The sequence below is a fragment of the Microtus oregoni genome, unplaced genomic scaffold, assembly GCF_018167655.1.
Source record: "Microtus oregoni isolate MIOR12 unplaced genomic scaffold, Mior012 000021F_ref0000039, whole genome shotgun sequence".
Classification (NCBI taxonomy): Eukaryota; Metazoa; Chordata; class Mammalia; order Rodentia; family Cricetidae; genus Microtus; species Microtus oregoni.
In genome coordinates, this window is record NW_024543080.1 from 39073988 (window position 1) to 39360071 (window position 286084).

General features: G+C 47.6%; 3 protein-coding genes across 3 annotated transcripts; 1 reads left to right on the top strand and 2 right to left on the bottom strand.

The window, feature by feature from the left end:
- Positions 1–67473: 67473 nt before the first annotated feature.
- Positions 67474–79456, bottom strand: Smim20 (small integral membrane protein 20). Its single transcript, XM_041671440.1, has 3 exons — positions 79229–79456; positions 68831–68887; positions 67474–68097 (listed from the first exon to the last, which is right to left on the bottom strand). The coding sequence occupies exons 1-3, from the start codon at positions 79341–79343 to the stop codon at positions 68060–68062; spliced, it is 210 nt and encodes a 69-aa protein (XP_041527374.1). The 5' UTR covers positions 79344–79456; the 3' UTR covers positions 67474–68059.
- A 53558-nt stretch (positions 79457–133014) lies between these two features.
- Positions 133015–243540, top strand: Sel1l3 (SEL1L family member 3). Its single transcript, XM_041671294.1, has 24 exons — positions 133015–133375; positions 148001–148571; positions 160442–160568; positions 162514–162635; positions 163660–163775; positions 166715–166773; positions 172504–172636; positions 174742–174874; positions 176790–176930; positions 191438–191649; positions 192866–193045; positions 200765–200884; positions 203359–203499; positions 208070–208132; positions 211364–211540; positions 213239–213366; positions 218037–218120; positions 225983–226073; positions 226208–226292; positions 228358–228467; positions 233132–233259; positions 233793–233895; positions 233971–234043; positions 242450–243540. Exons 1-24 carry the CDS (start codon positions 133205–133207, stop codon positions 242587–242589), a joined length of 3408 nt encoding a protein of 1135 aa, XP_041527228.1. The 5' UTR covers positions 133015–133204; the 3' UTR covers positions 242590–243540.
- A 28424-nt stretch (positions 243541–271964) lies between these two features.
- Positions 271965–282977, bottom strand: Slc34a2 (solute carrier family 34 member 2). The gene is made up of 12 exons (XM_041671564.1): positions 282866–282977; positions 282635–282772; positions 281723–281851; positions 280022–280165; positions 279453–279564; positions 276941–277136; positions 276269–276364; positions 275508–275628; positions 274201–274368; positions 273412–273528; positions 273195–273319; positions 271965–272594 (listed from the first exon to the last, which is right to left on the bottom strand). The coding sequence occupies exons 1-12, from the start codon at positions 282975–282977 to the stop codon at positions 271965–271967; spliced, it is 2088 nt and encodes a 695-aa protein (XP_041527498.1).
- Between the last annotated feature and the right edge of the window lie 3107 nt (positions 282978–286084).

Consider the following 286084-nt stretch of genomic DNA (forward strand, 5'->3'; position numbering starts at 1 on the left):
CTCACTGTGCTGGGTATGTGGTCCAAGCGTGTCCGGTGGTCTTGGGCTCCACTGTGATCCAGCTTTATGTGCCTCCACTCTCATCCAACACCACACCTACTTCCCAGTCCTAGAGAACAGCCCATGCACATGTGCTAAGAGAATGGATCAGAAAAGACTGAGAGTTTAAACGAAACATTCTTCTTATAGCACTTGTTACATCAAAGTTGAGATCTGAATAGGAAATGCCCTCCCCCACCCCCACTCACACCTAGGCTCGTGTGTTTGACACTTAGTCCCCAGCTGGGAGCGCTGTGTTAGAAGGTTGTAAGAACTTTAGGAGATGGAGCCCCGCTGGAGGATGTGTCCCTAGGGATGAGCCTTCAGATATAGCCAAGCCCCACTTCTTGTCCATTCTCTGTGTCCTGACGGCAAGCAGGTGACCAGCTGCCTCGTAATGTCATTCCTGTGCCATGGCAGACTTTAGTTCTCCTTAACCACCAAACTCAAACAATTTCTTTCCTCCCTTAGGCTGCTGTCTTGAGGTGCAGTTGTCTGGATGAGAATGTCCTCCATACACTTGGGTATTTGAACTCATCTCGGTCCCCGGGTGGTACCACTGCTTGAGGAGGTGGGGAGAAAGCACATCCCTGGGAGACAGGTCTCTGATGGTTCAAAGCTTTGCTCCCGTTAAGTTTGCTCTCTCTGATTCCTGACTGAGTTCTCCAAATCGCTTCCTCTCTGGGAGTCTGCTAGAGTCCTGAAACTCCTAACTGGCTCTATTTTGTGGTTCTAGAACTAGGGGACACTTTATTCCCTAAAATAAAGATGTGCTCCAACACGCTGAACAGAAGATTGTCTTTATAGACAGAGAGGAGGGGAAGAGAGCAGGAATAAAGAGCGAAGAGCAGATTGGTGGAAATGACTGCCCACCAGCAGGCCACCTCCAGTTACATTCTATGGAAAAGGGATCCTCATTGTCCTGCTTGGGAATGGTGGCCATGGTTGCTCTCTCCTGATTTCTTGGAAGATGGGTTTATAACTTTGTTTCGGTTTGGCTTTTGGCCTGAGTGACTCCATTTTGACTGTTAGTTTGGTCTCCTGGGGCCCATTGCGGGACCATACTTCAAGACAATGAAATCTCACCGTTTTCACCTCACACTGGGCTCACATCCCCAGGATCCTGCATGCGTCTCCTCACGCTCAGGTCTGCTGGGATGTGGGCCATTACTGCCTCACTGTCTGTCACCTAACATGAAAACATGGCTGCAGCAGGAGCAGCCAACAAGACAGGTGGTATTGGAGCCTATGATAAAGTGAAGGGCAGTTTTTATTTTATAAAAAAAAAAAATCCTTAACTATGTGAATTTGGGTAAAATTAAGTCTTCCTTCTAGAAGATTCTAGAAGATACTTTTAGCAGCATCCTATAGTACCATAAGCGGAGAGTCTTCAATGTTGACGAGTTTGTGGACAGATTCTGGAAAGGTAAGCAACAGGTTGATGACCAGAACTGTCCCTGGTGGGACTAAAGAGGATGCTTCTCTGGCCATCACCTCAGCCTGTTGTTCTTCATTTCTTGGCAACAGTGGAGCAGGGGAGATTGCCCCAGCTAGGGTTAGGCCCCGGCTTCCAGGGAGTGCTGTGGACAGAAATTCTTAGAATCTGAAAAGAACCAGGCTCACAGGGCTGTCCGGACTCATCCTGTCAGGGGAGATGCTGGAATGGGTACTTACCCCAGTTCTGAAAAAGACTGCTGTGTTCTCCCTGACGCCTGCCTCGCATTTTGTTCTTCCAGGAGAACAAAGGCTACTGTCTAGCTCTTCTAAGGTGGCAAATGCCAGATCTACTGGACAGCTGCAAGTCATCCCCCAGGGGTCACGACCCCTGTGTGGATGAGCTCGGTGAGCTGCTCGCTACTTCTCCCGCTCTACATAGCTCTATATGCTCCTGGAAGCTGCAGGCTCTGAACCTCGGCAATGGAGTGGAGGACCTTGAAAGTAGTTTAGAGACGCATCCAGAGCATGAGGAAGGGAGTGAGCTGTCTGGGAAGAGGGAGGCAGGCACATGAAAACCTTTCCAGAGAGGCTGAAGGATGCAGACGGTAAAGCCATCAAGATGAGGCTGGCCTAGATCTGCACAATAGGTGCCCTGTGTGCTGTTAGAGGAGGTTTTGTGTATGCATGAGGTTTGCAACCCCTGGCCCAGCTACGACCCTGGACTGGGGTCTGCTAAGAAAAATAATCTGGCTTGGAACGGCAATCTTTCAGCCCCACTTGAAAGTCTGAGAAAGCCCTGGATGGGAAAAGGCCCCAGGAGCCAAGTCTCTCTGCCCTTGGCAAAGCCCTGGCCCCTGAATCCACTTATGAGCTCCTCGCTTTGAAAGGCCTGAGCTATTCCTATCTGAGTCATCTGAAAACAAATAAAAAGAGACCTAAACAAACAAACCTAATTGTGCACAGAAACACAGCCAGGTTTCCAGCCTGGCTCCCCCTCTGTTTTCATTAGTCAGGAGCCAACGCATACAGCTCGCGTGGCGTCCAGAACAAGCTGAAATATGAAAAACAAATTGCCAAGCTCACTCTCTCTCCCCTCTCCGTTTCACAGGGCATTAAGGGAGCCAAGCCCTGGACTCCTCGACCCTGATGGACAACGACCCGTGTAGCAGACTGCTCACAGCCAACCCGGGGATGGTGGCATCAGCAGTTGGTGTGGTCACACAAGAAGAACATCTACAAATGGATTTTGAGAGGTTGGGGGAACTATACAACCAGCGAGCGTGATTTTTCTCCTTCCATTTTCCTTTCTGATAAGATCACCCAACTTTTCTTTGTGGAGACAACCCTCTCTCCGTGCATGCAGTTTGCTGTGTTTATCTTTCTCATCTACCCTGTCTCTAGAGTAGGTGAACGGACCTAGTCAACCAGACTTGTCAATTTATGCTGAATCGAACTGAGACTGTAGAGAGGCAAGCCTGGGTCTACATTCATGCTGTCCTGAACCCACCAGCTCTTATGGGATCTCCCAAGCTGAGCAGGGTTGGGCCCTGGTTAGTAGTCCCATGGGAGAGACAGGCTCGAGGCTTTTGCAGACTATCGAGAAAGCAGTACACATTCCTAGAGGGTCATGGAGCCAGTGGAACGCAAGCCTGAAGCTGCTGGAGGTCGTATTGACACCACACGCAGAGAGCCTGTGAGACATGAGGACACCCAGAGCTGGGGGAGAGGGAAAGACAGCTCAGACAGTGTCCTCTGAGCACCCGATCCAGCAACGACCGCAGATGGATCCATCCTGGACTTTGCTCTAACACAAAGCTCTCGTTCTTCTTAAACTACTTTCTTTGAGCTTCTGAATCCTAGAGTTTGGTCTTACGCGCGCACACACACACACACACACACACACACACACACACACCTGACTTCAAAATGCCATGAATTTTTGTGGCTTATTTGGGGGAAGAATTATTATTATTATTTTAATTTTTAGGAATGATCTCAAAAGTTCAGGGTTTTTTTGCCTCCCCCAAGTGAATTGAAATTTCAGTTCTGTTTTAATTTAAGTTGCATGGAATTCTGGGAAACAAGCAGTGCTAGTCCTGAATCCTGTGTGTGTGTGGGATGTTGTCTCCACTATGTGGTAAAAAAATGAATGAAGTCTCTCGTAGAACTCATTGCTGATACAAAGAACTAAATCCCACAGTAATCACAGAAAAATGTCTTTGCACCCCCACCCCCGGCCTGTCCTGATAAGTGAGTCCAGGCGTCCTGTTCTCTGAGGCTGGGGGAACAGTGATCTGAGGACCAAGCCTGGGCTAGATCCTAAAGAAAGCAAAACCAGTAACCCATCCCAGCCAAACAAAGCCAAGGTCACAAGCAAGATAGGTTGAGAGGAATAATCAAAACTGCAGAACCATTTTTTTTTCTTTCTTCCATGTCACCAGTAGGCAGAGGTTTGTCCTGTCTCCCCTCCTGATGGCACACTACAAAAGAGCCTTGTTCTAACTCCTTCACTTCAGTTCTCTGAGTCGGAATGAGCATCAGGACAGGGTGGGGGATGGCAGGCATGGTTGGTACAGGGGCCAAGTACTAGAGGCTGAGAGAGTTTGTACATCGTCAGCCTTTTAAAAATTCAAGCTCGTATTCTCAAAAGGAGTTCCATCAAAGAGTGGTTCAAGTGCCCCTCCCTGTTCCCACTTGAGAGACTCATTCCTTCCCGTATCTCTTGCACACACTTGACTTTAGAGGTGATTGTACAGTTTTTGGATTCAATGTATTTGGTCGAAAGCACCTACAGCTTCCTTTACTTCAGTGGGAGAAAAATACTGTTATCTCTTCATTTTACAGATAAGAAAATAAAAGTCTCTACAGGCGAAGTTTGCCAGTCAGTGTAGCAGTTTGAAGGGACAGACATAACACTTTAGCATAAACATGTGATTTAAACAAGAGAAAAAAAATTGCCATTCTGGAGTCTAAAAGCCCCAGATTCCAGTGTCAGTGTGGCTGGTTCCTTCTGAAGGTCATGAAGGAAGAACAGAGGCCTCTTCTGCCCGGGGCTGGACTTCCTCTCTGTGCCTTCTCACCTTCCCACCATCTTCCCACTGCACGAGTCTCTAATGTGCGTCTTCTTAGGTAAACCTGGGGGATCGATCTCTGCTCATCTTTTTCAGAGACCAGACTGTGACTGCAGTGGAGTGATTCTTCCTGCCTCCAGAAGAGCTGATTGGCCAAGCCTTCTGACAGTGGATTTACATAGGAAAACAGTAACACACATCCTATCTGGAGCCACCACACACAGCTCCAGGACTCTGACCAGCCCTCTCCGACCTCCACCGCCCCTGCCCCACAGACCCTGGGAAACCTAAGAGTGGTTGTATGTTTAAGACAATGAAGATTTTACTCATCTTCTTAGGCAATGCATCAGATTAGACAGCTCAATGAGTTTCTTTGGATAAGGTTGGGGGTGGGCCGGGTGCAGGGGACCCACCCTCACCTAGGTCTAATGATGCAAACAGGAGATGAAGCATTTTGTTAAAAAGAGAGTTGTGATGTTTTGCATGATGGAGGAGAAAGGAAAGCATTTGGGAAGGAGAGGAAAGGAAGTGAGTACCAAGGAGAAAACTGGAAGACGAGAAAAGCTGGACAGGAGCTCCCGCCGGGGACCTGCTGCTGCAGTGTGGATGCGTCCCCAGCCCCCACGTTCCTATGCTGGGGACTTAATCCCCTACAGGAAAGGGACAGGTGGTGGATTCTGACAAAAGAGGTTTAGGTCACAAGGGCTTTGCCTTCACACACAGGCTGATGTCATTACAAGGACATGGATTCATTGCCACAAGAGTAGGTTGCTAAACTACTTCTTGGCCTTCTTGTCTCATACTCTCTAGCCCTTCCGCCTTTTGGCATGGGGCGATGCTCCAGGAAGGCTCTTGCCAGCACCATGGTCTTGGTCTTCCCAGCCTCTAACTATGAACCAAATAAACCCCTGTTCATCATAATTTACCCAATTTTGGGTATTGTGTTAGATGCTGTGACCATATTCAATGTAACAATCCACAGAGAGATTTTTCTGCAATGGCAGTTTGATCAGGAACGGATAGTGCAAGCCTGAAGCTCTGAGTCAGTAAATAAGGGTGTTTGGAGAGGAAGGAGGGGAAAGACTTAAAAAAAAAATCTAATGACTATGCACATGCTTGCATGCATGCATGCATGCAGGTATTTGTATGTGTGTGCAGGTGCATATATGTGTTAGGTGCAAATGTATGGAGAGCAAACACAATCTCAGGTGTCAGGCCTTGGGAGCCATCTGCCTTATTAAGTCAGGATCTCCCACTGGCCTGGGTCTTGCTGATTAAGCCAGGCTGGTCAATGAGCCTGTCTCCACCTCCCTATACTGTGATTACTATAGTGTGCGACCATGTCCTTCTTTCTCATGTGGGTTCTTGGAACCAAGCTGGGTGCCGCACCGTGGGGCCGGTCTGCGCTCTATGCGCTAGACCCTAGTTCGCAAGTTTTGGGCAAGGGTCTGGAGGTTGAGAATACAGACGCAGAGAAAGACCGACACGCAGACCTTTTAACACTGATACCAAAGCCCCAAGAATGCTCCTTTATTGTGTTCAGGGGCAGATTATATAGAGATAGCCACGCCCCAGCCAAACCCACCAGAAACCACTCTCCTGCCATCAGGAACTCCTGAAGGTCTCGTGCTCAGAGCAGCTGTAGGCACTCAGATCAGGGGGAAACAAGTTGTTTACAAGAAATTCAGGATCTGGGGTCTCACTGCTCCCAACAGCCGGGGTCATCACGTTGTGCGTCAAGCATTTGCCCCAGACATTTTGAAGGTAAGTTGAGCAAGGTCACCTGAGCTGCTCTGAAACACGATTGTTGGTTGTAAGGATCAGGTAGGAAAGGAAGCATTGGTCCAAGGCTCAATGGGACATGGCTGGAGAGATGAGTATTCGTTGACATAAGGTTGCTTCAGCCTTCATGTAGGCTTGTAGTTCTGTCATAGTCCTTGTGAAATTTCTTGTGACTGGGCAAACAAGCATGAGATTGCCTCCTTTATAGTTTCCTGTCTCTATTGCTGTTCAAATTTGATACAAGTGACTCCATTTTATTTTGACAACTTGCACTGCGTTCATCATTACCAACAGCCACATAAGTGCCAGGAGAAGATCAGGAAGGTCCTGAATGTCAGAAGGCAAATGGAGCCTTGTTTTATTTTTCATGGATGCATACACAGTGACAGGAAGCCAATCACACCCTTTGGTAGCTTCTCACCTTGGCTGAGACCTGGCCACAATGAGCATTGACCAATGGGAATTTAGCAAACAGGTTAATTGAGACCCACTCACCGACCACTCCTCAGACCGCCCCTCGGGTGATCGAGCCTGGGCCCCCGTTGGATGATAGAAAGCAGACAACCCCCAATCAGGCTTTCTCTGTCACTCCAGCTTGGTGATGAGCCACCTACCAGACATCCTAGAGACCACCCAAGACCCTCTTATCCAAGCCAAGCCAGTCTGAGCCATGTGGTCCAGCCACCCTAAAGAACTGTGAGGAAAAGCCACTAGGTTTGGGGGGAGTCTGTTCTATTTTGTTGCTTGGGAAATGAAGCCTAAGAGAGATTGAGCCGCTCAAGCCAATCACCTACTTCGATGGCACAACTGGGACTTAAGCCCAGGATTCTGTCCTGCTTGCCTCCCACCAACGCCTGACCAGAGCCATCTCTCAGCCTCCATTTTATCTGAAGAAATTTGAAGGCCAAGGCAGGAGTTTATGCACTGGCACTGGAAGCCGCAGACAGAAGGACCAGATGGTAGTACTGACCAAGGCCATAGTCATGGCACTACCTTCACTGCCTGACGCCCAGGGGGCTTTATCTCAGCTGTGTGTGAATATCCTCAGTGTTTTGTTTTGTTTTGGTTTCTTTTTTAATTTTAATGTTTCATTCACACTCCAAACCAAGCACATCAGAATCTCTAAGGGCTAGACTCGGTCTTTCCAAACCTCCCTGATAATCCCAAGGAGCTACAAAGCTTGCTAGTCAGTGCCTTAATCTTCCCTAACAGGAGGACTGGGGACTGAACAAATGAGGCTGTTGGACTAGGAAGTCCCCCATGGACTGTGTTTTCAAGGGCAGGAGAATAAGAGTGAGACCTCCTGAGGAAGGGAGACTAGGAAGTATAGCACGGTTGATCCAATCACCATGCATGTGTGCACCACTGTGGGGCTGTTTCCTGCCCCCGGGAACATGGGTACATGGCTATAGACCTGCATCTCACCCTGACTAATGCCATAGTTACAGTCTAGGTGCCAGGGGTAGCAGAGAAGAAGAGAGGAAGAAGTGACAGCCACCTGGGCCTTGAAAGCAAACATAGAAAATCTCTGTTTACCAGAGCAGCCTGGGAAGGGGTCAGATAGTAGCCCAGATTGGACCAGCAATGTCTGGGCAGAGGCTGGATATTGCCAGAATCCAGTTGGCTTTAGCTGCTGTAACAGGAAACCACCAGCCGCATGGCTTAAACAACGCTTTTGTTTCTTGTAGTTCTGAGGGATGCAAAATCAAGGTCAAGATACTGGCTGATTTCCATTCCTACTAAGGATTCTCTTTTGGCTTGCAGATGGTGTCATCTTACTACATCCTCGGAAGTTGGAGAACAGAAGGCCCTGGTCTTTTCTTCCTTTTAGGAGGACACTGATCTTATCATCATGACATCTCTACCTTTATGACCTCAAGGTCAAGGACAGGCAAACTGTACCTATAACTTCCTGGAGATCAAGGGATGTGAGGTCAAAAGTGCAGTGTTAGATCTTCCTTTAGTCCCCAGGCTCTCTCACAGAGCCTCTAACTAAATTCACAGACGCTGGCACAGACGGCAAGGCTGGGGCCTAATGGCTCAACTTCGGCCACCGTGTCTTCCCCTCATTTGCGGCATATGAGCATTTATGGGTTCAATGTGGCCGCCAGACCCTTTGGGCTCTGCCAGATCTCAGCTGTGCTTCCTCATGCGTGCTGAACATCCTGGCCCCTAATACCCCTTCTCTCCCACTGGCCTCTTTGCCTTTGAATCCCCAGAAAGCTGCATTCCTAATAGAGTTGTCAAGGGCTGCTGTGATTCGCCAGCTTTAGATGGCTGCTGCGGTTGAAAGAACAAGTTGCAAAGATGCATTTTCCATTCTCCCAGCAGCTGGCCCAGGTGCAGGCCCATTGCTGCCTCACACAAGCCACCTGCTCAAATGGGAGCAGCCTCAGACAGACCTTGGGGCCACAAGAACCTTGGGGTTTCTGCCCATGTCAAATGTGTGAGGAGAAGACACAGTATGGCCACAGGGAAGCCAAGGAGACCGTCTTGCAGGATGAGGGGAAGAGGGTTAAAACTCAGAAGTTCTGTATCCAGGTATCTTCCTTGCTAGGCAATGTTCACTCTCGGGATCATGAGAGAAATTCCTGAAGCTGCTGCCGTCCTCTGAAACCAGACATAGCTCCCCTCCAGCCACATGCGCCAACTGGCAATCTTGCCCGGCACCATCTGCCCCAGGAAGGTGTCTCCAGGTCCTCTGCCAGCTTCTGTCCTGGTAACTACTACTGAGTCCCCTCCCTTATAGGGAGGTCTCTCCTACAGGAATCTCACCCCTGCTCTTCATCACTGAGAAGTAGGCCAGTTGGGTATCTACTGTGGTAAAATATTCGGACAAAAAAAGAGGGGAAAGGTTTGTTCACTTTGGGTTATAGATATTGTGGACATGATCTGCCATAATGGTGGGAGCAGGACCTGGCTAGTCACATTGCGACCACACTGAAAAAGCAGAAAGGCGACTGGATGCGGAGCTGGTCTGTAAAGTCCCCCTGTAAACCACTTCCTCCAGCAAAGCTCTCACTCACAACCCTTACAAACTACGTCACTATCTGCGGACCGTGTCTTCTGACTCATGAGCCCACTAGGGACATTTCCCCTTCAAAGCCCTGTTTTTTCCATTAATATGACAATGGTCAACCAGAGGACCTTAACCAGACTGGTTTCCTTGTGTGTGCCTCCTGCGCTCAGCTCAAATTCTTCCGCTGAACCTAGAGCTCCTATCAGTTGCCTAAAGATGGACGCGGGATGATTGTAACTCTGTCCGTTCTCCCCGGCGTGGCCATGTGGATCAAATCTCCCCTTCTGCTTTTACCATTACTCACTTCCGAGGCAGGTATACTGAGATGGGAATGAGTGGCCCAACTTGTCTTCTGGGACTCCCAGATAGGGTACCCCCGCCCCAAGAACTCAGTAACAAACCCAGGCAACCTGGAATTTCCAAATCCCGCTCCTTTACAATATCCTTTGCTTTTGTTCATGAACATATGGGCTTGTTAGGTGAGGGTCTTGATCTGGGGGTGGACAACATGCCAGTCTATGTGTGTTGCCACAGTAACATCCACAAAGCTCACTGGGCATCTGCATGTTTGAAGGCATGCTTTAAGACTGCATGGTGAGGTGGTTCAGTGAGTTAGGGTGTTGCCACCAAGCCAGACAACCTAACCTTGACCCATGGGAGCCAAATAGTAAAAGGAGAGGACTGGCTTCTGCAAGTTGTTCTCTGACTTCCACATTTACACAGTGACACACACACACAGAGAGAGAGAGAGAGAGAGAGAGAGAGAGAGAGAGAGAGAGAGAGAGAGAGAGACAGAGAGAGAGAGAGAGAAAGAGAGAGAGAGAGAGACCAGAATTTTCTCTCTTCCTTTCTCTCCATTTCTGTTTCTGCGTCTCTGTGTTTGTCTGTCTACCTTTCTCCCTCTCTCTCTCTCGTACACACACACCACTTTGATCCAAAGTATTCTTCTAATTATTTAAATAGTGAATAATTGCTATAATAAATATAATTCTTACAATAAACGCACAGATATCGGGGCCATATCTGCTGGCTTTGGGAACAGTGACATCATTCGTGGCCTTGGTCTACATTGTTTCCTTGTCTGGTAGAGCCCGAATCAAGTCGCTGTTTGTTGAGGAGGAAGAAGAAGCTGGGGTCATCAGAGGCATGCAACTCTGTTTCAAAGGCATTTCACTGGAGAGGAAGGAAGGAGGCAATGGGAAGCTCATTTTGTTGAATTAAAACAACCAGGACAGGGCTGGAGAGATGGCTCAGTGGTTTAAGAGCACTGCCTGCTCTTCCAAAGGTCCTGAGTTCAATTCCCAGCAACCACATGGTGGTTCACAACCATCTGTAATGAGATCTGGTGCCCTCTCCTGGCCTGCAGACATACACACAGACAAAATATTGTATCCATAATGAATAAATAAATAAATATTTTTTAAAAAAAAAACAACAACCAGGACATATTTATGATCAGAGAATAAAAAGCTAGAATATGGAGAACATCAGGGAGGTAGTGCTGTGTGGGTCAGAGCCTAATCTGAGCAGTAGACAGGGGCTTGAATCCAACCCTGCTCAGCACCATGGAACTCAACATTGCATCTCTGCAATGGGGATAACAGGAGCATCTCCCTCTTCACGGTATCCAGAAGAGTAAAGAAGATATTGGATTGGATGTAGTGGCTTTTGAACAAAGGTGGCCCATCGAGTGCACAGAACAACAGATGCTCACTGTTGTCATAGCTGGTATGATACCTAACTTCAGGTGTCAACTTGGATTGGTTACCATATTCAGATATTTGATCAAACACCAGGCATGATGTCACTGTGAAGGGATTTCTAAGATGGGATTATTATTTGAAGTAGCAGACCTTAAGAAAAATTGACAGTCTGTAATGTGAGTAGATCTCCACTTAACCGGTGAGGGCCCTAAGAGAAACAGACTGACATCCTCTGGGTTCCCAGTCGTGACCTGCCCTGCGGAATTCAGTTCCCTAAAAGGAGTTCACCCTTCCCCTCCCTCTCTTTTCTTCTCCCTCCTCGCCCTCCCCTCCCTTCTCTTTTTCCTTCTATCTTATTGGTTATGTCTCTCTGGAGAACAAAGCGTAAGAGTTCCCATACCTAGGTTTGAATTTATAGGATCATGGGAGAAGACTACTCCAAAACAAATGTCCCCTGAAAAGGCGTAGGTGTCAACACTATGGTCTCTGAGCAGCAAGCTGCACAAGGTACTTATAAGACACCATCTTGCTAACGCCTGGCTCTTTGGACTTTTCTGAGAAGTGAGAGATGGAACTGTGGAGGTGTGCTGGAGAGGACTTGGGGCAGCAGAAAGAAAAAAATGTCTCCTCTGAAGACTGTTTTATTCCAGAAGTGGGAAGTGAGGTCATAGCCTGCAGTTTGTAAAGGACTGTGGGAAATCAGAAGTAACTGAGCACATGAAGGTCTTGCTGAGGTTGGAACTGTAACCCATGATGCTCCAATCTGCAGAACTGGGAGGTCCAACATGGCAGGAGAGGGCTATTATCTGGGTGCCATATTGATACCCACAGCAGTAGGAATCCAAAGACTGTTGGCAGGGTGATGAGCAAGTCAAGAGTAGATCCTATCTCAAGTGCTGCCTACTCTTTGATCCAGAAGTTGACAGGCATGACGATTTCCATGGAGGACCCAAGGCTGTAATTCCCGCAGCATGAATACAGCAAGGCACTTCTCAGCTCTTTCTTTCACACACGCCTGGGGGTTTGTCAACAGGCGAGCCCGAACTTGAACTGGAGTCCCAACAAGATTATAAAACAAAAGAGATCAGAGTCGTACTAGCCCCCAGTGCTTGTTAGACCAGTGCTTCTGAACTTTCCTGATGCTATGACCCTGTAATACAGTTCCTTGTGTTGTGGTGACCCCCGCAACATTAAAATTGCTTCTGTTGCTATTCATAACTGCATAATATCTGATATACAGGATATGTGATATGTAACCCCTCCCAAAAGGTCGTTCAACTCACAAACGGGTCATGGCCCATAGATTGAGAACCATTGTTCTAGATAAACACTAGGAAACAAAGATCAAAGGTCATAGAGTTCTTCCCTGGAAGATCTAAGCCTCAGGAACCTCAGGTCTATAGAACAAAGTGTAAGAGTTCCCATACCTGGGTTTGAATTTATAGGATCATGGGAGAAGACTACTCCAAAACAAGTGTCCCCTGGAAAGGTGTAGGCGGCAACACTATGGTCTCTGAGCAGCAAGCAGCACACGGTACTTATAAGACACCATCTTGCTAACGCCTGGCTCTTTGGACCACTGAGGCGGCCCTAGCTGCTGCATCCCTGGTCTCCAGTAGAGTCTGTGTGGTGCAGTCCTGGCTTTGCCACTCCCCTTTGCCCTCCACACCGTAGGCAGGCTTACATCCTATGTGTCCTCATTTCAAAGTTATCTTCATTTATGCTTGTCCTGGAGAAGCCTTCGAGCTCAGGCCATCTGTGAAAGGCACAAGACAAGTCCCCTTCTCCCTGGCCGTACGGAGGACACCAAGGGCCAGCTAAACAAGGGGTTATCTAAGGAAAGGGCCCACCTAAGTCCCTTTTCCTCAGGAAAGTATTTGAAGATGGTTTCCTTCACCTATAGAGCTGAGCATTAGGTAAATAGAGTCACGTCACCATCGGAATCCTGGCATTTCCACATCTTCAGCTTGGTAACCCTGACTAAGTTAATTGTTTGCAGTTACTTATAGTTAGACTTCAGGTAGGAGTTGCAGGTTCTAGGCTGCTGTAGAAATTGTTGTTTCTCTGCTTTGATCAATGTCCAGTGCTGGCTTGGAGCTGGTGTCTCAGGCTTTGGCTGCATCTGTGGGTTTGCTAAGGGGCGGTTGCTTTATGTGCCTAAGGAGAGGTGAATGACTCCGTAGGGGCCCTTCACTTGTACTTTAATAAATAAAACTTGCCTGAAGACCAGAAGAGTAAAACAGCCACACTGGCCAGCCTTACGGTCAAGGCAGCAATGACACACACCTTCAATCCCAGTAGCCACACTAGTTTGCCATAGAAACCAGGGGGTAGCGCTGCACACCCTTAATCCCGGAACTAGAGAGGGTTGTAAAATGTGAAGAGACAACTCTCAGGCTCAGGCTCATTCTGAGATTCCTGGAAGCAGGATCACCATTTTGGACTGAGGTAGAGGTAAGAGCCAATGACTGGCTGTTTTGCTTTTCTGACCTTCAGGTTGAACCCCAATTTCTGTCTCTTCGTTTTGAATTAATGGTGTACCAGATGTCTGATGAAGAAAGGCAAGAAGCTCAGGAAGCAGAAAGGATCCTTTGGGTTACAAAAGGCAAAGATCAACTAGGGTGAAAGTTCTGGAAGATTGAGAGGGACTGTATAGACTTCGAGGTACCCCCTGATGTGCAAAAGCAACCAGGGCCAAGAAGAAGGGAGACTGAGAAGACTCTATATCCTCCTTGATCACCCCATATCTGTCCCCTTCTCCTTCCCTGGAAATAGCTTCCCCAGCAGCTGTGTTCACGTGGTAGAACTCAGGTCATCCGGCGGCTCCCTGACCTTCCTCGTACAGGTTTATTCCATGAGCTCCAGCTTGGAAACTACACTGCAAAACACAGCATCTTTCCCCGTGGGTCGCAGACATCAATCTCCTTGAAAGCCCCTAATTCATCATCATGAGAGAAAGGGAAAATGTCTTCATCCTCTGAAGGTTTGCTGGAATGAGCTGACAACAGGCAGATTAATAGGCGAAAACAGCATCCCGATGTATTTAATGTGTATAGGGGGAAGTCATGGGAGTGTGATTACCCACTTAGCCAGAGAGGTTTCGATATTCGTAGATCTGTCTTCCGAGCAGAGGAAGGGGATGGGGAGGATGTAGGCCATGCTTTTTGAAGGCTAGTAAATGATTATCAGGGAGAATGATGGGCCAAGAGGACCAAATAGTTCATAAATGATTTTCTTGGGAAGCATGAATGGACCCTGGAGATGAGCAACAACCTGTGATAAAGTCTGTCCAGCACAGCACCACACCTCACTCTTCCTCCCTGTCATATGAGCTGAGCTCACGAAACCCCAGCGAGAGGATGGAAGCCAGTTACTTTCTTCATTGGCAGGTCTAGTCTTCAGAGAGATCAGAGACAACAGCGCGCCTCCTCCAGCATCTGCTGGACTACAGGCGCTCTAATGTAAGATCGTCAGCGTACTGGGGTGCCATATTTGAGCAGTGAAATCACCAAACTCCTTTTTGGTCAGTCTTTTATGTCAGAGGGAGCAAGTTTTGGCTGTCTGGATCATGCAGTCAATTAGCAGAAGACCTGACACGGAGGAGTCTGTTGAACAGAGAGGGAAACGTGATGTAACAGCCCACTGGGTGGGGGACGGGGCGACTCCCCATCTCTGCTTCTTTTAAAGAGGAGACACAGCTCAGTTCTGACCCTTAAAATTCTAGCAGCCCACTCAAAGAACAGCTTCAGACTGAGGAACAGTGCCGCCGACTCGACCCCAGAGCCGAAAACTCCAAGCAAGCCTGTCCTTGAGTTGATGTGTGCTACTGTTAAGGGACTGACTCCTTGACATGGCGTGAGAACTCCACGGATAGCCCAAACCCTCTATGAGTATTACGCTCAGGACTTCAGGTCCCTAGACATCAGGCTATGTTACAATGCTGTGTGCTTTTCCATATTTAATATTATTTATTAGTAACTCTGTCACCAGCATCTTCATGGATAAATTTTTAATGCACCATTAATTTACTACCAATTATTAAAATTACAAGGGAGAAAAGCAAACACTAATGGCAATGACCAGGCAAGCAACAGCTAATGAAGTGTCTGGGTGAAGCTGGTCCTAGGCAGAATTCTTCCGGTTGCAGGTAACAGAAACACAGGTCAAGCCAATGTAAGCAAAAGCATATTTACTGAGTCTAGAAGTTGGGAGTTCTGGCGCACAGGTTGGTCTCTGGCATGAATAGGTACTGAGGCTCAGAAAGCCTCTCTCCAAGTCTCCCTGGATCAGCCCTCTGCTATGTTTGCTAGGGATGTTGCAAAGTATGATGGAGAGAAAGGGTGAAGAGGATCACAGACAAGTTCAAGTTCACGCCATCCACTGTTGGTTAGTCACATCTTGTGGAGGAGGACCAGTTTCTAAACAAGAGGTGCATGTTAGCAGAATAAGGTAGGCCATGGCCGTCGGCTATTGCAACAAAAAGCTTCACAAAAGCCAAGGCCTGTAGGTTGGTCAACAGTATTTCTTCCTGCACTGAGTCTGATGTCAAGGCTCAAGAAGTCCTCATTCTAGAAACAGAAATGAAGCCCACCCATATACATCATAGCACACAGCATCAGCGACACCCAAGTGTGGCCTCTAGAGCTGATTATGGGTACACATGGGCCTGTGGTCAGTGTCGGTATAGCCATTTCCTCCCTTCAAAGAGAAAATGATACTGACAAGAGCACCATTTTCCTCCAAAACCGGTAAAGTCCATATCTGTCATGTGACACTTTATACGACAATGAGGGAATAGCTTCCGCACCACACAGCTGAAAGATCAGAAAGATCTGTCCTCTTTTCTTTTTTTTTTTTAATTTTTTTTTTAAGTTTTTTGAGACAGGGTTTCTCTGTAACTTTGAAGCCTGTTCTGGAACACATTCTGTAAATCAGGCTGGTCTCGAACTCACAGAGAGCGGCCTGTCTCTGGCTCCCGAGTGCTGGGGGTAAAAGTGTGCACCCCCCCCCACCCAGCAGTTGAAAGATCTTAATTGACTTTATTTTCAGTTTACCCCGTAAAGTAAGGGTTCCAATAAGTGAAGCAGAGGCAGCTTTGGGGACAGGAAAGCAGCACAGTGGATAGAGATCTGCCCCCCAGAAGGCCAGGCAGTCTCAGGCTGAGGTGGCTGTGGTCTCTGCCCCCCAGAAGACCAGGCAGTCTCAGGCAGAGGTGGCTGTGGGCTCTGAGGAAAGCACCTGCAAGGACAGACTCACCACAAGGGAGGCTGACTGGAGGATGAGAGCTGCAGTGATCTCTGCCTGCCTCCATGTCCTCGTGAGTCCACAGATTCTCCTGACCATGCCACCTGGACCCTCCCCTCTGCCTATTCTTGCCTCTTCTCTTCCGTCCATGTTGGTGACCATTTCTGGTAGTTTATCCTATTGAACTACATACAACACACGCTTAACTCCATCTAGCACGGATGTCTTCCTATACGATACACGTTTAACTCCATCTAGCACGGATGTCTTCCTGGACTTTTACCTCCATTCATTGCGAGTGGAGGCAAAGAGGAGGCTGTTGGGGAGCCACAGAGGAGGATCTAAGGCTGAGGTCCAGGGAGCCAAGTGCGTCTGTGAACCTCCAAAATTGTTCCCGTTAGGCAAAAGTGACCAGGTATGTAAGGATTGGATAGCAGATATGCAAGTGTGTCCTTGGGCAAGATGACTCTGCAGCTGAGCCAGAGATGCCAGAGTCCTGGTTACTGAAGGGAGAACATGGCTGGTGACCCCAGCAACTGGAACAAGAGTCCCACATTGCAGGGGACAATGCATATGATGTTCACCATCTCTAAATCTGTTTCTCGCAGCCCCAAACAAATCTAAGGACAAGGTCATCCTAAGGATTGAGACAATAATTCTCAGCTCTCTGTGGACAGGGACTCCATGTTAGTCACCACGTATCTCCCACCCTTTGTAAACACTGGCAACTGCCGCCTCACCCTCCTTCTCCCAGAGGCAGAGAAAACCAGGCCTTTCTTCCTGAGGAGATAAGTGCCCTGTGGGAGGTAAGAAAGCTGTGCCTTGGTGACAACAGGGGTAAATGTGACTGATGCTGCCACATAGGGACCCCTCACTGCAGAGAAACTGAGCTGAGTCAATCATGTGTCGAGATGAGTGTCATGGAGAGGCTAGGGAATCAACTAAGGCTGGTCGCTACCAACCTCCAGACCTCTCCTTAAGGGAGAGTAAATCCCTTCTTACTTAAAACACGGTGAGCGGTGCCCGTCCTGATATACACCACTCTCCCCCTGGAGCCTGTGCATAACATGACCTTTGGTAAAGGGTCTTTGCAGATGCAATTAAGCCACAATCTTGAGATGAGATTATGCGGATGCAGCAAGGACCCTAAATCTAAAAACGAGTATCCTTTTTATTTATTTATTTAAGAGATTTCTGTCTCTTCCCCACCACTGCCTCCAACATCCCTCCCCCTCCCCCAATCAACTCTCCCTTTCTTATCAGCCTGAAGAGCAGACCGGGTTCCCTGCCCTGTGGGGAGTCCAAGAACCTCCCACCTCCTTCCAGGTCTAGTAAGGTGAACATCCAAACAGCCTAGGCTCCCACAAAGCCAGTACAAGCAGTAGGATCAAAACCCAGTGCCATTGATCTTGACTTCTCAGCAGTTCTCATTGTCCGCTATGTTCAGCAAGTTCAGTTTTATCCCATGCTTTTTCAGACCCAGTCCAGCTGGCCTTGGTGAGTTCCCAAAAGAACATCCCCATTGTCTCAGTGTGTGGGTGCACCCCTCGCGGTCCTGAGTTCCTTGCTCGTGCTCTCTCTCCTTCTGCTCCTGATTTGGACTTTGGGGTTGTAGTGCGGTGCTCCAATGTGGGACTCTGTCTCTGTCTCCTTTCATCGCCTGATGAAGGTTAATATCCAGGAGGATGACGATATGTTTTACTTTGGGTCCACGTTCTTATTTAGCTTCTCTAGGATCACGAATTATAGGCTCAATTAATGGCTAGAGACCAAATATGAGTGAGTACATCCCATGTTCCTCTTTTTGGGTCTGGCTTACCTCACTCAGGATAGTGTTTTCTATTTCCATCCATTTGCATGCAAAATTCAAGAAGTCCTTGTTTTTTACTGCTGAGTAGTACTCTAATATGTATATATTCCATACTTTCTTCATCCATTCTTCCATTGAAGGGCATCTAGGTTGTTTCCAGGTTCTGGCTATTACAATGCTGCTATGAACATAGTAGAGCATATACTTTTGTTGTATGATAAGGCCTCTCTTGGGTATATTCCCAAGAGTGGTATTGCTGGGTCCAGGGGTAGGTTGATCCCGAATTTCCTGAGAAACCGCCACACTGCTTTCCAAAGTGGTTGCACAAGTTTGCATTCCCACCAGCAATGGATGAGTGTACCCCTTTCTCCACAACCTCTCCAGCAAAGGCTATCATTGGTGTTTTTTATTTTAGCCATTCTGACAGTTGTAAGATGGTATCTTAAAGTTGTCTTGATTTGCATTTCCCTGATTGCTAAGGAAGTTGAGCATGGCCTTAAGTGTCTTTTGGCCATTTGAACTTCTTCTGTTGAGAATTCTCTGTTCAGCTCAGTGCTCCCATTTTATAATTGGGTTGATTAGCCTTTTACAGTCTAGTTTCTTGAGTTCTTTATATAAAAACGAGTATCCTTAAGAGAGAAAATAGAGTGCGAAAGGGAGTGGAAACTGGAAGGGTGTGTCCAGGAACCAGAGAGTGCCAACCGATGGTTGGTCACCGGATGCCAAGGGGAGCACAAAAGAGAGCCTTTCTCAGAGCTTCCAGAAGGAACTGACTCTGCCAATGTCTTGATTTCACATTTGTGGCCTCTGGAAGTACCACAGAATAAATGTATGTTGTTTTAGACCATTGTGGTGCCTCAGGAAGCTGATACACATTATACAGATTTCTTTCTTTTCTTTCCACTTCCCTTCCCTTTCCTTCCCTTTTTCTTTCTTTCTTTCTTTCTTTCTTTCTCTTTCCTTCCTTCCTTCCTTTTTTCTTCTTTCTTTCTTTCTTTCTTTCTTTCTTTCCTTCTAAGACAGGGTTTCTCAGAAGCTTTGGAGCCTATCCTTGAACTAGCTCTTGAAGACAAGGCTGGCTTTAAACATACAGAGATCTGCCAGTCTCTGTCTTCCGAGTGCTGGGATTAAAGGCCTGAGCCACCACTGCCTGGCTCAGATTTACTTCTTATTTGAAACACACTGCCTAATTGCCATGCCTGCTGGCACCCAATATGTAGTAGGCAATCAAATAAATATTAAACGAGTAAACGAATTTACATGTAAGCGCTCAACAGAAGGCTTAGTTCTGCTTGTCTCCCTAGTAGGATACTAGAAAAAGCGACAGAGTGTTCCCTGAACTCAGGACAACATTGTCCTCATCTGGGTCCAGGGAAGGATGAGGTAACATCACAGGCGGCCAAAGTACCGAGTTGGGAGAGTTAGGGTCAGGTCGAGGGTGGGGAACTGGGACCTGCACACAGAAAATGGAGGTCAGCATGTGTGGGAACCAGAGGGAGGCCACACTGGAAAGGCAGGCTGGATCCAGCTCTGGAGATGTGGTACTGTTCCAGCATGGCACTTGGCCTTGTCCCTGCAGGTAGCAGGCTGTCACAGAGGTTTGTGATGTTTTTTTTTTTTTAAACCCAGGTGTAACACGCTAGAAATGGCGCTGCAGGAAAATGGATGTGTTCTCATTAGCATTGGCTCCAGACCTGCTGAGATGACAAGGCATAGACAAATGGCCCACATTCATCCCTGCAAATACGTAGCAATTGTCCAAATGAGCCCACTCTCTACTGGCTGAGATTTTGATTACAAAGTGCAATCATTTACAGCGACACAACACGGCTGGGATAATCAGTAACATCGAGGAGCTGTGTTCTCCCACCGAGACCACAGCCCTCTGGGACTGCCTCTCCCACTGGCAAGCTGTGCCCTTTGACAAGGATACCTGGCATCACCTGGAAACTCCAGACCTGAAAACGCTTGATGCACACTTTTGGTGCTGACCCTCTGGGGTCATGCTGTGGCTGTTTGGCCGTCTGTAACAGATCTTAGCCACATTTCAGGCCCACAGTCCACCCACAGTCCTGGCCACAGTGAAAAACAAATTCCACTCCATAGTTTTGGTGAGGGGTGGCAGAAGGCTCAGCTCAGGCCTGGACTCAATCTTGGCTCAGCCATTAGGATGTTTTCAAGTCTTTTGAACCTTGTGTTTCTAAGTTGATGAAAATATGTAGCTCCCAGAATTGTGTAGCGACCAGGAGCCGATCAGCAGCCCTGTTGTTATAGGATGTGGACTCTGCTTTGGAAGGTCTGCATAGAGCTAGGCAGCTTTCATTTACAAAGAGCTAAAGTCAAGTTCAGGGGATGGAGATAGAGCTGAGTGATTAAACGTGCTTGTCAAACAAGCACAAGGATCAGAGTTTGAATCCCAGCACCAGGATAACAAACTGGACATGGTCCTGTGCACACTGCTAAGCCTAAGAAGGGAAGGATTTCTCTGGCATGCTGGCTGTCAGCTTCGCTCCAGGGTCAGTGAGAGACCTTGTCTCAAAAGAACTAAGGCAGAGAGAAATAAGGCATGCACATGTGCATGCTTCCCTGGCCTTGGAGTGTTCATGGGCACACACACACACACACACACACACACACAGCACAGTAAAGTGAAGATACTGATACCATCCTGGATGCCAGTCAACCCTCACACACTGCTTTTAAACATACTATTGCCCAACTCAACACACGCCTGCCAGTCATCCCACATGACCGTGGACATCCTGGCTAGTGTCACCATTGCTGTGATGAAACACCATGAACGGAAACAAGTTGGGGAGGAAAGGATTTATTTGGCTTATACTTCAGCATCTAGTCTGTCACCAAAGGGAGTCAAGGGCAGGAACTCAAACACGACAGGAATCTGGAGGCAGTTAGAAAGCAGGCTAGACCCCCGTACACCACATACACAGATTTACAGAACTAAACTGATTTATAGAGCTCTGCCTACTTTGTACATAGTTTACCTCATCCAGCTCTCATAAGTTGCTAAAGTACCATTATTAACCCCAGTGTGCAGAGATAGAGACGCAAAGGAGTCCGGTTGCCTGTGCATGTTACACAGTTGGCTCACATTCTTCACCTCAACACGATACTAAGTGCACATGTGTGTACACCCAAGGCTACACAAGCACACATCAAATACCTAGATAGCAGCAAGGTCTGTAGCACTCCACCATTCTTCCCGCCTGCTGTTGGGTCACTCCATTCATCCCTGCCCTTCTCCTGTTGGCAAAGTCACCCTCGGAACTCCACTCAGTGTCCTCTTGCCTCTGGCTGCCTGGATGCTTTAGGCAGTGGACAAATATGGTAGAAGACTGAAGGGCGGGAAGTAATGATTGACAGGATGCTGCCTTGGCTTGTAGCGGCATCTCATGCAGTCTCTGCGCCTCTCCCATGCCATTGAATCCTGCCGTGACTTCAGTCCTCACCTTACAGCTCCAGCCATAAAGCTCACCTCAGCGTTTCCCAACCTGTGGGTCTTGACCCCCTTGGGTCTGCTTATCAGATATTTAAGATTCATCACAGTAGCAAAATGACAGTCATGAAGTAGGAACAAAAGTAATTTTGTGGTTGAGGGTCACCACAGCATGAGGAACTCTATTAGAGGGTCGCAGCATTGGGAAGGTTGAGGACCACTGTAATAATGCCAGCCTCCCTATCACAGTCGTGGTTTTCTATGTTTGATATTTCTGGGTGCTTTCCTCTCCCTTCATTGAGCATCTCAGCTCACCCCCTTGTATAATCATTTCTCTCTATTACATCCCATGCATTTGAAAGACATACAGTGGTCGTGCATGGTGGTACACACTTTTAATCTCAGGAGGCAGAAGCAGGTGGATCTCTGTGAGTTTGAGGTCAGCCTGATCATACTCCAGGACAGCCAAGGCTATATATAGAGTCTCTGTCTAGAGAGAGAGAGAGAGAGAGAGAGAGAGAGAGAGAGAGAGAGAAAGGGGCCGGGGAAGGAAGGAAAAAAGAAAAACCTGCAATGGTTCTCGCTTTCTTAATAGACCCTGACTAAATAAACAATATATGTATGCATTATAAATACACACCTTATTCATACTGACTGTAGGAAAACTACCACAAACCAGAGCCTAGGATAGAGGCCCTGTCCCCAAATATGCAAATGAACTTGTTTGTCTAACTTTGCCTAATTAATAGTGTAGATATTATACATTCTTACTCAAATGCTCACATAACTTACTTTTACCATTTTCCTCCTCTAGATAATGTGAATTCGAGGTTGCCTGTCCTATTGAGAACAGGAATTTTAAGAGCGTGCGTGAGCAGACAAAGTCCTGAGATGGACCGGGAATGACACATAATCTCACACAACAGTATTGGATTTCACAGGGGTAATTTTTTCTGTCCCTTTGTTTATAGAGACATTGGTCCGGTGTGGGCATGATGCCTGACAGAGTTCACAGCCCACAGGGGCGAGGTGGGGGGCCGGATCTTGCTCAGCATACAGACTCTCTGGGCCTCTGCCATCCTGTGCTGATAGACCCCATGTTTAGAACCCCTTGGTTGCTCAAACCTCTCACCTATTAGGAAGGAAAAGAAGGGAAATATTTGCTCAAGCTGAAGCATCACTTCTCTGCGGCAGGGTGGGGCGGGTGCCCCTGGCTCCTGAGATAGTTCCACGTTAGAAACAGTCCTTCCTCATAAGAAGCAACTGGGAAACAACACAGGACAGCGCACTATTGGACCTTAACCTTTGACCAGCCTATGTGCTACCATTAAGACGTGAACACACCACAGATGCCCGTGCACACTCTGCCAACCGTGCTTCCTAGGCAAAGGAAGCAATTCTGGCTTTTCTTAGGTCAAATCTCTAGGGCCAGCCAGCCCTGAAGATGGGAAGGAGGCTGCAGCGCTGCCCGGGAAGGCAGCTAGCGCCATCTACTGCTCGGATGGAGAATTGACTCGCAAGCATCCGCCGTGCAGGGATTTCTGGCCACCGCTCTGGGCTCTCCCTAAACTCCATCTGCTTTTTCAAAAACGTCACAGCTTGCCAATTTGCAAATATTGGGAAATCACTTCGTTTTGCATTCTTCAAGGCGTAAATCTCCTGAGCCCATTGCCAGCAGAACTCGGAGAAGCTGCCAGGCTATTACCTAACCCCCTAGGGGCCCTACAAATTGGATGCTCCAGCTATTTAAAACCCACCACCCGCACGCACCGACTCTTAGGAAACTCAGCGTGCAAATTTCATCCTCAGAATTTCTCAGGGCTACCTGAGTCTGTCCTAAGGGGTGAAAAATCTTTCTCATGAAGTGCGAGACATCTGCTTCCCAGCGTCTCCTCCACCTACATCTAAATAACAATTTCAAAATCAGTTGTTGGTTGGCATTTTAAATTTATAGCCCTGATTCCTTTCCTCCCTATGATGGAGAAGAGGCTGGCCAGTTTCGTCTTCAGTCAAACCTAATTTCATTAGGATTTCATTAGGATTCTGGCCATAGGTAAACTTACGCTGCTCCAGCCTGTGTTTGCTAAGACAACCCACAATCAGACGCCATTCTGACAAAAACAAAGCTTAGCTGCACTCAGTAAAAAGGTCTTGACTTCTTCATAATCAGCTATGACCCAGAAGGACTAACACCATGAGGAATGAGCCTAAGTCCTGAATAACACTGCAGAATGCAGGCCTTTCTATAGGGGATGTTGTTGTTGTTGTTGCTGCTGCTGCTGCTGTTGCTGGTGGTGGTAGTTGTGGAGGTAAAGGTGGTAGAGGTGGAGGTGGAGGAGGTGGTGGAGGAGGAGGTAGAAGTGTTGGAGGTGGTGGCAGAGGTGATAATGGTGGTATTGGTGGAGGTGGAGGAAGTGGAGGTGGAGGTAATGATAGAGGTGGTGGTGGAGGAGGAGGAGAAGGTAGAGGTGGAGGAGGTGGTGGAGGAGGTGGTGGTGGAGGTGGTGGAGGAGGTGGAGGAGGTGGTGGAGGAGGTGGAGGAGGTGGTGGAGGAGGTGGTGGAGAAGGAGGTGGTAGAGGTGGAGGAGGTGGTGGAGGAGGTGGTGGAGGAGGTGGAGGAGGTGGTGGAGGAGGTGGAGGAGGTGGTGGAGGAGGTGGTGGAGAAGGAGGTGGTAGAGGTGGAGGAGGTGGTGGAGGAGGTGGAGGAGGTGGTGGAGGAGGAGGTGGTGGAGGAGGTGGAGGAGGTGGTGGAGGAGGAGGTGGTGGAGGAGGTGGTGGTGGAGGTGGTGGAGGAGGTGGAGGAGGTGGTAGAGGTGGTGGAGGAGGTGGAGGAGGTGGTGGAGGTGGAGGAGGTGGAGGAGGTGGTGGTGGAGGTGGTGGAGGAGGTGGTAGAGGTGGAGGAGGTGGTGGAGGAGGTGGTAGAGGTGGAGGAGGTGGTGGAGGAGGTGGAGGAGGTGGTGGAGGAGGAGGTGGTGGAGGAGGTGGAGGAGGTGGTGGAGGAGGAGGTGGTGGAGGAGGTGGTGGTGGAGGTGGTGGAGGAGGTGGAGGAGGTGGAGGAGGTGGTGGTGGAGGTGGTGGAGGAGGTGGAGGAGGTGGAGGAGGTGGTGGAGGAGGTGGAGGAGGTGGTGGAGGAGGTGGAGGAGGTGGTGGAGGAGGTGGTGGAGAAGGAGGTGGTGGAGGAGGTGGAGGAGGTGGAGGAGGTGGTGGAGGAGGTGGTGGAGAAGGAGGTGGTAGAGGTGGAGAGGTGGAGGAGGTGGAGGAGGAGGTGGAGGAGGTGGAGGTGGAGGAGGTGGTGGAGAAGGAGGTGGTAGAGATGGAGGAGGTGGTGGAGGAGGTGGAGGAGGTGGTGGAGGAGGTGGTGGAGAAGGAGGTGGTAGAGGTGGAGGAGGTGGAGGAGGAGGTGGAGGAGGTGGTAGAGGAGGTGGAGGAGGTGGTGGAGGTGGTGGAGGTGATGGAGGTGGTGGTAGAGGTGGTGGTGTTGGAGGTGGTGTTAGAGGAGGTGGTGGAGGTGGTGGTGGTTTTGAATTAACCAAGGAACAAAGATAAGAGGCCAGTACCTGCTGGGGACATGTGAATGAATTCATAAATACCAAAACAGCTGATCTGGACTCTCCACTTCTGAAGAGAGTAATAGGATGTTTGGGCTTCTTGGAAACATTATTGCTGTTTTGACCACCCCTAATTCGTCAGGAATCTCTTTCCCTAGAAACAGCTTTTTCACTCGCCCCTATATTATGGATGCAGGAAGGCAGTAAAAGTCAAAGAAGGCTTAAGGGGAAGGGAAGTGGGGGAATCCATCCTTCTCCCCCTTCCCAGCCTCAGGAACATGCTGCTGTTGCTAGACAGAATTGCCTTTTTGTCTTTTAGCTAAGTTGAGTTTTGACAGGCCCCTTTGCTCTCCTGTCAGCTTCTCAATTCAGGCAATTTCACGGCTTCTTTTCTGCCGCGAAGCACGTTTGTGGTAGCGGGGTTGTTAGATGGAGCTGCAGGCACGGGAGCCAAATTGCTAAGCAGCCCCAGCTTGGCTACAGCCCAGACCCTTACTAGAGGTTCTGTTGGTGACCTGGAGGCAGTTCAGGCGTAAGACTGATCAGGGGAGCAAGGGGACAGTATGTCCTGGTTAATTATTCAGTGCAATTGGATGGCTAACAGCTCTCTGTACTCTCGCTTTCAACGAACTGGATTTTTTTTTTAAATGGGCCTCATTCATTCATTTAACAAACCTTAATCGAGAGCTGTGCTAAACATAATTAGTTGATAAAACAGAACTGTGCTAAAGGGGAAAGAGAGCCAGGCAAGCGGAGTGACAAGTCCAACGTCTAAGTCACAGGCTTGGCGTTTTTCTCATAACAGGAGGGGCAGCTGGAGGGCCGACCATGAAGGCCAGAGGCTGGCAGATGAGACTAGAAGCCTGGGCTGGGAGACTGCAGCTTGTGAGGTTCCAGTCTACCGTAGGGACTTTAGGATGTAGCGTCACTAAAGCCTCTGCAGACTTTGAAGACCAGGTCATTTCAAGATTTGCTGGGACCTTAAAATGTTACAGCCACAAAAATAAAGCCTCTGCCTTAGCACAGGACCCCACCAGCTTTGAGTCTGGGCTGACCCACTCTCTATATGGTGCCCAGTTCCATACGTATCAGCCGTGGTAACCCTTTGTGCCAACACCCTTCCATTTGCCTGGCAAGTCCCTTGTCACCCCTAAAGAGCCAGCATAGCTGTCACGTCTCGACTTTTCTGGACTGAGTTCTCTCCTCAGCCCCAGAGTATCTTGGGCACAGCAGGTACAGAGGATCAATGGGGGGGATCTCTGGGAGCGGCCCTGGAGCCGAGCAGCTATGCTGGTGCTCTCTCGAAAATGGCCGAGTGACACATGAAGAATCTGGGAACTACAGCCTAAGTGAACCTGGGGGACGCGCTGGCCTTCGATTTCCTGCTACATAAACAGAGATCACCACTGGATTCCTGGAGCTGTTGGGAGGGTTCAAGAAGGTTCTACACAAACATACTTGGAATACGGCTAGCTAGACCCTAGTGAGTGCTAGTATTAATAGGGGTTGTGTTGTTTGGGGCAGAAGCTGGGAGGAGAAAAATCCGCAAAAGAGTGGGAATCTCAAAGAGAGGTGAACTCCAAGGCGTCTCGACCGGCGTTGTTAGATATGGTCTAGCTTCAGCGTGGTTTCTGAAAGACTTGTGTCAGAGGTGTGAGGAAGCCATTTTCTCACGAATTCCCTTGAAATGTCGTGGGGTGGGGGATCAGTTATGTTTTCCACAGTCTCTCCTCTTCCTCCCTGGGACTACTGGCTGACCCCATCTGCTATGGAAGGAGCCTAGTAGGGTTGGGCTTGGAAACACGATGTCTGGGCTGGAACTCCTGCTCTGCCATCTGTCGTGTTAAGTGACCTTGTGTCAGAAGTGTCACCTAGGTCCTGATTTCTGTGCTATCGAAAGGTGAATGGCTGCTGCCCTATCTTTGTGGGTAAGGCGGGTGCAGGCAGGGGCTCCATGATCAGGTTATGGCATCAGGTTAATTCTGCTCAACCCTGGTTCTGTTGTTAGCCAGGTGTCTGGATAAGTTACCTATCTTTCTGTGTCTCGGTGTCCTCTTCTGAAAGTCAGGTGACGGTAGCCCTACCCTGCTGAAGTGTATCAGCCTCGAGTTCATATGACCTTCAGCCACCTGAGACGTCACTACCCAGCATGGGGAGAGGTCAGGCAAAATGAGGTCATGCTGGGTGGGCCCCACTCCAGCGTGTCTGCTGTGCTTGTGAGAAGAAATTAGGACACCGTACACAGATGGAAGACCCTGCAAAGACTTGAGGAAAGATATCCACAGGCCAGAGAGTGACCTCAGAAGAAACACATCCTGCCAAAACCTTGCATTTGCACTTCTAGCACCGTGAGAAAAAACAATTTCCTTTGTTCTAGCATCTGTCAGTGACCTTTTGTTATGGACTGACGTGCTACTGACTAACCAGGTGCTAAGTGGCGTAGCCGTACACAGCGGTCTGCTGGCTCATCCCCGGAAGGGGCCTGGTGCACACAGGTGTCTGTACAGGGCACTGCACCGGAATGAACTTGATTCTCAGTTCTGTTCAGATGCAGGGCCGCCCACAAACCTTTTCCTTCTCTTCTTTCTTTTCAAAAGAGCCCTTCAGAAGCCAGGTGTGGTGGTGCACACCTGTAATTCCAGCACCCGGGAGATGGGGGCAGAAAGATCATTCAAAGCCATCCTTGCTACTGGGTAAGTTCAACGTCAACCTGAGCTATAGGAGACCCTCTCTCAAAAAGCAAAAAACAAAAAAACGCCTCTTATCCATTCTGTCCCCAACAGTCTCCTTTGTTCCACATCCACAACACACAGCAAAAATCACTTCCTATACTCAATTCACTTCTGGTTCATGCACTGCTGGTGCCTGATGCTTTAGAGACCAGGAACCGCGTTCTTAGGCAGTAGTCTCCATATCTTACCAATCAAGAAGGGAGTGTATCCATGGAGCTATATAAGAGTCTGCCCACTTCCTCACCACTTGGTTTCCCAACAGCATTGTCTATACTGTGGCAGGCACCGCAGACTCCTAAGTCACTTGGTTGAAGAAATAGGAGTACGTAAAAGTCGGGTACCTAATCCTGACTGAGCTGTTCACAAAGTAACTAAGCCTCGATTTTCTAATAAAGCGGGATCGTGATTCCTGCGCCATGGGCCTGTCTGGAAGATCAGAGGGTAACATTCAGGTGCACAATGTATGTTCCTAGCCGGGCCTCACTGCTTGGCTTCTCCTGAGCCTTCACGCTCTTGCCAATGAAATAAAGATCTGTTTTATAAGTCACAAAGGGGATTAGAGAGTTGACATAGAAAATGCCAGCATGGTATCCAGGTCTTAAGAAAACACAAGTGGGGGTGGCTTTTATTTAGTCACTTCACAATTCCTGCGAGATATCAAAACATGACTTTCAAGGAGCTAAAGACACGGTTTTTTACAAAGCATAAAATGAATCCATGTCAATGTGTTATTGATCTCTGAAAATAACAAGGGAACAAGTTCAAGGGAAATTCTTGTTAAATAATATTTGAAGTGTTTATACAAAAAAAAGAAAGAAACGGAATATTAAAATTAGGTTGCCAGATTAGGCACAAAACTGGTTCACATTGTGCCATATGTGACGGCAACACAACAGAGGTTTTTCTTCCAAGCAGGAAGTCATCTCCGTTTCTGCAGGATGAAAGTCTACGCCCTAAGGTGGGATGCTCGGTTCTGGGCCTCCACTCGGCACTAAGTGGGACGACCGTAAGTTCTCTTACAGATACTGAAAGGATACTCAGTAAACGTGTCAGACTTCTCCTGAAAACCCTTGTCAGGATGTACAGCCGTCGCTCATCCCCAAGGAAGAACAGTAAGGCACACAGTCCTATTCTCGCTTATTTCCAAGTGCCGGCAACATTTCCCACACAGAAGTAATTTAAGAGAAATTTGCTGATTCCCTCATGGCAACCCTCAGGAAGGTAGGACCGGTCCTTGCCCTCTAAGTTCTCACCCTCTTTACGGGTAGGGGAAAGAAGGGAAGCGACTTTACGAGTAAAGGGTTGGTTTTACTCTGTGTCCTAGCCCACTTTCTATCGCTGTAATAGAATGCCTGAGGCTGGTAACTTAGAAAGAGGTTTCTGATCCTACTGCACGTACTGGCTTTGTGGGAGCCTAGGCAGATTGGATGCTCACCTTACTAGACCTGGATGGAGGTGGGTGGTCCTTGGACTTCCCACAGGGCAGGGAACCCTGATCGCTCTTTGGGCTGATGAGGGAGGGGGACTTGATTGGGGGAGGGGGAGGGAAATGGGAGGGGGGTGGCGGGGAAGAGACAGAAATCTTTAATAAATAAATAAATTTTAAAAAAAAGGAAGAGGTTTATTTGCCCCTTCATCTCCATAGCTTACCAATGATTCCTTGGTGTCTTCAAAACCTGGCCAAGATGCATCCCCCACCATCTAATTGCCTTCTTCTGCTAGATCCTGCTAGGAATATTTCTTAATATTAGCTCCCCGCCCCGACGCAAAAATTCCCAATCAAGCCAAATCAAAACAAGCCAAATTAAGAAATATCCAGGTTTAATGGGAGATCTGCACTTCCCAGTTCCCAAGGGGGAACTGGGAAGCAGGAACGCCACCCCCAAGAGGAAGAAAGGGAGACCACGTGTTCCTCTTTTGGGAGATCACTTAAGTACCCTGGGGAGTGGTCCTGACCTCATCCCCAGGGAGGGGACAGGATCTGGCCTGCTGGGATTTGGAGTCCAGACCAGGCCTAGGGGCTGGGATAGATGCGAGGGGCTGGGGCCTATGCTCCCAACTGGACAGATGCCACCTCTTAAAGCATTCACACGTCAACGCTCTGGGGACCAAGCTTCTAGGATAGGGGGAGCCTTTTGGAGATACATAATATACATACCATAGTACTATGTGAATGGGGAGTTAGCTATTCACCCCTCACCCCTACACATCACCCCTACTCCTCACCCCTACCTCTCCCACCACCGGCCAGGGAAGATGGGAGAGAAAGTGAAAGCTGAAGAGTCAGGTACAAAAGGGACCAAGATGAGAGTAAGAAACAGAACATTAATTAGGGGTAGGACAAGGCCACCTAGGAATCTGTGACCAGCCACGTCTGGCCACTGAGCTGTGCTGTCACCGTTTTACAGATGAGAGAGTAATGAACTTGTTCCAAGCCCCACAGGTAGCAAGGAAAGAGCTGGGACAGAGCTGAGTGTGTTCTATTTCTCCACACCAACAGCCCCCCCTCTGCGTGTCCCCCACCCCCCACCTCCCTGCCTTTTCAAATCTGCTTTGCAGGGACAAAGGATCTGCACTCGCTCATCGGCACTTATGTATTAATTTAACCCAGCCGTCTTGCATCTCCTGCGGTATTTCAATTTCCAGACTTAGACGTTTGAAATGGAATGAAAGGTGCTGACCTGGATAAAGGGAACTGCTGGCTCCTGCAGCAGAGATGGGGAATGCTGCCTGGGGCATGGAGCTTCCACGCCTCCAAAGAGACGGGCTGAAGCTACTTAACAACCAACAAGCACAGAGAGGCCAGCGCAGGTAGAGAACGCATCTGTTTTATCACCCAGATGGCGGCCCCTCTTACAAGACAGTTAGCTTTTATGAGACGATGTTGGCCTCCAGGCCCAGAGATGGTGGTAACAGGATCTCCTGAAATACTTCAACCTACAAAATTGGATGTGGTTTAATTGCCTGAGAAGTTATGTCAAGGCTCCCGTTGGTCTTTGTAGAGCCTGAGGTCTTTGGTGGTGCTGCAGGGTTCAGGGGAAAACAAGCTAAACTCACTTGCTCTCCCCGGCACACGTGAAGAGCATTAACCAGTGAAATCTCTGACACAAGCAGCCTGGAAGAGAAACATGCCCCTTTCACGTGGCATCTGAGTAATTCGTAGTCAGAAACGACACGGCTGCCCTCCTCCATTTGATGCTCACTTTGTTCATCTTCTGGGTCCCTGACTTTCCAAAGTGAGTCTGGCTTATTGCCTCTGCTCCTGTCTCTTCCCTCCATGAGCTCACACAGCCACCTGGGCCACAAGACTCGTCTTCCTTCCCTGGTTTTATAACATTCCTGAGCTTCGGGTTAGCTGCACCCTCTTGGCCTCCCTGGGTCCACAGAAGGGGGCAGCCTGGAGATTGTCTCTTCCAATCACTGAAGAGATAGTCATCAGTGTTTCCTTTGCTTTGCGTCAGGCACTGGGAAGACAGCCATGAACCAAAGGACCCCAGTTTCCTATCGGCAGGAGCCTCTTTTGTAGCGCACAGCCTGCTCTTCCCCTGAAGTCTTGTTGCTGAGAAGCCACCATCCTGGGGAGCCTGCTACATGCCAGGTGCCGGTGTGGTACTGGAGAAGCAGAAGTGGGCCTCTAAGAGACACAGAGAGGAAATGGGGCCAAACCCGTGCTTTTGTCCGGAGCCCATTCCCACAATAGGTAGTCGAAAAAGAAGTGAATCTAGTCACACCGGCAGAGCCCCCCGTAGCCGGGGCACCACTTTAAGGATCTGCTCAGTGCTGTGACAGTGGCTAGTACATTTCAGCTTGAGTTCTGTAAAGGCGCTCAAACTAGAGCAGTCACAAAAGGGACAATAAGGTGGGTGGGTGGCACTGGCTTAGTACTCAGGACATTTCTCATATGGTGGCCTCTGGGCAAAGACTTGAAGGAGGCAGGATCGGGGACGCATGCGTGCTCAGCTTCCGAGGGGTCAGCACCAGCCTTGGTGTCCGTCTTCACAGATGGCTTTTGGAATGGGTAAGGACATTTCCGTGGTCTTGTCTTACATATGAAGATATTAGGTCTCAGAGCAACCCCCATCGAAGCAAAGGGATCCAGCTGAGATAGCTAGCTAGCATGGAATTCAGAGTCTCCCATGGTGGAATCCCTGAGCTGTTTCACAATGCTCTCATCTCAGGAGGCCAAAGCTCTTGATGACTCAGGACTCCGACCTCCTTTTCCACCCGCCTTCCATGCACACGTGGTATCCTGGGGGAAGTACCTAGCCCCCAGAGCTCTGACGTTCACTTCTGTGTGACCCTCAGGTCTGTGGTCGGTAGCTATGTGAGACTTTAAGTAAACAACTGAAGCTCTTTGTCCTTCCTCCCTGTCATCTGCACAATGGGGAGAATTCCAGACCCCACTCATGGGTTCAACACTAGTTGGAAGGGAGCATTGCCCACACAGGAAAAGCCGTGTTCTTAGCAACACACTGCATTCTCTGTCACTGTGCATTCAGTAACTGAACCAATGAGGATACGGCACATTGATCTGTGTCCCCTAAAAAATGGCAGACTAAAATACGAGCTTGAGGTTCCCATCAACATGACCTTGTTTGGAAATCAGGTCTTTGCAAGTGCAGTCATGTGAAGATGAAGGACTGTTCAGTTCAGGTAGCATCTACTGCTGCCCCTAACCAGAAAAGAAACATGGGAAAAGTCCAGAATGGTGTGGTCCTGAGCCAAGATCAGTGAAGATTCTTGCAAATCCTCCAGAGGTGGAAGGAGAAGGAGGCATGGGGCAGGTCCCTCATGGAGCCTCAGAACGAATGCCACCCTCTCAACATCATGGCTTCACCCAAACATTGGGAGACATGTTTCTGATGTCCTAGACCACCAGCTATGAAACCGAGTTACAGTGTCCAGGACAAAGGTGAGTGACACAGATTAGCCTTCTGAAGAGCTGGGTGTCCTCTGGGCAGAGATCAGCATGCCGGCGTGAGCTCGTTACAATCTTCGTATCTTTCAAGATCTGCCGGTGCCTGTGGTTTGGAGTCTAGGGTCAGAGAACAGCCCCCAGGGCTGGTTTCAGACAGAGGGAGGAAGCTGAAGGAGTCCCTGACTGAACCCTAAATTGAAGCTGCTTCAATATGTGGCTTCAGCCCTACAGCTTCCAAGGGGGTCATTTTGGAGCTCAGCCCAGAGCCCACGGGGTCCCATAGGGTTCCTGATTTAGGCAGAGTGAGATTTCACCAGCCTGTCTGGACATTGCGCCTGCATTTTTGAAGCCACCTGGCTAAGTGCAGATGGAGGCAGAAACGCTGTCACTGAAGCCCAGATTGTAACACATGAGGGACAAAAAAAAACCCTAACTGTCTGGGCAGAATTCAATCCAGCATGCCCGAGGGCTGACTCAAGATGGAGCACATTCCATAAAGCCCTGCAATCTCCAAGCTCACAGTATAAAATTTAGGACAGGCAAAAATGAGAGCGCACAGGCCGATGCAGCGTGGTTTCCCTGCGGATATTTCTAATGACAGCGTCCCGCAGTGAGAGGAGTGAACGGAAGCTTGACTCTGTGGGCTGTCGAAAGCAGTGGCCTTGGAGGCTTACAGATGTGGGGTCAAGTCTGGCTCATTGACGCTCCGTGACTCCGGCTGCTTTCCTTCATAAAACAGGACAAGATCCCAACGTCCTGTGCTCCGAATGTGTCTGTAAAGCACCGAGCCCAGTGCGTGACTCATTCCGACTGAATCACGCAGAGTGAAGCCTCCCTAGCAATACAGCTTCCTCACCATCAGGCTCCTCATACTGCTCAGTCATGAACCCTGGCTGCTCTAAATACTTCTCTTTATAACATCTTTGGCCATAGGAAGATGGAGATATATATATATGCTGAGATGTCCCCTAAATTTATGGAAATGCAGCCCTGCAAAATGGCCTGGGACAAGGGCCTGCCTTCTGCTTCTACCCTTGCCACCAGCTTTAAGTCCTAGAGCTGGTTAGGTACCCTTCCCATTAATAAATGGTTACCACAATCACACCGTTCCACCCCGTGGTGCCACACTCTCCTGACTGGAGACATGATGATACTGAAGATGATGATGCTACCCTCCTCATATAGTCTTCGTTAGACGGTACATGTAAGGCGCATGGAAGAGAGTCTGGTACGCAGTCTGTGCTCAGTAACAAACTGTTAATGGGTAACCTTCGTCCTTTGGTTTAATTCTACCACATCTCTTCCTGTATCTGTGTTTAGCCTCAGTAAACTACATCTTATCCAGCCCAAGGATCCAGCTAGTCATGAACCACCACCCTGGAGCAGGGACAGGCTCCCCTGGGTATGCAACCCAGGCTCTGTTGCTCGGGGACCTCACTCTTGGCGAATGCTCTCTGGTGTCCATCCTAAAAGTCTCATGACTTTTGTGAGCAAAAGTCCCATAACTTCGTGATACACTGGGCTCTGGCGGTTTATAGGGCCAGCCTTGCTAAGCACTGCTGGCTTCATGTGTGAGCAGGGCCAGGCAGGGCCACACTCTCCAGACCCAGACTCCTTCATCCCTGTCTTCCATGCTACCCAGCAGGAGGTAAACTTGAGGCTCCTGAGTTAAGGCTGCATCCTTCCATCCTTTCCTGTCCCATACCTTTTCCAGTTCCCCTTCCTCTCCAACTCTCTAGGCTTCTGCTTGGTACCTGAGTCCACGACCCGTGTGGCCCACTCTGTAGCCAGTGGCCTGGCTGTGGCTAGGGACTCACCACTTCCTTAAGGGCATCTCTCTATTTTCCCATGGGCGGTGGTAGAACAGCAGCCTGGTTGACTTGCAAAGATGAAAATGTGTACCATTTTTATGGAATGAAAGTCCATAAAGACTGTAGAGTATGAATTCCAGTTTTATGAGCCTAGGGTTGGGGTGTGCTGCTGCGGGTGGGAGTGGGGATTGGCACTGTGTTCCTGAGAGAGGATACCTAACTGAGACTACCAAGAGCATCTATGACCATGCACCCAACTAGGGGATTTGCCCCCTGCCACTTTCCTGAGGAAAGTCATTGTCACCCTTCTTTTTTCTCTTAGAAAGTAATAGTGTGGTTTGGTTGTTAGCAATCACGGTGGTTGCCAGGGATGTTTTTGGTCCTTTGTATGATAATCTGTAGGTGAAACGCAATAGCTTCACAATGAAATGAGGCAGCACATACCTTAGGATGCCCAGAAAGCAATAATGCATCTGCACTGGAGACCTTCCTCCCCAAGAACAGAAGCCAGAACCAGGCAGGCGGTGCTGCAACAGCGGCTGATGTTCCTCAGGCCATGCTCCAAAGCAGCACCTGGGACAGTCCACCTATGCAATTCCTGAAACTCGGGGATTTCTGAGGCCAGAGCTAAGCCAAGATCACGTCAATGTAGAGAGGAGTATGGCCTGGAGCGTGTCTTCATGCTGCCTTCTTACAGGGGAGCCAGCTTCTTGCAGTAATGTTGAGAGTTCAAGACGCCTAAGGAGAGTCTGGTATAAACCTTCTCCATCTGGCACCAAGCAGTCTAGCACTTGCCTGGGAGGCCTGCCCTTCAAGCACACTCTTGGCTAGATCCTTTGATCTGAACAGGGTCAAAGTTCCCTCCAAGTTACCCCTTAAAGCAGGAGAATGGAAGTTCACCATGAGGGTAACAACTCACAAAAAGGACAGAGGGATCCAGGTTCGGCTCCAGGCACCTCTTATCTGTTCTATGGACTCAGAGGGTTGGGAGTAGGACTGGTTTATTTGTGGTTAGAGACAGTCTGTGAAGGCCAGCACATTGGCCACTATGAGCCTTGGCGACAGGAAGGCCTGTGTTGGGAAGTCTACTCAACCACGGCAGAGCCAGAAAGACAGCTGTTCTAAGTGTACCACACCCTGGGATGTGAAACTGGTACTTGGTCCAGAAAGAGGCTGAGGTCGGATGGGCAGGGCATCCCCGAGGCTTAGCAGCTCATCCCGAGTCTCAGAAACATGCTTAGACTTTACCCTATAGAACCAAAGGGGAGAAGGGGGAGAAACCCAACTCCACTTAGCTACTGAAGTGGTGGCAAGAAGAGGCCATAAGGACCCTTCCTGAGTCTTCCCTTTGCCACCCACTCCCTGGCTGAGCATGTGCCAGCCCACTTCTCCCTCCTACTCTGGTTCCTCATTCCTAACTGTTCTGCAGCAGCATCCTAAGGGAGCATCCAGTGCTAGTTTTTTGATGATTTGACTTTACGGTGTCCTGAGCTGTAGATAGCATGCGGGGAATAAGGAAGCTGTGGAGCGCTGACTGGTGATTTCCCCTGAGAGTCCGGGGCCTTGGGGAAGCACAGGCGATAGGCAGCTTGGGCCTACATGTCAGCTGTCAGCAGAGAGCTTGCCAGAATTCCGGAGAGGAGGCACGATGCGCTCATTAGACTGGCCCGTGTAAATCTGTGCCTTTCACAGCTGAGTGTCCCGGGGAATGGAGGGCTGAGTGGGAAACCCTGTGTGCGAAGGCCAGCCTGATATCGAGATGAGGCTATTGGAGGATATTTAATGACACAGAAAAATGTTCCATGAAAAGGTGAAAAAAGCAGTTACATAAGGCAGCATATGTGAAATGATCCTCTTATGGTGGAGAAAAAAATATCCCCTCTAAAAGCGGGCATGTACAAGCGAGCACGTGAGCACACACGCTCACAACCCTTTTCCTTAACAAAGCCATTACCCACAGACCTCATGCAACCGTGGTTCAATTTACACACATCTATGGAGGCTTCGATGTCGGTGTTGAGGACTTCAGGGCTACTTAATTGTAAAGCAGAAAATAAAGTTATGTTTGAAATACACTTGGAACCACATCAATCACCCATATGAAAAGTGAGGAGGATCTTGAGAAGGCACCGATCTCTGGCATTCTTGTGCCGCTTTCTTACCCCTCACAGATGATTGAGCGGATGTGATAAAGCTGACCCAAGCACTACCAACCCGTGGCTTGGCCTGTTGCCTGTGCAGGAAAGGTCTGAGCTATCGAATTTCTCCCTGGTGGATCTGAACTGAGAAATTAGCCAAGAGTGAGGAGCTGTCGATGGGCGAATGGAGGGACGATTAAAGACAGCCAGCTCTAGCCAAGCAAAGGCCACGAGGACTCACAGATGGTACACACTGTGAGGAGGGGGAGGTATTAAAATGAATGAGCAGAGGACCTGGGAGAGCAGAGTTCAAAGGTGTAGAAAAGGCTCTCCCCACCTGAGGAAAGGAGGAACTAAAGGAGCTCTGGGGGAAAATACGAGCGTGGCGACACTGGATCATGTTAGCAAGCTGTGACCATGATGGAGTGCAGGCCGCTTATTTAGGAAGTGATCCCAGGAAACTCCAGATATGGAAGTGGCTGGGAGGTGGCAGCAGTCAACAAATAGCACATTACTGAGCCAACTACAGAAGTGAGCAAGTGAAACCCCACCCAGTGGAAATTTCCACGTCTCCGTCTCAGAGTGATTCCCCAGCCTAAGGGTCATGCGTACAGACACTCCTGAGAGTCACTGGTTGAAGATTGCTCCTGTAGCAATGGATTCCCTGACATGAGAACCCTGTGCTTATGGGAAGAACTGCCTGCCAGGGCTCTAGGGAAAAGTTCTCCAGGCACAGAGATACAGACCCTGTGAGCTGGGGTGATGACCCTAGGCATGGGATGAAGCCCACTGAACAGTCTCTGGGGTAGAAATGAGGCGTCCAGATAAGCCCAGGCCACAGAAAGAGGCTTCCCTGCAGCCTGAGAGATGGTGAGAGGGGCTGTCTCTGAGCTCTCTCAGCGTTATTTGGCTGTTTTTGAATTCCCAGAGCTTTCCTTCTTCTTTGGCTTCATTAGAGAAAGCCTCAGGGGCCTGAGCTAACTGGAAAGAACCTGACTGAACACCAATGGGTAATGGAAAGGAAGGGAAGAGGAAGGAGTCTCACCCTTTTCCAAAACTGTGGGTCGCCTCAGCCTCCCACAGACTGTCCTACATTACAGAAGCTTTAGAAGCCGGAGAAGATTAAGAATTCTTGGGTTGATTCTTAAATTATGCCGAGTGTGGATTACTTATGTTCCTTCATCCCTTCCTTAATCCCGACTGACGTGCTGAGAAATTCTGGAGCTGTCTCCCAGTTGGGGATTGAGAAGCCCTAAAAAGCTCCCGTGCCCGTTCACTATCAACTGCCCACTACAACACTGGGGGTTGGACATCACCATGTCAAGTCAGGCACTACTTAATAGACACCACAGGACCTTAGAGTCTAGGGCAGGCTTGTGTTTAGAAGAACTCAAAAAAAAAAAAAAAAAACAAAAACTCCACAGGGGCTCTCGGCTTGGGTTTTGTGATATGAGGGCATATTCACCAGAAGTGGGGAAATGGGCTATAGAGGAATGAGAAGCGATTAAAGCAGGAAGCATGGTGAAGCAAAGGCCCTGATCTATGCCAGATGGAGTGGTACACACCTGTGCCCCAGCACTCGGGAAGTAGAGGCAAAAGGATCAGGAATTCAAGACCAGCTTTGACTACATAGCAAGTCTGATACCATCTGGGTCTATACTAGACCCTACCTCAAAAAAAAAATGAACAAATAAACAACAACAACAAAACCACCGTGTCAGGAAAGAGTCAGGTAGTTTCAAGAATGGACACAGACATCAAAGACCAAATAAGGAATTCGAGCAGTGGAGACCCTACTCCCACACCATCAAAGGCTTCGCATGTTGGGTGGGTTTGAATTTCACAGAAAATTGGGCATCCCAGAAGGTTGCTCATGTAGCTCTTAGAGATCAGCAGTTCCTAGAGAGAAAGCATCCATCAGAGAGCTTTCCCACCGCGGGACCAAGGGATGCAGGGCACTGAGCCAAGACCATAACAAGTCTCTTTTCTGTCTTCACTCAGCACTCTGTGTCGTGCCGTAGGGATACAAAAAGTAATCACATGTTACTAGCTGCAGCCTTAGCTCACTGAGGAGGCCATGCCAAAGGAACAATCCCGAAATGTCCAAGATCCAAGAATTTCACTCTTGACAGTACAGAGCTGTAGGCTGAGCAGGTGTGAGAAGGGAAGGCCTTGGCCCGGGATCATGATAGCCTGGGGAACAGAAGGAAGAGTTTGAGGCAGTGGCTCAAAATGCCTCAGATAAACACTATCAAGGGACGAAAACAATTATTTAGACTCCTTGTCTTAGAGGTGTCAGTCTGCCCTCACTTTGGAGCCACTGTTTCTGGACTATGGTTGGTACGGGACATCCTTCCGTCTATGTGTTTTTTGATTGGTTAATGAACAAAAAACTGCTTTGAGCCTATGACAGGGAAGAACAGAACTAGGTGGGGAAAGCTAGGCTATATGCTGGGAGAAGGAGGGCAGAGTCAGAGAGAAGTCATGGAGCTGTCAGAATCAGACATGCTGAAATTTTGCTGGTAAGCCACTGCCACGTGGCAATACACAGATTAATAGAAATGGGTTAAATTAATATGTAAGAGTTAGCCAATAAGAAGCTAGAGCTAGTGGGCCAAGCAGTGATTTAATTAATACAATTTCTGTGTGGCTATTTTGGGTGTAAGCTGGGCAGCCGGAAACCAACAAGCAGCCTCCCACTACATATGGTGAGACATAGGATCATGCATTGATGTGGCAGAGTAGACTACACCTTATGGTGGTGGAAAGGAGAAGGGATGAGGGGAGAAGGAAGGAAGAAGCTACAGTCTCCAAAGGTACCCCCATTACCCACATACTTCAACTAAGTCTCACCTCATAAATCTCTATCACTTCCCAATAATCCATCACAAACCCATTAATCCACAGATAAATCTAGAGATTTTATGATCCAATCATTTCCCCAAAGCCCCACATGTGAACCACACTGGGAACCAAACCTTCCATTCATGAGCTTTTGGTGGACATTTTTGATTGACCCCATGATAGTAGCCAAGGTTGGGTTAACTGAACAAAGATCCTGGGCATTGTGGTGTAAGGTCAGGCAGGACACTGGCGGAGTTGTAGGGGGATCTACACCAAGGATGTGCAAGTTGCTTTTTGCTGTAGGAAATCTTACAGACAATAGCCTTTAAGTTAACCACCCACTGGGGCGTGGCCTCTCATGCTAGTTATGCGTATGTAGAGCATGTGTCCAGCCTCTTTTCTGGCTGCGGGATTCAGTTGCTATTCTCTGGTCCAGCAGAAGATATTGATTTGTAAGTCTACCCCTAGATAAATAACCATCTATTATTCTCAATTCTGAGCTAGTGTGGGATTTTTTTTTAAAGCATTCTTCTTCAGCTTTTCTTGACACTGTAACTAAATACTCAACAAAAGAATCTTAAAGAATAAAGGGTTTCTTTTGGCTCATCTTCCAGAGGAGTGGCACCCATCACAGCAGGGAGAGCCCAGCAGTGAGGCCACTTGACCGGTACTGCCAACCAGAAAATCAGAGAAATTGGATGCTGGTGCTCAGCTGGCTTTCTCCTCCTCTTTCTGTTCAATCTGGGTTCCCAGCCTGTGGGACAGTGACCCAGATGTTGTGGGCGGGTCTTTCCACTTCAGGTGTACCTCTCTCTAAATCCCTGCAAGAAGACACACCTGAAGGAGTACCTCACCAGGGTCTAAATGCTTCTTAATGGAGATTTTGCCATCATAAGAAGCAAGCCTATCTTCCACCAAGGACTCTGGACAGCCCTGACAAAGCCTTCAGCATTGTGTTCTGTACCAAAGTTGACCAACAACCAAACAGTTATTGATGGTACCTTGGCCACTTGGCCTCAGCACCCTAGAAAGAACTGCTATGCGTTTCTTAGTACTAACCACCAATAGGAATTTTACAATCCCAGCTGGAGGCCTGGCCCTCGGGGTGGTAAGAGCTGAGTCTAGGAGCTCATACCTCCTCTTTACATGGCTCTCAGATCCTAACACACCCTTAGTGCCCTGCACTATCTCTGCCCCCCATGAAAATTTCAACAATGGCTTCCAGGGCAGGAAATGAGCCTTCTCCTGTCTTTCCCACAGTAGAGTCTAACGAGATGCTATGGTGGCTAAGAATAGTGCTAATGTCACTTAAAGACACATATGCAGATTCACTCATTTCTCCTAACAGTGTGTTTCCCGGATTCTATAGCTGAAGAGATTCGTGCCAAGAGAAGCAACTCGCCTGAGGTGTACAATGAAAAAGTGAGACTTGAAGTTAGACCCAGGAGTTCTGGCTATAGCATCCATTCTCCCAAGAGGCTTTGCACCATGAAAACAACAGAATGTCACATGAGAGTTTTCAAATCTGTGGCGGGAGGGACTTGGAGAGAGAAACAGACAGACAGAGACAGACCGTGCCCTTGTCTGCCGTTCTCAGCATCAATCCTCTGGCATCTCAGTGCTAATGGCTCTCAGCATCTTAGTGCACTTAATTTCAGTCTAGATTAAAGGCAAGCATCTTTTCATGTAGGACAAACTCCTCAGTGCAAGCCAAGTGCCTCATTCATCCTGTACTCAATCAGGGAAACAGCTGTCTGCTCCAATGCCGGAAGCAAAACTGGCGTGTAGGATTTCCTGAGACAAGCACATGACTCCGCCATGGTGACGTCCTAAAAGACGTATGTGTGACCCCCACCACACTGCCATTCCTACATTGTTCTTTGTAACGCACAGTATTTCAAGGCCACATTAGACTGTGTGGGCTAGCCCAGATACCTGGTCATTGTGTAGCAGATTTTTACGACATTCCATTGCCTCCTCAGTCAGCGCTGTCTCCTGCCTGGCCTCTCAGCATGTGCTGAATTCTTATTTTTGCCTACTACCTTCTCATCCTTCAGGATCCAGTTCAGGCGGTCATTGACTATCCCAGAAGCATGTTTTTTGCCTACTTTGCCTAAATTTTGAGTACCTAGCACTTCACACCCATAACATCTATTGCTCTGATGGCCAGAGTCTGCTGGCTTGTTGGGTCCTTCACTGTTAGGTCAATGACCTGAGCAGGGTGCTGAACTGCTTCTCTGCCATCCCAGAGACTAATAATATATGGTTCCTGGTAGGCTTTAAGATATGTTTATTAGGTAGAATATAGAGAGCATGTGTGCATTGTAATGTCCTCTACTTGGGATTGCCTGCCTGTCGTTATGTACATGTATGCATATGCACCCTCTGTTTATCCCCCACTGCACCCTCATTTCTCTGGGCTTACATCTTTCTGCAATACAAATCACATTCCTGCTGTCATTAACTCAAGTACCCACTTCCAGACTCTCTCACTCTGTATGCCTATGGACCATGTCCAAGGACGATGCCTATGGACCATGTCCAAGGACGATGCCTATGGACCATGTCTGAGGACGATGCCTATGGACCATGTCTGAGAACGATGCCTGTGGACCATGTCTGAGGACGATGCCTGTGGACCATGTCTGAGGACGATGCCTGTGGACCATGTCTGAGGACGATGCCTGTGGACCATGTCTGAGGATGATGCCTGTGGACCATGTCTGAGGATGATGCCTGTGGACCATGTCTGAGGATGATGCCTGTGGACCATGTCTGAGGACGATGCCTGTGGACCATGCCTGTGGACAATGTCTATGGACCATGCCTGTGGACCATGCCTATGGACCATATCTATAGACCACAATATGGGCCACACCTATGGACTACAACTATGGATCTACCTGTGGACCATGCTTATATGCCATGCCTATGGACCGTGACATTTTGCTTCTCTAGGATGCTCAAGCTACTCTTTTCCAACATTTCTCTTCTCAACTAGGTTGTCAGCCTTATGGAGACAGAAACCTTATGGCTCCCAGTAGGTGCCCAATCACTGTTTGCTTAACAAAGGAGCAAACAAAATGAATCTAAACAGGTGAAGTTTAGAGTTCCCTAAGGAACTCAGAAAGACAAGACTTCTGTTTGCAGCCAAACTCTCTGATGGTCACCCAGAAAGAGTGACCATGGAAGGGTCAAGGAAAGACATGTTAAGAGGATATTCACTTCAGATGCTGCTCCTGCATAAGCCTGAGAGCAGAAGCCTCATTAGCTTTGAAACCCTGGTTCTTCCCTTGCCCCACTCCATCCCTGCCTTGTTCCTATTATCTAGTTATGTAGCGCAGACCTCTTTATGAGGCAACAGAAACCCGACATACCCAGAAACAAACTTTATCTTTACCTCATGAAAAATTCTACTCTCAAAACTCAACACAGAATATTTCTTTTGTGACAAGAGAAGGATGCAGAATTCCCAACAACATGCAAGCGAGCACTACCACAGAAGGTTCTCCACTGGACTCCAGGTCCGCTGTCTTTATAAAAGATTTATTTATCTGTAGGTGTGTCTGTGTGAATGCATGCTATTACAGCAACATGTGTGTGTGCTGAAGAGGCCAGAATAGGGTATCAGATTCTCTGGAGCTGGAGTTACAGGCAGTTGTGAGCCTCCTGATGAACTGATGTACTGGGAACTGATGTACTGGGAACTGAACATGGGTCCTTTGCAAGAGCACCAGCCCTTTCCCTAGCCCCAGGTTTGCTTTTACCCCCTCAGTGATGGCACTATAGGGAGAGGTTGGGTTTTGAGTTCTCAGTCCCCAGCACCCATTTCTAATGATGTTATGCCTAGGCAACACATGTGGGAAGAGATGGAGTGGGAGGCACATACCCTCTAGGAATCCTCATGAGTTCAACTGCCCGACATCTATCTGAACTCATCTGTTTGGGTTTACATGAAAGCATTATTACATGATCAATTAAATCACTGGTCATTGGTGAACAACATAAGTGTTCATCCTTCCCCCTTCCCTGGGGGAGAGAGTAGGGGCGTGGATGTGACTGAAAAGTCCCAATATTCCCATCTAATCCCGCTTCAGTCTGTCCTGAAGCTACTTAGAGGCTGCGAGCCACCAGCCTTCTCATTAGCACACAGGACACTCGCCCCTCAGTTCAGACATCCTTAGGAATTATGTGCCAGGAGACTCGGACCGTGTTTAAATATATAAACACCTTGTTATAAATCACAGGATGACAACTCACTAAGCCAAAAGCTGGAAGTGCCTCGAATAGTAAAACCACAGGCTAGGCAGGAGGAGCAAAGCAAGGCGAGCGGCCGAATCTCTTGGTTTCTCTCTTCTCCAAATCCTTCTCCATGTCATTTTCTCAGAACAGCTTACTTCATGCCAAAGCTGCCTAGAATCCTTGCGCTCAGATTCATGCACCTCTTCAACCAGAGCCTTTGCTTGCTCTGGTAGACGTCCTGGAGAAAGACTGGACTTCACTTGGTTCAGGTCGTCTGACCATGACCAGGACCAATCCCTGGAACCAATGACTGAAGAGTCTTTTGTACTTGGGCCTGGGGTCCACTATTAGAAAGGGATGGCTACAGGAGAGATCATGGCCTCTGGGGAGTTCTTAGGGCTGACTCAGTTAAGAGGCCACCAGAATTTGCTGTTATTCCATCCCTCAGAACCCAGAACTCTGAGAAGTGGTGTGAGCTCCCAGAGCATCCTTGGCTGGTGTCTTCAGGTAACAGCCTTCAAGTACAAAACCCCTCTAGTCCTCTAAAAGACCCTCCTGCTTGAGCATAAGTTCTCAACCTGTGGGTCCTGACCCCTAGGGTTGCAAAGCACCTATTTGCGTTACACTTTATAACAGTAACAAAATTACAAGTATGAAGGTGCAATGAAAATAATTTCGTGTTTGGGGGTCATCATAACATGAGGAACTGTATTAAAGGGTCCCAGCATTAGGAAGGTTGAGAACCACTACTCTAGTGACCCTGCAAACGGCCTGGAACCAGAAGTGCCTTCCCAACCCGGATCCCCCTGGTGATTTTCAATCAGGGGAAACGTTGTCCAGGAAACATGCCGGTGTTTCAGGACACCTTTGTGCTCTCCCCTGGGAGGCGAGGCAGGGTGTGCTGCTGGCATCTGGTGGGTAGAGACCAGAAACACTGCTAAACATTCTACCATACACAGGGCAGCCCCCGCCTCCCCACCCACAAAACTTGCCCAGTTCAAATAATCCATTATGCCTAAGTCAAGGAGGCCAGCTTTCTAGGAAATGCTGATGATGCTCCTCTTGGTTAATTTCATGCATCACTTAACCGGATCACAGAGCCAGAATCTGGCCACTTGTTTGCTGATGTGTCTGTACCTGCAACTCTGGACGAGATGAAGATTTGATTGATAGATGAGGCAGAGCACTTTGCCCTCCCAGTATGGGTGGGCCTCATCTCTGATGTGAACAAAAGACTGAGTAAGAGGGAACACTTCCAGCTGCCTGCCAAGCTGGGATACGGAGGTCTTTTTCTGGGTTTGCAGCCTGCCTGCGCTCGCTAGCCTGCACACCATTGGCTCTCAGCAGTTCCACTAGTTCCCCCGGGGCTCTAGCTTGCCAACTGCAGATTCATAATTGTATCAGCCAATTTCCTATAAACTCCTCTCCTCTCCCTTCATATATGTATATGGCTATATACATATGTATATGCATATGCATATATGTATTTTTTCAGTTCCTCTGGAGAACTCCAAGCAATACAGTACAGAGAGATGTTTCTTGAGAAGGTGGGTTCCTAGCGCCCATTCCTCTACCTCATGGTGTCTTCAATGTGCAAAGACTTCCCTAGGCGCCCCATGTTTTGAGCACCATCTTCCACCATTTTTACCTTTCAAGACAGGGTGTTGATTCCCCCAGAGGGCAAAAGGGGTCCTGGATCCTGTGACGTTCTGTGGATCCCTCTACTCCTAGAATAGCTGTTCTGAAGAACTCAGGGAGCAAAGGAGTCTGGGAAGGAAGCTGGGAATGGAAGCTGAGATGAAGAGAAACTCTGACGGGCTGTCAGAGTGGTCCAGAAAGACGTGGTCTGCTGTAGACATTCTTAACAACACTCCAGTGCTCCATGCACCGGGATTGTTTTGTTTTGTTTGTTGGTTTGTTTGTTTTATGATTCAACAGTGTCTTTTTTATTTTTTATTGTTTTTATTGAGCTATATATTTTTCTCTGCTCCCCTCTCCTTTTACCCTCTCCCATGGTCCCCATGCTCCCAATTTACTCAGAAGATCTTTTTTTACTTCCCATGTAGATTAGATCCATGTATGTCTCTCTTAGAGTCCTCATTGTTGTCTAGGTTCTCTGGGATTGTGATCTGTGGGCTGGTTTTTCTTTGCTTTATGTCTAAAAGCCACTTATGAGTGAATACATAGGATAATTGTTTTTCTGGTTCTGGGTTACCTCACTCAATATGATGTTTTCTAGATCCATCCATTTGCCCACAAATTTCAAGATGTCATTATTTTTTTCTGTTCTGTAGTACTCCAATGCATAAATGTACCATGTTTTCCTTATCTGTTCTTCGGTTGAAGGGCATTTAGATTGTTTCCAGGTTCTGGCTATGACAAATAATGTTGCTATCACATAGGTGAGCATTTTTTGGGTATATACCCAAAAGTGGTATTGCTAGGTCTTGAGGTAAATTGTTTTCTAATTTTCTCAGAAATTGCCATCCTGATATCCAAAGTGACTTTACCATTTTGCACTCCCACCAGCAATGGAGGAGTGCCCCCTTTACCCCACATCCTCTCCAGCATAAGCTGTCATCAGTGTTTTTGATCTTGGCTATTCCTACAGGTGTAAGATGGAATCTCAGAGTTGTTTTGATTTGCAATTCTCTGATGACTAAGGATGTTGAACATTTCCTTAAGTGTCTTTCAGTCATTTTAGATTCCTCTGTTGAGAGTTCTCTGTTTAGGTCTGTGATCCATTTTTTAATTGAATTATTTGTTCTTTTGATGACAAATTTCTTGAGTTCTTTGTATATTTTGGAGACCAGCCCTCTGTCCGATGTGGGGTTGGTGAAGCTCTTCTCCCATTCTGTAGGCTGTTGTTTTGTCTTGAATTCAACAGTATCTTTTTTCCTTTTTTTTTCTTCTTCTTTTAATTGTGGTACTTGGGATTAAACCTAGGACCTTTGGTGTACTAGGCAAGCATTCTACCATTAAGCTCTATTCCAACACTTTTAAATATACATACAGGGTCTCAATCAAGTTGCCCAACTGTGGCCCAGGTTGACCTTGAACCTGCAATTTCCTACCCCAGCTTCCTAGGTAGCTGTGACCAGGCTCAATGGCAACAGGGTCTTGAAGAGAGATTTAGATCACACAGCTGTGACTCCTCTTCTTTCTTTGTACCATCATGTGATCAGGGTATTTGTGGACTGATTGGCTAAGAACAATAAAGCCCCTGCCCCACAGAGGACCTAGGACCACCTGAACTCTGGATTTGCAAGATGTCGAAGCCCCAGTACTGGTTCAGCCCACAGACTAGGGGCTCACTAGACATTTCCTTCTCATGGACGCAAAGGCTGAGACATCCAGGATGAGGCGCTGACAGACTTGCCGTCTTCTCAGTATACCCTCACAGAACATAAAAACAGCGCCCCGGGTCCTCTTCAGAAGGGCACACCAATCCCATTCTGAAGGGCCCTTATGACTCGTTTGACTCCTAACACCACATTTGGTGATAGATTTCAACATATCCGTCTAGGGAGGCTATAGACCATTCAGTCCACAGGAACAGTTAGGTGACACTACCGCCACTGGCTAGGGACCACACTCTGGAAAGCACTGTTCATACAGCAGTGCTCAGCCCTGGCTACATGTTAGCACCCTACATTGTATTTGATGTGGCTTGAGGTGATTTGACTCTTTAAAAAAAGCCTATACTTTCCTATAGCATCTGTCCCAGTCAGAAGATCATGCAGGCATGGCTGTGTGCCTCCCTGGGAGCTTCTGCATTCTCTCAGCCTTGCTTTACCTTACCTCAGCCATTTGACACATTCCCGGCATCCCTCATCCCAATCTTTCATGGCCAGTGTCCAGTCTAAGGCTGACAGAGACGGGAGATCGTCTGTTCACTGTCTCAGTGCCCAATCCCTGTGTGTCTGCTTCAGCCATGACCTCTGGCCTGACCTGGGGTCTACTACCTTCCTATCTCCCCCTGTCCCGGGTGGTGTCACCCGCTTGGGACTCACCTCAGAATGTGTTTCCTGGGCCCAGCCCACAAGGCTGGCCTTCTGCAGTAATGCCCTAAACTTTCATGTAAAACACCAGCAAGTCATTGCAAGGTGAAACCTCACATTTAAATTTCAGAGCGGGAACCTCCTTAGCCTTTGATGTACATAACCCGAACAGATCATCAAAGGCTGAAGTGCTTACCTCAGCACACAACTCCTGCAAAGAGGAAACTCTTCCACCTCCATCCTGTCTAATTAGAGCCTGCTCTGGGCTGAGAGCTCCTTAGAACTGCCCCACCCCCATCTCTGCTAGCCTCAGACCCTGGCTGCCCAGCTGCACCCCACCTGACCTGGTTTCCCAGCTTCCCGCCCCCATTTACAGGGCTTCTTCACTGAGATGACTCAGCCATGACTCTTGGGAGGCACAAGGCCCACCCCCAGGTGCCTCCAGCAAGAGGGCAGGAGGGTGAGTTTGTTTGTTTCTTTCTTTCTGTGTTTATGTTCCTAACAACATCCAGTGTTCAATGGGGACTTTTTTTTTCCCTCCTGGCCCAGGTTGTCATCAGCATCAGTCAGAGCAAGCCAGGCTGTGATGCTGGAGGAATGACAGGTCCAAGTCCCGGAGAGCCCGACAAAGGCTTTCATCTTACTTAGACTGCATATTAGAGGTATAATACCTTCAAATTATGGCTTCCTGAGTCCTGTGTCATGTGTCATTCCCGGAAACAGAGGGGTGGAGAAGGCCTGCTATCTCTCTCTCTCTCTCTCTCTCTCTCTCTCTCTCTCTCTCTCTCTCTCTGTGTGTGTGTGTGTGTGTGTGTGTGTGTGTGTGTGTGTGTATGGGGGTGGACATTTACATGGGTTTGGGGGTACATGCTGTGTGTACTCAGAAGCCACAGGAGAACATACAATCCTGAACCTGAATCCTGCCTTATCCTCTCCACCATATTCTTTGAGACAGGATCTCTCCCCGAACCTGGAGCTAGGTGGCAAGGCCCGGAGATCTCTTTTCTCCATCCCCAGCAGAGAAGGGGTTCCAGATACACATGTGGCCACACCCATCTTTTATCCTGAGTGCTGGGGGTTCCAGAGTAAACCGTCACGCTTGTGCAGTGTCAGGGAGAGTCCCTGGGGAGAACACCTTCCATTGGGCCCTCTGCAAGGCTGGTGATGCCAGTGATGCGGGCACGTTGGAATGTTGCATGTTCAGAGCGTAATTTCACTATACCTTGGGACATCATTAGTCCACTTAACAGCCATTCTTTGCCCACCTCCGTGTCTGACCTAACATCTTTTTGACTGAAAGGTAAAACATTTTGGACTGTCTTAACATAATAGCCCACTAGCAGCAGCTGAGAATTGCCTGTTACTGTAAAACTTCATGAAGGGAGTGGGGTGGGGTGGAGTTAGGGAAGAGTTATGACTCAGTAGGTTAAGAGTAGCTGTTGCTCTTCCAAAGGACCTACGTTCTGTTCCCAGTAGCAATGCTTGGAGCTTACAACCACCTGTGACTTTAGCTTCAAGGGACCTGACACCTGATTCTCACCTCCACAGGCATCTGCAGATACACACACACACACACAGAGAGAGAGAGAGAGAGAGAGAGAGAGACAGAGACAGAGACAGAGAGACAGAGAGAGAGAGAGAGAGAGACAGAGAGAGAGAGAGAGAGAGAGAGAGGGAGAGAGAGAGAGATTAAAAAGAAATCTTAAAAAAAAACTTTAACAAGCTGTTAACACTTCAGAGCATGGAATTTAGGGTAACGTAACTCTGTATTTCAGGCCATGGTCACTCATATTTGGCTCCAGAACAAACTATCTCTTATCCCTTCTGGGGCCAGAGCTGTGTTTCTGCACCGACAGCAGCAAGTGCTCTTCTCCACAGAATCACACGCCTGGCCCCTTCTGGCTCTGAACTGCGCCAGCTGCAGACACCCGTCATTTGTGACCTTGACCTTAATGCGGGGCACAGCCCTCATCTAACTCTCAAAAGAAAGGATGTAAAACCTGTTCTTCCATCCAGAAAACTGAGAATTGATGAGGTTAGCAGCCTGGTGATCTGTGTTATCTCTTGCTCTAGGACACAGCAAACTCATACAGCCAAGACCAGAGGCGGCTAATAGCCCAAATGACCTGTATGCTCTCTAGAGACTGACACCAGGCCCTTAAGCTGGTACAGGTAGCCTAGCTCTAGAACCCATCTTCTTGGAAGAAATCACTTGTCCTTTGAGTTTCATTGTTGCCTACTTGTGCACTGGGGATTGTATTACACAGGGAAACGTTTTCCCCAAATGTGCTGGCAATAAACCACCTGGCATCAGACTCCCGAAGTTTGACCCCATTTGACTAAGTCAGACTATTGGGGTTCTCGTTCTCATCTCTTCACCGTTCATTTCCCTGTCTGCTGTGACACTTGTTGGGACCCCCACACCCAGGTTCTTTTCCAATGGAGAGCCTCCGCTATCTTATGATCAAACCACATTTTCAGTTCTCCAGTTTCGCGACATACTGCCTTCCATTAGAGTCGAAATGTGTTTTCCCTCAAATATGTGTAAACCCTAATGTGGAGGACCTTAGACTGCACCTTCAGAAGGAGGGAAGCAAGTCATATCAGGAATTCAGGCGAGGGCAGGCTGGAATAGGGCGGGCCACCCGCCCAGTGTGAATGGTCCCTCATAAGGGGAAAGAAAATGTGGGCACCAAGACTAAAACACACAAGAAGATTCGAGCAGCAATTGGAGAGGAGTCTACAAGTCAAGGAAAGCCAAGGATTGACAAAGCTGGGAGGGGCGTGGAGCAGCCTTGCAACCTTCAGGAGGCACCGACCCCGCTCACACATGGCTTCTCATTGTCTCGTCTTTACAGTCACGGAATAGTAGAACGTGTGTTGTTTCCAGCAACCAAGCCTGTGATATGTCACACGGCAATCCCAAGGAGTGAATGCATCCTTCATCACCATGGCAACTGCCTCTGTCCGTATCTCTCATCTATTTTGCCTCTGAAAGCAGTGCTCCAGTTTCACTGTACTCTTTGTCTGGTCTAGGGACTTCTGAACAAGTTCTTGCTTCAAGAGCTACGCTGCTCCCTTGACTGGAGTGACTCTCTTGCACGTGTTCATGGCTCTTTACTGAATGACATGCTCCTATGGGGTAGGAAGCTTCGAAGAAAACACTCTTTAGTGACCCTGTCTCTGGGAAATGATGGACTTTGGCCCTATAAAAAGCCGCCCCTTAAATCTCAGCACATAGTCACTAAAGAAAAGCCTGCTGTGACTACCTCCCAGAGGAGGAGCCCAGGTGGAGCTCCATGGATCCATTCAGCTCAGACATCCCACCACACTGCTTCCCTCCAGAAATGAACTACACGGAACTGGAAACTTCACAACCTGTCTGTCAGGGGAGTTCCTGGTCTCTGCACTCTGCAAAGAGAAGCCAGTAACAAACATCTCTGCTCACTTAGAAAACACAGAAGCCTCCAGATGCTGCCAAGTTCCTTAAGTGCTGTAGAAGGAGGCTGGGACTGAATACGATGGAGCAGGCTAAGAAAAAGAGATGGGGCATCAGAGGAAGGCAGACCAAAGCTACCTTATGCTCAGTGGAAGGCTACCATCAATAAAGAAAAAAAGGGGGAAAGAAAGGAAGAAAGGAAGAGAGGGAGGGAGGAAGGAAGAAAGGAAAGGAAAGGAAGGAAGGAAGGAAGGAAGGAAGACAGACCAGGTAGTAAGAATGAAAGAAGGGTTTCTTTTCTCCCCTCCCACCTTTGTTCAGGGTCTCATGTACCCTGGTTGGCCTTGAACTTGTTATGTAGTTGAGGATGGATTTCTGATCCTCCTACCTTCACCTTTGAAATGCTGAGATTACAAGTAGTACCCCCACGCCCAGTTTATGGGGTACTGGAATCAAATCAAGGGCTTCACACATGCCTGGCAAGCACTCTACCAACTGAGTTACAGCCCCAGCCTGAAGAAAGGCGCTGGTGAGATACTTGCATCCCTCTGTCCACAGTAGGATCATTCTTCACAGCCAAAAGGAGCCTCAGGGTTTTCTGATAGATTAGTGAGACTAGCAAAATGTAGCATCTGCTGGACACAAAAGAGAATATTATTCAGCCTTAAAAGGGAAGGAAATTCTAGCATATGAAACAACATAGATGGACCCAGAGAACATGTACTATGTAAAATAAGCAAGTCACAGAGAAATCCCCCTCTTGTAGTGAGGCGGTTGCACTCACACGATAGTCTTGCAAGTCAGATTCTGGTAGATAAGAGCAGAATCGGGTCTATCAGGGGTTACGGCGTGGAGGAATGCGGACTGCAGAGCAGGCAGAGTTTTAGTTTTGTAAGATGGAGAGAGAGCTCAGGAGGAGGCTGCACAACCAAGTAAGTGTGTTCAAGGACTGAACTCCGCCATCAGGAATGGCTAAGTTGTCACCTGATATTTTTTTCTGTGCACTTTGCTACATTTACTTTTCCATGTGCTCAAGAAAATAGAAAAAGAGGCAACTTAAGGCCCTGCAGAGGTGTGGAAGTCATCTAGCTCCTGGCTCAGCCTCAGCACCACTCGGGCCATCTTGGCCATGCACTCTGTGGGAAGGGGTGCTCAAGCAGACTACCTTCAATAAGGTGGACATCCCTAAACCTACAACCCTGGCAAGCTAAGTCCTGTCTACCCTCCAGTGCCCTGCCTAGAGCGTGTGTGTGTGTGTGTGTGTGTGTGTGTGTGTGTGTGTGTGTGAGAGAGAGAGAGAGAGAGAGAGAGAGAGAGAGAGAGAGAGCGAGAGAGAGAGAGAGAGAGAGAGAGAGACTGTGTGTGTTCACATGTGCCCTTGGAATCCAGAAGAGGGTGCTGGATCCCCGGAACTGGTAATACAGGTAACTTTAAGTTGCTGGACATGGCTGTTAGGAATAGAACTCAGGTCCTCTGCAAGAGCAGTAAAGACTCTCATCCCCCGAGCCATCTCTCTAGCCCCTAAGGTTATTTACTAACCCACAGGAAGGAGAGAGACATCAAGAGCCTGCAGTCTAACACTCGCTTTCCCAACAGCCAGCTTTTAGGTCACTACCGCTAGTCTTCTGCTGCGGTATGGTGTGGTGTGGTGCGGTGTGGTGCGGTGTGGTGCGGTGTGGTGCGGCGTGGTGCGGCGTGGTGCGGTGTGGTGCGGTGTGGTGCGGTGTGGTGCGGGGTGGTGCGGTGCGGTGTGGTGCGGTGCGGTGTGGTGCGGGGTGGTGCGGGGTGGTGCGGTGTGGTGCGGTGTGGTGCGGTGAGGTGCGGTGTGGTGCGGCGTGGTGCGGTGTGGTGCGGTGCGGTGCGGCGTGGTGCGGTGTGGTGCGGTGCGGTGCGGCGCGGTGCGGTGCGGTGCGGTATGGTGCAGTGTGGTGCGGTGTGTGTTTGTCCCCAGGAACTCATGCACTCCATTTTAATGTACGTGTGAGGTGAGGGGACTTTTTGAGAGAGGTGGTTAAGGTTAGATAGGCTTATGAGGGTGACGTCTCCATGTTGACATTCTTGGCTTTGCAAGGGCAGAGACACCAAGGCCTGCTCCAACCTCATCTCTCTCCATACAATGTGCTCTGACATGTTATCACACAGCACGCAGATCCTCACAGAAATCACCGCCATCCCCCACCTTGGAGTTCGTGGTCTCAGAACTGTGACTAAATTAAGACCTTGGTTTTTCTTTTTTTTCCCTAGGGATGGGGGTGGCAAGTCAGAGTCCCTCTGTGTAGCCCAGGCTGGCCTGAACTCAGCACAATCGTCCTATCTCAGCTTCCCAAGTACTAGGATTTTAGGCACGAGCTATCATGCCTAGCTAGACATCAAATCTTCACAAATAACCTGACTTGAGTATTTAGTTATACCAACAGAAAACAGACTACAATACTAACACCCTCTAACTGGTTATTTTAAAACATGCTTTAAAAAAAATAAGCAGACAAGAAAACAGAGCTAGGTACACATGGCCCAAACTCCTGGTGAAGATTCTGCAAAAAGATGCTTATCCATTTAAAACCTCTTGGCTTTGTTCTTGGCTGATCTGTCTTAAGACAAACCCTCGCATGCAGCTCTAAAACACTATTTTCACCAAACTATAAAGTCTTGATTTTGTATAACAAAATTAAAGAGAATCCTTGATACTATCTTACATTTGGTCTACAAGCCAATTTCCCCCAGTCTCAAAAGTTCTGTTTACAGTTGCTTGGCTCACAAAGACCGGGCACACATTTGGTTGTGATATCTCTTCATATTGTAGTCTTTGTCCATGGTGTGTGTATGTGCGCGTGAGCGTATGTATGTGTGTGTTATATGTGTGTGTGCATGCAAGAGCATGTCTGTGGGAGTGTGAAGAGGCCAGAGGAGGATGTTGCGCATTCTGCTCTCTCACGCTCCACCATGTCATCTTGAGATGGAGTTTTCTCACTGAACCTAGAACTTCCTTTTTTTCTGGCTGGGCCAGTTGGCCACCAGGCCACAGTGATCTTCCTCTCTCCACCCTACTCCCAGTGCTAGCTTCATGCAGCTATCACTGACTTAAATGTGGTCTAAATTCAGATCTTACACTTGCATGAAAAGGTCCCCTTACCCAGTGACGCTCTCCCGAGCCATCTCAATCCTGAATGCACCGCTGCCATCTTTAGTGTATACAATTGACGCCTGTTCTTTAAATCCACCAGGCTGCGTGTTTCTTTGTCTTTCTGTGAAATCACGTGAGTCAGTTTCCTGGTTCCCACACCCTACATTATACCCTGAAGATGGACATGAACTCTGTGCTGTGGATGGCATTTCTGGCAGGAACCCTTCATGGTTAGCCTGCACGCTGCTTATTGCATTTACATTAGAAAAAACACAATGTCCTACTTTCAATGACATTAAGATTGATTACCATTGCAGGTAGTGACAGCCCGATCCCTCCATGGTCAAGTTGCTCTAATGTGTTCGTCCATTGATGATGACTGTCTACATCAATTATTTCTCTAGGAGCTCTGAGATGACATTGTCTGGCTCGTCCATTCCTTTCATGTCTATCAGGCAGAATTCCTGTGTCTTTTTGGCAGCCAGAGTGTGCACGGTACTCCTGTGTGGTTGCTCTAAATGACTGTTCCCACAACTCAAATTCAACCCTAAAAGACTTCCTTCCAAAAAAGAATTTGCCACTGAGGAAATTCCCCGAAACTACCTATGACTCCAAAATCAGGTCTGCGAGGGGACCTCTAAAAGTCACAGTTATGCTTTCGATATGAAATGTGCCCCCTCATCATCTCTTGAAGGTTTGGTGCCCAGTGCAATGGTCAGAGGATATCAGAGATACAGCTGGAGCATAAGGGCTCCAGATTAATCAGTAAAATAATTCATTAACAGGCTCATAATTTGGCGGCATTCTCAGGAGGTGGAGATATAGTTGAGGAAAGTAGATCAACGGGGGTGTGTCTTTGAAGATCAGACCTTGTCTTCTGTTCTTTCCTGTCTCCTATTCTCTGGAACTCTGTGATGTGAGCTGCTGGGTCTGCCCTGTCCTTCCTACCGTGATGGAGTGAAACCTTGGAAACCATGAGCCAATAAGTCCTTTCTCCTTTAGGTTATTTTGTTACATTGGTGCAAAAATCTATCACAATGAGATGATTTACACACACATACACACACCAGATCAATAATTAATTCCTGATTGAACCCAATATTCTTTCCATATCTCCCATTCCTGGTTTCTTTCCTTGGAATGATTCTTTCCTTCTCCAGTGTGGTAACAAATATCATGCTAATGGTACTGAGAAGATAAAGGTCAGAACGTCCTGCAGACGTCTCTCCCACTTTAAAAAATGAAGCTACAACAGGGCTTTAAGAGAGTCCAGGTTCTAGCTCCCTCTTGCCCAAACCCTCCCACGCCCTCCTCCTAGACTGTCAGAGCAAGACCTGCCCCTTCCCTTCCCTCCTGCTGCGGCTCAGATGAGGGTGGCTGCCCAGGGATCCCCTTTGGCTAAAAGGAAAGAGGCCTCAGACTGCCCCTGCTGCAGCTGCCCTCATCTCTATAGTCTGTCAGACATCTCTGCTCATTCCTGGCTGCTTGCTTGGAGTTGGCCCAGCAGAGAGGAAGGTGTCATTTTGTTTGCACCTGGGTTAAGGAAAAAGAATCAATCCCAGAGACACATCAGTTCTGACCTGGGTAGAATCTGAGATTGGGAGAGTTGTAAGGGCTATGTGGGAACATCTAGGCCACAGACTTGGAAGGATAAAGGCCGAATGAACTTCAGAAAGACAATAAGCAATTCTCATCTACAGATGTAGAAACTGAAGCTGGGGTAAAGGAGCGCCTGGATTCTCCTGGTAGATCGTAAGCTATCGCTTGTCAGTTTAGAAGGAGATGTAAGCAGGGAAGCATGGCTTGTCCCCCATGGAAGACTTGGGTGCCAAGAGCCTTCTACGTGCCAAGGCCCATGCTAGGCGTCTACTTAGAGCCCACTGTTTTTCGAGGGAGCCAATGCATCCTGGACATGACTCTTAACACGCTGCTCGTGGCTGTTTCCCAAAGAGAGGCTCATTCAGTCCCGAAAATATCCAGCACTTTTTTTTTTCACTGCAGCCAATTTATTTCCTAATAGACAAAATTCACTCACTGTACTTTTTTGTTTTAAATGAAGCTTTATCAAAATATTCTTGAGGTGAAACAACCCCTAAGCGCCCAAATGTGCCGCTCCCTTCTAGTTTGGAGTGAGCAGTGTGTGGAAATGGGAGTCTAGGGGCCCACGTTCTAGCCCTGGCCTTTCTCGTAGCAGAGTGACCACCCACAAAGCCTATTGGTCTAGCCCCAGTTTAAATGCCTCCTGTCCAGATTGAGGACATCAGATGAAGCCACTGGTTCCCAATTGTGCCTGCAGCGAAAGCCCTTCAAAGAGCAATACACCTGATGAATTCGTAAGTTGTTTCTCCTCTTTGTAAACATTAATCACACATCCGAAGCCATATAATAGCTTTTGATCAGAGTAATACACTGTGAGAAGCAGATATGCCTCCAGCCCCAGGGAGTGTCAACATTTAGCTCAGATGGTTTTGTCAGAGGGAGAGAGGGATGATTTGGCTCAGAGGTTCCGAATACTGAAGGCATCCTTAGACATCCATCGCTATCTCTAAGGAACACTGTACCTGCCGTGGTATGAATATGAGATGTGCCTCCACCCCAGCCCCGTTCGTGTGCTGTCTGAGCAGAAGCCTTCGGGAAGAGGAGAGCTGATGGAGGGGTGGGTAAGGAGGAGGAGGGCTTTGGGGACAAGTTTATAGACCAACCCTGTTTCCTGAATGGTCTTCATTTCTCGCTCTGCCTAAATGTGAGCAAGCAGCTGCAGGCTCCTGCCATCACAGACGAGCTGGCCCTGCCTTAAAAGACATGTAGTCCCTCAAACTGGGAGCTAGGTTAACCCTTCCTCCCTGAAGATGCTCAGTGGGTATACAGTTCTCACAGTGGGAGTCTAAACACCCCTAGACTTACCTTTGAGTTCTGTCCTCTTTCTGGTTCTAAAATTCCTTCTAAAATAATTGTTTAAATTACATTTAGCATGTGTATGTATACACAACATCCCTGCATCTTCTCCTCCTAAACCAAGGTACAGTAGTTTACCATGTCAGGGAGTCTCCAGGTTCAAGTCTCAGCTGTCCATGGGGCGCATGGAGATCAGACGACGACTTTGTGGAGTCTGTTCTTCCCTGGTGGGTCTAGAAACTGAACTCAGGTCACTAGGCTTGGAGGCAAGAGTCTTTACCCTTGAAGCTATCTTGCAGGTGGGTTCTAGAATTCCTAAGGAAGTGACCCCTTCGAGGCTTTATCTACAAATCGCTCCCAAAGCTCATATTTAAGAGTGTGGCTTCCAACCTTCATCTTCAAGCCAGGAATCTGGTACCTTTAGATGGAAGCAAGACCCTGAGACAAAGACCCTGAGACAAGGATGCTGATGCGCAATATCTGGGAGGGAACAAAAGAAGAAGGAAGTGAGAGAGGGACAAAAGGACAGCCAGTTCCAGGGTTTCAGGGAGTGGATTGCTGCTGTGTCCAACCCAAGCTAGGGTGTTTCTCCACCAACTTTCATCCCACTTGGGAGCCTGCTACTCCTGGACTAGCTCCCCAACTCTGCTCCCTGAAAGTACATTCAGGAGCCGGGAATGCATCTACTTCTCGGGAACCGTCCATAGACAGATGGTAGAACAATGGGCATGCGGGTGAGTCATCAACCACATCTCCTAGAGAAACTGCCCAGAAAGCACTGCCCAGACAGTGAAAACCATCTCAGGTGTTTCAGTGAACAGTGGTCCTCTAACTTGTAGGGAAGACACAAGAAGCACGCACAGACACAAGCGTCATGGATATCAATGATACGTGTTAGGACTATGAGCTGCTAGAAGGAAATAAAGGTGTCAAGAATGGCAGTCACAGGGTCAAGAGTGTTCCATTTTAATGTGGCGATTTCAGGCCTTTAAGAGAGGGGAGCTTCAGGGAAATCTAGCAGGGCACCATTCTACAGGAGAGAACGGACTCCTTGATGTGGAAATACGTGAACACGCAGTGCATTCCTAGAACAGCAAGGACACACTGTGCCAGAGGCCTGGGGCGGTTCTGAGAGCCGCTCAAGGCTAGAGCCGGGAGCAGGTCTGGGCCTTTGGCGGTTAACACAAGCACCTCAGGAAATGCTGGTGTCTGCGGCCCAGAGGTACATGGTTTATCTTGTACCAGAAAGTGATAACTCTGTAATATGGAGAAGAGGTTGAGCAAAGAGCATGCACTACATGCCCCAAGATGGATGTCTGCAAGTTCAGTAGCCGAACATGACCCCAGTCTTCTGTGTCGGCTCCCAGGGCCGGTAGTCTGGGGATGGCTCCATTGGGTCCCCTGCTCAAAGTCTCTGCTCACTGATTTCAAGGCGGGATGGAACTGTGATCTCACCAAAGGCTTGCGGTCCTCTCCCAAGATTTTGTCCTACAGAGCGTGGCCTCTGCTTGAGGCCGAATGTCCTCCACAGGTTTAACTCATCCTGCCTTTGCCCACTGCTCACCTACATGGCTCAGCACCTCACCCCAGCTCTACTGAGGCCCATCAGAGAGACCATCCATGCCCTCCAGTGTCTGTCTCTCCAGTGCTCCATCCACCCGTGATTATCCCAAGATCCCCCACTCTCACTGCTTCTCTACATTCTAATTATGGGTACTTCTCTTTTAAGCCTGTCCTCCATAAAAATGTACAAGGGCTCCTGTGACCCGCCCATCTTGGGAAGATCATAGTCCCTCCCCGACTTCAGACATTTGCATATTCATGTATGTAGGTGCACAAGCGTGTAGAGGGACACGTACATGCTTGTGCAGATGTGTGTAGAGGCCAGAAGACAACCTTGCTCACTGTCATTCCTAAAGAATACTGTGCACCCTAGTTTTTGAGATAAGATAAGCCGGGGCGGTGGTGGCGCACACCTTTAATCCCAGCACTAGGGAGGCAGAGGCAGGCGGATCTCTGTGAGTTCGAGGCCAGTCTGGTCTACAAGAGCTAGTTCCAGGACAGACTCCAAAGCCACAGAGAAACCCTGTCTCGAAAAACCAAAAAAAAAAAAAAAAAAAACCGAGATAAGATAACTCACTGGCCTGGAACTCACCAACAGGCTAAGCAGGCTGGACAGTGTCTAGGAGATCTTCCTGTGTCTGCATCACCAGCGCCAGCGCGAGCACCAGCGCCAGCACCGGGATCATGACAGCATGTCACCACACCCAGCTTTTTGCCAGGTGCTGGAAAGCTAGTGAGTGGGCCACATCCCCAGTGTTCCTCTTTGCCTTCTTGTAGGTATATCTGGGTCATTTCACAGAAGGAGGCATGGGGCCCTGGGTTGTGACTTCATTTTCTGCACACATTCACTGTGCAGTTGCTGTGGTTGTGTGCCAGTGCCCTATGTTGACATGTGCCGGGGTCCTGTGTGGTCATGTGCCGGGGTCTTGTGTGGTCGTGTGCCGGGGTCCTGTGTGGTCATGTGCTGGGGTCTCGTGTGGTCGTGTGCTGGGGTCCCTAATAAGATCAGAACAACTGGGATTGATTTAAGCAACATGAATATTTTCGCTCAGAGCTGAGGCCAGGAATCCAGGCTAAGGTGCTGGCCGACTGGTCTATTCTGAAACCTCTCTCTCCCCGTGGCTTATCCTCCTTCCCAGTGTCCTCATACAGTCTTCCCTTGTGTGTGCCTCATTGCCTCTTCTTAGAGCACAATCCTGCTGAATTAGGACCCACCTGACGAACCTGTCTTATCTTAACCATCTCCAGACAACAGTCACATTCTGGAGGGTTTGGAGTGAGGACTTTGATATCTGTACCTGAGGGGACAAGACTCAACTCTGTCTGCGATGGTGTTAAATCATCTGGACACTCCAGATGCAGCTGCTCTCATTCGTTCTCGGTTGTCCCTTGGGATGACAGCACAGCCAGGAGGCCAGGGCCCCGGGGACAGTCTGTACCCAGCCTCTGACACTCACTACAATTTCTCACACAGCTTCTGGAGCCATCGTGTTAGGCAAGGGTTTGGGTAGAGTTTATTGAGAGCCAGAAGGGACCCAGAGGGCCCATGGCTCATCTCCAGACACTATGAGGGACCGTCAGGGGTTCTCTCTTCCCCTGGCTGACTTACTCCCCAGCAGCCTGGTCCTAACGTTCAAAAGACAGGGTCTGTCGACGGCTGGGTGCTGCTGTCTTGGTTCCAGACCCTGAAGAATGGTTTGTGATGAGGTATCCTCTCTGTTGAATAACTCCACACCAAGGAAAAGGGGAAAAATAAAATAAAAATAAATTGCCACTTTGGAAATCAGCTTGTGCTTATTTCACAAGCTAACTCTCCTGAGCTGCCATTTTCCTAGTAATGTCTAAACCAGATGCAGGGGCATTCTCTCCCCTAAACACCATTGTCTTCATGTGAGCTCAGCCCCATTGGGTGTTCACACGAGCCAGCAAGGCTGCATGCTGTGTGCGCTCAGGTCTGTTTGTCCAGTACCCCAGCCTGTGCTTCCGAGGCTAATGGCCCCAGTGTTTGTCACGGTGTGCAGATTTAGCAGGAGCTGAGCAACAAGAGGCCCAGGTTTGTCGGGATCACCTCTGCATCTGCCTTAAATGAATGGCTCCTTCTAATACAAACACGCCCCACACCTCTGCAAAACACTGTGGGCTGGGAGAGCCTGCAAAATAAGGCAGAGGTTTTGGAAAAGAAGGGTGAGGTAGGGGTCAGCTGGAGGCTCAGAATACTAGGATGGGTTCCTGTCTCTTCTTTGAAAATCAGGGAATAATTTTCTAAATTATAAAACATTTCGGCACTAGCCCAACCCCCCATAGTCCTTCAGTGTGAACATCTTGTTATAGTAAAAAGATTTCAGACAATAGAAACACCAGGACCCCTATCTACCCAGAGAAATGAAGAAACAGAAGAAGCAAATACAAACCAGAAAACCTTGGGGTGGCCAAAATAAAGAAAGCCGATGTGGTTTATGCACCCAGAGCCTCTCGGCTCACACGAGGGCATTTGATTTCATTTAATGGACCAAATGCTCTCCCCAGTCTCACTGTGAACCAGAGGCTTCAAGTGAGGGAGGGAGCAAGAGCCTGCTCCTTAGGGTAGGAGGCAGGGTGGAGAGTAAAACACACACACACAGAAAGATGAATGCACACACACACACACATACATGCACATGTTCACACAGGCATACACACAAAACAAAACCAGAAAAGCCAAAGATGTCACTAGCAACAATGCTCCTCCACCCCTCAAGAGAAAGACCAGCAGAGGACCTGCCCAGTGTTCCCCCAAGTCATCAGGAGAATGGTGGGTGGCATCTAACGCCCTTTAGAAAGAGAGTGACAGAAATGCATTACAGGACGAGGATTAAAGTTGAAACATAAAACGGAGCTGCCACGTCTAGACCGCTGTGCTAATACAGTGGCCAAAACTACCCGGTCTCTTCATAGGAGCATGTGATCTAGACCACCGGGGAGGTTGAGAGAGGAGGATTCTGTGTTCAAGACCTGTCTGGGCTATAGAGCATGTTCAAATCCAGACCAGGCAATTTAGCAAGCTTCTGTCTCAGTATTCAAAAAATAACAGGAGTAGGGTGCAGGGGGTATAGCTCAGAGGTAGAGCACTTGCCAACCATGCTCAGGGCCTATGGTACAATCCCAAGGGGGTATGGGAAAGTGATAAAAATGCTGGTTTAAATCTTACAAAAAAAGGGGGTTTTAAAGATTAATTTTATTTATCATCTATAACCCAATTTGCTTCAGACGCAAGAGAATCCAGAAGGCTTGAGCCATATCCTCAGGACCTGGCTTCTGCTGAGTTAACTTGGATGCTAGCCTCTCTTTGTCTTTCCTTCATTATGTCTGCCAATAGCTCCAAGCTCAGTGAACAGGAGACCCTCCTGTTTGTTTGACTACACAAAGAAGTAGGCTGACAAGAGCAGCACATACTCATCCTGAATCCAACCCTGGAAGTTTGCCCAATGCGCTGAGTGGCCAACCTGGACCACATGTCTACTCTTGTAGCCTGGGATAAAGTCAGCTCCATCCACAGCAAAAACCAAAGGGGAACGGGGAAGAGGGTAGAGTAGATGCTACCAGGAAAGAGGGATAGACGGTAGGGAAGACAGCTGCAAACATCTGTAAGGGCCTAGCTTTCGCCAACACTACTCTTCTTTGAAGCCTCTGAGTATAATTGTTTTTATTGCTTTGTTGCTTTTTAGGCAAACGATAAATATTTAATAAGTAGATACGCCAGTGAGCAATTAATTGGGGACTGGTCATATTTTGAGATCCTTAATGCTGTGCAGCACGGGCACACATATATCAACATAAATAAGAGGGCATGTGTGTAAACTATAAATAATACATACTAAAATATTAGGAAGCTATTAGTAAAACTTAAACGTAATTTAAAATAATTGCCTCATAGGGCCATCACACTTACATGGTTCTGCTCTTTCCAGATTTTTTTTTTTTAGTATCCAGTGAACATCTTGTACTTATCAATTTATGAAAAGCCCAGAAGCAACAGCAAAACCTCAATGTAAAGAATTTCAGACAATCAGCGTTCAGTCTCAGCTCTTACTGAAGTCACATGTGGCCCCAGAGGTCTCTGGATCAAATGCCAAACGGGTGTTTCCTTATAGCTCTCGGGAAAACGCAGTTAGAAAAGTCCTGCTGCCACCTGTCCTCAGGGAGCTGGGGAAGGGTGGTGACCCAGCTGTCACCTCCTGGTCAAGGTCCCTGATTCAGAGACTGCAGTCTCAGGGAAGCCAGGGTCTGTTCCACTGCTCCAGCATGCACTGCACCCCAGTACCCCACAGGCTTACCTCAACCCAACTGCTCTCAGCGGTAGTGGGCTATGCCTGGGAGCCAGCGAGGGCTTGGGTGGAGCACAGGGATTTTCATTAGTTCTGGGAATGCTTCCAACCACAGCAGCCCCTGGGAGAGGCTCTCCTATGCACACCGCGGTGCTGGGACTCCTGGGACTGGAACCATAGTGCTAGCTAGCATTTTCTTCTTCTTCTTCTTCTTCTTCTTCTTCTTCTTCTTCTTCTTCTTCTTCTTCTTCTTTTTTACCTCTCTCCCTTTCTTTCCTTTTTCCTCCCCTCCCTCCCTCCCTTCCTCTTCATCTCTTTCTTGCCCTTTCTCTGTCCCTCGGACAACCCCAGGTCTCATGACTCAGAGGTTAGCCTCAAACCTGCTACATCACAGAAAATGAACTTCTGATCCTCCTGCCTCTCGGTGCTTGAATTGAGATGTGGGGTATCACATCTGGTCTTATGTGGTGCTGAACCCAGAACTTCGAGCACGCTGAGCAAACACCATAGTAATTGACCCACAGCCCTATCTCTGTCCCTATTTCTAACTCCCAGTTTCCTGGGAACCTTTGTAAAATATGATGAAATTAACTGCTGTAGAAAAGACACACTTGATGCACGACGCTAACCAGTGTCTTCCTCATCGCATCCTAGTGATTCTAAGTGCCCCCTCCCCCCTACCGTGTCTGCTACTCATTCTGGGCAGGAAACAAACAGCCTAACTGCACTGCTAACCAGTGTGATTAGGGTTGCTCTAGAGAGAACAGCCTGGCTTTGTTTTGAAGCCTTCAGGGAAAAACTACCTGCTTAAACTTCTTCACACCTCCTCCTAAATTAAAAAAAAAAAAATCTGACATTTAAGAGTGGGCACCCCACGTCCTTAACTGTCACTCCACCTTTGAACTGAACACCCCACCCATCAATATTGCTAGAGCGCCTACTGTGTGTGCTATGCCAGCCAGTGGGAGGAGCCAGTGGTGCATCAGTCAGGTGTATGCCATACCAACAGGTGGGAGGAGTCAGCGGTGCATCAGCCTGGTGAAGCCTGGAATGTAGTGATCCCCATACACTACACATCAGTATCAACCCCAGCCGCCTTTGCTGTGCAGAGCTCTGCCCACACCACAGCTGTCCTTTGCCACACGCTGGAATTGCAAGTGCTTCTCAAGGCTGCTTTCTATCACCGTAACAAAGTACAGACTTTTAGAGAGGGACTTTGTGTTCTGAATTGTTTTAATCGTTATGTCTTTACTTCATGTCCTCTATTAAGTATAAATGGGTTTTCAGTCGACTACATCTTATGTATGCCGCACCTCGGCTTAAAGGAAACCTCTAGCACGTAGTCTGAGACAGAAAGCTGAATGAGAAAGCAAGAAAGAAAATAGGTAGAGTGAGGAAAACAGGGTGAGGTGAACATAGTGGCCGAATACATCCTATAAGGCCACAGCCACTTCTTTTACAGTTTTGTTTATGTGAATGATGGGTTTGTCTGCGTGCATGTTTACCGCATTTGTGCCTGGTGTTCTCAGAGACCAGAAGAGGGCATCGGATCCCCGGGACTGCATTTACAGATGGTGTGAGTCACCACACGGGTGCTGGGACTCCTGCTTGTGTAAGAAGTGATCCTACCCACTAAGCTGTTTCCCCAGTCTCAGAAATGACTTGGTCTCAAGTAATAAAAAATTTTCAGAAAACATTCTATTAACCAATATGATACTGTAATTGATGCTTTTTAAATAATGTAATTCTTAATTATTGTTATTATTATTAAGATTGTAATACAGTGTGTTTCCATGGGTATAATAACTCACATGAACACTATTTGGAGTTTTGGAGACTGTGGTATGATAGCGTGTGTGCCTGTCTGTTCCCACGTGTGCATGCAGAGGCCAAAGGAGGATCCTGGGTACCACCTCCTCTGCGCTCCACTTTCATTGCCTTCAGACAGTCTTTCACCAAACCACTTCAGCTAGGCTGGCTGGTTGGCAAGCTCTTGGGATCTGCTGGGGTTACAGAGGCATGCCCAGCCATGCTCAGCTTCCTCCATGGGTGCTGGGAATTCAAACTCTGTCTCAGGACTGCAGTTCAGTGTTCTTTTCCCTAGCCCTGAAAAAGTGCATTTTAAAGAGTGTCAAGGTATCCAGAGATCAAAAGGTTTAAGAAGCAATTATCTGATTTTCCCCTAAAGGGGAAGTCACCAGTCCCAGAAAGATGACAGTAGGAAGTGCTACAGTTCAAAGCCCTTGGGAAATGATTACCCTCCCCAGGAAACCGCAGAATTAGAATCCAATGTACCTAGTCAATAGCATATCTGTTTCCTAATGCACCCGACTGAGCTGCCTCTCATAAGCAAAGAGCTTCTATCACTGTCCTTGGGGAAGGGGTGACCTGAGGACTCCTGGCTAGTGAGGCCCTTGGACTATCCTTGAGGACCTCTCACCACTCACGGGGCAGGCGTAGGCAGCACTCTGCAGTCCTGTGTCTGCGTCACAGAATGCTCCTGTTGCAAACACCAAGGTGACTGAAGGCAGAGAGCTCTGGTACTGCACAAATGGAGACCCAGGGCAAGGAGACACAAACTCAGGACAAATATCCGATTCAGGAGACACACTGGGTCTGCTCCCACAGTCCCTTTCCAAAACTCAGCTCCTTAGCCCGGATGTCCTCCCAAACACACGCACTTGCCTTGGTCATAAGAAGGTTCAATTAAGCATCTGCACAACTTGACTTTAAATTACATAACTTTCTGGTTCCCCCACCCAAGGAAAACAGTAGGCAAATGCACCCCTAATTAGTGTGCTTCCTCTCTGGGGTTGCTAACTGCAAGTCAATTAGATGTTGGGCAATGTCTCCCAAAAAAATGATGACTCTGATTTTAGAACTATTCATCTTATTTCTGTTTGCCAGTCATTACATTCTGGGCCAGTGTGTTAGGAAAAGGCCAAGTTCATAATTATGAAATTATGTCACCAAGCACCTCATATAGACAGAGGCTACAGAAACACACACGGCTTTCTGTTAAGAAACAGACTGGCTTTTCAATACCAAGGCATCTACCAGGAGGTGAGGTAGGCAGAGCATGGGAAATGGAAGGGAATGGAAAGAAAAGCAGACAAAGAGGGGGAGGGGAAGGGAAAAGAAAGACACAGAAGGAAAGAAAGACGTGAAAACAAGGGATGGAGAAATTTTTTTAAAAAATCAAACTGGTTCTTACTGCTGTAGCTCCTGGTGATGAACCTGGTGGAAAACTGACACTTCATTAACAGCTACAATGGTTATGCGACTTAACTAAACCCAAAAGGCCGAGTTCACCTGTGAGGGTCTTTCTTAATGAAGGCATTTGAAATGCAAGACCCACCTTTAATGCGGCCCACACCTTCTGGTGATAGCTATATAACGGACACAGAGGAAGTTTACGGACACAGAGGAAGTAAGTGTGTGCTCTTTGCCTGCTTGCCCTTGCTCTCACGGGCAAGTCCATTCCCTTCTGGCATTAGAGCCCACTTCTTTGAGATTCTGGTGGCTTCTGAAGACCAGCTGAGACATCCAGTCTGGAGGACTGAAGAACTCCTGGATTCTTGGACTTTCTGTTGGTTGGACCACAGCCTGTAAACCACACTAATAAATCCCCCCCTGTAGATATATACGTATATTCATTCTAACAGTTCGATCGTCTGGAGAACCTTGACTAACACAACAGATGTCTCAAAAGGTGCGCTGTTTACCTTGTATACCAAGAGACGACCCTACGTGGACAATGGCGGTGTGAACAGGAATGGCCTCTATGGACTCACAAGTTTGAATGCTTGGCCCAGAGGGAGTGGCACTATTAGGAGGTGTGGCCTTGTTGGAGAAAGTGTGTCATTTTGGGGACAGGCTTTGAGGTCTTATATGCTCACACTATGCCCAGTGTGGCTCAGAGTCTCCCTCTGCAGCCTGGAGATCCAGATATACAACTCTCGGGTCCTTCTCCAGCACCATGTCTTCCTGCATGCCACCACGCTTCTCAACATGACGACAATGGACTAAACCTCTGAAACTGAAAGCTAGCCCCAATGAAGTGTTTTCATCTTTAAGAGTTGTGGTGGTCAGGGTGTCACCTCACCGCCATCTACGCAAATAGAATCTAGACAATAGTACTACTTCTTGATATCAGAATTCAATTTATAAAAAAATTCTACCAGGCAATGGCAGGTAGATCTCTGGGAGTTTAAGGCCTGCCTGTCAGACCCTGTCTCAAAAAACTAAAACAAATAAACCTGTCCCCCAAACAAACCACACACACACAATCACAACACACACATACATGCGCGCGCACACACACAGTACAAAAACAGTACACAGCAGCAAACTAAGAGAAACCATTTTAATACCCACAGCCCTGCTGTTGCCAGGCTCACCTATGATTCTAAGGTAACCCAGTGTGACTTGCTTCCTATCTCTTTACTTCCGAATACAAAGACTTTCAACAAGATAGTTAATCTGAGCAGAGTAATCTTAAACAGCTTTATCAACTGGAACCTTCTCGAAGAGCCCTGTGAGGCGGCTTGGTATGGCCTTTCACACTGAAATCAGTTATTGAGAAAGTGGCAAAGCAGCCATGGCCCTTGAGCCCACAGGTTGCTTGGGTTCACATCACAGCTGGGAAGTGACAAAGACTGCATGAGAAACAGATCGTCCACCAACAGCCCTGCAGGCTGGCTCTTCTCCTGCGAAGTCAACGGAGCCACAAGGCGCTTCCTAATGGTGTCATCTGTTCAGGTTCTTCAGGGACTTAGGGAAACACTGTCTTTGCACACAGTCTCTATCACAGGGGCTCTGGCTGGCAGCACCAGTGTTCCCTCGCCAGTGATGCTGCCACAGTGAGCATCTATTGTCCCCACGGCAGAGTGTACAGGATGAAGATGTCCACCTTCCTCATTAGAATTGCTGACAGCCTCATTTCCTGCCAAAAGGATCGGACCACACTTTCAACCCTACAGAAAGAAACACAGAAACCCCATCAGGAATCACTGTTCAGTGTCTGGGCGCGCGCACACACACACACACACACACACACACACACACACACACACACACCCTGATCCTAAAGAAACAAGATGCTGCAGGGATTGAGCCATGCATCTTCCACATGGTTGACAGAGATGGGAGAGAGCAGCCACTGGAACCTGTGACGAGGAGCCTGGCAGCCAGCAGCTGCGAGGAGCTTTGAAATGGCGTAGGAACTATCCCCTACTAGGAAAAATGGATTTGGCATAGGACCCAAGGATTGCAGGAGTTGGGTTAAAAAGCTAGAAAAACTCTCGTTCTCAGCCAACTTGGATCACTTTAAAGGAACATCCCGTTCAGCCTTGAAGGGAGCTTTGGGGACTTCTGTAGGAAGTGAATCCCACATCAGTGAACACAGCTCACCCGTAAACACTACTTCCCCATGGGGGTGCTGTTTGCAGAGGGGAGGCCGCAAAGCAGGTGATCTGTTCCATATTGAATTACACCTTATGCCCGCTTACCAAGTGCAAAATCGGGCCCAGCAATCTTGTGAAAAGTGCCAGGCACTGAAATATTGGCATCAAGTCTTGGATAGCTCTGACAAGACAAGAACTATCATAAAATCAGCAGCAAGATTAGGTTCCCTGAGAAAAGCCACCTCCTCTCCTCACAAGGCAAGCACTCATGCCACGCGCCCCCATGGGAATTTTTTAAGTTTACCTGGCGGCTGCACATCTTCCTGGACAATACCAGCTCGATTTACGGCCTGCTCCTTCTCTGAGAAACACAATAGGACAATTAATTACATTTCAGAAAGGAGGTGTGGGCATTTTTTTTAACATGGGTCAATTACAAAGCATATTTATGAGTGTGATTCAATTCAGGAATGCCGTTACTTAACATTAGGTCGTGAAAGCTAGGTCCTATGATGTAAAAAGAGCCACACTTCAATCAAAAACCACCTAGCCCACATCTTCCTGTGGCCCCAGCATTGTGAAGGGACACAACACAACAGGAACTGCTCTGGAGATGGTGGGGGTGACATTACAAGCAGAGGGCTGCTGCGAAGAAGGGACAGGCACAATTATCAAGAAAATGGTGCCTAAAAACACTCCGCTGAAGGACCGACTGGACTCCAAGCTAAATATGCTATGTTTTTGATAGGAAATAGAGCAGAAAATTAATCTTTGGGTGGGTGGCTTTGGTTTGGATAATTGAAGCTTCCCTAATTGATTGCAGGTGCTGTGCCAATTAGTAAGCTCGCTGTAGCTGCAGCAGCTAAGCCTGGCACTTTGAAGATATCCAATAGGCAAAGGCCAAGAGAAACCGAGCATTTTATGAGTGTGGGCTTCAAGTTGCCTGACACATCTTTCCAAGTGGTTTGGAAGAAACCTGAGGCCTGTGATGACCAAGGATTAGTATTTTAAGTATCTTGACAAATGATAGCTTTCTAGAGGAAAGACTTGGAGCCAGAGGATGTTGACTCCTAAGCTGCAGTGATTAAACACTATAATCAGACCTTTGTTTTAAGAGACCCACTGTTCCTTTATAGCCACACTCAGCTCTTATTTGCTATTAGGTCCACCCTGTCTATCCTCATAGGCCTTCTGCAGATACAAGAAACAGGGTTCCGCCAACACTGCTACTCACCAAACAGAAAGTCAATCCTAAATGATTTACCTAATAGTCTTCTCAATACTAACTTTGCAGGGCAGTGGGGGCTATGGGAATCTTGGTATCTAATTCTAAAATGAGAGAGAAGACAAGGAACATTGGCGACTTCTCCCCACTGGCCTCTCTCAGACTAGCAGGTAAATGGCATACAGATGCTATGGGCCTGCAGATGTCAATAGACCTTCTCCAACTCAAGGGAACAGTGGCACCTCTAACAACGAAAGTGTTCTCATTGTGAAAGACATCTAATCCTGCAGACCTGAGCCCTAGAAGGATGTCAACAGGGAAGTCTCAAAGATGGAGGTCTCAAACATGTGCTTAGTGCCAGCCAGCAAAACACCACACCACACCACCATGAGTCTCACCAGGAACAAGATGTCTTTGATATTGTGAAAGCAGGAAAAGGTAAAGTTTGTACAATAATTGTCATGAGCATTTTAGATGCACAGACAAAAGAAACTCAGTCACGCTGAGCTACCAAACCCACTCTCTACGAAGCAGGTACCACTGCAGGGCCCAAGATTCTGGCAGGCTGCCAGGCACCACTGGGAGGAAGCTGCTAGTTGGTGGCAGGGACAGAATGCCTAATTGTGTTCCAACTTTTTGTCATGCAGTGGAGAACCAAGTGAGACAGGAATCCCCGTCTCGCTGCTATCATGCTAATCACTAATGAGGTTGGGGAGGCTGAAGATTTGTTTAAACAGACTGTAATCTCATCATAATCTGGGTCCTGATGCAACCATCTTGGTAGCTTGGCCTGGACCAGCAAGCTAAACCAGTTCCTACAAAGTGATAACTGAGTATTAGCCTTTATCTAATCCGCCTGCTTCTCTGATCCATTCATGTTTTAGATGCGCTCTGGGGTCAAAGCAGACTTGTGGAAACTCAGGAGACCACACAAAGACACTTTATTTAAGAATGTAGAATCTACTAATGGAAAAAACAGAAGCCAGTCTCTTGGGATTTAGCACGTTCATCTTGATGAAGGTGACAGGTTTCTATTTCATTGTCACTGGAGGAATAGCAAGTCTGTGAAGCTCAGGAAAGCAGCAGAGGTAGAGAGGCTTCAGCGGCGTGAACAAATAAGCTAATTACCGGCCTCAGTTGTGAGAAAGTGTCCATGTAAAATGCCTAAAAGCCAACTGTGGGCCCCAAGTTAGAAAATTCCCCACTCCAGTGTCGCAGCAAGGCCAACTCTGCCCCCTGGTGCTAAGGCTGAGGTCTGATTTGTAGTTTTAATTGAGGCTGGTTCTCCAGTCAAAGGGCGATGGTGTATTATTAAATCTTTTATACATGCAGGTGGGCTGACTTTGTGTGGTAGTAGAAGAATCTGCCTAACTACGTCTGAGAATGAGCCAAGGTTTGCAGTGGGCAGTAAGTCTGCTTATTCTGGTGCTGCATTTAATAATGACCATCACACAAACTCGGGGCACCTGAGAGCAGCTCTCCCAGCAGACCCCCAAGTGCTTTTCTGAGGGTGCTCTGGGAAAGGGGCAGCAGGTAGCTGGGCAGAGAAAAGCCGCCAAAAGAACAGGCCCTCATCCACCTTCCCATCTCCTCCAACAGCCTCCAGTGGAGGAAAAGGCAGATCACAACCTGGAATAATTGGGACAAATGGCAACATTTGGATACAGTCTCTGTACTAGACAGCTGTGTTGTATCCACATTAAATTTCCTGGATTCTTGACTATACTGTGATTAGGTAAAAGAATGTCCTTATTTTTAGCAAAAACTAGCTCAAGTACTTAGAAATAAAAGCTCATTATGTCTTCAACCTGCTCTCAAATGGCTCAACAAAATAACGGTAATGACAGCAATCTAGGTGTGTGCGTGTTCTCGTAAGGAGGGAAAGCAAACGTGGTGACTGTTAACCACCAGCAAATCCAGGTGAAGGACACAGGAATCCATGGCTCTATCCTGGGATCTTTCCTGTCACCTGAGCTTCTTCTTAATTCAAAACAGCCAGGTAAGAAAGGCCAATAATACGTTTCCATTCCAGGATGTCTGTTTCAAGCATCTACTTGTTTAAAAATAGCTGGACAGACTTAAGCACTTCCTTGGCAGTTCCATTTGCTGCTGCTGACTAGGTTCTGCCATCCACCTAGAATACAGAGCCCAAAGTGCCCTGGAGCAGTTGGGGCCCTGAGGCCATGGGACACAACCATCAAGTGGGAAGCAGTGATAATGCTTGGGTGCCAAATGGCCATAAATCCAAGAGGATCCAGGTGCAGAATGGTGACTAAAACTCAGACTGAGGGGAGCACACAGCTGTAACAGCAGGTGTGAAGCAGCTGGCTGAGGGGACAGAACACTGGTGTGAAACAGCTGGCTGGGGGGGGACAGAACACTGGTGTGAAGCAGCTGGCTGGGGGGGACAGAACACTGGTGTGAAGCAGCTGACTGAGAGGACAGAACACGGGTGTGAAGCAGCTGACTGAGAACACAGAACACTGGTGTGAAGCAGCTGACTGAGAGGACAGAACACTGGTGTGAAGCAGCTGGCTGAGAACACAACACTGGTGTGAAGCAGCTGGCTGGGAAGACAGAACACTGGTGTGAAGCAGCTGGCTGAGGGAACAGAACACTGGTGTGAAGCAGCTGGCTGAGGACAGAACACGGGTGTGAAGCAGCTGGCTGAGGACAGAACACGGGTGTGAAGCAGCTGGCTGAGAACACAGAACACTGGTGTGAAACAGCTGGCTGGGGGGACAGAACACTGGTGTGAAACAGCTGGCTGAGGACAGAACACTGGTGTGAAGCAGATGACTGAGAACACAAAACACTGGTGTGAAACAGCTGGCTGAGGGGACAGAACACTGGTGTGAAACAGCTGGCTGAGGGGACAGAACACTGGTGTGAAGCAGCTGGCTGAGGGGACAGAACACAGGTGTGAAGCAGCTGGCTGAGGGATAGAACACTGGGTGAAGCAGCTGGCTGAGACCAAATGTACCAATTGAGAATGGGCAGCTGAGAGGAACTGTTGGTGTCACAGAAGCCCCATCATGGCTGCAGCTCACCGAGCCAGCTAGCTGAAGGAACTAGAGGCCGCTTCAATCACTGCTCTCTGGCACTGCCAACATGTCTGACACTCGTCAACACCAGGCTGAATACAGACAGTTTTGCAATGCTAGTTAGGAACCAGGACTTCATCCTGTCTCTGTATTAGGCTCAGTTATATGGTGAATGGGGTGAAAGGCATATTCTGAGACCTGGCGTGTAATAGGGAAAGAGCCCTCACAAGGAAGGGTTCTGCACATCAAGTGAGTTCTTGTAATCTAGTTCTACCAGATACACAGCACAGCTTCAACTGGGACAGCAAGGGACAGCAGAAAGAACACAGGTGAGAAGCTGGAGAATCACCTCCTCCCAGCTCACCCATGTAAACTGCCCTGCAACTTCATTCTTTTGTAGACATCCTGACAAGGCATCAGGTGGGCCAGATCAGAGAGTCAGGGTCAAGTGTCCATCCAGCAATTAACACACAGAGTGACACAGGACCACACACCCAAATGTTAGGAATAAATGAGCTCCAGGCCTTCAGTAAAACCCTGTGAGTCTGTATTCTGCACATGTAATTAAAACTGGGAAAGATCAAGATAAAAAAAAAAACTGCTCTTACTTTATCCCATGTCACCATTTGACTTCAATGTCTGAAATACATGCTGGTTTTAAAGGGCCAGACTCAGAATTGGACTAGTTGTAGGATGTAAAGACATCAGGATCAAGTTATGGTCTCCTAAGTCCTCAGACAATCCCCACTGGCAACAGGATAAAGGGAAAAGCAATGCTTGGGCTCCCTCCAGAAGTGCAACAGAGCTGTGCCCACACCTCTGGTTTCAGATCACCGAGCCCCAAGACTAACTGCTATCTCCCGAGACAAGCAGGACTTGAGCTATGGATTGACTCTGCACTCAGCCCATTGAACAGATACCTGAGTCTTGGTGAGTCAGTGAGAGAGCTACAGATCACACTGAACGTCCCAGTCACAGGGTTTGCTACTTGGTGACCACAGGTCTCTCCTTTGCTGTTTGACAAAGCAGCCTTCCATCTCATTCCTGCTGCCTGTGGGGTTATTATCCTACTGGAGCAGAAATCATGGAACCTGCCCAACCCCATACTCCCCACATCCAGGCTGGTCCTGAGGGACCTGATACCTTGACTTGACATGGCTTGGGCCCCTGTCTAAGAACTGTGGCCCACTCCTTGGAACAAGCAAAGCATGCGGAATAATAAATGTGCACAGGGCAGTCAGAGGTGAGGAGGAACTTAGCAGCTGCTGAGAGGCAGGAGCAAAGCAGCAAGTGAACCCAGCACTCAGGTGGAGGGACCCTCACAGAGGCTCAGGGAAGAGCATTCAAGGAGGGACTGTCTGCCTACAGAGGAGAACCACCTCTCCCTCTCCGTGGGCAACTGAAATCACTGTTAATACGAAGTTGTTGTGGAATATTACTTTAACTATGTGAAGGCGTGTTACATTTGTTTGACTAGGCAAAGATGTGTTTCATTTGCTTATGACACATTTGTTTAACTCTGCAAAGATGTGCTGCTATTTTAACCTGCCTGCCTAAGGCATCTGATTGGCCTAACAGAAATCTGATAGGCCAAGAGCTAGACTAAATACAGTTTCTGTGTGATTATTTCGGGCTAAGCAGCCAGGAATGACCGAGCGGCCCTTGCTACAAAGACAAGCGCACAATTGGTGGAAGCAGCACTCCATCAGTGTAAAGGCTGCTATGATTGGTGCTTACTTTATGACCTGGCTGGAAGACATCTCCTATGTTCCCTCTTCTCGTTCATCTGTGTGCTGCGCTATTAGGCTCCATAAAGACACACAGGGCCCTGGCACACAGGTGGAGGTGAAGACCAACTGTAGAGTTGGTTCTTTTCTTCTACCTCATAGCATCCAGGATCAAACTCAGCTCTTCAGGCTTGGCAGCAAGTGATTAATGAACCATCTAGCCAGCCTCTATCAGACGCAGCTGTGAGGCAGGCAAAGCCAAAGTACCCCAGACAGTCAGTAGTTAACACTTGGAGAACGCCATTCACTTCCAGAGGGTTTGTCACCCTGTGTCAGACAGCAGAAGCTGTCCCCTACAGTGCTCACAACTCGCCACTCCAAGGCCGTATGTTCCCGCACCTACACCTGCCCTTTCTCTAGAGCTGTGGGAAGAGGTGTCTTGACTCTGCCTAAGGCTGTGCCACCTGATCTCAGGAGCCCATGTCACCTCCCTCTACAGACTGTCCTTTTCTCTAGCACCTTAGCCTGCCAGGACTCTCCTGGTGTTCCCATGCCTCCCAGCCCAAACTGAAAGCCAAGCCTCATTCTCCCTCCTCCCTTCGCCTGTTTCAAGGGTTGCCATGTTCCTACCAACTGACAAACATGTGTAAATGTCCATTTAACAGACTGATTACTTACTCTTGGGTCTGCTGCAATCTTCTCACTTTCAAACCACCGAAAGCATAACCGACAGTTTATTTCTGACACCCTTCTGTAAGTCTAACGGATACTTTCACTCACCCCTGTTTCCAAGCAACCTGACCCTGCGGTCACACCCCTTTCAGAGAGAGCTGTCTTGTTGACGCTATGGCTCTCTTTAAGCCTCTCTATGCCCGCTCCTCCTGAGGCTCCTTGTAGGCCTTTGCTCTGCTGACCACTTCTCAGCCATTTGCATGCTGGTGTTCTGGACGCTAAATCTTCCAGCTGGGAGCACTTGCTAGAGCCCCAACCTAGTGCGCTGACGGGTCCCTCACGCCACTCCAGACTGGGTACTGTTCTGCCTCTGGGCAACTCCAGAAGCTGGTGCCTAGCACTTCAACTGTCCAAAATGGCACCTATTCAACCTCTGCCCTCAAACCGATGCCTTCAATTGGTTGTCACCATCACCACAACCACCTTCCTGGTTGCTGGAGTCAGGGAGATAGGAGCCGTTATCCCTCACCCTTGGGGTCTGTGGTTTGATTAAGAATGTCCTCCCTGGTCCTGTGTATCTGAAAAGTTGGTCACCAGGGAGTGGCACTATTTAAAGGATTCGTGGATGTGGCCTTTGTGGAAGAAATGTGCTACCAGGGAAGGCCTCTTTGGCTTTCAAAAGCCCAAGCAGGACCCAGTGGCACAGTCTTTTCCTGTTGCCTGGGATCCAGACATAGCTCTCTCAGCTCCTTCTCCAGCACATCTGCCTGTGTGCCACCATGCTCCCACCATGATTAAAATGAGTACACCTCCTAAACTGTAAGCCAGCCCCCATTAAATACTTTCTTTTACAAGAGTTGCTGTGATCATGGTGTCTCCTCACAACAACAGAATACTAAGGCAGGGCTCGGCAGTCACAAGGCCCTGTGCACTAGTCCCTCAGCCCCAGAAGTGGTCTGGTACAGGCTGGGTACCACTTCCTAAGGAGGGACAAAAGGATACTGCTTTTTAGTACCCATCTTTCTGCCTCTAGACCCTTCAGGGCTCTCTTCCCTATACTGGCACCGAAGCTGGCATACAGTGGATCTGGTCACCTTGTTAAAACACTTCCATAACCTCCACTGGCTGAACTTTGAAGATAGCGGTGGGGTAACCACGGGGTTTTAATTAAATAAGCCAGATGACTGCACTTGAAGGACAAATGGCAGGACCAGTGCCAAAGACCTGGAGAGCTCCACACTGCCTCACAAACCAAAATAGTTTCCCGTTACAAATTCTCACCAAAGCAGGAGTACCAGGTGTAGTTCAGAAAGAACTCAACTGGGGCCAGCAGGATGGCTCAGCCAGCAAAACACTTGCCAAGCAAGCCCAGTGACCTCAGTTCAATCCCACAACCCATGAAAAGGCAGGTGAGAAACGGCTCTACAAAGCTGTTCTCTGACCCACACATGCGCACCCCTCAACAGCACACAACAGTACATTTTCCTCATAGGCTTTTCAAAAGAAAAACAATATGCACACAAGAAAGACATAAGGGACGGACAGAAAGACGAAGAGCTGGTGACCAAAGGAGCAGAGAACACACTGGGCTAAGACAGTATGCAGGAAACACACGGACAGGATACAGTGAGAAGAGTGGCTGGGAATGACGTGCTGGGGCCACCACACACATGCCCCACATCTAAGCCTCACCTCGCATGAGTGACAACTAAAATCTGGGGTTTGAGCATAAGAAAGGAAAGGGTCTAAATACTAAAATCTGAACGCACTGAAGTGAACAGAGACTCACCCGTACAGCAGGCTCCCAGTTCTGATCCCAAGCACGAGAGCCAGCTGGACAAGCTTACTCCAGGGCCAGCCAGCCCCAGGCACACACCTGCCCATCCAGCTCATTCTCATCACCTCCATCTCAATCCTAGCCAAAGCCCTCCTTCTAAAAGTGATTTCTGTACAGTTCCTAATATGAGAATGTACTAGGAATTTCCACAGGTAATACTTAATTCACCCCAAACCTGTAAATTCAGTCCAATAAACACCACCATCAAAACCGGGGAAGCCGGCAAGATTCAGAGTGAAGGAAATACCTTGCCTACAGGTTATTCAACTAACAGCTCCCACCAAGGGTTATTATGAGCACTAAATAGCTTAACAGTTGAAGTGCTTGGAAGAGAGCCCAAAAAACAAAAAAACCCACAAGCTTCCAATAAAAATTAGCTGTTCAGTATTAGTTACTTTTTGAAAGATTTAGTTACGACTTTCAGTTAAAGTTGGCCAAATCCATCAAAATAAGATACAAGGTGAGCTGTGGCTAGCCTTAAATCTAAAAACACACTATCATAGTTATTCTTGCAAGAAGTTCACCCCAGAGCTTGACTTGCCTGCCAGCAGCAACTTGGGCAGTCAAAGACTGAGAAGGAGTCCTACGAAGATGTGTAGGAACACAGGGCATGCTTCCTCCTCACTGGCTGACTGAGAGCAAGGCTTCTTGACCAGGCCAGCCCACGCATTTTGATGCTTCCTCCTGGGTGACCTCTGTGCATTGTGGAAAATTTATCCTGAATCCTATCCACTAGGTACGAACAGCCCACTCACCGCCTCCTCTCTCCCTCCGCGGTGACAAGCAAACCTATCTTCACAGGACAAAGCACACTAGCTAAGAACCGCAGTCCTGTCTTCACAAAGAGGAGTTTCCAAAGGGAGATCACAGCAGACCTTCTGTCTCGAGTCCAGCTCTAGAAGCTGCGGTAAAGTAGCCTGGGGCAGGGGTCCAGCGAGGGAGAGGGATGGAGACAGTCTGCAGGACCTTACACAAGCCTCCGCTCCCACCACACACGGCACACGCAGGAGGACTTGAAGGCCGGAAGCACAGAGACCATCTCAGTCTGGGCTGATGAAAAGCAGCTGCCAGGGGATACATGCGTGTACTTTAAAACACTCTTTGCCTCCAGAAACCAAACACTATAGCACCAGAGACAGGCAGTGAGAGCATTTGCATGGCACTTCAAATAGCCAAGCTTCAGCCTCGGCTAATAGTCCCTGGGGGCTGGGCTGGCCCTCGTCCATCTTCAAGACGATTCAGGTTTCCTGGAGAACAAAATGAGCCTCTAATGCCTCATCTCTCCTCTCTGACAGATGGTTTCAGATGTATCAAAGTGCTAATCCGTGCTGAGGTATAGGTCTCCAGGAAGGAGAGTTTGGCTTTTAGAATGATAGGACCTGAATGATTAAGGAGGAAAATGACTCCCCGGACATTCACCATTGTCATGTGAGCAACCAGCTTAAAATGAAGGAAACCAGCAGAATCTGAAAAACGATTTGACGACAAACTCAAAAACCCAGGTTAACAGTTTAGCTTTGAAATATTTCCGCTCCAAGGCATCTTAGGGGATGGAAATGAAGCACGGTAAAAACACCTTTCAGCTCAGGATGATCAAGGCTCCTGCCTGCATCACCATCTAAGTCTGCGTGGATGCAGGGGGTTCTCGAGACAGAAGCCTGGGCTGGTACGTTTCCCTCACCACTTATAGGCTGCGTGGTTCCATCTGTAAAATGGGTAACATCTACCTCAAGGGAAGGCTATGAAAATTCAAAGATCCAGTATATGCCTAATCTGACACATATCAAACATTCCATATATATATATATATGTATACACACACACACACACACGTATATGTATACGTGTGTGTGTGTGTGTGTGTGTATGCTGTGTGTGAAATAGTGTTTAAGTGTCGACCTGCTATGTGCAGGCTGCTTTCATACACATCAACACTTCTGTGACTTAGAGATATTCCACAGTTTACTGGTCCGCGTGGATGGGTATTTAGAGCCCGAACATTAAAGGTCTGACATGGGGCCATTTGTCCGAGGTCACCGGGCTGCACAGAGAGAGCTGGAACCCGGCTGGCCTCACTAAGCCCACATCCTTCCTCCGCACTCCTTGAACAGATAGGGAGATAGGGTAGCACTAAGGTGGGGGGGGGGGGGCGCATAAGGCTGGGGCTAGCCACCGCTCGGGGTCAGAGGTCACTCACGGTATTCCTCCAGCCTCATAAGAGGCCGGAAGTAGATAGGGTAGAAGGCGGCGCCGACCATGGAGATGAAGCCGCCAAATATGAGCGCGGTGCGCAGGTTCCGTGCCGCAGCCATGGAGAGAGAAGGGGCTTGGGGCCCCGGGAGGCCCGACAGGCAACCCTATCCCGGTCTCAAGGTCGCGACCTGGCTCGGAAGAGGCGGAGCAGCTTTCGCTTCCGGGACTAGAGAGCGGGGCGGAGTCTCCGGGCTCGGAGGCGGGGCCTGGGCGGGAGGCACCTCGCGCGGGGCGGGGCATCTGAGGGCGGGGTCTCTAGAAAGGGCGAGGCTACGGGCCCCGCGGGACGTCGAACTAAGCCCCGCGGGCGGGCGGGCGGGGCACTGGTGGCAAACGCAGTCACACTTTTGTCCACCCTCCTTTCCCGGGGTTTCTTTTTGTCCCCTTACTCTCCCTGGAACTGTGTTCTCCCTCATCTTCCCGAACCACCACCGTCCTGTTTAACTCTCCGTTACCAACCACACTTTCCCATCCTTCCCACTTAGTATTTGATATTTGGTGACTGCTCATAGCCTCTGGGAGACTTTGGGCAAGTCACTGAATCTTCCCCTTTGAAAGCTGTTTCTGGGCATGAGCCACAAAGGAACAAATCGCGTGGTCCGGAATGTTTTTCAAGGTATTTGCAAAATCTAAGCCACTGAGTCTTCTGAACCAAGATAGCCTTCCTTCGTGGGGTGTGTTTGAACATCCAAATGAACCTTTGGTGGCTCATCCCTTCCTCCCTCCCTATTTTATGTGCTGGGTTGTGAGGAAATTACACATGGGTTCCCAAAACTAAACAGAGGGCTGCAAAACTATTAAAACCTCAGAATGGTACAGAGTCAGTGGCAGGTTCCCCTAGGGCTCTGGCTCTTTGCCTGGGGCACAGCCTCTGAAGAGTGACACCTGCTTCCTCACCTCCTGAACATCTTCCTCCATCTCTGCACCTGTCCCTCCTCCCTTACAGAGCCAGCCAGAAGATAGGATATCCTCAGGGGGTGGGGCAGCTGAGACCAACATTCCTTGGGTCTTCACTCAACACCTTAGAAATAGAAATGACACCAGTCGCTGAAGCCGGGGTGCACAGAGGATATTTATCTTGACCTCGGCAACATTATTTAGTCCTGAGAAGATCTGCAATCTCTTGGAAATGATGTGGTGAGCACAGGTCTTTTTCTCTGTAGTTTTGTAGTCGAATCAAGATTCCATCTACCTCTGGCTCTAGCAGCATATAAATCAGTCGTTCAATCTGTCGGCAGATTTATGGACTCTCTTGCGATGCCCCCAAACACCAGGCGGAGTGCTAAGGGGGACACAAGATGAATAAGACATGACCTCTGCTCTTCAGGATCCTGCTGTGGAACAAATACATGGAAAGATAACTAATCCTGCATACAGCCTGTTGCCGATGAGGGATGCGGTCCCCCAGGCAGCATAAGTACAGGAGGAAGATGGATGGCTGTGCACTCAGGTGGCTGCTCCTCAGGCCCCCTCAGGACTTGTTGGGTAAGGAGACAAGACTGCACAGCCGAGAGGGAACTTGTGATACATGAACTAAACACGGGATGGAAGATCGCCAGGTGTAGCATACACTTGTTATTCTAGCAGGCGAGGATCCGTCTCTAAATGACTTTGGGAACAGCTACTCTGCCACTCTTGATAGATCGGTGAATCCTCCTGTCCTCACTCTGCTTCTTCCAATCTCCGACAGTTAAGCACAATCCCAAGCTGACCAAGGTTCTTCCATCATGGATTGGTTGGCCTAGGGCTTGAGCCAATGAAGTCGCATCCACCTGGCCATGTGACCCAGTTAGGACTGGGTACTCTGTCTCAGCTCTGCTGGGAAACTGGGCTTGAACTTGAGGGAACAAGGTGCTGGAGCTATGGGGGAAGGGGCTGAAAATGAGGCCAGTATTACAGGAGAGAAACTAGATGTTGATGTTGTATTCGAACCAAGTATCCCCGAAACAACATCTGCCCCCTATTGCTGGTATGACCCAATGACTCTCCTGTTCTCAGAAGTCTGCTTGTATGTGAGTGTGTGTGTATGTGTGTCTGTATACACACCCTTGAGTGTGCACATGTATATAGCTACACATGCATATGGAGACCAGAGAACATCCCCAGGTGTCATTGTCAGGAATGCCGTTCACCTCCTCTGAGACAGGGTCTCTCATTGTCCTGGAGCTCACGAATTAGGCTAGACTGGCTGATCAGTGATCCCCAGACATCATTTTGTCTCTACCTTCCCGGTGCTGGGTTCATAAGTGAATGCCACCACACCCAACTTTCTTACACGAATACTGGGGATCCAGTTCAGGTATTCATGCTTGCAAGGCAAACACTTTACTCACTGAGCCACCTCCCCACCCCCTTGGGGGTTTATCTTTTACATCAGGAGTCCCAGCTTAAATGCCCGTGCATGAGATTCTCCTTGTTTCACATTTCCTAAGCTGCAAGGCAAGGGCACCTTTTGTATAGACCCACAAAGGCCTATGTTCTCTCCGTGTCACACACTGGCTGAGGGCTGAGCTCTTGTAACTCCTTATTGGGCTAGAAGCCACCACGATAGGATAGCCAGCCAGGCCCCAGCCGCAGGCCTCTGCAAATGAGATGTAAGATGTTGAAAGCATGAGCCAGCCTGTGGAGGTACCCGTAGCCTCCAGAGCAAGAACAGGAAGCTGTGGCAGATGAACCAAGGCGATGTAACAAATGAATCCTGGCATCTCTATCCCTTCATGCTAATCTAGAGACACGAGGTGTTCAGCAGCAATGATTTCCCGGTGCTGGTTCATCTTAAATGTCAACTTGTCACAACCTAAGATCCTCTGAGAAGAGAGCCTGAGTGGGGGACTTCCTAGATCAGGTCGGCCTGTGGGCATATCTACGAGGGGTGCGGGATTGTCTTGATCTTCAATCGAAGTAGAAAGTCCCAATCCCTTTTGGACAACGCATCCTCTGAGTGGGGGATCCTGATTTATATGGGACAGGAGAAAGCTAGAAGCAGCTGGCAGCATGCATGAATCTGTTTCTCTGCTCTTTGACTGTGGATGTGGTGAGACCAGATGCTTGAGCTCCTGCCTCGATTTCCCTAAAACAACGGACTGGAACCTGGAACTGTAAGCAGGAAGCAAGCGTTTCTTCCCGAAGCAGCTTCCTGTCAGAATCGCTGTCGCCACAACAGAAACAAAACTAGAATGTTCTCCATGCTTTTGTGGATAATTAGGATTTTCCGCAGACCATAGTTTTATTTTCCAGTTCTACTGGATGCAAGTTCCTCTCTTTGCTCCCAGCATTCTCACATTTCTGAGAAGATCCTACTTCCTAGTGTCCCATCCATTCAACCTGTAGGGTTTTGTTTCGTTGGTTGGTTTTTATGATGCTCTATGCAAAGCACTGGAGTTGCTAATTGGGATGCAAAGACAAACTGTTAATTTAAAAAAAAAACAAAAAACCTCAGTTGTGATTCTCTGAACCAGGACAGGATGTGGACACCACAGGTGCACGTGGTCGCACACCACATATGATAAGCCTGTTGTCCTGTGGTGTCTGCAGCAGAGCAGGGACGAAGTATGGCAGCGCACATTTGCTCCCTGGCGGCTTAGCGTCCCCTCATAAGAGCTCCTGGTGTTCTTTGCAGAATGACCTCCCAGTTAACGCTCTTGGTGGATCCAGGAACCTGTGCCTCTCCAGAAAGTGCAGGGCTGATACCAAGTCCTATACACCAGTTGTCCTGTGCAGGCCCTGTCTCGATTAGTATTCCCCAAGCCTTTCAGAGGTGAGAGGTCAGGCTTGTGACAATGACCTTTTTCGTTGCTATGACAAGATACCCGGCCAAAGGAGCTAGGGAAGGCGAGGCTTCTTTTAGTGTGGGAGCCCATGTGTGGCTCAGTTTCATTTCTTTTCATGGAGTCATTTCTGACTTAAAGTCATTTGAGTTCAAGCTTGCCTGCTCTACTTTTTCTTATAACCGTCAGAGGCTATGAGAGACTTCTGTTTTAGCCCGTGAGAGAAGAACATTCTATCTAGTAGACAGTATTCTGCTGACGACAAACCTCAGGGACATCAGGATAGAAAGTAAGGCTGCTTCCAAGCAGCAAGCACATGCTGAAGAGAAGACTGCTTACTCAAGGATAGAAATGTCTTGTGGTTAGATACTGACTGTCTGTGCTGTGCTTTGTTCTGTTTTTGTATATAAGCAAGTTCTGAAATAAACTCTGAGCTGTTTAACTGCTTCGGCATGACCAGACAGACCTCCCGATTCTATCCTATCTTCTGTTTCATCTGACTTTTCTTTGGCCTCGAGGATCCCCTATCCAGGAACCCTAGATGACCTTGTAGGAGCTGGCTCCTACATTTTAGCTCGTGGCTTGAGGACACACTCCATCCCAGTGGTTAGGCATGCAGTCGGGGATATGAGGAAGCTGGGTCACAGCATCTCCACAGTCAGGAAGATACAGAGAGATAAATGCTCGTGCTCAGCTCAGTTTCTCATATACAATTTTTAATTCATTCTGGGACCCCAGCCCACATTCAAAGTAGGTCTTTCTTCCTTAGCTAAACTTCCTAAACCATCCAGCTCTAAACCTCCTAGAGGCGTGTTTCTAGGTTATTCTAAACCCAGTCAGAGGAACATTGACTAATACTTTTGCCCAAGGTCACATGACCTGAAAATGACAGCAAAGATTCTGCTTCTAGAGTCTGGCTCTTAACCACCAGCCTAATTCAGCTGGCAGAGTCAGTGAGGTTATGCTTCCTGGGTGTGGTTATGCAGTTCACGGGTTTCTTTAGGCTCATCCAGCAAGGTTCCAGACACATGCTGGATCCTCATCCAAGCCACTGCCGCATACCCACTACTCTGCCAATGGTTTCAATAGGAACTGGTTATTCATATCGGCCTTCACTATTACCAGGCGCAGATAGAGACCAAAGCCATCCCTGGTGGAGCCAGAATTATCCAATGGGAGGAAAACCGATTGTAGTCCCAGGCACAAAGGAGTCGCAGCATAGCCAATGGACACCAGCAAGGATACACTTAGCCACTAGAATAACAACATCCTCTGACCACTAGAGAGGCCCTGCTGTAGCAACCAGGGCAGGATAAGTGGGTAGTGTCCTATGTGGAAAAGTATTGTTGGGAAGAGCGCATAAGTAAAACTAGATGCTATGTCTCCCTCTTAACCACGGAAATCTGGGAGAATCACCTAAGAGAATCATGCAAATGCCCGGAACATGGCAGTCTGCCCTCAGAACCCTAGTGCTAAGCCCATTCTTGTTCTCCTGGCCTACAGGGGTGCCTGGTTTCTGCTACGCCTAATGTGCCCCACTGTTGCTTCTGGGGCTTGCCCTGAAAGTAGTTCCTTTATTGACAATACTTGGCAGAGACTGGGGAGTACTTAGGAAATAAAGGCCTACAGTAGCCGCTCAGGCTTCACCCAGCAAGAAACCAGTCCCTCTAGGTCTCCAGCCACCCCAGGGCCTGTTCACAGCAGCGGGGGACTTTCTGTCCTGTTGGTTTTCACATACTCTGCTGCTTCCCATTAAAGGCTCCCCTTTTATGCTAGGCATGTAGAGAAAATATAAAACATTTCTTTCCTGGAGCCCTTGGATAGAGAGATTCCCATAGATATTGGCACAGTCTAGGGGAGCCTTTGTTGATGACAACCCTTTTATAGACAAAGGAAGCATATTTAAACATCTTCCAATCTCCTTTGGCCCCTTCTGGAGACTTTACTGGCTTACTTGGATACCTGCATCCTCTCCTTCCTCCTCAGTGACCACTGAAAGAAAGGAGACTGCTCAGATTATTTCCTCTCAGAGACATGACTTGTAAATGCCCTAGAAGCTTAATGAATTCCTAAGCTTATTTTGCCTGTGGAAAATCTGCCATTCAGAACAACCACTGGAGGAAAGCGTTCCTTCTGGTCTCCTTTTCTCAAGTTTATAAGCTGTAAGCAAGCACAATAACTATAATCTAGACAGCGTGGAATGTTCTTTTTCCTCAGCCTGAAAAATGAAAACAAAAAGCGGGGTGCCCAGGACTTGAGGGGCAGAAACAGGAATAGACAGAAAAGAGGGATGTGTAGACAAGCAGGCAACGTGACTCAGTGGAACCCTCATCCCTAACCTCACATCCAAGCAGGCTGATTCTTCTTTGCCTCTAGCTGTTACTGGCAGCTTGTCTAGCACCTGTCTCTGGGTTGCCGCAAATTCACGGGCACTTTCCAGGCCTAGCCATCTTAATGCTAGAGGCACAAGGCTGGAAAAACTCCTAAGTCTCCTTTAGTTCCATGGTCTGGCTGGGGCGGGTTCTGGGGATGGAACCCAGGGACAATGAGCCTTCCACATTGAGCCCAGCCCCAGCCACCAGACAGCACTCCTGCAATTTCATTTTCTTTCCTACTCCTCCATGAGCATGGGGACCACCAGAACCCAGTGTATGGAGGATCCTGGGCCAAAGAAAAGATGTGTGTGTGTGTGTGTGTGTGTGTGTGTGTGTATGTGTGTCTCTCTCCGTGTGTGTGTGTGTATGTGTGTGTGTGTGAGTGTGTGTGTGTGAAGGGTCCATTTGTCCTGCTACCCCAGCAGTAGCCATGTGGGTTCTGAACAAACAGCTAAAGCACACAACCAGCTTTTCTATACAGGGACAGTAAAACACACACACACACACACACACACACACACACACACACACACACTAGTCCAGCTCACTTGTAGCTGCCTCCATTTGAATTTCAGGTACTTCCTACCTCAAACTCAAAGCAGACTTGGTACTATCTTTTCCCCTACACGGGAACATTTCAAGCCCACTTTGGGTTTTGCCTACATTCTAGAGCAGAGAGACCTTCCCCATGGACCTTTCCCAGGTGGGCAAGCCTACCTTCTCTCACCCAGGGAGATGATTACTTCCTTGGGGTCCGGTTTATCCTGTGTCTTGGCTTAGACATGGTGGCATAAGCTTTTATCCTGGTTCTCTGCAAAGTCAAAAGACCAAAGTGTTCTCCTTACTCCCAGGCTCAACTCCCATAAGAAAGACCCTAAGAAATATAACAAAGATTCTGGTCATTGTCTAGGGGATTGCAGAGTGCATTCTCTGGGACAAACAAGGAATTGAACATCAGAGAAAGACAGAAGACCAAGCATAGGAAAGAAAGTAAACCCTTTTTCCCTTTGGGGCATGAGAGTGCCCGTAGGCGGGGAGTCTGCTAAAGGGACTGCAGGTTATTTTATAGGGCCCCTGGGTCCCCTGCTTTCTCCCATTCCTTCTGTTTGGATACACACCACCTTTCACCCGGCTTTGTCATCCAGCTCATGGCTGTCCAACTCACATTCAGATTTCTTTCATGGTGATGTTCTGGTGACATTTTCCTTGTGCTGGCCTCCTGGCAGGCTGACCCTGGAGTGTTCCAGGCTGCAGGTCAGTCCACATGCACTGAGTAAACTCTGTTTGAACCCCAGGTTTTCAGTTTCAGCTCATGCCAACAGGAGCCGTCACAGATCCAGAAATCAACACAATTGTCTCCAGCACGTGGCATAAATGAGGGCCTTGGGGCTCCATCGCTAATATTTGGAAAGCCAAAGGAAGTTTGGGTCTGGGAGAAGGTATTTGTGCAAAGAGAGACAGCCTAAGACAGGCTGCAAGTCAAATACGTCAGGATCCCTAGGGTGCATATTTTCATCTCAATCACTAGGGAAAAAATTGGCTTGGGCTCCTGGCAGGCTCTTTTGCCTTCTTCCCCTACATGTGAAGATTGAATGCTCGCGGGGAGCAGACCGCCAGTGGTGCCTTATGCAGGGTGCAGACAGACATCAAAGTTAATCTCCTCTCTGATCTAAGCAAAATGGTGAGGAGAGCTTCCTGGGACAGCAGCTCCACTAATTGTGGCACTGCAGCCCGGCAGAAGTATTTTTAGAACACTGTGAATCCCCGAAGAAGTGTGGTTACTGGCTGTGGGAGAATATGCTGGATGCTCACGGTCTGTGGCGCCCCCACTCCTCCCCCCAGTGCTGGTGCCGCTGAGCACCAGAGAAGATGGAGAGGCTCCCGATGTGGTGGGATACTGAGACTCTCGGAGGCTACCTACCGTGAAAATATTTCAGTTTAGACCATTGCTCATGTTTCTGTTCTTTCGTCTGCCCTTTCCCACGGAGGTATTTCCAGATGTCTCCCTTGGCTCATTTCTCAACTTGTGGGTCGCCACCCCTTTGGGTGTTGAGTGTCCTTTCACAAGGGTTGGCTAAAGCCACCAGAAAACACAGATATTTACATTATGATTCATAACAGTAGCACGATTACAGTTATGAAATAGCAATGAGGAGGGCTGGAGAGATGGCTCAGCGGTTAAGAGCATTGCCTGCTCTTTCAAAGGTCCTGAGTTCAATTCCCAGCAACCACATGGTGGCTCACAACCATCTGTAATGAGATCTGGTGCCCTCTTCTGACCTGCAGACATACACACAGACAGTATATAACATAATAAAATAAATAAATATTTAAAAAAAAAGAAAGAAATAGCAATGAGGATAATCTTGTGGGGTTACCACAACATGAGGAACTGTATTAAAGGGCCACAACAAAGGAAGGTAGAGAACCACTGCTCTGTACTGTATGGCCTCCCAGTTCTAGCCCATGTCTGTGACTTCAAGTTTGTGCAGTCCCAGGCTTTCATGCTTTCTACAGGATTCTCATATGCCTGGGAGAAAGCTTCAGGCGTAAGGCCACTTCCGCTCTCTCGCCACCACTACCCACAATGGGGTGTGTGACCTTATCGATGCTCCCTAGCTGGCTTCCTTGCTGATCTTCTAGATGCCGTCTTCATCCGTCTCTAAGCCGTTTCGTTCCTAGGACAGCTGTATTCATCTGCTTTCTTTTAGTATATCAAAACACGTGAACTGTCAACTTTATAAAAGAATGTATTTATCTAGCTCATCTTCAAGGGGGCAGAAAGTCTGAGATTAGAAAAACCTACTAATTTGGCTCCTGATGAGGGCAGCAATGGCAAGAAAGCACACAAAAGGGTCACGTGATGGACAAGAAGCCAGGACATGGGGAGAGGCCAGTTCTCGTTCTTCAAACCTAACCTCACAATTACAGAACTCTCCCCCAAATGAATCCTTCTTTCCTGATTTCCTATTTGGACCATCTGTGTCTGTGTGACGACTCACTGTTTACTACTTAAAAATTAAAAACAGTTGGGACTCCCTTTGAAGGTGAGGCCCCTGTGTTCTGACTGATCTAATCCCCCCCCCCCCCCGCTCTAGACTCTACTCTAAAAGGTCTCATCACCTCCCCACGTTGCTCTACCGAGGAGCCACCCTGCTCAGAAGCCTATAGTCCCTCTTTGCCATATGCATGCACCTCTGAGGAGCAACATAATCGTTCTCTGCTGGGTTATACGTTCTGAACCTGTAGCCATAGCTAACTGAGTCATCATGAAGTCTGACCCAGAGCACGGCCAAAAGCCAAAGCTCAAAACCCCTCCTTCCCCAACGATGGGCTGATCTAATTGGACTCTGCCTCTGGAAAGCCAGAGAGAGAGAGTCACGAGAGAAGGGAAGTTGAGTGGATTCATGGAGAAAGTCACTGGCAGCGAGCAGCGGGCAGTGAGAGAGCCCGGGCTGTCAGTCAGCACCAGCTGGGAGACAAAAGCTGTCATGGAGTTGAGGGGAGGGAAAGGCCTGGGAATAGCAGAAGCAGAGAAGGACTGGGCAGAATTAGACCGGAGATCCACAAATCCCTCCTGCTGAGGAGTAACAAGATACCTTAAGCCCTGGACCGCTGCCTGGGATTCCTGTTATCTGTTCATTCATTATTTTCTGTCATTTGTGTTGTGACAAATGTTGAGTTCTTCCCAGCACTGGACAGGTGCAGTGTTATCATAGAGCATGCCTCCCACCTAGGGAAGCCACCAAAGATAGATACTTTTACCTTTATAAAAAAATTGTACTTATTTTTAGTTGGGCGTATGTAAGTGAGCCTGCGGGAGTTTATGTGCAACCCATGCATGCAAATGCCATGGAAGCCAGAAGAGAGCATCAGATCCCCTGGAGCTGCAGTTGCCTGAGGTGGGGGCTAAGAACTAAGGCCAGATCCCATTAGACCCTGCAGGATCTTTTCAATTTAGTGTGTGAGTGTATGTATATGTGTGCGTGGGCACACACGTGCAGTAGCATGCTTGTGAAGGTCAGAACAATTGGAGTCTGTTCTCTTCTACCATGTGGATTCTGGGAATCAAACTCTAATTGTAGCTCTTGGTAATAGCAAATGCCATTACCCACTGAGCCATCTAACCATCCATATATATATACACACACACACACACATACACACACACACACACACTCTCTCTCTCTCTCTCTCTCTCTCTCTCTCTCTATATATATATATATATATATATATATATATATATTTGTTTTTCAGACAGGGTCTCTCTAAATAACTGTGGTTGCCCTGAAACTCTATATGTACACTAGGCTAGCCTCAAACTCAAGGAGATCCATCTGCATCTGTCTTCCGAGTACTGGGATTATAGGCTTGCACCACCATACCTGGCAAAAATGGATATTTTTAAGGGTAATAATAGGAGCCATAAAATCTAGGAAGACAATTGAACAGGTAATGAGAACTGGGTGTGGGTTAGGAGTTGACAGAGCCCTGAGCCCCGTGGATGTCTAGAGTGGGGAGACCATGAATGCAGAATAATTGGGCTGTGGCATTGATCTTTATGGATCCCCTCTCCCCAAAAGAGGTGGATGAAGGCAGAGAGGAAGTTAGGATATCTGGCAGCCAGGGCCACACACCACACGGTGACCTTCAAAGAGCAGGTGGAGGGCTGCCCTGAACGGAGCAGGCAGCCTTCAATCCTGTCCTCCCAGGAGGTCCAGTCTCTGTGGTCTCTGGTCTCCCCAGAGTCCTTCCTACCCATCCGTAAGTCCTACTGTTATTTCCCACAAAACCCTTCATTCAAAAGGGCAGGAATGGGTTTTGCTTCCTGACAACAAGAAGAGCTTATCCCAAAGTCACAGTGATTTGGTTTGACAGCCTTCTGGCCTTTGCTTTCTTGGGCTCCCTCCACCCTCCCTTCCAGCAGCCCTCTGCAGGTGCCTCTGGGGGCTCAGTCACTCATCCCCACCCCAGCTGGGTAATGGCTTTCTCCTAAGAGCCTCTGTCACCAGCCTGCCAGGCCATTCTTAAATCCCCACTTCTGCAGAGAGTCCTCCTGTGAGAGTTTGAAATCGCCTCTCCCCTAAAATCCGATTTCCATCATCTGTGACTGCATGTCTGCACCAAACTAATTGCTAAAAAACATTAAAACCATTCCCTAGCTCTTGCTAGTCTATAGCTAATTAGAAATTCTTTTTTTATGGTTTATTTAACTTTATTTTATGTGCATTGGTGTGAAGTGTCAGATCCCCTGGAACTGATCTTCAGACAGTTGTGAGCTGCCATGTGGGTGCTGGGAATTGAACCCGGGTCCTCTGGAAGAGCAGTCTGTGCTCTTAACCACTGAGCCATCTCTCCAGCCCCAGAAATTCTTTTTTTCAAAGAATTAATTTTACGTTTATTTATTTATTGTGTGTGTGGGGGTGGCGGGGGTGGCACGTTCGTGCCGTGGTATGTACCACAATGTGTGTGGAAGTCAGATGACAACTTTTGGAGTCACTTCTCTCCACTATATGGGTCCCGGGATTCAAACTCGGGTCATCGTTTTTTTGGCAGCAAGCGTCTTTACCTATTGAGCCATCTCTCCACCCCCTGACGGGAGTCTTTTCAGCGTGTGATATGAACGAATGTTGGGCTAGCTGAAGACATCTGAGGGCTGGGCCTCCCCCACCCAGCTGACTCTCCAGCTGACTGTAGATGCTCACCTGTGGTGTCAGTGTGTCCCCTAGGGTGACGTCAACCACGTCATTTCAGCTGGCCACCAGCAGAAGACCAGCAGCAAGGATGCAGGTGCTGACCAGCTCTGGACAGAAGCAGAGACCCAGAATGTCCAGCTCTCTTCAATCTACTGCGGCTTTCTCCGTGATTTTCCACACGCCAGCTACAGGTCACCTGTTACGCATCTCCACATCTTACATACTAGAGTTTCAGCCTCTGTTGCACTACTTGGGTGCAGCCCCATGTCCCCCACTCACAGATCACAGTAACTGTGCTATTTAGTTGATTTGTCTGTCTGTTTTGTTTTCTGTCAATTTGACATAAGCCAGGGACATCTGGGAACCTCAATGAACAAAATGCCTCCATAATGTTGGCCCTTAGGCATGTCTGTGGGGACATTTTCTTGATTAATATTGATATGGGAGGACCCAGCCTCCTGGGGGTGGTGCTACCCTGGGACAGGTGCTCCTGGGTTGTCACAGAAAGGGAACTGAGCAGACTACAGGGAGGAAGCCGGTGGGCAGCACTCCTCCATAGTCTCTGCTTTGGATCCTACCTTGAGTTGCTGTCCTGACTTCCCTTCATGATGCTTTTGCTCATGGTGTTTATCACAGCACTAGGAAGCACAGTAAGATGGCTAATAATAAGCTTATTACTTATTATTATCAGCAATAAGCAGCAGAGAGTTTGCTCCACAATGCACATCATAATGTCTCTTATACCGAATCTCTAACCTGACAGGGTTGACATCCCCGTTTTACAGAAAAGAAAACTGAGGCACAGGGCGATTCAGTCTTGCCCATTATTCATAAGTGCCTGTGTTCTTTTTCAGTCTCCTCTGCTGCAGTACCACGATCATGGCACAGACCATAGATTGAGAAGTTTAAACAGCACATGTTCATTTTCAGACTTCTGGAGGCTGAAAAGTCCAAGATCAGGATGGGGCAGAGCCCATGTCTGGTGAGGGCTATACTCATGGCTTATCATTGTACCTTCATATGAGAGAAGTGGGGTGAGGAAGTCTAGTGTATATCTCTCTCTCCCTCCCCCCATTCTTCCCTCCCTCCATCCCTCCCCCCGTCGTGTGTGTGCGTGCGTGTGTGTGTGTGTGTGAGTGTGTGTGTGTGTGTGTGGTGAGTTTTAAAGGTACTACCATTCATAAGGGCTCCCCCCTCATGACCTAATTAATGACCTCTGGCAGAGGTCACTTGCTAAGGCCAACATGATAGAGATTAGGTGTCTTAATTTGCTTCCTCTTGCTGTGATAATCACCATGAGCCGAAGCAGTCTGGGGAGGAAAGGGTTCTTTTGACCCACCATCATGAAGACAGCCAGAGGCCAAAAGGAGTCTGGAGGAGAAAATGAAGCAGAGACTATAGCGTAGCAATACTTACTGACTTGTTGACCTCTGGAGCCCGCTCAGTTTACCACTTTTATCCAACCCAGGACCACCGGCTCAAAGTTGGCACTGCCCATGGTTCGTTGGCCCATTCCACATCTTTCATTGACTGAGAAAATGCTCTCCCAGACTTGCCTACCAGCCAGTCTGATGGAAGATTTTTCTCAAGGTGAGGCTCCCTCTTCCCACATGACCCTAGCTTGTGTTAGTTGACAAAAACCCAAACCAGCACATTAGGGCTTCAGTATAACGGGAGACGAGGGTGACACACAGACCCTCGGTCCATAGCAAACAAGGAGTCAACGTGTCTGGGTCACTCTGTCCTGCTTTACTGAAGTATCACTGACTGGGAAGGGCAGGGAGAGAGTAAGCAGTTCAGACAGTGAATGGTGATAACGGAGGAGCCATCAACAACAGCTCCAGGTGGGTACAGTCGATAGCACCCCTAGTGCCAGCCCTGAGCCCCTTAGCTGCCTGCTAGACAGTGCGGATTGTGTAGGGTCTTCGGAAGGAGCGGGAGCATTATTGGATCCAAGGGACTGATGTAAAAGTTCCCTCCCAAATTCCAATTTCCTCTCTGCCAAGATAAGTGATAGAGGCTCACGCTTCAGCGGCACCCCCACCACTCAAGAGGTTCTGGGCTGCTTCCTCCTAGCTAGAATATGGATCTCCTCGTCGTTAGGAGCCAGTGCTGTCTTCCTGCTCTGTGAACGCCTAGATGGGGAAGATTCCATTTTTATCCCAAGCTGTGTGCAGCAGGCCACTCTCGACAGAGAAGGAGACCTGAAGTGGACACTTCATATCCAAGGAGATGGCAAATCAAATCCCAGCGTGTTCTGTATTGAACCTCTTACACCTCTGTCTTTTATGCACATAAAGACATTGTTGGCCCAAACGCTTAAAAGAAGTGGCCTCCGCTCTGCTACACAAATGGCTACATAGTCGGCAAAAAGTATACACAGAGAATGTTCCCCCAGTCCCCAGCAGCCTCTGCTGTCACGGGACTGTCTCCCGCCCCACCATACCCACGGCTTCCTTGAAGGACGTCTGCCGATGGCAGCCCCGTGCTTGAATGTTAGCGGGCAAGCGAGCAAGCGTGTCTTTGACATTTCAAGGACAGAGTTATGCAGCCCCTGTGCACCCTGGGCATTAGCAAAGTGTTTTTCTGCTCGGCCAATTCTCTTAACCCTTTATGGTCAGTTCTTGCTTGTGCCAAGTCCACTCCTCAGCCCTAGGGAGGCTAAAATAATAATACATCAACTTTTTCAAAACACTGCCCCAACTCCTTGGAAATTGTGAAACTAGAGGACTCCGCTGAGCGCTATAAAAGAACGTCCAGAAAATGTCATCTACATGTGCACGTGAAGTTTATTAGGACTGCAGTGGGGGCCATTGCAAACACAGTGTCATTGTATGTGGACTGTTGGTCACACTGAATATTTTTTTTGTCCCTGCCCTGTCCCCACTCCCATAGCCATTTGCTACACTGCTACCAGGCTATACTTTAAGAAACCGAACTCAGAGAGCTGGGGAAGATGGCTCAGACATCTTGTCATTCAGGCATCAGAACCGAAAATTGATCCTCAGAACTCTTTTTTTTTTTCGAGACAGGGTTTCTCTGTAGCTTCGGAGCCTGTCCTGGAACTAGCTCTTGTAGTCCAGGCTGGCCTTGAACTCAGAGAGATCCATCTGCCTCTGCCTCCCCAGTGTTGGGATTAAAGGCATGTGCCACCAATGCCTGGCTTCAGAACCCATATTTTAAAGAGATAAAAAGACCAGGCATGGTGGCACCCACTTTGTAATCCCAGCACTGCAGAGGTAGAGACAAGTGGATTTCCGGGCACCATGCCTGCCAGCCTAGCCTCTAGCTCAGTGAGAGACCCAGTTTCTCTCTCACTGAAAAAAAACATGAGGTGGATGATCCCCGAGGAATGACACCCAACATTGTTATTCTCTGGTCTCCATGTGCATCTGCACAAAACACACATATACATACGCACTCACGCACACATGCACACACACATACACACTCACACATGTATACCCCCACCGCCCGCTCACAGAGAGAAAGAGATTGAGATCAGACTGTACAATCCTTTGTTCAAATATCCCGGAGAGTTCCCAGTCGCTCTGAGTCATACCCTGACATCTTCTTATTTCCTAGAAGCTCCTAGATGACCTGCCCCTGTCTCCTTCTCCACTGCATCTCCTCCTACCCTCCTGTGCAAGGCAGGTTTCCTGCTTATCCCTGAGCACATGGATAAAGACCCATGCTCAGGGCCTTTGCAGCGCATCCCCTCCGCCTGAAATGTTTATTCGCTTGGCTTTACTTGCGATCCGAGTGTCTGTTCTAGTAGTACTTCTCCTGTGGCTTGAATGGCCCCCCCAGAACTCATATGGAATTTAATTTCTGTTGCAAAACATTAGGTAAGTGGAAAATTAATTTGACTGTGGTATTTGGAGGTGGGACTTTTGGGAAATAAGAAAGGTTCATTAAGCATAGATGGGTGGGGCCACAGTGTAGTGGGGTCTGCGGCTTTTTAAGAAATGAGGCAGGATCTAAGCCTGGACTTCTGCCTTGCCATGGGGTATGCTGAACCACCTTGGAGTCCAGCAGAGATTCCACATCTGCAACCGGGGTGTCTCTTGCCAGCTGTGGTCACATTTCTCCACCTCTGGAATGGGGATGTAAATATGCCTTTATTCTTTATAAATCACCCAGCCTGTGGTATGGTAATAACAACAGAAAGTGGACTAAAGCCCCTACATCAGGAACTGTCCCCACCACAGGACTGGCTTCTCCCTCCCCTCACCTCCCAGCTACCCACAGTGTGTCTGCTGCTTCCCCTGTTCTAGAAGCTAAGTCAATGAGTCTGTCCTCCTGCTGTGTGCACAGCTCCTTCCAGAGCACGTGGCACATAGTAGGTGTTCCATGGTGACTCAGTGACTGACTGTACAGTGCCATTTCCTGTGCTAGCCACACACTCGAGAAATGTAACTGCAGAGCTGAATACCTGGAAGCGCAGACTCCCTTGGGGAGAGAGGAAGACCCTGTTTCTTGTTAATTGTTTCGTCCCCTTGGAGTCTGGGGAAGGTTCACAATCTTTCTTATTCTGACTGTTGCAATGACGTGCTCAGGCCTAATCACAGAACCTGGGATTCCTGGTGTCTGTGCTTCCCAGAGGATTAGCATTGGAACGAGGCATCTGCAGGCTCTTTCCCTTGGCATCTTTTGAGATTTTAATTAACAGGTTTCCCCCACCTCCTTTTCATTCACCAGCAGGGTTTTGATTAACTTGTAAGTGAGACTTTTGTCACTTTGAGGAACTTGGAGAAGTGTTCTTGAAGGGTGGTTGCAGGGCTGAGGGAGAATGGGCTGGGTACCAGCTGCCTCCCCTGGATCCACATCCATCCACACCATTGCGAGAGGGCTGGGCATGGCCCCCGGTCATGATTACTGACTACACTGGATAATTGGACTTGCTGGGACCTGGATGCTCACCAGATGTTCCCTTCTGCTTGCATCAACTTTGGGGACAGGGAGATTCCTCCCCCCCCCCCCCCCCGCCACTGCTTAGCGCAGGAGGCTGGCACTGTGTGACTTGGACACCTCCTTGGCATCTGGGCTTCTGTCCAGGCTCCCTTGGTGTTTCTGATGATGGCCGAGAAAGGCATCAATAGAGTTCATCCACCCACTGGCTTGGCAGGGAGGGCTTCTCGGCAGGAGAGCCCGGGCTCCGGGCTGACTATACTCTATGCCAGGACCATGATCCAGCCCTCACTTGTCCTGCCACCTCTGAGATGCTGCTGACATGCCTTTTGTGCTTTCATTCTGTTTGTGGTTTTCAAATAGGATTTTATCATAAAAATCTTGAGTATGTGGTGTGTGCATACTTGTGTGAGTGCAGAGGCGTGTGTACCGTGTCGTGAGTGTGGAGTCAAGGGTACAGCTCCAGCTGCCAGTCCTTGCCTTCCACCTTATTCGAGACAGGGTGTGTTCTTGTTCTCCACGGCGGTGGTTTCCAGGTTAGCAGACCCAGCGGACTTTCAGAAATTCTCCTGTCTCGGCTCCCTCCTATCTCACCCTAGTAGTTCTGGGATTGCAGATACACTACCACAGCCATCTTGCTTGAGTTCTGGGGATCCGAACTCAGGTCCTCATGCTTGCACAGCGAACAGCTTACCCAAATGAGCCACCTCCCATCCCCATGCTCTCTGCTTGTATGCCACTTTTTAGTAACGCAGACTGGATTTGAATCCCACCCGTTCGTCCCAAGTCTACCCCTCAGCTCTTGTAAAATGAGGTAGCAGCCATCACCCAGCTCAGACACTGCGGCACAGGACAGTCGATGCCAAGGATTTCGTGTGCATCAGGGGATTTGAGTTTAAGTCTATTTGTGGTGCTGAGCGGGAGTTCTTCCAGGCTGACTTTTCTATCTATACAATGGGCACACCACCCCTCACGGCTCGCTGAGAATGAAATGGGAGTGTGGATAACTTGTCAGTCATTGTACAAATGGCAGCCAATTTAATCAATGAGCCATTCACATCCGTCCCTGGAGACTAAGTTGAGTTTCTAGAAAGAAAACAAAAGCAACACCAGATCCCCTGCCCGAAAACTCATGAAAAAAATAATAGAAATATAGAATGAGAAGCTCTCTATGTAAGCAGTCTTGGAATTTTTTTTTAAAGAAAGGAAGCAAATAGCATTAAAATGATTATTGCATGAATGACCGGACTATTGTCCCTCAGGGGAAAATATTTCCCAGTTTGCTTAGAATAGCAAAAAGAAGGGAAAGGAGATTTGATCGTTATTTCAAAGCCATCTCCCCAAGGGAAATTAAACTTGAGTTATGGGACCTTTTTCATAGTATAAAGCTCTCAAGTAGAAAACCACCATGAGGCACATCTGAGTAGGTGCGGGCAAGGTTCTCCACAGGCAGGACCATCGAGGCAGCTGGGCATCCTGTACTGAAGCAGCAAATCATTGCTTGCAAGCCTCGGCTTCTGCCTCCACTCCGTCTTTCTGAGTGCTGGCCTGGAAACAGGACTGGCTTTTGTCTCATTTATTTTCTGGCCTACAGATAGTTTCAAGGATGCTTTTCATTGTTTGAAACAGGGTCTCAAGTAGCCCAGGCTGACCTTGAACTCACTACAGAGCCAAGTATGACCTTGAACTTCTGATTCCTCCACCTCCATCTCTGAAGTGCTGGAGTTCTAGCCTGACTTCATCACTCATTCACCCAGAGCTGCAATTAGCTACAGCTCGGCCCTACGGCCTCACATTTTAAGCAACAACCCAACTTCCTTTAATTTCCCACTTGCTTTTAGTGACTGTGGAACTCCCCACATGAAGTGCAGTCATCTACTGACCTGTTTGGAGGGCAAGATACCAACCCAGCAAAAATGGTGAAGCCCCCGGTAGCTAACATTGGGGGCAAACTCAAGCTTTCCATACTCTCAGAGGAGGGGGCAATGTCAGTCATAATTACCTCCAGGTGGGCGACCAGCTGTCAGACACACTGCCCACCTGGAGAGCAAGGCCTCCACCTGCTGGTTTGGGCACTTACACTAACTTCCTCCAGAGTGGTTGCCTCTGGCCTGCTGCTTGGCTTGGATAAAAAACAGGCTTTTAATCTGTGTTCCTGTGGCCGGGCAGGCTTTTAGTAGACTTGGTGATTAAGAAGTTAGGGGTTAGGGCTTGGGTGATCAGCTTGTCTGTGTTAGAATCACGGCTGGAGATTTGATCCTGTGGAGATCAGGTAACCTTTCTGAGTAGCAGGCTCAGAAAGAGGCAAGGGGATTATATACCTCAATTGCTTAGTATTTGTGATAGTTAATACTGATTGTTGGCCGGACAAATATCTGTGGTCACGTGTATGAAAGAGTGTTTAGGTTATCTCATCACTAAGGTCAGGACAGTGACATTCCTCAAACTGGGGGCCTGGACTTAGGAGTGAAAGGGAGAAAGCTGGCTGTGCGCCAGCATTCTTCTCTCTCTGCCTGCTGACTCTAGATACAACGTGACCCACCACTTCCAGCCCTGCCCTACACTGATGGCTGTACCCTCAAACAGTGAGTGAGCCACAGCAAACTGTCCCTCCTTTCTGTCCTCCCTTCCTCCCTCCTTCCCTTTTTTCCTGTTCTCCCTTCCTCCCTCCATCCCTCCTTTCCTCCCTTCCCTCCTTCCCTTTCTTCCTGTCCTCCCTCCCTCCCTTCCTTTCCTCCCTCCCCGTTCCTTCCTTCCTGTTCTCCCCCTCCTTCCTGTCCTCCCTCCCTCCTTCCCTCCCTTCCTCCCTTCCTCCCTCCCTCCCTCCCTCCCTCTCTCCCATGGCCTTTGCCAGATATTTTGTCACCACAATCAGATAAGCAGCTAATACAGCATTGGAAGAGAATCCATGGCCCGTGAGCTGGCTTAGCCTGTAAAGGCATTTGGTTACAAAGCCTGACCATCAGAGCTCAATCCCCAGAACCTCTAGAGAGAATTGATTTCCACCGATTTTTCTCCCTGAGTGCTGTGGATTTGGGAAAGACAGACAGACACTGACACATAATACACACAATGTAAAACAAAGTCATTATTATGAACCGTTGGCTGGCAGAGCCAGGACAGTCCCAGGTCTGTTCTGCGCTGGAGCCTGTGCCACTCTCCTCTTGGATACTCAGTGCAGCATATATGATATTGCCTTCCCATCTGCCCACCATGGGGAAAGCGACATAACCAGTCACCACAAGCTGGACATGGCATGGCTCAGTCCTTTCTGCAGATTTCCTGGCTAAAATCTCTAACTTCAACTCACAGTCGAGAACCCCTATACTCTCACCAAGAATTTAGGGATCACCCTTGTCTGCTGAGGCAACAGAAGCTTACCAAATTCTTTCAGTCCTGGGGCTTGTCAAAGGGCAGAGCCCTGGATTCAAGGAAGAAGACCCATCTAGGACTTTTCACAGCTCCCTGCCCTGCAGAAGGGCAGGTAAAGATGATCTTCTTTAAAGATCTTCTCGGGCCTGGAAGCAAGGATCTCAATCATATCTGCTTCCTGTTAGGGCTACCATGACAAAGTGTGTCCAACTGGACAGCATAGTCTAAAGCTAGCATCCCACGGTTCTAGAGGTGGAAAGCCCCAAGTGAAGGTGTTGGTCAGTCTACACTACAGTACAACTCGTGTTTCCTGGGAGTCCTTGGCTAATCTTGATATATAGATGCATTGCTCTAAGTGCATGGCTGTCTTCTCCACGTCTTCACATATGTGCTTTCTGCACAAGTCTATCTCTCGGTTCTGATTTCTCCCTTGTTATAAGGACACCAGTTATGATGAATTGGAATCCCCTCTGATGACTTCATCATCGGTTGACTCCCTCTGTAGAGAGCTTATCCTTGAATGAGTGCTTTCTGTAACTCCATGGAGCTGGGTCTGTCCTATAAGGGACATCAATCAACTCAGCACTTCCTGTGGCTAATTTTACAGGTCAACTTCGCTAAGCCACAGTGCCTAGAAATTAGATCACATGCTGTTCTAGGCGTTTTTGTGAAACCATTTCTTCTCCTTTCTTTGTTGCTTGTTTGGTTTTTTTGAGACAGGGTCTCATGTAGCCTAGGGTCATGAACTTGCCATATCACCGAGAATGTCCGTAAGTTTCTGATCCTTTTTTCTCCTACCTCCTGGGTGCTGAGATTACAGGTCTATACCACCGGGCTTAATTGTCATGGCCCTGGTGATTGAACTCAGAGCTTTGTGCCTGCTAGGCAAGGATCCTGCCACCTGAATTACATCACAACCCCACATCATCCGAGATGAGATTGACGTGTAAATGAGTACACACTGGGGAAAGTAGATGACCCTCAGTAACAGAGGTGGGCCTCATCCAACCAGGTGAAGGTCTTGACGGAAAAAGGCAGACCTCCCGAGAAGAGAAAATTCTTCAAACAGACTACCTTTGAGCTAAAAATGAAACCCTTGCCTGGGTCTCCATCCTTCCAGTCTGCCTTGCAGAGTGTCTGCGCTGCCGGTTCCCTACCCAGATCCAACCAAGCACAGATCTAGGTGATCTAGGATGTACATAGGTTCTATGTAGATGTATATCACCTTATCTATAAGGGACTTCAGCATTTGCATATCTTGACATTCTCAGTGGGTTCTGAGCCAGCCCCCCTTTGTGTATCGGCTTCTGCTGGTTTCATTTCTCTGTCGATCCCTAACACACCGTGCCCAGTGGTATCTGTCACAGTGGCCTTCCAGAGGGTCTCAGGGGCCTTGGCAGTGGCGCTGCAGCTGGGCAGAGTGGGCACCAGCTCATCTGGAGAGAGGAGGACGCCCTGGGCTGCTTCCCATCTCCCCACACTGTCAGCCTGCTGCCAGCCAATTACTGAACAAACGTTTCCGAGCCCACAGTTTTTAGTACTATTCCCTCGGGAAAGGAAAGCTAAACAGTCCAGCTTCCGGGTGAATTGCTTTGAGGGGTGATGGGGAGGAAACAAGAAGAAACACCTTAGCTGCACAGTTCGCACCGCCCTGGAGGCTACTTGCTGTTAGAGGGATTAGAATGGAGTCAAAACTACAGTATCTGTCACTGTTCTTCATCCGCCCGCACCTGCTGCTGCGTCACAAACGCCTCCAACTTGAGCTGTTCACAGTCAGAGCCCTTTCATTTGTTCATGGGTCTTAGGTCAGCGTCTTTCGCTGGGCCCAGCTGGGTGCTTGGTTGCTTCTGGGGTCACCTGAGCAGCCACTGTCACCTGGCAGTGGGATGGGGACTAGATGGGCTAATGTCAACAGATATCAAGGAATGGCTGTGTACCTTCTGTTGATTCTGTGATTCTCCTATGATTGGCAGTTACTATTGGCTCTTAATTGTTCTCTGTCCATGAGAGCTTTGAATGGCAAGATCGCTCTCCTGGGCTTTCTTACCCGATGTGTTCTAGGAGAGTCAGACTGGAAGCTGCGAGGTCTCTCAAGGCCTGTGCTCAGAAGTTGCCAAAACATCACATCCATGGTATTCTTTTGATAAGTGCTTCCTTAACTCTTGCAGGGAGGAATCGATAAATCACACCACTTAGTGGTAGACAACACAGTCACATTGCAGAGGCAGCCAGACACTGACAGCGAGGCTTTATCACAGCCAACTTTGCAAACAACACGGCCTTCTACTATGCAGATGAAGCCGGTGCCGGGAGTAGGTGAGTTATGTCTGGCTATGCCAGTGGAGAGAACTGCAGCACCAATCATATCCAGAGATCTGAGGGGTCGTGGGTGTGTGAGGCCACTGCTGTTAGTTACGCACGGGACTGAGAACTGGGCAGAGAAGACTTCTGGACCCCGCCTGATTCGCAGGCTAGTCTATATTTTTTTTTTCCTGCGAAATTAGAATGTACCTCATTTCTGCTCAGCATAGTTGGAGGCATCTGGTAGGGCCCGCTAACTTATGTTCCTAGATTTTCCTTGGCAGGAATTAATTTTTTCTCTGAAGATTTCTTTTCCTCTCTAAGGCTGTTGTTGGGTTAACACTGAAGATCTACAATTCATAAATTTCTTCTTCTTGGTTTATTGTTTCAAAATGAGACTTTTAATAGATTCCAAAGTCTTAATAAGAGAGCTGCCTAGACACATAACACAGTTACTGTACACACGGTTGACAGGTAGTAATTTATTATTATCCCGGGCTCTGATAAGAGTCATACCAGACACAGTGGGTGTCTAATAAATATTAGCAATAACAACATGGCAAGGGAGAGAAATTCTGTCCTCTGTGTCTCAATCAACTATTCATAATGCACTCTATTAACTCTCTGTCTATTTTCTGTCAATGTTATCAATTATCTGTAGAAAGGAGCTAGGCTCATATGTCGTTATTATTGTTAGTCTAAATGTCCTAATTCATTCTGCCACCCGTTTTGCTTAGCAGAGCACGTCACAATATTTTTCCGTCCCTGCAGTGAAAGACTGCCGTTAGTTGATCCAGCTAACAAGGGATAATTATTAGCTTCCTTGAGAATGTTACCCCGTATGCATTCCTAAGCCTTCAGAAAGATTCATATTTCTATGAGTTTTCAACAAGGCAAGGTAGCAGCGATGCCAGGTAGAGCTGATTCCACATTTGTCCCCTCTCATCTGCAAACGTGTTAATGCCACTTGTGTCTCCGTCTGTGGTCACACCAGGAATGAATAATACCCATCTAGTAGCTGAGGTACCCCAGAAGTGAGACCTAGGCAAGACAGAACATTGGGTGATGCAGGCGGTCGCCAAGTTGGAGTTCTCTGGAGCAACTTTCCACAGGGTGATGCTGTTCTGACCAGTGCACGGGGAAGCTGCAGGCTGGCAGCACTGATGCTCAGGACCGTTTTTCCTTGGACGAGCAGAGCTGTCTTGGTGCTTGGAAGTGTGCAGTATTTTTTGTGTTCATTTTGTTTTTGTTGTTGTTGGGAGCATGCAGTGGGGAGGTAGGAAGGTTTAAAATCCGGTGGAAGATTGCTTTGCCGGGAAGGCTTGGATTTCAAGGCTCAGGGTCTCAAAGAAATAAAAACCTGAACCCCGGGGTCCATTTGTGTATCGATCATGCTTGACACTTAACCACATGAACATTTGTCTGTGGAAGACGGTTCATTATTTTAATACCTTCTCGATGAATCTTTCTATTTAAGGTAAGATATAAGCAGGCAGATATTGATATAAGATTAATCTGGGGCTGCAATTTGGCTGTTACCATTAAACATTTATGAAGTATCTAGTTCCATCATTCTTTGATTCAGTTTCATCAATCAACAGGTAATTATCAGTCTCTCATTGACACAGCAGGTCTCCTATGTGCCAGGTAAAAGGCAGATTGAGGCTGTGCCGAGAAGTATGCAGGCCAGCAGTCCGAGCAGCGTGGAATTTGTAATGGGGTCTGATGGGGGGGGGTCAGCATAGAGGGTCTTAAGGGTCAGGTCTCTGGAGGAAGTGACCTCTCGGGTGAGACAGCAGATGTTCTGAGAAGTGAGGTGGGTGGTAACAGTTCCAGGGGGATTAGGAATCCAGGCCTTTCAGTTTGGACAATGGGTGGCATTGTAAGCTCTAAGAAAGGCATTGATATGATCGGGCTATGGTTTCAAAAGCCTGTTCTGCACGCAGGGGCAGTGAAACACCTCCAGGTGGGCTGCCAAAACACTGGGCCGGGAATGGGACTCTTAGCACTTTCTGTGAGGATGTGCTTACAGGTGAAACCCACCTGGTATGGTGTTGTCCAGCCTCCTCCGGGGCCAGTGGGAACTCAGGAGTGTGGGATTCCACCCCCATGAACCTTTCTCTCTGGAGGACATAGGCTGTCCCCAAAGAGGGAGACAAGCCTGCATATTGCCAACCAAGTGGTACCTTTTATTCAGGGCTAGTATCTGGAGAAGGGAGCATTTATGATCTGACAAAGGGTGACAGCCACAGCGGTGTGTGAGTGTGTGTGTGTGTGTGTGTGTGTGTGTGTGTGTGTGTGTGTATCAGAGGCAGGAGCCTAGACAGAGGCATGACCAGCACCAATTCTCAGAGGGACAGAAGAGCCTGCTCTTGGGAGACTGCTTTCAAGGCTGGAAAGGAAAAGCCCAATCCGCCCTCTAATGGAAAGTGCATTATGCTTTCTAGAGATTGCTGTGGACTCAGAGGCAGGAGCACCAGGACATCACCAGTGGCTAGGCTGAGGGCAAGACCTCCGAGGCGCCTCCATCGACCATAAAAGAAAGAGGTTCTTGATGCAGAATTAATCTGAGACAGAGGGAGCTAGATTTGAGTCACACAGAGGTATGCATGCGACAGGCAAGGCAGGTCCGGGGCTACACCGGCATTCTAAAAATAAACATTTCCCTCCTGTTTCCTTCAGAGGCACTCAGGGTAATTCGCAAACATTTGCAGGCGGGTTTTCATGGCGCTCAACCGCAGGCAAGGCTCTCCCTGACTTCTGTGGAACTCCCCAGGGACACGCAGCGAGGTGAGGCTCTGGTTCCAGGTAATTAAGACTTACGGCCCCCTTGTTAGTGCAGAAATCCCACAGCACATCATTGAAATGCAAGTGGCTTGGGAGCCCCGGGCCCCTGAGCAGCCCTGGGCCATTAGAAGCCCACTCGAGCTGTCCTTAATTTCACCATCCCTCACTTCCTGAAATCAGAGAATGGCATCACTTTGATTAAGAGGGACAATCATGTTTCAATCAGTCAAGTCAGCTCGCCTTGGCGGTGCCTCCTGGGTGGTGGGGTTGCTGCTTCACAGGCAGCGGCTAGCAGCGAGAGGTCGGCTCTAATGCTGCTGTTGCCTTCTAAGCAGGAAAAATTCTCTCCGTGCCCTCTCCTGCATGCTGATAGTACCTTTCTCCCCTCGCCTGCTTCCTTCCCATCCAGTACTCTAGGAAGTAGGTGATCCTGGGAGGCTGGGTCTAGCCAGGAGGAAACTGCTCTAGGACAGGGGTTCTCAACCTGTGGGTCATGACCTCTTGGGAGTCACATATCAGCTGTCCCGCGTGCCAGATATTTACATTATGATTCATAACAGCAGCAGAATTAGTTATGAAGTAGCAACGAAAGAGTTTTATGGTTTGGTGCTATCACAACATGAGGAGCTGTATGAAAGGGTCCCAGCATTCTGTGGACTACTCTTCTGATTGAGAAGCGGGGAGGGCTCAGTGAATAATTGTGCAGGCATGGGGCATCAGCTCAGAATCCAGGCAGCTCAGGAGGGTAGAATTCTCTAATGACTTCCTGTATGTATGAAGCTTCCACAAGCTTCATACAAGGAAAGACGCCTGCCAACAGGAGTTGGCTGCATACCTTCGGGTCCAGGTGGCCTAGTTAGCCACACTGACTGTGTGATCTAAGCCAATTTTACCCTCTCTGTAAAATGAGATTAACAGTAGCGGCTGTCTCTTTGTATAGCTAGGAGAATAAGTAAATTAGGGAAAGAGCTTACTCTAAAACATGGCCACTGCTTGGTCGACTTGAGCAAAGCAACAGTCATGTAGATGGTACAACCTGAGCCAAGTGTTCAGTGTGCCTTGTCACGTCTAATCTGTGAACAAGGAATATGGATACTTCCACTTTATCCTTCTGTGGTCTAAGCATCCCTTCCCAAGCAGGTTGAAATTTACTTGCCATTTTAATAGTATTAAAATGCCAAACCCTTAAGAGGCGATAGGCCTAGAGGCTCATGCCATTATGAATAGATTTAATGCTGTTATTATAGGAATGGATGAGTTATAAAGGGGGGGGTCCTTTGTTACCCTCTTTTTGCCATGTTGTAGTACAATAAGGCCCCCGCCAGTTATTATCCCTTGACTTGGATTCCCCAGTCTCCAGAACTGGGAGCCTAAACCACTCATATTATCTGCAGCTTTCCGGTCTGTGCTATTGTGTTATAGCAAGAAACAGACCAAGGCATTTTCCCAACCAAGAGATGATGGTTCAGAAAAGTCAAGTACCTAATATAAACTCCAAAGCCAGGAAGTGGCCAGCTGTGGGATTGGTGCCCAGAGGCAAGGCACTTACTCATCATTCTATATGGTGTCTCCGCTAAGAAAATCAATGAGGGCCTAGTGTTGCAGTTTTCAAAGAACAAAGAGTTCCCTGGGAAAGGAGCCACCAGGGATGGTTTGCTTAGAGTCTCCACTTGCAGGTTAGCAGTTGACATCAATTACTTTTGTCACCTCCGTGTCACCTGATAGGAAGCTTAAGAGAGGCCGGGTTTGCTTTGGCTTAGCTGTTAACCCTTTCTTTTGTAATCATCACTTTTTAAATGTTTTTATATTATATGTGTGTGTCTCTATATGGGTATGTGTACATGACTGGCACCTGTGGAAGGCTAAAGAAGGTATCAAATCCCCAGATGCTGGAGTTATGGGTGGTTGTGAGCCACCTGGTGTGGATGCTGGGAACCAAACTCGAGTCCTCCCCAAGAGCGCTATGCTGTGCTCCTAAAAGCCCCACTTCTGAGTACAGCGTTGAGAAGTCAGGTTCTAATACATGAATTTAGGGGCACATTCTACCACACGAGAAGCTTGAAGGAGAGGTAGGGTCATGAAAGGTTCCCTGAGGAGGTTGTGTGGGGGGGGGGGGGGGTTCCAGGAAAGAGTGTGAATAAAATCTCAGGGAGATAAGAATGGCTGGATCCAGGGTAAGGCAGGACTGCAGGGTTTGAATGACTGAATCCAGGGTGAGCTAGGACTGCAGGGTTTGATTATGATTTGTGTTGCAAGGAGGCTGCTTGTTTCCTTCCTGGCCACTTATCCACAAAATAATCACACAGAAACTGTATTAATTAAATCACTACCTGGCCCATTAGCTCTAGCTTCTTATTGGCTAACTCTTACATATTAATTTAACCCATTTCTATTAATATGTGTATTGCCACGTGGCTGTGGCTTATCGGCTAAAATTCCAGCGTCTTTGACTTTCCTGGTATCAAGCACTTTGTCCTCTGTACTTGGTGCTTCTCCCTATTTCTGAGGAATAGACAGATCATAACCTGGGGCCCAAACCCAGTCCAGCACCTAGGTCTAGGTTCTAATTGCAGTCCACCTGGCTCTCGGGGCACACTAACTATAAACCCTAGCAGCTCAAAATGCTAACCCCCACATAAGAAAAAACAAACAAACAAACAAACAAACCAAAAGAACAAAAGCAAAAAAGCCCACCTAATTCTATTCTCACCAATAGACCCTTATTGAAAAAAAATTATCCTCAGTTATTATCACTTTTTCCAGATTTATTGAAGTACAATTGACAAATAAAGCTTGTATATTCAAGATGTACAATGTGATGATTTGATTTACATATACATTGTGAAATGACTGCATCATCAAATTAATTTACATATCTGTCCTACCACTTAGTTGCTATCGTGTGTGTATTACATGCGTGTACTTAAGATCTGCCGTCAAATTCAAATTCAAATATAGAATATAGTTCTATAAACTGTGATCAACGTGCTGTACATCAGGGGCCCAGAACTTACTTAATTTACAATGAAAACTTTGGATCTTTGTAATTTCTTCTATTAACAAAAGTTGATAATCTCACATGCTCTGCATGGGGTTGAGGGAGTCCCATCTATGAGGCTTAAGGGTGGAGAGGGGCAGGGGGCATGTTCAGTGTATCGCAGAACACACACACGACAGAGAGAGAGAGAGAGAGAGAGAGATTCAGGTGTGTGTTGTTTGACTTTCAGTGCTGGAAATCAACTCAAGTACATCTACGCCCGACTAATGAGCTGCTAATCTCCTAGCCTAGATTATTAGATGAATTGTGTATGCAGTTATACGTTTCTCTTGGTTCTCTCTCTCTCACACACACACATACACACACTGTAAAAAATCATAAAGGTTATATTTTTAAAGATCTCAGTGTGTTCAGTAATATACACACAATTTTCTGATTAGCTTCTTGGGCTGTTGACCTAAAAGGTTTGAACATTTCCAAGTAAAATCAGAGGAATTCTCAGTGTAATCTAGAAAGTTTAAAGAAACAAAAACCAAAGAAGACTCAGCCTCTGATTATATAATTCCTACCTGAGTGAGTAAAGAAAGAAATCTTTATCTATTTATGCCCTGCTGAGCCCAGGCCTGGGGGCAATGAGACAAGCGAGAAAAGACTGAATTTCAGGCACCTTGTGCTTCTGCTCTGCCAACCGGCTTGTCTGGCCTTGAGGAGCTCGCAAACGAGCAGAACCGATGGAGATCTGCCTCTGAAAGTTCCTGAGGAGCAAGGGGAGCTGGCCGGAGGGACCAAGATGAGGGGGGACATGACAGTCTCACCATTGAACTGAGCAAGGACGGAGTCAAACCTGCAGCTGACAGGATTCTTTTAGAATTTCCCAGAATCCCTGGAACAAACTGGGAGAAAGAAGACATCTGAGTTTCCTGAGGACTGGAGGGTGGGTGGGGGGTTGGGTGTGCCCCGCCCTGAGGATGCTCACCCAGGGTCTCCTCGGGGTGTGCCTGCCATAAGGTACTGTGTGCAAGGAATAGGTAAGCCACTGGCCCCAGCCCCACCCCACATGGACAAAGCCAGATAACGGCTGTTGAAAGCTTGAAGTAGCCCCACTTATGTTGTGGGGCTAGGCTGTGTGCTGTTCAGAGCTGCACAATGCTCCCCGTCCCTGGCCTGCTTGTCCCATGCACTCCTTTCTAGACTGACAGAATTCTAGAAACAAATACTACAGAAACCCCAGCGATGTGGCAGTGGTCAGCAGACAGCTTCCCACACCGATTTTCCCTTTACCCCAGATAAACAATAAGGAAGTGGGGTTGGGGACATCTGCCATGTGCTGGCCTCTATTCTTGCCTGGATTTAACTAGAGGGAGCATCCATCTGGCACCTTGGGAAACTGTAGCCACGCGACTTTTCCAGATCAATGATCCTGTTGGTGTTCTGAATGGAACTGGAGATAACTCCACAAAGCTGCAGAAAGCTATATAAAGAGAAAGTATGGTGGTTCCATATCCAATACGAGAATGAGATTTTCCTGAGATGCCTATCAAAGAGAAACGTATTTGCCAAGTAGCTCACAATGGCAGAATCAACTGAAACAATAATTGTGTGTGTGTGTGTGTGTGTGTTTTAAGGATGCGCAGGACATAGGTGGAAGAAAAATTTGTGTATTTACCCCTGAACTTGATTTGATTTTAATATTCTACTATTTATAAACAGTTCCCAAATGCTCTGTCAGGAAGACTCGCTTATTAACAGGCTGGAAGCGTCTCGTGAAAACAGCAGACAATCTAGGCTGTGTGTGACTCACACCTCGGAGCCCCAGTGGCCCCAGCTCAACCAGACTCTGCCGTGAGTTAAACAAGTGTTCAAACATGTATTCAGCTGCCTCTCCATGCCAGAGCCACAGCTAACCCATGAGTAAACAAAGATTAATAAGGCATAGCCAGTGTTTGAAAGGAGTTCACAACCCATCGAGGAAGCAGCAGATTAAAAAGAACTACTACACGCGATAAGGTTAAGCCCATCAGAGATAAATTGGAAAAAGGTTGTTGAAGCTGTATTGATGGAGTGTGCGTCTGTTCAAAGTGCTGTGGGCTATCCACCCAGCCTAGGGGTGCCTGGGAAAATTCAAGGCAGAGACAGCTTGAAGGATCTCTTGAAAGATGAAAGCAAGCAGGAAAGAGGGATTCCGGGGGGAGGGGCAAGAGCACAGGGAAAGGGTCTGAGTCCATGTCTCTGCACAGAGGGGAACCGGGCTGGACAACACGGGTGTATGTGACAGAGACAAGGGGAGGGGTTGGGAAAGATGCAGGGGCTCAGTGTGAGTGCAAACCCAGAAGGGTCTCAGGCTAGGGGTGCTTCTGATGACCTCTGAACTGCAGAGAGGAGCCACGCAGGGTGCTGCACACCAAGTGTGCTATGTGGTGTTGTCACTGTCATCTGTTTCAAGGTCTCAGAAAATTAATTCATTTCCCGGAGGGATTTGCACCTCAGAAGAAGGGTCTGCAAACTTGGGCTTATGGGTCAAATTGGAACCACTGCCTGATTTTTGGAAATAAAGTTTTATTAAGACACGTCTCTACCTAGTAGCTACTATAGCTGACCCGCTGCCAATGGAGACTAATAGACAAGATCCACGATATCTGTTATTTAATGAGACACTTTGCTGACTATTGAATTTTCATTTCCTAAGGTCATTTTTGCCTTTTTAACTGAACCAGAAAATTTGAAATTTGGAGCAGCAGCAGCCTTATCACTTCTGTCTGCTTCCTCCTTTAGTTGGTGGGTTGTTGTTGTTTGTTTGTTTGTTTGTTTGTTTTGGACAAGGGCTCACTGCCCTGGAGCAGCTTTGTAGACCAGGCTGACAGAAACCCACCTGCCTCTGCTTCCTGAGCACAAAGATTAAAGGTGTGCACTGAGCCCCTCATAGTGCTGCTTTTACGACGTAGTCAATTCCAACTGGCCTTATTAAGTCGGTGTTGGGAGGACAGATAGGGGGCCATGCCCAGAAAAGACAGAGAGTGAGCATCAGAACCAGGCCTCTCTGTGGGATCCCTGAAGAGGATGCAGAAGCCTGCTGTGGATACTAAGGGTTGTGACTGGAGAAGAGTTCAAAGCTTCTCACCATTTTCACTAACGAAGAGGAACTCTGGCTAGGTGCTTATGTTGTTAGTCATGAAACCATCTCTAAAACATGTGGGCTAGCGAATGCAGGTTATGGGCTGCCTCTAACACAGCTCTGCCCTCTGGCTTCTCCCCACCCCAGGTCCCCATCTCTTCAGGCAAACACGGGTCTAGTGCTTACATCTGGCACAATCCCTAGGAATAGTGTCCCTGATAAACCCCACGTCCCCTACCTCCAGGTTGGGAAAGAGGCTTTATGTATTTGTACTTGCCTTTCAGCAGTCAGATCTTATATTACATACACCCACACACATGCATACACACACCACAGCACGCACACACACACACACACACACTCACACACTACCGACCACTATGCCAGTGGCATCTGAAGTCACATAGGATGAACACATCTGTTAGTCTAAGACAGTTGGTGAGTAAGGTAGTTCCAGCCTCAAGTAATATATTTCCTTGAATACTAGTGTTTTTGTTTTTAAAGGTTCCATGCTTTAAACAAAAGGTTTTTTGATTATTGAAATATGATTTATGGATATACATTCTAAAAGATACGTGCGCATAAGAGTAAGCACACAGCTAAGCAGATTACCACAAAGCATAGATACGAGGCAAACAAATGTCCCAGAAGCACCCCCACCTGCCCTATGCCTCCCTGTCATTTTGCAGATGAAGTTCTGCCTAGGAATAACTATTTTTTGGCTGGCTTAATTAAAAAAAATATCTAAATGGCTGGGTATGGTGACATTTATTTGCCTTTAATACTAGCACTCCGGAGGCAGGGGCAGGTACATGTTTAGGTTTCAGCCCACCTTGGTTTACAGTGCAAATTCCAGGACAGCCAGGGCTACATAGAGAAACCCTGTCTCAAAATAAATAAATAGAATAATACACCATGAATTTCTTTGCATACAGTTCTTTCATTCAATGTTTGAGATTCATCTATGATGCTGTCTATATTCAGGACACTGATTTTCAATGCTGTACCATATTTCATTGTATGAGTACATCTGTGCTTATTTATTCAAGTCACTGTGGGTGGATGTTTAGGCTGCATACAGTAGGTGGTATGCTTCTGCTGTGAACAGTCTTGTGATTCTCCCTCTATGGACGTGGACGTGAACGTGAATTTGGACCATAGGCATCTATAAGGGAATTGCAGAGTGGAGTATATTTTGGACATTTTAGCTGAGTTAATGTATTCATCACTTCGTGTAACTGTTGCCAAAATGCTTGACAGAATGTTTTAAAGAGGGAAAGGATTGACTCTTGCTCAGCTTTTAGCGAGTTCAGTCTCTTGCCCCTGGACCCTGTGCACTTTGGAAGAATATCATGGCGGTGGTGATGTGTGGCCAAGGAGGACTTAGCCTCTTGGTAGTCAGGAAGTAGAGAAGGGAGAGGAAGGGCCAAGGATAACATACCCCAACACCCACCCCCAGTGACCTACATCCTCCAGCTAGACTCCACCCCCAAAAGTTCCTAGAACCTCCAAAAAAATAGCATCCAAAAAAAAAAAAAATTCAATGTGGGAGTTTGTGGAGAACATTCCCTATTGCGCCTGTCACGGTCAAGGATAGCAGTATTCCAGGGTGGCTGAAGTGTGTGTCCTGACCTGGAGGGTTCCCGCACCAGTCTTCAGGAGTTTATTCTATTCTTTTCCGTGAGACACTCACATTTATGCCCTTGTTGAAAATTTATAGTTTTGCCCAGAAAGGAGAATAATCTTTGTAGAAGTTCCAAGTTTACCTTGTGGCTTCAACTGTCCTCAGTTAAAGAAACATAACCACTTGCTAAGTGAACCTCTTAAGGTGCTCACTCAGCTTCCTCCTTTCCTCCCTGGCATTTGCTCCCCCCTCTCCCTCCCTTCTTCCCCTCCCTCCATTCCTCCCTCCCTCCATCTCTCCTTCCCATCTTCCCTTCCTCTCCCTCTCTTCTCTCTCTCCCTCCCTTCTTCCCCTCACTCCCTTCTCTCCATCCTCCCTCTGTTCTTCTTCCTCCCCTCCCTCCCTCCTTCCCTTCCAGGAAGTCTATACCATGTAGCCCAAGGTGACTCTGGAAGGCACAGCAATCCTCCTGCCTCACTCCCCGAGTGCTGGGACTCGCAGGCACGTGCCCTCACGTCCGGTACTCTTGTCACCGTCGTCTAACCTTCCAAACTGTTTCACACTGGTGACCTGACTCTCCCTCTGCCTGATACCGCACCTGCCACCATCTTGCTTGCCTCTGAAACCTGGTTGTGCTGACCTTCGCTCCACTTTCCAAAGACGGTGTTCCTTCTGAGCGGTTTTATTCTTGTGAAGGTTTCTCTGTTTGTTGCTTGGATTTGTCCCTGAGGCAACGGATCATGTGCTTCTTCCTATGAGTCTCTGTCACCTGGAAGAACTCTCCAGACCCCGCCGGGAGCAGTCAGTATTTGCTAACCAACTGCCTGGCTCAGTGCAGCTTAAAATCCTTCTTTATTTTTATATGATAGTTCAGATGATTTAATGAGTGGCTGTCATTGACAAGGCACTTGGGGACTGTGCATAAAACGACACAATAATATAAAAATAAAGCTTTGCCCAGAGACTAATAGGCAGGACTGCCTTCTGCAGGCACGTAGCTCTTCAAGCCAGGGGAAGCTATTCTTCTGCTGGTCAAGTCGAGTTGTTTTCATTGATAAAAATAAGTAAATCTGCATTCTCGCCTTCTGCTTTATCCGAATGCTCACAAAACCAGGCATCGTACATAATATTCATTTCAGCCATGAATATGCAGAGAACGCAGCATCTCTTTATTTAGGGATTTTCAACATTGCAGTCATGTTTGTCGTGGTAACGGTAGGCTTTTATATCGAAGACAGACTCATTTCTCAAAGTCATATTTAAATACCTCAGAAGGTAGTACTAGCCTTGTGGGTATTGCACAACACACAGCCCAGGAAGGAAGGTTACCCTCACTGGGGGGAAGCGCAGAGCACGGCTGTGGATTTTCCTGATCAGGAAGCAGCAGGGATGGATGGAGGCACAGGGAATTCAGCTGAGCCTGCTGCCTGAGGGTCTGAGGCTGGCCCAATCCTAGAGCTGCTCATGGGAGCTGTTTCCTGACTTAATGATGCTCTCATGAAGGCAGACGTGGCAACTTCTGCATTCCAGGGTTGGCAGGCAAGATTTCCCTTCTGTGCCTTAAAATATACTAACAAATCCTGGTGACCCATCTGGACCTATGTGCCCTTGGCCTCCCAACTAGTACTCTGCTCCTGAGTGTAGACCTCAGGATGGGTGCATTTATATGTTTGTTTCATTTTCATTCATTTAAAAATGGAACGGTTAAGGATCCACAAAAATAGCCCAGTGAGTAAGGCACTCTGCCACCGAGCTTTGGGTTCCATAAGTGGAAGGAAAGAATCAACACTCCCAAGTTGTCTTCTGACCATCACATGGGAACTGTGTGTGTGCGTGTGCGTGTGTGTGAACACACACACACCGAACCACAAAACAAATCTATAAATGAAACACGATTTTCAAAGTCAAATGGCTGGAGAACGGCTCCCTGGCGCCCACTTTATGCAGATGCTGTTGTATGTCTCCTAGGGTACTGTGATGTGTCCTAGCCAGATTCCGTGTCAACAAAACACACATGGCTATAAAGCTGCCCCAGTATCGGGGAGCTGCCGGGAGAACTTGCTTGGCAGTGCCAAGGCGGTCTGGGAAGCGTCTGTGAGAGAGGGACAGTGGGGCTGACCTTGGAGAAGAGAGCAGATACATCAGCCAAGTAGAGGAGCGGGAGGAGAAGCTTGAAGAAATGAAAGAAGCTTGAGCAAAGGCCCTGTGGTGACGGAGTGTGACTTGTGGGAAGGCAAAATGGCCAGTGTGGCCAGAGCGGGTGGGACCAGAGGGTGCAGGCTAGGCCTTTGGAAGAGATCCGGTTTCCCAGTGTGCCCCGTGGTACTCAGAAACACACAGGCTGTAGAACTGCTTCCTGTCTGACTCCATTACAGGTGTCCCCCAGCAGCTGTTAGCTGGTCTCCTAGGTCTGAGCGGCTAATAGGGAGGATGCTCAGGGTTGGTGAGATTCATGCTCCAGTGGTCTGGATCCTGCTTCTCCTCAACACACAAAGAGCCTTTTGGGCTGGAAGCCGGTGCTCCCTGCTTGCAGATCTGAGTGTCTTTACCCGGAACGACCTGACAGGGAAGCCTGGTTTCAATGTTAATAGAACATGGGGCACCCAACCAGCTGGCATAATTTCTCTCCTGAAAGGTAATGCATGCCCTGTGTGTGCCAAGGCTTCAAAATATAAACACTCTTGACTCGATGCATAAAACTAATGATAAAATACATCACAATAGCTTTTCATAGTCTAGGTATTCAACATTTGTTGGTTTAAAAGATCTGGAAAGGAATTCCTTTTGGTTCAAGCTTTTGCAACACCTAGCACAATGGCATGGAGGTCATCCTTGACAGGGCAGAACATATCATTGTATGCGAAGCAACATGCTTAGCATCCACAAAAGAGTGGGTGCTGGGGCAATGAGGACAGACACAGGTCAGGAGGTGTCGTGAGGATGGCTCCGTGGGTGATGTGCTTGCTGTGAAAATATATGAACCTGAGTTCAGATAGCAGCATCCACGTAAAAACGGGGTACGGTGGTGCAAATATCCCCCATGCTGGCAGGGCCGAGGCAGGTTGGTCCCGGGCCCTCACCAGCCAGTCAGCCTGACTGACATGATGAGTCCCAGGTTGAGCGAGAGACTATCTTTTGCAAACATAAGATGGAGGCTCATAGAGGAAGATAATTGATATTGACCTCTGGCCCCCACAAATGCAGCCTCGGGTGAGCACACATGGCGTGCAGTGCATACGCACACGTACACACTAATAGCGAAGGACTCCAAATGCTCACGGCCATTTGGTAACTGCCGCCAAGGAAGGCCCTCTGCTTCTGTGTCACTCATGTCGTGGGTCAGGTCACGCTGTGCTTCAGGAGACATTGGAAACACCCCCGACCTCTACCCTCAGGTGCCATCGCTATCACAAGGTGCGACAAATCCCAAATCTTTCCATAGCTTCTCACGTGTTTACTGGGGGGGGGGGGGGGCGGGGGCAGAATTCCCCCACTGTTAGGGATTTTTCCTAACATGAGCTCTCTCCCAACGCAAAATCCCAATCAAGCCAAATCAAAACAAGCCAAATTAAAAAAATACCCAGGTTTAATGGGAGTCCTGCGCTCTAGGGTGGCCCCAAGGGGAAACCGGGAGGCCTCAAAGGACCACCAGGAGGAAGGAAAAGGGACCACGCGTTCCTCTTTTGGAGTAAAGGGACCACGTGTTCCTCTTTTGGGAGTTCATTTAAATACCCTGTGGGAGTGGCATCCTGGGATTTGGAGTCCAGACCAATACAACTCTCAGGCCTGGGTGCTGGGATAAATGAGAGGGGCTGGGGTCTACGCTCCCAACTTAACACCCACTTCTGAGTCACTGTTAACAGAGACTGTGTAATTAATACAAACCTGTCATGGAAAATTTTACAAAAGGAAAAATAGTTATTATGGGTAACCTGTGTACATGTGTTCACACATATGTGCAGATGCATGTGTGTATACAAAGTGCACAGCATGGACAGGTGTATGAGCTTGCTTTTGCCTGTGGAGGCTGGAGGTTGCTCTTCTGCCTAGTTTTGGAGACACGGTCCCTTATGTTTTCACGACGCTTGCAGATTTGGTGAGGATGGCTGGCTCTGAGCCCCAGGGACCTGCCTGTCTCCGTTCTCCCTCAGACTACCATCATGTACCACCACACCCTACTTTCTTTTTCTTTATTTTACATAGATTCTGGGCACCAAACTTAGGTCCGCATGCTTATGAGGCAAATGTTTACCCACCAAGCATCTTGTCAGAGCTGTTTTAAGTTAGATCCCCCACCCCGCCCCATGGAACATGGTCAGAAATGTCCACCTTCCTTCTCAAACTCTTCAGACACAGAGCATGTGGATGTAGGTGGCTCCCTCCCCCTTAGCCTGCTTCTCACAGATCCCTCTCTGTTTATTGAGGAAATCGGAGCTCAGGACTCCATGGGTCAGCATTTTAATTTAAACTTTGAGAAAAAAAAAACCAGAAATTGCTTCATTCACAGAGAAATAAGAAAGGAAATGGTTGGCTGTTTTCTCTAGAGACTTTACATATTTCTCCCACCATGATTTGGTGGGAGACGGAAGGGTATTAAAAGCTGTAATGGAATCATTTGGATGCTTAACTGTGGTGTGGAGGAATTGGAAAGGCCCTGTAAAATTTCCCAAGAGAGAGAGGCTCTCTGACAGGGGTCAGCTGCCCAGCATCTTCCGCTCGGACAGGAATCACTGCCCAGGCGGTGCTGTGTGTGCCGACTGGAGGTGGTTGGCTTTCTACCTCTTTACCATGCTGTCTGTGTGTGACCTTGAAAAATGGCAAATCTCTCTGGATCTCCACTGTCCTTTTTCTGAAAATAAAGCTAAAAGCAGTGGCTGAGTGCCTCCCCAGCATGTGTGGAGTTTAACAAGACTGTGCTTGTGAGATGCAGGCTGAGGGGCATTGCTTTCCCCCCTTGAGCCCACGGGGCCTTTCCTAGGATACTGACGACTTCTTTTGTGACTGAAATAGGCAGGTGATTCCTTTGTATATGGTAAGGTGAAGGACTGAGAAGTGTCCCACAAGCAAGGCTAGCCACCATACATTTACAGTTGGGATGAGGTATAGATGGTGGACAGATAGTTGGATACATGATAGATAGATAGATAGATAGATAGATAGATAGATAGATAGATGGATGATCTAGATGTGGCAGGTAGAGATAGGCAATAGATACATACATAGATACAGATAGATGACAATTGCGGTGGTTTAAATGAAAATGACCCCCACAGGTATACAGGGAGTGGTACTATTTGGAGATGTGCCCTTCTTGGAACAGGTGTAGCCTTGTTGGAGGGAATGTGCCACTGGGGGTGGACTTTGAGGTCCCAAATGCGCAAGCTAGGCCTATTATGATTTTTTCTTCCTTCTGTGGAGGTGGAGTTTTCTTGTCCTGGGCATACTCCCAAATAACCACTTGGAAACTTAATTGTAAATGCTCCACCAATAGCTTAGGCTTATTACTAGCTAATTCTCACATTTAAAGTAACCCATATTTCTTATCTACGCTTTGCCATGTAGCTTATGGCTTATGACCTCATTTTCTACACGTCCTGCTTTCTCTGCATTGTAATTTAAAAAAAGCGGTGTGTGAGAGAGAAAAAACACCATGAGACAGAGCGCACATGGAGGGGTTTTTATTAGAGGAAAGGGGGTGTAAAAAGAGGGAAGGGAGTGGGGACAGGAGCAGCAGAAGAGAAGAGAGAGGCAGAAAGAGAGAGAAGGGGGAGAGACAGACAGAGAAAGAGAGAGAGAGATGGGAGGTGGGCAGGGCCCTTTTAAAAGGGAGCATAGTGAATGTGCACAGGAGGGGCTCTTAGTGGCCACAGCTGAGGATGCATAGCCAAGCTCAGGCTGGTGCAGATGCCTGAATACTCTCACTGACTCTGCCCCCCTTTCTTCCCAGCCCTTAGTTTGGTTGTCCTGCCGTTACCGACCAATCAGCTTTATATTAACAATGAGAGCAAAACATTTTCCCGGTCTATAGGGTTATTCCACAGCACTGCTGCCTGCGATCCAGGTGTAGAATTCTCAGCTAACCTCTCTAGCACCATGTCTGCCCACCTGCATGACTCCCGTGCTTCCCGCCATGACGATAATACTAAACCTCTGCAGCTGTAAGCTATCCCCAATTGAATGTTTTTTTCCTTTATAAAAATTGCCACGGGCATGGTGCCTCTTCACCTCTATAGAAACTCAAAGACAATAACAATATATAAATATTATATATATAGCCTATGTACAATCGACAAATCTTTCAACAGATCCACTACATGAAAAATAAAGTATCACCTAAAATTATCAATCATGCCATGACTTTGGTCACTTGCAAAAGCTTTTCCATTGGACTAGAAGGTATAAGTAATATCTACTTTGATCAGCTCGGCAACTACAACTTTATACCCCAGATAGGGTGGTATAAACAGAATATCAGGAGTGCCAGGTTCAAGTGTCTGCAGTTGGTGTCTACTGAACCCACTTTCTGGTTCCTAGAGGGCACCTTTGCAGTACATCCTCATAGGGAAGAAGGGTGGGGAGAGCTCTTTGAGTCTCTTCCTAAGGCCACAGAATCAGATCACCTCCCAACACTCTCACCTGGGGAGACTCAGCCTCGAGGCAGCACACACAAACAGCAACATCTATGAAAACACGAACGGAGTTAGGAAGCCTGGATGACCCTGAATATAAGCTATAACACCAACAGCCAGTCAGCCAGCATGCATTTCAGTCTATCCTTAGGAGAAGAATTTATCTACATCCCCTGAAGGGGAATCTGAGAGACAATCCTTTTTTGTTGTGCTCAGTGGCTCTCTGCTATTCACATCACAGTAAGCTTAGGCAGGAAAGTGTGGGTTTACATTAGGGCTAAAAACTGATCCCTGACTAATGCTGAAATTAGCCGTCTAAAACCGGGTTTAGTACAAGAGGCAAATTTAAGAAAAAAAAAAAGAAAGAAAGAAATCTTTTAAACTTGAGTGTGGTTCTAGAATGTTCCAGTAGCAGGAGTATGAGATACATGTCTCATGGAAGACAGTAGAAGAGTTGTGTGCCTGAATAATAAGACTTTCATCTCGGTCCAGGAATGACACTACAAACCCCGTGAATTTGTGTCTCTCACAAAGCACCTCCTTGAAGTGATCCGCAAAGCAATCCTGAAAGTGGCTGCTGTCATTTGCAATGGATAAAGCCAGCTTAGAAGGTCAAGACGTCTGAGAGCCTTTGATTAATAATTGGTGGAGTCTAGGCTCAAATCAATCTATTCTATGCACCAAGGCATTTATTGGAGGTGGGGACACAGAGAGACGGAGGAGACAAGAGAGTCTTTTAAAAGATACCCCATACAATAAAACTTGACCGAAGTGATGATTCCGAGATGGAGATGGCTAGGGAGCAATAGTGTTTCTAGCCCGGCATGTTTGCTTCGTGTAATCCCAGCACTCGGGAAAGGAGGCTGGGAGATGGAGAGTTCGAGATGGGGTCAGGGAGTAAAAGAGAGACCCTGAGTTTGATCATAGGAACACACATGAAAGGGCCACCTGTGGGGATGTGTGTCTGTAGTCCCAGCATGCCTGTGAGAAAGAGGGAGCCAGAAAGAAGCTCATGGGCTAGTCTGGACTACACAGTGAAGCAGAAATGCAAGAGAGACCCTGTCTCAAAAGCAAGCTGGAAAGCCAGGAGCGGTGCACACCCCTTTAATCCTGTTGAGAAGCCTCACTGGTCAGAAGTTGCAGTCTGTCATGGCCTGCGGAAGTGGTGCACACCCCTCTAATCCTGTTTGGAGGCCCTGAGGGTCAGAGGTTGCAGTCTATTGTGGCCTGGCAACTCTCCAAGCTCAACAACAGAAGGGATTCTCTCCCCTGTGAGACTTCCTGCTTTCTACCTGCCCTTATCTGGAGAATGTCTCTAGGCCCAGAGAACTGACCTTATTTGAAAGCTGTCTCTAAGCCTGGACGCCTGATTTATCTCTAGCGTGACCCTTGGAATCGTTCCCTGCTAAAAGCTTTCCCCCTGTTGCCCTCATGGTAACTAAGACCTGTACTAGGAGCTGAGCTATAGGACATATAAAACCTTGAGATAGGGGCTTGCATATGATGCCTTCATATTCCCTTTTCTTTCGGGAATAAAGTTGAGTCGTCTCCCTGACATCATATCCTGGAGGGCTATCTCTGCTGTGTCCACAGCCATCTGAACCCTGTCGTGCGCTTCTGCTCCCTTCACCTGCATGGACCAGAGGCTGACAATCCTGAGGAAGAAGGAGAACAACATAATCCCAGCACGCCGGAGGCAGAGACAAGCAAGTCCCTGGGTTTGAGGCCAGCCTGGTCTACACAGTGAGTTCTAGTTCAGCCAGGACTACTCTAAGAAATTCCATCTGGAAAAACCACACAGACACAGCACAGCATTGTGGAATAGGAGAACCGAGTCTGGGAAGTTGCCCTCCGACTTCCATGTGTACCCAGGGGCATGTGTGCATCTCTGCTCACACGTGCACAAATACACACATGAATAATGTAATAGTCAAACATTTTGAAAGAGTTCAGGGTCGCCCTTTGCTATGTGGACTGTTCAAGGCCAGACCTTGTCTCGACAACAACAACAAAATGTCTTGTTTGTTTAAAACGTTTCACCCCCCTACCGCTCCTCTTTTGTTCTAGATTTTCACTCTCTGGTGGTGGTTGTAGTAGAAGGTCATCTTCCATTCTGGAAAGAAAGGAAGCCCTCTCTCCCTTTTGACTGCTGCTTGCTCCCACCCTGTACTTCTGATAGTTACTCAACCAAACCATAGCCGTGGGTTGTGTGGATTGTGTCTCCCAGTGACATATACCTGGCTAAAAGCAAATCACGGCTTTGCTTACCTGGTCTCCCCACGGCTGGTGTGTGCATTTCAGTTTCCTAGTTTTAAGATGCGGTGAGCAAAAGTCGGCTGCTGTACCTGACCAAAAGGATGGAGCCCACGCCGGCCGCAGCCTCCTGCTGAGCAGCCGTCCCAAGACAGACCCCTCGCTCTGATCCAGTAGCTGCCTCTGTTGCTTGTCTTTATAATTTACTACGTTTTGTTCTCCATTGGTTTAGAGGACACATTTATACTTTCCAAAGAAATGTTTGAGTTTTTAGTTTTTGGGACAGGGTAGCACTATATATGCATATATGTAGCCAGGGCTGATCTTAAGCACGAGGAAACCCTCCCACCTCAAGTTCCCACGTGCCAGGATTGTAGACCTGTACCATGTCCTGGGTCACACCGTCAACAGTTCATGGAGAGTACAGTTTTAGGAACTCAGAACGTGATAAAACACAAGTGAGTGCATGCTGATTGCTCACGGTTTGCCATTCGGCCTAGGCGGTTCTGCTTTATATAATACTGCCATTGATATTCTTGATTTAACATACTTCCTAGCTCTGATCTTGAAGGCAGCGTATTTGCAGAATGTGTTCCGCTCTGTCTCCTTCTCACAGTGCTCACCCCCGTGATTTCTGATAGTAGCTCATTTATGCATCTGCTTCCTTACTTAGCTAATGCATCTACTGTCGTCCAGCTCTCCAAACACGACCTGCTCAAGCTGGAAGGTGCCCAAATGTATCCCCGAAGTATTCATTAGCCCCCAGAGAGTTTCCTCTGCCGTCCAATCTCAGTTTGGGCACAGGGGATTTTCTGCTCCAAGAGAGACTCTGACTGCCCTTCCCAAGCCTCTTGGCCACTTACAGAATCTTCCTGCTTCCTCTCCACTTCACTCAGATTTGAGAGAGTTAATTATTTAATATGTTGGCGAAGCACATTGGGTTCCCTGGGGAAAGTGTGCCACATAAATATATATAAATGAATAATTAATTAAAGTTTAAGCAGATTACTTGGTTCTTCCTTAACTGCCCCATTTTCCTAATGAGGTGTTTGAAGTTATATTCTTGTTTTGGTTCTCCTTCCTCTCCCTTCCGGCATCATCATCATCTTCCTGTCCTTTCCTTCCCATCTGTTTAACCCTTCATCCCCGTGTCAGTTCCATGGGTACCCACCCTACTTTGGGCACTGTCAATCACAGCGACTCAGCCCCAGATATATAGGCAAAAGCCTTCATTAACTTCTATGGGCACCATCAGCTCGGAAGAGCTCTAGGGTGAGATTAATAGGTAGGTAATGATTCTAACACACTGTGCAAATGAGAAGCCAGGCTCAGGAAATCTGAACACATTGTGGTTATGGGTATCCAAAGAAACTCGATTTTCCCACCTCATCTCCCTGACACAAGAGACCCCATCTTGTCTAAAAGTGATTACCAACCCAGTCAAGCCTTCCCATAGCCTCAATCGTCTCTTCTCAGGCAGAAAGCTATGGGGGTGGAGGTGGAGGGGTGATTGCTATCTCAGTGAGTGTTTGAGGTCTGGTGGATTCTCCCGGAGTGCCCTGCCCTGACTTAGCTGGAGTCTGAAGGGGCAGAGACATAACTGCTCATTGAATGTTGATGTCCAGACCCCGGTTATTCCTTTAAGATGGAGAGGAATGAAGAGAACAGTTCACGTGTGCCTCGCTAAACCTGACCTAGTTTATTTACACTCTAATCTTACTTCAGAGCATGAGAGGTAAAAGGAGATGCTCTTATCAATTAATAGCTGAAGAGAATTTAGATTTCAAGTTTAACTAAAGAGCTGTTTATTCCAAAGCAACAGGAAAACCAAAGAGGGGCTCCCGGTAGGCTGGGGTGGGGCAGGGGCGGAAGGATTGTTTTTTCTTTCCCTCTTAAGATTTGGACTGACTGTGAAATCTTGGATTTTCTGGTGACCTGTGTTAAAGCCCCGGGGCAAAAGCAGACCCATAATGGATCTATTTCTGAACTGTTCAGCAACATTGGAGTTTCAAACATCAGTAGCAATACACACATATAATGAGGCCAGTGACTCCTGCATCCAGGAGGGCATCGGTCGCAGCTTTCATGGCCTCTCAAAGCACATAGGGGAGAGAGATCTTCCTTGGCCCACTTCCAGAATGCTCCAAGGAGCCAGTCCTATATTGAACCATCATGGAAGTTTCTTTAGGCCTCTGAGATAAAGGGCAAGTGAGGGACCCCATCCTGTATCGCTCTTCCAAAGACCCCAGACTGGGAGGACATTGCTTTTGCCAGTCACACAAGCTTAGTATTTATTTGTGTTGTGTTTACTTATTAGTAAACACACGAATAAGCAGAGAGGGATGTTCAAGCCCACTGACACCCTTCCGCTGGGAGCAGGACCCCTTCAACCTCACTTTACAGGGCTGTAAAACCAGGGCCTTGCTTTGCTGTCCAAGGTAAATTCAAACCAGAAACTAACAAAAATCAGACATTGGTGATGGGCTGGGGTGTGTGGGTGACACCAGGGAGCCCAAGGCATATAATGGAACAAGAAGTCACACGCTAACTCAGGAACTTTGGTTTGCTTTGTATTACTTAGCCTTGGGTTTGGGTTCTGGAGTTTAGCACCAAGCCTGGGGTGTTGGAAGTACTCAATAATACTGGATTAAAAACTGGTACATTATCAACAAACTTAGCTGTGTATTACTTTTCTAGATTATCTAAAGCAAAAGGCCATATGCCGGAACAATAGGAATTTGGGGTTTTGGGGGCTGGGTTGTGGCTCATTTGGTAGAGCACCTGCATAGCATTATGAGTCTATTATGAGTCTTATTGTTTTGTTTTTGTTTTTGAGGCCAGATTCCTCTATGTAACAGCCCTGGCTGTCCTAAAACTCACTTTGTAGACCAGGCTGGCCTCAAACTCACAGAGATCCACCTGCCTTGAGCCTTGGATTCAATCCCTAGCACTGCGTAAACTAAAAGGTATGATGCAATATGCACATAATCTCAGCACTGGAGAGTTAAAAGCAGGAAGGTCAAGAGTTCAAGGTCATTCCCTGGTATATATAGCATTGGAGGCCAACCTTGAATACAGGAGACCTTGTCTCAAAAATAAAACCACAGAAAAATATATCCTTATAGTTCAGGGAAATAAGACTCCTACCCCAAGTCCCTAGTAAATCTGTGTGCGGGTGCACTCCCTCCCAGACCTCCACAGGGGACCCTTCGTTACCTCTGCAAGGTCTGGCATTCCCTGTTCTTATACCTCAGAACTCTGACCTTGCTCCCACCTTCCCATGGTTGTCCCTTCTGTATCTTTTTGTCACTCTCCTGTCCACACATGGCTAACTGTCCCTCCTCTTGGGAAGCCACCGGTCACTGAATTAGGGCCCACCCTGTGACCTCATTTACCTTCACAATCTGCAGAGCCCCATTTCCAAACTCAGTCACACCACAAGTGTGATGGGGAACTGGCACACCGTGTGTCTTTTTAAGCCCTATGATTCATCCACAGAACCCACCTCACAGATTTGTTGAAGAATGAAACAAAAACACAGAGGCAACTCTCTTGAGATGGGGGAAGTGTTTATGCGAACTCAGGGCCAGGAACTCACTGGGGATTGAGTCTGGCGCCTCACAGTTTCCCCAGAAGGAAGCCCCTGGAGTCCACCTGAGGGAGCTGAAAACCAGTGAGGTGAGTGGGTTGGGAAAACAAGACTGAGGCAAAGACAATCTTGTTACCTTCTCAGAGTCACGTGGGTCTGGCTGGGTTCCGAGGGGGAAGAGTGACGTCTGGGCATCTAGGAACAACACAGAGGCAAGGGTGCTCATCACCAGAGCCTCGGTGAGGAGAATCCAAACCGCATGGGTGTCAGGTGTCGTTTTCTTGAACTCCATGCTGTTAACCTCTCTGACCTCAAAGGTCACTCCATGAAGAACAGCTTTAAGAAGTGCCAGCAACTTCCCCAAGGATCATCACACAAGGAGGAGCCAAGGACACCAGACAAGAGTTTATGTTTTTCTCCTTTCTCCTTTTTTGGGTTAATACCAGAAAAAGGTACATTCTAATTGATTACAAAGCTCAGGTATAAATTCCAGTGTTGGGCTGAACAGCCGTTTCTCCTCGGGCTCTGAATAAATCACCCAATCTGCTTCAGTTTCCTCTATTTTCAGCATTTCCATTTCTGTCATTAATTCTGCCTGCTTAGGACCCTGAAGTCACTGAGCCTGCTTGTGACTTAATTTGGGATGAGTCTGAAGCGGGAAGCATAAGCAATGCTGAAACCCAAGGAAGAGGGAGGAAGGCTTGAGCTGATCTGCCAGAGTCACCCAAACACGGGGACAGTTCCTTCTTTGTGAGAACGGGGATTATTTTATTTTGGTCTGCCCTAGCAGGGCAGGTTACAGAATCTGCAGGAGTGGGCTGTAAGTAATTCTGGTAAACATAGCAGAGGCCATGTAATGGAAGTGGTTTTAATTTTTCATTTTGCTTTGACTACAAGGAAATGGATTGGCTCTATAGTCACATAGATTATAGTACTACAAGATAATAGATACAGGGTATCCATTCTGCTATTTTTGCTTTGCCTGATAGGAAGCTCTGAACTAAATACATTTTAGTTAAAAAATACTGAATATTAGCCCAGGATCCTGTTTCATTTATATTTTGCTTAGAACAAACTGCCTCCAAAATGAGTGGCTCAGAGCAAAAATATATTTCTTTATGTTTAGTGCTTCAACAGATTGACAAGTAGTTTGCCTGGGGACTTGGGTATTAGAGATGGTGTGTTCATTAACCCACTGGCACCTGAGCTGGGATAGCTGGGCTGATGGGACACTGGCTGTGTGTCTCTCCCTCCATGTGGCTAGCTCGGGCTTTCTCACCGAGGGTGACAGTCACAGCAGCTCTCAATCCATAGCTGGCATCTCCCAGAGGACAGGCTTCCCACTGCATTACAAAGGTGCTGTAGTTCATGCATGACATCACCTTTGGAGATCAGTGGCATTTATACATCTTTGTCTATTTTCCAGGGTCTTGGGAATCGTGCATCTTCTTCTCTGAGCCTTTAGGAGAAGTTGGTGAGCGCACCCAAGCCATGTTTTCCTCTTGTCTAGGGCCTGTCAGTGTGCCATGTGCTTTGTATCCATGGTGCTACCTCACCTGCCTTCCCAGTACCATGTAAGTGAGCATGCCAGCCACTTTGTTCCTGGTCTTACAGACTGGGGGGTGGGGTTTGATGATGATTAGAGCCTAAACAAGGTAACCCAGCCAGGCAGTGGTCAGCGGGGTCTTGGAAAGGTGTGACTACCATGGCAACCCATGTTCCCCAGCAGCTGGTGAAGCAGTGACAGAGATCTGAGTCTGAAATCCAGGTGGGACCCCTCATCCCAAGCAGAGCCTGGCGGCCTCTTCACTCGTCCCTCCCAGCACGAGTCTGACACGCTGATGGGAAAGCCTTGAATAAAACTGCGTTGGGTGAAACTGGGGTGCTGCTTGGTGGTGGTACGCTTGCTGAGCACACGCAGCACCCAGAGCTCAACCCCCAGGACCACAGTGATGTCACTAGCTAATAAATAAGCAAGTGTCAGGATTCAAACTAGCTCTGCCACCTTTCATCTGTGGGCCTGGGACTTTGATGTACCTTAATTTCCTCGTCTGTGAAATAAGATTGATGGTTCCGTCGGTGCCTGCTTCAGGGGCTTCTCGTGGGGATGCGGCGACTGAGCCTAGCAAAGGGACGTTTAATAAGAACACGGAAGACTCGCCTTTGTGGGAAGATGTAGAGAAAGCAGCCACCAAGAGGACCCGGGTCTTGTTAGCACCTTCTTCGATTTTCATGATTGGATGTGGAACTTATTAACGAGTGTCTGTCTAGCGGTTATTGTCACTGCTTCTGTTGTTGTTGTTGCTGCTGCTGTTTTTTTGTTTTGTTTTGTTTTTCTGGCTTGATACAGAACATTCTCAACAAATCGGAAGCCCCAAATCCATGCTAATGGCTGATGGAGGACTGTAGGGTCAGTTATGAAACACAGCTGTGACTTACAGGCACATCCTGCGTTCCCAGGGCCTCTTGGGTACACTCAATCTCTTCTTGATGATTTAACTGATACTTTGTCTCCTGGGTGCAGACCACTTTCCCCTTTTACTCTGTCTCAACAGCACCTGTGTGTTCCTGCTCACTCTCTCTTCACTAAAATCCTCTTTTTTTCAACTTACTCCCCCAAAGATGCCCCTATGCCTACACACAGACCCTTGGCTTCCTGTATCCTGGGTACCTTCCCCAGATGCTGGTGTGACTGTGCTCTCTCTGAGCCTGCAGTGCCCCCATCTTATCCCAAGTTCCCATGAGGGTGGCTGAAGAATCGGAAAACATGCTTGCCGGGGGCGGGAGGCATGATGAGGATATGGGCACCTGCATCTGCCTGCCTAGGGATCCTGCCTGGGCACGTTCAGTCCACAAAACTCTTTGATGCTCCAAGAAGGCCAGAGAAGGTGTCTCCCCTTAGCCCATCTGTACTCTGCCCAGACACCTCTTGCGCAGTCCAGAAAACTGCTGTTGTGAGCTGTTGATGGCGCAGGTGCTCCTGACCCAGGAAAGGCTTGGCTAAAGGAAGCTGCCTGTTTCTCCCAGCTCCGGGCGAGGGAAGAATTGAGCTGAACGCACACCTATGCAGAAGGGCAAAGAGCCAAAAATAACTAGGAGCAACGACATTTCATTTGACAGGCCCAGAAATAGAGCTCATTCCGGAGCACACCAGAGATCCAGCCAGAACGATTCCGAGACATTCGGCAACCCCTAGAAACAACCAGGACAGCAGCCCTTCAGTCCCTCCTCGTTGCTCTTCTCACAGAGGTAGGGAGGAAAGGGAAATGGGGGAAAAGCAAACAAAGGAGAGAAGGAGTCAGTGAATGGCTAGGCTCTGCGGCCTCGGGAAGCACCGGCTGATCATAGCACAGGGTTCAGAAGATGGTGCTGAGGATGAAGCGATAACAAGGTGATCTGATGCGGTGATCTAAGGACAGAACACGCGAGGAGTGGTAAGAAGTGTGGCATCTGAAACAAGGAATGTGGGGGAGACACTCCAGGAATCAGCAGAGAGTGGAAACATCAAATAGGAAAAGAGACCTGCAGGGTATAGCTGGAGCCCACAGGTCCATGGCAGAGAGGAAAAGCCATGGTTTCCCTCCTGGGATGGGACCCTGGCTGATGACAAACTTCTCTTCTCTGTTGATGGGAAAGACAAATGGTGCCGTTCATCCAACACCCTTTGAATAACCAAAACTGCAGGAAAGAGAAGGGGTCCGCGTGTGGAAGCAGACTGGGAGATTACATGATTGCAAGAGGGGAAGAGGCAGGGAGGGAAGGAGAAGGGGGAGGAAAAGCAAGCAAACGAGAAGGACGCAGTGAACGGCCAGCACATAAGGCGTGTGGCAGGCAGACAGCAGTGCTCAGGAAACATGCCCTGTTTCCAACACCTTCTGTTTTATTTAGGAGAATAAGCAACCAGCCAAGCGCAGTCTTAGAGCGAAGTGGCCAGTGGATACAAGAGAACTGACCAACTGTCATTTGAACTGAGGGGGGAGAATGTGTGCTAGCTGGTTTTATACCAACCCAACACGAGCTGGAGTCCCTGGGAAGGAGGGAGCCCCAGTGGAGAAAATGATTCCACTTTCTGGACGTGCAAGATCTGGACACAGCTGTAGAGCATTTTCTTAGTGATTGATGGGGGAGGGGACAGCCCACTTGGGGTGGGGCCACCCCTGGGCTGGTGGCCATGGGTTCTATAAGAAAGTAAGCCAAACAAGCCATGTGGAGCGAGCCAATAAGCAGCATCCCTCCATGGCCTCTACATCATCTCCTGCCTCCAGGTTCCTGGTCTCTTTGTGTTTCTGCCCTGACTTCCTTTGATAATGAAGTGCAAGCCAAATAAGCCTTTCCTCCTCAAGTTACATTGGTCATGGTGTTTCATCACAACAATAGTAACACGGATTAGGACAGAAGGCTTCCTAGAGTCAGTATGCCAAGTATACCCTTTGCCTGGGGCATGGTTTCCAAGTGCCTATATGGACCATGCCAGGCCAGAGGTGAGTTCCTACAATTCCTACATAGTCAAGTAGTGAGTTCTTCACAAATTACATTTCGTCTAAAGATCGATCTATCTATCTATCTATCTATCTATCTATCTATCCATCTATCTATTTAACTATCTGTCGTCTACCTATGTGGTGTGTATGTGTGTGTGTGCGATATGCATGTGTGCTCACCTATGTGTGCAGGTGTGGAGGCCAGGAGTCAACACGGGGCATCTTTGATTACTTCTCCATCTTACTTCTTTTGAGACATGGGCGGTCATTCAGTGAACCTGGAGCTCCCTGTCTTAGCTAGACTGGCTGGCCAGCACAGTCCAAAGACCCTCCTGTCTCTGTTCCCCACTGGTCGGATACAGCCTGGCTTTCCTGTGGGAGCTGTGATTCTAAGCTCAGGTCCTCATGTTCACCCGTGGAGCTGGAGCCGTCTCCCCACTCCAGGACTCTCTGTTGTGAACTGAGATGATCTGTTACTACAGTGTTGGATGCTTCCCAATTAAAACAGATTTTTACTACATTTATCTATTTATTGGGGGGGGGCATGAGTCATCATATGTGTGCAGAGGTCAGAGGACGGTTAGGAATTGGTTCTCTTCTTCCTCCATGTAGGTCCTGGGGAGTGCACTCGGGTTGGCAGGCTTGGTCTTACGTTTTCTATCCTGGGCTTTAGTTCTTGCTCCTCTTGCCTCAGTTTCCCAAGTGCTAACTTGACAGGCGTGCACTGACTTCCCTCTCCACCTCCCCAGTTCTTTGATTCATATAAAAAGCCTTGTCCTTTTGATAAAATGATGTTGACAGAATACAACGTATTTTAGATCTTTTTCTTTCTTCATCATGCTTCCAGCTGGCCAATCACATTCCCTAAGATTTTACTGATCTGAAAGTGCCTCAGAGTTTGAGAACAACTGGATAAGGGGTAGTCCCTGCAGATCCCAGAGATGAGCAGGGTTTTCTCAAAGTGGGGCTATCTTCTTACTCCTCAGGGTTCTAGATCTTGGCTTCCTCTCCCACGAGGTCACTTAAACTCCCTTGACTGCCTTAGTCTCTGTCAGGGTTGGGTATGGATTTGCTCTTCTCTCCTTGTCTCCTTAATGGGGAGATGATAAACTATCTCACACTGAGGAAGGCACAAGGGAGGCCAGATTCAAACAGTCTCCTCCTGGGGGCCTTTGGATTTTAGTGGAGTATAAAAATTTAATCCAAACCAATGAATTCTGATGATGGAATTTCAAGTCCTTCCACAAGGCAATGGGGAAAATACATTTGTTTCCAAACAAAGGGCTTTCTTCTGAACGTCACACCCTTCAAATAATCTACTAGAACAGAGGCAAGGGTAATAAGAGATTGTGTCTTCTGGACCAAAAGGTCACTGTGAGACTTCCTGACCTTTCTCCGCCCCTTTCCAATACAGTAGTCATCAGGCAAACCATTCTCATTCCCTGGGCAACAAAGTCACTAAGTGATATTTTAGGTGAGCAAACTGACCAAACTGTGTTTAGGTCAGTTCTCTGAAGCATGTCCATTGCCCCTGATGAAAAGGGAAGGTTCTGCCCACCTCTGAATTCCTAAAAAGTAGGCTCATACTCAGAAGACAAAGGAACGCACAGCTGGATACTGAGGGCTACACTAAGAGCCGCCCAGCTCCAGTGGGGCACCTCTGCGTGGACTGCACTTGGAGAAATGCAGCTGCTTGAAGTTCACAAAGCTTTGGAAAATGTGCCCCTAACAGCGAGCCACATGGGAGACTATTCAGTTCCCTAAGGATAGGAGTCTGGGCCCACGAGGAAGGACAGAAACTCTGGAGGAATGCCCGGGAAGACAGGTGGACACCCACAGACTCTGTCTTGCCTCTGACACCCCCTTCTCTTACACAAGCCAACATTTCCCCATGCACATATATTAGCAGTGCCATGTGGTGGTCCCTGCCTGCAGTCCCTGCCTTCAGGAGGCTGAGGCTGGAGGATCTCAAGCTCCAGGCCAGTGTGGGTACATAGAATCATGACCTTGTCTCAAAAAAGAAGAGAGAGAGAGAGGCAGAAAAAAAATTCTGTGGAGTATTTTTTTTCTTTTGATGGAAAAAATACAAATGGGATCTGGGACAAAGCCACCCCATCTTTTGTTCCCTTGGACACTAAATGGAATAAATAGTTTCCTGCATCACAGAGAATTTTAAGTGCTTTGTTTCTGTGGAAGTGGGACAGGGATCCTGGCAACATCTGTCAAAGCTCCCAAGTGCTTCATTGTGCTTGCAGCTGACTAGGCAGGCGGAGTCCTGCCTGTAAGCCCATGGCTCTGAAAGTGAGGCCTCCCTGATTGGGCACTGTCACCCACCTGGAAACTCATGCACCAGGAGACTTCTCAACCCTATCCAGGACCTGCTGAGACAGATCTCAGGGCCACTCCACCATCTAGCTGCTTTGCTCTCCGGGTACCTTTGATGGAACTAACATCTGAGAGCCTTCCAGCTGTGATCCGGGTGTCAGGGGCCTTATACCTGCCCACAGACACAGGTGACTTAAGAAACAAAAAGCGAACAAGGGAGACCTGACTATCTGATGATAACCCCAGTCAGCGTGGCCAGGGCCAGGATAACCAACTCTGGGCTTCTTATCCTCACTCTTGCCCAACCTCACAAGCCTGGCCAACAGTAGTGACAGCTCCTCAGGTAAGGGGCAGTGTTCTGTGGCTTCCAATCAATCAATACTTCCCATCCACACAAATCCACACCAATGCCAAAGGGGCAAACTTTCCAAGATGGGCTAACTATCTCACAGCACTAGCTGTTGTCTCCCCGCGCCCAATATTTTCTCAGCAGCAAGACAGCCAAGCAGTTCCCTGAACTACAAGGTACACCATGCCCTCAGCTGCTTGCCTCCACAAAGTCTAGGATGTGTCCTGATTTAAAAAAAAAAAAAAAAAAAGCTGTTTGTGCACTTCAAGGGCCTCACTCCCTTTCATACTGGACTTGAGTACGATTGGACTGGCCTAATTAATTCGTTTTCTTCTCGGTCCAAGTGGAAGCTGGAGCTCAAGGATGCAAATCAAATACAAACCCGCCCTGGGCGCCAATACTCCGGACAATTTAAAACAAAGAGCGCCGTGGCAGCAGCGGAGGCACCGCGCAAAACCCTGAGGAAACATCCAGAAAGTGTCGCCAATCAGGTGGCAGGGTGGGGCACAGCCTGGGCTCTAAACAGCAAGCAAGAAAGCGGCCCCAAGCCCTGCAGGTGGACAGGTGGAGGTTGGCAGGGGTCAAAATCCATCCCAATGGTTTAGAAGCCAAGCGGTTGCGTGGCCCAACTATAAGGAAGCACCTTCAGCCCCCACCCTGAGGGAATGGCGCCCCGGCTACAATCCCCCCCCCACTACAACCCCCCCCACACACACCCCGGGCCCCCAAGCTACCAAACAAACCCCACTGCTCAGTGCCCAGACACGAAGTGAGAATGAGCGGCATGCAGCAGGGTGGGCACGGGCGGGAGATACCGGAGGGAGCGATGGTTAAGGAGGGGAGTTAGGGAGAAAGGACGCGAAGGAAAGGGAGAAAGTGGGGAGAAGAGGGGGTAGGGGGGTGATCGTGGACTGCAAGGGCGCGGAAGGGGCGGAGGAGAAAGCAAGAGAAAGGGATGGGGCGGCCAAGAGCCCGGCAAACCAGGCGGCGAACAGCGGCGCGGGTGGGGGGGGGGGGGCGGGACCACGCGGTCCCCACCTGCGTGGGCGCCCACGGCCCCTAGGGGTGGACGCCGGGGGCTGGAAGGGAGAGACCGGGGAGGCGGGCTGGGCAGAGAGGCCGAGGGAGGGAGGGGACGGTACTGCGAGCGGGGAGGAGCCGGCGCTCGGCTGGGGCTGCAGGGGTGGCGGCGGGAGCGGCAGTGGTGGCGGCGGCGGGTCCGGTGGCGGCGGCAGGTGGCCCCGCGCGCGGCGGGCCGCCGGCCGGGGGCGGGCGGGAAGGTGGCGCCTCGGGCGGGGGCCGGTCCCTGCACCAGGTGACCTGTTCCGGCCCGGATCCGGGCGGCCTCGCCATGCAGTGGCGCGACGCGGGGCTTTGGTGGCCACGGCGGCAGCAGCAGCAGCAGCAGCCCCCGCCGCCCGCGCTCGGTCCCCGGGCCTCAGCCATGGTCCCCCCGAGCGGCGGTGTCCCCCCGGGCCTCGGTGGCCGCCCTGCAGGCGCGCTGCTCCTTCTCTGCTACCTGGTGAGCACCGGACCCTACTCGGGTCCTTCCTTCTGCCCGGGCCCTGGGGACAGGCGGGTGGGGTGGCCGCGGACCCCAACAGCAGGAGGTGGGCACGACAACTCGAGTTTTCTCTCTTCCTTGTCAATGCGCCCCGGGCGCTCCCAGCAGCTGGGACAAGTACCCGGGTGCGCGGACTGGACTTGCCGGCTACTCTCATTGGAGTCCATTCCTCTTCCTCACGACCTCGCTGAAGACCAGAGCCAGGTTCCCTTCAGTGACACTGGACCCTCCCTATCTTATATTCGTCTCCAGCCCCTCGGATCGTAACTCCCCACTCTGTCCCCACCCATGTTTGGCTTTTCATTCACCTTCTTGAAGCTTCCTTCCTTCTTGTCCCCAACTTCTTCTTCTCCCCTGCCACCCACCCCGTTTCTCCTTTGACTTTTTCACTGGGTCCTCCCGACCCGGGCGGTTCTGTGCCACCGCACCTTGCGTTTCCAGAGGCTCTTCAACTCCTTGGTCACTCCAGCCAAGTAGCAGCTGCCGGAACAAAATCTACTTCTTTGTACCACGCTTACCGCCAGAGTGGTGACTTTAGCTGCGTCTTGAAACGTTGTCATTTCAGAGCTGCGTTTGGCTTATGCACGTCAGTTTGCAATTTGTACACTACTTGCCTTCTGATAGACTTACTAACTAGATGGCACTAACCTATTTTAAATACCAGAGTAGTTGAGACCCAGATATTTCCCAGCTCTTTGGATGACTCGCTTTCTCCCATTTGTTCCTTAGTTCTGAGCAGTAGTATATTTACAGAAGGCTACACCCTTGCTGCCCAGCCTACCTTATGTTCCAGGATCCTGCCGAAAGCTTGGGTTATCTCACCGTATATTACTGTAAATAAATGAAAAGGAAAATGCTGAATCATGAAACTGATGTAATAGGAAATTCACAGAATGCTTAAAAAAAACGAGCAATGCCCTTGTCCAGAACCCCGTTCCATGTGGCAGCCGGCAGTGTGTGGAGTCTGGTCTTCTCGAAAGCTCAACTGCTTAGAGATGCTGACAGGAACTGGAATTTGGGTTTGAGGAAATTTGTCACCTAACCCCAGTTTGCTGTTCTTTTAAACACTCTTTGATTCCTGGTGTCTCATCTTTTGAATCAAGACAGTGTAAAAATGATAATAGTATCTGTGCCCCTCTACCTGTTGAGCAATGCTTGCTTATCCGTGTGTTCTAGAATTTGCCAATACCAATTTTCGTGGTTGGGCTTACTTCCTATTTTTATAAGAAGTTGCCAGGTAATGGGAATGATTTTCTTTTTTTGCCCGAGGGATGTTATTATTTAATATTTATGCCATAGGGTTACAGTACACAGACTCATAAATAAAGCTGCCATGACAAATGACAGGGTTTTCATTTAAACAGATGATCCTGCATACAGGGCACTGCTGGTTAGCGTGGAAACAGAATTTATGTAATTGAGCAGTTCATGAAAGATGTCCATGCAGGTAATCTGGAAAGTTCCACGTGTGAATCTCAAGGCCTTGCCAGGGCCGGGATGGCTTATTTTTTTTTTTTTTGTCAGCTGATGAAATCAGAGTAACAAGTGTAAAACCCAATGCCTAACGTGGTAGAGACGGAAGGTGGATCAAGTATAGATGTTCTACGCTCACCAAGGGGGGTTAGAGGAACAGACCCAAAAGGGAACAGGATAGGGGAGTCAGCAGGAGCCACAAAAGGAAGTAGTGAGGTAGAACTGTCCCTTGGGGAGCAGAGCATGGATGAATGACTTGGTAGTTGTTGAAGGGGTGGTTATGAGGACACGATGGGGAGGAGGGCAACTGTCACTATCCCTGCTTCCTTCTGGGGGACTTATAACATCCTGCTAACAGACGTGTATGAGCAAGAGAGCCGTGCAGCACTGAGTGAGAGGGGTTTGCCCACCTGAGTGAGCCAAAGCTAGGTTCCAGAGGAGGCCCCAGTGCTTCCATAGGAGGGCCCAGCCATATGCTGATGGTTGTACTCTCCCGGGGTGGACTACCTGAGATGTTTGCCAAAGGTGGAGCCTCTAGATCTTGGAGGAGCTTGGGGTGTGAACTGGGGGAAATGTAAACATCTCTCTCTCTCTCTCTCTCTCTCTCTCTCTCTCTCTCTCACACACACACACACACACACACACACACACACACACACACACGGAGGGCAGGAGGGAGGGGGGAGGGAGGGAGAGGGAGGGAGAGGGAGGGAGAGAGGAAGGAGACCGGGAAGCAATGAAGATGCAATATCTTGTGGGTTCTCCTGGAGTGCTTCCTGGAGGAGCTGACTGTTGGAAGCTAGAGGCAGGCAGGTGGAGCAGAATGTCTAGCCAGGAGATGGTGGTGAAAGCCATTCCAGAATTGAGAAGCCCTAACAGCTTCCATTGTGCTAACTCATGTGTGGTCACTGCCTAGTATTAATCTCAGAAATACCCTTTGTGAGGGAGGAGCTGTGAGGGTCGCCGCTCTGAGGACAGAGCAGCCTCAGAGAGGTTAGCAAGCTGCTGCAGGCCACACAGACAACCTGAGAGGAAGCTCAAGCGCCTTCTCTCCAGAGCCCTCGCTTTGACCTACGCTAGCCCGTTGGCTTCTGGATGGTGCTTCTTATGGCCCATTCCCCTCTTGCATAAATGGACAGTCCATTAGCAGAGCTCCAGCAATTAGCAGCTATGGTCTGCTGTCCAGGATGTGAGGTCATGTCTCAAGTAACCTAAAATACACGGAGCAGGAAGGACAGACCACAGAATAGAAGCAGGATATTAAAGAGGAAGAAAAAAAAAAGTAAACTCAGAAACTATTTGCCATTGGTAAGGGTGAGGCAAAAACGGAGGTGCAGCCTCTGAGCGTGTATCATTGTGTCCCAAGCAGATGGTGACCAAGCAGTAGGCTGCACTTACAGTGCCAAATCACGGATGCCTTGGGGGTCGTTCCTATTTTATAGCAGCCTGCCCACAGGCTGGGATGCAAGCAGCTTGGTGAACACTCCCTTCCGGGGAGCCTGTCCCCTGGAGTCGGGGTTCTGAGGAAAGGCACCTCCCTTCTTCATCAGCTGGGACAAAGTCACAGGAGTGCTGTGGCTGTAGCTAGGATACTGCCAGAGCATAAATAATTGTGATGAGGCCTGAAAGAAAAGTCATGAAGCCATGTCAGGCAGATTTCTGAAAAAACGGTGTCTGGTTCCAGTGACTACCAGAAAATCCTGAGGTCACCGAAGGGCAAGATGCAGACAGCCTCCAGGGAGAGCGAGGGCCTCCAAAGCATAAGGATGTATTGCTTCTGCTGAAGTCACTGCTACAGAGAAGTCCCCTCACAGGGGGCTATGCCCCACAGAGTGACCTCTTGCTGGGTCCATACACCGTCAATGCTTCCCCTCCTCACCTTACCTTGCCCTGTCCTTGAACTTGCCCTGTCTCTCTGAACTCTAGTCTCAAATGAATAATTTTTTTCCCCTTAAGTGAGAAAGTAAATCTCACTGTAGGCAATATTGATGTCAGCTGTATAGCTGAAGTATTCAGCATGGACATTTGGGCTTGTCAGACAACTAGGGCCAACAGAATAAAGGGACATTAGCATCACAGATAGATGGAGAGATCGTTAGCAGGCGGCGGCTATGATAGTCTTGTACCGGAACCCCCGTAAGTACGTACATCCCATCCATTACCCATCTAGGAATATTCATTATCCTTTCACGTTGTGCAGCACAGGATATGAAAAGTTTAAGATAAAAAAAATGTCAGGGACCATCAGCTTGGGGAACGGTGGTTATGGATATTTTAAATTCAGAGGTAACCTTCAAATATCAGATCATTGTCTTGACTCTCCCATGCTTTTGCCCCCTGCTTTCCCTGGCTGCCAATAGTGCAGGAGCCATAGGAAATGTGTAAGAGAAGAAATAAAGAACCCAAGCAATTCTCTGCGATGATGGATAGACTGAGCAAACCATAAATAGCCCAGAGTGAATTCAGTTACTCTGTCTACTGGCTTGTCCTGTCCCTCGGAGGGAGGAACTGAAGGAAGAGGTTGAGGAATTGCTGACGAGCTTCTGCCTTGCCAGCTCCTGCCTCCTGTCCTTCCTGGAGAATGGCTTACTCATGCTGACGTGTACACCCAGGCCCACGAGTCACTGTGTGACAGACTATCTCGTCCCCCCAAGATTGACCAGAGGAAGACTTGGTCTTTCCCACTTCTAAGATGAGATACAGAGGATTCCAGTTCTCCTGACCTTAAGTCGAAGGGTAGAGACAGGAAGTCAAGTGAGCTGAGGGTATCATTTTGGAGTGTTTCTGGAAGGCAAGAGACACGAGGCTAGGAAGTGAGTGAGAAAAGAAAAGGGAAAGATTAACTGCACCTGCCACAGTAGTCAGCACACAGTAGGCCCCAGGGAAGCAAAACCTGTTTGTCCTTACAGGGTCTGAGTCAGAATGGAAGAGCAGGCTAACTAGTATTAGGGTTCCTCTTACACAAGTAGAAATATTGATCGTTGTTGGAATGGTGCATCTCTGGCCAGCTCTGTCTGGGAATGGATAACGCTTGACGGGAAATGTCTCCCCAGACAGATCTTGATGGTGAAGGCCATGTTGACATCATTGCCCGTTCTGTGTAATGGCATGCTTTGTGGAGAGCAAGAGAATTTTTTGCTTATTTAGTCAGCAGAAATTGGACAAAATGGGACTTTAAAGCCAATACTTGCTTTTTTGACCTATGAAAGTTTGATCGAGGCAGTTTGGAAAGAAAGAGTTCTGAGCCAAAGACTTCTTAGGTGATGGATGGATTGAGCGGGCAGGCACGAGAAAAACAGACGTGATTATTGTTTGCATATCTGATCTGCTCCCACACACGGGTAAGTGTAAATGAACTTCCTGTGGTGAGAGTGAATGATTTTAGATTTCCCCATCCCTGTTCGTTTCTTCAATACCTAGTGGACCATGTAAAGAAGAAAGCCAGTTTCCCAGCTCTGTGGAACAGGGCTATTTGAACAGAGCAACTCCTTATTGATTTGCTTAAAGGAATCAAACGCACTCATCCTAAAAGAAATTTAGCCCATGTGGACAGTTTTGTTTCTTTGCCCAGAAGATATATGGACTCATCTGTCCTTGATGCCTAGGCTGAATCAATGAGTTCAGGTTTCAAACTGGTTCCGGCCAGTTCTGACCGGTTCTGACCGGTTTAAACTGGTCTGGACCGGTTCCGACTGGTTGGAACTGGCTCAGACTGGTTCAGACCAGCCTAAATCGGTTCAGACTGGTTCCAACCAGTTTAAACCAGTTTGAGCCAGTTCCGAACGGTTCAGACCAGCTCAGACCAGTTCCGGCCGGTTCAGACCTGTTCAAACAGGTTCAGACCAGTTCTGACAGGCTTAAACCCGTTCAGACCAGTTCAAACCGGCTCAGACCAGTCCTGACCAGCTCAGACCATTTTGAACCAGCTCGGACTGGCTCAGACCAGTTGAAACTGGCTCAGACTGGTTTAAACCAGTTCTGACCGGTTCAAGCTGGTCCTGACTTGTTCAGACCGGTTACAACTGGCTTAAACTGGTTTGGACCTGTTCCGACTGGCTCAGATCGGCTTAAACGGTTCAGACCGGTCCGGACAAGTTCAAACTGGTCGAAACCGGCTCAGACCTGTTTTGATCGGTTCCGACCAGTTTAGACTGTTTTAAACCTGTTCAAGCCAGCTCAGACCAGTTCTGGCCAGTCCAGACCGGTTCTGACCAGTTCAGACAAGTGTCGACCGGTTCAGACCGGTTCTGACCAGTTCAAACTGGCTCAAGCCGGTTCTGACCTGTTCAAATTGGGTTCACCTGGTTCTGACCGGTTCCGGCCAGTTCAAACTGGTTCAGACAGGTTTAAACCGGTTCTGATTGGTTCAAATCAGTTCTGACTGGTTCAGACCAGTTCAAACCAGTTCCGACCATTGTTTCTTGCTAAGAGAGGACCTCTATTCACAGAGAAGCCTGACATCTCACAGAAACCTGAAATCACCATACTTATGTAAAGTCTCTTTAAGTATATTGCTCAGAAACCTAAGTCTATGAGCCTATCTATAAATAATATTAAACTTATAATCATTTATATGTGAAATAGCTTGTACACTTTTAAGTCTACTGAGCATGGGGCTTAGGAAATGTTTTGACAATGCTTTGATACAGAAATTAAATATTTTACTTAAAATTAAGTATTTTGCAATGAAATTGTTATCAAATATCTATTATCAGATTGTTGAAATTAATATTTTCTTGGTACTTTATAGAGATGCTTTCTGACTAGCAGAATAACAGCCTGTAAGAAATGAGTTCCTTTGGAGGGGGCACCTGAAACATAAGGGTTCCTATCTCACAAATGGTATTATGCCTTTTTAGAAGGGTTTCATATTAGGGCTCAAAAGATGGTTCAGTGGTTAAGATCACTGGATGCTACTCTAGAGGACAACATTTCAGTTCCCTGCATCCACATGGCAGTCCACAGCAGTTTGTTCCTCCAGTTCCAGGGAACCTGGTGTTTCTCTTCTGGCCTCCATGAGCACCAGGCACATGTATGTCTGTAGTGCAGACATATGTGTACAAGCTGTACACAGCCTTGACCACTTCAGTCCCCAGACTTCATTTTCACAGCTCCTATCATGAACACGCATCAACTATCTATTTCATTTTCTAAAAATGTTACAGTACACAATTACAAAGGCAAAAAGGTTTCTGTTTTCTGACCTTGCATGGCATTCTCAAATCTGACTTTGACTGGGGCTCCCGCCTGCTGGAACCCGTAATCTGAGGACTCTGGAGTCTCTTCCAGCCCTGAGTGTGCAGAGCAGTTCTTTAGCTTCTGGAGTGGAACATTGGTATGGTCGCTTACACAGCATGATATGAAGGGGCCAGGAGTGCCCCCTTCCCACCCTGAATGCCTTGCCTAATTAGAGCCACAGAGCATTTGAGCTGTGTGTGGTTTTGCCTCTTGTTTTTCTCTTTTCTTTTACGGCATCATCCTACAAGGCTGGAACCCAAGCGTGGGGATGTGGTTCTATCATATTATCATATTAACCTGGATGAACGCACCAGAGGAACCAGGATCCAGCATGAATGAGGTGTGTGTGTGTGGGGGGGATTTCTTAATTCAAGAAGTAAGTTATAAATTTTTGTGGAGGCATGGGAAAGTTCCAGGTCATAGAGCCGTTGTCTGAAAGGTCAGGAGGGGTGAGTGAGCTGTGAGAGTCTACCCCAAATGGTCCGGCTGATGGCACTTCCGCGACCTCTCAGGTTCCTTCTGCTGGCAATGCTGATGTCAGGAGCTCTGCAGAGGAGACCAAGGAGGCTGAGTGAGGGGTGGGCTGGCGATATTACTTATGAGAGAACATGGGACAGCGAGGAAGGACAGTTTGGATCAGATATTTTGGTGTCTAGGTACCTGCCAGGGTCGTGAAGCTGTAGCAGGAGATTGACCACCAAAACACCTGGCAGGTGCTCTTTCCTTCCTGCTTTTTTTTTTTTTTTTCAGGAAACACACAATTCCTACTGTATGCCAAGGTCTCTTTTAGAATCTGGAGATGTAACAAGGATATAGACTCTGGCTTAGGAGTTTCTGGACTAGGGAAAGTGCAGGCAGGTTTTTTAGTTTATGTTAATGCGCCCTGGCACAGGAAAATACCTATGAAGCCTGGACACGTGTCAGGCCTGAAGCTGGAACTCTTCAAGTTAATTGCCTTATTTTCCTGGCAGGAAGCAGCTGACAACCACACACATGACTTGAGCCAGGAAATCAGCTTTGGCTTAATCAATATTTAGAGTGTGATGTGTTACTAATCGGTGTTAGTTTTGTACATAGCAGAGGTAGCCACAGCTCACGGCGGAGCTGCTGCCCTCTGGGGCTTCTCCAGCCCGGAAGAGGCCAGCTTCCTTCAGTGCAGAGATGTCCCAAAGACGGAGATCCTCAGGGTCCTCAGAGGACGTGGGCCAATGCTCCGCACGTGACCCATAGGGTGATTGTTGGATCCTCTCTGGGGCTAGCATACCCCTACTATATTACAGAAAGGGCCTCATCCTAAAGTCCCTCTTACACACCAACTGCCACCGCCCTTCTCCCTCTTCTCAAATAAGCTATCTCTCTGCACAGCCTAGCATCAGGGTCGGATCTGACTTGAATCTTTTCTGAAAGAAGCCATAGCAGGATGTCAACACCTCTCACCTGGGAGCCTTAAAAAATCCAGTCAAGCTTCATTGGGTCATCGTGCCAAGTTGAGTCTTTCCATCCCTTGTCTCCCATAGCGACTCCATTCGGGGCTCAGCTTCTATCACTCAGAGCTTCAGAACTCTGTCTAGGAAGAAAGCTTGGTGTTGTAGAGCAGTGGCTGACAAACCACAGGCCAACCCAGCCAGCATGCCTGTTTGTGAGCAAAAATAGTGTGGGACAGCAATTTCCTTCGGTTATATGTCATCCTGTTGGCTCCTTCCCTGCCACAGTGAATGCATGTGACCCAAGGTGAGTCAGTCTTCATATCCCATGGCCTTCAAGTCCCTGGGATTGGACCAATCAAGGGTCAAAACTGTTTGAGAAACAATTGCACCTGTACTGGACATGTACAAGTATTGTTGTTGTTATTTTCTGAAACAGTATAACACAGCAAATATGCACAAAGCATTTATACAGCTTAGACATAAATCACTTAGAGACCATTTGCAATTTACAGCAAGAGAGTAGGGAAGATGGCTTGACCAGTAAAATGCTTGCCTCATAAGTACAAAAACCTGAGTTCTATCTCCAGAACACATGTAAAAACAAGTTGAGTATTGACCAGGCATGGTAGTACATACCTTTAATTCCAACACTCAGGAGGCAAAGGCAGGCAGCTCTCTCTGAGTTCAAGACTAGCCTGGTCTTAATGAATTCAAGGCTAGCCTGGTCTACATAATGAGTTCAAGACTAGCCTAATCTTAATGATTTCAAGGCTAGCCAGGGTGACATAGTTAGACTTTACCTCTAAAACCTGTAAATGACCAAACAAAGCCAAATGTATATGATGGGGTGTATTTTTATTCCCAGTCCTGGGGAAGTGGAGATAGGGACTTGTTGGCCAGCTGGCTGAGCTTGTTTTGCAAGTTCCAAGCCAATGAGAGAGCCTGTCCCAGAAAAACAAAACAAACAACACCAACAACAAACCCAACACCCCTCACCCACAGCAAAACAAAAAAACACAACCAAACAAACAAAACTAAGGTGATTGGTGCTTGTGGAACAATAGCCAAGGTTGTCCTCTGGCCATCGCATCCATATGCGTGGACACACGGCTGCATGCATGTGCCCCTGTACACACAGATGAGGATCTGTTCGTCACAGTTACCCTGTACTGTGTAAGGTCCCTGAGCATCCACAGATGTTCACATTATTGGGGACTGGGAACCAGTGCCTCTCAGAAACTGAGGGATGACTGGTTTATATCATGTGGTCATTTTTTTTTAATAGAAAAAGCCAAATGATCTCCAATCTAGAATAGTACCATCTGTAGACAATTCCAGCCACATCTATAATTTTAGGTTTAGTCGTCGCCACATTGGAAAAAGTAAACAAGAACAGGTATGATTCATTTTGATATATTGTATTTAATTTCTTATATCCAAGTATTATAATTTTCACATGCAACCAGTGTAAAATCATTAATAAAACCCTTCACAGCCTTTTGTTAAATAGCAAGGCTTTGGAATTCAGGGTCTGTTTTGTTCTTCCAGCCTGTCACAGTGGCTGTCCTGCCTCCTGCCTCTCATGCTGGAGAACATATGTCTAGGATCTGCATCCTTTTTTGTTTGCTTTTGCTGACACAAGACTTAGAACCAGATGAAAATACATTTATCTGCGTGCGAATATCCAGACATTTTCTTTGAAACGGAATTTGGAAGGAAAGCCCCGGAGAGGTGGAGGGTAAGGTGTGACTCCACCTCCCTCAGCCACAGTGTGACACTCCAGGCAAACCGTGGCACGCTGCCCTTATTAATGCAGAAAAGTGTGACGCGCGCATTTTCAAGCAATCAGATGTAAAATAATGAACTGGGTTATTAGGAACCACACTTTTCAGGGGGAATCAAATGGCTTTCAGCCCACATTTCTGTTTAAAAGAGAGGACTCTGCTTTTAATGTTGAAAAAATGTGCTAGGGAAAAAAAAATAGCAAGAAAACAGGACCTGGTGAGTTTTTCAGAGAGGCATGGAAAGACTGGGATTGCGAGTCGTTCTTTGGAAGAGAACACGCTATGGTGTGCACTGTACCAAGGCAGGCTCCAGACACTGGGCCTTGTCTGACCTCATGAAGTGAACAGCTCCTTGCATGGATGTCCGTGGGGAAATATCTGGGGCATCACTTGAGCATAAGATGCGATGTCCACCTGTCTGCTGTTCTTCTGACCTAGTTCCATGGGCACCAAGGACTGTTGGTAGAACACATGTTCTGATTGGTCTTAATAAATAAAAACCCAAAGTCAGATATTAGAAGGTGACAGCTGAGAGATCAGAGAAGCAGTGCAACCAGCCACTAAAGAGATCTTTCACCTCTACCAATGCTCAGATTGAAGGAGCAATCCTGTCTCTACTAATCCTCAGACTGCATCCTCAGGCTGCATCTGAGTTCCTGTCTCTTCCTGCCATATATTTCTTTCTCTGCCCAGTCATACCCCTTCCTATCTCCACCTCCCTAGTACTGGGATTAAAGGTGTGACTCACCGTCTCCCGGATCTGTTTCTCTTTTGTACTAGATCAGTTTTGTGCAGCCCAGGGTGGCTTTGAGCTTTTGTACTAGATCAGTTTTGTGCAGCCCAGGGTGGCTTTGAGCTCACAAAGATTAATTTACCTCTGTCTTCCAAGAGTTGAGATTAAAGGTGTGTGCCACCACTGCCTGGCCTCTATGGCTGACTAGTGGCTTAGCTCTGCCCTCTGATCTTCAGGCGAGCTTTATTTGTTAGATTACAAACAAAATATCACTGCAGTTGGCTCTTGGAAAATTCTTTTGGGTGTTAAATGAATGCATCCTTCCTGTGGACCAACACTGGATCATCTATTTGTGCAAAAGGAAGAGGTTGCAACCCAGAGTTCCCAGGCAACGGTGGATCTGTCTTTCCATGATGTGGCTTGAGGTGGGCATTGTGTTGGTGGGTGGGTGGGGGTGAAGAAAGAGCCAGGTTCCTGGCTGGACTCTGCTAGCCCACTCTAGTGGGGCGATGTGAGATACAGCAGTGTGCTTGCTGTCTCATCCTCTGCACAGTAAAGGACAGGACCAGCCATCACCAAGGGCTCTCCTGCTCCACTTCCAGCTACAAGATTATTTTTATGGGTGTTTTCTCCCTGTAATTTAGCCATAGTAAGTAGTGCAGGAAACAAGCCTCTCCCAGAGGGGTTGGGCAGTTTGAACTGTCCTCACTCCTTCCAGATTTCTTCCCCCAGGTTTCCCATGATGAACACGAAGGAACGGCCAGCTCTTCCTTTCCCTTTCTGCCATTTGTGGACCCTCACTAAGAATGCAAAAGCTAATGAGATAGCAACTCTCTCTCTCTTTCTCTCTCTCTCTCTCTCTCTCTCTCTCTCTCTCTCTCTTCTGGCCACTTCTTCCTTCCATGTTCCATGGGAGAAGCTGATGCTATGTGTATTCTAGTGATTCTGTTTTTACACCATGTATGGGTTTGTGTGCTCTGTAACCCACTTTATGAACCCACTTTAAAATGACAAGAGCAACCAGAGTTCCAAACCCAAAGTACCCTTCAGAGACAGTCCCCTCCTCTGTGTGTGAAGATCTTGAGTCTCTTCATGGCTACAGAGAGCTCCAGGATTGGAAGTACTTCATTTACATAAGCAATGGATATCTACACCTTTTCTCTTCCACTGAGATGGGGAGTGCTGACATAAGCCTGTACTTACACCCTTTCCCACAGAGCTAGTGTATCTGTAGGATAAATTTCTACACGTGGGGTTGTTGGGCCAGCGGGTGACTGCACTTATCCTTTTGGTAGGTATTGCGCTATTGCCTTGTAGAAATGACCGCCACCAGCAGCACACTGGTGTTCCTCCCCGCAATGCAGCCAGGGGAAGACAAAATCTGACCTTGACCTTGAGGGTCTAATAAGTCAAAAATGCTACCTCTGCGTGGCTTTACTTTGCTGTTCTGTTCCGTGAGTGGGGCCTAACTCATCACTGAGTTAGGACTAGCTCCTCATATGCCTGCTTGGCAGTCACTCTCACCCGTGTGCTTGGAGTCCAAAAGAAAACCGCACCCCTTCCACCGAAGCCTGCACGCCGAGGGGAGAGTTCTTGCCCTGGGCTGCTACTCACTGTACCCAGAGCCAAAGGCTCTCTGTTGTCTCAGGTTCCCATGGCTGCGTGCTCCTCTGCCGTTATTCTGTTCTCTGGCCAAACCAAGCTGCTTTCTCCTGAACCCTTGGGTTCTTCGCCACTTGCTCCAATTGAGCCCTTAATGTGCCACTGTCAGCCTCTCCCTTGCACTGTCCCCAGAACTCCTCACCCCTCAAAGCCCAAATGGAATCTTATTTCTTCCCTAAGCTGATCGAGACCCCAGTCAGTTGTGCATCTGGTGCTGACTGCGCTGGGCGTGTTCCTTGTTTGTTTGGCATACGGCTATGTTTTGCTTTGTTTTCTTGTTTTGTTTTGGTTTTGACTGCTATTGACAGGTGTGTTTCCCTGGTGCAAGAATTCAGTTCTCTTCCCCCTTTGCTTCTCTATGGCTCTAAGCCAGAACAAAGAAAAGAGCCCCTTCTCTTTCTTTGTAAGACCAAAGTAGTTTTAAATTTTTAAGAATTATATTTATTATTTTGTGTGTGTGTGCATGTGTGTGTGTGTGCATGTGTACTATGGCATATCCCTGGTAGCCAGAGAGAATTCTATGAGTCACTTCTTTCCTTCTACCATGTAGGATCTGCGATTGAACTCAGGTCATCAGGCCTGGCAACAAGTGCCTCCGCCTACTGAATCATCTTGCCACCCTCTTTCCCCATTTTTAAGGCAAGGTCTCATTTTGTACCCCTGGATGGCTTGGAGCTCATTAGGTAGACCACACTAGTCTCAAACTTGCAGGATCTTCCCACCTCTGCCCTCAGAGTGCTGGGATTAGAGACATGCATCATCGCAGCTGGCAAATGAAATGGCTTTTCCTCACAAATTGTGATACAGTATTTATAAAGCTTGCTGTTTGGAAGCGCGGAGTTCGGTGGTGTTAAGTAAGCTCACATTCTGCACAGCCACCACCTCTCTGCCTCCAGCACGTTCTCATCACCTTGCAATGAAACTCTAACATGAACCACCCATCCTCTGCCCCTAGACCTTGGCAGTCCCTTTTCCATTTTGCCCCCATGAGGCTGACTCCTCTACCTTCTCCTTAAGTGCCTCGTACAGTACTTCTGTTTTATGTTTGGCTTATCTTACTAAACATATCTATAAAGTTCGTCCATCTTATGTAGGCTAGCGAATCCCATTCCGTTGTAGTGCACTTAGACCACTCTTCCCGTCATGGATGAACACTTGAGCTGCTTTTAGCTGTCTGGGAGAGTATGGCTATGCGTGTCAGCATATAGCTACGTCCTCAAGTTTTCTTGCTTTCAACTTTGTGGGTATATTTGGAAGAGGACTCATGGGATCAGACCACATAGTTCTTTTTTTTTTTTCCTGAAAAACAGAAGTGGCTTTAGTTTTACCTTAGGATCTTCTCCATTTGACGTCGCCACCTGCAGTGCACAGGGATTCCAGTTTCTCCACACCATCACCCACACTTGCCTTTTAGGACTTTGTTTTTCTTGCAGTCCTAACCATCAACATGGGTGTGAAGTGGTCACAGTGACCTTGTTTGCTCTGGACAGCTGAGTCACAAAGTCATGTCAAGAAGGGCTCAGCTAGCCATAGTTCATGACCTCAAGTCTCACAACTTGACTGCATTTTGTAACCAAGCTCCTCAGATTTCTGGAAGACAATCACACAGGGAGGGGAGGGCTTGGGTACTTATAAAGAAGCCACCAAATGGGAATCCTGCTAGAATTTTCCTGTCATACCATGTATAGTGAAAAAACAAGGCTGTGGTCCTAGCTTGCCAGTGTGGAGCAGCAGAGACCCCCAGCTGAGCCACCAGCCTGGCAGGCTTGTCCTAGCCCCACACTAACAAGAGATACATACACCAGGCTGGCCTTCTTTTTATGTTCCCTGGTGATGCTTTTTCAGCTTTCCTCCAGCCCTTGATTGGCAGTGTCTGGCCCCCATTTGAAGTAGCTTGTGCGTGTCTGAAGTTGGCTTGCCTCTTTCATTCTAAGGCAGGACCCTTTCGCTCTTACCTCTGCCAGGGACCAGCCTTGTCCTTCAGAAAGCCAGCTCAGGGACTGGCTGCCACAGAGCTTTGAAAGCCAAATTTTGATCAGCAGATGTTCCTGAGCCTAAGAGAGAGGCCAGAGTGATCTGATCTTCATTTGCGTATGTGTGTTGGTTTTTTCCCAGTCTAATAGAAGTGCTTTTGACATCTCTCGCTGCCCAGATTCATCGCCTTTACATAGACCTATAGTTTTTAATGCCAAGAAAATAACAACCCCTGAATGTGCTAATAGGATGATATTTTAAAGCATTCTGTATTGCTTTCTCTCCTTTTCAGCATTTTGTGCCATCTCTGGGCAGGCAGACTTCCCTGACGACGTCGGTGCTGCCCAGCGCCGAGCAGGGTGCAACGTACGCAGACTTTATTTATTTTACTGCCTTTGAAGGGAGTGTGCGCAACGTCTCTGAAGTCTCCGTGGAGTATTTATGCTCTCAGCCTTGTGTTGTCAATTTGGAAGCAGTCGTCTCGTCCGAGTTCAGAAGTAGCATTCCCGTGTACAAGAAGAGGTGGAGGAACGAGAAACATCTTCACACCAGCAGGACACAAATAGTACACGTGAAGTTCCCAAGCATTATGGTGTACAGAGATGATTACTTCATCAAACACCCCATCTCTGTGTCCACGGTGATCCTACGAGCCTGGATAACTCACAGGCACAGTGGCGGGGGCTTGAATGTCCGAGGGGAGGAGAATTTGCTGCATGCAGTCGCAAAGAATTACACCCTGCTGCAGACGGTCCCACCTTTTGAACGGCCTTTCAAAGACCATCAGGTGTGCCTGGAGTGGAATGTGGACTATATTTGGAGCCTCTGGGCCAACAGGATCCCACAGTGTCCTCTGGAAAGTGGTAGGTCGCTTGCCTCATGGCAGAGCACAATTCTTGTGTTTTCAGATGGCCAGTGCCATCAAATGACAGCAGGTGCAAATTCCCTTCATAAATTACGTGTGTGTGAGTGTGTGTGTGAGTATGTTTGTGTGTGAGTGTGTGTGCATATGTGTATGTGTAAGTGTTGTGAGTGTGTGTCTGCGTGTATGCGAGTATGAGTGTGTGTGCATGTGTGTGTATGTGTAAGTGTGTGTGAGTGTGTGAGAGTATGTGTGTGCATGAGTATGTGTGTGTGAGTGTGTGTGAATGTGTGTAAGTGTGCACACATGAATGTGTGTGAGTGTATGTGTGAGTGTGTGTGTGTGCATGAGTATGTGTGAATGTGTGAGTGTGTGTGTGTCCCATAGACATCAGAGCACAGGTTTGCATGAGTCATTCCTCTTTTTCTACCATGTGGGTCTGAGGGATTGAACTCAAGTCGTTAGGCTTGGCAGCCACCACCTTTACCCACTGAGCTATCATGTCGGACCCCAAAAGCAAATTCTTTAAGTTAGCATCAATAAGACAAGGAAAGTGGAGAGGTCCATTGTGTCTGTCATTTTGAATTTGGGGACAAAAGCGAGCGAATAAAAAAAAAATGAAAGAGAGGAGAAAGATTAAGGGAGAATAGGGAGGAACATGAAAGACAGAAAGGAATCAAGGGGCCATGGAAGGAGAGAAGGGAACCTTTGAGAGCTTCTGAGCTGCTTCGAAGCAATAATGCCACAGAAACAAAGACTGGCTCCCCAGCAAGCCCCACAGCTTTTGTTATTTATAAGAAAAAATGTTCTATCCTGGAGGAGATGAGAGAGACCCCCAAAGCAATCCTTGTGCCAGATAGGGAGGTTGTGCCTCAGGGTAGCAGCTTGTGGCTGGGACCTGCCACTTCTGAGTGTGTAGGCAGAACTTGCCTAGCCTCTGTTTCCTAACCTATAAAACAGGCTAATGGATCCTCCCCTCAGAATCAAGCGATGTCTACTGAGTCCATTGCCAGTCCTCAGCACCAAGCCGCTGCACTGATGGGCGAGTCTCAGTTCTGCATTTTATCCTAAATGCCACGTGTAACAGCCCATACAGAATCCATCCAGGGGCTCCTGGGTCATTCCTCAGCACCCCCTCCACCTCAGTACGGGAGGTCTACGATGTTCCTCATCTGCCTAGGACTGGGGATGGAGTAGACTCAGCATTTGAAATGGATTCTGTTGCACCCACAAATTTCAATCTCTGGGCTAGGGAGTGGGACTGCGCTGAGGACTTTGATCTTGTTTTGACTGTGGCCCAACCCCCCAGGCTGGCTTGGCAGGTGAACGAATTCCACAGCCCATGACAACAGACTTTCCCCGGTCCATTCCTCATACCTAGTCTTTTCCAGATCTGCTATGGGGGAAGGTGACTTAAGGACATGATTCTATATTCTTCCTCTAGTGACATGCTTTTTCTCACCTTTAGGATGGGACTTTTGGGTAAACAGTGACTTGGTAAGGCTCCAAAGTGACTTCATATAGAATAAAAACGTGTGTGTGTGTGTGTGTGTGTGTGTGTGTGTGTGTGTGTGTCTGTATAGGTCGTCAGTTCTTGCTGAATGCATTAAACAGCTGGCATCTTGAAAACTATTTTGCTCTAATTGTAGAGTCACAAGAAACTGTACAAATGGTAGAGAAAGTCCTTTGTGCCACAGCCCAGCTTCTCCCATTGCTACTGTGTTTTGTAATCACAGCACAGTATCAAAACTAGGAAACCAGTGCCGTTGAATATTGTTAACTGTAGACTGAATTCAGGTTTAAAAGTATTTTCATTTATCTCTCTCTCTCTCTCTCTCTCTCTCTCTCTCTCTCGTGTGTGTGTGTGTGTGTGTATGTGTGTGTGCATTGTGGGAAGAGCTGGGTCATTAGATATCTGGAATATGGGAGCTGTGTGCCCCTTGTAATGGGTGCCACCCTCCTCCAGGCAGAGCCCTTCGCCAGTGCCTATCTGGATTGCCTTCCACAGGGATTCCTAATTTGTCAAGCGGAAGGGAGTACAGGGCATACACAGCCCCGGTTTTGCTTTGCCTCTGCCTTCATCAGGGCTTAATGATTCCATTTCATGTTTTGCAAATGTATATATTTCTCATTGAAAAATGACCAAATTGCAAGCAGGACGTCTTGAAATGAAATCATTTATAAACTGGCTCATTCTCAGGGCGCCCTGAAAATGGGAGCTGCCTTTTCTTCTGTCATTCCCTGCCCTGCTTGCAAGGCCCAGCAATGGCACAGTGGGCATTTTCTACCCGCCTTCTTCGGAACATTTCTTCTGGCGTGAGAACCAATCTAATCAAATCATAGCACAGAGGAAAACCTTTCTTAGAAGTTAAAAAACTCTGCAAATGGAGGCGGGAGTTCCTTGCCCTCTCAAACCAGCTCTGCACCTGTAGCTATGATTTGTTTACCAAAATGAGTCCATGTTACCTCTCCCCTTAAGAGCGAAGTCACCTGAGTGAGAAGCAGCCGGCTGTGGGAGGTGCTTCGACCTTTGTTCTGGATGAGGCTGTGGGCTGAGGCAGGGCTCTGGGTGGGGCCTAGGGGCGGGGCCAGGCAGGGGTGGGTGGGGACCTTGTTCTTAGCAGGGCCCTTCTCACTTGCTTTATAGCCCCACAAGGGTCAGTTGAAACACAAGACAGTATCAGGAGACCCCATCTGAGCTTCACCTGTTAAATCTGGGCCTCTTTATAAACCGCAGTCCCCTTGATTCAGGGCTTGGGAAGCAGTTTCTGAGTCAGGCATCTCATGTCCTATATGGTCTTGCCTCTGAACTTCGGTACCCCTATCTGGGTTCATCTTTTTTGTTGTTTGTGCCTGGGTTTTCCAGGAGAATGGCTCAAGTCCCCGCTGCTGCCGGCTTGGCCTGTGCTCAGGGATGGGACTGAGTACCCCCCAGACTCTCCTCTTTGCCAGGCCCAGGCTGGGCTACTGGTTGCACTTTTGGCAGGTTTTCATCTGGCCCTGCTGAGCAAGCCCAACCCAGATCAAAAGTTAACAGCCTTCAGATGCGTTGTGCCAAGGCCTGGCCACGTCCTTCTACATACGTGTCCCTGCTATGTTCTAGCCATGGAGCCATAGGTGGTTGGGCAAGAACTTACTGTTGTCTGTTTCCTTGGGGGAAGGGATGGGCATCATCTCTTATGTCCCCTGTGTGTCTGACTCATTCCTGAACTCACTGAAACAATCAACCACCTGGCAGTGGGGTGGGGTGGAAGGTTAACATTCAGGCTAGCCAGGGCCACCCTCAGAACACCTCTCTGTCACACCCTAAGGGGAGAGCCCTTCAGGGCCGCTGGCTACAGTTTCAACTGTATATGACTTGTGTCCAATCTCTCCTTGCCACGTGTACTCTTGGCACTGTGGTCTAAGTCCCCACCCTCCTGGACTCTGGCCACATCCTAGTGGTGGCTTTCCAACTTCACCCTTGCCCCCTCTCTCTCCAGGCCACCTGTGCAGTACAGGCCGGCCACCTCATGTCCCCTTTAAGGCCCTCACTCTGCTGCTTGGGATCAAACCACCCTGTTGTGTGGCATTTGCGGGCTTGATCTCCTGGCATGCTTTCGTCCAGCCACGTGAGCCTGCTTGCTTCTCCCTAAACAGACCATGTTCAGCCCCACTTTGGGACATTTGAGGGACAGTGGCCACCTAACATGCTCATTCCCCAAGTCTCTGTCCAGTTTGCTTTCTTGCCTCTTTTTTGTGCCTTTGCTCAAATGCCCACTTCCCTGACCACCTGGTCTGAGCTGATGTTCTTGCCTGGCATTAACCCCTCAGTCTCCTCTATAGCCTACATTCACTGGACCATGTAATTAAATACCTTTATTTTCTGGTTTCCTATAGACCACCATAATGTAAGCTCCTGGTGCTATGTTCCAGGGAGGACCATACTGTGACAGTACCCTGATACCCTAACCCCTGTGGAGGGTGAGGAGGGGCAAAGCTGGCCCTGAATCTTCCTTTGGCCCCCTGCAGACAGGCCCATAGGCTGTAGCTTCCCAGGTGGCCTCTGAGAGCCACATTCGCTAAGGCTGCAGACTCCCGGTTGTTCCCTTGCAAACTCACGTGCCTCAGCCCCGCCTTAGTAGGCTGAGGCTGATACTCCCACTTTTATGTCTCCCTAATTCATTTCCTTTGACCTAGAAGAGCCTGTTTTCCTACAGCATCCCCGCCAGCCCGGCCAGCGCCATCAGCGCGCAGCGCAGCCTTACCTCCGCCACCACACCCATGTTTCCCTCCCGAAATCCTCCCTAAACTTTGACAGCCAGTTCAAATCGCTGCTTCCCTTTGTCCCAACCCCAAATATCCATGTATGTTCATGAGCGTATTTCATTTCCACAATCAGAAATTGCCTCTCTGACCTCTGGCTTCCCAAGCCCTTGACGAGTACCTCTCCTGTGACGTGCATTGAGTTCAGTTAAATGGAACAAAGGCTGGCCAGGCCTCTGTGGACCAGTTTCTTCCCCTAAGCTGGAAACTCATGGATGGAGACCTAGTCCCTCCCTGGAAGGTGGCTGTGTGGGAGACAAACACGGCTATGGCACTGTCACAGCCACCCTGCAAGTCCTTGTCATGTGCCAGACGCTGTGGGAAGAATCCAAGCGCTCTTCCCCACACTCTGCCTTCAGACTTGCTGATGAGGAAGTGGGCTGGAGTAAGCCCAACGACCCATCTCAGGTCCTACCGCTATTAACTACTGGTCCAGAAGGCTGGATCATTTGCCTCCCAAACTTCGTATTTAACCCTGGGTTATACAGCTGGCTGGGGTTACGAAGTTGTTTTTTTTATTATTTATTTATCCCGTGTCAGTCACCTTGGACAAAGCCCCTGTGTGTTTATTAGGCGCTCCGCCGGGGTTTTCCACAGGGCAGGTGACTTTGGAAGGGACCTGATGGAAAAGCACCACTCCCGCAGTCAGAGGACGAGAGGGGAGGCCATGGGGCGGAAAAGGACAAGGGGAAGGGTAGTGATGGGTGGAGAGGGGATTGTATGACACAGCCTCATTCCTCCATGGGGGTGGCAGGCTGGCTTCTCGTGCCTTCCTAGAGCAGAGGTCAAGAGGGCTCTGAGGCTGAGTCTGCCCCGGTGAGAAGGATCATGTCAGCTGACTGCCGGCATCTGCCCTGGGATGAAGGTGCAGACTAGCAGCCTGAAATGTGTTTGAAGTGCTTACTTGAACTTGGAGGCAGAATCTCAGGTGTGAGGGAGGTTAGGACCAGGCTCTGAAGATTTTCAGGAACCACGCTAACAGCAGGAAGCCTTCTGCCCTGGGGTTCTCCCTTCATGGCAGTTCTTGCGGTTTCTGATAAACTCTGGGGAATGATGGAGGCTTCTTCTCCTTTCAATAAAAGGCCATCCTCACATTTAGTTCCAGTGGATCTGAAGTATGATATTTTGATTATATTTGTTTATTTATTTGGGGTGGGGAGGGGGCATGTCCATGCCATGATGTATGTGTGTGTGGAGGTCAGAAGACAACTTGGGGGGGGGGGGCGGAGGTTGGTTCTCTCCTTCACCGTGTGGATTCCACGGTTCAAACTCAGATCATCTGGGCTGAGCCATCTTGCCCCTCGGTTCCTTACAAGGAAATCCCATTACAACAAAATTGTTGGAATTTAAGCCCGACTGCAGCCAGGCTTGGCTTGGCTTTGTGGGGAGAGAAACAAAACAAACTCCCAAGCAAACTGCATATGCGTCGGGATTATTCAAGCCAGTGACGTGACGTGATGATCCATTTTTAATTATAAGCTATATATTTGGACTTAAAAAAAAAAACCTACAGACTTAGTCCCCCCGTCCCCAGTTAATCACAGTAGTCTGAGTTTCCCAGTAATAACACTAATTAGTGCCTCGCCTCTGCGTTGCCCTTTACAATGTACAAAACACTTTTTTCCGGGCACTTTGTCTCATTTAATCCTTGTAACAGTCTCATGGGAAAGACGGTATTATTCTCATCCTCTTCTTAATGAAGGGGAAAAACAGAGGCTCGGAGAGATTATTTCACTGGAGTCCGAACCTCCATCCTTTCGACTTTGCTATGCCGCCTCTCTGAGATATGCTAATATAGCCCTAACCCAGGTTCCAAATTAGAAGGAAGACTTTTTTTTTTCCAGTTGAATTTTTATCGATGTGAATCATGTTGCCTTCACCCACTGGACTTCGTCTCTTTGAAGCGATTGGGCTGAGCCGAACAGCCTCAGAGGCCCGGGGTGGGCAGGTCGGTGGAATGCAGCTGCCTTCTTCTCTCTGCCTGCATGGAAATCTTCAGGGCCTTTGTTCTTGCCTTCCTTAGCTGCAAAGGTGGTACATGTACCTGGTAAAAAATTCAAATCTTGGAAAAAGGTTTAGCGGGAAGACGTTCCGCCCACCACAGTCTTCTTTCTGGTCCTTTTCCCAGAAGCAAACTTGGTACAAGCATTTCTTGCTTCTCCTTTCAGAATAATCCCCTGCACATAGAAGCAATAAGCTTAGCTCCTTGTCTCCACAAGCAAATGATAGCCTGGGAGCAGCGCTGCCTTACGCTCATTAGCAGCACAGCAGAGATTTTTCTCCATCAGGCCGTGTTACTTGGCCCTGTTCTTTTTGACAGATCCTTAGCATTCCATTGTCTGGTAGTCTATCACTTGTTTAACCTGTCTGCTTGGATGGCCTTGCAGGCCAAGTGTGTGTGCCTGAGGGTGTTTTATGTGTGATTGCACTCATGTATGTTGGGATGCGTATACCGGCGTGTGCACATAGAGGCCAGAGGTCATTATTAGAGATCTGTTACTCTCATGAGCCTTTTGATTTGGCTAGATGTGCCGGCCTAGCAAGCTTCTAGCATCCTCCATATTCATCTCCCGGTACTGGGTGATGCCATACCTAGCTTTTCTTTTCTTTTCTTTTTTTTTCTGCATAGGCGTGGGGAACTGAACTTGGGTTCTCATGCTTTTGGAGCAAGGGATTTACTCACTGAGCCACCCCAACCTCCACACGGGGCTTTTCTTTTCTTTCTATTTGTTTTTTTTTAAAAACAATCTTTTCGGGGCTGGAGAGATGGCTCAGAGGTTAAGAGCATTGCCTGCTCTTCCAAAGGTCCTGAGTTCAATTCCCAGCAACCACATGGTGGCTCACAACCATCCGTAATGGGGTCTGGTGCCCTCTTCTGGCCTGCAGGCGTATGCACAGACAGAATATTGTATACATAATAAATAAATAAATATTTAAAAACAATCTTTTCTCATTTTGCATACCAATTCCAGTTCCCTCTTCTTCCCCTCCTCCTGCTCCCCCCACCTTCCACCCACCCCACCCACCATCCACTCCTCAGAGAGGGTAAGGCTTCCCATGGGGAGTGAACAAAGTCTGGGACTTCCCTCACTTGAAGGCAGGACCAAGGCCCTTTTCCGTATATCTAGGCTGAGCAAGGAATCTCTCCAAAGAGAATGGGTTCCAAAAAGGGCTTTTCTTTCACTTCCCTGAACATTCTTACAGGAATCTTCGTGTACCTGTGAGCATGTTTGGAAGATGAGTTCAAAGGACTCAAACCTGTATTCTCCAGACTCCTAAGAGTGGATTTTCCACAGACGTCCTAAGGAATCCAGTCCGTTACCCAGATACCTTTGGGGGGCATTTATGATTTAAATCATCCATACTGATTTGACCAGGAAGAACGATGTCAAAAAGGCATGAGGACCTAAGTTTAATTCCCAGAACCCATGTAAAATGCTGGGCGCTGTGGTATTGCACATGTAACACAGTGCTAGGCAAGGAGAGACCAGAGGGTCCTTGATTTTACGGACCCACCAGTCTAGCTGAATTGGTGAACCCCAGGTTCAGTGAGAGACCCTGTCTCAAAAATGTGACGTAGAGAGAAATAAGGAAGACTCCAGATATGAATCATTGACTTTTCATACACATGCCACACAAGCACATACACACAAACTCTCGTGTGCACACATGCACACACACACGCACACACACACTACAATAACCAGGGAGAGACAGGGACCCCCGTCTACCTCATGGGTGCAATGCGAGCCTTTGTGATGAAGCAGGGTGGTGCTGGAGGACCCCTACCCTCACCCCGGCTATGTCCAGCCAGTCCCTAACCTGAAGGGGAAGCAGAGAAGGTGGCGGGGCCTTGAGAACTCAAGGTGGCATTACTCAGCTAACCAATATCAAAACATTTTAGTGTTTCAGCAGCCAGTAGGCATAGCAGATGTACATCTGTTCTCTCAGAGCGCTTGTAAGATGTAGTTTGGTTAATAAAACCCTCCCTGGTGTGTATAGGGAGCTCCAGTTTGAGTCAGAGCTGGGCCCCTTACTAGTCACACAATTATCACCAGGACAGTGACATTTTTCTTGTCTCTCAATGAAAGGATTTGTACCATTTAGGAGCCAATGCCTCTTGTTGTTCTAAAATTTAAAGAAACAAAGCAAAAGCGATTCAGAAAGTATTCCAAACATGCATTGCCTTTATGATGTGTGTGTGTGTGTGTGTTTGTGTGCGTGTGTGCACGTGTATATGTTAATGGTGTCTCCTCCTCCAACCTCATCTTATACAAGAGTCAAAGAAATAGGCTTGAAGTAAGGATTTGAATGGATTGTTTGTGTTTGGTAGAGTGGTGCATATTCTAGAATTGTAGAAAGTGTTGGAAAAGAGAGACGGGTTTGAATTCTAACTTGTCTATAGTTACATGTGTTCATTCATTCATTGAGCACTGGGCACTGTTCTAGGCTCTGAGAACAGAAGTGAATGAAGGTGGTCCCTGCTTTCATGGACCCTGCAGAGACAACTGGATAAGTCTCTAGATCTCTTTGGACCTAACTTACCTATAAACATTGTGATGGTGAATGGTATTGTCACTCCCTAGCCTGCTCTTGTGATAGACATCACTAGTCAACTGCAGATGATCCTTAATTTATGACAAACTGACTTTGGCTTTTTCAACTCGTGTGTGTGTGTGTGTGTGTGTGTGTGTGTGTGTGTGGTGTGTGTGTGTGTGTGTGTGTGTGTGTGTGTGGTGTATATGTCTATGCAAATGTACACACCTGTGTGTGCACGTGGAGAACTGGGTGTCCTGCTTCATTACTTTCTCCATATTTTTTTTTTTTTGAGATTGGGTCTCTCCCTGAACCTAGAGTTTGAATTTTTGGGTTAGGCTAGTGACCCACAAACTCCAGTGATTACAAGTGCTGGGGCATGCACAAGACCATGACTGGCTTATTACATTGTTACCTCTATGTGACTCCAGGAGAGGACTCTTAACCACTGAGTCAGCCATTCAGCCTTTTATTTTTCTACTTTTGACCGAGGAAAATCATTCCTCCCCACCACTGAGGTCTTCACTGTTAGTAGAGTTTTAGTGAGTCAAAGGATCCAACCTTGACTGTCAGATAGGTTTTGTATAAGATGATTTTGTTCAACTCTAGACAAATGTGTGCTCTAAGCACATTTAAGATAGACTAGGCTAAGTGATAACAAATGGTAGCGTAGGGTATTAGGTACATTTTTTTATATTTAATTTTTGCCATTGACGTTTTGGGGGACATTGTCCCATTCTAAGTCAAGGACCATCTAATATTCCCAACAGCCTCTGTTAGCTATTAGACAACACGCCTATATGCTCCCCTGTCCTACGTGGATTCTAAAATGTCATTCTTGCCAATAAACGTTGCTGGTAAGGGACACATAAGATGGATACAGAGGGAAAAAAAACAACAGAGCTATTAAACCTACAGAGTTGGTAAGAAAACGTCCATGCTTTTGATATTGTTTGGCATCAAAACTATGTATTTTTGCAGAGTTATTTTAGATGTTTTGGTTGAGAATTGTCCCTCCACATTCCTTGGCTGCAGGGCACTTTGGCCCCAGCATGAGCAAAACATCTTTTGAGAAGCTTCGTTTTCCCGTGTAAGGTTGCTTCAGGCTTCCCTCCAACCCATAGAAGCCAAGCCAAGAGTGAGCTGAAATCTATCTTTTTGATGAACTGTCTTCGGAGTCTAAAGACCTCTGCAGTACTTCCGTTCACGGTCTCCATCACCACACTCATAACAGCCCAGCAAGTCCTCTGTGCCCAAATGGAGCTCAAATTCACGTCATGATTTAGATGCTTTTGGAGAAATGGCTTGCTTAATCCTATTAAATATATATATACAAGGGCTGGTGATTCTAAAAACTGTTTTTTGGGATTTTCAGATCGTATTAAATTCAAGGTACTTCTACACTTAGTAAAGTTTGTATCTCTTTGGAAAAAGAGCTGAGCTGTCTGGCCTCCCAGGCTGAGGATCCTGAAATCTGTGCCAATACTGTGTTTTTGATGACTGTTACAGATAGCAGCTCTTCTCTCCAAGAGTCCCGGGAAGAGTGGGCTGTGTTTCTCTTGTTGAATTATGGATGTTTAAACCCAAGAGCATCTTAAGAAAGAGAAAGGCATAGTTATTCCTAGGTCAAGGGAATATGGAAAATAGAAATGTATACTTAGCCTTCATTAAAGCAGTGGCTGTTAGCTAGAGAACCTAAGAGCCTGGTTTCCCCTGGATCTGCTGTGGGTATGCCTATACTCTAGAGCCCATGCTTGGGAAAGACAGTGGAGCCTGGCTCCCTTTTGAGGGATGCTATTAGTGATGTTGTGCAGAGATAATATGTTGAGTGCAAGCGGAATCTGCATATCCAAACCAAAATGATGTTGATCTACAGTAGGGGTTGGTGTGTGTTTAGCATGTGCAAGAGCCTGGGTTTGATCCCCAGAACTGCAAAACCCAAATAACACAAAAATCAGTGCAAACTCAAAAGCACAGATTTTAAAACCAAATTGCTTTTGTTTGAATCCCAACCCCATCTCTGTTTTTTTTCCCCTTTGTAAGGCTCAGGTTCTCATGGGTCAAGCACTGTGCTAATGGACCCACTTGGTCGCTTGTTGTGAAGTTTAGTGATATTACCTTTGAGCTATGCTTATCACGCTGCCTGGCACACACCAAATGTTAGTTACTACGTTGGCAAACTGTGCCTCTGTTTCCCCATCTGTATGCTGGCCATGCTAATGAGGCCTCAGTAAGGTAGTACATGTGTAATGCTTATACTGCTATAAACTGACTGTGCCACCATGAGTTCTGTCAGTGTTAACATCATTATAACCATAACACAAATTGAAAATGCTTTCCCTAGCGTTAAAGGGCTGCATGCAATGTGGTTAAGAACAAAAAAAGCCAGCTGAAGATGTAACTTAATGGCAGAGTGCTTGCCTTTCTTGTGCAAGGCCCCTGAGTGCCACAAAGAAAACAGATGATAGACAGATACATACATATATACATACACACATAATACGTACATACATAATTAGATGATACATACATACATATATATGTGTACACATAATACATACATAATACATAAATAGATTATAGATACATACATACATAAATAGATGATAGATGCATACATAATACATACATACATAAATAGATGATAGATACATGCATAGATGATGTACACATAGATACATAACAGATAGGTAGACAGATGATGGATAGATACACAGATAGATGCCTGAATTTAAACCTGAAATCTGTCCTTATCACTTCTGAACGTTGTATACTTAACCTTGGGCTTTCTCTCCACAGAATGGGACTAAGAATAACAATTTGGAGTAGTCATGGAAACGAATGAAGACAGTGTTGCTCAGTTAGCATGGTGGTTCCTGGCTTAGGTTCCATGTCCTGCGCATTCTTGATCATATTTTTAGGTTCTTCCTTTAACCATGTGGCTGGGAGTTGAGGGTGCCAGAAGGGGGGTGCCTTGGGAAGGAGCGTTTCTCTGGAGAGAACTGAAGGTGAATTCTTTGATGGTTACAGATGCGGTTGCCCTCCTCAGTTTCCCGTATGCCTCCAGTGGAGAAAACACTGGCATCGTGAAGAAGCTCCTGAGGTTCCAGAATCGAGAGCTGGAGGCCACCCGAAGCCAGCGCGTGGACTACCCCACGTAAGAAGGGCAAGTCATGAGCTAGTGGGATGGGCCTGTTTGTAGCTGACCATGTGGCAGCTAGGGGGAACTTCCAGAGACACAGTTGGCAAGGTGCTTTTCACAAATGCTTAAAGAGAAACGGAGAACCAGGAAATGTAAGTGGAAATTATTTCCATACCTAGGAGCTTTCCACTTTCCTCCATCTTTTTGGGCTGGTCCCAGAGATCCCATGAGCAAGCAGCAAACTGTTGAGGCTCGGGTCTTCTGAGGCTTCAAGTGCAGCCATCCAAAGCCAGCACGGATTGTAGTCGTGGCCTTGGCTGGTTCCGTCCTGGAAGACTGGATGAGCTGCTGGAACACCCTGGGCCTCTGATCTCCTCCACTGATTTTCAGCAGAACCCACATCTATTTTTCCTTCTGCCGAGCTGGAGATGCTGGAAATGGCTCCTAGCTCACCTCAGATCAGATGGATTTAGCCGAGTGATTTAATTCTTCCTGTGCTGCTGGCGGTAGAAAGATCTTGAGTCACTCACCGAGCGTATGTTCTCGCTAAGCTTCCTTGTAATAACTTATCTTCACGAGCTTGCTCAGCTGGGCGGGTCAGGAGGGACGTCTGTGACACCATCTGTTTGCACATTGTGACACTGACTTCAAGGCCAGCTTACAAAGCCCAGAATATTCTGAAAGAGTTCTTTGGCTGTATCCCCCAAAGAATTGAGGGCCACTGCTCCTGTAACCCCGACTTCAAATTAGCTACTGGGCGAAACAGAAAGAGCAGGATGCGTTTGTTTTACACTGAGTCGTGGCATACACCAAATGGGCCGATTCCCAGCTGCGTAACTCTGAACTAGTGGTCTCCGGCAGTGTGGAGCCTCCCACAAGTGTTTAGCAAATATTTCCTGAGTGATGGGTGTATCATGTATCTTGGCTAAAACTGTCCTGGTTGAGTTTGCTGCTGTTATTTTAGCCTCGTTTCATAAAGCACAGACATACCAATTCTCCCCTCTTCTATGCGTTGCATGTGGGTGCGTATGCGTTCTGTATGTGTTCAGGCAGACATATGTGTGTGCTTTTGGAGGCCAGAGGTCAACCTTTGGCTGTTCAAGTTGAACTGTCCAACTTGTTTTTGAGGCACCGTATCTCACTGGCATGGAACTTGCCAGCTAGGCTAAGCTGGCCAGTGGACCCCAGAGATTCTCCTGTCTCAGCCTCCCCAATACTGGGATTACAAGCAAGCACACCGCTCCTGGCCTTTTGCTTTGGTTGCTGGGTATCCACACAAGTCTTCATGTTTGTAAAGCAAGCACTTTATCAACTGAGCCATCTGCTCTGTCATAATGCCCCTGCAACTGAAATAGCCCCACGCAGGAATAGAATAACTAGATGAGTTGTGCCGTGTTAGTTGGCCAGAACCGGGCTACTGAATTCAACACCTTAATGTGAGCATTAAGATGGTGCATTTGTGGCCACATGTCACGTGGAGATGCCATTTGCAGAGCACGACACTCGGGGCTTTTATCTTTGAAAGAAACAAAATTGCTCAAAAAGCCCTAATTATGGTTTTTTTTTTACCTTTTAATCACAGATATTAGAATAGCTCCTTATCACATCACCTCTTATTAAAATCCGTATTTTTATTCACTGTCTCGCTTTATCAGCCTCAATCAAGAATTCAAATTGCTGGCACGTGAGCATCTCAGAGAGCCCCATAACAGTTTTGGTGCGAGGTAGAATGTCAGCGCGTTTTGTACAAAGGAGCTTAACTCCAATCTTTGCAGTTACTATAACTACCTCCTTTGTCTCAGAATCTCAGGCTTTGCAAGCCGATCTCCCATGATGAACACTAAGGCAAATCCACCCCCTTCGTTAGAAGGAAAGCAATTTACATGGTCATTGTTAGCTGTAATTACCTGTGCTTGGATGATATCAATCTGCAGAATTTTCTTCCGCCTCCCTTCTTTAGGGTTACTGTTTCGCTGTGGCTTTATTTACTCCATTATTGCGAGGCCAGTCTCTGTGGAATTCTGTACTTTGTTGACTCTAATGAGATGTACGGCACACCTTCTGTGTTTCTTACGGAAGAGGGTGAGTATAAACAGAGCCTTGAAATGATCTTGTCGTTTTCTTATACTCTTTCTCCTAGCAGAAACATCTATCTGGGATAAGGAAGATACTGTCAGCATCGAAGCTCCATGAGGCTAAAATGTACATTATTCTGCGAGCGGCCAGTGGTGATTGTATGGGCATTGCAATAATGCTACTTAGATGTGGGATCCAATAAAATAGGGATGGGGAAAGAAAAACGTGTCCCTTACACACACACACACACACACACACACACACGAAACAAACCCAAGGTGCTTATTTTGGGAAGACTTGGTCAAGTAATGTTACTAAAAATGATCATGGAATTACGACCACTGTGTAAAGTTGGGAAAATCAATTGATGAGCTCTACATGAGTGTTGGGTTTAGGTGGTTAGACAGAGGCGTCTCGTTTTCTTTTCATTTGGAAATAGAAGTTGAAACTAGAAATGGGCTGTTGTTTATGCAGACAAGACCATAGGGAACCAACCATGAGCTTCAAATTAAGTCTTTTTCTCCCCTTAGGGACTCAAAATAAATACCTTTTTTTTACAAAGAAATGCATGTATGAATACATTTTTGGGAGTTGCTGGTTTTGTTTTGCTTTTCTCTGCTCCCTTCCTTCCCTCCCTCCCTCCCTCCCTCCCTTCCTCCCTCCTTCCTTCCCTCCCTCCCTCCCTCCCTCCCTTCCTCCCTCCTTCCTTCCCTCCCTCCCCCCCTCCCTTCCACAAAATCGCCCTATGTGGGAAGGTGGGAATTCACTGTGTAAGGCAGACTGGCCTTAAATCCTAATTCTCCATCCTCCTGCTTCAGCCTCTGGTGCTGGGATTTCAGGTGTGTACCACACTGCACCTGACGGCTTGGCTTTTGTTTAAAGGAGGGAAAAGGGAATTTTTATTTCCTTTTTAATTCTTATAACTTCTTAGACAGATTATTGAAAAAGCATTGCCTCTTGGCATACCATGAGGGGCTCCTTGACAATGTCACAACCTTTCTTCTTCTTCTTCTTTTTTTTTTTTTGGCAGGCGCTTTGCACATTCAAATGCATCTTGTCAAAGGAGAAGACCTGGCTGTAAAAACAAAATTCACCCTGCCTCTGAAGGAGTGGCTCCGACTGGATATCTCTTTCAGTGGAGGCCAGGTACCTCTGCATTCACTCTGCCTGGAGAGCTAAACATTGCTGTGAATCCAGAGAGCCACAAAGCCTGGGAGGAAATTTGGCCAGCGATGGGCCCTTTACAATTACACACTTGCTAAATCGAACTTTATAGATGGAAGTTTAAATCATAAGAGTCTCAGCCCATTTAATTAACTTTTAAAGTGCTTCTCTCCACTCTGTGGTGAAGGAGTAAATAATATAGCCAGTTCCGTAGCCACAATTATCTGAGCGCTCCAGGCCTTCCTTCTCCCCTAGGGAGATAGGCTTCGTGCAGGTAAGTGTCAAAACCACATCTGCCATGTTTACATGGCCTTATTCAATCTACAATTTTTTTTGGTAGGGAATTTATTGGCTAGTTCAGCTAAAAAATGATTTGACTGCTTTTGGCAATTGAAACAATTGCTTATGTTTGGCATTAAACACACTCATAATAACCAACGCGTATAAGTGATGATTGTAGTGGGATGGAGGGTCTCTATCTATTTTGTACATAAAGCATTGCTCATAGCTGTTTCAAGCCTCCCATAGCAGAGATTTTTATGGATTGTGGGAAATCTGTTGTTGTAATTGAAGACAATTCCATTTCTCCATCGATGCGATGCTGGCACGCTGGCTTTTTTCTGGTTACTTTATTTTCTCATCAGCTTTTCTTATTGATTTGTGATTTTCCTGGAACAAAACTGGAGGAGACGTTTTGTTTGTCTCGTGCATTAGATAATGCATGGTCCTCTCCAGTGCTTACGGTCTCCACGGTTCTGCTTTCTGAGGAGGAAAAAAAAATTAATCAGGTTAGTTTTTGCTGCCTTCCTGAGAGGACTGAGTAAGAGTCTAGCTGGGAATTTTCATGTGTTACATTTTTTTTTCCTTAAAAGATATTCAGTAACAGAGCTGAGGTCCATGTCGCCCATGCCCATATATGTGAGGCACATGGCACATCACCAAGACAGGCATCAAATCAGAACAGATTCATAGGTCTTATCCTGCACCTGCTGTATGTATGGAAGGCACCGGCTCCAGCTACTTATAGACTATTTATGGAAGTAACATTAAACACGTGAAGAGAAGTCATAAGGCAAGCTTAATTGCCAAATGATTCATATTGATTTCTAGGAGGAAGACGGCGTTCCATGCTGGGATGCTTGGGGAAGCATTCGTGTACAAGATTTTTATGTGTGGGCAGAATTCAAATGGAGAAGAAAGGAGGGGGATTTTCTGCACATGCTTAGCAAGTTCACAGACAAGACAAGTTGACTAGCGTTAGTCTATTACTACAGACTCTCTGGAGACAAAGACGTTCATTCCTCGCAGTTTTGAGAGTTTATTGCGCATCTAGTGAGAGTCCTCTGGCTGCATCACAACATGGCATGGGCAGCCCGAGATGATAGCCAGAGGGAATATTCCGACTCAGGTCTTTCTTTCTCTCTCTTCTTCTTAATTTATTTACTACATCTACATACATATATGTTTATTTTCATGTGTAGGTATGATATGCCTGTGTGAGTGCCCGTGTTCACATGGCACAGTACATATGTGGAGGTTGCGGGACAACTCATGGGAGTCGAGTCTCTCTTTCCACTATGTGGAATCAAGCTCGGGTCATCAGTCTTGGTGGATCCACCCTTAACCATTGGACTATCTTTTGTGTCCTCTCTTCTTAGCTGCTAATCCCATCAAAGGAGCCTATCCTTATGGATTCCTGTAGCACGAATCCTAGAGTTTTCACCTCCAAATAGCATCAACACATACATTTAGGATCAAAGTTTCAATATATAAACTTGAGGGATATAGAAAGCTAATAGAAGAAAAGTTGTTTCTTTGGGGCAGGGATGTGCAGAATCTTGGATTTGGACGTCAGCTCGCAAGGCAGTAGAGAATCATAGGGAGTGTTGGTTATCCTAAGGGTACAGTCCCTTCGCATGAGAGATGAGCTGCGTGGTGTAATGCGTATGTAGCGATGTGGTGAAGCCACAGAGGAGTAGGAAGACCAGAAAGGTGGAAAGAAATCAGTACTCTGTGTGTGTGTGTGTGTGTGTGTGTGTGTGTGTGTGCTCTTTTGCCAGTGGGTTTCAGATGCTTTCAGACTTGTCTTTCTGCCTCCTCTAGACTCCTTAATGGATATTGGCCCAGACCTCTGATACGATTGCCACACTCACTGCTTTGGCCGAGTGAATCACTCACTTAAAAATAAATGGTTGCTAAGAGAGACAACTGGTTGAGTTGTTTTCTCTTCTCACATGCCCCATGACTTCTAGTGGTTTCGTTTGTCTTCTGTAGACATAGGGTGACCTCTAAGTCCTGTCAGTGAGACTCTAGCAAAGTCAGGCCACATTTGCTAAATACGTCTTCTGGAGTGCCAGAGTAAAAGTGTCCCCGTCAGTCCAGGAATTCACACAGTATCCCTGTACCTAAGAAGAACCTACTGAGATAACACATAACATCATGAGAAGAATATTGTCCTTGCCAAAATGAGGTGATGACTATTGTTACTTAGGGGAAGGAAGGAGGGACCAGCAAGCTGTGTAGAACATGTCTCCGTCTGTCTCCTCCATGGCCCTGGTAAAATCAGTAAAACTTCAAAACCTCCTTGTACTACCAGATGTACTTCTCCATCTTCCTTATGAATTTAGAAGCACAGACACATCCAATCAACCTCTGGCGTGAAGTCTGGGAGCGTGCAAATTCCACTGGCAGAAATTGCATTGTAGATATTTTTAGACACACCATCCAGTCACTTGGGAAAGCTAAATTCATTAAGTCTTAAAATATACCCAGGGCTAGTAAACTGTTAATTTTATTTTTGTAGAAATTAATCAGGAGAATGACAAGTACATTTCATGAGTAATTTATACCAAGGACCGTATGTAGCTGTAGCGTGGGCTGTACGGACTTACCTAACGCTTTTGTTCTCTCTCCCGACGTAGATAGTGGTCACTGCCAGCCTTGGATGGGACTTGAAAAGTTACCATAATCAGACCATGAGGTAAGTGTGGTTTTCATTCACAAGTAGACCACTCTAGGGCTACTTCATGTTGTATCTTCATGCTACAGCCCTCAACTGTGAGGTTATTCTACATACCTTTTCCAAGCCAGGCTTTGCTGTTGTCGTCTTTAGTTTGTTCTTGTTTTTCATGTTTATCCCCTACCCTGTGTGTGTGTGCACACACTTGCCTGTGTACAGATGCTATCGCATATATATGTGGAAGTCAGCCATGTTGGACACGTTTAGATCAGCCACCATGTGCACATGGAAGTCAAAGGATAACCTGCAGGAGTTGGTTCTCCCTTTCCAGCATGTAGGTTCCTGAGATCAAACTCAGGTTGTCAGGTTTGATGGCAAGTGCCTGAACCCACTGAACCATCTCTGAGCCCAAGCTAGACTTTGTACTTTTTAATTTTACCAGGCATCAATTTTTCCTGCATATATGTATACACACACACACACACACAATTTGTACTAAGCAAGGGAAAGTAGTCGATCTTTTTTCCAAATCTCACCATAAATTCTTCCTTTGTAGCACGTTGTAATTTATTTTCTTTGAAAATTATCTTTTGCGAAGGATTCTAAAGAATATAAATCTAAGTATTAATGTTGCTCATTGTGAACAGCTGGAAACTTTGGCATAGTGTAGAGCATAAAAGTAGACAGTCTTCATATTTATGTTCATAATCTCGACTTGAAATGTGTGCAGCTATTGATATCGGCACAGCTTTTCATCCCCTGTAACCATCTCCACGTGACTTAAAGAAGCTGAGAGCTGGGTCCCTTGCCTTGTGCTTTGTCGTTTCTTAATTTGTTCCTAGATCCACACAGAATAGTGGGTTTTATAATGTCAACCACAAACAGCCTTCGTTAGGTATCTGGGAAACCTTGTTATATCGAGATACCCAGATTCCCTCAGAAACTGGCCACTGAGGAAACCAGAGCAGAGAGAGGGTGAGACGGGACTAAAAGTTACACTCTTTTCCTCAACCATTCCTTTTCACGTGTAAATCCAGCTGGTTTCTAGTAGGCTCCAGGAGTTTAGAACAATTCTTGGGTTTTTTTTTTGTGTGTGTGTGTGTGTGTGTGTGTGGATTAAAGGATTTTCTTCCCCCTCCACCCCCCGCCCCACCAAAAGACCAAGGATCTATCATCACTTAGCTACGGAAAGGTCAAGAGTAATTTGATAGCTACATTGAAGCCTGGAGAATGAAGCTAAGGATAAATCAGAAGTCTTGAGGTGTGCCAGAATTGGCAGAAAGCACCCGACACAGGCAGGTTTTCTTTATGGAAGTGACTTCTGTGACTAATTCAAGGGATAGAGAAGCCCAACAGGACCTGGGGCTCCTTCAGAAAATGCACCCCCAACACACCCTGCCAGTAGAAGAACTGGGGTAAAGCCAGGACCAAAAGGTATGCAACCCTCTTCTGGGGTTCCTGTGAGAAGGTGTATAGAATCTCAACCAGAGTCCTACTTTCACGGTGATGCAAGTATTGGAAAGACATCCTCCTCGCTCTCATCTTTGCTCTTGGAGGGTAAGCCTAGTGTTGGCTATGTCTACATAGTGGGGGGAGTGTCAGAGAAACAGAAATTAAGTGTTCAGCAACACAGTGCTTGGTACAAGTAAGAGGCTATGAATGACATTCAGTAACAGGAATGCCTTCAGATTACATCCATCTGTCCATGCATCCATCCATGCATCCATTCATCTGTCCATCCCATACTTACTGAGCAAATTTCACATGCCAGACACAGGCTTGATTCAGGGGTGGGGGAGAAGGTAAACAGAGGGAATGAAGTCCCTATTTCCAGGAAACTGAAAAAAAAATTCAATAAAAGGAAGTGATACCGAACAATAAATTCACAAATAGATTTAAAGTTTCAGGCTATCAGAAAAATGCTAAGAAGAAACGAATAAAGTGTCTTTAGAGAGTCAGAACTTATATCAGGTCCTGAGGAATTGACACCAGATAAAAACTATGGTCAGAGGTGAGGTGTCCTTAAGTCTCCTCTCGAAGAAACGGCAAGTCTGGCTGTTTCCTAATTCTGAGCGGTGGCCTGTCTAACAATGTCTGTGAATCTTCTGGGCTCTGGTACTCTCTGGTAATAAACGTGAGCCCTCTATGTCCAGATAAGGGGAAGATTGTTTGCCAGAGTGTCTGCGGTTTCCCAAAGAGACTAGTCGGAGCTCTGGAAGAGTCTAGCTCAGCTTTCGTGTCAGCGAAATTGATGAACATCAAGCCGTGCACAGCACAAGGGTTCTCTTGCAATCGTGTGCAAACGCTGAGCGCCTCAGCGGGGAAAAATGTGGAAGCCTGATGTAGAGATGCAAATGGAGATCAGGCTCCTGATGGTTGATCATGATGACAATTTAAATATTCTTGGGCAATGACATAGAGATCAAGTAATTTGTTATTAGGTAAAAAAATAAAACAGTTAAAGCATCTTATGCTAATTTAAAAACATACAATAGTTCCTCTTATGCAGGGGTTCACTTTCCATGGTTTTACGTAGGCACAGGCAGCAGAGATCCAATACTGTGAAGTGGAAAATTCCCCAAGTAAACACGGTGTACATTTTAAAGTACTTATTGTTAGGAGTGGCAGCATGAACTCTCCGCTCCTGTGCCTTGTCCTATATTATGTATCCATGCGGTGGGTGCTACTGTTACTTCTCTTGGTCTTCAGTTATCACACCCACTGTCAAGATATCAGTGTTCCTCCTGTCCCTACTCTACTTACGAACTTCCCAAAGCACAAGAGTGGTGTGGCCAGGGCTTAAGAAGCCCCCGGGGAGCTGTTAGGAGCTTCTACAAAGTATCATCTCACTCCCACAAGAAGTAGGAACACAGCACCGAAAGGAGACCACATTTGCATATGTTCATGATGGTATGTTGCCCGGATGGCTCTACGTTATCGTTTGCTATTGTTCATCCTTTACTGTGTGGAGTTTATAACTAAAGCTTATCATAGGTGTAGCGATGCAGGGACAGAAAAGCAGCATAGGCAGGGTTTGGAGCCTTGTAAGGGTTCAGTCGTCTGTTGGTGGTTCTTGCGCTGCACCTCCTGGGTGGTTAGGGATTGCTGTGTAAGTCTGCACTAAACTTTCTAGACAGGGCCTGCCTTCCTTGTGTTCTGAAAATTGGATTTTGCTAAGGTTTTTGTTGTTGTTGTTTGTTTGTTTTGCAGAAACCACACACAATTTCTTCTTTCCTTTCCAAAATAGGAAGAGAGAAGACACTTGTGAAACAGTTTGAGGCTCAAAGCCCTTCAAGATTTCTTCAGTTTATCTTGTCAGTCTTTCATGGTTATTTATTGTAATGCCATGACTAAAAACTTTCCTCTATTGAGTCTACTCAAAGTAGTAATGAGTTTGCATTTGTGTGTGTGTGTGTGTGTGTGTGTGTGTGTGTGTGCCCACACTCTGCCACTGAGTCGCTTTGGCTTTGTTTCCAGACAGAGTCTCACTATGCTATCCAAGACAGCCTTGAACTTTTGATCCTTCTGATTCATCTCCCTGAGTAGCTGGGATGACAGACCCAGGTTAACGTGATCTATAATAGAAGGAGCTGTCAGTTCCCCAGTTCTGTTTTAGTAGAGTACTTATTGGAGTAAATGCCAGGATTACAACGAACATATAGTTGGCAGTATTTTGTTTGAGACATGAACACATCTTGGTGTAAGCCTGGGCCTCAGATGGTGGGAGCGGAAGTCCAGCTGTGAGATGAGCCGTGCCCACCACTGTACTAAACACATTGTGTATTAGCTGTTAAGTATCCAACAATCTAAAACCTTGATGCTCAAAACCTGGCAGTTTCTGAGTGTCACATCGGATTTTAGAGCATTTTAGATGTTCAAGACATTTCTGATTTCAGAGCATTTGGGGAGTTTTAGATTTTCTGATTCAGGATGTTCAGCCAGTTGCATCTGTGCATGCCCTGGAATACCCAAGCCCTCTGAAATCTACAGTACTTTTGGTCTGAAGCGTTTGGCTATTCAACCTGTATCCATTCAACCCTCACAACAACCATATAAATAACCATTGTTATTTCCATGTTTAAAAGAAAGGGGCAGTGTTAAGGGCTCAAGAGAGCCTCTACTAGGAGCACCCAATATGTTGTGAGCCTTGACCAACAGAGTCGCAGAGAACGGGGCCTTTAGTAAGCTGGTTCATTAACAAAGCTTCTCATCCATTCAGCACCAAGTACTCCCACGAGAGTTGTTAGAGCATTCCAGTCTTCCCAAGGTCCTGAAGAACAGAGCCTGTTCATCTCTCAGAGTTACTAACTTTGTGATCTCTCCTGGAAAGAGAGAAAGGAGAGAGAGAGGGAGGGGGAAGGGAGGGAAGAAGGGAGGGAGGGAGGGAGAGAGAGAGAGAGAGAGAGAGAGAGAGAGAGAGAAAGAGAGAATCTTCCCTACTCCATCAAGGCTGAGATTATGAAAAGACAAGTCCCCAGAGTGGAAGCCCTTTGTGACGCTGGCTGCCACCAACACAAGCCTATTCCCTACACTCCCCACCTCCACCAGGGTCTTGCTGAGGGGCAGTCAGTCCATCTCTGTCCTGGAATAACCCCCGGCTGCCTGGATTCCCTCACCCACCTGTCAGGACCTTGCTGGCTCCCTGGCTTCTGGCGGCCTGCCTGTCATTTTGTGCCCTCTTCCTGGCTTTCCATCTGCCCTCTCTGCCCATGGCTCTCTCCTCTTTGCCTGGCTTCTCACTTGATCCTTGCCTCGAGTACCCTGCTGTTCACATATGCTCTGGTCACACCATCACCCAGTTCTAGTTTGGGTTTTAAGTGGGTAATAAGTGCACATGGTTTAAGAAGTCAAAACTGAGGAAGAGAAAGGAGTAGAAGGGAAGATGGAGCCAAGCCTTACGTCCAGCACCCCACGTACTCCCGCCTCTACTCCCCACCCTATGGGGAAATGGTTTCATTAGTCTCTTGACTATATTTCAGAGTTTGTGCAGATGCAAAAAATAGTCACTTTCTCTATACAAATAGAACCCCCTCCCTCTCTCTCTCCCTCCCTTTTTTCTTTCTTCCCTCCCTTTCTCTCTGTCTCCTGTGGCTCAGACTGGTCTTGAACTCACAGTGTAGCTGAGGATGACCTTGAGTTTCCTACCTTCGTGCCTTACAGATTCATACTGCTCTTCCTGGTTTATGTGGTACCGGGGCTTGAACCCAGGGCTCTGTGTATGTACCACCCAGCTCAATTCCCCCACCCCCACTCTTCATTTTTAAACTTAGCAACATAATTTGGGTCTCCAGGTTTTTGGCCCCTTTTCAGTTTACATAGCAAATAAAGTCATGTCTGAGGCTTGCTGGTTGGCCATCCCTCGCTGGTGCACACCTGGGCTTATCCAGTCTTGACTAGATCACCTTCATGCACTTTATACACACCACCCACTTGTCCCTGTCTCCTCCCTGGTGCGTCACGCCCTTTCCGGTAGCGTGGACATTCAGCACATCTCCTGTTGTTGGGCTCTTGTCTCTGGTCATGACCTTTGACCTCGCTATGGATGCCTCCTCATCACTGATTTTTACTTCTCATTCTTGACAAGTCATCTGCATTTTAAGTTTCTCCTTCATCTCTGTTTGCTCAGTAAGAAATTTGCCTTTTAGAACAAAAAAAAAATTGAAGGACGGTTCTCAGTATTTCCACCGAGTCTCTTTCTAACTAAGCGGTCCCAGCCTCAGGACTGTCTCCATCCTTTGTGCTCCTCTCTAGCTTCCATGAAGACTTCTATTATAACGACACGGCTGGATACTTCATTATTGGTGGGAGCAGGTACGTGGCAGGCATCGAAGGGTTCTTTGGACCCGTGAAATACTATCGCCTCCGCAGCCTACACCCTGCACAGGTGAGCCTGGGGGATCGAGCAGTTTGCCGGCAGCGTGCGGGACAGTGGGCCACGGGAGAAAGGAAACACTGTAAACAAAAGAGTTACCCAAGCGGACTGAACCGTGCCTGGGCTCAGACACCAAACATAATTAATATCGAGGTTTCCCCTGAGCCAGTCCAATAATAGATTTCTGTTACTGTGCAGCTCATTTAGTACTCATAAAATGGAAACCATTTACTTCCTCTGTTTTAATAACTACTAGCTTAATTATAGAGTAGATTTTTATCAGGCTGTTGCCTATCCAGTGATTAAGCTAATGAAAGGAGAGAATCTTAGTTATTTGGTAAAGCGTCTTTTCTACGCTATTATTTAAAGTATCGGAGGAGGCGATACTCCAGCAAATTAAAGCCCTGATGCCAGTCCGCCAGTCTTTCTCCTTCTCGGCAGAAGCCCGTGCTGGGGTAGGCAGACCGAAGAGGACTTTGGGTCCCAAGCTGAACTGGCTATACCTTTATCACACATCCCAGCACTCCCACAGAGGGTTACCCCAGCCATCTCCAATCCTTCGAGAGGATACAGGACTCCCTATTGTGTAGCTTCCTAACAGTGTCTTCTCAGCCCTCCTGGGAGATTGGAAACCCTACCAGATGTCTGACAGGGGACTGTTCCCTCATTCCCTTGACCCTGTTGGGTCCAGGCAGAGATGCAACAAGAGAAAATAGGACTCCTGATTTCCTATCTTTGAGATGTCAAAGAAAGGAAAAGTCATGTGTTCACTTGTTCAGTAAACACTTCAGAGTGCCTGATTAGTGCCAGACCCTGGGCAAGCATCTGGCTTAGGATGAGTTTCACACACTTTGTTGTTGTGGCACGTGGTGTAATGTGCCTGTAATGCCAGGAGTCAGCAGGTGGAGGGGGAAAAAAATCAAGAGCTCAAGATCAGGTTTGATGCCAGCTTGGGATGCAGGAGACCCTGTCTCACAAAAACAAAATAAAAATACTTTTTGGTCCCAGGGATCGAACATTGGACTTTATACTTTCTAGATAAACACTTGACCACTGAGCTTTCTCTCCAGATTTAGACTCTTTCCTTTCTTAAAAATATTTTTTAAAAAATTCTTTTTGAGACAAGTTTTCAGTAGGTTGTCCAGGTTAGCCTGGAATTCACTCTGGAGTTCAGGCGGGCTTTGAACTTTTGATCCTCTTGCCTCGGTCTGTTGAGTAGATGTGATTGCAGATGTGTGTCAACAGGCCCAGCTTTTAAAAAGTGTTTGAAGATAGCCTGTTTAATATCACAAACAACACACACACACATAATCTATGTATTCATATATGAAACTGAAATAAAAGTGTTACCAAGAATACCTCCTCCTGCTGGTTGAGATGGCACACACCCGTAGGATTTGCTGAAGGAGGTAGAGGCAAGGAACACCACGAGTTCTAGAACAGCCAGGGCTACAGAGAAACTCTGTCTCAAAAAGCCAAAAAGAAAAAAAAATCCTCCTTCTCTGCTGTGTTCTAAAGTTTTGAATCCTTTTATATAAAAGCAAAAGAAACCACTGCTGCTCACAACTAGTGAGCCCGTTTCATGACGACGTGCATGCGAAAACGCGGAGTTAAATTTAATTCCCCTGGTGCTGAGGGGCTTGCTCTTGGGGATTTAGACCTGTTTGTCATAAAGAAGTCACATGACTTGACTTTGCTCACTGAGATGCACATGTGTATCTGGCTACCCTTCGGGCTGTAGGGAGCTGTGTTTTGGAGCAGTGGCCCTGCATTGGCTCTCGCAGACTGAGGATGCTGCCAAGCAGAAGGAAGTGGGAGGAGGACCTCAGGTGGCAGGCACAGCTTGGGGAAAATTAGCATCCCTGGGGAAGATTGGGAAAGGACCAGGCCTTCAGGTCACACTGATGTGCAAGAAGCTTCGCCGATGAGATGGGACACCAGGCGCCCGGAGCTAGCATGGCCTTGAATTGATCCTAGTGGCAATGGTATGCACATCCAAGTGACATGATTGCTGGTGACGTCCACGAGAGACCTCAGTCCGCTGAACATACTTGACTCAGTATTAGCTGTGGGCATTTCATAACTTGTAGTTCATGCCATCTCTTGCCTTCCTGCAGATTCTTAATCCCTTCGTTGAGAAGGAACTGGGGGAAAAAATCAAGTTATACTATGAGCGGTGCGCTGAGGTGCAGGAAATAATAGCCGGGTACGCTGCCACTGTCCAGGTCGGGCGTGAGAGACGGGACACATGTAAGTACAGGGCATCCTAAGCTCTGAGTTTGCATGGACATGCTTGGCTGCGCTCTGCGGGGGACTGAAACAGAAACATACACTGTGTATCACTTGGCCCAGACAGCAGCAGGATCAGATGCACCTCCAGCCTTCCACAGACGGATGGGAACCAGAGCGTGCCCTCCACGTCCATCCCCCCCCCCCCCCCCCACCTATCTCCCGAAAAGCACCGGCAGCATCCGAGAACTGAACCCGGTCAGGGTTCCCACCATACCTGATCTTATTTAAGAAAACAGACGAATGAGCATGTTTCAAACCTTGCCTAGAGGTCTCCCTACTTAGAAGGCAGTTCTAAAAAAAAATGCATTGGAAAATTTAAATTAATCACTAGAAATCATTGTACACATCGGTGTACTTTTGTTTTCGACCATTAATATCTGAACAATGACTTTGCTGTCTGGGGCCCTGTTTTATTCTCAAATCCTTAGAGTCAGCTCAGGAAAGTACTGGGGAACTTGGCAGAAGGAACAGCTCTCAAACAGACTGCTTTTCGGGGTGCTCATTTTGCCCAGGACCTCCTTTCGCACCCCAGGGTCCCAGCTCAGATTTAGCACTTGTAAATGCTTGTGCACTTTAGATCTTCACGTTCGATGTAGTGACACTGCAGTTAGCCATGCATGTCCCGTATGGAAGAGAAATTCCTGTGGGACATTTGTCCTTAGCAAAAGCAAGTTCAGTATCTCAGTCTTGCTTGCATGGTCTAGGTCCTCCAGAGTGGAACTTCCAGTCCCAGGCCAGCGAAGGAGGGGTGCATAGATGTACCCCAGTCATGCCCCAGCCTGGTAGGGTCACACAGCTGTCAGAGAAGGTGGCGGGTGATAGGCACACCTGCAGTTCTAGTCAAGAGTGGACTCTCAGGCTGGCGGTGTAGCCCAGAGGGTAGAGCCACCAACAACCTAAATTCAAACCTGACAATGTAAAGTCAGTCTCTGGGATCCACATGGTGGAAGAAGAGGACCAGCAGCTCCAGTTGTCCTTTGATCTTTTCTTGAGCCCTATGTACATGCCCCACCCTCCACATGCATACACACATAAGATAAATAAACAAAATCTAATAAAAAAAAAGACTCCATCATCCTGGGCTAAGGAGATGACTCGGTTGGTAAAGTATTTGCAAGTGTGCCCAGAACCCACATTAAAATTCGAATATGGTGTCACTCGCTTATAATCCCAGCACTGGGGAGGTGGAGCCTGGGGCTTTCTGGCCAGCCAGGCTAGCTCCCGGGTGAGCTCCCAGGACAGTGAGAGACCACATCCTAAAGGATAAATGACATCTCTGAGAGTAACACTGAAGATCGTCCCCTGCCTCAGCGTACCCACACATGTGCACCCCTCCCGTACACATGGGAGCATACAAAATGTGAAAGACTAGACAGACCGTCCTAACCAGCCGCTGTGCTTCCCGCTGAATCATGCAGAAGCAACAATGCTGCCAGGAGAGGGGCAGACACACAGGAATAGTGATGCCCCAAAGAGGAAACGCTTTTGGGTAATTTACACAGCACCAGGCGTGAGACCTTGAGGCGAAAAGCCAGTCCTATATGCTGACCTGTTTGGTGACATCAGGGAGATTGTCCTAGTCTTCAACTGTTTCACTTCCCTGGGGGCTCTTGGGCCTGGCCTCCTGGGGGCAAGCCAGAGGCCAGCTGCTCACTCTGCAGAGTTAGTCAACAGCCACCAACATCCTTGGCTTGTTCTCTTGGATTTGACCCCAAGGCAGGGCATGGCTAATTTCAAATCCCCGAGGGACCCAAGCCAAATCCAGGAATGTTAGTTTGACCTCCTATTCCAAGCACCCCTCAGGGAGGACCGTTTTGAGAAAGAGAATGCCTTTGCTACTCCTGAAGGGGTGATGTCTTGTACTTTTGCATAGGTGACGTCTATAACTCCTACCTGGACCTCAAGCGCAGGTACGGGAGACCAGAGGTGTGTCGAGCGTTGCCAGGGGAGAAGGAGCTGAGAGACAGGCACCCCAGCTTGTTCCAGACACTACTGCAGATGGACCTGCTCACTGGTAACTGAGCCCCTGCCTAGGTTTGGGGTGCTAACTGGAAAGGCGCCCTGCTTTTCTGTCTCTCTTACTCACTCGCTCGGTGATTTATGCCTTGATGTTATTTTTAACTCTAGTGTTCTAGTTTAATTTTTAGATTTAAATTCTGCCCTTGTGTGTCCACAGCACTGAATATATCTATGCACATTTCCAAAAACTTAAATTTAGGGATCACTCAAGCGATTCTTTATCTAAAGCCGGGGCTGCACACGGACAGGCCGCCGCCAGAATTGGCCTCCAAATGGAGTTAGTTTGCAAAATATCTTTTTGTGTATTTGAAAAGAATTTCATTATCGGTATCTAAAAACTTTCAGAAAAATGCAGATTTCTAGCTTTACTTGAAAAAAAAATCTTCAAAGAGGCGGCTTCCCTGGGCCTCTGTTCCTGCGATCAGGGATCCTGGAGGGAAGGCCCAGGTGTGGGCATGCTGTCTACACACAGCCTCTCTCCTCTGATTTTCACTCCTGCCATCTACTGTCATAGACCTTGCCTGCTGGGCCCTGAGGCATTTGAACTTGAGCCTCCTGGTTTGAAGTTCATTTCAGTGTAGTCTCAGATTTACGGGTCCCCCCTGGATGCTGGCGGTTTCTTCTTAGGCCCACTGCCATGTGAATTTGCTTAGTTAAGTACACTCTGTAGGGCCACAGCGGATCTTGAAACCATGCCTGTTAGAAAGAGATGGTCACGTGGGAAGCACACCAAGCAGGTACATGTATAGATCCTGGTGATAAAGACCCGTTGTGTTCCTGGTTACAAAAGCAGGCCTTTGAGTCGAGGACATGAGAGCATGACCTCCGATGAATGGCGGTGTCCCGGGGCACAGGCCTTCTTTATATACAGGATATTTGTTCTTCTATTCTTTAATATTGACTGAAGGACTGCTCAGTCACTTAGCTTGATTGAAGAGATGACAGAAGGTGCCTCCTCTTGAGTGATGGGCTTCCACACAAAGACAAATTGTAAGTCATTTTAGGAAAAGCAATGGAGGTGAAGGCACAAAGAGAGGCATGGCTGCTTCTGGGCCCAGGTGTCCCAGAGGGCTTCCTGGAGGAGCTCCCATCGTGACTGCTTCTTGAGGTATTTTTTCAGATGAGAGAGGCAGGAGTAGGTGCCGAGGCAGGGAGGAGGGAGCAGCACAGTGTACTGAGTGACTCCTACGGAATGGGAAGCCAGAGATGACCAAGGAGATGACTCAGGCAAAGCTCAGTCACCAGCTGGAATCCGCGTGTGCCTATAACTTGTCGGAGGGCTTCGGGCTGTAGGTAGAGAGTAATCAGAGGGCTTTTCTGATGTTGCTCTGGCAGCGGCCAGGGCAGGAAGGTGAGCTAGAAGAGTATGGAGCAGGAAGGGGATCCCGTAGTCTTAGGAAGAAATGGTGGAGGCCTGAGTAGGACAGTGATGGCGACGGAGTCTAAGGACTTGACAAGGGTGGCTTTGTAGCACACGTGTCTGCTGGGTGATGTGACAACACACATCATGCTCCATGACACCAGTGTCTCTGGAACTGGGTCACCTGGCTCCAGTTAATTTAACATTGACTCACTGTGTGCTTTTAGGCAAGTGTTTGTTCTCGCTGAGCCCTGGGTGCCTCATCTACGTACTGAGGATGGTGGTGGAGGTGGTGGATGTTGGATGGTGGTGGGGGTGGTGGCAGAGATGGTGGTGGTGGTGGATGTGGTGATGGATGTTGGGTGGTGGTGGGGGTGGTGGTAGAGATGGTGGTGGTGGTGGTGGATGTGGTGATGGATGTTGGGTGGTGGTGGGGGTGGTGGTAGAGATGGTGGTGGGGGTGGATGTGGTGATGGATGTTGGGTGGGGGTGGAGGTGGTGGTTGGTGAGAGGTGGTGGTAGAGGGGGTGATGGGAGCCTCCTGTAGTAATCCTTCCCTCCTGGTTCAGTGAGCGGATATGCGTATATAACACTGGGGGTTGGAATGGGAATGTAGCTAAGTGGTAGAGCACTTACTTGCCTAGATTGTGCAAGGCTCTGACCCTAGCACTAATAGATAGATAGGTAGGTAGGTAGATAGATAGATAGATAGATAGATAGATAGATAATAGATAGATAGATAGATAGATAGATAGATAGATAGATAATAGGTAGATAGATAGATGATAGGTAGATAGATAGATGATAGGTAGGTAGATAGGTAGGTAGATAGATAGATAATAGATAGATAGTTAGATAGATAGATAGATAGATAGATATAAATATCACTCCAGACCTTGCAGCATCCCTGATCTTCAGCATTGTATTCATTTGGGCCAGAAGGGTCTTTGTTTCAGGGTCCCCCTGTGCATTGTAGGTACTCCACTACATGTTCCCTTCCACCCAGATAGTACCAGTCATGTCCACCCCTCTCTTCCAAAACGTCTCTAGACACTGACCAGTGCCAGGGTCCCCAAGAATCCCAGTCACCCCAAATGCTATGATGACTGAGAAGAGGTACCCCATGTTTTCCCTGTAAGGTGGTGGAGATGTCTCACACCTAATAAATACCTAAGGAGAGGGAGTGCATGCTGGATGTTGAGGAGTTCAAACCAAGCTTCCGACCACAGCCACCAAAACCGGTGCCTGTGATTTCTGATTGTAGTTAAATATAGCGTCACTGGTGGGAAGAGAATCGAGTCATTTTCACAATGCATTCTTTTTAAAGAAAATACTCTCAATACAAATGCTTCCCTGTTATTTTTACAGCTCACAGTTTTGTTTATTTGTATTTAGGACTATTTTATTCTCCTCAGAGGCCTGGAAATAAAATCAAATGAAAAACTCAAATCATGAGCTCGTAGGACAGCTAGAGCTAGCAAGTCCCACCGGCAGAGGCCAAGCTGCTGAAGCCCTCAGGAGAAGGAGGCCTCCCCGCCCCCAAAGCCAGATCCACCCTAGGATCTACCATTAGACTTGTCAGTCAAATGCAGACAGAGTTCAGGCCAAATGAGATCACCAGGAAGCAATGCTCCCAGGCTCTGTGCCTCTCCTGAAACCATAGCTGTGGGCTCCTTGGGGCACACAGCCACGACTTGCCTCCTCTACCTTTCCCTGGGGACCTCAGAGCAGGGGTGCAGGAGTGGAAGAGAAGGTGCATTTCTGGAGCCAACACCCCTTTCTGCCAGAGGCATCTGCTTTCCTTGGTTGGGTTGGAAAGGCCGCGGAGCCTCCTGCAGGGGCAGGGTACACACACCATCAAATTCATCTCTGCCTGGCATGATGCCCTTGCTTGGGGCTGTAATAGCATCATCTGGCTAACCCAAGAGAGAGCAATTGGTGTCATATCTCATACCCAGCTTCCTAACAAGGTTGAGAAAAATGCAGAAAACTTGATTTTAAAAGTTGAAGGTAGAAAATCAGTTTACATGTTTAGTGGCCTTCACTATGGTCTCTTACCAAAAGAATGGTAGTAAAGCTGCCAGGCCTGTGTCCTTGGTCTCTTGAGTACCCTTTCTGACAAGGTCACCCTTCCGTTAGAATCTGGCTAGCCCCAGCATGCTCCTCACAGCTCATCCGTAGAAAGTGTGTCTGCGTTCTCTCTCGTACCGTCGTCCTGGCATGTCTTGCCTCATTGATGGGCAGACTGGTGTAGACTTCCCTTCACTATGGTTTGCTTTTGGCTTTTGCCACATGGGTTCAGGTGATAGAGACTTGATCACTAGTGTGGCATTGTGGGACGGAAGGGAAGGTTCAAGAGATTATAGTGTTAGGGGTTGGAGTGGTTTAGTCAGTTAAGGAGTGGCTGTCCAGGCAAGAAGACCTGAGTTTGGGTCCCTAACACCCAGATGAGGTTGCACATGCCTGTAATTCAAGTACAGGAAAGGCAGAGACCAGAGGATCCATGGAGCTAGCTGGCCACTTAGTCTTGCTGAATTGGTGAGGCCCAGGTTTGGGTAAGTGGCAAAGTCTCAAAACTTAAGTTGAGGAGAGTGAAGAACCTTTGGCTTCCACACAGGTGCATACAAGTGCATGTGTATTCTTGAATACAAACATATGTATGAGACAAACACATGAAGTCTTGGGTACTACAGGCACTGCCCTCAGAAGGGATTCTGGTTGTTCTCATGGGATCTCTGAACTTTAAAGAGACTGAATTATCATGAGACTAAGTGCAGACATGGACTCTCTCTTTAGACTCAGGTTTGGCCATGTGGCACCACTCACTTGCACTAGCTCCCACCATCAGATGGTCCCTAGGGTCAAGCTGAGGCCAGCAACATCTCCTTTAACTTCCAGAGCTGTGCCTTAAACTAAACCTCTTGTCCTTAAAGGAAAATACCATGCCCTGAGCATGTCACTTATAGTAATCAAGGCATGCAGGTGTGTGCATCCTATTTTCCACATCTGAGATAGGCTTGGAAACGGACTTGAGTGGCAGACGTTTGATCTTAGAACTCTTGCTGCAGGGCTGGGATAGGTACAGAAGATAAGGCTCTCGTTGAGTACGTTTTTAACTCATTCTCAACGGTTCACGCCTTAATTCACTGAACAGGTATTGGCTGAATGGCTGCCGTGAGTTAGAATAGAACAATAGAATGTTTTTTAAAATATTTTTTCAGTGTGTGGGTGCACGATAAGTATTTGTGGATGTTCATAACACAGTGTGCATGTGGAAGTCAGAAAACCATTTTGTGATTATTTGTTATTCCTTCCACCTTTATGTGGACTCTGGGGATCAAACTCAGGTCACCAGCCTTGCCAGGCAAAAGCCTTACCCCCTGAGCCATCTTGCCTGCCCAAGTTTAGACAAGATGTTTTTATTTTCTTACACTGGGGATTGATCCTGGGGCCTTGTATGTGCTGGGCAAGCATGCCAGCACGGAGTCGCAGCCTCAGCAAGGCCGTGTTTTAAACAAGAATTAGTTGGGCCACAAGAAAAGGTAAACAACAGCTTTCTTCATTTCCTCAGAGAAACTAATTTGTGGAATTAATCTTCCTGGTTTTTTAGTGTGTGTGTGTGTGTGTGTGTGTGTGTGTGTGTTACATATATGTGTATCACGTGCATGCCTGGTGCCCAGGGAGGTCAGAAGAGGGCATTGGATCCCCTGGAACTGAAGTTACAGACATCTATAAGCCACTGTGTGGGTGCTGGGGAATCCAACCCAGGTCCACTGGGAGAGTAGTCAGTGTTTTTAACTGTTGAGTCCTCTCTCCAGCCTGATGTTTTCTTTTTTTAAACAGAGGAGATGAGACAAGACAGTGGAGATTCTGATTTCTTATGAGGAATCCTTTTTCTTTGGAAGCATCTCCTTATGTATCCAGCCAACATTCTGCTTCCGGGCCTCTGCATATGCCCATTTCAGACTTAAGAGTGATTCCCCCTCCCTCTGCCCGCCCCCCACACACTGTGTGATTTCATATGGTGCATCTGCTCCCCCGCCATTGAAGCCAGCATTTGAAAGGAGAGATTGATCGGGAACTATGCAGGGGCGGGGAAGCTTCCACTCCATTGGCAGATGACATGAGCACAGAGTAGTCTGCATGTCCCCACCTTGTTAGGTCAGCTGCTGTTCACACCGTTTGAGGGCTGTGCTAATTGACTGTTCTTCGTACAGTTCAGTACTGTCAGGAGTACTTACACGCTATGCTTCAGATCACCAACACTCTCTGTCTTGAACAAACTGAAATTTACACGTTTGTTTTTAAAAATCCCATCTACCTGACCCCAAGACTCTGAAAACCACCATTCTACCCTCTGTTCCTGTATCAGTACTTCAAATGTTCCCTAGAAGTGGCACCGTCTAGTTTTTGTCATTTTGTGGCTGGCTTATTGCACTTAGCATAATGTCTTCACTCATGGTATAGCCCGTCAAAATCTTCTTTTTTTCAAGATTCCATTGTCTGTCCTGGCTGCATTCGATTTATCCATTCATCCATTGGTGGATACTTGGGCCCTTTCCACCTCTTGTCTATGTGATAATGCCGCTTTGAACATGGGAAGGCAAATGTCTCTCTTCAGCCATGTTTGCTCCCAATGCTTTGGGTATGCTGAAAGGAGGCTGGAATCTTCTCAGTCCTGCACAGGTAGTATGCACTACCAAAGGATTTCGGAAGCGTGGCTCATCCTCTGATCTCTGGTGGCGAGGTGTACAGGTGGCCAGATGTGAAGGAGTCTCCGAGGTTCATTGCAAAGCCCAGTTTTGGACCCATAGAAGGAGCGCCTCCTGGCTCTGTGCTAGGCCCTGGGGCGACCACACGGAGAGTGAGACCGCCCCCTACACAGCTCTAGGCCAAGTGCCCGGGGCTGCTGTGGGGAAAGCTTGCTAAATGCTGACAGCTGATGTGCTAACATGCTGTAAAACTCAGCTGTTCTCACTGGTGTATAACAGGGCTTGTTCTCCACCTCACAGAGTCTGCGAGCCTTTGAATTAAAGATGGCAGCACTCCTGGGGTACCCAGCTGCAGTGCATATAGATGCTCCCAAGACCCTTCCTCCCCTACCCCGGCATTCCAGAGAGGGCTCTACATCCCGATTGCCTTACTCGGTCTGTAAAATCGGCCATGCCTGCTGTCACTAAGTTCCCACTGTGCACGGTGCCAGGGTCGCATCCAATACAAGATCCTTTGATCAGGATGTCAGCAGATTGGTCAGCCTTAAAACTGTCTCCTGAGCCTTGAATTCTCTAGGAAAATGGCAGTTGCTGGGGCATAGAAATGGCCCTGTTAGCATTTGGGTTTTTTTTGTTTTTTTTTTTTCTGATGCAGCAACAGTAGAATTTAGCCTACGTGGTTTTCATTATTTAAGAGTTGTTCTGGTCGTTTCATTCTTTTCTCCTCCTGTCACACCAACCTTGTCAAAACGGAGTAGTTTGAAAACAGAAGCCCGTTAAAGAGTGCTGTGGTACCAGGGCCAGCGGAGTGCTGGGCAGAGTGGCACTGGGGGCTGGACTCCAGGCTCGAGGACCGGGGACAGGGAAGAAGACCACAGAGGCTCACATTCAGGTAGGCAGGGGTCCGTGGGGAGAACCAGGCACCATAAGAGCAGGAGGGATGTGCGAGTGAAGCTGCCGTGATGTCCGTGTGCTCCTGGGGACATCTGCCCCAGGCCGGAACTGCGCACCATCTCCTTGCCCTCCTTTCTGCGGGGCACCACTAAGCCCACATGGCTGGTGCCAGTGCCTGGAGGAAGTCTAGGAGCTGCCAGTAAACCGTGCTCTGGGACGAGGCCAGGTCCAGGCCTGGGCTCCTCTCCCAGGGCTGACACCATCTGCCTGGTTTCCGCAGAGCCTCTTGCCCCCCTCCACCCTCACCCCACCCCTCCACCCCCTCCACCCCCGGCTTTGGAGCACAGTGTAGAGAAATGGCTGCTCTGCACAGTCTGCCAAGGGGAACACGGCTTCTCGAGAATGCCACTTTGATCTTAATTTGGCCCACAGTTCTACTGTTCTCTTGAGGAAATGTGGAGCGTGGGCATGATGGACATGCGGTTATGTGACCCAGTAACACCAGGGCACCCCTTCCCTTTAGAGCTACGCTTGACTGTTGGAGAGCCATCGCCTGTATCATTAGGATCTGAAAGCATTGCATTGTTGGGTTTTCAAATACGTTCGGACAGAGGTGATGAGGAAGAAAACAAAGAAATGGGTTACAGTTTTCCCACCTGCAAAATTACAATACTGAAAGGAGAGGGGGAGGAGGGTGGGATTAAAGAAAGGAGGAAGGAAGGAAGGAAGTCAAGTTTCTGAACCTTAGGTAAATATTCAGAAAAGCAGGCTGGATAGCACTCTGCAGCAGGTGTCTAGTAGATGTGAGGCCCTTGGACCCACCTTCGGCACTACCCTAAAGTAGAAATAACGAGGAAAAAATGTCGCATCTGTAGTGAAGATGTACAAACATTTTTTTCTTATTATTTGCACCTAAATGGTGCAGAATAATGCCTCTTTCCTGAGCATTCCCACTGTATTAGAAGGAAGGGGAAAGAGGGACAGCTTGGATAGGACCGGGTTCCCAGTGCTGAAAGACATGTGGTATTGCAGCCAGCTCTTGGTGCTTCTTGGAGCCGTCGGGACCTCAGATCAGAATGCAGATGAGAAACTGCGTGTTTTTGAAGTCAGTAAAGTTGATGAAGAGGACTCCTTACAACAGCGAGTGATATTTCCTCCTTATACTTTTCTCCTCTTTCAAACTTCTACTTTGGATGCTCTTTGCCACTTGGAAGGCTGACACTAAAAATGACTTTTCTATTGATGTCTCTGTCCCTCTCCCAGGGAGTGAGGGTTCCTCTCTCCTCCTGAATTCTCAATCAGAAGCCGGCTCCAGCTCAGGCTATTGTCTCAGATTGTGCTGTTTGGCTCTTCTAACAACCAGCACACCCCTTCTGATATGAATGAGGAGTAAAAATGAGTCGCACCGTGCTGCTTGGAAAATAGGACTCAAGTGATGGCTTCTATGCCTTTTGTTCCTTAGCGTCTGGTACAAAAAGAAAGAAAATGGAGAAATGGTGGCTTTTCCCATTCTGTTTATTTCTTCATTATACCATTAATCTCCACAAACAAGACATGTTTTCAGTTACAGACTAGCAAGCAAAAAAATGCATATGCTAAACCAGATGGGTGAAATTAACAGTTTCATTAAACTGACTTTAATATCGACAAAGACACCATGGCTTTGATTTTTAGACAATAGTTGCAATCCGAACTTTACCAAATGTGTGAAGTGAGTAATTTTACCTTAGAATCATTGCTTTTATTAAATCCAGTAGTGCAGAAAATTGTTTAGATTCTTGGGCAGAGAAAATATCAATTGGTGATATTTTTGAGGGAGGGAGTTAAGAATTTTAATATAAAAAATATGAAATGAGCAAGGCCTTTCTGTCTGCAAAACTTTTGGGGCCCAGGATAGACTGAAGGATTCTGGGTATGTTTCCAGCTACCTGGGCAATCCTGACGCTGATTTCTGGGGTTCCGTGGCAGGGGTCAGTGGGGCAGGTGTTTCATTTAGAGTTTCGTTTCTTTTGGAGCCTTCCCTCCTCAGCACACGAAGCTGATGTCCCTGTGTACTCAGCAAAACCCATCATCTTGGACTTTGGCAGGGAGGTGAGGCCAGGATGAATCGTTAACAATAATGTGGATGCCACTTTGCAGGGAATGACCTGCAGAAGCATCTGAAATGCGCACATGTTTAAAACTAAATCTATGAAGAAGTTGCAGTAGGATCTGTGTGTTTGGATCTCTATTGTTCTCATTGAATTCATGGAGAAGGTTCTTAGCAAGGGAACGGTCCAGTAGCGAGGAGTGCTCCTCTCAGTAGGGCAAAGGGAAAACCCAACAAAAGAGACTCCCAGAGTCCTGGTGGAAAAGGATGCTATCCTGCAGGCATAGGCCAGCAGGAGAACAGAGAGAAGCATCTAAGGCCACCCATCACTGTGGTGTTTGTTATAGCAAAATCACAAGGAGCAGCCCAAGAGTCTAAAATTAGAGAACTTGCTGCAGCCATAAAATACAGGGTGGTTGGCCCTCTATGGGCTCTGCGTCTCTACACAACCAGGATGGATCAACGATATTTAGAGCAGTAGGCTGAGGGTGCACCTATGGTCTCCAATGCTTAGTGTGTGTGAGGGTCCTCAGGTCAGTCCCCAGCACTGAGAACACACACACACACAATCTGCAGTCAACATGTATTACATACTTTTCTTATTACTAGTCCTCACGATTCACTGCAACAACCATTTCCTTAGCGTTTCCAATGTATTGAACACAAGGAATCTCGAGATGGTTTGGAGTTGAGGTCATGAGCCGCTGTTTCACAGTGACAGGAGACAGGTGGTGTCACCCACAAAATTCATGCTCTAGAACCACACGATTGAGTAGGAAAAAACTCCACAATTGTCTCAAACTGTTCCAGTACATTTAGATTTGTGTTAGGCTGAGTTCCTAGCTGTTTTTGGCCACATGTGACCACAAGCTGCAGAGAGGATCCTCCTGATAGAGTTTTCAGGTGGATGTCCACAGAAAGATGTGCATTGGTCACATGCAAATACTCTGCTATGGACAACTGGGGAGGATGCTGGAAATAGTACCCCAATTGCTATCATTTCTATCTATCTGTCTATCTACCTATTTATCTCCTATCTATCTATCTATCTATCTATCTATCTATCTATCTGTCTATCTATCTATATTCTATCTGTCTGTCCGTCTGTCTATCTATCTATCTGGAGGATGTGGGCATGTGCATGCATGTATGTGTGAAGGTCTGGGGACAACACTGGTGTCCTTCCTCCCTCACTGTCTGCCTTTATTTCTTGAGACAGGCCTCTCACTGAACCTGCAGCTAATGGGTAAGGTTGTGCTTGCTGGCCAATGAGCTCCAGGGATCTTCCTGTCTCCCTTGCCCTAAGACTGGATTACAGACATGTGCTACAATGTGTAGCCTTCCATGTGCATGTTTGGGGATCTGAATCCAGGTCCTCATGCTTGCACAGTGTGCACTTCATCAACAGAGCTAACGTCCTCCTTCCTCTGCGGTATAGGTGCATCAAACAGACCATAGGGAGCTATTAATAATCCATAGTTAATTTACAAGAAAAAGTCAGGCTGGTGAGATGGCTTCATGGGTGAAGGGCTTATCACCAAGCCTGAAGACCTGAGTTTGATCCCTAGGATCCAGATAATGGAAAAAATGCAGTGACCCTTGCAAGGTGTCCTTTGAGCGACACATTCATGCTGTGGCATGTATGCACCTCCACACAGCCGCACAAAAATAAAGAAGTAAAATTTAATAGAAACTTAAAGCATAAAAAATGAGGTCAGAATCTATAGTGGCATAATATGCCACTTGGGGAAGAGAAAAAATATATGTAAATAAATGCACACATGAATTGCTGTGCATGCAGAGGAAAAGTCTCCAAGCATAGGTACCAAGCGTTTTAACAGCTTTTATCTTCACCCAAGACAGAGTGGGGGAGTGCAGGCTTCTGTTTTATTTAAAACCATTTGCGTTGTTTGATTTGTCTTACCAAAACAAATAGTTATGTTTCTTACATAGCAAATAGTTATGTCTTTCGTGAGTAAAGCAGGCAAGCAAATAAACAAAGAGAGAATACGGAAAAGGCGCCCTGCTGTTCCTACACACTAGGATGGCTTTCTCAGCTGCTGTGCTTTTGGGTGTTTGGGATCTGTGGGGCCTAAACAGATGCAGATGGAGCTGGGAGGGTGTCCATCCCTGTCTTTGGATACAGACCTGCAGACCGAGACCGCGTCTGCCTTGGCTGGGGTGGGAAGCACATAAGGACCCCCAGCAGCTTGTATGTTTGTTTGCATACCAACCACAGTTTCTCTTCCCTCCTCTCCTCCTGTTCCCTCCCCCACCTTGCTTCTATGGCCCCCTTCACTCCTCCATCTCCATTCAGAAGGGGCAAGACAACAAAGAGTCAGCTCATGTGTCAGGGACAGGTCCTGGTCCCAGTGCTAGAGCCCCCCCAAAAGACCAAGCTACACAACTGTCTCCCAGATGCAGAGGGCCTAGGTCAGTCCCGTGCCGGCTCCTTAGCTTTTGGTCCAAAGTCCATGAGCTCCCACAAGCTCAGATCAGCTTTCTCTGTGGGCTTCCCCATCATGATCTGGACTCCCAGAGTTTGGCCCAGTGTTTGGCTATGAATCTCTGCATCTGCTCCCATCAGTTACTGGATGAAGGGTCTCCGATGACAATTAGAGTAGTCACCAATCTGATTACAGAGGAAGGCCAGTTTAGTCATCCTCTTCAATATTGCTAGGAGTCTTAGCTGGGGGCATCCTTGGTGAGTTTCTGGGAGTTTCCCTAGCACCAGGTTTCTCCCTAACCCCACAATGGCCTCCTCTATCAAGATACCTACCTCTTTTATTACGCTCCCCCTCTGTCCTGCCCCCAACTCTACCATCCTGATCCCTTATGTTGTCATTCCTCATCCTCTCCCCCTCAAACACCATCACCCCTAGTTTCCCCAGGACATCTCATCTAGTTCCTCTTCCCAGGGAGATCCTTGCATCCTTCTGGGGTCTTCCTTGTTACCTAGCTTCTCTGGGGCTGTGGATAGTAGCCTGGGTATCCTATGTTTTACATCTAAAATCTACTTATGAGTGAGCACCTACCATGTTTGTCTTATTGGGTATGGGCTACCTCACTCAGGATGACTTACTTTTTTTTTTCTAGTTCCATCCATTAGCAGCTTATAAACAAATGTGTTGATTTCATAATGCCAGCTCTGGATCTTTCTGATCTTGTGTGTGTGTGTGTGTGTGTGTGTGTGTGTGTGTGTGTGTGTGTGTGTCTGTCTGTCTGTCTGTCTGTACACACACTTATGAATCTCTATGTGAAGATGCACATGAGTTGTGTCCATGCCTGTGTGTGGAGACCAGTGGGCACCGCAGATATTGTTGCTCAGACATCATGCCCCATGTTTGTTGAGACGGTCCCTGTAGTTTTTTTTTTAACTCTCTTTTTTGGGGGGGGCAGCGGCTATATCCAGCTCCCAAATAAATACATGGAGACTTATTCTTTCTTATGAATTCCCAGTCTTAGCATGGCTTATTTCTAGCCAGATTTTCTTAAATTATCCCGTCTACCTTTTGCCTCTAGACTTTCCCCCTTTCTCTATTTCTATATATCTTTTCTTTTGTTCCTATTCTGTCTCTGGGTGCGTGGTTAGGTGGCTGACCCCCCCCCCCCCCCAATCCTCCTCTTTCTCCTTTTCTCCTCCCCTCTCTTCTCTTTTTTCTCCTTCTATTTATTCTCTTTGCCTGGCAATCCTGCACCTCCTTGCTCCTGCCTAGCTGTTAGCCATTCAGAACTTTATTAGACCAATCTAGTGTTTTAGACAGATAAAATAACACAGCTTCACAGAGTTAAACAAATGCAACATAAAAGAATGCAACACACCTTTGCATCATTAAACAAATGTTCCACAGCATAAACAACTATAACACATTTTCAACTAATATTCCGAAACACGTCTCACATTGGCCTCAGGCTCACCAATTCCCCTTGGTTAGCTGACCAGCAAGCCCTGACATTTCCTGGCCCTTTCTACCCAGGATTGGATTTATAAGTAAATGCCTCTCTACCTTGCTTTTTATGCTGTTGCTTGGGATCAAACTCAGGTATTCATGTTTTGTGGCAAGTACTTTACCAACTAAGCCATCTCCACAGCCCTCCTGACCCGTGTTTTCAAAATGAACCACTGCAAGGGAATTACTCTGCAGTAAACTTATTCTAAACCTCTCCTTCTGGACAAAAATTTCTCTGCTCGTTCCTTTCCGGTGTGCTAAGAAGAGTGATTTATCCGTTGTCTCCTGAATGCTTTTTAGCATGACTTTTTTAAAAACAGGATGAAGAACATAAAAACGTTGGAAGTACCAGTTTTTTGGCAGGTGAAACTTCAGTCAAGGTTGACATTTAATTTCACATTCAAGCTGACACTGTTTACGCATAACTTAGGTCCTGTGTTTCCTGTAAATAACATCTTTCCATCCTGTATGATCTTCTGTAGAATGGCACCAACACTAGTGCCTGGCCTCTCCTAGAAGCATTCCTTGGTTGCATTGATGAATAAGCGAGATAGATAGCGAAGACAGACTTTTAAAGATTCTAACAGGCACATCATGGAGCCATCACACTCGCTCGCTTGGCTTGGACACTGATCAGCATAGAGATTGATGAGACATTTCATGAAAGAAAGCACCAAACATATTAAGGCAGACCAGACAATCCCCCATCCATGCTGGGAGGGCCCTGGTGAATATATCTGCTTGCCTGTCCACACGGGGGTGAGTGAACTCTGGCTTTCTCGTGGCATGGCCTGTCTAGCCAGGTTCAAAGGTTGGCCCAGCCCTTTGCCAGGCTTTGTAACTGTAGACAAGTTATTTTGCTTCTCAGGCCTTCATCCCCTGCTGTGAAGGAGGAGAAGGCTAATAATAGTACCAGCCACCTAAGCTTGTGCAGATGCAATGGCCTCCTTCGCATAGGACACTTGACCTGTGTTAGGTGGCTGCAAGCCTTCCTAAGAGTTGACTCATTCTTTTCATTATGTCGAGAGACCCACGGGCAAAACTGGAATCGAAAGATGATGAGGAAGCATCTTAAAAATAAAATGCTCTTGCTCAGATTTTGGGAGCGGTACCAAGGAACTATTTCTGGGATAAGACACATTCTTCTTCTGCGTCCGTCTCAGAAGAGTCTCTCTGGAAGTTTCGGCAGCCCTGATTGGGCGGTGAATTACACTGAGTGAATGACTCTCTTGAGGCACTCTCTCGGCTCTGTGAGGCACAGTCTTTCCTCTAGGATACCAGGCTGTCATTTAGTGCCAGAGGAAAAGCTTTTTACCGAGTGACACCATAGCTTCCCCCAGAGGGTTTAATTTACTTCCCCAGAGGGTGGTATATTTCAAGGTACTGCAGGACCCACCTTGTCAATAACAGAGGTATTTAATTGACTTTCCCTCCTTCTCCAGCCACATCAGCCCTGTGGTAATTAATTCTGTGTACTGCGAATTGTGTTATTTACAGTGCCATGGAACCAGAATGACTCTGTGTTAGAAATCGGTGGGAGGATATTTGAGAAGGCTGTAAAGAGACTCTCCGGCGTTGATGGCCTCCACCAAATTAGCTCTGTCATCCCCTTTCTGATGGATTCCAGCTGCTGTGGCTACCATAAAGCATCCTACTACCTCACTGTCTTCTATGAAACTGGATTAAATGGACCTCGGGATCAGCTGCAGGTGGCGTATTTCATGGGTTCAGGAGCATCTGTCACCTGGGTTATGTGTGCAGAGAGATGGCCCTGCTGGCACTGGATGTGTTGCGGCTCCTTGGAGTCCCCTAAAAACCTTTACACCCAGGGAAAAAAAATGTCCTTGGCTTGTGGAACTCCACAACAACCCATTTTTAGAGGGAAAGAGCTACTTCTCAATTTTTGCACATGGCTCTCATGTTTGGTAAACCAGTCCAGGGACAGTTTGAGCAGGGCCAGCTGGAACTGTGTCCTTCAGAATCAGGGACCTCTTCCCTGATAAATGCGATGGTCCTCACACCGAGGACCGCATGTTGAGGCTGTCACATTGACGCCGTCACCTCATATTACTCCTTGGCTCAGAAAAGCCTTCAGATCTCTCAGCAAAGCGTCGCCACATCCACCCTTTCTACTATCAAAATAAATGCCGCAGTAGACTGTTTTACTTTGGGCCTTGAATCCAAATTGATTATGCAACGTGCCTAACATTTTAAAGTCACATTTTCCTAAGCGTATTAGTCGGGGTTCTCTAGAAAAACAGAACCAATGGGATTTGATATATATAGGAAGAGATTTATTCTGAAGAATCAGCTCATGCAATTATGGTGCCTGAGAAGTTCCCTGCTCTGCCATCTGCAAGTGAGAGGCCAGGAAGGCTGCTGCTGCTGGGTTTCCAGTCGAGGTCAGAAGGTCCCAATAACCAGGGGAGTGGTAGTGGAAAGCCCAGCCCTTGAATGGGGCCCCACCTCAAGCAGGTAGACAGGAAGCCAAAATGGATGAATTCCTACTTCCTCTGCCTTTGGTTTTCTTAGGCTCTTAATGTGTAGGATGCTGCTCCCCCATCCTGGGAAGGACCATCTGCTTTACTCAGCCTCCCAATTCCAGGCCTCATTGGAAACAGCCTACCAGACTCCCTGAGAAAGGATGCTGAGCCCCTGCCAGCATAGTCACGTTGACAGATAACACTATCACAAGAAAACACTACATGCTCTCTGATGACTTTTAATTCCTGATCTCCGTGTGCGATTGCTTGTCTTTGTATGTGTGGCTTTTGTTTTAGTTTTTTTTTTTTTTTAGGTACATTAAATTGTCTAGGATGGCTGAGATTATAGAGAGGGAGCAGGGCAAATGACCTTTCAGTTTCGGGGGATTTTATTACCTTATCTACAGCCTTGTGAACACTTTTATCATTTTCCTCCTAACAGGGCATGCTATACAGTCTGGTTGGAGGCCAGGGCAGTGAGAGGCTGTCGTCACTGAATCTTGGGTACAAACACTACCAGGGTGTCGACAGCTATCCGCTGGACTGGGAACTGTCATACGCGTACTACAGCAACATTGCCACGAAGACACCCCTTGACCAGCACACACTGCAGGGAGACCAGGTAGGAAAGAGATGGCTGGGGAGGCTTACGGCCTGGTTACACAGTCCTGGGCAGCGTGCTGGAGGCTGCACCTGTGTCTGGTTCAATCTGCTGGCTCTCCCAGGACGTGCACTGTCGGAGGGAGAGCAGAGCTTTATTGTCCTGTCTCCGGTTCCCATTTCCTGCTGGTGTGCAGGTTCACGCTCTGACCTCAGGCGTGAGCCCACATCTGTGAACTGCCCATGAGTGGGCAAACTGGTGCGTGAAGGAGAGATTGGCTCCTGAGGTAGATTTTGGTCTTGAAAAAAAGGAAACATTGCAGAAACAGAAGCATTTTGTCCATGTGAGACGGTGATGTCTGGATGTTAGGAAGGAAGGAATCAAATTGAGAGGAGGCTTTAATTTCCCAGCACCACTCCCTAGCCATGCTAAACAAGCAGGGTCTGCCGCACATAGCAGCCAGCTCTATCTCCAGCCAGGTGCCCAGTGCGGGATGCTTAAGAAAGGTCTTCTTTCCGTGGACCTACCTTCTCATTGCTGCCAGGTGGCTGACGCTGAAAGACAAGGGGGATTTAGCACCCATCCCTGCTTCCCGGCTCTGCTGACTTACTGGACAAAGAAATCAGTGGCTCACATCTGCCAAAAAAGCATAATGCGTTAGATTAGACTCACTGATGGCTTGCTTCCGGGCTTCTTTGGAGGGTGAGGATAAAAGGCTGCCAGTGAAGGTGTCTGTGTAAGAACTGCAGGAGAGGCTCCTCGACAGCACAGCCCCAGAGACGGATGTGAGAGGAGACAGTGGGCTCCTCGGTTTCTGGGTCACAGAGGTGTGTGAGATGATTCACACTGATAAATGCAACTGGTTTGCTGTGGGGGTTGAGGGTTGGTTTGTTTGGTTTTTTGGTGTTTTTTTTTTTGTTTGTTTGTTTGTTTTCTATAAAGGGCCAGCTGGTGACTATTTCATGCTTAGACTGTATGGTGTTTTTGCACCTGCTGATCTCTGCCACGGAAATGTGGAACCTAACGGGGCATCTGGGTCTGTGTAGCCACAGACAATATGAAGCACCATGGCAGGATCTATGCTGTGAGCTTCTCTGTTCCTGCCTGCTGGGCAGGCCTGTCTAAGGGACAAGCCTGACTAGGTCAGAATTGTTGAATCTCAGGCTTAGTGATTGACTGAGAGCTAAACTGCCCTTGGATTGAGTCAGAAGCCCACAGGGTGGAAAAGTGGCCTTTGATACTTGGAAATAGATACTCGAAAATGGTTTCTGGAAAAAAGAAAAATCTACCGTGGCCCCTCTACTGTTGTGAAATGGTTGGCTCAAAGAGATGAGGCTTCAGCGGCTGTTAAACGTGGCAGAGCGGGCCAAGGATGTGGCTCACTTGGTAGGCCACTTGGCTAGCACGCACAAGGTTCAGTCTCCAGCACCCTGTGAAACCAGGTGTAGTGGCATGTGCCAGCAATCTCAGCACCAAAGAGAAGGATGCAGGAGGATCAGCAATTCAAATCATCCTTGGATACATAAGAAGCTCAAGACCAGGCTGGGATTTGTGAGACCCTGTCCCAAGATGGAAGGGGGAGAAGAGGAGGAAGAGGGGAGAATGAGAGAGGAGGGAAGAGAAAGAGAGGGGAGGGGGAGGAAGAGGACAGAAGTCATAAAAAAACCAAAAGTCTGTCTCTATAGAGACATTCTAACTCCTTTAGACGATGTTGGTTCTCTTTAGATAAACCCGCACAACGCTTGTCACTGATATCTGACTACTCTTTCTCTGTGAATAAGTGATTTGCAAAACTTGACCTCAGCTTGACAGCAATTAATTAGTCAACCTTTTTGTTAAAAAAAAAAATATTTCCCTGCGAAAACATTTTTACGAAATCAAGTTGCCAGATAAGGCTGCCTTTACCTTTCCACCAAGCCCAAACATGCCCCTAACATCCTGCACATATAGATCACACAACGAAGAATCCGAATTCAGCATCAATTAGCAGCGGGAAGTGGTACGTTGCTGACAAGCTCCTCTTCTTTTGAAGACTTGGCATGTGAAATGTTATGATTAGGAATGAAAATGTTTAATTGGTCAGAACCGGAGGAGATGAGCAGAAGAGATGTGTCTCGCAGCTGAAAGGCTGTATGATTAGGCGTCGTGGATAGGAATTATACACTTAGAGTTGTGTCAGCGCTCATTTTCCTAAGAATTCATAATTAATGGCTTCTCGAGGACTGAAGCAGGTGTCATGCGTTCACTGAAATGTCCTTTTGTTGAGGTAACTATTAATTCACCAGCATAATGTAACAAACGAGGAGCTCTTGAAAGCCAGACCGCTAATTAAGAAGCGAAGGCTCTGTCAATGGCGCCTTTCTTCATTCTATTTGCTTCTGGGATTCGCATCGTTTCATCTTCTCCATCAGGATTCTCACTCCGCTCCCACTTGTGCCTGAGTGGGCCTGTGCTGCAGGTAGAACCGGAAGGGACCCTAGCTTTCCCTCTGTCTGGACTGTGGCTTAAATTGCAGATGAGTTCCATTCCTTCAGCCCAGTTCTTAGAAGTTCCCCTCCCCCCTTTTCTCTCAGCTTGGTCACAGCTTTCCTTTTGCTCTGTGGCTTCTGAGAGCATGGCAGACTTCAGCCACAGTCCCCAGCAACAGCCGCCTTTGCATGTTGCTAGTACTCAATCTTTATCTCCACCTCCTATCTTTCTAACTTCTCACAAAAGAAGCTGGCCATTCACATCTCCCTTCCTCTAGTGCTAACCCCTCCCCAGATGACAACCCATAGCTACACTAAGAAATGGGGCTGACCCTTGACCCCTCATCTTATCTGAGAACCATCCCAGTTTCTCTCTTCCCCATCTCCATCACTGCCACCACTGCCTTCTGTGGTCCTTGATGGTCTATCCCGAGCTCCTGCAACAACTTCTCTTAGGGATGCAAAATTGTGTCTCCCCTGATTCAAATGTTGATGCCCCAACCCTTAGTACCCTGGAGTAAGATCACACATAGACAGAAGGTAATATGTGTGTGTATTGCTTTTTACTCTCTGCCTAAGAGGCCACACTCTCAGATGCAACCAAGTAGAGATGGAAAATATTCCGAAAAAGCAAGGTGTTTGTCCCAGTGTGTATTGATTTCTCTCTTCAGTATTCCTAAGAAACACAGCATAATAGCTATCTGTATGTTATTTATATTGTATTAAGTATTATAAGTAATAGAGCCGTGATTTAGAGCATGGAGCTGGGGCTGGGGCACAGTGGTTGAGTGCATTTGAAGTGCACTTGAGGCTCTAGGTTCCCAATTACCACATAATAGATAAGAGACAAGAATCAGGGATTTCATTGTTTGTAGGGGGTCTTGCAACCAATCCTCCTGGGATACTGAGGTGTGTGTGTGTGCATGCATACATGTGTGTGCTTTTATTTATTTGTAAATGCATGGGTGGGTTCATTTATGCAGAATGCACATATGTGTATGTGCTGTGGTAGGTGTGAATTTATGTATACATGAATGTATGTGTGTGTGCACGCATGTGTACATTAAAAGTGCTTCTCATTTTTATAGTATGTAGATAGGGTTAAGAACTGACCCCACGACACCCAGTACTATTACAGGTATACAAGGGCATTTCTTGTCTGCACTCCCTCCCTCTACCCATTCTTACCTTGGCAACTCTGCCTTGGCCTGCAAATTTCGGCACTGCCATATCTTGGACACAGCAGACTGTTCACAGTCCTGGCCCTGTTCATCTCTTTGCTCTCTCCTCCTTCACAATAGCCGTGGGACCCTTTCTACTGTACCGTGTGCTCATCAGCAACCTCCTCTGGGGCCTGGCTGGAGCTCCCACATAGCACCCAGCCACAACTCTGTCATTGCCCACCCAGGGCTGGAAAGCTGGATCCTTCAAAAGACTGAGCTTTCAGGGCAGGGACCCTGGCAGGATCCAGCTGTCAGCATCTGCGGAACCTTGCTTTCCTTTCTTTCTACTGCAGTAGTCAATACTTTCCCACTGTTGCTTTAAAACAGAACGTTAACTTTCAGCTAAGAACCACCCTCTCAAACTGGGAGCCAGCAGTATGACTGGCTAGAAATAAGCAACAGTTAGCAGGTGTAAGCATTGACTACAACGCTGGCCCAGCCTCTCGCCAGCTTCTCCTTGGCTCTCTGGGGCTGCCTGGGTGGCAGCTCACAAGTCCTCAGAAGGCTACATTTCTAGACAATGTCCAACTGCAGCCCAGCCTGCTGGCCTATCCTGTCTTCCCCCTACCTTTCTCTGTTCCCTCTCTTGTTCTGTTCTCCCTTCCTTTCTCTCATCTACTCCCCCACCTCCTTCCTTTCTTTCCATCTCTTCCCCTTGTCCCTGCCTCATTTCCTCTACTCCCTTCCCTCTTTCTTTCTTTCTCTTTCTTTCTTTCTTTCTTTCTTTTTCTTTCTTTCTGTCTTTCTGCCTTTCTGTCTGTCTCTGTTCTCCCCTCTCTGACCTTTCCTGAAACCAGTGACAGCATCTTTTAACAGGATAGCAAGTGTCCCTGGCAGCCTGCAGGCTGGGCAGAGGGAAAGAAGGTGAAGCTTTTCCTAGACAATGCGGCGCCTTTCTCTGGCACTCAGTCCAAGGATCTGAGGGTGATGGTTTCCAGACACTGGTCCTCCGGGAACTTGGCAGCATGCTCTAACCCTGTGATATAAGATGTGAACTTTTGGGCTATTCATTCTGATGACACTGATTTATGAAAAAAGCAGCCACAGAACCTTCCGGAAACCTTGGGATTTCTCAGAACAACCAGCATGGCACCCCTGGCTCTGCATACCTGCCTCACCCCGCCATGGCTGCTCTCTGTATTCTACCTCTGCCCTGGCCACAACATACTATTTGAATGAATGAGCACCTTTGAGCCACCCCTCCTAAGGCCATTCTGTCTTTAGGTGTTTTGTAGACTATCTCCTTCCACAGAAAGCCCAGGCATAGGCATCTGACATGTGCCAGCTGCTGCTTTGGGGACCGCAGGATCATGGAGAAGCATCCTTTCCCTGCCTGGGTGCAGCACACTGTGTGGTTGATCAGATCTGACTGGCTCACTCCCAGTCTGTCTGCACTAAGAGGGAAGCCTTGTCTCCATTTCTCACTCCTGCCTGGCCACCATGACTGTCTGCCTCTCACATGGTTGTTACAACACACATCAGTTCATCCACATGCTGGACAGAGCTTGGTACAGGGTATGAGCTCTCAGAAAAAGTGTCTGACATTTGGACATTCTCTCCAGATTGTACTCCTTTTGTTTTCGTTTCTCATGTGAGGCAGGCTAGCATGAGAAACTCACTCTGCAGGATGACCTTGAACTTCTGATCCTTCTGCCTCTGTTCCCCAGTGCTGCAATTATGGATATAAATAAATTGTATATAGATTATGGGTATGCGTAGATCACATATAGGCTTGCAACCCTGTGGGGTCAGTATGTTATTACCATCTTCTGAAAGTGGTCAATTAAAGTTACTAAAGTGACCCAGCAAATGAACAGCAGCAGAGTCTAGATTTCAGCTTAGATCTTCCTTTTTGTACTGTAAAAACGTAACGGCTCACCTCTTAAGTGCTCTGGAGGTAGGAGGTTCTATGCTCCGCCACTTTTTCCCATTGCAGAAAAGCAGTACCATCTAAATAAAGTGGCCCAAGGCTCACATTTAGTTGGTGGTGGGTCGGAACCGAAATCCCCTGGGTCAGAGAGGAAAGGGCGTAGTCCTGATACTTACAGCTAGCTGCTAAGCCCAATGGCAGCACCCACAGGTCCTGGCAAGAGCCATGGAGCCAGAAGCAGATGTGTTCTTTTCTCACAGCTGTGCATGGCTGCTCAGTCTCCCCTCCCCCAACACACACACCGAGAAATGTGGTCTCAGCCAAGACCCCCCTGACAGTGCCCACAGAGAAACATTGTGTATGGGAGGGCAGGGGACTTGGAGACAGTCCAGCGTGTGCTCCTTCCCAGATGTACCAGTCCTTCGAGGGAGACTGGCTGCCAGGCACGGGTGTGAGCCAGCCTGGAATTGACTCCTAGCATTGAAGCACTGATGGGGTGATCTTGGGCAGTTTAGTTAACGTCAGTGGGCATCAGCATTCGGGTGTATGAAATGGGGGATCGTAACCAAGCATGGTTGTCCGTTGGAGTAAGGTGCGGGACAGTGCCTGGCACACTCCTCGTGAGGGTCACTGGTATGTCATCAGTTCCAAAGTCACAGAGACACAAGAGCATGAAGCTCTGAGGCAGAACTGTCTCTGTATGCCGAGTCTTTCTCTTTCAAGTCTCAAGACAAGGAGAAAAAGAAAACCAAAATTCAAAACACCGGAATTCTCCAGGTGGACATAAAACCGAGAATTCTTCATCTGCCCACCCTCAGGCTCCTCAAAGAAAACAAAAGTGTCCTTGAAGTGCCAGCTGGGGCCTCACCAACCCTGTGAGCTGTGGACACATGGAGTCGGTCCCTTGACCACACCGACTCTCTCCCAGTTGAGACTGCAGGGTCTTCCCACAGGAGGGTGACAGAGGAGGATCTCTTTGCTTGCCTGGCTTTCAGGGCGGAGCAGCAGGTAGCGGGAGCTGGAACTTGTTTCACTTTAGGAGCCTCCCTTTGTTACTTTGTCTGTGAATCAGGGCTGGGGGCGGTGGTTTGAGTGAAGAAGAGTTAGACACCCTGCCGCCATAGTGGATTTCAATAAAAGGAAGACGCCGTCTATTGTTTCTACACTGAACGTGGCCGGAATGGACTGAGCTGGGTCCTGTGCCTTGCAGGACTCCTCCTACTGCTCCTGAAAGGGACCCTGGACCACACACAGACCCAGCTTAGAAAGCCGCTGAGAGACAGTCTAAGCAATGGAGCTACAGACCAGAAACTGTGACTGAATAATTTTCTCAAGAAACAAAGGCAGTCAGAAGGGAAATCAGGCCTGGCTCCTCATTCTCTGAGGCTTTGCTACCAATTTCTCACACCTGCCTGTGGCTTGGCAGAGCATGGGTCGCTCGCTCCAGAGCCCCCTCATGGCGTGCTGCGCAGACGTCATATATGAGAGTAGTCCACAGAGCAATGGACACCGGTTTCTAACACAGGGCCAGAATGTATACACTGTATACTCTTCTCCGAAGAGGTCAAATATCTGACGGGCTGTGTGCAAATTCAAACTACCCTGTGAACTTTCCCTCTGGGTTCATCTTTAGAGCATATGGAACATCCCACCTCATCGTCTTCGAGTTTAGTACGCTTGCTTCTTTGCAGGGTAAATTTCTAACTTTGGGGCTATAGCAGATGATTACTGAAACCGTAAAATAAGCATGTTTAGTTATGTCAGATAAGGATGCTTCAGTAAAAATTAAGGTCATACTTAGAAAATAACTTTTTTTTTTTTTTTTTTTTTTTTTGCTGCTGCTGTTGGAAATAGGAGCTGGTTCTGAGAACTGTGACATCAGGCAGACATTCGAACAAGCTTGAACAGTGAAGTGGGGGCAGGGAAAAAAAATCCTGGCTTCCCCAAATACTTCGATAGGAACAAATAACAATGCAGGCATGCAGGATGTGGTATACTCGTTTAAAAATAATTCGCTCCCATGACCATGCAGTCACGCCTAAGATTTAAATTATTCGTGTGGCTTTCGCTTGACCAGTTGCTGGTTTGACAGCATTATGTCTGTGCGGGCTCATGGTCCTTGGGCATTTACCTCCTCTCTCCCCCTCCTCCCCCTTTCCTTTACTTCCTTTCCTTTTAGGCGTATGTTGAAACTATTAGACTCAAAGATGATGAAATACTCAAGGTCCAAACCAAAGAGGATGGCGATGTCTTCATGTGGCTGAAGCACGAAGCCACCCGCGGCAACGCAGCGGCACAGGTAAGCACAGGCCCGCCTTAGAGAGTCTGTCGGCCATCTCAGATGAGGGTTTGCTTCAGTAACAAAACCGCCCCATCCCCAGTGGCTTGAAGCAATGCCGCTATGCCTTCTGCTTGCCACCGTGTCCCATGGAAGTCTTTCTTGCAGCCTTAGAACCCAGGTGGATGAATGGGGCTTCTCTACATACTTCCAACGTCATCGTCAGGGCCACAGCCATGGCACGTCTGAGCCAAGCAGGCAACACTTCTGTTTATAAGGGGCCCAAGTCCCAGAGCATATCACATGGTCATTCTCAAGTTCAAGAGGCTGGGGTGTAGTCCTCCCACCCAACCAGAAAGAGAAGATTCCGGGGTATCTGCACCCTTAAAGATTTTTGTTGGTGCATGTGTCAGATAGCAAACAAGGAACAGCTTGAGTGGGAAAAATTAGATGGCCGTGTGTTCAGCCCGGAGAACAATCATGGTTTACAGAGTGTCAAGCCAGAGAGACTGACCTTGTCTCTCGAGCATCTGACTTCTCTGAGCAGAGTTTTAGGAGCCTGACTTGCAGCCGATGAAAAGCCCTCAGCTGCAGTTTGCTGAGGCTGACTTCACCAGAAGCCTTTTTCCCAAAGGAGGGCTTTAGCAGTGGGTGAGTGCTCCTTGGGAGCACTTCAGGCTGGGGAGGAGGCTCCAGCACTGCTGAGTGGTAGGAGTAGCAGAGATAAGAAAGGGACAAGAGTCAGAGGCACTAACAAAGTCTCCTGATAGGGCTCCCTAGAGATCTTCCTGGCACTTTAGTTGATACTGTCTTTGCTGGACATTGAAGGTATTGGTGTGGGGGCAGAAATAAGGTCAGACAATAAGTGGCCCACATGGGGCCAAATGATTAACAAAGGGGGCCCCTGCCCCCATTCTTGGGTTTATAACCCTGGCCTGCTGTCCTTCCAGTAGGGAGTAATGTAGTTATACAAATACCGTTTCTTGGGGGCTCCAGAGCTCACAGTGATCTTTTAACAGTGGACACTTACCTATTCCCTTTGGCAAATCTATATATGCACAAGCTTGTAGGAATTTTTGAGAGTGCTAGGTAAAGCCTTGTGGGATGTGTGTGTATGTGTGTATTTGGACCAGAACCAGAACTGGCTGGAACATATCTAGTGACCCCAGAACCAGACTCCTGTAGGAGGTACTGCCTTTGCCGTTTTGTCAGCAACCAGCAAGGAGGTCTGTCTTGGGACCTTTCCCAGTAGCTGATCTCTTCTGCACATTGCTGTCTCTGTCGTTGGATCCATCATGAGAGGAAGGCTAGGAGCTTTCAGGAGGCAAGAGCATATATATGTGTTGTAGCTTGTATTTATGCAAATATGTCTTCAGTCTCCTCCCCCTGTCTGAAAATAGTGTGTTTAAGTCTTTATTCTCCACCTAAAACATGTTATGTTATTATTAGCACATATTAATTATGTAATATGGGTTTCATTATGATATATATGCATAATGTATTTCAATTTTATTCACTCCTCCATCCTCCTACTCATTCCTTTCCTTAACTAGTCCCCTTTTACGTGTGTGTGTGTGTGTGTGTGTGTGTGTGAGAGAGAGAGAGAGGGGGGGGGGGAGAGGGAGAGGGAGAGAGAGAGAGAGAGAGAGAGAGAGAAGCAGGAAAAGGAGAGGAAAAGAAAGAGAGGAAAGGAGGGATAGGGAGGGGAAACCCCTGAGTTTCATGAGGGTTGTTTACAGGAGCATGGGTACCACTGGAGACAATATCTCTCCATCCCTCATCAGCTGTTAACGTAGGGAAGGGTGAGGACCCACGAACCCCTCGCCCTTCCGTGATGGAGTGTTTAGAGTCCTGTTCTTATTGAGGCAATATGCAGGTAATATCAACCACTGTGACATCAGGAGTGACAGGTGTCATGGGGGGCTGGAGCAACAGCTCAGCAGTTAAGAGCACTTACTGCTCTTGCAGAGACCCCAGGTTCAGTTCCCAATATTCTCATGGTGGCTCCCTACTGCCTGTAATTCCAGTTCCAGAGGATCTGATGCCCTCTTCTGGTCACCAGCAGCTCCTGCATGCCTGTGGTGCACCCAGACTTTCTTGGATACCCACACATGCCCTTAAAAATAATAAATAAACCTTAAAAAAATGAAGGAGCCTGGTGAGATGGCTGAGTTGATACCCAGCTTATCTGAATTTGTTCAATGGGATCTACATGGTGGAAAGAAAGAGCCAACTCCTGCAAGTTGTCCCAGACCTATGACAGCGGCCCGTGAACGCGCGCGCACACACACACACACACACACACACCTATCCCCACTGCTTCCTCCGGCTCTTGCGTTCTTTCTGCCTCTTCTTCTAAGACATTCCCTGAGCCTTCGAGGGGTGATACAGATGTCCCTTTGGTGGCTGGCCGTTCAACCTAGAACATTTTACATTAGATTGGCCCGCCCACTCCCTCAAGTGTCATGTGATTCTAAATCGCTCTTGTCTTTAAGCAACGATTGGCCCAGATGCTGTTCTGGGGGCAGCAAGGGGTGGCCAAGAATCCAGAGGCTGCCATCGAGTGGTACGCTAAGGGGGCCCTGGAGACCGAGGATCCTGCCCTGATCTATGACTACGCCATCGTGCTATTCAAGGTAAGAATCACCGGTCTAAAATTGTTCGATTCTGATCATAGACATCCCGAGACGTTTCCTGTGGGCGTGCAGGCAAACAGGGAGTCTTAGAACAAGCTGCTGTCACCTGTGATGGAGAGGGACACCGCTGAAAAGGAAGAGTCAGAAGCACTTCCCTGGGCTCAATTTTAATTGACAATCTTACACTTGTCTCCTGGCTTCTCTATACCTCTGTGACATTCTGAAGGAGACACCCATATTTCCTGGCTTGGTGCATGGCCGCCAGCCTCATAGGGGCTGCACATTTGTCTCTGGTTCAATAGAGTGTGTGCTTGGGCCAGATTCCAGTGATGGGGCGGGGGGGGGGGGGAGTGAACCTGGTTGCTGTCTAAGGAGGAAGGGCAGAGAAGAGTCCAGGAGACAGAGGGCAGGTATTAGAGTTCTGCCCCTGCGCGCATTGTGGGTATCATTGAAGAAATTTATATCCTGGGATGATGCTTGTGGCCATGGACGGAATGAAACAATATGACCAGTGGGGTTTAAAATCTGTACCACACGTGTGCCCTTTACAAGAAAATCATTATTTCCACCAATGAGTGGGGCATTTGCTCCCTGCCTCACATAAACTAGCACATTGAATCCTCATGGCCAGGGAGTGCTATAGGTCATTTTAGTGTCGTATTCTCATATAGAGCAGCAGAGACACAGAGTGGTTTTGTAACTATCCCAGGGTCACCCAACCTATGCATTTCGCACCTGGGGCAGGGATCCAGGCAGACTGGCTTTATGGCAGTGATCTGCATGCCCAAATGCAGATGTAGAAAACCACTAATCTCAGGAAAGTCTCCCATCCAAGCACAAATCAAACTTGGCCCCACTTAGCTTCCGAAATCAGACTGGAGCAGGTGCACTCAGGGTGGAATGGCTGCAGACCTCAGCTTGGAAATGGAGACACTTTGGCTTTGAGAAGAAAATCCTTGGACCTTATGCCCATGCCCCCAGACGAATGTCATCAAATAACAATGTGTCACCTGTGTGCCTGGCCAGACCTGTGTCCAGATCCACGGCTGTGGCCGCTCACTCACCAACAGCCATGATGTCGCTACAACTCAATCCTCTAAACCCTACTGAAGCCTGAAAATCTAATGGTTGTTACGGTTTCCAAATTGAGGCCTAGACCTTCTCTTTCCAGGCACCAAATTGACAGAAATTATCTGAATCTTCTCCATATGCCATGTATTTATCTAATACACATCCATTCTGTGCTGGCCACATGCCAACCTCGGCGCTGAGTGGAGGGACATATGGAGACATCCCTGGCCTCGGGGGGCTCATACGCTGGAGGGGAAGACCGAGGACAGAAACGGGGTAGCAGAGAGACACTTGTCCACCAGAGTTGGGGCTGGACACTGTGCAAAGTCCAGAGAAGAAGGAGGCGTAGTTGGGCACTATTTCTGCCCACAGGATCTGATGGTGTAGAATGGGATGCACAGACGGGCATTTGTGACTGTGGGTGACATGTTTCCTCGGATGCCATTTCCCAGATCTCAAAGCTGCTTTTGTTTTGCCAGTGCTACTGAATTCTGCCTAAGTTATCTCTGGGTATGGTGCAGGAAGCCTTTATCCGCATCTCAGAGAAGAGCATCGCTTCTGGCAAAGAGCTCTTTTTAATTACAGCCCACATAGAAGGGTCTCCCGTGGAAATGGGAATTCATGGGCATCTCTGGGTGTCAAGGCAATGGTGTGCATTGGCTGTGTAGGGCACCCAACATACCACATGCAAAGATGACATACCAACATACCACATGCAAAGATGACATACCAACATACCACATGCAAAGATGACATGCCAACATACCACATGCAAAGATGACATGCCAACATACCACATGCAAAGATGACATATCAACATACCACATGCAAAGATGACATGCTAACATACCACATGCAAAGATGACATACCAACATACCACATGCAAAGATGACATGCCAACATACCACATGCAAAGATGACATGCCAACATACCACATACCAACATACCACATGCAAAGATGACATACCAACATACCACATGCAAAGATGACATGCCAACATACCACATGCAAAGATGACATACCAACATACCACATGCAAAGATGACATGCCAACATACCACATGCAAAGATGACATACCAACATACCACATGCAAAGATGACATGCCAACATATCACATGCAAAGATGACATGCCAACATATCACATGCAAAGATGACATGCCAACATATCACATGCAAAGATGACATGCCAACATATCACATGCAAAGATGACATACCAACATACCACATGCAAAGATGACATGCCAACATACCACATGCAAAGATGACACCAGAGTGGGTGTGGCTTATCCAAAGCGGTCAAGAGCATCATATCTTATATTTGCCGATTGTGGAACTTTGGCTTAGACTCGGTGTTGTCCTCTGTCACGGCATTCACAGGCTGTCCACTGAGCACACACTCTGCCTGTGTTTGGCATTGGGCTCATTTAAGAACTTCCAGTACTGCTCAGATTAGCATGTGGTGCAGGCTTTGTTTGAGACGTTACATGATAAAGCTGACGAGAATACTAGATTAAACAGCAAGGACTGCTGGAAACAAAGCCATGGAAAGCACAGTGTCTGGTTTAGGGATCTGCTGTGTTTCTGTGAGCCTTTGTCCTGTTTTCATTCCTATAAAACAGAGAACTGTGGAAGATGAACCTTGTATTCTACCAGGATTAGATGTCCTGTTATTCTGCTGTCTCTGATGCTTCTCAGGCAGCCCAAGTGTTCTCTTGTTCCCCAACTCTTCCAAGTGTACAGATGTGTCCTCAGCCTCTGCCTGATTAAATGGCATAATGGCATTGTTGTAGTTCAGGCTCCTATTGCTTTGATGAAACACCATGACCAAAAGCAAGTTGGAGAGGAAAGGGTTTATTGTTGTTCATCGTCAGAGGAAATCGGGACAGGAACTCAGACAGGGCAGAAACCTGGAGGCAGGAGGGGATGCAGAAGCCATGGAGGGGTGCTGCTTACTTACTTGCTCCCCATGGCTTGCTCAGCCTGCTTTCTTCTAGAACCCAGGTTCTTCTAGAACCAGCCTAGGGACAGCACCACCCACAATGGACTCCCCCCCCCCATTAAGAAAATGCCCTATAAACTTGCCTACAACCCAATCTTATGGAAGCATTTCCCTCTTCTCAGATGACGTTAGCTTGTTTCAGGTTCACATAAAACTAGACAGCACAGAGATACTTCTGAAAAAAAAAAAACATTTTCATTCTACCTTTCACTTTGGTTTTACTAAATAATTACGGTCCAGTAGAAACATGGGCAGAATTTAACCTTCAGTTTGATTCTTATTTCTACTGGTGGTCCTTAAAAATATAGATCTAAGCAAACCCTCGTCTTTTCCATACTATGCAGGGAGTTAGGAGTCATTATACCTCTTTACACAGTAACAGTGTGGTATGGTGGTCATAGACTTAGCCTGCTTGCGTGTGTTCAAATCCTGCCTCGTGCTCTCACATATTATGCAATTCTGGGAAGTCTGGGGTAGATGGGAATGTCAGTGGCTCCCTGTACAGTGGCTATGATGGTTGGTTGGATGTGGTGATGGGGGTGCTGCCCCATGATCATCTGGTGTGTTAATCACCAGCTCCAGTTCTTCTAGAGCCAACCAAACGGAGCGAAGAAAGCCCTCCCGTGGTCATATCGTGTGACCCTGTGAGTCTTATCCGGGTTAAGGAAGATCCACTAAAGCATTGGGAGAGTGGAAGTGACTCACAATTATGAATAAATTTGGAGCGACAGAGACCTTCAGCTGACTTCCCTCTTGCCATCAGACTTGGGTCAAGATCTCAGAGACATCTTTTCTGCCCACTCTTGGACCCACCATTTCTGCACATAGTCCTTTAGACCCCATAGAAAGTCCTTTGACAACAGGAACTGCAAAACCTACCTCTGTATACAGAGGACAAGCCACTGCTGGTGGAGCTCTCCCGTCTGCTAGAAAGAATCTTGTTAGCGTCCGTCACTTGCCTTGGAGGCAGGTAACTGCTTTCTCAGGGTCCTTTCTCCTTTACAGCACACTCTCACTCCGATCAGGAAGCCACAGCGTCACACCCTGGGGACCTGCGCCAGTAACTCTTGATTGTTCAACACAGATAACATGCCTTTATCTGGGCATCAAATTAGATAATTCCAGAGGAAAGCCCCCGGGATGACCAAATCCATCCAACCTGCCTTACAGCTTCTTCCCCAGCACCTGTGGAATGATGGGGGGAAGTTCCTATTGCTGATGAGCTGGGAGGTTGGGGCTTGTTCCTCTCCCGCTAACATGAACAAGATGATGATGATGGTGGTGGTGACAACAACAGCGATGATAATCTTGCAATACTGCTGTGCTAGAAAGGCTTAAGATTGTGTGTGGGTTTTCTTTTTTCTTTTTTTTAATTCTAAAGGTTCAGGGTTTGTTTGCAAGCGTTTTCTATTGAACGCCAGTGTCTCTGTGTGATGCTTGTGGGGATTCGGGATTCATTTTCCTCGTAACCATTGCTGTTTGTCAATGTTTAGGGTCAAGGAGTTAAAAAGAACAGACGGCTCGCCTTAGAGCTCATGAAGAAAGCCGCTTCCAAGGTAACCTGTGCATATTGTCGGGAGGTAACAGCGCCTCACACCCACGCTCTCAGAAAGCTGCGCAAGGAAAGGGCCAGCTTTCTTCCACAAAGCAGAGGTGGAAGTGAGGTGGGGAGGGGTCCCCCGTGCAGCAACTAGTCATTTTTATGTTATAACACATACATAATCTTCCCACAATGGGGACAGCACCGTTCAAAGGCTGAATGTACCTTACCGCCAATAGAATCTGGTCTGATTTTGTTTGAAGGCTAAAATTACAATCACGAGCTTCCCTGATAACAAGCAGTGGGGCTCCTGGAAACTGAATGGGGAGAAAGGCCATTGAATTAGGAAAACCAAAGCCGAATTTCCTGGAAAGTTAACCCTGTTCTGACCAATTCCCATTTCCTTCCTGTGCTTTGGTAATGGGCTGTTCACAGAGATCCTCACCATGGTCAGAGCTTTATGAAGCCTTTTGCCTCTGCCACTGCTTATATTCCAGTAGTACCTTCAGTCAGCTGGTTCCAAGAGAACCCTGCACTGGCGGCCAGAACATCCCTTGAAAGAAGACACGGGGTGCACACATGCACACATATGTGTGCATGCAGGCAGGTGCAAATGCATGGACACTAGTCCTCCCATGCTACCACATGCACCTGTGTCCAAATGTGCATGTGAATAGATTCTAAGAAGCCACTCTGATTCTCCACCTCGCTAGGATCCTCTATTGCTCTTTACAGCCCCTGGTGGTCCATTGTTCTCAAGGCTTCTAAAAATAACCATGCTAATTTTTCTTCCCAATTCTTTTTCTTGGGGGGAGCTCAGAACATCCTGCCCCATAGGAGAGGAATTTGAGTTAGGGAGTCAGAAATTCAGAAGGCTTATCTATCTATGTGTTAGCAGTGCACATGACCCTGTTTTTTTTTTTTACTTATTTTTTTTTTACATTTTATATACCAACCCCAGCCCCCCCCTTCCCTTCTCCTGTTTCCCCCACCCCTCTCCCTCCCTGCCCCCCATCCACTCCTCAGAGGGGGTTCGCCTCCATTGGAGAGTCAACAAAGTCTGGCATACCAAGTTGAGGCAGGACCACCCCCCCCCCCCCCGCCCCAGTATCAAGGCTGAGCAAGGTAACCCACCATAAGGAATGGGCTCCAAAAAGCCAGTTTATGCACCTGGGATAAGTTCTGGGCCCACTGCCAGTGTTCCCACCACAAAAGATCAACTATATAACTGTCACCCACATTCAGAAGGCCTAGATTGCTCCCATGCAAGTTCCCCAGCTGTCAGTCCAGAGTCCCCGAGTTCCCATGAGCTCCAGGAAGATGTCTCTGTGGATTTCCCCAATCATCATCTTGACTCCTCTTGCTCATCATGGCCCCTCCTCCCTCTCTTCAGCTGAACTCCAGGAGCTCAGCCCAGTGCTTGGCTGTGATGATCCTGTTTGTTATGTGCATACGTACTATTGTGATGATCCTGCTTGTTATGTGCATACGTACTATTGGCCTAACCCAAGTGATGCACAGAAAGAGAAGCAGCTCATTAACGGTCATTGATGGTGCTGAGTCCAGGGCATCCTCAAGTGTGAGGTTGCATCTCTTTAGCGCCCCTAGTGGTGAATTCACATTCAGCCTGCTTTATTTCAGATTACAAAACATTTTGGAGTCTCTGTGCCTTAAACGCTGTGTGATTCTCACTCTCATTGGCAAGGACTCACTGGGGGCCTCGTGTTTGATGGGGACTGTGGGGGAAAGATGCCTACAACTCGAATTTTGGAATTTGGAGACGCACAGAGGCAGATGTGTTGATCCAGTTTAATAGAGGTCCAGAACAAGGGCTAAGGGCTAAGAACTAAGTAATATGACAGGATTTCTTGTGGGATCCTAAACTGAAATGAACCCAGAGCAATTCCCAAAGAAGCGCTAGCTTTTGGCTTGTGGTGGGGCATCGGAATCAGGCTGTGTGCTCTCCAGCTGAGCAATGGAAAGCCATTCGGATGTTACTGTGGGCATGGCCCCAGAATTTTGCTGCCAGTTTATAGGATGCCTTGGTCTATTACTTCTTTAGACAGAGTTATAGTACTTGCAGGGAATTTAGGTTGCCCCAGGCGTGTAAGATGCTCTGTGAAGGTCGTGTGCAGACTCCACTCAGGTGTCTCTGTTGGTCTGCGTGTCTTGATGGCCTGCAAGAATGGCCTCCACCTTAAGGGTAGAGGGTTTTGTTTTGCACCTGCATTCAGGGTGCAGATTTCACCCATCTGGCACTTGTTCGAAAGTGTCTACTGTGCTGGAGATAAAAACCAAGATGTCAGTTCCTCCTGGATGCAAGGGGAGGCTAAAATGCCTACGTCCACAATGAGACTGTCCTTACAAGTCTGCAGATGCAAGGGCACTCTTGGTCCCTCCCATCCTTTTTCCCTCTCTGGTCTTTAGGTCAGGCAAGAACTGAGAAATAAGAACTCAGTGTGCATGCAGGTGTGTTATGGCAGGGCAGGAGGCTCTCTTGGGATTATTCTTGCCCTGCAAGACAGTCGAGTTTCATCATCTGTGCATCTGTGAGAACAGGAAAGGGTCCCCGATGAAATACACTCAGGAAGGACAAGGACGCTGGAGGACAGATTGACACAAACAGCTCCCTCCCTGGAGCTGATATTACTAGCTCCATGTTGAAACCTTCCCTCACCATCCTTGTCTGCGGCTCCAGTCCCTGTCAGAGCCTGAATCCCATCAGAACTGGAGATGCCAGCTCATCTCAGAGCCCCGAAGCTGTGCAAGTAGATTGTCACAGTTGCTGCCCTCAGAGGCTTGTTGGTGTTCAGGGGAGAGGACTCAACAGATGGGCAGGCGGGTCGCCTAGAAACTATCCCAGCCAGGGCGGGTTTCAATCTTAGACATCCTGCTGCCGCCCGATTCTCGTGAATTTGAAGGGCATACAGGATCCTGCTGGGTAAGGAGTGGCATTTGCAGGGGTGTTGCGTAAGAGCCCATAGGCACTGAGAGATGATTTGGGGGACCAGCATCACTATTGAGGCTGCAAGGCAGAAAACCCAGCAGCAGCCGGCCATAAACCACCTGGGAAGTCTCTCAGGCAGGCTCGTGCTGTCTAGCCGTTATCGTTCCTCCAGTGACATCTGCCCCTCGAAAAAGAGAAAGACTCGGGGAGAATGCCGCCACAGCAACTGCTTCCAGATGGCTTTAGATTTTGTTAAAATAATAATAGTAATAATAATTTCCCTCTTGTTATAAAATTCAGGGATTACATCAGGCCGTCAATGGCCTGGGATGGTATTACCACAAATTCAGGAAAAATTATGCCAAAGCAGCAAAATACTGGTTAAAAGCAGAAGAAATGGGGAACCCAGATGCATCATACAACCTTGGGGTCCTGTATCTGGATGGCATTTTCCCGGGAGTTTCTGGAAGGAATCTGGTGAGTGAACCTGAGAGGGCTCCATGCCTGGCCAGTGGCTGGTTGGGAATGCTTGGGGAAGGTTTGCGAGGGCTCAGACCTACAGGAGGCGTGGTGGCATGGGAGGTGTGTAAGAACATGACCTGAGGCATGGGCGTGCCCTCAAGGAGCTCAGTGAGGAGGGCATGGCGACCTTAGCCAGTGGGAGCTCATCCTAGTGCTTCCAGGGAGCAGAACCAAGGACAGCCAGAGCATCCATGAAGTCTTTGTGGCAGAGGAAGGCTTGAGTAGAGGATGATAACGGGAATTATCCACCATGGGAGAGCAAGAGATGGTTCAGGGAAACTGGCCTTCTAAGATACAGAAAGGGCCAAGGGCTGGTAGAGTTGCCAGAGGTGAGACCAAAGTTACAAACCAAAGAACAGAGGCCATGTTTGGTGCTTCCTGGGCACTTCCTCAATGCCAAGCACTTCAGAAGTTTGGAAGATGGCAGGTTCATATGTACCAGCCTCTGAAACATCAGCTATGTCTGTGCCCATCTTCTGGAATGGGCCACCAGATCTCTGAGTCATTAGAGTCGTACACTTAGTTTAAGTCAGGACCTAGACCCTGATGTGATGTGGGAACCCTCTCTTCATGGTCACACTGCTGATGGGAGTCATAACTCAGAACTGTGACATATAGCCCCCTCTGCCAGGCACACAGCAGTGGACATACCGGTCCCTGTCCTAATGAGAGGGACAAAGAGGCTGGAACTAGAGGAGATTGGGGGATGCTGTTTTAGAAGGGGGGTCATGAACAACTCCTCTGATGACATTGTAACTTATTAAGTAGTCAGGGCAAGCCTTGAATTTCTGAGCCTCCTTCCTTCACCCCTCAAGGACTAGGATTACAAGTGTGTACCGCCGCGTCTGGTTTCAGAAGCCACATTTACTGTGGAAAACAACAACAACGACAACAACATACCAGAACCAAACACAACAAAAGAGGTTTGGAAAGAATAAGACCACATGGCTGGACAGACGGCAAGCAGAGATTCAACCCCAAGTCCCTCTTGCTTATAAAGACCATGCTTTTTAAAAAAACAGTAGTTCGCTACCCTTCTGAGAAATATTGGTGACCAGTGGAAATTGGTACACACACACACACGCACACACACACATACACACGCATGCACTAAATGTTTGTTTTCCTCCTTCCCTCCACCTCTCCCCGGCTGCACTACAGCTGAGATCCCTGTGCATTGCAAATGTCTGGTAGCTCTCCCACACATCTGCGAGCGTGGATCCATTCCCCGCCACTTTCTAATTCTCACTTCCGCACTAGACGCGCATGAGCGTAAAGAAAGGTATTAAGTGAGGTTAGGAAAGCAAATGCTGGCGTTCTCACCCTGTGCCACTCCTGTCACACGCCTCCATCGAGCCTGCAGAGGTTTTGTGAGGACCCAGTGAGGTGACAGCACGCCCCTGGATGCATGGTGTCGTCTTTATTGGGTAAACTTAATCAACAGAATAGTTCTCAGTGAAGCTGTATATCCCGGGCCTCTGGGACGAGCTCCCTGTTTGAAGCTCTCTTGACCTGGTTTGCTCTGAAGTGTCAGAAGACATAAGCCTGTGATCGTGTGGGGCTTCAAGTACCTGCGACCTCGGCCGTGCCAAAGGCGCTGCGGCCAGGAGGGCTGTGCACTAATGAGGGGGTCTCCTGTTCATCTCGTTACAGACGCTAGCTGGTGAATACTTCCACAAGGCCGCACAAGGAGGGCACATCGAAGGGACGCTGTGGTGTTCTCTTTACTATATCACTGGCAACCTGGAGACCTTCCCTAGAGATCCTGAGAAAGCTGTTGTGTAAGAATCTGCCAAATGTCCCCTACCATTGAAAAGCCACATCCTCAACTCACCTTGCCTGACAAAAGAAATATCTCTCTCCCCTCCCTCCTCCCTCTCTCCTGCTCCTTTCTCATTGCCCCCCCTCACTGATTATTTCTTTATCTCTCATTGAACGTTTTAAAGTTCAGTTTTTACATTTATCATTTATGCATGCCTGTAGATTTAAAAGTGGGGGAACCCAAATAATTGGGGATGCAGAGAGGGCTCAGAGGTTAAGAGCACTTGCTGCCCCTGCAGAAGACTTAGGTTTGAGTCTAAACACCGCATAGCTGCTCATAACCATTTATAGTCCCACTTCCAGGGGATCTGATGCCCTCTTTGAACCTCCCCGAAATGCGTTACACAGATATACATGTAAGTAAACAACCACAAAATTAAAACACATAAAATTAAAATAAGAAAGAAAACCAAATACTTGACAAGCAGAGTATTTTAATTTTTTTTTTAATTAAAAAAATTCAGCAAGACAAAACAAGCAATCCCAGTCCCCACCCTCCACTCCAGTTCCTGGTCCCGAGAGCACGGCACAGTCTGACTGTTATTTCTTCTTTCTCCATCTCTAAGCAGCATGTTCTCCACACTGGTCTCGGTACTCTCACCACAGGCCTTGTGTGGTGGTGCTTCCCCGGGGGAATGAAGGCATTTCTCTGCTGCCTCCCAGGACCCAGCACCCCAAGGCTTCCTGTCTGCTGCCATCTTCCCCGGGAGTTTTTTGTCTTGGTGAGAATAGTATCAGGGCTGAGTTAATATGACTAAGCCATGAATCAAGGTAATCATACTATCCTAGGTTTTTCTTTCTTACATAAGCTTCTATTGAGGAATTATTATTTTCTTCTCTCTATGTATCATTTTCATATTCTTTTTAAAAAAATAAACCTTTATTTAGTTTTCAATTTTATAATTTCATATGGATGGGTGTTTTGGCTGCACATCTGTCTGCATACCGCATGTGTGCCTGGTGCCCAAGGAGACTGGCAGAGCTCATCAGATACCCTGGAACTGGAGTTACGGGTGATTGTGAGCAATAATGTGGGTGCTGGGAACCATACCCGGGTCCTCTGGAAGAGCAGTCAGTGCTCTTAACTGCTGAGCCATCTTTCCAGTCCCATCATATTTCTGTATTCTTGATCCAGTTCTCCTGTCACTTAAACCCCCTCTCTCTCAGTGTGCCCAGACACATTGGGTCTGTTCCATCGGGTCTATTCTACTAAGTTAATCTTCTCACGGTGTTTCTCCTGGAGTCTTTGTGGGGGCTCCGTTTTGGGTTGTGATCCTGACATTGACTTTGCCCCCACACTGGGACTTCTCCTTCCTTCTGTGTTTGGCAGTGTTCTGACACTCCAGGCTGGCCCTTGTCTTTCTCAGTCCTCTTCTCAGAGTTTTGTTGGAACATACTCCGCAATAACTTCCTGAAGATTGGCGAGGCGGCCTGTTTTAAAAACAGATTCATTTATTTTTACTTCATGTGTGTTTTGCCTGCACGTAAATCTGTGTACCATGTGACTGCAGTGCCCACCATGGTCGAGAGAGGGCATCTGATCCCCTGGACTAGAGTTGTGAACAGTGTCAGGCCTCATATGGGCACAGAACCCAGGTCCTCTGCAAGAGCATCAAGTGCTCTCACCCACTGAGCCCTCTCTCCAGCCACCTAGCAGGCACATTTCTCAAGTCTTGCTTACCCAAAATGCTTTTCAGAGTCTGGCCTTTTGCGGCTCTCGGATGAGATGCCGTCTTGTGCCTGCCCTGCAGGGCTTTAGAAGCTTTCTGCATTTTTAACAGGTTACAAAGCAAACAAAGAAAAACCATTTATGACCTACGAAGTTTATATCTCACCCTTTTTAGAAGAGAGAAAACATGGCTGACCCTGCCTTTGGCTCCAGCTCACCTGTAGCCTGACTCCCTTAAAGGATGTTTCCCTAAGACAGTTGGGATCAAATCCATCTGACCTCACCTTAGTGAGAAAACGCAGGCTAATTTGAAGCCCTTTCTCATTGTTATGTAGGGTATTGGGGTGAACATTCACTCTGTGTAGATTTTCTCAGTACTCTTTTGTCCATGATGATCAGAGAGTGTATTTGCAATGACCTCATGTAAAGCACTCCCGTGTCTGCTGTACGGTCTATGCGCGTGAGTCAGGAACCAGGGTGGAGATTTAAAAAACGCACGCACACAGACAGACAGAGACACAGGACACAGGTCATCCTTGAGACAAGAATGCCAAGAGTGTCGATTTTCTTGTGCTCTGGGGCAGCTTATATAGGACTCGGGCCACACCCCAGCTCTCGGGATCTTTCAGCTGCAGACCCATCACTCCCCTGCCATCAGGGTCTTGTACTCAGAGCAGCTGCAGGCTGCTCAGAGCAGAGAAAGACAAGTTGTTTACAGGAAATTCAGGGTCTGGTGGTCTGCAGTCCCCAACAACCTCAGTCCTTGGGAACTTGCTGGAGCATGCTCGATGAACAGTATGTTGACAATTTGGTCAATGCTTTCTGCTCTCTTTAAAACAGGCTCTTCTAAACTCATTGGGTAGGAGTATGCGTGGGTATGAGCATACATACATACATACATACATACATACATACAGCTATGTCTGCATACATCGCTACACTAAGTTTGTTGATTGCATTGTTTAGACCTTCTGTCTTCCTTCTGGCTTTTCTTATTCTGCTTGTTAAGCCATTTACTGAAAGAAACGTGTTCGAACTCTCTGTGTATATAGACTTAACTTATTTCCTTGGAGTTTTATCAGTTTTGTGCTGTATATTGTGGGTTTATGTAATTGGATCGCATAGATTTATTTTGCTTTTCTATGACTCTTTCATAATTTTACAGTGTTCTTGTTATCTCTGTTAATGGGCACTGCTAACTTAGTCTCCATTTACTTTAATTGGTTCTCTGTCCTTTAATGTATCACTTTTTTCTTTATTGTATAGCAGCATGGAGTTGGGTTTTTATACAAATTATTCCATCTGACAGTTTTAGTTTTTAATTGACATATTTAGCTCATTTACATTTAGTGCAATTGTAGATACACTTGGTTTTAAAATCTAATACTTTAGGACTAGAGAGATGGCATATTGGTTAAGAGTACTTATTGCTCTTCCAGAGGACACTCCTGAGGACTCGTAGACAACTACAGCTTCAGTTCTAGGGAATCCAGTGCCTCTGACCACTAGAGAGCACCAGGCATGCATGGGTATACATATAGATGTGTAGGCAAACACTTATACACACCAAATAAAATAAATAAACCTTTAAATATATTATTTTATTATTTCCTGTTACCTTATCTGGTTCATTTTCCATCTTTGGTTTCCTCTTTTCTTATTCTTCTTTTGTATTAATTGTTTTATAAGTTATTCTATCCCCCCACTAACTTATAGCTATTTATTTTTATACTTTTTATTTCTTTGGTTTTGGTTTTTGACATAAGTTTCTCTATGTAGTTTTGCCTGTCCTGGAGCTCACTATGTAGACTGAGCTGGTATCAAACTTACAGAAATTCTCTTGCTTCTGCCTCCCAAGTGCTGGGATTAAAGTTGTGTACCACACCACAACTGCAAAGTTATATACATTTTTTTTTTCAAGACAGGGTTTCTCTGTGGTTTTGGAGCCTGTCCTGGAACTAGCTCTTGTAGACCAGGCTGGTCTCGAACTCACAGAGATCCGCCTGCCTCTGCCTCTACATTTTTTAAAAGTGGTTTAAGTCTACAGATCACAACACAGCAATTGATTGTTAATAAACCCCTCTCAGATACATTAGGGAGCAGACTTAAAAACAAAGAAACCTTATCATGTGTCTTAGTTGGTTTTCTATTGTGATATGACACCATGAACAAGGCACATTATAGAAGAAAGAGTTCTGGGGGTGTCACAATTTCAGAGGTGTAAGTCTCATTACCACTATGGTGGGGAGCGTGGCAGGCAGGCGGGAAGGCAGGCATGGTGCTAGACCAGTAGCTGAGAGCTCACAGTTTGATCCAAAAGAACAATGCAAAGAGAGAGAGAGAGAGAGAGAGAGAGAGAGAGAGAGAGAGAGGTGAGGGACACTAGGAAAAGTGCTAGAGGCTTCTGAAATCTCAAAGTCTAACCCATTGGGACACACCTTTTACAACAAGGCCACACCTCCTAATCCTTCCTAAGCAGTTTCAGCAAGTAGTCAGACACCCGAGCCTATGTGGGGTCATTCTCATTAGTATAGCAGTAAATATATTTAGTTGTTTATTTTCCTGGTACCAGGGGTTGAACCCACAGCCCGGCATGTCCTAAGCCCCTGTTGTACCTCTGAGCTGTCCGATAGCTCTAGCGAATCCATTTTAATAAGAGCAGCTATGGCACCCTGGGCGGAGATGTCTTTCTATAGCAGTAGAATTTTACATTATATGCATTATGGGTCTTTGTTTCCATAGCAAGCTGCTACTCAGCATTTGTAAACAAGGACATTGAACAAGAGCTCTCCAAATGCATTCTCTTTACCCTCTTAATATTCTGTTCTGCTTTGTTGCTTTATAAAAATTCAAACAGGAAAATATTCCCCAAGTGGGATTTACGGCGATCATATGAGGAAAGGTGATTATTTAATCTGCTGCAGCCCGCATGTTTTCCCTTCTCTTGCCTTTCTTTTTCAGATGGGCAAAGCACGTGGCTGAGAAAAATGGATACTTGGGTCATGTCATTCGCAGAGGCCTCAACGCCTACCTGGAGGGACTGTGGTAAGCCCAGGACCCACATCAGAGTGAACTTCCTCAGCCCTCCACGTTCAACCTGTCAGCATAGTCTTAGGAGGGGGGGGGATCTTAAAATGCAACCCCAAAAAGGCAATTTGCAGGGAAATCACAGCCTCCCAGTAATGCTATTCAGAGCCACACAGGCTGATTGGCTGTTGATTGGAAAACATTGCATTTCCATGTTTAATTATACACAAAAATTAGTTCTCTGGGGGGGGGGGGGAGTGTCCACATTCATCAAGTTGAGAGACACACACTTACATTGATTTCTCTTTCCTTCAGACCTGTTCTGCTTGGCTGTAGAGTTAGGAACAACACGGGCAGTCCTGGGGAAGACCCATCTTCATCCCGCCAGGCCTCTCAAAGCCTAGCATATCCACCTGGTTGGTGGGAAAAGAGGCCGGTGTAGAAGGTCAAGGCTTTGCCCTTTTCCTACACAGATAGTTGCCTACACCTCAGAACCCCAGATTGTTGGATGTCACTAACTGGCTGATGCCCCCTTTCCTGACCTTGGCATGGGTAACCCACCCTGTCCTGAAGAGATGAGATACTCTCCATCTCTGTCACTGTTTGGTGATCGTAAATCGCCGGGCGGCTTTCAAACGCCACCTGCCTTCTTTCCCCGTTTTGTTTCCTTCTGTGGACTCTGGCACACTCCATCTTTGCTCCCTCAGGCCGCATTTTCTTGGCTGGTTTATTGCCTAAATGATCTGGGTATTTCCATAATAACAAAAATGGATATGCAAATCATCAGAAATCCCCTCGGTCCACTGCCTCAAAGACATTAGACCAGACCTAGAATAGATCACACTCTGATATGAACCTTAATTAAAAATAAAAGCGTAGGCCCAAAAGGATGCCATTTTCCCTTTCGGTCCATAGCTGAGCCAACACATCAGTGAGCAAGGATCTTAAATCAAAGCGTGCTGGGAAATGAGACCCTTGAAAAAGCACCAAATACAAATGTTTGTTTTGTCATCCTGGAACTGTTCATTATCTATAGCTTCCCCATGCACGATCATGAAGAAGTTTCTTTAAATGAAATAACTGTCCCCAGCTGTGAACACGCCTCAACCTTTCTGCCCTGTGTTATCCTGATTCCCAAGTGAGGTTCATAAGAACCTCAAACCCAGGGCTGGGAATGGCAGTGCCTACCTTTAGTCCCAGCTCTCCAGGAGACCAAGGCAGGAAGATCATAGCGAGTTCAAGGTCAGCTGGGTCTCCACAGTGAGTTCCAGGCTTGCCGGGCTACAGAGCAAAACCCTGTCTCAAAAACAAGCAAACAAACAAACAAAAAAAACCACCTCTCTCAAATCCATCCTTAACCTCCCTCTCTTCTTCTCACAAGCTTCTTAGGGTGAACTAAACACCCAATTATCAAAGTGTTCCTTTGTGGTGGTTTCCTCAAAGAGGAACGCGCCTGTAAACACACTCAGGCCTGATGACACCCCTCAGCTGTCTGCTGCCTGACTTTCCATACAGAGGGTTTGTTTTCTTGCCTGCTTTTGAATTAAACTTCACAAAGCACTTGAGCTCTCACATTCTAGATCTTGCCACGAGGATTAGATGAATAGGTTGGGCCTGTTTTCTTTCTTAAATTCCAGCCCTAGAAGGAGTTTCCCCCTACACTCTGTGGGGAAGAGACTGTGAGTGTGCGCTGCCCGCGTGTCAATTCTGATTCTGCTAAGATTCACTGTATAGGCTGGAGGGATTGCTAAGTGGTTAAGAGCATGTTCTGCTCTTCCAGAGGACCTGAGTTCACCTCCCAGCACCCACATCAGAACCAACTCACCACCAACTCCAGGGGATACCATGCCCCTGGCCTCTGTGGGCAGGGCACCTGCAGTCATGGGCACATTTCCACATAGTTATAATTCAAAATAATAAAAATTAAAAATAATTTTTATTTAAAAACCCAACGGTATGAAACTTTCAAAAAAAACACAAAGTATTGTTTAAAAAAAGATTTAGTGTAATGCCTAAATGCGGGGCACCTTGCCATTGGCCACGAGGATGGCAGAAGTCACTCCTCATACTGCTCGCTGCCTCTCCTCTTCCCTCAGTCTTTTCTCCCAAGGCCAAAGTTCAGTCTGACTCCAAGCCTCTGCGCTGACCGTTGCTTCTACCCAGGAATCCTGCCTAGTCCTTCCCTGTTTTGTCCATCATGGGGTATGCCTGTTCCTAGCATGTCAGCTGAACAGCCGGCATCACAGTGCCCAGCACGGGGGAGCCCCTGAGAAGCACCCAGAAACTCTAAATGAGTTAACTGAGGGGACTGGATGAAGAGCCGTGGCATGGGCTTTGGAAATTTGGATGAGGGAAAGATGCTACTTGGCTTGGGAGGCTTGGGACAACAGAATTAGGGAGTCTGCAGCCTTGAAGGACAGGCAGTGTCCGCTTAGCCTGCAGGGGGCAGAGTTTCTAGCAGAGACTATTGCAGCAGCAGAAGTAAAGAAACAGACAAAACAACAACAAAGAGACAGAAATCCTTAATAAATAAATAAATTAAAAAAAAAATAAAATAATAATGATAATAGAAAAAACAACAAAAAACCTCAATCTAGTGCAAATTTTTAAGCCATTCCATTTGCAACGAGAGCAACTTTTGAATAAAATCTAGCCAAAGAAGCATGGTTTGATGGGATTATGAGTGACGAGATATCCCCTTCTTACTAATTGGTGACATGCATAGAAAGGGGGCCAGTTCAGAATCCAAGCCAAGGGAGCTTCACATTTGAATCAGTGGACTGATTCCCCTTTGTCAATATAATAGAGACCCACATGAAATAGTGTGTGACATGGGCCTGAGTGCAGACACTAACAGTAAAGTGCCCCAGGGTCTCCCTTATCTAAGGAAGTGGCGTGAACCAAAGACGCTGGTGCCTAGGCCTAGGTCTGTCTCAGTGCGAGGAGGCTGAGGCAAAGGGCTCTGAAGTTCAAGGCCAGCCGGGGCAACTTAGTGAACTCTTTCATCAAGGAGGGAAAGGAAGGAGGGAGGGAGAAACGGCTGAATGTGGTGGTAATGGCAGCGCTTTGGAGGCAGAGGCAGGCAGATCTCTGTGAGTTCAAGGACAGCCAGGGCTACACAGGGAAGGAGGCTGGCATGAGAGGAGAGAGGAAAGGAAGAAAGGACTGGAGGGGGCAGGGGAGGAAGCATTGCTCTGGTCCTATGTTGACGAAACCTGCCTGTCCCTCCCAAACTGAATTCCACCACCACCCCAGTACGTCTTGTTTGCTTTTAGATTCTTCTATGGATATGGATATAAGGATATGTTTGCATGCAGGACGTTTGGTTTGGCTTGCTTCTGACCTTTATATTATTAAAATCAGTATATATGTAATCACTCAACTGCTTTTCAAGTTAGCCTATGTCTACAGTTCGATTCCCGCCTCTGGGTAGCATGGCGGCGCACCCTTGGTGGTCACATGCCAAGGTTCTCATGTTAATGCATGTCTGTGTTTTCTCTTTGTTGTCTTGAAGCCCCGTGTGGCTTGACGTTTGGGCTGGAGGACCTGCCGACAATTAAGCTTGCCAGTGGGGTCCCTGGGTCTCTGCGAAGGCACCTTATACCGCGTTGCTAGTTGTTCGCTGAAATGGCTTCCCGTTGCTGTCCTGCCCGTCATCCACACATCTCTGCCCCTTGTTGTCCTTGCCAGTCTTCATCCTGATGCTAAGTACAGCTGAAGCAATCAGTTTGGATTTGAAGCTTTAGTCTGACAGGAAAAAAATCGTCTATATCCATCACAGTAGGAAAATTTTGTCAAAATACATTTGGAGCAAAGTGCTTCTAAGTTATCCTGTCCTCCCAGCCTTCCAGCCCTCCCCAGGGGCAAACAGGGAAGAGACATGCGCTTCTCCCAGCCTCCAACTCTGAGGGACCTTCTATTTTGCTGTAATAGAACTAAGGCATCCATCAATGTCCCCAGCCTCTGGACGTTATTTCCAAATTACATGTGTCAGTTTGATGTGCTTGTGGCTTTTTCTGTTGTTCCAAGATTTATGTGGAATTGTTTAAGAGAAGACCATGATGGGGAAAGGGGCTTCGGCTGCACTGACATATCTTGGAAGATTATGTCGTCATGCCCAAGGCGGTCCTTGGACCCTAGAAGGTGTTGGCAAGGAAGGGCCAGCTGTCATGTTTCATTTCAGGCTGCTTTATTTGTGTGTATTTTATCTTTGAGCTATGAGTTTGACTGCCCTTTGTCTTCAACACCCCAAGTACTTCCCCCTCCATGTCAGCCGGCACACAGTTGGCTTGCTGCGGGACAAGGAGGCACATGGAGCTGCGGATGAAAGAGTCACCTTTTTGCAATAAATTCCACGGGGAGACTCTAAATGTTAGTTTTTTGATTGTTTTTGTTTTTGTTTTTGCTTTTCCCCCTCATGTTTCTTGTCTGAGCCGCTTTAGGCATTAGCACAAAAAGCCACAGAAGCAATAGTTTAATTGTCTGAGAACCCACTCAGACATACTTGAGTGCTCAAACTCACCGTTCACAGCAGGTGGCCACACAAGCTCTTATGAAGATGTATCACCAGGAAAGTGCCAGGAGCATTTAATGCCAGGCCTGAGACGAGAAGGGAGAAAAGGTTTCTCAGCCCATTCTCCACGAGTCCCTTCTTATGTGTGCCCTTTCGACCTTTCTGTCACAGCGACTGTCATGGAAGAGTTGTGTCTGTGCTTGGGAATACTATTGGCCCTTCTCCACCTTGAGGATATTCGTGGAAGAACAAGAAAGCTTTGAACTCTGTCTTTGGGCTTCTGGGGACAAGCTGATGTTTGTTCAGAATGCAAGAGTAGATATGTCTGCAATGAACGCTTTTACGTGATTTCCGTGAAGATAGTCAAGTGAATGCTGGGAGGTTACATGTGGGAAGGTCTATGTCTCAGAGGAGTGTGTGTGTGTGTGTGTGTGTGTGTGTGTGTGTGTGTGTGTGATGTATGGGCATGCACACACTTGGAAGCGAGAGGTGGACGTGGGGTTTCTGTTGACAGGGTGCTGTTGAACCCTTTTCAGCTAGGCTGGCTGTCCAGCAAGTCCCTGAGATCTGCCTGTATCCAGCCCCTCCCAGTCCCCCCTGGGTTCTGGCGCATACACAGCAAGCCCTTTATCCTCAGCCCCCCAATGGTTTTAATAAGCGGGGAAGGTTGCTCTGTAGTGTCACATCCCTAGAGATGGCCACTGTAGGAAATGTGATGACATCAGGCACACAGGCGTTGAGTGATTGGTTCTGCCAGATGGAAGATGAGGCAGATTTCTGTTGAGACTGATATTGACAAAGATATGTTTAGACATCTCATTTTGATGGATCTCAGTTCTTCCTTGATGGCAGTGCTCCAGAATGCTGCTAACTTTCCTCTGGGTTTATGTAATATTTGGGCATCGGAAGTCTCTCTTCCCCCCGCCTCCATCACCAAGGTGACTTGAGAGAGGAGGTACTGTCCTTACAAGCTCTGCCTAGTAAGTGTTCTTAAGAGGAAGGAGATCAATCTCACACTCACCTCTCAGTCCTCAGTCCTCGCAGCCGGCTGATGTTTCTTTGCTCAAGAGAAGCTTCTCGCATTATGTTTTAATAATGTGTGTGTCTCTTCACGGCCCAGATCTTGACCTTGGGTTGTAAATCAATATCATGTCCTTCCCTTGTGCTTTTTCTGTTTCTGAGATGGGGTCTCTCTATGTCATCCTGGCTATGCTGGAGTGCCCCATGTAGACTAGGCTGGCCTCAGACTCACAGAGATGCTCCTGAGTGCTAGGACTAAAGGCATGGGCCACCTCACCTGACCCTTGTTCATTTTGGGTGGAAACCAAGGCATGAATATACGCCAGCTATCTCTGAAACAACTTGAGTTCTGGAGACCTTAGGTCTAAGGATGTAACTCAGTAGAGTACTTGCCTAGCAAACAAAACCCTTGGTTCGATCCCTGGCACCAGTCATGGTGGTATGCTCCTGCAATGTCACTACTCAGGAAGTGAAAATAGTCAGTCAGAGTCATCCTCAGTTGCATAGCAAGTTCAGACCAGCCTGGAGCACAGATGCATGAAGCCCTATCTCAAAAAGAAGTTGGGGGTGGGGGGGGGGAGAGGGAGAATATGTAAGAGCAGAACCTTGTTGCAGAAGGATGTAGCTTTTTGCTCAGTCCCACTGACATGCTTTCTGGGGTCTGCTCTGCTCTGCTCTGAAGAGTCTGGTACCCAAACATGGTTGTTGCAGGCTGTGTAACATTTATGGTTCGGTTTTGGGCTCATGACTAGTCTTTGCAGGGAACACTGCTCATCTGGTTGACTCTCCTTAGCAGGCATCAGCTAACGGGTCTATGTTTGGGGGCCTCTCGTAGGCTGGGAATTGGCTCCCTTTTCAGCCATGCAGCCCTTGGCCTACGTTTCTGCTGAAGGTCTGACTGCCCCAGTTTTCTCTCTAGCCACCTCTCTGTTTCATGGTCCGCCCAGAGCTGCTAGCTCACAGCTGTTTAGAAGCAATGACTTCACACTGTTACCTGGTTTTGTCTCTCCCATGCCCTCCCTAGCTCCCCCCCCCCCCCCGGTCCACTTTCTAAGCAAAAATGAAGAAAACATCACCACTATCATCTGCTCCAAGTGAAAAAAATTAAACCTTGGAAACAACTACTTATGATCCATTTTTAATCATAAACTGGGCCATATACATAATTGAGGAAGCAGGTAATTAAAAAGAAGGAAATAAATATTACATGCACTCTGACCAAATGAGTTAAGGCCGAAGAGCCTCAGAGGCTCGTCATCTGTGTGTGCCTTCGTGTGTTCAATTTACTTTTCCTTTGCAACCCAGAGCTTTGTGTGTACGGTAGGCAAGGTTTCATACAGCCCAGTCTTGCCTCCAATATACTAGTTAGCTAAGAATGCCCTTGAGCTCTGAACCCCCCTCTCCCCGGCTCCTGCCTGGAAGGTGCTGGGTTTACTGGCATGTGCCACCACACCATCTTGTAACATTGTTCTGAACGACCACCTCTGAAAGGAGCTACCCACCACGGAGTCCTTCCACCACTTGGTAGTTGTCAAATGTATGTTTGCTGTTTTCTTTCTTATTGTTCCTGTGAGCAGCCCTCCCACGAACTCCTTGACAATGGAGTCTCTGTACATAGCTCTGATTTTTCCCTTTTGAATAGACCCCGCAGGTGAGATGTGTGGGACCATGTGGTACGCATATTATTGATGCTTCTTGCGTTGGCATGGCTACCTCATCGTCCAGAGACATTGTGCTCGTGGCCCTCCCTCTATTAATGGATGTGGGGCCATCTCCACAGCCCCAGGCCCTTGTCACAGCTCCATGCAGAAATCCTAGGCAATTACTCGCTGCATTCAATGGTTATTTTCTTGTCTGTTTTGACCTCTGCTATCAGCCCTTCTAAACCAGGTTGCTTTTGCCCTGCTTCTAATGCCCAACAAAAGCCCCCACTTAATTAAGCTTCTTCAGACCCCTAAGACCTCAGAAAGCCTTTCGTGAAACAGAGAGCTGTAAAGCTCAGAGATTCTTCTTAATACCACTCATCATAAAAGCTGAAGGTAAGGCTTCAAGAATCTAGGACCTGCAGACAGTTCCCAGGCAGTGTGGCCACATGCCGTTCAACCAGTAGAGGTAGCTGTTGCATCGAGGAGCTCCCGGCCTTATCTGTCCTTTCTGCTTTTAAGAGAAAATGAATCAGTGCAGGCAGTATTTTTAACAACAGTATTTATTTAAAGGGGGGAAAAACTCATGATTTTGTGGTTTTAAAAAACTGCTTATTTCGTGCCCTCTTCTGTTTGAATATAAGGCTCTCTGAGTATTAGTAAGAGCCACTATATGAAATTCATTATTAATCATCTATTTTTAGGCATGAAGCGTTGCTGTATTATGTTTTAGCAGCAGAAACTGGAATTGAAGTGTCACAGACAAATTTAGCCCACATCTGTGAGGAGCGGCCCGTAAGTAATGTATTCTATTCTTCTCTCAGCAGAAGCTCTGAGGGTAAAGATAATGAATTGAGTTTTACAGGGGCCAAATTAGTCACTGGGCCAAAATATTAGTGAATTAACTTTCTCTCCCCTTTTCCTTCTAGGACCTGGCTAGGAAATTCTTGGGCATTAATTGTGTTTGGCGATACTATAATTTCTCTGTTTTTCAAATCGATGCCCCTTCATTTGGTATGTATAGAAAAACAGGTGCTCAACTGGAGTGTTGGGGAGGTTTTCATCTATAGTAACAGGGGCCATCTAACAGTGTGGTATGGAGTGTGGTATTTCTAAAGAATTAGGGAAGAAAGTGAAAAACGTCTGCTATTAAGGTCACGGCTAAACTGCTGTCAGCCTCCCGCTGTGTACTTCCTGCAAACCAGCAGCTTCTTTTAAACCAAGACATCTCTAAAGAGAGCGCTGATATGATGTGGTTCCCTGGGCGGGTCCTCTGTCTTTGTGCCCATGGGTGGGCTCCTGGACCCTGCACTCTGGTCTCTGCATAGAGGTCAGCCTCCAGGAAACAGTCCCCAGACTCCTGTGCCCAGGGCATTCAGGTGAACTTCTGCCAACTGGATACTGTTGAAAGATTACATCATGAGGGAAAGGGAGAAGCCCAGGAGTACCTCTGGCTTTCTCTTTGCACCCAGCTCCTGGCAGCAGCCCTTGAGTGTTCTAGCTCCCATCAGCCAACTGTTCTCTTTGGTCTCAGCTCTCAAGGGACCAGGAAGCCCTGGAAGTATCACGTCTATACCCTGATACCACCCTCTTGCACGCTAAGGATGGCACTTGCTTCTTAAATCCTGATTACTAAATCTCCTCTGATTTCCATTTACCCCTTATGCCCTTCCAACACCAGCACCCAATTCACATGCTGGATGTCCTCTGCAGCTACCGGAGACAGAGTCTGCTTTCCTCTGTTGGCACTGAGTTCTAGCTATACCCCTAAGAAAATGAAATACATGGCTGAAACAAAGTCAAAATCATGCAGGACACGCGAAGGCCAGGCCACAGCGCTGCAGCTGTGACACAGAGTCAGAGACGGCCTAACTGATGCGTTGTGAGCCTGCTGGTGGAGATTCTCCCAAGCAGATCTGTTCAGGGCGCCAACATGGAAACTCGATATGTCAGTAGATGGAAGTGCTCAGGGCATAAGATTTCCACCAAGGAAAACGTGAAGATGTTTGTTCCATCTTCCTTTCTGTTGCTGTGATAGAAACACCCCAGGAAAAAGTGACCTGGGGCGAGAAGGGTTCATTTGGCATACGCTTCCAGGTCACAGTCCATCGATGAGGGGAGTCAGGGCAGAAGCTCCAGACAGGACCCTGGAGACAGAAACCAGGGAGAAATGCTGCTTGCTGGTTTGTTCTCCGGCACGCTCATTTACAGGACCACCCGCCTAAGGATGGAGTCACCCACAGTGGACTAGGCCCTCCCACATCAAGTGTCAATCAAGACAGTTCCTCACGGGGCTGGAGAGATGGCTCAGCGGTGAAGAGCACTGGCCGCTCTTCCAGAGAACCTGGGTTCAATTCCCAGCACCCACACAGCAGCTCACAACCGTCTGTAAATCTGGTTTCAGAATAGTTCCTCACAGCCGTGCCCACAGGCCAGTCTGGCCTCGGCACTTCCCCAGCTGAATTTCCTCTCAGATGACTCATTCTATCAATTTACAATTAGAGGTTGACAGTTAAAGTTATGATAGTGTTTTATAAGCATATGTAAACATTATAATAGGAAATATCAGTAGTTTAACATGTTGATCTAAAACTGGGTATCCACGTGTGGCCCCAAGATAATACAGAATACAAGAAAAATCGGAATCATACATTTTCTTAAAACATGACCTTTTTTGTTTTGTTTATTTGTTTTTTTATATTATGTATACAGTATTCTGTCTGCATGTGTGCCTGCAGGCCAGAAGAAGGCACCAGATCTCATAGATGGTTGTGAGCCACCATGTGGTTGCTGGGAATTGAACTCAGGACCTCTGGAAAAGCAGACAGTACTCTTAACCTCTGAGCCATCTCTCCAGCCCCCATTGTGACTTTTTTCACATGTATTTATTTATTTATTTATTTATTTATTTATTTGGTAACTTAATTGTGTGTTTCTAGATCATGAAATTTCAGATGACAGTGTCCTATCACAATGTCACCAGAATAAGCATATATGCTCTCCCAGCCTATGGGCAATGGGTTAGACACCCTGGAAATAACACTACCTGACAGGTAACAGCATGGTTTGTGTTCTGCAGCATATTTGAAGATGGGAGACCTTTACTACTACGGTCACCAAAACCAGTCCCAAGATCTGGAGCTATCGGTGCAGATGTATGCCCAAGCCGCTCTGGACGGAGACTCCCAGGTAAGCAGCAGTACCTGCCTCTGGAGGCCCAGGGCCTATCAGTCCGTTCTGTGGCTTCAGGAGCATGACTTGATGACATCGCTCCTCATTGCCACATACCCTTGCCCTCGGTTCTACGAGGTGCATCTTGACAGAACACTGACGACGTTCCTCACGCAGGCCTGGAAGGCCCACCCCATTGTCTACCCGGAGAGACATCAAGGGAATGAATTGCTCAAGGCCAAACAACTGGTTGCAAACAGAGTAACCAAAACTCCGTCTCTGGTGGAAGTGACCAGCATTTCTACACATTCCATAGTACTAACTAACTCATGGGGTAGACACTCAAGGCCCTCGAGGGGTGCCCATAGGAAGAAGTGGTTTGCACATTACGTGAGTGAGTGATGGGCCTTGATCTCCCGAGACCTTTTTGGAACCTTATTTTTTTGATAATTTCAGACTTTAAAAAAAAAAAGGTTATAGAAAGAACCCAGAGAGTCAGCAGCACCATCCACCCATCTCCCCCATGTCCCCTCTAGCAGCCTCGTGCCTCTACTGAATGACGATGTTGACAACGCGGTCTTGATGCCTTTCACAGCTTTTCCGCACTGTCCCTTTCTGCTCTAGGGTCCCATGCTGGATCCCACATGACATGCAGGTGTTTCCTTTCCTTCCAATCTGTGACAGCTCCTCAGTCCTTCCTTGTCTCCATGACCTTGAACTTCTGAAGCATCCTGGTTACACAGTTTATAGAACAGCCCTCTTTTGGAGTCTGTCTTTTGAGGCTGTCTCTTGTTTGCTTACAAATACCTTAGGCTATATATATATGGGGCACGAATATAAGGAAGCACAGTGTGTACTTACAGCACCCGGGAGATGATATGCCCACAAGCATCGCAGCAGGAATGGATGCAGTCAGAAAGCCTCAACAGTGGCAAGCTTCTTTTGGCTACCTGGTGTGATCAAATATCCTGACCGAGAGCAACTTAGGAGAGAAAGGGCTTGTTTTGGCTTTCAGTTCTATGGCAACAGGAAAGGAGTCTTGTTAGGGGGAGCTGGAGTCTGGTTTGTCACACTCAGGAAACAAAGAGTGAACAGGAAGTGAAGCTGGGCTGTAGAGAATGAAGACCAACTCCCAGGGGACCACTTACTCCTACTCTTAAAGATTCTACAACCTTCCCAAACGGTGCTGCCTGCTGGGGACCAGGGGTTCACGCACATGACCCTGTGGGGGATATTTCACACTGAATGCAACAACCGGTGATTTCTGTAAAGTTACTTGCATTTCTAGTTCATGAAGATCTTGAGGGAAGTGCTGCAGAGCTACCCAGGCATCTTGCTTGTCTTCCAAAGTTTGCCCAGGGATTTTAGGAGGTCTTGCCTGCAACAATCACTAGCTTGTATCATTACAGTAGTTCTTTTCTTCATTCCCTTTCAGCTTCCTAATTAGAATTAGGTGACGATCTCAGGCTCTTTTCCACAGTGGAGAATGGGAAGGTTGCTTCCTGCTTGTGTAGGTGGCTGGGAGGTGTGTGGTCACAGAGCAAAGTTGGAAGCTCCTTCCTGCCTCAGGCTTCTTTTAGTTCAGAGGCATTACATCAGTACAGTTGTGTGCCCGGGTTAAAAATCCCCTGTCTTTCCCACTCGGTCGCTTGTACATGACTTGTCTCTAATCTCTGATGTTGTCATTATAGCCTCTCCCCTGTGGGATGTGAGTATTGAACGCGATGTTTGTTAGAAAGCTCTGATTCTATGCCAAGTATGCTTGATGAACATGATCTGTCTTATTATTATATCGCCTAGCTCTGCTAAAGAAACAATCTTCCCAGTTATTAGCTGTCTTTTAAAATTAGGCCTAATAATTTGATTTTCAATTTTGTTATTTATTTTTTTAGAAAAGCAATGTTACAGTAAAATTTAATCTTAAACGGCAAAAAACTGAAATAAATAAATGTGTCTGTAGTTCCATGGCAAAGTCTTTTGTTTCTTCCTTTTTTCTTTTTTTATATTTATTTATTCATTTTTGTGTGTTGGAGGGAAGGGTGAGCATGCCACAGCATTCATGCAGATGCCAAAGGACAAATTTTAGGGAGATGGTCCTCTCCTTCCCCACTGTGGATCCTGGGGATTGAACCCAGGCCATCAGGGTTGGTGGCAAACACCTTTACCCACTGAGCCATTCCTCTAGCCTGGGCTTCTCACTTCTTCATGATATCTTCACATCCCTTCTGGTCCCTACCACCAGCTGTGTGTGCTACATCATCTCCCGTTGAAGACCAGCTTCAACAAAACTTCTACGTTCCAGGGTAGGAGCGTGAGGATTAGAATTATTAAGCAAAAGGAACAGAGATATGAGATAAATAAGAAATAGAAACACAGCACAGCATTAAGAGGGGCATTCAGTGAATACTGAATCCATCCACATTTATTTTCCAAAAGGAAGGAGGGATGCCACAGGCTTCATTGGCGTGATATAAGGCATAGACTTGAATTTTCCGACCTTCGGTCCAGGTGGAGCGGATCCACCTCTATACCCAAAATACTAATTAACCACACCCTGGGTCAGAATCTCTCATTTGTAGCCACACCTGTCATTAACAACTTTGAGAGAGCAAAACTAAGCTCAAACTCACTGACCTCCAGTCAAGGTGCAACGGGTTCACAACTGTGGGTTCCCACAGTCTCCAGTGTGCCTACAACCTTGGGAATAATCTTATCACTCAACTGATAGACTGTGTACATTTTATTACACAGTCTCTATCTTTCATACCCATGGATGAATGGTTCTTCTTTTGTTTGACAACCTATTTATTGATTCTACATGTATCTATCCAGTCCTTCTGTGCTACAAAGTTCAGTGGTCACTATTCTTTTTTCCTTGGTTAAGAGTCTCCCAAGGAGGAGCTGGGGAGTGCCCCCTCTTTGGCCGTAGTGAACACTTTGGGATCTCCACCTTCCCCTACCCCCTGCACTTGAATACCTCAGTTATACGCTGAGAAAGACTGTCACCATCCCAGTGGTTTTACGACTACAGAGTAGTATACTGCTGGTTTATATGTCTGTGTTCCAGTCGTTATCTCAGTGAGCAGTAAGTAGCTAAGCCGAGGAGGGTGGCAGAAACCTTGTCGGCGTGGACGGTTTAATTCTGTTAACTGAGTGACTGCGGCTGACACTTGGTTCTCACTTCAAATTGCTTTTACATAATTGCTAGTAAGGTAGGCGATTTCATCCACGCTTGTTGTTGATAAACTAACCACCCTAGCTTCTTTATATGAATTCTCCATTCTCATTCTTTGCCTGGTTATCTCTTGGTCCTTTGATACATTTTAAAACTCAAGTCATAATTAGTTCTTTATATATTTCCCTACTTGATAATGAACCATGGAGCTGCGTTCAAACACACAAACGCTTGTTCTCCCGGCCTAGCTGCCGCTTACTTTGATCTTATTTTCCCATTGATCAGAATCCTCGCAATTTTATAGCCATGTTCTCTCTTTTCTTCTAACACTTCAAGTTTTAAGAGCCCCTTCCTTTCAAAGAGAGGCGAACGCTGTGCATTCTGCTGGATGTGCGTGTGCATCTTAAAGACACTTCAGACTCTTTCTACAGACCGGCAATGAGTGGAGTCTCTGGACCCTGTCCTCTTGCATCTGAATCCCCCAGCTCTGCCATTCTCTAGCTGGGTGACCTCAAGCACATCCCCTAACGTCTCTATGTCCCAGATTCTCAATCTGTACGATAAAGGGTGATAGTACCAGTAATGACTCATTGTCATGAGACCGAGTGAGTGTTTGGAAAGCAGATGCTGCCCCCTACACAGCCAGCACTCGCAAGTTAGCTGCTGTTGTGTGTCGACAGTGATTGCTGCGTGGGCTGGTGGGGAGTCCTGGTATACACAACGTGGTGGATGTTGATGGCCCGCAAATTATTATTAGTGGCCATCGAAATACAAGGCCAAAGGGAAACCATGAAAATACAACCCATCATCTTTTGAAGGGCAGTAACACTTCTCTGTGGATCTCTAGTCGTTTATTGGAGGACATGCTGATCTGGCCACGTACCCTCATGCTGGAGGGGCTGTTTCTTTCTGGTAGTTTAAGAGTACCCACAGTTTAGACACTTCTCAACCACCCGGCTCTCGAATGACATTCTTTTATGGGAGCTACATAGTCCAAAGGATAGGTCCCACTCTGAGGGTCTGAAGCAAAGGGTAGGAGAAAGATGTAGAAAAATAACCCAGAGCTGAGATTTACACCACCAGGAATCATGTGACGTTTTCCACACTCACTTAGAATACCCCAGATATGTGTTCATATGCTATCGTTTGATTAGTTGTCCAGTAGACGGGTAGTGATCAAGGGCCTGGTCCTTCATCAGTGACCTCACTAGCGTTCTGGCTTTGTTGATGCCAGGACTCGTTTCCCAGGTCCTGGGTAGGAACCAGAGTCGGGAAGGCTTGCCCGGCATTTGACCAGATAGACTGTAGCGTTCTTTGAAAACCTCCCACTCTCCTGCAAATATATTTCTCAGACGCATATTTTTAGGGGAACGACTCATCAATGAACACGACCAAACCATCTGGCTCTTGGGACTGTGAAAAAAAAAAAAGTAGAGGTTGTAAAAGTTTACAGTTGTGTCTGGGTTTTATCCATGAGACGCTGACTCAGGTTTTGCTCACTTTTTAGGGATTTTTCAACCTAGCTCTACTGATAGAGGAAGGTGCTGTCATCCCACACCACATTCTGGAGTTCCTGGAAATTGACCCCTCACTCCATCCCAGTAACTCCTCCATCCTCCGGGAGCTGTATGAAAGGTGAGCTCTGAGCTGCTCTGATTCCAAGGAGAGGTGGGGACCAGAGCGGATTACACTCTTGTCTTGATTCAAGCTAGCATCACCCTGATTTTGTGATGTCAGCGGTGAGAAAATGTCAACAAAATTGCTTCTGTCAGCCTTCAGCTCAGCTGAAGTTGTTCTTTTTCTATTGAGCTTCCGGTCTGTCATGGAATGTTCTAGATCTGAAGTTTAAGTGCTGACCAAGATTTTCCATCAGATTAGCTGGCTGTTCTAGAAGATAAGGAGGCCATCCTACACCTGGACTTTGGATAGACACTCAGAAGATCCTGTGCTCAGGGTCCTCCTTAGGCTTTCCTTTCCAGAGGTTTCTGCTAGAATCTCCAAATACCAGGTTGGGCCCAAAGCACTTCGAATTAATTAGCTTTATTCTCCACCACCATCTTGAGGGAGTCCCTGTATGCAAAAACAAACTCATGTGGGTATGAGGGGCCAACCATGGCTGGTGCCACCAAAGCCAGTGATATCACAGGTACCCTGGTCTTGGTTCACAGGTGCTGGAACCTCAGTAATGAGGAGTCCCTTAGCCCCTGTTCCCTGGCCTGGCTTTACCTTCACTTGCGGCTTCTCTGGGGTACCATTCTGCACTCTGCCCTGGTGAGTATCCTCCCCAAGCCCTGCCCGAGCACTGCCCTTCCTCAGTCATCTTACGTGTGCTCCGAACGCCTGCAGATCTACTTCCTCGGAACCTTCCTGCTGTCCGTGGGGATCGCCTGGATGGTGCTTCATTTCCAGTGTGTCTCAGGTAAAGCTTTCCGGAAAGACAGGGCAGGAGGGAAGCGGGGTCTTTTTCTCTCCTAACAAGTGGCCCACGCCCTCCTCATAATCCTGGACATGCTTCATTTCTTCAGCATGGTTCTGCATGGGATGAAGGTGTCCTTACAGGGTATGGTGTCTCACAGTCCCTGACTGTCAGGAAACCTCAGTCTGTTACAGTTTTCAAAGGAAAGGGCTTGGGATTTTGGCTGTTTATCTATTGAGCTCAAAAAAAGAAAAAAACAGAAAACAAAAACAAAAATAAACTAAAATGTTTTCTTTTTCCCTATATATTCTCTAAACCCTCATTTCAAACCCAGCAGCTGTATGAAGTATTCCCACTCATGTAGCAGGATTTCTTGGACCACCAGCCCCCAAGTCCTGACACAGAGACGTGTTATTAATTATGAATGCCCAGCCTTAGCTTAGGCTTGTCCCACTAGCTCTTATAACTTACTTTAACCTGTTTCTCTTCATTTATGTTTCGCCTCAGGACTTTTTACCTTTCTTTGATTCTGTGTTCAACTTTCCTGCTTCCTTCATGTCTGTCTGTCTGGTCCCTATTGGCCATTCAGTTTTTTTTTTGTTGTTGTTGTTTTTTCAGTCCATGCGGCTTTTTAATCAGACCAGTCAGGTGCTTAAGCAGGCAAGGTAAAACAGCAACACATCTTTATGCAGTTAAACAAATGCAGCACAAACAAAAGCAACCCATCTTTACATAGTTAAACAATTATTCCGCAACACAAACAATGTGACACATCTTTTAGTTACACAAATATTCTGCTCCACAGCACACTAGTCCCAGTCGTATTGTGTAAGTGTACCTAGCCAGCCAGGTAGACACAGAGAGGCCACTTTGGTTCCTTCCAGACACGGTCACTTTTTTCACGCTAGCGTAAGGAGTAGCTAATGCAATGAGATTTTCATTACTTCTGTTTAGGCTAAGACTGACTCCTGACTTGGAATCTGTGTGACTTGGTATGAATTACTCAACCTTTCTGATCTCCCAGTTTCTCATCAATGGAAAGAGAGTCTATCATAGCTTTCAAGGGCGGTAAACTGAGGGGATAGTTTAAAGTGCATATAGGATGCGTATCCTAACGGCAACTGTAGTTAACTGAGAGCCATCAAACCTGAGTGCTGTATAAAACCCTCTCGGTGGACATTAGCTGTTTTATTTGTCTTCCCAGGGTAAAGAATGGCCCAAGTCTTACCGTTCATGTTACTATCTCATACTTAACAGAGGCTCAAACTGCAAGTGTCTCTTGGTGGAAAGTGACAGATTTCCACCATCTTGAATGGCAACCAGAGGAGGGAATAACTCATGAAGACTAACAGAGACACTTACAATGGGTAAATTAGGGACAGGCTGGCATCTGAGTGTTTGCATGCCCGTTATTCGTGCAGCAGATGATGAACAGTGAAAGGAGGGGGTGGGCTTCCCTCTCGCGAATGCAGCGCCGTCTTCCTCTAATTTACCGAAGGATGTGCGAGCTGCCCTCCACAGCCCTGCAGGCTGGCGGCCCAGTCCTCTGCCCCTGCATAAATCTCCCTAGGGCACCGTCTGTCTCATCCCGGAATTTGTTGCCAGGTATAGCACATTTATTTTGCATTTTGTCAATGTTTTCCATTTCAAATTATCTTTGTCATTTATACTCTGTGGAGACACTGTTACGACTGCTCTGAACGCGCTTCTGTTAGGGTTGCTGGAAATTGACTTGATGGCTTTATGCCCGCCGGTAGCCATGAAAATTCATGGGTGGGTGGGAACTCCTTTCTTAGACACTGGCTGCTTCTTGTCTTCCCGTCTTCATTATCAGTCCTTCTGCATTCTTGTCTCCCGTCCCTATGACCCTTTCATAGATCACATGTATTTCCCCTTCCTGTCCCTCCTTGGGTCATTCCGTCACCTGTTCCCCCTCACTTTTCAAAAATGGCTTCACTCGCTTTTTCAAGTGTGTCTCCCCTTTCTTCTGGACAACCACAGAAGACTGTGTTGGGATAAGATCTAAAAAAGAACTCAGTTCTGCATGTGGCATGTTACAGATGAGAATATGGAGGCCAGAGAGGTGAAGTAGCCTGTTCAGCTAAGGAAACGAGACCAAGAGGGATGCAGAATTCCAGACTAGCTTTCAAAACCTCAGTACTTTAAAATGTTACAGACTATCTTAAATTAATTGCCCCTTCACAGTAGGAATATTTCCTAATAGGTTTGAGTATCTTAAAATAAAATTCATAATTAACCCGCCCACATGCATATTTGCTTTAAAAGCACTATAAAGGATAATTAAAAGAAAACAGCTTGTTACAAAATAATGTTTCCATATGTAAATTCGAGCCCAGTGCTTAGTGTTACTGGGCATATGAATCATGCAGGGTTCATAGGCCTTGAAGATTCTGAGAGAGTGAGTCTAGACAGACATCAGTAGCAGGCCTCTGGGTCATGCCCACACTGCCATTCTGTAAAACATGTCTGGACCGGGAATGGTGGAAATGGAAAAGAAGGGCCATTGTGCTGCCAGAATGTGCCTGCCTGCTGCGGTGGCCATGTAAGAACTCATGCTGAGAGCTGACGCACCTCTCCCATTCCTTGACTGGTATCCATGGTCCTTGTACAAGGTGAAAACATGCCAGTCGTTTTGAAATAAGATTGTCCAACCCAGGTGACTGAAGAGGTGATAGGCAGATGACAGGAGCACAGGTGCGTGGGCTTCCTAGAAGCCAATGCTTCTGCCACTGGCCTTGATGAGCTGCTGGCATCCACATGTCCCTTGCACCACAGGAAATGGCGGTGTGGATGACTGACCCTTGTGGCGGATGAGGGTGTGAAATAAGCATAGTAATTCACCCCGGGTACCGGTCAATAGTCAATAGAGAAGGCTTGGGTTTGAACACTGCTGGCCTCTAAAATAGCCTGGGGTGAGGTTTGCCACTAGAAGTTGGGGTTCTTATTTATTTCAGAGTTTTGATTCCTTTTAAAATCAATTGTTTTTAAAGTTTAATCCTCTGTCAGCAAGATGTTCATATCGGTTATGCGTTCAACTCCAGCTACCCCCATTTTTCTCCCAAGTTTATATGATGTTCTGTGATATATAGTCAACATTCCCCAGCCTTTGCCACGTGAAATGGTCCCATGTTCAGTGGTGCAGGACAGGAGTTAGTCCCACCAGCAGTGGGGAAAAGAGCTACTAAGATTCTGGCCCTACTGTTACTTGTGGGACAATGTTGAGCAAGGGAGAAGCTTGCCTTTGCCTCCATTTGCTCTTCTGTAAAATGGAAGAGATAATACCTTACCTGCTTCTTTCTGTAGCTGAAAGAACCAAATGAGATGACATGGTGTATTTAAGCTGTTAGTTGTCAGTCATGTCCTAGTGGGACATTTTGCCTGCAATTAAAGAATTCTGCCACAAGGAGGCGATCACACTTAACTAGCCTGATTTGCCTCTGTAATAGTTAACCGAAGCCTAGCATGCTTTTGCTATGCTGTGGTGCTTTCACTTCAAAAGCATTTAAGCAAAGGTGTTTACAAATCTGTCACAAGTAACAAAATAGGAGACAAATAGTGCCATCAAGAAAACCTGTTTCTGGTTCCTGGCTTGCCTTCCTCCAGGCAGCTACATTCTTTCAAGAGATCAGTGCTTCTCAGGGTAATAAAGCCCCTGGAGTTACTTGGCTGCCTCAGGTCTGAGAGCAGAACTCCTACTAAATGTTCCAGGTGCTCGGTTAGGCAGCTTCTGGGTCACCCTGCTTGGGCATCTTCCCCTAACCCCAGAGCCATTAGCATTTTCCCTGGAGCCTTCCAGTTTCAGGTTGCTTCCAGGAAAGGAGGGGGCGCTTTGCTAGAACAATCCACAGATAGATCAGCCTCAGTCTCAGACCCTAAAAAGAGTTTATTTCACGGCTTGAGTGTGTCTCAGAAGCACCTCCTCCCACTCCTGCCAAGGGCACAAGCATAATTAGTGTAATGGAGCAGCTGTTTTGAAGCCCAAAATATCCCAGAGTAAAGTGAGTCCATACTTACCTGGACCTGCTGCAGACGCCCCTCAAGCAGAGGAGCCTGGAGCCTGGCTGGCCGCCTGATGGGAGGTAAAAAAAGGATGGTAAGAAAAAAAACAGAAGCACCATGTCAAAGAAAGGGTCCCCCTTTGAAAACTGAAATTTGAATTTTGAAAACACAGAATCTGTAAGACTCTAAATCCTAAATTCTTAAACCCTTAAACTTGGGTACCAGCATGAAGCCACAGAGGGTCCACACCTGACCCCCTAAGGGGTTGCAGGAAAATGCAGGGGCACTGAACATGTAAAATTACCTTTCAGTCTGTGCATGTAAGGTGTATATATGAAACGACGAGTTTCTTCTTTTCTATTTGTGTCCACGAGATGCATCATTACACATAGTCTGACCTAAGCCCCAGCTCTGAACTCTGAAACCCATCTGGTCTGGTTCATTTCAGAGGAAAAAAAAATTCCTGTCTGCAGCGTGACTCTAAACGTGACGTCTAAAGAACACACAACATAGAAGAGATCTGTAGAGCTTTCTGCTCCCAGGGATGGCAGGGTGGCTGAGTCCCTGCCAGTCTGTCCCTACCCTGCCTGTGAATGCTGACTCATTCTTTTAGACGGTGGTTATTCTAGGTTTTTTCTATTTTCTAACAGAATGTAAGGTGATCCAAGTGAGATTAATTAAACTTTTGTCTGCTCTGCCTCTGTCCCCTACGCTTCCAGCTAATGAGGTTTCTGCTAAAAGCACAGTGAAATGCCACGCAGAGTGCTGGTAAAGACAGCGGACAGCCTTGAAGTCAGGGAAGTCACAGCAAGGTGTCTTCCCTGTCTCCCCTAGTCTTCCTTTCTTGGTGCCCACCAGTGCCAGTGTTGATGACAGGAATCTTGTTCCTGTCCTGGGCCCTGCAGCCTCCCGAGGACTAAGTCAAGCATAATGTGAGATTTACAGGCTGCCTCCTTCCCCTCATTCTCTCCAGTCACCTGCCATACTCTTTGCTGAAGCCCACGTTTGATTTACTGGCAGCCAAATATATGGGATGGTTATAACACGGATCAGCATACTTTTCTGTTTTGTTTTCTAGGCAGAGTCTCCCATAGCCCTCACTAGCCTCAAGTTAGTAGAGGATGACCTTGAAGTTCTGCTCCTCCTGCTTCTCCTCCCAATGCTAGGATTATAGGCCAGCATCTCTACATTTACTTTATGTGTCTAAGGCTGGAACCAAGGGCTTCACACATACTAGGCTAGCGCTCTACCAATTGAGCTACACCCCAGCACCCCACTTTTCTGTAAGGAGTTAGATAATAATTGCTTTGCCTTTTCCTCTCTGTCCCTGGAGATCAGAAGCAGACATCATAGTTAGGCTTCTAATAAAACTGTGTGTGGACCCATTTGAATTTCAAATATTTTCACATATCACAAAGTCTTAGGCTTGTTTTGATTTTTGTCCTCCCATTTAAGAGTGTAAAAGCCATTCTTAGATCATAGAGCCATACAAAACCAGGCAGTGACTGTCCTTCGCCACAGGTCCTGTGTGTGCCAGCTCCCGATTATTCCCACTAATATACAGAAATGATTCCCCAGCCAGCGAGTAATCCACAAATCACTTCCCCTTGGCTCTGGAACATACTCTGTTATTTTTTAAGCAGTGCGATAATATTCCTGGTGACCTTGGTTCTAGTCCAGTAATAAAATCAGCACACTTTCCTGGTGAGCAGAGACAGAGGGCCCGCTCTAGAATTAAGATGTGTGGCGGGGGGGCGGGGGGGGGGCTAACACAGTGATTGCAGCCCCCACAGAAGGGAGGGGACCCTCACAAAGATAATAACAAACTTGCTGGGGAAACAGCCAGCGTTCATTATTGTCCCCATCCGGGGGATTAGGTGGCGGCGGCGCTAAATAGGCATTCCTTCTACATTTACACATTGGCACTTTTTGTTTTAATCAGAAAACCAATTGCTGATTTATCTCGTTACCATGGTGACTTAGACGGTCCCTAAGCTTAAAAGTCCCTGCCTTAGTGTTGTATTAACTTCCACTGGGATCACAGGAAAGGCAGAGCCTATGGCAGATGGAGGTCCAGACACCAGCTGTTGCAAACCCTTCTGTTCCCAGGGGAGGAAACAGAGGAACCAGGGATTCCAGCATCTTAGAACTGAAACATCCACATGTTCATATCTAGCTCAGGAAGTAGCCAACTTCCTTAGGCAGCTAAAGAAGATGCCCAGGGTTGGCTTCCGACTGGCATGGTGGTCTCTGAACCTCGTCTCTTGATCACCTGTCTCCAAGTCTTTCATAGCCCTTGTAATGTTCCATATTTCCACGACACCGTGGCCTCTCCCCTAGTCTCTGCTTCCACATTTCCTGTGCGTGTTGGAAGAAAAATCCTGTTCGTGGGCAGAAACGCCAACCTGCTAGGATGCTCATGCCCCAACTTTCAGCAGCAGCTCTTGGGGTGACCCCGTTCAGACATGGAGCTGTTGAAGAGTTGGGTTGTCAGTGCACGGTGGCATCTTTGTGTGGTACATACAGTTCAGAATGACCTTTAAAAATGGCTCCGTCAGGCCGTCAAGATGGCTCAGCAGCTAAAGGTGCTTGCTGCCCGTGCTGGAAGCTTGCATTCTTTCCCTGGACCCACATGATGGAAGAAAAGCACCTGATCTCCACATGTGTGCCTGGCGCATGCACATGCTTACATATGTGCGCTACACATAAGTACAAAAATAATAAATAAAATAAAAAATGACCCCACTTTCTGCAGAGACTGAAGTATTACCGAGTTTAGTTGAGATCACTGCTTACAGGTAGACCAGCTCGAGTTTGCACAGACTTTGGTCAGTGAGCAGCTAACCGTTCATCACCCAGCTGCAGGTGTCACTGTCCCCATTTTAAAGCTGAAGAAACTAAGACCCAGAGTGGTTCAGAGCTTGCTCGAAGTTGCCCAGCTGGTAAACATCCCTGGTATTCAACTTGCAGCCTTTCTGGCTTTGAAGTTCTTACTGTTTTTGTGTTGGAACCTCAAAGAGACCACAAGCAACCAGAAAACAAATGCTTCAACCCTTTTATCAGTCCCCTAAGCCCTGTACCTGAAACAAACAAATCTCAACACATTCTCCACATACTTAGGCATTCCAAACACTGTTCTAAGCTTTTCGAGAGCTTTTTCTCAGTTAACCCTTGGAATGATTCAGTGAGGCAGCTACGTTCCTCTTCTCCATTTCCTGGAGTTGGGAACGTGTGGATAAGTTACCCGAAGCCACTCACACAGCTGTTAAGGGTCAAAGCAGTTGGCCTCAGGAGCCCACAGTCTTTCCTCAGGCATGTCTAGGTTTTAATACATAAAGCAGGCTTTGCCAGCTCCAGCGTAGATGACATTTAGAGCTAATCACTCATTGCTGCGAGGCTGTCGTGTATACTACAGGAGGCTTAACGTGATCCTTGGTTTCTACTCATAAGACGCCATCATTCCATACCCTGGGCAGGTATGGCAAGTGGAAATGTCTCCAGACAGTGCCACAGCGCTTGGGGGAGGCAAGATCACTAGTATCAGAAAGTTACTGACATGGGGTCTGAAGAGGTGGCTCGGCTTTTAAGATCACTGGCTGCTCTTGCAGAGGACCTGGATTAAATTCCCAGCCCCCACATGCCAGCTCACAACCATCTGCTACAGTTTCAGAGAATCCAGTGCCCTCTTCTGGCCACTGTAGGCACCAGGCACTCAAGTCGGACAAGACATACATGCAGGCAAAGCACTCACACGCATAAAATACAAGTTAAAGAGGAAAGACAACTACCCACATAAACTTGATATAAGTTCCTCTAAAATCAGGGTAATTATGTTCTCTACTAAAGATATATTGAAAAATACTGAAACCTAATTTCATGAAAAATGCAAGCGATTGTATTTTCCAACCATTGCATGCAATTATTTAAATAAAATAACTTGGGCTGAATATGACATACCATCCAGATGGCATAAGAATGCAAATAAAACCAGCCCTCCTCTGACTGTTTGATATTATTTATGGTTTGTATTATATTGACATCATGGGGAAGATGGGGGAGGGGAGTTGGGGAGCTGGGACAGGGCCACAGTTCAGGAAACTGACTACAGTGGCATCTTGCCTGGAAATTCCTTCAGACACTCAGGGACTTAGAACCCCAGGCCGTAAGAGCCACCAGAGATCTTTACATATCTATTCCAACCTGGTATTTTATAGAAGGGGACACCAAAGTTCAAAGAGCATAGATAACAGGTCCAGGGTTGTTTGTCTACCGAGAGTTGGGACCACCAGCCAAGGAGTATCCCTCTTGCTTGCTGGGTCCTGGCTGGGGCTGGGTGTCCTGTGTGTGCCTCTCTCCATCGTCAACTCCCTTTGCATTGTGTCTCTGCAGCCAATGGCTCCTCTCCAGCACCAGCCTGGGTCGTGGCAGACCCCACCTCATCTACCCCAAGTCCAGCTGTGCCTCCAGCTGCAGATGCCTCCGACCACGACCCACCCACAACGGCTAACAACCCCGAGCCTTGTGGGTGAACTGTGCACTCCAAGTCTTTCCAGCTGAGAGACAGCCCTTTCAACATCTGGCTGGGGAAGGCCGAGGCCAGGGCATTGTACTGATAAATACCTTAAATGTCTCGTGAACTGGATGCCGGCTTTGCGCTTGGTGTCTTTTTGTTTATTTCTAAACAAGGACATACCCAGAGCAGGATATAGGTATCAAACAAATTCAAGGATCGCCTTGAAAACAGGGGCATGCGGGGAGGTGAGCCGAGGCATTGGACTTTCATTCCTGGTCATTGTTCTGGGAACCACAGCCTGCCTTGTAGAACATCCATATTCCCATCCATGGAGATGCGTTTGAAAAAGTCTTGGTCTTTGTTCATCCCCTCTGACCGGAGGACAGGCACTTCCCTCCGAAGCTGATGATGCTTCAGCGTCTGTGTTTGCCACATCCTGCTCCCCAAAGCCCGGCTGACAGATTGCTCTCTGAGTTTCAAGCCCAGAAGTTAGAAGGCACCTTGAAGCAAACAAAACAGCATTGAAAGGGAAGGCAATAGCATTGTATATTGGTTTACATTTTTTTTTCCCTGTGGATTTTTCTAGAGTCGTAGTGCTTCCAAATCATTTGATGACATTATTGGATATCGTTTATGTTTCCATCACAACCCATGCAATAACATCTAGGAACTCTCTAGTATTTAAATGTAGTCTTCTTCATGAATCACCGTTAGACTAGACTGGCAGCAAAGGAATCTGCAGAAAAACAGCTGTTAGCTCATAGCTTCATCTCCACCCCTTCTGCCTGCCGGTGTCTGTATAGGGATGTGTGTGCGTGCACGGGTGTATGTGAGTGTGTGCGTGAGTGTCTGTGTACTGTATGCTGCTACTGTAGAAAATACATCAGTAAGGCATTACTGTGGGTTCAGACTACTCTTTGCACTACTTTATTTACAGTAGTAAATAAAATTATTTTTCTACAGTTGACTACCAGGAAGTTGGCTTCTTTTCTTTTTTGTTGTCACTGTGGTCATTCTACCAAGTGCTGACGTCCACGTGTTCTCCTCAGGAGGCTCCCCATCCTCAATGCACAAAACAACCCCCTACACAAGAGGGGTTGTCCTGGAAGCCACTGATAGCTGTGGATATGAAGGTGGCAGGAAGCTCCCTTAACGAATCCTAAGCCTACACCTGCCAGGATGATGATTGCTGAGCCTCACACTCCGTGCTGGGGCACCTGCTCTGATGAGTTCTTCCTTGGATTCTAGGTTAAGCCTCCAGCTCGCCCTCTTTCTCCTGTGTGCATTGCTCCTGTTTGAGCAGACATTACCTGAGCCATTGGCGAAAGAGTCAGACTTCAGAGTCTAATAGTCCTGGTCCTGTAACTGACTCAGTAATTTTAGGATTAACCCTCCTTGGGCTTTACATTCTTGTGCGAGATAATGAGGATGGAAAAACAAATCCACCGCTTGCGCATCTCACAAGTCTTAAGTGAGATTGTGTGTGCATAGAGCCTACGGGAAAGTGCACGGTTGGTTATTTGTGTGTAGGGAGGTTATATGGGAGGAGCCACGCAGGCGCTCAGCTCTGCTCAGGGCTTCTGTTGAGGGCAAACACACCCATTCCCTATCTGCTGGGTCCCTAGGCTGCGGACAGTCACAGTTACACTGCTCAGTGGGTCACACTCCTGCCATGGGTTATAGGAGGAGTCTTTCAGTCCTGTCTTCATTAGTTACTTTTCTGTGGCTGTCATAGAACACCATGACCACAAGCAACTTACAGAAGAAGGGGTTTATTTTGACCTATGGTTCCAGAGGGATAAGGATCCGACATGAAAGAAAGGTAAGGCCATAAGTGATAGAAACATAAAACTGGAGGTGGGATGAGGCTATGAATTCTCAAGGCTCACCCCAGTGATGTAACCTCCTCCAGCAATGCCACACCAACTCACCAAAGAGCGCCACCTACTGGAGACCAAGTGTTCCAATACCAGAGTCTATGAACCACACTGTTGCTATGGATATTTGTGCTGGATGGTACTTTGTTGTGTGGGGTTCCAGAGTAAGAACCCACAACAGCAGGGTGGGCGTGGTCCAAGTAGCACGAGCAGGAAGCTGAGAGGCCACCTCTCATCCATACACGGGAAGCACAGAGACCAGATTGGAAGTGGGCCAAGGCTATAAACTCTCCAAGTCCACCCCATGTACCATACTAACTCCAGTAAGCCACCAGCTTCCCAAACACCATCACCAAATGGGGACCAAGTCTTTACATACATGAGCCTGTGGAATCCATTCCTCATTCAGACTACCATGTGTGTCTTCTCTGAGATGCCCCAGCCTCTGCACAGTTTGAATGTGTCCAGGCATCTGCGTATGCCCCGGGAAAGATGGAGGGCAAGATGCAGATGCTGGCTTCCTGCACTGCAGCAGCAGCTGTGTCCACAGGAATCTGTAAACACCAGTGAAGCTGGAAGCAGGACCAATTGGTGAGCGGAATCAAAGGCCAGAGCAAGATGCTGCTGCATTGCCTGATAGTAGATGCCGCCATCTCCCACAGGCCCCAGTGTTATGCCAACTTCCCGAGGAAGGGGAGGTAAGGTAGCACATTCTGTGGCATTTGACCTTAAGAGACTAAGCATTTCCCAAAGGAGCCTATCGGTTTATTCCATTGAAATAAATAGTGATTCCAACCTCTGCAGCCACCTGCCATGATTGGTGCCCAGGGAGTGCACTCTCAGAAGAAAAACTTGATGGTAGATAAAATATATTCCAATATGCATCTGAGCATCACATGAATACATTTCTACTTCACTACCATGACAATACAACAGATGTTTTGAGGTATTCAGCAATGAGTGTGGCTATTAAATGCAAAATTGTTATGGGGCTGGAGCTGAGCCTTGGCAGGTGGCAGGGTTTTGACAAGGGGGATGGAAGGAGACGCTGTCTGGGGAGGAATACCTGGCCACGGGCCTGCAGGTGGAACTAAGCCTAAAATACTGCAGGAATGGTGGGAGATGCAGGGGTTGGGGGACAAACATTCAGGCTCCTATTGATGAGGAGGGCAGCAGTATTCCAGTTGGTCAGAATGGCCCAGAAACTCAATCATGCATGAGAGCAGCAGGCAGGCTCTCCACAGGCCTGAACTTGCCGTCTGGAAACTGCCAGTGGAAGCTAGGGACACGTGGCCACCCAAGGTTAGCTTTTCCCTTCATGACTCAGGAAGCTGAAAGTGAACTTCCTGACATCTCTCAGAGTAACAGCTTCTGAGACTCACTTAGAGAAAGTCAGACTGTTCTTTAGGGCGGGTCTAGGGCATAGAAGCCTCAAAGGTCATTCCCCTTGCAGGAAGCAGCATACAGAGACCAGCTGAGTCTGCCAGGACAGCTCTTATTTGGGCCTTGTCTTCCCTCCACAAAGATGTGTCCGATTGATTTTCTAGAACTGTCAGGCTCACGTTGCACCCTCTGGTGACCGAGTCACTCAACCAGGCAGGATGCCTTGCTGGGAGAGCATAGATGAAAACAGTGCCAGTCAGTGCAGGCTGAGGTCTGGGCACAGCCGCCCATCCCTCAAGGCTCCAGTAGGTTCTGCCAAAGAGCCCCTTTGTGAAATTGAACAAAATCTCTCTTCTCTCTCTCTCTCTCTCTCTCTCTCTCTCTCTCTCTCTCTCTCTCACACACACACACACACACACACACACACACATACACACACACACATCCACCCCTGTCAAGGGGCACACCCAAGCCTATCTGGGCTCAATGAATCAGTGTGTTTTCAAAGCGAGTCGGGCATGTGAAGCCCATGTCTACAGCTGCCCTCTGCATGTCTCCAAAGGAGAACGGAAGATGCACGAGTCCCTTCCTCAAAGAGAAACAGATGAAAGAGGTGGAGTGTGCCCCACCTTCGTGAGTTTCCAGCTCCATGGAACTATAAATGTCTGTTGCTCAAGCCACCTAGCCTGTGACATTTTGATATTTTGAGCTTTGCAAGCAAATACAAAGAGCCATGGGTGTAAGAAAAATTGCCCTTACTATACTTAGGAGATGTCTGCAGGGATTCCGGAAGGCCTTAGAAGAATTTCAGCCCCAGAAGAGGCCTGAGTCATCCCAAGCAGAAAACACCACTCCATCTTACCCATCACACAACCCAAGCCCAGTATCCAGGCCACTTCCTAGCCTCACTTGTCTACCCCAAGCTATCCCCAAGACCTGCAGTACAAAGACACTAAGATGGCCTCCTTTCCCATTCCAAATGCTTCATGTGTAGCTGCTTCCTCTCCCCCAGGAGTTGGAGGCCAGTCCTGCTTGAATTCTCCCTCCCACCGAACCGCTGCTCTCCACATCACCACGTGTGGCTAACACTGGCTGTCAACCACACGATCTAGAAGAAAACGCTGTGCGCATCTATGAGTGATGTGGGAGTGATTTTTTATTAATAAAGAAACTGCCTAGGCCCATTTGATAGGCCAACCCTTAGGTAGGTGGAGAAAACAGAACAAAATGCTGGGAGAAAGAAGCTGAATCGGGGAGTCGCCATGATTCTCCCACTCCAGACAGATGCAGGTTAAGATCTTTCCTGGTAAGCCATTTCGTGGGCTACACAGATTATTAGAAATGGGTTAGATGAATATGTAAGAGCTAGCCAATAAGAGGCTGGAACTAATGGGCCAGGCAGTGTTTAAAAGAATACAGTTTCTGTGTAATTATTTGGGGTAAAGCTAGCCGGGTGGCGGGAAGCAGCCCGTTGCTCTTATTACAACATATAAGAGAGTTTTTAGATTAACTCCGTGGAGGTGTCAATCTAACACCCATGCTAAATGTGAGCAGCACCCAGTGGTGGTGCACACCTTTAATCCCAGCACTCGGGAGGCAGAGGCAGGCTGATCTCTGTGAGTTCGAGGCCAGCCTGGTCTACAAGAGCTAGTTCCAGGACAGGAATCAAAAAGCTACGGAGAAACCCTGTCTTGAAAAAAAATCCAAAAAAAAAAAAATGTGAGCAGCATCTCCATGGGCTGAGGTTCTGGGGAAATCGAGTTGAATTTCTGCATCCATCTTCTTTCTGCTCCCTGCTTGTAGACGTCACGTGGCCAGCTGTCTCGAGCTCCTGTGGCCATGCCATCCCTTCCATGATAGACTGTGTCCCTTTGTACTGGAAGGCGAAATAAGCCGTCCTTCCTCATGGTGTTTTTTGTCACACCCTGTATGTGGGGATTCCGGTGACAACCAGTGCCTTAGGAGGCCCTATGATGTCTCCTGTCATTGTCAACTGTGTGCAGCTTGGATCAGCATGGCGACCACAATGTCCTGAGGGAAAATACCTTGACCTCAGCTCCATGACTGGGATGGAGACACTTTCAAGTGACTTCCAGATCTGAGGACCACCAATGGCCGAGATGGGGTGGGTGCTAGGGCTCTGTGGCCCAGACAAGCCATAAACTCTAAGAATCGAACGAGAACAGGGGAGTTTATTGTTGCTGTCAGAGGATCGTCTCTTAAACTTGCCATTCTAAAACCATTACCAAAGCAAAGGAGCTGCTTCGCCAAACTGTGACCCCTTGGGGACTGAGCAGACTTTTTTGTTCACTGCTAGGCACAGAGGAGATAGAGAACACCTTCTGTCCCTTCCCCTTTATCAAAGCCATTGCTGTAGTACTGCATCTGGCTCAGTGCATATCTTTCTACAGCTCTCTCTCTCTCTCTCTCTCTCTCTCTCTCTCTCTCTCTCTCACACACACACACACACACACACACACACACACACACACACACATCACCAAGCTGTGACTATTTATTAACTGACCAAGTACCATGAGCAACACCTTAGTTCGCTCGTTCCTTAAATAAATGCTTGTGTTGTCTCATATGGTGAAACTCAACTGCATTTTCACCCATGACCAGCCTGAATCCATTCAAGGGAGCTGAACCAAACACAAAGTGGTCGTCTAGCAGAGGCTGAGTCAATACTGCTCACGATCCTCTTCTGGGAAGGTATTTTTTTCTGCTGTGAAGGAACCGTAGTAAACCAGCCTTCCGTGTGAATGTGACCACAATTGTATTCTTTGAGTGTTGAAATCTGAGACCTTGGTTAAATATCTCTGATTCTCGTAATGCCACTGCAAATCAGGAAGCACATTGCCCGCACCTCACAGAGGATGAATCTGCCATTACTACAGCAATTCCGAATGATAACCAACAGCAAGTTCTCTAGGCACAGAGCCAGGCACCTGTGGGGTGGCTGTGGTTCAGCAGATCCAAGGCAGTCTCTGTTCATGTGGTTGCATCCTCTGGATGTGGGGATCCAGGTGAGTTTTGTATGACTTTCCTTCTCCTGGGGAATGTTTATCTTAAACAGACCAGGATCCGCCACACCAACATGCTATCTTGGCCTACAATTTTTAACCAAGAGATGCAGAAGAGATCTCTGCCCTCCATTTCTCTGCCTAAAAGCAAGACAGATTTTTCCCCTTGAGCAGTTTTCTCTCAAGGGAGGGCACTCATGGACCAGGAGAGGAGAGAGACACATGATCAGAAAGAGTCAGCTCACAATTCAGCCTGCATAAGCCAACCGCATCAAAATAAGCACATTTAAGGTCTGGGGACATCCCTCTAAGTCAGAGTCTTGAGCAAGAACTTGAGCAAGGTCCTTGGTTTAATTCCCAGAAAAAAACAAAACAAACAACAACAGCAGCAGCAGAACCTTCCAAAACCTCCTTCTTTCTCAAGTACCCCAAGGTTTCCTTATTACTTCCCATGATTCATCCTTCCTTGAGGTATAAGCCCCCTACCCCTTCTTCATTAAAATGGTACACAGGATTGTTCTTACCACCTGAGTTTCACTTTTTTTTTTTTTTGGTAAATTTCTGCGCATGCAACACATTCAGAAAAAAGTGTGCCTTTTCATCTGGTACTCTATTGTTACTTTAATTGTCAAATCTCCCCAGAATAACTTAAGAGAACAGAACATACTTTTGTCATTAGCCAGGCCTCCCTGTTCTTTGGTATTTGTTTGTCTCCTCCATGTAATTGCTGTGTTATTACAGCAAGGGTGCTTTCAGGCCTAATTTTCTTCCTATCAATGCAAAACAAACGAACAAAAGTCACTGACAAAAAACAACTTGGGGAGGCTATGATTTATTTCACTGACTGCTTATAGTCTATCACGAAGGGCAGTTCCGGGCAGGAGCTAAAGGCAGGAATCTCCAGGCAGGAACTAGAGCAGACTGGCAGAGGAGTGCCGCTTGCTGGCTTATTCTCCGTGACTCACTTTGCTTGCTTTTTTATGCAATCCAAGTCCACCTACTCAAGAGTGGTTTTCATGCTGATCATTAATTAATAAAATGTCCTCACGAAGTTGTTGCCTATCAGGGTACCTGATGGAAACATTTGTCAATTGAGGTTCCTTTTCCCAGCTGTCCCTAGTTTGTGTCAAGTTGACAAATAACTCTCCAGCAAAATTGATCCCTTATCGACTTGACATAGAACTACATCTCTATTAAACTACAATATTTCTTTTCTTGTTTAGCCCCGTGATCTCATGTTAATATCACAGTATAAAATAAAGTATTGCTTTTAAAGTCCACAGTCTTTCAAAATTTTAAAGCTGATTTAAAGCAATGGTTCAGAAGCCAAGAGCAGTGCTGCTTTCTCAGAAAATCCAGGTTTGATTCCCAGCACCCACATGGCAACTCCCAACAGTCTATAACTCCAGTTCCAGGAGATCTGATGCCCTCTTCTGGTCTCCATAGGTACCAGGCACATAAGTGGTACATAGACATACATGCAGACAAACATGCATATACATAATTTTTTTTAAAAATTAAATTCAAGGGTTGGAGAGATGCCTCAGCAGTTAAGAGCACTGGATGCTCTTCCAGAGGTCTTGAGTTCAATTCCCAGCAACCATATGGTGACTCACAACCACCTGTAATGAGATCTGGTGCCCTCTTCTGGCCTGCAGGCACACATTCAGACACACCACTGTATACATAATAAATAAAGAAATCTTTTTTAAAAAATTAAATTCAAGAGCCTAGGCAGTTTGGATGCTCACCTTACTAGACCTGGATGGAGGTGGGTGGTCCTTGGACTTCCCACAGGACAGGGAACCCTGATTGCTCTTCGAGCTGATGGGGGGGGACTTGATCGGGGGAGGGGGAGGGAAATGGGAGGTGGTGGCGGGGAGGAGGCAGAAATCTTTAATAAATAAATAAATTAAATTCAAATACTTTAAAAGGTCAAAGTCTCATAAATAACTATGGGTTCGTGTAAAATTCAAAATAGATCACATATTTTCTAATTTTAGAGCACAATCATAATCAGATCAAAGTAAAACCAAAGACCAACTAAAAGGGAGGGACACTACAGTGTCCAGTGTCTGGGCTCACTCCTGCTCCTCTGGACTCTGGAGACTTCAGCAGCTCCTCCTCTCCAGCTCTGGCATCTACAGCTCATGCAGCTTGTCTCTCAGGCTCCGACCACTTCCACTCCACACCTGCCACTGTCCTTGGTCTTTATCCCACTGTCCTGGCATCCTGATATCCTGCCTGGGGTCTCCACTGCACCTGAGTCTGCACCTTCACCAGTGGCCTCTCCTGGCCCCTCACAGTGCCAAGCCTCCATGACCCCCTCAGTTCTGCAGCCTCTATGCTGCAAAAAACCAGTACTGCACAGGAGACTCTTAGACATTGCCGAGCTCAGCTGCCAACTCAGGGTGCAGCTCTGACCCCATGGACCACAGCTTCTGAGTGCTGAGCACCACTGAGCTGAGCATGTAACTGGGACCCACAGCACTGCAAGGGTGGACAGCTCTTCATTATCTTAAAGCTTTTTTTTCCCCAGCAGTCACAGCGTGATTAATCAGCCCAGGATCATTGAAGACTTCATTAACAGCTCCTTGTTAGAACTTAGCTTCTTATTAAGGCCAGGCTAGAAAGAAGAGGAAGTGGGTCAATGGCATGGCTCAGTGGGTAAAGCGCTCGCTGCGCAAGCGTGATGACCTGAGTTCAATCTCTGGAGCACTCTGTGGAAGGAGAGAATGGAATCCCAAGACTTGTCTGTAGTAATAGGGCTGCATCCCCAGCATCCCGGCTGCCTGCTCGAGTAGCTTATGCCCCGAAATAATTGCACGGACATTGTATCCTTTTAATCACTGCTTGGCCCATTCTCTTCTAGGCTAATTCTCACATATTAATTTAGCCCATTTCTAATCATCTGTGTGTAGCACCCCAAGGTGCGCTTACCGGGGAGATTCTAGCCTAGTCCATCCTGGGTCGGAGCTTCATAGCGTGCGTCTGCCCAGGAGCCAGGAGCAGGGCATGGCGTCTCTCTCAGGCGTCTGCTCCCAAGAGCGCTGTGGAGTCTCTGACCTCACTTCCTGTTCTTCACAGCGTTCTGTTCTGTTTACTCCTCCCACCTATCTTCTAACCAATAAAATGGGCCAGGGCAGTTCCTTTATTAGCCAATGACCTTCCTCCATCACTTGTCCTCTGACCTCCACATGTGGAGTTCACTCACTCACACACATCACACACACACACACACACACACACACACACATACACACACACTCATCACACACAAGCACACACTCCATACACACAAGCACACACACATAAGCACATACTCATACGCTTGCTTGTACACTAATACAAAGTGCAAAATATAAAGGAAGAGAGAGAAGGATGGAAGGATGTGGGGGATGAAGGATGTGAGGAAAGATGCATAGGAGAGAGGGAGAAAGGAGGAGACGGGGGATGAGAAGGAAGATGAAAGGGAGGAAAGAAAGGAGGAAGGAAGGAAAGAAGAAAGAAAGAAAGAAAGAAAGAAAGAAAGAGAGAAGGAGGGAGGAAAAGAAAGAAGAAGGAAGGGAGGGAGAGTCAGAGGAAGGGAGGGAAAAGGAAGGAAGGAGGAAAGGAGAGAGGGGGAGGAAGGGATGAAAGCTCCCCTACTTCTCCCCCGACCAGGCTGGCCTCGAACTCACAAAGATCCACTTACCTCTGCCTCCTGAATCCTGGGATTAAAGGCCTGCGCCACCACCGCCCAGCTCTCTGTAGCTTTCAGAGCCTCTCCTGGAGCTAGCTCTTGTAGACCAGGCTGGCCTCGAACTCACAAAGTTCTGCCTGCTTCTGCCTCCCAAGTGCTGGGATTAAAGGCATGCATCACTACCACCTGGCTTCTAATTGTTCTTAATAACAACAAGCTGAAGTCAGTTATCAGGAGTGAAAGCTGAAGAATCAGAAAAGCAGAGTGGCCAACCACTAGAGAGACCTTTTACCTCTACCAATGCTCAGACCAAAAGGGCAATTCAGTTCTCACACTGCTTCCTCAGGCTGCATTTGAGCTCCTGTCTCATCACACCTTATAGTCCTCTCTCCACCCAGTCATACCCCTTCCTGTCTCCACCTCCCTAGTGCTGGGATTAAAGGTGTGAGTCACCACAACCTGGACTCTAGTGGTTTAGCTCTGCCAGCTGATCTTCAGGCAAGCTTTATTGGTTAAACACAAACAAAATATCACTACACTGAAACTCCCTGTCCTGGTGGGGCGGAGGGAAGTTAGTCTATTCCCGTGGAACTGAGGCATTGGGTCCTTTGACATGGTGGTGCCTATGATTACAATACACATCCACTCAAGGCTTTATCTGTTCTTTACACAGGCAGGGCTCCCTCAGTTCCCCCTTTCCAAAACCAAAAACAAGAACAGAACACTATTAGAACTGGTAAATTATTTCAGTAAGGTTACAGAATACAAAATAAATATATAAAAACAGTAGTTTACATCACAACTTCTTAAACATTTTCCACTTGCGACTTCTTTTGGACCATGACATTTTTATGCAACTCTGGGCACATAGAGATAGAAAAATACAAGAGCGGGCAAGATGGCTCAGCAGGTGTGAGCATTTCCTCTTCCAGGGGACCCATGCCAGAAGACTCACAACCACCTGGGACAAGGGATCCAACACTCTCTTCTGGCCTCTGAGGACACTGGCCCACGTGTAGTGCACACCCAGATACACATGTTCACTGTGTGACAATGATCCCCGGAGGCTCAGTCATCAGTTGATGTACTGGGAAAGATCAGGGGGTGTGGCCTCCTTGGAGAAGGTGTGTCACTCTGGTCTTGGAGGTTTTTGAAAGCCCACACTATGCCTGGTCTGTCCCTGTCTACTGCTTGTAGAGTAGGAAGGAGATCTCAGCTACTGCTCCAACACCCTCACTGCCTGCATGCTGTCATGCTCACCACCATGTTAAAGACTTTCTTTTCTTCTTCCTCAGCACTACCTGTGAGGTGGCTGCCATCTCTTTTGCATCATTATGGCTGCCCTCCGGCCTCTGGTGAAGTCCAAGGTCCTCAAAAACAGGACCAAGAAGTTCACCTAGCACCATCCAAGCCATGGCTTTAATCCTACCCATATTGCTTGGTAAATTAAAGACTCAAGTTGGTCAGAAAAAGAGAGAGAGATACAGTAAAGAGAGATTCAAAAACAAAGAAAACCTCTAAATGATTTACAGTGTGTTAAGAATATATGTAGCTAAAAGTTAAAGTTCTTAAAGTAAAAAACAAAAAAGAAAAAAAGAAAGAGAGTAGTTGGGTGTGGTAGTACACACCTTTAATTCCAACACTTGGGAGGCAGAGGTAGATTGACCTCTATGACTTCAAGGAGCAGAGGTAGATTGACCTCTGTTACTTCAAGGTGTGGTAGCACACGCTTTTAATCCCAATGCCTGGGAGGCAGAGACAGACAGATCTCTGTGAGTTCAAGGTGTTGTAGCACACACCTTTAATCCCAGCACTTGGGAGGCAGAGGCAAATGGATCTCTGTGAGTTCAAGGACAGCCTGGTCTATAGAGTTATTCCATGGCAAAGATATACAAATAATCTGTCTCAAAAAATAAAAGTAAAAATAAATAAAATAGAGTTAAAATAAAGCCACACAAAGATAGAAAATACACAGAGAATCTTGATAGTGTATGCTATTATGCTGTCTTTGAATTGTTTGAATGCGGAGGAAAGAGCAAGAGCTGCTAGAAGATATTTATTTATAAATGCTGCTGAACTAATACAAGATAGATATTTTGAAAATACCTTTACTTCAAAATTTGGATCTAAGGTTATGATGCTTTGGAAAAAAGTTTCTTCTTTTGTTTTCACAGAGGATGAGAGCCTGTGGATTGCTTTTATCCCAATGTGGTATGATAGACCACACCCTCCTGAAAGGTTGCTGTGAACATCCTCAAAAAACTACTTCACTTGACTGCTGACTGAGATGAACCTGGCACACAGGGTTTTTCATGACAATGAGACACTCTGCTCCTGGCAGCACCAATCTATTTCAAAAAGAAGATGGGCATCGAAGAGGCTCTTTATGGAGTTGGTTAGCCATTTGGGCAAGAAACTGCTCTTGCCCGGACTGTTGCCTAAACTGGACACAAAGAACCCGCAGAGAGAGGACTGTTGAACTTGCCTAAAGGTAAGATGGTCTTTCAGGGTTCCTGATTCATGAAGGAGTCTGCGAGACATTCTGCAGGACACAGCAGATAGTGACTGAACTGCCTTTGAATTTTCCTGCTTCATGGAAATGTCTGCTGGATACTATGGGCCTGTAGGCTGAAGATGGATGCCCCAACGGTACAGAGGAACTTTGAGTGACTGTCCAGGCAGCAAAATGTCTCTGTCATTTCTAGAGTTTGGAAGTTGCTTATTTCTTTTTTGCTTAGGTAATATATTTTTCAGGAGTCTTTGATGGAGTTGAAGAATAGATAGATATAGTTATTGTTTTCCTTAGTTATGATAAAAGATAAAGTAGATATAAATATTGTAATTCTTGCTTTGATAACTGTTTTGTTATATTTAATTTTGCTATGTTAAAGTGAAAGCCTTTCCTTTTTGTTTGAACAGAAAAAGGGGAAATGATGTGGGAAGGTCATCAAGGCTGTCCTCAGTCTGTGGGCCATCTTCTTGCTTGACCTTCTACACACTGGGATTAACTATGGAAGGTTAGAGATGCACTACCTTGCTTATCTATAGTGATTACCTCACTGTGCACATAAATATCAAACATATTATATACAACCTGTACAGTGACTCAGTTTATAATCCTAGTACAGGGGAGACTAAAACAAGAGGACCTAAAGTTTGAGACCAGCTTGGAGTACCACGCACCACACCCCCGTGTCTGTGCTCTGTGCGCTGGCACTCAGTTCGCGAGCTTCGGGCAAGGGAGCTGGAGGTTAAAATACACAGACACACACAGACAGAAAGAATTCCCCAGCAATTCCCCAAGAATTCCCCAAGAATGCCCCCTTTATTGTGTTCAGGGGCAGATTATATAGAGACAGCCACGCCCCAGCCAAATCCACCAGAAACCACTCTCTTGCCATCAGGAACTCCTGAAGGTCTCGTGCTCAGAGCAGCTGTAGGCACTCAGATCAGGGGATTACAAGAAATTCAGAATCTGGGGTCTCACTGCTCCCAGCACACCTGTACTCATAAAATAAATAATCATTAAAAAAATCATTGAAAAAATTCACCTCAATAGATTTTTGTTTGTTTGTTTTTGCTAAATAAGGAGAGGGTCAAAGGTGTTCTTCAACAAATAAATATCCCAGCAGGGGTAGAGTCAGACTTGCCTTCTATTTTGTTTTGTTTTATTGGATTTTGAGCCCAGTGTTTAGATCCACGTACGATAAAGGGGACACAATCCTTCTTGCCAGGGAAGGAAGCAGGGGTGGCAGCTCATGAATCTGCAGTCAGAGGCTGAGAGACTTGAGAGCTGTCCCTTTGGTGATGCCTGGGACCCCAGTTCAGGCAAGTGCTGTCTCCCACAATTGACATGACTCTATAAGCCTCAATTAACTTAATGGAGACGACCCCTCACAGACACGCCAGAGTTCTGTCTGCAGGTGATTTTAGATCCTGTGGAGTGGCTGTAGAGGACCCCACACGTAGGATTTAGTATCCTTAGCCTCAAAAACTTGCTCCATTCCTATTACAATTATAAAAATTAGCAGCCATTTGTGAAACAAAACCAAACCAGACTAAGTATACTGGGGAGTGACCATCTAAACAGAATGGGAAGGAGTTAGCTGCCAAAGACATCTCAGGTAATAAATACCCCATCGACCCTTCTATTTGCTTGACAGCTGTACATCCTCTATCTCCCATCTGGAGAAACAGGTTCTCAGAGGCTAAAATAACTTGCTCACAGAATTCAATTTGGAGCCCACAATTTTCTCTTCCTCCTAACTACTGAGGCCCACTCCATGAGATACTTTCTTTCTGGGGTAAGCTAGTTGGTGTCCAAGCTGGGCTGAGAGGTGAAGAAAAAAGGAGGAACCACAGGACAAAGGGGAAAGTCCCCAGGGTTAAATGCCTGCTGGCTGCTGTTCCTAACACTGCTGACTTTATCACTGGTTCCATCCGCATCCTTTATTTCTTTCATGATACATTAATCCCAAGTAGCAAAGTGGGACCGACCTGATGTGGTGTCTCCTCGCTACATTACCTCGCTGATTTGAAAGGAGTTCCAAGACATTGGACAGGACAGATGCACGGCAAGTCTGAGACCTTTTCCTGTCCTCCAGCTCCATCCTGCTCCCATCCTGTGCCCCTCCCATAACTCACACTGAAAATGCAGTAGCACCTAGTATGTTCGCTTGTGCAGCAACCTCCCCTTCATCTCATTCCAAATTAGACCTCTTTCTCATCATTCTACTCACACAGGATGCAAGGGGTTTGAGCCGGAGTGTCCACCTGTCCCAACTTTGGAAATGACATCTCTGCCCAATAGCACCCCTAACCCCAAGGATCCTACAACAACCTATGGCTGATCAACCCATCGAAGAAATAAATGACTCCCACCAAGTTACACACCTTTCAGTGACTTTAGACAGGGTCAACCAAGGGCTGAACTGAGGGACATCTCCCTTAGCAAAGACTGTGCTGGAGAGGAAAGTATAGGGCCCTGTGTTTGTTTTCACACTGGAAGATGTCTGCCTATTAGCCAGCCTGGTGCGGTTGGGACTGGCTGCAGGTCTTTGCCGCTGGACAGTCCTATTGTGTGAGCACGCAGGACAATGATGCTCACCTTCTGCTGAGTCAGCGGAAACTTTCATGGTTCCAGGAATCTCTTGCCCTGTCCTTGGAGTAGCGGAGCAACTAAGAGAAACACACTTGTTTGTCTGGTTGTCGCTCATAACAGAAGCCTCATTCTCTGTTCAAGGACCTCTCCAACTAGAGGCAGCTGGAGCAGGGCTTAACTTCAGTTCTCGGCCAGAGTCTATCCTCACTTCCACAGTCAGACTGTTAGTGAGTAAAGACTTTGCACCATGGCATGTGCCCTGTTGACTGTCCCTGGGCTGAGATTAGGGTGAGGCGGAAAGGATCAAGTGCTCAGAACCAAAGGAAGTGATTGTGAGGTCCTGGGATGGACTTCTTGTCTTCCAGCTTTGCTCCTCACTGCCTCTCTCCAGTTTCACCCTTAGCTTTCCTCCGTCTTGTGGGCTCAGGAGTCCGCAGCTGCCCATGACATGCACTGTAGGTCGGAATGGCTCCCACCCACCCCTGCTCCCAGGAGGCAGCCAATGAATGGTAGGAAGCCAGTTTACTCGTCTGTGGAGAGCCAGGAATGTGTTTAGTCGTCAAATCCCCCGAAGCACTGCTTAGAGCTTAGCATGTTCTCTCCAACATGAAGCATCTGGGAGCCAGGCCATTACCAGAGCAGCTGAGCGTGGAGTCACTCAGTCACGGGATCCAGACAGTTCATCTCCACAGTAGGGGTTTCAGAATGGGCCCTTGGGTCAAGTCTTCTCTCTCCTGGCCTCACTGGAAGTATGCTGATGATCAGCCTCTGTGGCAAACCATATGCACATGCTCTGGCAACATACGCCACAAGGTTACTTCTTTTTTTAAGCTTTATGTATTTATTATGAATACAACATTCTTCCTCCTTGTATGCCTGAAGGGGGCACCAGATCTCATTATAGATGGCTGAGAGCCACCATGTGGTTGCTGGGAATTGAACTCAGGACCTCTAGAAGAACAGACAGTGCTCCTAACCTCTGAGCCATCTCTTCAGCCCCACAAGGTCACTGCTGATGCCGTAATTTTTGTTGGTTTTATAGGTGCCTTCTGAGTGCCTGTTTCGATTTAATCTTGTTTTGCTCTGGAAGCTTCCTCAAGTGGAAGTCATGTTCCATTACTTTCAAGGAGATGTCACATTGACAGCCCTAGACTCAACATGGGGTGGATGGGACACCAGAAAAGCAGATCTCAGAGGTCACATTCAAGAGGTTGGCTTCTAGCCAGTTATGAGGGCATGCACATTTAATTCCAGCACTTTGGAGGCCGAAGCAGGTGGATCTCTGCGAATTCAAGGCCAGCCTGGTCTCTTCTATGAAACAACAACAACAACAACAACAACAAATTTGGTTTCTATCTCACCAGCAGTGAAACATTAAAGAATTGTGGTGGGCTGAGATGGCTCGGTGGATAAATTCTTGCTGTGCAAACATGAGGACCAGAGTTTAAATCCCCAGAACCCATGGGAATGTGGTAGCTGCCTGTAATCTCAACACAACAGACAGAGAAGTGGGATCCCTGGATTGTTTATCTACACAAGCTGAATCGGGCACCTATGTATTCAGATAGACTCTACCTCAATAAATAAGGTAGAAAGCAATTGAGGAAGACACCTCATGTCAACACTGATTTCTTTTACATGCATGCTTACATATATACATGTGAGCACAGATATACACATGCATGTATATAACACACTTACACAAAGAATTGTAACCGAGAAAGTGTCATGGTCAAAGTTTTACAGAAGGGTTTTGCTGCCAACATGAAGGATTACGGAACAAAGGGAATAAATTTAAAATAGGTCTTAGCAATGAATTCATTCATTGCTAAGTCTGCCCTTGAGGGGTGGAGTCTGATTTTCTTCTCTCTGACAGCCGTGTTCTGAGATCCACGCCAATGTGGAAAGAGCTCAAGAAGCATTCTAGCCAAACTGGGTGATGGTAGTGCATGTCTCTAATCCCAATATTCAGGAGGCAGAGGCAGGCGGATCTCTGTGAATTGGAGGCCAGCCTGATCTACAGAATGAGTTTCAGGACAGCCAGAGCTACACAGAGAAGCCCTGTCTTGAAAGAAGACAAAGAAGAAGAAGAGGAGAAGGAGAATGAAGGAGAAGGAGGAATTACTTTTTCCTTTTCTTATTGTTTTTATTGAGTTATACATCTTTATCCAGTCCCCTCTCTTTCTCCCTTCTCCCCTTCTACTCTCCCCCGTGACCCCCAAGCTCCCAGTTTACTCAGAAGATCTTGTCGTTTCCACCTTCCTATGTAGATCCATGTAGGTCTCTCTTAGGGTCCTCTTTGCTGTCTAGTTTCTCTTGGATTGTATCCTGTAGGCTAGTTTTTCTTTACTTTGTATCTAAAAGCCTCTTATAAGTGAATACATACTATATTTGTCTTTCTCACTCAATATGGTTTTTTATAGATCCATCCATTTGCCAGCAAATTGCAAGATGTCATTATTTTTTACCACTGTGAGGTACTCCACTGTGTAAATGGACCACATTTTCCTTATCCAGTCTTTGGTGGAGGGGCATCTACCTGGTTTCCAGGTTATGGTTATTACAGATAATGCTGCTATGAACAGAGCTGAGCACAAGTCTTTGTGGTATGATTGAGCTTCCTTTGGATATATACCCAACAGCGGTATTGCTGGGTCTTGAAGTTGATTGCTGAGAAATATCCACACTGATTTCCAAAAAAGGAGGAATTGTTCTAACATCACATGGAAGGAAAGAAGGAAGGACGTCACCTCTCAAGCCAGCATAAGGCAACTGTTGCTTGAGAGATTTGGTGAGAAGTATTTCACTGAACCCAGCTGCCATGAATCAAACTGTGCTTCCACAAAGATCTGATGAGTCTGTGTTAGCTGCTTCACTACTGCTGGGATGATCGCCACAACCAAGGCTACTTACAGAAAAACGAATTTGCTTGGGGCTTATGGTTCTGAAGGGCTAGAGTCCATTGTGGCAAGTGGAGGCAGCTGGTGTCAGGGAGCTGGGGCAGAAGCTGAGAGGTGAAGGCTTACATCTCAAACCACCAGGAGGAAGCAGAAAGAGCTAACTGAATATGACATGCATTTTTTTTGAAACCTCAAAGCATATACCTCCAGTGACGTAGTTCCTCCAGCAAGGCCACACCTTCTATTTTTTCTTTTTTAATTTATTTTTATTTTTAGTGCATTGATGATTTGCCTGCATGTATGCCTGTGTGCGGGTGTTTGATTCCCTGGAACTGGAGTTTCAGATAGTTGTGAGTTGCCGTGTGGGTGCTAGGAATTGAACCCTCATTCTCTGAGAGAACAGCCAGTGCTCTTAACCAATGAGCCATCTCCCCAGCCCAAGGTCACACTCCTAATCCTTCCCAAAAGACACCAACTGGGTCCCAAGTATTCAAATGCCTAGTATTCTTAGGATTTATGATCATTAGGTGCCTTTTGGTGGTTTCGACAACACACCTGCTATCAAACAATAGATTATATTTCCCACAACAGAATAGGGCTTGTCTTCAGAGACCCGCTGCCATGGTGTCACCGGGGCATGTCTGTTGTTGGGTGTGAAACACAGTCTTCCTGTGTTGCTCAGGCTGCCTTGGTTCGTTCTTCTCCTACCTCCACATCTCGAGTCCTGGGTTACAGATATGTGTCGTATTGTCACCAGGCCCAGCCTGTGATGTGACTTCTGAAGCTAAGTCACAAAAGGTAATACAATCTCATGGATTTCTTGGGACATTTTTTGTTATTCCCAGGTCCCTTCTGGTGAATTAGCCCAGGCCAGACCACAAGTTAACTGCAGCCCATGTGCGGAAACAGACCTGGAAAGGACCCCAACCCCAGCCAGCATCCAGTTGCAAGGTTTTGCAAAGCCAACATTTTGCCAAGTCCAGAATTCTGGGAGGTAAGAAGTGATTTTTTTGTTTATTTGTTTGTTGTTTGAGACAGGGTTTCTCTTTGCAGCCCTGACTATCCTGAAACTCACTCCATAGACCAGGCTGGCCTCAAACTCAGAGATCCATCTGCCTCTGCCTCAGAGTGCTGGGATTAAAGGTGTGCACCACCACTGCTGGGCCAGAAGTGATCATTTTTAATGTGTTATTTTGAGCCTCTAGTTGTGATGTTTTAGGCAGCTGTCATGAGGGTGAAGACGTACTGGCAGGCGTGAAAATATGAAAAACATATACCATGGAATCTCATGAATATCAGACAATTAAGACAGAACATCCCTGGGCCAGAGAGAAGGCTCAGAGGTTAAGAGCATTGGTTGCCCTTCCAGAGGACCTGAGTTCCTTCCCTACTCTAGTCCCAGGAGAATCTGATGCCCTCGTCTTGCCTGCGCAGGTACCAGGAGAAGGGACTGCAAACAGCTTCTGGGTCAGGTTTGTACCACCAAGCAGGTCCAGCTTATCTGAGACAGTGCAAACAGAACAGGGCACTCATTTCTACAGGAATGAACAGCCTGACCCACCTGGAAACCCATGTTAAACAACAGGGAAATACAGAAGAAGGAATGAGAAAGCACGGGCCCTGGTACAGACAGCAGGAATCCCACCAGAGAGCGTGGACACCGGGACAGACAGCGAGAATCCCACCAGAGAGCGTGGGCACCAGGACAGACAGCGGGAATCCCACCAGAGAGCGTGGGTACCAGGACAGACAGCAGGCATCCTACCAGAGAGTGTGGACACGGGAACAGACAGCGGGAATCCCACTTGTCAGGAGCCACTCACAATAACTACCCCAGAGCGTCGCTAGCCGCACAGTGATCATGTGATTCCCTGTCAAAGCTCTTGCTTTCCCCCATGGACATCAGGCCAGAGTCCATCTCTTCCACAAGAACAGGCATGCTCTTCTTTATCTTCATCTGGCTTCCCTCACTCGCTTCCCTCCCAGCACCGCCTCTGCAGGCAGGCAGTTCTCTGAGTGTCCTAAGGTCCTCCTACCCTGGCCTGCTGACCTTCGGCCATCCCTCTGTCTTCCAGGAAAGCACCACCTTTGTCCCCCCCCTTTTTTCTTTCTTCCTTTTTTTTCTTTCTTTCTTTCTTTCTTTCTTTCTTTTTTTTTGTTTGTTTGATTTTTCGAGACAGGGTTTCTCTATGGCTTTGGAGCCTGTCCTGGAACTAGCTCTGAAGACCAAGCTGGTCTCGAACTCACAGAGATCCGCCTGCCTCTGCCTCCCGAGTGCTGGGATTAAAGGCATGAGCCACCACCGCCCGGCAGACACCTTTGTCCCCTTGCCTGACAGCTCAGTCCCCAGCCCTGTCCTTTGCTGTCTCCTCCCTCCTGTTGTCCCTTCTGTGGCTTCTGGGCTCCTCTCACCTGTCTGTGCTTGCTTTCCTAACAAACAGAAGTGTGTGTCTGCCTTACAGGCACCCAGCCTCTGGTAGGTGCTTTCAGTACTCCTCAGGCCTGTACTGATGCCCTCCGGGGAACATGAAACGTCATATATGGTACCTGATTGAACTTTCAAACTTCTAATAACTTGCTATGCATAGTTGCACATGTCCCTAATCCCACCACTCGAGAGGCTGAAACAGAAAAATTAAGTCGGTCCAACCCCGACTTCACAAATATTTTTGTTTAGAGTGATGTTGATGTAGAAGTTACAATAGCATTAATTAAGAGATAGAATTCGCAGTGTGTTAATTTGTTTTTATGGTACTGGGAACTGAGCCTGGGACCCTGTGCATGCTAGGACCCATGCGAAAGTTGTCCTCTGACCTCCCAAACATATTCTGTGACAACGCACACTGCACATTTATATATAAAATGTAATGAAATATTTCTTTGGGGTTATACGAAAAAAATCTGTGGGGATAAGACATGTCCTTGAGTAAGAATATGAAAGGCAAGGCACTAATATAAGAGGTTTGGTGGAAATTTCTAATTTCTCCAGCTATCCTGTGTAACAAACACTTCATTCATTTCCATTTCTAAAGACCCAGAGGTGAGAGAGTTCGTCTGAGTTGGCAGGACCAGGAAGTGGACTGGGCCGGTTATCGGTTATCTCTGCATTGCTGTGATGAAATTCTGGAGACAATTATTACGCTTACAAAGAGGAAAGATTAACGGATCTCAGGGTTTAGGAGGTTTGAGTCCAAAGTCTGGCGGCTGCTCGTGACAGTGACACACTTGACGAGAGTGTACCTAGGAGAAGAAAACGGTGACATTCCACACTGGAGCAGAGTGCCCGAGGGGTCCAGACCAAGCAGGCTCCATCCATGACCCAGTACTGAAGGTACAGAGGTCGGAGAGCCCTGAAGCCCATTGGCCAGCCTGGCTAACAGAACATTTGGGCTCCAGATTCAGTGAGAGACTTGTCTCCATACTAACACTAATATTAATACTAATAATAATAATATAAAGAGCAATCAAGGAAGAGACTGAACATTAACCTCTGTCCTCTACACACACACAGAGCACACTAAAAGAAAATGTAATGAAATATTTATTTTGACTTATAGGAGACACAATATCTATGGAGGGAGATGAGGCATTGTCCCTGAGCAAGAAGAGCTTCTGGGGCAGAGCCCAGCTTCCCTATTGTCATTTTTCCTGGGGTCATTTGAGGCTTTCTGTTTGCTATATTTTCTTATTAATAACAAATAACATCCACTCATTATGGAAAATCATGTCAAAGTGAGAGCACAAACATATAAATGGGGAAATGAAAAATGACTTGTAATTTCACCATTGAGCAATGACTAGAAATCTTTTTATGTCATTATAGCAAAAAGGAATAGTCTGTGGAGGAAAAACAGTGAAAAGAGGAGGGAAGGAGGAGGAGGAGAAGGGAAGAGAAAGGGGGAGGGAGGAGAGAAGGGGACCGCAGAACAGTGGGGAGCAATGTTTGATGGGAGAGAAAAATCATCCCAACGCTCATGTCCTGGTCCAGCAGGGCAACTTTGAATTGAATTTTCTTGTGTGTGTATAGGGGTGCAATGTGTTCTTGTGAATGTGGGTGTGTGGGTGCCATGGTGTGCTTGCGAAGGTCAGAGGGCTTTGGGGAGTTGGTTCTCTCTACTGTGGGCTCCTGAGAAGCAAACTCAGGTCATCAGGGACTATGCAGGTGGGTCATTTTCCCAGCCCACACCTGCAATTTTGAAGGAAGTCTAACCAGTCTGTGTAGTAAAAGGTGTGCACACCTCCCTTGGCCTGTATGTTAACTGATGTCCTTTATGGACATCTGCGATGCAGGGACTTTGAAGGCTGGAGGTTGAGGACAGCAGGCATAGCACTAGGTTGGGAAGCTGAGGAGAAAGGCAGACTAGGAGGGACTCAGGCGATCACACGACCAGCAGACAAGCACAAGATTTAAGTTTTCTTTACGATCATGTTGCCAACCCTAAGGCACTATGAGTGTTGGGGAAGCCCATGGCTTTAAATAGCTCAGGTGCGGTGCTCTGAGGGTTGAAAGAAAGGACGACCTGGGACCAAGCTGGAATCTGATGACCAAGGACGGCTGACAGGAAAACTGCAGTCCGAGCTAGAAGTGACCAGTCAGGACTAGCACTTAGAAATTCTCAAACGCTGAGGAGAGGGAACTATTGTTCCAAATAGAGGGTGGGTCCTAAAGGAACTATCTAGAGGCGGGGGCAACACTTGGGTGTCCACACAAGTGCAAACACGGCCACACACTTGCTCACTCCCCTCCTTCACCCTCTGAATGCTGTACCTAAGACAGTGGAAATGTGGAAGAAGCAGGCTGGGGTGTGACTCCATTTGTAGAGAGCTTGTTTAGCATGCTTGAGGCCCTGGCTTTGATCCCCTTCATGCACCGGGGATGGTGGTTGCAGGCCTGTCATCCCCCGCACCTGGGAAGTAGAGCCGGATCAGCCTCGGAAATGTCAGACCCTGCCTCAAAAAGAAAATGCAATTGTGGAAATAAAAAAAGGTGGCCAGACATTTTTTTTTTTTTTTTTTTGCTTATGCTAAGAATTCAGGTGTGTTACAACATCTGGCTAAGGGGCTGTTCTTGTCTGCAAGGTCTGCGGCCCCAGAAGCTCAAGTGCGTGCTAGCTAGAACTGAGGACTTTAGTCAGTTGGAAAAACTTGATCACGCAGCAGCATGCCCTCTGGTGACTTTTACAGCCAGGCAGTTATCACCAAGTTTCCGCTGGACTCAGTGGAGGAATTTGAACTTCAGAGTACTGACGGGAGGAGGAGAGGCAGCTCTGGATGACTGAAAATGTAAACTAAGGCAGATTGAGACCTTACCGGATGGGGTAGCTGGGAGCGGGAAGTGGTACCGAAGGGGTCTTTGCAGGAAGACTGAAATAAAGGGAAAGAAACATTGATCAGTGTCGCAGTTGCTCAATTCAGTCTGTCACTGGAAGAAAGCCTTGGTCGGTTGGCTACCTCCGATTGGTGAAAAGGAGGTCTGCATTTCAATTTAATCAATTATTTGTGCCCATGTGTGTTTGCAGTGAGTAGGAAAGCAGAGCGGATATGGGGGCCACTCACAGTGTGCAGCGGGGAGGGGCGAATATGCCATGGTGCTTATATTGACATCAGAAGACCACTTCTCTGATGTGGGAATGATTTCTTATTAATAAAGAAACTGCCTAGGCCCATTTGATAGGCCAACCCTTAGGTAGGCGGAGAAAACAGAACAGAATGCTGGGAGAAAGAAGCTGAGTCAAGGAGTCGCCATGATTCTCCCACTCCAGACAGACGCAGGTTAAGATCTTCCCTGGTAAGCCACCTCGTGGGCTACACAGATTATTAAAAATGGGTTAGATCCATATAGGCATCCTCCTGAATATTAACCTTCATCGGGCGATGAAAGGAGACAGAGACAGAGACCCACATTGGAGCACCGGACAGAAATCTCAAGGTCCAAATCAGGAGCAGAAGGAGAGAGAGCACGAGCAAGGAACTCAGGACCACGAGGGGTGCACCCACACACTGAGACAATGGGGATGTTCTATCGGGAACTCACCAAGGCTAGCTGGCCTGGGTCTGAAAAAGCCTGGGATAAAACCAGACTCGCTGAACATAGTGGACAATGAGGACTACTGAGAACTCAAGAACAGTGGCAGTGGGTTTTTGATCCTACTGCACATACTGGCTTTGTGGGAGCCTAGGCAGTTTGGATGCTCACCTTACTAGACCTGGATGGAGGTGGGTGGTCCTTGGACTTCCCACAGGGCAGGGAACCCTGATTGCTCTTTGGGCTGATGAGGGAGGGGGACTCGATTGGGGGAGGGGGAGGGAAATGGGAGGCAGTGGTGGGGAAGAGACAGAAATCTTTAATAAATAAACAAATAAAAATAAGAAAAAAAAAGAAATGGGTAAGATCAATATGTAAGAGCTAGCCAATAAGAGGCTGGAACTAATGGGCCAGGCAGTGTTTAGAAGAATACAGTTTCGGTGTAATTATTTCGGGGCACAAGCTAGCCATGCAGCCGGGAGCTGGGGTGGCAGGAACGCACCCGCAGCTCCTTCAACACTTCTCTCCTTCCACCTTTCCCACACGCGGTTTTCAGGTCCCAGCGCAGGGCTTCAGCCTGTGCCTCTACCAGCTGAGCCATCTCCCTAGGCCCTGTACCGGCATTTATAAGAAGCAGCTCAAGGGTGGGAGAACATGTTTAGACGTACAGCCCCAAACTTGAACCTCAACACAGAGCAAAAACATGCTGAAGTTAATTTTTGCTCAACTTTGTGCCATTAGCCCAGGTTTAGGTGACTTCCCAAGCCCAACCAGCGTCATCTGCACGGGGATCCGCCAGCCCTCGTTTCTATGCCATCGACTCTAACAAGTCCCGCTTTGATCATCCTCTCAGTACACTGATAATATAATTAAATAATGCAGCGTTTCTCGCAGCCGCCACGTCTGGCGCACTCCCAGGAATGAAGTCATAGATTTTATTGTCCCTAGTGTTTGAGTTATATCTACAGGTGCGTTGAAACGTAAGGTCACAGAGCCATCATTATCTAAGATGTCACAGCCGTTGTGGGCCCGACTGAGAGTAACCTTGAGTTCTCCCACGTGTCTTATTCATGCAGCAATCACCTGATGTGTAACACTGGCACGCATTTAAAGTCGCTGAAGTAGAGAGCTTAGTGGGGAGGTAAATGCAGTGACCATAAGGAAAATAATGACACCAAACTGACAAAGTCCCCAGAATCCTAAGGGACACACCTCAAATCATGCCTTTAAAAGCTCCTTTAAAGGGCTGGAGAGATGGCTCAGTGGTTAAGAGCACCGGCTGCTCTTCCAGAGGTTCTGAGTTCAATTCCCAGCAACCACATGGTAGCTCACAACCATCTGTAATGAGATCTGGCACCCTCTGGCGTGTAAACATACATGGAGGTAGAATGTTGTATACATAATAAATAAATCTTGAAAAAAAAAAGCTCCTTTAAGCTAAAAACTCCAAGTCAGAGACTTGTCCAATTATGTCTTGCTATGAGGCTATCAGGGTTTTGTTGTGATGTACAGGGTTAAGTGTACTCTCTATTTTGGTATTCTCTTGATCTCCAGAGATTCAATGTAATCTCATCATTAATGGACACTTTGGGGGGAAGAGAGTATATTTCCATAGGGTTGGGTAGTTTTATTGACCCTAGTTGCACCTAATACAGAGGAAACTCTCTTTGTTGAATGATGTATAATTAATTCTAGAATGCTCTAGGAAAACTAGAAAAGCCTTATTTCATATTTAAAGAAAACAAGACTCCAACACATTGATAGGTTGATGTTATTGGTTCTATCATTTAGAACCATTCTGATACTCTCTGTATCAGAAATGTACCATGGAGTCATGTGTGCATTAAAATGTCCTGGCAGCCATATTTTAAAAGGAAAAAGAGTTGGGTGTGGTGACATACCACTATAATCCCAGAATTCAGAGGCAGGAGGAGGGCCACAAGTTTCAGACCAGCAAGTACGAGGCATCAGAGATGGCTCGGCAGTTAAAAGCGATTGTCGCTTTTCCAAAGGACATGGTTTTGTTCCCAGCACCCATGTTCAGCTTCAGGGGATCCAAAATCCCCTGAATAAGTCAGTGAATTAATCTTAATTAATATACTGTACTTAACCCAGAATACCCATGCTATGATTTCCATATGTGCACAGCATAACATCCATAATAAGACTTCCATATCCCTGTTTTCAAACATATTCAAAATCGAGGATGCATGCTGTTTACGTTCACATCAGGAACATCTTGGTTTCCTAAGTGGACGTTTTCATCTCTTTGTGCTCTCTTCAGACTCTCCTTCTAAAAATTAATTCTAATACTGTAAGGGATGTTTATTACTTATTTGCCTTGGACACCAACAAGTGCTCTCCAGAACTCCAACCTCAACATAAGCAGGCAGGTCCTGGAATCCCTTAGTTCCTATGTAATTAACCCCGGGGCCAAATGAAGAGGCGTGGCTATGCCTCACAGCAGCTCTAAAGAAGCTGCACTCCCAGACCCCTGCCTTAGCCAGCACCAGGGGAGGACAGCTTATTCTGCTAATATAGCACACCATTGACTCGCTGAAGCTAACGAGCAAATAATAGTCTGACAATCTACTCTCCCAGACAAGAGGCTCAAAGGAGCCCTGGAGAAAACAGGTGGGCAAGGGAGCTCAGGAATCGTAACAATGTTTAAGCTTGAGAGGCAGAGTTAAGTCGGTCATGTGCTGTGTAACAAACAACCCCAAGCCTGGTGCTGGAAAATAGGTCACCGTTTCATTGGCTTGTTCTAGCTAGTGATTTGGGATGAACGTGGTTGGCAGGAAGGGATGAATAGCCAGCCTAGGTTACAATTGCAAATAGATGAGACACGTTGACTGTTCTTGCCTGTTTCTTTGGAGCATTTACTTTGGATTGGGTCTTATAAGCAATATATAGATGAGACGACTCAACGCGTATAGCGCAATTCAAATACTGCCATAATTTATAGGCAGCTCAGACTTGGCTGTGATAGGTTAGAAGTACTCCTAGGATTAATCTCCCCTGAGGAGCAGTTGGTCCTAGTGTCCTTTTGAAGAATCACAGCAGGTCAAGTGTGTCCAGGACCTAGAAACTGACATTAGCAGGCAAATGACACCTAGGTTCAGACCCAAACTTGGCACCACCATACTGTGAGACTTGGCCCCCAGTTGCTTCAGCTGGCCTGGAGATGCTATGCTGGCAGTGTAAAAGTCTGCCTTATGCATTTTGGCTGGCAAAGGGCACTAAAAACAAAACTAAAACCAAGGCATTCTGAGAAATACAAGTGACCAGGGAACCTGCCGTCTCCCTTCTCCCTCCTCTAGTTACAAAGGCTGACAGGGAAGCCACACACAAGTGAAGTGGTCTCTCCCATTTCCTCTCCTCTCAGCTCCTCCTCATGTGGAGCATTGGTAGAAAGCATAGCCTGCACAGGCTACAGTCAGGTCCATTCCCGAAATGATGAAAAGCTCACCCAAGCTTCAAAACGTCAGCTGTGTGATTTCAAGGACTCCCCTTGAGTTAACACTCTTTGCGTCCAAAGAGTGGTTCATAACCACAAAATGCTGTGATTTATTCAGTGTAGCTCACTAGCTAATCCCCGTGACCTGCAAAAGAGACAAGCAAAGATGGGACTAAATCCTCTTCGTGTCCATAAGAGGCACTGGGGATTCAAACTGTTTCCTTTGGCGCATGGTGAGATTTGAGTAAGGGATGATGCCCAATGCTTTTAGCATCCCGTGATTGGAAGCAACACACTTTTTGGGGGGGGGGGTGATTCTTTTATTTCTCCCTTCCCTCAACCAGTAAAAAAAATACAATTAACAAAAGTACAGGGATCCCATTTTTTTTTAAAAAAAAAAAGCAATCAACAGAGTGCAAAGCCACCTCCTGCGGTGTAACTTACATATTTACAGAGGAAAGGGGGTGGCGTGGCCTCAGAGGCGTGACTAAAGGCAGTATTACAAAATATACAAAGGTGCTCTTTCTGTTCTTCACAGTACATAAAAGAACCCGGCCTCATTCCCAAATGAGACACTATAAAATAAATCGTTATTTACTATATAACTTATGAAGTATTCTGTACAGATGCATGGCTATAAATATGCCATAAATGGCTATTTGGGAATGTCTACAGAAGGGCTCAAATTTGGCATCTCAGCCTGCTCAGGCGGTGAGGAGTGTGCTGAGAGAGAATGTGGAGGACAGTCCTGTGGTACAGCCACACCGACTCTCTGAGTCAAGCTGAGCAGGGGTGATGGCTGAAAAGCCGTGGTAGAAATAACGGGGGGGGGGGGGGGCTCTAAAAGGCACAGCAAATGTTATCTGGTGTGAACAGGAGCCTGCCCTTCACTTGGAGTCACCCTCAGACTCCGAGCTCCATCATGATTGAAGGCGTCTAGCCATTCCCAATCTCCTGAGAATTCCCTCGGTGCTCTGTAGGCATGGAGGGAGGCAGGACAAAGCTCACCTACAGAGGACATGAATGCGTGAGTGGGAGGGAGTGTGGTTGGATGAAACAGACCACTAAAAGCTGGCCCACAAAGTCGTCTTGCAAGAAAAGAAATGGGACAAACAGACCCTTCACAGGCAGATGATCCCAGATGGCAGCAAGAGGGAGGGCTTGGGTCCCATCAGGAATATTGCTATCTGACCAAGAGTGTCATTCATTAGTCGGCAGCCACAATGCCTCACAGTTTGCTTCTGGGTAAGTCCAGTGAAGAACCGCAGGCGTGCAAACCAAAGGGTGAACCCCACATGTTATGGACCCCTAGCCAGGTCTGACCCCCATCCTAGAAAGCTCAAGATGAGAGTACTGTGGGCAACTGCTTGGCCTGGATAGCCCTGAAGAATGGGTTGTCCTGGGAAGTAAACTAGAAAGGCTCAATGTGAGCTCCAAACAATTGCTTCATTTTGTCTGAACTGGCTGGTCTGAGGCAGGAATGCCTAGGGGGAGCTACCGGGGAGAGGGAGTAGACTTTGATAAAGAGAAAAAATGTGGATGAAGCTTTATACCAAGAAAGGTCAGCTTTGTACAGCTATTTACATATACTCTTACATAGGCCCTTTCCAGAACCTTCCCTAATGCCTCCTTTAACGCTTGCCCTTTGGGCGAGGACAGTCTTATTCTACTAGCATATTCTAGGCTAGGCATGGATGTCTGTCATCTGTGGGCCCATGTTCACAGTCTCAATCTCTGTGACTGTCTTCCAAGAGGGGAGATGCCCTTGGGGAGCAGGGGACAAGACAAGTCCAAATCACCTATAGGCTGAAACTCTGGTAAGAGAGCTAGAGTTGATGTCAACTTTGCTCCTCCTCAGGAATCCTGGTGAGGTGGCAAGACATCCAGGAGTAGCGGATCTCATGGGGTTTAGGCTGGCCGCCCCTGACTCCTAGGTCCCTCTAGAACACTGTAGTATTGGACATGGTCTTCATGCCCACGGCCTCCACTTGGCCCTTGCCCTCATCTTGGAACTCTTTGCTCATAGCTTCATTCTCAAAGGCCCCAGAGGCCTTGACTGGGACATCCTGCTCCTCTTCCTCCTCCTCCAGGTTCCTGCAGCACTTGCTGCAGCGGCAGCACTTGCAGCCACACACCATGCAGCACACACGACAGCAGACGCGGCAGCAGCAGCAGCAACGTCTCTGGAAGCAGGTGGTGGCCAGGGAGATGACGTTGTCCCAGGGTTTCAGGGAATGCATGCACAAGGGCAGGAAATTCCAGTCCCGGAGCTTCAGAGGCAGGATGCGAGGGCAGCGGGACTGCAGCATCCGGATGCACACGATCAGAAGCACCAGCAGGATGATGGGCACGCCCACGCCCACCAGCACTGGCCAGCCAGCCAGAGACAGGCCGAACACCGTCAGCGGGGTCAGGAAGAAGAAGAAGATGAGGTAGAAGACCGCGAACCAGCGATACTTGGCAGAGATGTTGCCCAGGCCTTTAGCCAGACGGATGGGCAGTCGGGTGAATGGGATTGGGTACCACAGCAAGATTCCGGAGATGTTGAAGAAAAAATGGCACAGGGCAATCTGAAATTGAGGGTGTTGGAGAGGTGAGAGGGTGGAGGGAAACAGAAGTCGCCCAATGTCTTTCTAGTGCATGGATAGCTGGGCCCGTGCAGAGTTTTATATACATTCTGTGAAAACACTTCGCTTAACTATCTGGAGATAACGGAAGGACGGGAAGGAAGTGACTCATCTGAATAGCTGAGCTTTCAGGTCAGAAGGTGCCACCTAGCATGGCCTTGCCTGCTGCTTCACCATGCCTTGGGCTTAGTGTCTCAGCAGAGTAGCTGTTTTAAACGCCTGCCTCTTCCGAACCCACAGATTTGACTGCCCTCACACTTGGCTCCCTGTGGTGGCTTCTCCTAGTATCTTTGTTCTGCCTTTTGGATGTAACATAGAAGGCGTGGCTCTCATGAGAAAACAGTCTGCATCTGGGTATATGTGTGCCATTGAATCCCAGGACACAGGAGGTGACAGGAGTTCTCATGGCCACTTTTTATAAAGGTGGGGCCAACGTGGACTCCATGAGATCTACTCCAAACCAAAATAAAACAAAACCACTGCTTTGCAAAACCACAGATGAATTGTATGTAGCCCACCCAGGGACCAGGAGCAGGTGCTGACCTGGAGAGAACTCCTCAAGGTGCTTCCTGGGCTGGCTAGGGCTGCCAGGATGGCGGTGGTGGTGGTGCCAATGTTGGAGCCCAGCGTGAGTGGATATGCCCTCTCAATGGTGATCACTCCAATACCTAGTGCAGAAGGACGGAACACAGGGCATGAGCCTGGGTAACGGAGGGAGGAGCAATGGTGACCGGAAGGAGGACCCAGGGCAACAACTCACCAATGAGTGGTGTCATGGCAGAAGTGAACACGGAACTGCTTTGGACAATGAAGGTCATGCCTGCCCCCACAAGGATGGCTAAGTAGCCAGTCAACCAGGCAAAGGGAAAGGGGAAATCTGGAAGACAGGGAATGAAGAAATGTCACAGGTCCTGGGGATGGCCACAATGGCATGGGTGGAAGGCCTGGCTGGCACTTCCTCAGGACCTAGGAGCAGAGGCTAGGGCAAAGGGTTGAACTCCACACATGATCTGAGAGTGCCAGGTTCCTTCCCTAATCTAGGTCATCCTGCAAATTCACATAGATGCCAAGGCTATGGCTGAGTGTCAGACAAACACAGAATGACAGAAGTGGAGTTAGAAGCATACCACCCCCTTCCCTAGCCTGGTCTGGCATCATTTCGCACTCAGGGATAAGCTATGAATTCTGTATGCATAGAATTGGGCCCCTGGTTCTGGCAAATGCGTAAGAGCAGGGCTCTCTTGTGACAGCCCTGGATGCAGCTGTTCATAGCCACACTGAGATCTGAAGGGTGACATGGTAGTCTGGAGCATCTGGAAGTCCTACCCAGGAAAAGGTCAAACCCGCTGCTTCTTTCTCAGGTCCTGGCCCACCCTGCAAGGGGAGCCTGTACCTGTTCCCCCTCCCTGACCTACAACAGGACATTCCAGAGAATTTCCGGTGAAAATAGCAGCTTAATCGTTGTAGCTCAGTGGATCTAAGAATGAGTTCCACATAGAGAAAATTGCAAGATGAAAAGGCCAGAACGGGGTTGAAGTGTTGAACCTACCAGTATTAAGGGTCTTCTTGATGACAACAGCCACCTGTCCCTTGAGCACAGAGCCCAAGAGCTTGACTATAATAATCAGACAGCCACAGAGGACCAGCAGGGAGGCAGCAAGCAGGATGATGCCCACAGCAAGATCTGGGAGACTGAAATTCACAAAGATGTGCTGGCCTGGAGAAACACAAAAAGTCTTGTCAGGAGGGCAGGGGCTACCCTATCTGGAAAGACTGAAACCTGTTCTTTCTTTATCATGGAACAATCTTGAGTGGCAACTAGACACGTTGGAGCTCAAGCTAACGATGTCCTTCTTTGAAGTTTGCCTTGAGACAATGCTGCTTGCTGTTTTTACAGAAATGTTTTTAAAGTGTGTCTGTGTGTGTGTGTGTATACACACACGCATGCATGTGCTTGTGCCCATATCAGGTACCTATAGAAGCCAGAAGTCAAAATTCCCTAGGAGGATAGTTCCAGGTGGTTGTAAGCCACCTGATACAGGAACTGCAGTTCTTTGCATGAGTGGGATGTGAGTTTAACGGTTGAGCTTTATCTCCAGCCCCTGGTTTTTGTTGTTTGGGACAGGATCTGGTGGTATAGTCCTGGCTGGTTTCCAAAATAAAGACTAGCTTGATCTTCCTCCTACCTCTACCTCCTCTGATAACAAGCAGGTACCACCAGACCTAAACTTGAATCGTGTTAAAAGCTGCACTTCCTGGGAACGGAAGGTGAAGTGAGGTCCTTAAGTCATCACTTGGGATGGGCAGGAGCAGGTGTCCAGCCCGATTCTTCTACCACTGGTCTCCAAGTGATTTTTACTACAAAGCATTTGGAGACGTTCTTGGTGACACATCCCGGGAACCACAGTTCTACAGACAGGTAGCAACTTGAGCATTTAGGGGTGAAACAAGTTTCCCTATTCTGTGGAAAGAATCGCACTGCTTCAAGATACCCAGTGCTCAGCATTCATGGTGGTGGGATAGAGAAGAACTGGGGTTCCGGCTAATTTAAATGGAAGAAAGTATTCCTGAAAGAGGGAAGCATCAGGCAGGCTCAGGGCCTTGTTCAGATGGGACTCTGAGTGAATAGTCCCCACACTGTCAAAGCAGCCACCAATCATCCTGACTTCCTGACAAAGGGATACTAAAGAGCACAGCAGAATCCCCTCACAAGCCTTTCGGGTGGTGTAGAGTCGCCAGAAGGCCTAGGCTAGTCTTCCTCCTCTCTCCTGTAATCACTGGGCTCTCCGAGAGAAGCTTTGCTGGTCAGGTTCCTAGGCTACCCCCGACGTGGCCAGTCAGCCACCTTCCACTCACATTTAGCAATGTTCTCCTTATGGGTGATGTTCAGGATGGTCCAGGTCTGTACGCCATCAGTCCAGCAGTGTGAAGGGGAGGTGCAGTTATCAGGTGAGGGAATGGTGACGTTCATCTGAGTCTAAATGATAAACATGGGAAGTGTCCATGGAAGGAAACAACAGTAGGAATAGAGTGGGGCTATGCAAGGGCTCTAGTATAGGGGTGCCTCTACCCCTTGAAGAGTACTTGGAACCACTGGGATAAAATTCAGCTTCATTATTTTATCACCAGCCTTTTATCACGTGTGCGTGCGTACACACACACACACACACACACACACACACACACACACACACGCTCCACCCAAGAATTAAGGGAGAGCCACACCCAGACTGCACAGCAGGTTGGGCAAGTTTCTCTATGTGAGAGCCACAGTATGCATTCCTCCTCAGGAAGAATACCTGGAAAGTCGAGATGCCCCTGCTGCCTGCTTTTGTGCTGTGGGACAGAGACTTCACAGTCTCCAGAACAAAAGCAAAAAGAGGCAGCAGAAACCCATCAGCCTTCTGTGAGAGAAGGCATTGTCCCAGGCCAAGGAGTGTGTCCCTAACAGTGAAGCAAAGGCAGCTGTCTCCCTGAAAGGAGGAGGTCAGATTCGACTCCCCGAGAGCCTCATTTCTTTCCCCCACTGGCTTCTGACTGCTGCTTTTGAACCCCTAGGGTGGCACACCCACTCACCCATCACCCACCACTTGCCCAGCAACATTGCTGGCACTTACCACGTTGGTTACAGTCTTGCACCAGATCTTGATCAGGCTCTTGTTCTGGGCTTCCGGGTCACTCATGGCAATTTGTTGGATGACCTTTTTATCTAGCTGAGGGGATCAACAGGGAAGAAGGGTCAGCATACCCTTGACAGTGATGCCTGGCAGATGTGGTGGATGTCGGATGACCTTGGGTATACTGGGGGCTGTGACTGTGAGCCAATGTTCTCACATTGTATGCAAAGACCTCTAGTCCCACCACCCAATCCTAACCTCCCGCAGAGAATATCATTATCCCCTAAAGATTGGCAGATACTCAAAGGGAGACTGTACAGCAAGGGCATTGATAGTCAGGAGGTTGTGGATACCTGCTGCCAAAGTTCAAGTCCCAGCTGGCCCTTTATCGGTATCTAGGACAGACACCAAGGACCAGAGGGCATGACTGGCCTCAGGTGGGAAGAGTAGGAACTATCAATAAGTTGTGCTGACAATAATGAGAAGAACGTGGCCCTAAATGCTGATGCAGAAGTGCCCATCACCTCTAGCCTCACCCGATCAGTCCCTAACCCAACAGAGGGCAAACCAGACTGATGTCAAGGAAATAAAGCTGACACTCACGAAACTACCTAAGCTTGTGTTCCCGGTCCCTGGCCTCTTGCGATGAGGGCTGTACTAATATAACCATACCTGGATGATGAGCTTTGTGAAGGGGTCCGTGATGACTTTCAGAAGGTCTGGGGCATCTTCTCCGTTCTTGAACTTGAAGGTGTCCACCACAAGGTTGGTCAAGATCTCTAGGTAGTGGGTGGCGGCCTCCAGAGGCAAGAGCACCAACACAGAGAGCCAATTGAAGAAGTCGTGGACAGTGGCCCCCGCAAATGCCCTAAGGGATAGAAGCCAACCACCAATATTATATTCTGAGTGAGGGGATGCGAGACAATTGGGCATTGTATTTGTTGTCATCCACCCGAGTACACATAGGTGGTTGGTTTAGCAGGACACTGTCAACCAGTATAGTATGTGAGGGCTAGAATCCTAATGACCATTGGTTAGCAGAACTGCATCAGGCCACCCCAAGCCCTCCTTTACCAAATGTTTAAGGCTGGAGAATGGCTCAACACTGGCTGTTCTTCCAGGTCTTGGGTTCAATGTCAAGAACCCATAACTCCTGTATCAGCAGGCATGTATATCGTGCATACATATATATATAGGTAAACACACTAATTATAAATTATTATGAATGCTATCTCTGCATGCTTGTATGTATGCCACATCCATGCCTGTTAGATTCCCTGTACTGGAGTTATATGTAGTTGAGAGGCACCATAGTGACTAGAATCAAACCGAGTTCCTCTGCAAGAACAGTTGTTTTTAATCACTGAGCCACCTCTTCCACTGTGCCTAGACCTCTTTAAACTGCTTTAAAGGCGACCTGACCCTTGAAAAGTGGAGAGCAGTGGAGCAGACAATCAGAATCTTACAACCTGTGTGTGTGCCACAGTGCATGTGTACCACAATGGAGGCCATCAGGAGCCTGGAAACTTCAACTCCAGGCAGTTGTGGGCCACCACATGCGGTGGGAACTAAAGCCCGGCCATCTGAAGAACACTAAGTGCTTGAGCCATCTTACCAGTCCCTGAATTCTAAACCTTCAAATTCTCAAAATTCTGAGACACACAACTTTCAAATTAAGAAACTATCTTAAAAACAAAGCCAGGCAAAATCCAAACACTGACATAGGCTTTTTCCTCACTGAAAATGGAAAATGTTGCTTCTAGAAAGATCTCCATGTCAAAAAATCGTCCCACTAGACATGCTCAGTATATGACACTCTTGTTATTTGCACTTGGTATATGACACTCTCCTTCAAGAGAGAAGCACTTGATAAGCAAATGAGAAAAACTTCATTTCACTGGTCAAAGAAGCGCATTGCAAGCCCCAATGTTTGCTCTATGGAATTAGCTACTCTCATTCATCCTGGAGAAGACAATTTAAGAGACTCTCATATACTGCTGATGAAAGAGAAAATGATTCAAACATTTCCTGGTGCTCAATAAAATGTACAAGAGACTTATAAACACTTGATATAGTGTGTATATAACCTCTGAGACAGATGTCAGACAATCAATTTCACAACCAATATTGGTTATGGAAAACACAATCATAGTATGGGAAAGTAAGCTAAGTCAGTTATATATAAATATATACATATGTATATATACATGCATACACACTCATATATATGCATATATATATATATATATATATATGTACCACAATAGGTCTTAGGCCTCTAATTCCATAGGCTATGAGGCAGCAATCAATGTAAGTAATACAAGATGAGCCCCAAATGTCCAGAATTGAAACCTCACTGGAATCCTGGCTGTGTCAGTCAATGGCAGCACTTTGTTGCCTTTGGCATCAAGATGAATATGATGGGGAACAGAGAAGGCTGTCTGGCTTGATGAGGAGATCAAATTAGAGAGTGCCTGCCTTAATGTGTATTATCAAGTCCATCAAGACATGTCATCAGGAACCAAATGAGGTGGCGCAGGTAGATGGACCACTGTGATAGCCGATTCCCCGGCAGACACGACAAACATGAGCTGTCTCCCAATAGCCTACTGCAATGTCAGCTGTTTGGCCACACCACGATGGCATCACAGACAGGCTGGGAATTGCCTCTGTATTTTAATAAGCTCTGGTAAGAGTCTATGGCTGGTTGGAAATGCTGGGAAACGCGCTTAATACGCACGTTAACGTTTTAAGAGGGTTTCCCTTTGCCTGGTTCCAGCTGCCCTATTTTTGTATCTTCCACGTCATATTTGCCTGTGCCAGCTTACAGGTAAAGAGGTAGTTAGTTGAGACAGCCAAAAATGGAAGTTTTAGGGAGTTATAATTATCTATGACTAAGTGAGACAGTAAAGCCCGCCCCAACTGGCCCTGTTTAATGCTACCACCCAGCAGCGCATGTCTAGCTAGTGCTTACCTTTCATGTACCCTGATGCAGTGCCAGGTGCTGGATATTATTGTTCTGGCTCTACAGATCAAGAAGTAGATTTTCATCACCTAGGATTCCCAGCCCTCGCTGGACTCTTGAGGCTCAGAGTAAACTTCCAAGCACACCTTCATGACTAGATAAAGGCGTTGATGCCAACAACAGACCTGGTGGGCAGAAAGCCTGCCCTAAGACGCCTACCTTCTGAACTCATTCCGGTCTCCCGCCTGCATAAGTGCCACGATAGTATTGGTGATGGAGGTTCCGATGTTGGCTCCCATGATGATGGGGATAGCAGCCCGCACGGTCAGCACTGAAGAGCAGGAAAGAACCGTGAGACAGCCTGAGTCATGTTCCACCCAACCCCCAATGTGGGATGAATGTACCCACTGCAGCTAGAATGAATCTGCATGGGCCCTATTCTTGAATGTAATTTTAGGGCACTAGCTGTCCCCCTGAAGGCCCCATGGACCTCGCTTTGAAATGCCCTGTTCCCTAAGACAGAGCTCGAGCCAGTTCACAGGATTCCAGGAATCGGTGATTAAGGGAGTGAGTGAGTCTAGGGGTTGACAAGAACACTGTATGTATGGTGTGTGGCCCAAAGGTTCATGAGACATTGTGTTGTGAACCTTAGGTTACCCTCCTACTCTCAACGTAGAAAAATCCTAATTCATTTTGGCTAAAAGACTGGTGTAAGAACAACAACAAAAAAAAAGACGGGAAGGTAATTGTGACCTGGCCTAGATAGACTTAGAGCGGGTCCAACTCACACGACGAAGCTACCATGCTGACGATGATGGACGAAGACGTGCTGGAGCTCTGCACCATGACGGTCACCAGCACCCCGATCACGAGCCCGGCCACGGGGTTAGACATGATGGAGTTGTTGCTGAAGAACTGTCCAGCCATCTTCCCTGGAGGAAAAGTGATGGTCGTGTGAGGATGGATGGTGGGGGCTTCAGCACCCAGTCCTAATGTCCACACAGGGCCTGTTGTCTGCAGAGTGGGAACCCACTCCACAGTGGGAGCCGCACTGGGCTGTGGGTCGTGTTTCCTGTTCTTTCCCCTTGCGTGGTCCTGAGAGGGAAGCTCTGTAACCATGAGCCTCCCGTTCCATGTCTTTGACCTGGTTCAACCATGGTTCTTATCCCTGTACAGCTTCCCACCTTGCACACCCCTAGTCAGCCTTTTTCCAGGCTTCTCTGATCAAGAACTGGGCTTAGCATAAATCCTAATCTCTAGACCTCCAGCTGAGCCTGGCTCACTGAATTCTAGGTTTCTTTGGGAGTGTCTATGTGACCCTCAGTCCTTCCCCAGCCCATTTTAAAGCGGATGACTCAAGAGGGACTGGATGTAAATTAGCCCGATAATCATGCACACAAGCCATTCCCTTTATGAATGTTCCTGAGGATCAGGTAAATTTACCACATCCAAAGGCCAATTTAAACCTCTTAAGCCCCTAACAACTAACTGACCTACCATTCACCCTCCATCTCTCAGGTCAAAAGGATCAGCTCAGCTGGGCATGGTGACCCACGCCTTTAATCCCAGAACTTGTGAGTTCCAAGCCAGCCAGAAATAGTGAGACCCTGGCCTAAAACCGGCTTAGAAAGGGTGTGGTGGAGCACACCTTTACTCCTAGTAGAGGCGGTATGGTTTAAATAGGGAGTTCCAGAATGGCCAGAGCTACCGAAAAACTCCATCTCAAAAATAAACAAATAAATAAATTAGGAAAACAGAATTTAAAATATATATATATATATATATATATATATATATTTCTGTTTTTAGTTCAAGGCAGCAAAAGAGGCAGAACTTGACTCCAGAAGCTTGTCACCCCGGTCTGAGCTCTGGAATCCTCACTGTGTTCATTACAGGTTGGGTTAAGTCTGGTTAGTTAGTGACCTCTGAACCTTGGTCCCCTCTTACAAATGGGAGGGACTTTAGGAAGGACTCTCCAGACAGGGCCACTCAGGGTGCTATCTCTCTGTTGTCACCCATGAAGGGTCCAAAGTTAGCTGAGCACACATAGCCATTACACTTCTGGTGTTCTGACACACTGGCCACCAGTCCTGGGCTCAGCCCAGGGAAGGTATCCACTGTGTGTGCGTGGGGGAACTCTCCTCAGCAAGAGCAGGCTTTGATCTTGCCTACTTCCTGTGGCCCAGACTCTAGACAGCAGGGAGCCCCAGATAAAAGGAGTCAAGCAATTTCCTGAGAGGATTTGGGTACAATAGAAGGGACTGATAGCTGAAATCAGCTCCAGCCCTGGCTCCTGACTTAAGCCACCTGAGCCACTAAGTTCCAGTCCTCTTCTCCGTGATGGGGAAGTGTGAGCTGCTCCATCACGTTTGCCCTCACCCACTCCCAACCATGTTGAGGCATGAGGGCCTGTGAGCTGCGCCCACCTGACATGAAATTCAGGAGTAGAGAATAACCCACCTCCAGCCCAAGGCCTCCATGGTCCTTACCTCCAACCAGCTGGAAGGCACTGCTAAGTACATCCAAGGAGCAGACGAACAAGTAGAGGAAGCCCAGGAGAAGAATGAATTTCCCAATCCCCTGGAAAACGCAGAGAATCTTCCCTTTGGTGTCTCTCTCTGGGGGGATATTGGGGAGAGAAGGCACAGTTAGAGTCTTCCCACCTGGAACAGAAATGTTTGGCAAGGGAGCTGACGGCTCCACCTTCTACCACCACTGGCTTCTGTACCAAGGCCTGGAAGCAGGGTGGCCTGGTTTCCTGCCAGTTCTCTATGGGATGCATTTCATTGCACCTTCCTGGGTATTTCTAGAATCAGAGGAGGGGGAGCTTGCTGTGCGCTGGGCTGGGAGAAGCAGCGGACCAGAATGGATGTTTAAGTGAACCACAATGTCACGGGGGGGGGGGGGGGGGGGGGGGAGTAGTTAAGAGCATGTGTCACATGCTGCAGGGTCACAGGCAGTGGTTCCACAGAACACTGCCAACAGCAGATAAGCCCTGGAATCAAAGCTGCCAAGTTGGTTGATTTCCCCAGCCTCAGACACCCTGCACTAAGCTACAATAGTGTCCTCTTACCTCTCCGACTGGGTTCCCTTGCCCTCTGACCACCCAAGTCTATCCTAGATGGCTGGGCCCCTTGCTGATCGTAATCCCACACCTGGAGCAGAAGCAAACTCTTGCTCCTCCCAGCTTTGCTGGCTGTATTCTCGGCAGCTCGTATAAAGCCCACAACCCATCAGCATACGCTGAATCTGTTATGGCCTCCGTCCCTGGTTCTTTGAAGGAACAAAGGGCTCCCTAATTATCATTCTTTGGAAACCTGTACATGTGACACAAAGGTAAACACTGCGGGCTAGCTGGGTACTTTTTGCTGGTCCTTGCTGGATGCTGGGCATCCTCTTACCTGACCATTTGATCCCAGTGTCCCGGAGTTCAGGTAGGTCCCAGGGGTCATTCCCCTCAGTGGGCTCCTCTATTAGGACCACGGTGGAATAGGAGGGTAGCAGCTCACTCTTGGTTACAGGAGTCCCACTTTCATCTGCTCAAACAAGTAGTAAAGGCCGTGAGGAACGAGAGCTGAGTCTCAGTGGGTCCTCGCATGGGGCCTGTCCCCACCTCGGTAAGGAGCACTTACTTTGGGTGGGCTCCTTGCCCTTGACTTCTATGTTAGACTGTGGACCTGGGGCCCCGTCAATGAATTTATTGGGGTTGGGCTGGGCATTTTCCAACTCGGGCCAAGGAGCCATGATCTGCAAAAGAAAATAGAGAGCTTGAGGATGCATCCCCTCGTGTGAGAGTTGCCTGAGAGAAAGCCACGCTGTACAAATCTGCTGAGGAATGGGGGACAGGAAAGTGCGTACACCAATGGACTCCATCTGCTAGTTGCACCGAGGCAAGTTCAACGGCAAATAAGCACCAAGCCTCAGCCAGTGGTCTTGACAGCCACCTATGCTAAGTGTGCGAGAGACATACATACTCCTTGACAGCCTGCTTTCCCTACCATCTGGGTCTTCTGCAAAAGCGTGACAGTGCCACTCACGAGTGGAAGTGCCTCAGGACCCTTCTGTGTGCCTCCAAGTATTCAGTACCATTCAGTACCAATTTCCACTGTAGAATGGGGACAATGCTTCATCCTTCTGGAGCTATGAGATGGGGGCCAATAAGTCACAACTATCTCTGGGTCGCCCTGCCATGATCAGTGGCCCTTTATCAGAGCCGCATTGTTTCCAGCCCCTGCGGAGACTTCCTCATAACCCATTTTCTCCACAATGCCCCTCTCAGTTACAGTGCCAGCTCACCTGGCTGGCCACCGTTTGCCGCCTATGCTGACACCACAAAGCAAAACAATCCAAAGAACAGAAGATTCGCAGAAAAGGAAGTACAAACAGCTAAGAGTCCAGCCTCATCAGCAATTCAAGATGTGCGAAGTAAAGTGGTGTGGGCGGAGGGTAATCTACTGTGCTGCGGTAGCTAGGTTCGCTGCCTCACACCGTAATCCCAGCACTCAGAAGCCTGTGGCAAGGCGGATCGCCATGAGTTCGAGGCCAGCCTGGGTCAGCTAGTGGAGCTCTAGGGAAGCCTGGACTAGAGAATGAGCGTATCTCCAGATGAAGATGATGAAGATGTACCATCCTGGAGAGGATGCTGTGGGCACAGGCAGGAGGCTCAGAAATGGGTGGCATCATGGCTCAGGTACCTTCAATCCCGCATCTTTGCCCTACTCCTTTATTTCCCTAAGGCAAATTAGAAGGGGAGGAACGTGAGCGCTCAGAAACACCTGTCTTATCCTGATCAGTTCTCCTGAGAGGGTTCCCAGAACCAGGGTCCAACTGACCTCTACTTCCTGGCGACTGAAGGACAGGCACTACCAAGAAAGGGGCATCCTTAGGGCCCGAAGCTCTGCCTGGCCTGCAGTAAGGCCCGATACATGTTCACTGAAGTGACGGCAACACAAACCAGAAGGTATCTCCTGCTCAGTCGTTTACAGATTTGTAAAATAAAAAAAAAAAAGCCAGGAACTTGTGTTCTAATGAAGGCAGATCAAGGTGTAACAGATAGCAGATTATTGACGGCAGTAAGGAAAACCAAACACAGGCAAGTGCTCTTTATTATAAATAGGAGGAAACTTGTCCCGATTCAGGCAACGTTGTAGCTGAAATCCAGAATCATTCCATGGGGTTCAGTGTCATGTGGGACGTCCGCATCTATCCCACTTCCACACACTGGGCTGGGGAGTTAGCTCTTTGGTACAACCAAGACACGAAAAACAGCAACAAACACAGTAAATTTCTAATAGGTTTGTCATACCCCACTGCTCCATTGTGTGACCTCACGGTCATTACCCAGGAGTAAAGCTCTCAGATGGGAAAGTCAATCACAACCATGATCCCATTCTAGAGGATCTGTACAACACTCCCTGAATTAATGCCAAGTAGGGAACACACAAGGACCCTAGTATCCATGAGCCAACGGTGGGAAAGTTGAGCATTGCAGACCAACTTGGGACAAGTAGTGAGAAGATAGCTCATCCCTTGTCCCCGCCAAATCATGGACTCCTGGTCTCAGCGTGTCTCCCGACACACCTGGGTGAAGAGGTGAGCTAAGGATTCGTCTGAGTCCGCTCGGGAGTGAAGCGGCTCAGACTGCAGGTCCAGCACAAGGTCAGTGAGTGTGTTGCTTCACCTCACGTGGGAGGAGTGGATGGCACCTGGGCACACAAGGCAGGGGGGGAAGAGCCTGACTCAGGGCTCCAACCCGAGCTTCCTGCCCTAGGAGCTTGTAAGGGAGGAGTCTTTGACCTGTTCCCTGGGGCTATCAACCTCTCTGCTGCTGCCAATGGACATCTCCACTTCAAGTTCACCCCAATCTAAGCTAACTCTTTGTCCTTCGGTCAAAACACACGTTCCCTTCAGCAGAACTTTTCTATTTGACTCTTGCTGTCATTGTCCCAGACGTTCAAAGCCATCTCCGAGTGTTCCTAAACCTCCCCCCCCCCCCCCCCCCCCCCCCCCCCCCGGCAGCCAGGGCCTCTGCAACCGAATGGAAGTCACTGCTTCCCTCGTGTGGCGCCCACATCTCATGGATGAACCTTCCTAACACAGTTGGGCTACACAGTTTCCCCCACATTCTACTGCCCACGGCTGCCTTCAGCTGGTCCCTTTTCTCTGGGGGCACTTCCCCCCAAAGTGCAGTCCCACCACTCTGAAGTCCCACTTCTATCCTCACACAGACAGGGCTCCAGCACCGAACCCAGATCCTCCCTCCTCTGTGCGCTGGCCTTGTCCTTCTCAGTCCTGGCACGTGCTGACTGTGTGACTCATCTGGCGCTCCATCACACATCACTGTGACATCTCTTAATCTCTAATAACTAGGAACTTTTAATGGGCATCAAAGAGCTGCCCGGTGCCAAGCTGGTGCCTGATAGACACTCTTATTTGGGCTCTGTGCACGGAAAGGAAGGCACAACTACCGCAGAAGCAGCCTGGCAGCCGAGAGCCAGCACTTCTGCCAGGCTGGGGCCTCAGCCACCGTAAGCAGCAGCAGCGGCGACATGACTTGTCTTCCTGCAGCACGGTTTTACCCATGGAATTGGGAATAGGTGGTAGGCTACAACTGGCGTATGATTTGCATTTCAGATAAGGTGTTGTCGTGGACTTAGTGTTTATGAACCTACACACGGACAACTGGGGCGAGCAGGTCTCTGGCGGGGGAGGGTGTCCTGTGTACCGAGGGATATTTAGCGTCAGCCCTGTCTCTATTAAATGCCAAGATCCTCACTCCGATTTTTACGTCTTGAAACACTGTCAAATATCCGAAGGGACTGAAGACTCCCAGAGGAAACTTGGATTTTTAG

Excerpts from the sequence above, each read along its gene's own strand:
- Smim20 (XM_041671440.1), bottom strand. The coding sequence starts at position 79,343 with ATGGCTGCGGCACGGAACCTGCGCACCGCGCTCATATTTGGCGGCTTC. Across the intron at positions 68,888-79,228 it reads TATGAGGCTGGAGGAATACC|AGAAGGAGCAGGCCGTAAAT; the intron begins GTGAGTGACCTC and ends TGTGTTTCTCAG. Across the intron at positions 68,098-68,830 it reads GGAAGATGTGCAGCCGCCAG|GGTTGAAAGTGTGGTCCGAT; the intron begins GTAAACTTAAAA and ends TTCTTTCTGTAG.
- Sel1l3 (XM_041671294.1), top strand. The coding sequence starts at position 133,205 with ATGCAGTGGCGCGACGCGGGGCTTTGGTGGCCACGGCGGCAGCAGCAG. Across the intron at positions 233,260-233,792 it reads CTCCGGGAGCTGTATGAAAG|GTGCTGGAACCTCAGTAATG; the intron begins GTGAGCTCTGAG and ends CTTGGTTCACAG. Across the intron at positions 234,044-242,449 it reads TCATTTCCAGTGTGTCTCAG|CCAATGGCTCCTCTCCAGCA; the intron begins GTAAAGCTTTCC and ends GTGTCTCTGCAG.
- Slc34a2 (XM_041671564.1), bottom strand. The coding sequence starts at position 282,977 with ATGGCTCCTTGGCCCGAGTTGGAAAATGCCCAGCCCAACCCCAATAAA. Across the intron at positions 282,773-282,865 it reads GGGCAAGGAGCCCACCCAAA|CAGATGAAAGTGGGACTCCT; the intron begins GTAAGTGCTCCT and ends TACTTGTTTGAG. Across the intron at positions 279,565-280,021 it reads CAGCATGGTAGCTTCGTCGT|TGCTGACCGTGCGGGCTGCT; the intron begins GTGAGTTGGACC and ends CCTGCTCTTCAG.